Source organism: Telopea speciosissima, chromosome 11 (genome assembly GCF_018873765.1).
Source record: "Telopea speciosissima isolate NSW1024214 ecotype Mountain lineage chromosome 11, Tspe_v1, whole genome shotgun sequence".
NCBI lineage: Eukaryota > Viridiplantae > Streptophyta > Magnoliopsida > Proteales > Proteaceae > Telopea > Telopea speciosissima.
In genome coordinates, this window is record NC_057926.1 from 13,290,023 (window position 1) to 13,578,380 (window position 288,358).

Sequence of the window (288,358 nt, forward strand, 5' to 3'; positions counted from 1 at the left end):
TTCAGTGTGACAACATCGGAGCGATGTATCTAGCAGTCAATCCAGTTTATCAAGCACATACAAAGTACATAGAAATTGGCTATCATTTTGTACAAGAATAGGTGGCTGCCAAGCGACTCACTATCAGGTTTGTTCCAAATCCAGATCAAGTAGCTGATATAATGACCAAGGGACTTCCAGCTCCGCGATTCCGTCTATTATGGGACAAGCTCACCGTCGCCAGTCTGATTCGCTTGAGGGGGCGTATTACGGATACACATCAAAATTCAAATTCAAATTTGAATTCAAATAGCTCAACTGACTGCATGTTGACGGAGTCTAAGCATATCTCCAATAGCTCCTCCTTTTCCTCTAAATTGTTGAGTTGAACTCAAACTATAACAAACCCCATCTCTACATCTCTTTTGAATTTTAAATATCTTGCCGTAATCTGTTGTAACCACCAACATTTATATATATGCATTATCCCTAATCAAAGATGATAGGGAAGATTCAAACTTAATCTCATATTCTATCTTTTAGCAACGGAAATGTATTACCGTCCCCAAAAATCATATTTCTTGTAGTGGTTATATGTGACGTTAATTTTGAAAAGGTTAGTTTTGGAGTCCAGATCCTCTACTTCCACCTGCCCGTACTTCCATGTACGCCTTACACACAATGGGGCGCACAAAGACCGCCTTAGCCCTGCCTGAATGCCTTACCCAAATAGGGGTAAAGCGATCTTTGCGCTTCCCATTGTGTGTAGGGCGCACATGAAAGTAGGGACAGGCGAAAGTAGAGGATGTGCATATTAGTGTTGTGAAGTTGGCTGTGCTTTTGTCATTATACTTGACCAGAATTTGTTTCGTCCTCGTTGGACTTTGGTTGTGCAGAATGCCGCTCATGAGACAGAGGTAAGGGGACTCTTTAAGAACTCCAAAGAGCAAAGTCATTAATTAGGAGTCATTACCGTCATCATTTAGATTGCAGTCAAGAGTTGGTGAAACGGATGGATCAAACTAAAGAGTGTCAATGGACATGGAGAGTTTTTCTTTAATGCTGGATTCTATTTGTCTCACTTAACAATAGAAACCGCCGCACTGTAGAATGGATAAGAAATTGTAGAAACCATGGAGATGAGGCTTTATTGTCGTGGCCACCATTAACTTCATGCTTACAACATATATTATAGGATGAGAATTGACTGAATAGTTTGAATATTTGCTAATCCGTACAAGCTTGTTTTCTTTGTTTCCCACCAATGTAAGAACTTGAGGTCGGGTGCCTCGACTGAGAGTTGATTATATATAATAATATTATTTTATTTCTGGAGAAAATATTCGACGTTGATGTATAAAGTGACATTAATCCAAATTTTTAGTTTATGGTTATTGTTATCACAATCATATGATCTCTTTGTTACCTTCGTAGTTCTTATAACATTGGTAAGTTGGGGTTCAAGTTTGGCCCCGTCGGTCTGAACCCACCCTGGCCCACCCAGTTGAGTCCGAATAGGGTCTGGGTTGAGATATTTGGCCCTAAGGGCGGGTCAGGGTTGGAAATTTTTGGCCCTGAGTCATGGTCTGGTCGGGCCAGGGTTGAGGCCTCAGGCTAGGCCTGGCCCAGCCCAACCCTGTTTTAAGTTATACTATAAAATATATATAGTAAATGTCACCCATATTTTGTTATATGATATATTATATATGAAGATAATAAGTGATATAATATATTTTATTATAGTGTTATTTTGTGTAAAGTTGATAATTTTTTCTCTAGCCCCTTCCAGCCCATGCATTTCCTTCCCCCTCCCCATGACCAGGACCAATCATGGTCAGCCCAGCCCGACCCGGAGGGCGGGTCAGTATTAGATTTTCCAGGCCCCGAGTCAGGGTCGGGTCGGGCTTGGGCCCAGCTAAGGGGACTCAAGGTTGGGCTAGGGTTTTATAAAGCCCGGCCCAACTCGACACTTGCAACCCTATTGGTAAGTATTGGGGTTGTATAAAAAACAAGTCTGGGTCTCTAGAGCTTGCACGTGTGCGCTGGCCAATGGAAGTGCGCATGTAAACGTCCATTTGACGGAATTTCTGTCTTTCCATAGGGGTAGGGCAATACTTTCCATAGGGACATGGCGGTTCAGTATCTAGGCACAGGTGCCACGCTAGCCACATTACCAAGTACCTTTCTTTTTCCCAGAAAGGAATATCTAATATGACGTTAATTGGATCTTCAAGACCACCTATCGAGCCCCATCTCATTCTGAGAGGGATTGATGGGGAAATTTGGGATTCATCAGTATGTCAACTCATGCAGCTTCAGTGTGAATTCAAATTGTACTACAGATATTCCATTACTCATTCAATATTAGTTATCAAATCCTTTTTGTAATTGCAATGAGTCATCCTAGAGAGAGGAAGTCACAACTTGAAATAGAATAATATTGTATCGACCAAGCTCAAATTATTTGATTTTTTTTTTTTCTCTAAGGTTATAAGAAAGCATGCATTTTGAAATGAGTTGGTGGAATTTTGGCTTATATCAGCTTGTTTTGTGGCATTCATCATTCCTACCTGCCTGATTTCATAGTGTATGTGATGAACAATCCATATATATATATATATATATATATATATATATATATATATATATATATATATATATATATATATATATATTTATATATATGTAGAATGCTTCTGTGCCGCAGCGTAGCTTACGTCCAGGCACATGGGCAGTCTGTGCAGGGGGCAAGGTGGTCATTGCGCCCACCCCCATGTGCCTGGGCGCAGGCTGCACTGCGGCACAGAAAACAGTGCCCCATTTTTTTTTTCCCGTAGAAACTTATTCATTCAAACATGGTGAATTCATAGTTGTCGGGATACAAAATTTTGTCAACCACGAAGTGGAATTGGACCAAAATGATCGACGTACAGATCACCAACATGGTCTTCCTAGCTAGGGAATTTGCAATTTTGTTCAGCTCCCTAGGGACAATATTGGAATTTATAATCTTGAAAAAATTGGACAAATGTAGGATATCATCTATCACTGGTTGCACTACTATAGGCCCTATATCAAATGAATTTAAGACAGAAGACCAGATTACTTTGCAGTTTGTTTCCACCATATAGCTTCACCAAGACGAATACAAGAGAAAGATGTGGATTCAGAATTTGCTAAACAAACCTAAACAGAATGATCTCTGATCATAACCCCAAATCCACCTTCATGAGAATTTTTCTCCTCTCAGGTTTCCTGTCCAGTCAAGTTCGTAGGTTCCTCTCATAGGGAGGGCGAAAATGACGACCTCATCCCACTCGGGCAGTGTATTCGGGCAGGGGGTGAGGTCGTCATTTTTGGCCCCCTATTAGAGGAACCTACGAACCTGACCGGGCAGGAAACCTGAGAGGAGTTAGATTCCCTTCATGATGGTCTTAACTCCGTACAACATTAGAGTTAAGCTTCAAAATGGAAAAGGGTGATGATCCCGGACACATCTGCCCCCTATGGGCTATCTTGATTATTGGAAGTTGGAGTTGCCAAGGAAATAACGAGCACTTGTAAAAATTTCGAATGAGCTTTTTGAGCTGCACACGATTTCCGTAAATATCAATACCTTTTGAGTATCATGCGTATACAGATTGACCGATTACCATTCCGTGATTTGATGATCTTTGTTACCTGAACCACTGGTTGTACACATGATTCTCATCAATAAATCTTCTTCTTACAAAAAAAAACAGACCTTTCAAGTGAAAAATAAATAATTTCTCACAGAGATGTAAATGATCAATGTCTCAGTGTCACAATTAATGCAATCCAGTCCAAGTGATTAAAGTATGATATGCAACGACAATGAGTCAGCGAAACGTCACATGGGAAAATTGCTTCAAAGGGTATACTATCAAGGAGTAATGCATGCCACAGCAGTTTCAAGTGGTTATGTGGAGTGGTGAACTTTAATTACATCTTATTATTATATCAACAAAGAATATGTCTTAATTATTTAGTTCCATCTATAATATTGTCCATATCAAAATAATGGGAAAACTAGCCACGTAGTTAGCGTAATTCCTGTGGTTAGACACAAAGCAATGCTTTCGTGCGTGAAAAGACTGTTTGATACTTCAGCCCTAGTGATTTCGCAAATGACATCCAAACCAATGCCTCTATGCACACTTTCATTTGATACTACGTTGGGGGCAAGATCTACACAACCAATTAACGTTCTCTTGCCCATAAATAAAATATGACTATACATAATTACAACTCAAACATTGTATCTCCATTCAATTTAAAAAATAAAAAATACTAAAAAACTATTCCAAGTTTTTTTTTTTCCTTTCAATTAAATTACTATTTCCTCTTAAAAAGTATTCTCATTGAGGCCTTCGATTTTCTTTAGATTAACATAGAGTCCTTTTTTTTTTTGGTAATAATTAACATAGAGTCCTCTATCGATAAACACATAGATAGTGACATGCACCTTATAGTAAATGATGTAATTGAGCAACTTGGACCTGGTGCATGTAGTAAATTCAAGAAAAAATCCAATGTTAATCCAATATCAAAATGATGATTTATAACTGATACACCATACTTTATCTATTCAATCTGAGCTTGACATATGGAGTGGCTTGGATTACAAGCAACCGGTCCTCGTCCAAAATAGAACAGCCCACTAACGAGGCAGCTATACTGGTCTAGACACGTCAGCAAGATCTATTTAGAACACCCTAGTGGATGGAGACTGATAACCATAGTCCACTTGTGGGAAGATTCCAGATCCCGGGGTACAAGGAGAGGATCGCACTCTTGAAGGGTTTCCTACTCCGAGCACAAGGAGACTGTCTTACAAAGATGGAAAGCTATCCCAAAGATCCGAAAGATAAGAGTGAGAAGATTGAGAAGTGAAATTTGCATAAATAGGAACCCTTGTGCCCATGTAAAGGGATGGAAAAAACTTTCTCTCACCAAGAGAGAGATCAAGAAACCCTAGAGAAGCATCTTCATTTTCCTTAATCTTTTTCTAGCCTAGTCTAGCTTGAAGGTTGCAGCGTTTGAGGAATTCCCTCGAACATCTTTTTTGTGCAACACTCTTTGTTGCCGTCTGTGGGAAACGAGAAAGAAAAACCTATGAGGATTCCATCATGACGAATACTCGAAATCAATCAAAGATTTCTAAGGCCGCTACTCCTGCAGTCGCTCAGGGAGGAGCTCTAGGTAGACCTGAAGGCTCTCACCCTGAGACGGATGATCCGATCCTAGAGGTGAACGAATCCCAGCAAGAGGAGTCTCAGCCAAGACTCCCCGGAGATCCGTCACGATACGTAACGGTGGAACAGTTCGATGCAATGCAAGCTCGGTGGCAAGACAAGATGGATCAGATGGTAAAGCTGCAACGCGATCTCCTGCAAGGAATCCCGGTACCACCACGTCCATCGCAAGCAAGGGAAAGAACCCCTTCCCTTGAGCATAGCGAGAACCACAGCAATGCGAATAATGCTCGGCGGAAGGATAAAGAAGTCCAGGGGAAGAAGAAGTGCCAAGGTTCTCAGATGGCCAATGTTTAGCAGGCTTTAAATGAAAAAGTATTGGAGTTGCAGGATCAAATTCAAGAGGTCATGAGAGGAAAGAACCTAGCCCCAAGTCACGACTTCCACTTCACCACTGATCTTGCCTTCACAGACGAGATCAGGGCAGAACCCCTGCCGAAGGGATTCAAGATGCCCGCGATTGAGCAGTATGTGGGCACGACAGATCCAAAGGATCACTGTAAACTTTTAAATCATTGATTTTTTTTCAAGGAGCCTGTTACACCTGCACCCGAAATACATCCTAATACCCCGAGTCAAATTTGACTTTTACTGACGGGTGATACCACGATGGCAATGGTCAGCACTTGTGACCTTGAACCCTAAATTCTATTATAAGTATCCCCTCGAAGTCCTGAAAGTACGGGTCAAAGCCCAGCAACTTTCCTTGTGGTTTGGGCCCTGACAGCAGCAATGGAGTCACAAACAGACTCACCAGACTGGTTCCGTTCATGGGTCCATCTGTCCTATTTCTTGCCCTTTTGATGTATTTTTATGTGGGACCCATGTCCCCGTGTCCCACACACCCTAACTAGATCCTCGGACAAGATGGATCCCCACCCTTACCTTCCTAGAGGTTGTTGGGCCATGAATATGGGCTCATAGGACTTAATTTAAATAATTAATGGGATTCTTTGATTTACTTGAGCCAAACCAGCCGTAGAACTAAAATGCTTGAATGGGGCCCTAGGCTAGGCCAAACATGCCCTAACTAGCTGGACCTAATAGAGTCTGTGACCTTAGCCAAATAGGCCTTAAGGCCCATTTAAACCTAAAGGAGTTACCCTTGGTCTTGGGGGCACCTAGGCAAACAAGACCTAAGGCCTCTTTTCATCTTTAAAAGAGAGGGCTCAGCCCAAGATTCTCCCATCTCTCCCCTTCCAAGCCAAATTGTGGAGGAGAAGAGGAAAGGAAGAAGAAGAAGAAGTAAGGAAGAGGAATAGGAGGGGAAAGGAAGAAGATGGAAGGGAAGCCAAAGGGGTTTTGCTGTCCTACCTTCCCTCTTCTTGTTGTCTTGACAAGGATTGAAGAAAAGAAGAAAAAGGGAAGAAGGAGAAAGGAGGAGATGGATCTTCAAGGCTAGCTGGAGCTAGGATTGGAGCTCCACTCACCAAGGTATGTTCTATCTCTTGGTACCTCCCTTTTCTCCATTTCTATTCTTGAGTTTAGCAGGTTTATTGAGTTTAGCTAACCTAAGGTTCCATTTGGGACTCAAGGTGGAGCTCAGCCCTTAAATGGGGCTCTAATAATGGGGACCAACCTCTAATGTAGGCTCCTATCATCTACTTTGCAGCCATTGTTGTTGATTCCCTGGTTTTCAAACCCCAAACCCTACATTTGGACCAAAAAGGAGTTAGATCCTTGTGTAGTCTTGGATCCTTAATGCAGGACTAGGTTCTAGTGACCCTAGGGAGACTTATGACACCCCTCCATGACCCTGAGTGCCATGTGAACTCCAAGTTCCAAGATGGAGGAGAAAACCTGAAGAAATCTCGGAAAGAACCCCGACGGATGCACGAACGGAGTCACTGCCGTGGTTCCTTCTGTAAGTCTGTCCAGTGTATTCCGGTAGCTGGTTCGAGCAGAGCCAGGAATGGATCTACTCTGTTGCCTCCGTCCGTGGTTTTGTTCCCTCTCGGGAATGTCTCAGGGACCAAACGGATGCAAGGACGGATTTATAAAGAGGTTCCATCCGTAGTTTCGTTCACTCTCGGGTGTGTCTCAAGGTTTGAACGGATGCAGGAACGAATTCAGGTGGAAGTTTCGTTCGTGGATCCGTCCCTCATATTTTTACCTGTTGGCTTGAACGGAGTCAAGGATGGACTCACCCTGTTGCTTCCGTCCGTGAGTATGTCCATGCTGTCTTGTTTGAAACCTAGTTTTAGCTTGGGGGCATAACATAGGACCCCTCTATACATCTTTTAACATTTACTCTCGTGTTCTTAGGCTACCCAATCCGATGGAAAGGAGGTGCACCGATGAGATTCATGTCAACCACGCCGGGTGATACCCGAGTTCGATGAGTGGGTTTTGGGTGATTTGTTTGGGCTTGAATATTTATTAAATACTCAGTATCATGCTAATATATGAATTATAAGCATCTTGTGCATTTGTATTATTTATCTTGATTGTGAACTAGTGCGAATGTGAAGTGTTAATGGTTTCATTATTGTATCGGGTCACGGTGTCGGGTGTATTGGTACTGGAACCCCAGAATAAATTATAAAACTTGTTGACTGTCATCCTGACCTATATGTGTCGTGCCATGCTGGTACCTGGGTACTAGATGGAATGGGACGTTGATGCACCCGGAATACCTCTCAGGACAATAGGACTTGCATGTAGTATATCTGTGGTTAGGATTCTTGCTCCCTTATGCTACGACCCTTACCAACAGGGGTTTATGTGTTGGATAGTTTGAGCACGTGTTGCCTGTGGGGGAGAGAGGTCAGGTCAAGGGTAGTGATGGCTATCGGGGTCTGCCGCTGAGTGGTCTGATGGCTTCTACCAGCGTTGGCTCTCTTGTGAAAACTGAGGCTTCATTGTGGCGATAAGTTAAGTGACCCATAGTGTCTCCTGAGTTATCATAGTAGCATACACTTGACTTAGAATTGTGTCTTAGATGAAAAATAAATCTAACATGTGCATGCATCATGGATTGGCTCTGAATTGTATGTTTGCGTGTATGTGCATTCCCCTTTATTCTCTCACTAGCTTGTGGAGCTAACCCCGTTGCGCAACCTCTTTTTAGTTGATATGCAGATAATCTCTTGATGAACACCTATAGATGCGAATCGAGTGGAGCCGGTGGCTCGGACTTGGATGTCGATGTACACCCAAGAATGGTGCCCTTGTGGCGTAACTTAAATCTTTATTTTTTTTGTATTCATCTTTAGTCTTGTACAGCCTCCATGTATAAACTTATGAAATTTATTGGATGGGTACGAGGCACAGTAACTGTAAAATATGTTATCATTATTGAACTGATACCTTGTATTTATTTGATTTTAAAATGATTTACGCTTCTACTGAATTTAATCTCTTTATTTTGGAATGATTTATCCAGTGGTTTACGAACCCTGACATTATCCGTCTTTGATATTGGGTAGGCTGCTGATCGGGACACTGTATCTGTGATCCTGGTAGTATTGGGATGACACCTGTCATCCCAATCACCCCTTTTCTTGTAAATTATCCTTTATTAGGATGGGGGCGTGACAGTTTGGTATCAGAGCGTGATGCTCTGCACCGACCACAGTCTGCCATAACCATTTGATTTACTCTCAACAATTAGGTTTTAAATTAAAAGCCTCAAGATCATATATGAGTGCATGCAGACATAGGAGGAGACTGGTTGTGGTGCAACTGAGAACTCTAGAGAATAATAGGTAATTATGGAATCTAGGACTTGGAGTGCATGTTGTTTGGGTGATAATTGTTATATTGTATTGTTAGACCCCCAAGGGAGTGATATATGGGCAATCGCAATAACAATCCACAATAATCAATAATCCAGAACTTAAGGGGAACAAGTATATAAGTATATATATATATATATAGTCAATATTCAGCTGTCCAAATTGTTCCAATTCCACCTTTGGAGATAACTACATTTTCTCCCAACCCAACAAGATATATATATATATATATAGAGTCAATATTCAGCTGTCCAAATTGTTCCAACTCCACCTTTGGAGATAACTATATTTTCTCCCAACCCAACAAGAACATACACCATAACCACCAATACCAGGCTTTTAAACCAAGCTGATCAAAAAAAAAAACAAAGAGAGAGAAAAGAAAATAAAGAAAAGTTAAAAGTAAAAAAAGTTCCAACAGACCCAAAACAATTCAGGAAAAGTTCAAATTAAAGACAACTCTTGATTTTGAAAAAAGAGACGGGCTACCTCTCCATGCCATCACGATCATTAGTCCTCTCGCTGCCACCATAGAAGAGGGAAGTGTTGATGTCGTTCAATTCCTTCTCGATCCTCTCGAGGCATCGACCATGAGAGGAGAACTACCCCTTGATTTCTTTGAACTCCTCCGTTATTCTCAAGGCCTGAGTTCCAAAGAATGATTCAAGCCTAGAGCCAGTTTGCACGGCCCTCACACACAACCGAGCATATATCTTGAATGAGATAAAAGACCAAGTGATGTTGTGTTGGCCCACCAAGATGATCAAGCCCGCGCACAAATGTAACAAGAACAAATACTGCAGATTTCACCAAGATCATGGTCATGATACCGAGGACTGCAGGCAATTGAAGGACGAGATCGAAGCCCTCATCCAGAGGGGCCATCTGAGCCGATTTGTCAAGAAAGATGGCTGCGAAAGGAGGCAGGGATATCGTTCCCGGGAACCCGAGGAAAAGGCAAAGTCACCTGCTCAGTTGGAAGGTACCAAAAACATAGAAGACCGGGCAAGGGGAAAGTGACACATAGAGAATGCCCCACTCAGAGAAATTGCCACAATATACGGGGGCCTGGGATTGGGAGGCAAGTCCTCCAACTCTAGAAAGAATCATGCTCGATGCGTATTCCAAATGGAAGTACCTGGTAAGAGGAGAAGGACCGAGCACCAAATCACATTCTCGAATGAGGATTTATCCGACATACAATCTCCCCACGATGATGCCTTGGTGATCAAAATGATCATTACCAACTGTACGGTGGCCAGGCTCCTTGTGGATAACGAGAGCTCAGTTGACAGTCTGTACTATAACGAGTTTGAAAAAATGCAACTTAAACCCTAGATGCTGAGGAAGGTTGAATCTCCTTTGTATGGGTTCAACGGAGCCCCCGTGTACGTTGAGGGGTCAATTGAATTATTGGTAACGGTAGGGATGGAACCCAAACTCTCCACCGTAATGATAAACTTTTTGGTGGTGAAGGTGAACTCCACTCACAATGGGATACTAGGACGTCCAAGACTCAACACCTTGCAGGCCATTGTCTCCACCCCCACCTGGTGATGAAGTTTTCCATCGATCAAGGAATAGGGAAATGTCGGGGAAGCCAGATAACCTCTCAAAAATGCTATAAGAGTTACTTAAGAGCCAAAGGGAAGGAACCTCAGACACTCATAATTAGCCTTGAGGATGGTCAAGACAGCCCCATGCATGAAAGGACAGAACCCGCGGAGGATTTGGTCCCCATAGAAATCGTTGAAGGAGATGGGAGTTGTACCATACAGATTGGAGCAGGCCAAGCGGCAAGCATAAGAATAGCTTGGTGAAATTCTTAAGGACCAACGCTGATGTGTTTGCATGGTCAGCAGCAGACATGCCTGGGGTAGATCGGGAGCTAGCCGAGCATAGGCTCGGCATGTATCCGACCTCCAAGCTAGTTTCCCAGAAGAAGAGGACCTTTGCTCCAGAACAACAAGAGAAGGTGATTGAAGAAGCAATCAAGTTATTAGAAGTAGGGTTCATAGAGGAAGCCATCTACCTAGAATAGCTTTCCAATGTTGTAATGGTGCCCAAGCCTAATGACAAATGGCAAATGTGTATTGATTTCACCGATTTGAATAAAGCATGCCCTAAAGACTACTACCCTTTGCCTCATATCGATTTACTAATAGATGCAACCCCCAGCCATGCAATGTTGTCTCATGGACGCCTACTTCGGATATAATCATATTAGAATGTATAAATCGGATATATTGAAGACTTCCTTCATCGTCGGAAGGGATACGTACTGCTACACCCGTATGCCCTTTGGGTTGAAAAATGCAGGGGCTACCTACCAACAATTAGTGAATCACATCTTCAAAGATCAAATAGGGCACAACATGGAAGTTTACGTAGATGATATGTTGGTAAAAAGCTTGAAGACATCAAACCACCTAACTAACCTGGAAGAAGCATTCCAAGTCTTGAGGAAAAGTGAAATGAAGTTGAACCCAGCTAAGTGCACGTTTGGGGTCACCTCAGGAAAATTCCTTGGTTTTATGGTCCCAAGGAGGGGAATAGAGGCGAATCCCACCAAAATCAAGGCTATACTAGAAATGTAACCACCGGGCAGAATCAAGGACTTACAGGAGCTAACAGGGAGAGTGGTGGCACTTGGGAGGTTTATTTTGGCTTCAGGAGATCGATGTCTCCCTTTCTTTAAGGCATTAAAAAATAGAGTACAGGAGAGACAATCAAAAGGGGTCAGACTAACTTTAGAATGGACGGAAGAATGTTAGACAAAGTTTGCAAATTTGATGAAATATTTAACCAACCCACCACTCTTGACCAAGCCAGACCCATGGGACATTCTTCAGCTCTATTTAGCCATTACCACGGTGGCAATAAGTGCAATGTTAGTCAGAGGTGATGGTCGGGTGCAAAAATCGATCTACTATGTCAGCAAGGTGCTCTTAGATGCATAAACCAGATATAGCAATATTGAGAAGCATACTTATGCTCTGGTAATGACCACGTGAAAGTTGAGACCTTAATTTCAAGTCTATACTATAGAGGTAGTAACAAACCAGCCATTGAAGAAAAGTTTAGCCAGGCACGATCATTTGGGACACCTAGTAGCATGGTCGGTGGAACTTAGAGAATTTGATAGCCAGTACAAGCCCCATATGGCTATCAAGGCCCAAGCCCTGGCAGACTTCGTCGTTGAGTGCACCTTGCCCGACGATGAAGTAGTGGTGAATGGCGACGCCCCGAAACCGACGGAATCCTGGAGTTTGTACGTGGATGGCTCATCCAGCGGCAGCGGATGTGGCGTAGGGTTAATACTGACAAGTCACAGAGGGTTCTTAGTGCAGTACATGCTAAGATTCGAGTTCCAAACTACGAATAATGGAGCTGAGTATGAAGCTCTAATTGTTGGTTTGAATTTGGCAAAAAATCTGATGATAAAGAATATCACCGTGCACAGTGATTCTCAGTTAGTGGTTAATCAAGTGAAAGGTGAATATGAAGCAAAAGAACAGCGCATGGCACAATATCTAAAGAAGGTACGTGACTTAATTCCTGGGTTTGCTTACTTACAGGTGCCACAAGCACAACATGCCTTCACCGATATGTTGTCCAGGCTGGCCACCTCAGAATTTCAAGACTTAGGCCGAACGGTATACATAGACGTTCTCGAGACACCAAGTATAGAAGAAACAGAGAGTGTCTTCCCCATTGACGTTGAACCTTGCTGGATGGACCACCTCATAGCCTATCTCCAAGGAGGGACACTCTCAATAAACAAAGAAGAAGCTAAGAAGATAAGGATGAGAGCAGCACGGTTCACACTGATCGAGGGGGCACTATACAAGAAAGCTTACGCCATGCCCTATTTAAAGTGTCTCAGGCCATCTAAAGCAGAGTATGTGCTTAGAGAAATTCATATAGGCATTTGCGGACAACACTTGGGGGGCATAGCGTTAGCTCACAAGGTCATCAGGCAAGGATACTTTTGGCCATATTTACGAAAAGAGGCAATGAGTTTTGCATGTAAATGCATCAAATTCCAAACCTTCGCACCGATCACTCGCCAATCAAAAACTGAACTCACTTCCATCTCAAGTCCATTACCTTTCGTACAATGGGGGATGGACATTTTAGGTCCATTCCGAAAGGCATCCGAGGGTAGACAATTCATGGTGGTGGCAGTAGATTACTTCACCAAATGGGTTTAAGCAAAAAAATTGTCATTAATATCAGCTGTGAAGGTGTGGAGGTTCTTCCTCCATTTCATTATATACAGATATGGCATCCCGAGAACCCTTATCACAGATAACGGAAAGCAATTTGAGCAAAAGTTTAAGGAATTTAGTGATCGATATGAGATTCAACTACGTAAGACTTCGGTGGCACATCTCCAATCTAACAGCTTGGTAGAAGCCATGAACAAAATCCTGCTGGATGAGATCAAAAAGAAGTTGGAGACAGCTAAAGGATTGTGGGTTGAGGAGCTACCGAGTATTTTATGGGCATACCCAACAACCACCAGACTTACAATAGGCGAAACACCTTATGGAACCGAAGCAGTGATTCCTGTGGAAATAGGAAAAACTTCACTGAGGGTACAACTCTATGATCAAGAAACTAACGAGAAAGAACTGAGAACAAATTTGAACCTGTTAGAGGAAATCAGAGAAATAGCACGTTTAAGGAATGCCGCGCACCAGCAACGGATAGCGCACCATTATAATGCGAAGGTAAAATTGAGAATGCTTCATCAAGGAGACCTGGTGCTCCATAAAGTAGAAGCATCCGATCCAAGGGCCGTGGGAAAGCTAGCACCCAATTGGGAAGGACCATACAGAATCTCCAAACGAGTGGCTTTGGGAGCTTATCATTTGGAGACTTTGGAGGGAGTACCTATACCTCGGTCATGGGACTCAGAAAATTTGAGAAAATTCTATCAGTAAAGGTGAGTCCTCAGCCCTCATTTGTTCTGAATCAATTTTGGATTATTTTAAATGCTCAAATTAGTACATTTAATATAGATATCAATATATGTGATTCATTTTGATGAGTAATGAGTTACTTTATAAGCAGATAAGCAAGAATCCGCATGTTGTTATCAACCCACAAAAATAATTAATGGTCATCTGACCATAATGGTGAGTTGCACCATAGTGGCGTTCCACAAAATTAATTAATGGTCATCCGTCCATAATGGTGAGTTGCACCATAGTGACGTTCCATAAAAATAATTAATGGTCATCCGACCATAATGGTGAGTTGCACCATAGCGGCGTTCCACAAAAATAATTAATGATCATCCGAGCATAATAGTGAGTTGCAACATAGTGGCGTTCCATAAAAATAATTAATGGTCATCCAACCATAATGGTGAGTTGCACCATTATGGCGTTCCACAAAAATAATTAATGGTCATCCGACCATAATGGTGAGTTACATCGTAGTGGCGTTCCACAATTAACGGTTTGCCGACCATAACACTGAGTGACACCATAGTGGCATTTCATGGTCAACCAACCACATCAACAAGTTACACTGCATGGAAATAAGGGGCCTAAAGTAAAAGAAAAGCAAAAGGGATAATTCAAGTAGCAGAAAGTTCTTTATTGACAAGTCCAAATTGTACAACAAATACATGATTGTTTTTATAAACGTTAGAATAAGAACTAAAAGTTGTACAAAATCTGGAAAAAAAGTATCAAGGGTGTTTGGCTCCAGGTGAATGCTTCTTCCTTGCAACGAAAGTGAAACAGGAGCGAGGTGCGCCTAAACCACAAGCACGTAGAGCATCGCCTTGACTCACCAAAAAGGAGGTCTGAGGGATGCAGGAAGTAGGGGCCAAGAAGCGTGAGACAGGAGTAGCCATAAAGAGGATGTCGTACAGGTTATGATCAACCCAGACATTCATGGCGTACCATCTTGTGGCCCAATGCGACCTCGAAAAGCCTTGGGAGGCTATTTCGCTAAATGGGAATCATCGTACAGACATCTTTGAGCTCATCTGAAGACGAAATGGATCCCACGGGTGGCCTCCTGCCCCTATCAAAGACGAGGAGGTTGAAGACAACAAGAAAGACACCGACTTTGATCCTCTAGCGCACTGCTTGTGCAAATTTCCCATCCTTGAACTCTGAGGAGGTTAGGGAAGGCAGGAAACAGCCCCCTCAAGACTCGCCTCCTCTCCGTGGTAGCATGACCACTCCAAGCATTGACACGGGCACACCACACGAAGAGGCAGCCCCCCCGGCTTGGAACTACAAAAGGCATTGTGTGTCGATTGAAGATCGAAGCTGTAAGGCCAGATGTCGATTGAAGATCGGAGCCAAAAACTGTACCACCAAGCTGAAGGTCAGCACCCAAAAAATGGCATCCATTCTAGCCATAGAAGCAATGATAGTCACAACACCAAAGAAATAAGAGGGCGTCAAGAGAAGCGCATGAAAGAAACCCACAGAGAAGGACCATGGCTTCGCTCCAAAAGAAGAAGCAGAGTATGGTAAGGAAAGAAGAAGGAGAAACTACTATTTATGGTGGAACGGATGGTCTAGATCAAAAGAGAATCCCAAAAGGCAATATTCCGGATTTAAGAAAAGTAACTGCGAGGGGTCACGTGGCAGGTCCCCACTGCACCTCCGCTTTTTAAAATCTGTGGAAGGGTTTAAGAAGGGAGGCGACAGTTCAGCTTCTATTTGAGTCCCATTAATAGTGCAGTAAACAAAGCATTAAAAGAGGCTTAGATAATAAATGTGTTGCGTTGGAAATTACAAACAAGGCATCCAGGGGACGAAACCAAGATCACATAAAGATCTTCCAACCATAAAGGCGACCTTCGTCCCAAATGGTGATAGGCACCACAAGAAGAAATAATTTCCTCCTAACCATGTTAGAGAATCGTGTCCCGAGCATTGCGAGCCAGACAAAGCCACAATGAAGTGAAGTTTACTTGCAACAGTCATGGAACACGGGTAATGCTAGTAACAAATACCGAGCAGCAAAAAATTCCATAGATAAAGTATGCCAGTTATTACTGTAGGCTAAACACAATAAATAATTACAAGTATACGCGCTTGGGACGCCGAGGATTGGGGGGCCGTGGTCCTGGAGGGTTCTCGGGAGGAGGAAAGAAGGGCACCGAAATAGAAGATGGGTCCAACCTCACCTCTTGCACGGGAATTCTTAGATTGAACTCCGAGCAAAGATAGGCTTCTACAGCCTCGGTACCAGCATCCTCTAACCTGGACTTCAAATCCATAATTTCTATTTACTAGCTCTTCACCAGTTGGTTCTTCTTACTTAGCTCTTCCTCAACCATTTTATTGGATAGGCTAAGGGCCTTAATACGTTTCTCGGCGCCGGCACGACTTTTATCCGCCGTCGCAAAGGCCTTCTCCATGACCATCTTCCCCTCTTTTAGTGATTTAATCTTAGCAACCAAAGAATGGATCGGCTCGTTCCTATCAGCACAGGTTCGCTTCAGCTCCTTGCAATCCTTCCCTAGCTGGCTATATACGGAGGCAATTTTCCTCTTCCGCTGTACCAACCCGGAGGCGAAGGACAAAGCCTGGGATAAGGAAAAGTTAGTAAAGATAAACTGAGGTCACAGAAATCTCCAATAGGGGAAAGCATCACCTCATAGGCCCGTGCGAAGGCGGTGTTTTCCAGCGCATCATCCTCCATATCTAAGAGGGTATCTCGATCAGCTGGGGGAATGCAGGTCAATGCCAGATGCTCAGCAGCTTCAGCATTCCCGATCACCTTCTGGTCAGCTCGTACCGACCACTTAGGGACAAACAAATCCGAACAAATCTTCTCCTTACCCTTATTTTTCTCGATATCCTCCAACAAGGGGGAACCATCGAAGACTGTGAGAGAGCCCTCCTCCCGTACAGTATGATCAGAGGAGGAGGGTGCTATCTTCTTACTCAGGTGTTGGCCCTGATTCTTATGGCCCCCAGAGGTTGGGGGAGGGGCATTCTTCTTAAGTTCCTTCCTCGGGGGATCCTTCTTCTGCTCGGATGGAGCCTCCTTCCTTTTCTTCTTATTCGAGCGAGGAAGGGAGAGGACCATATCCCTAGTAACTTGGAAGTTCTCAATCTCCATGAAGGTAGCAAGGGAACCCAGATCGAAATCCACTACACCAAATAAGGAGGAAGGAGTTAGCACACTAAAGTAAAAATCAATAAGGAGAAGACGAAAAGAAAGAGAGAAAATCCAAGGGCGCTCATGCTCCCCAACTCAGACATGTCCAAGGCATCAATGTCAGTCAATTCCACAGGCCCTGGAGTATTCACTATCATTTTCAGGGTGGATAGATCCTCGTCATCGAGAATTGGGATCTTGTTCCGAGCGGAGGTGGTTGGAAAGCCCCATGTATTGGGGAACCTAGGTCCCATGCATGAATCCCAAAAGAACCTTTGTTTCCAAGCATGGATGGAGGTAGGGATTCTACCCATAATAGGGATGTCGCGCTGAAGGAAGTAATACCACCCAGGATGACCACTGTTCGAATTCAGTAGAAAACACCTAATGAACAAGGCAGGAGAGGGATGTTTACCTAACCGAGTACATCTAAGGATGAAAGCTCCAACACATCTCCAGTAGTTCGGGAGTAACTGGCTGGGGGCAACTCCATAATGCTTAAGAAGGCAGGAGACGAATATTGGAAAAGGATAATGGAAGCCGGCCTCAAAGGCATCCGAGATGAGGCCAACCTCATTAGGATACTCGGTATTTAATCTGTCCTCAGAAGAGGCGGCCCTGAGATCAATGGACTCTGAGATTGAGTAGATCTCTTGAATCTCCACGACGTTAGACACGTTCAACACCGAGGGGATTTCATCCACTCCTTTTCCTATGGTGGGATTAATTTGAGGTTGGCGAATATGGTGAGCCTTTCTTCCCAGGGAAGTCGAAGGTTTTTTTGGAGGGATGTGACCGGAGGTACCAGCGGAAACACCAGACTTACTCTGCTGAACCAAGGCAGATACCCTTGGAATTGCGATAACCTCTCCAGATACCCTAGGTAGAGCCACAGTGGTTATCCTAACACCTTCTCCATGATATAATTCCTCAGATTCTTTGAACAAAGAAGCTACATCCCGATCGGACTTAGGATCTAAAGTTTTCTTAGAGCTCGACATCTCTCAAAGGAAAACAAAAAACAAAAAAAAAAAAAGAAAAAAGGGAGAGAAATCAACTGTAGAAGTAAAGGAAAGAGAACTTACTTGAGCAAGAGAAGTGTAGTTGAAGAAAAAACGCAGAACGAGATAGCTTCATGGATGAAATGAAGGCAGAGAATCAAGATATTTTCAAGCTTAAAAAGCTCGAAGACGATGGAGAAGAGAAGCCCCGGGAAGTTAGAACCCTTTATACCCTTGGGGAAGGAATGGAGGCTTTTGATCAACTTGATGAATTTAAATGGATGATCAGGATATAAGGAAAAGGCAAAAGAGACACGTGTTTAAAGGCTTAGGGAAGCTCCCTCGATAAGGAAAACACTGGGAAAGCAAGATGTTTAAATTCAAACTTTATGATATCCTTTCAATTTTCCTTAAAAGGAGTGAAATCCAGAAGATATTTCGGACCCACGTACAAACGACGGCAGATGGCGGTGTAGTTTTCGAGACTCCCGTTCCATACCCGAGGGTAAAATCGTCAATGAGAGAAACACGATTCAAAAAAGGAAGTAATTTGCATACGTGATTGGTAACCAGCTCTACCGAGCATAAAGCAACATAAATGAAAACCGATCATCACCGAGGTGCATTGATGGGCGAAGATCGTAGATAACCGGGCATACGGGCCAGAACGTCATTGCGCGTAATAAATGGATAATTCTCCCCATACCCCATTCCATGTAAGGAGAGTAGGGGGCAAATGATACACCATAATTTATCTACCCAATCCGAGCTTGACACATGGAGTGGCTTGGATTACAAGTAACCGGTCCTCGTCCAAAATAGAACAGCCCACTAACGAGGCAGTTATACTAGTCTAGACACATCAACAAGATCTATTTAGAGCACCCTGGTGGATGGAGACTGATAACCGCAGTCCACGTGTGGGAACATTCCAGATCCCGGGGTACAAGGAGAGGATCACCCTCTTGAAGGGTTTCCTACTCTGAGCACAAGGAAACGGTGTTACAAAGAAGGAAAGCTATCCCCAAGATCCGAAAGATAAGAGAGAGAAGATTGAGAAGTGAAATTTGTGTAAATAGGAACCCTTGCGCCCATGTAAAGGGATGGAAAAAACTTTCTCTCACCAAGAGAGAGATCAAGAAACCCTAGAGAAGCATCTTTGTTTTCCTTAATCTTTTTCTAGACTAGTCTAGTTTGAAGGTTGCAGTGTTTGAGGAATTTCCTCGAACATCTTTCTTTGTGCAACAATAACCATCGGTTCATCCATAAGCTTGTTTAACCCGTTCCACAATCATTTCAATCAACCACTGATTCACATCCATCTATCCATCCATATTGGAAAATTTCTTAAATAGGGTTAAGCTAACCATAACCTTATCTTATCAAATAATTAAAACTAAGAACCCCCCCCCCCCCCCACATTGAAGTAGGGGTCGGAGAGAGAGATCCAATACAACCCTCACCTCCTCCCTTTTTTTATACTTTTGAGTATGTAACATTAAATGTGTTAACTAGGGCTTTTTTTTTGGGGCGCCTGTTGACTAGGATCAATCAGTGAAACGTATAAAAAGCCCATTAAAATAGTGTCTTACACAGTCAATATAAAAATTGAGAGTTTTTAAAACCCAATTTAACCCTTATCTTCACGTTGTTATATTTTAGTTAATCTAACCAATATGTTAAACTAATCAATCAATTAAACAAATGGGAGAAAGAATAGTATCTGGGCGCATGTGGTGTACTGCCCCTGCGCCCATATATAGGGGTGAACAAAATGACTGCCGTGCTCCGTGGAAAAGCAGAATTTCTTAGGGCACTAGGGTCATTTCGCTCATCCCTATGTTTGGTCACAGAGACAGCGCATCGCATGCAATCAGATAGCATTCTTTTTCTAAAAAAAAATAAAAAAATAAGAAAACTAACATGGGGGGCTTATAAATAAGAGACCCCGGCACTCAGATAGCAGATAGCGTTCTTTTTCTAAAAAAAAATAAATAAATAAGAAAACTAAAATATAGTGCTTATAAATAAGAGACCCCTTAAGACCCAATTCATTTGCTGTTTGATTTGCTTCGACTCAAAGAGTGGACTGCGGATGCGGAGACCAAGGACAAGGAGGAGTTGTTGTATGTCTACTACTACTATCTAGCTTTGTTAATGAACCAAAAAAAAAAAAAAAAAAAAAGAGCTTTGTGTGAGAAGTGTTTTATATAAGAAATAAAAGAGTAACTGTTCTAACTGGCACGTTATTTGGCTCTGGCTCCCTAGAGGGGCACGTCACCAATGGAAAGGCGCGTAGCAGTTTTATTATAATTCACAAACTCAAAAAAACCAATACCTCTTGCGCTTTCTTCTTCTTCCTCTCTCTCTCTACTTAGTGTTCAGTGTTCACGATTCACGAACACAGAGTCAGAGGTCGTCTCTCGTGGGGAAAGATTGGTTGGCTCCTCCAAATGTTAGTAAAGACTCAGACAACGAGAAGCAAATGAGTTTTGATGAGTCATTGAGAGAGAGAGAAAACTCAGAAACCGCCATTAAACAACTCTGCATTTCTGAAATATAGATTTTTTTTTGACCTCAACCGCACATGGGTTCTTCTCTTCTTGGGGTCTGGTCTCCCCCCTCATTTGTTATTCCCTTCTTGCTTCACATGCTTCCTCTCTCTTTCTTTCTCATGTACTCTTTTTCTTTGTTTCTCTTGCCATGAAGTCTTCTCTGTCTGGCTTTGATTGATTAATCCCAGAGGTTTCTGTTGCGGCATTGTGCGTGAGAGAGAGAGAGAGATAGATATTGGATTATCTGAACCTGAATGTCTTTGAGACATACATGGCTGAGAGCAGAGGAGTCAGCTTTCTGGTTTCGTTGACTGTTTTGGATCTGGAGGTCAGCTTTAACTCGTTCAGCTTCTGCAATTGGTTTCTGGATACTTCAATTTTTCCCCTTTATTTTTAGAATTTTATTAGTTGATGGATTTGATTCAATTTTAGCAATGTTTGGTTGAAGAGGTACGGATTTGATTCTTCGTCGCATTTTGGCCATTGCATCTTGGTTTCTTTCGGATTTTGCTTATGTTTTGATGATTTGGTTGAAGAAGAAGTATGATTTTTTTGGTTGCATTTTTTGCCCTACTCGCGCCAATTGATCTTGGTTTCGTTTGGATTTCACTTTTGATTTTTCTGTTAGATTTTTTGTTGATCCTCTGATTTTTGCAATATTTTGTTTCGGCTGGAAGTTAGAACTAGTATTTTGAATAAATTTGATAAGAAGATTGCATTAAGTGGATGCCGGTCTAGGTTACAATTGGAATGACTGCTGCTCCCTTCTTCGTTTCTTTAATTTTTGTATAACCCAACTGTGCTATGATTTAGAATATCAGAATCTGTAAACTTGTTTCCAATTGTTCTGACAACAGTAAATTTGTAATGCTCTATGCACTTATGGTTGAAGGAAGAATTATGATTATTTTGGTTGCATTTTTTGCCCTACTCGTGCCAATTGAATCTGCAAACTTGTTTCAATTGTTCTGACAACAGTAAATTATGGATTAAATTTGGATTTGTTCGTCTCTTTAATTTTCTGTTAGATTTTTTGTTGATCCTCTGATTTTTCATAATTTTTTTTTTAACTTTAGAATTGAGGAAGATTTGTGAGAGCCAAGTTCTTACTGGAGTTATTAATTCCATCCTGAATATATCACCTTGAATTTCTTGACAGTTGGTATATATTAATAATATTATTCTGATGATGTCACCTTTGTGACTTGGGTGGGGGTAACTACAAATCTTCAATCTTAGTGGAAGAACATTCAAAGTAGCCTGTAGCATGCAAGCGCATCAAATATCAGAAATCAGTTCTTGCTACCTCCACTACTCCATCCTCTACCTTTACATGTCGATTACACATCGGATGTTGGTAAGAACTGAGGGACAATGCCCCCCTAACCTAAGTGGGCCTACCAGCGAAGCAACTGGTACTTGATCGAGCAGGAGCGTTTGGTTTCGTGCAACGCCCCTGCAGCAGGAAGAGGCAGTTGTCATTTGAAAGGAAACGCCCCCACCCCAGAAGGGCGCCCTTCCTCTCTTGGCAAAACGCTTCGTTTTTTTCCCTGGAGCAAGTGCGTCTGCTGGGATTGAACCTACTAATCTGCCACAAGGAATGGCTTTCCAACATCTCTATTCTATCTTTTATGAGGAGATAATCTGCTGGTTCATTTACTGTCATCCTTCCTTTGGGGAAGCGAGTAAACAGCAGTAGTAGTGGGGTTTAGGTAGAAGGGAGGCAGTAATTAAGATGGATTTTTTGTATAATAGATTCTAAGAAAGATAGCTATAGCACTCAAGTGCTCCTGGTGGAAGTTATCTCCATGTGACCCTTTTTTTGATGTGGGAAAAGTTTCGTATGTGGAACCAATTGGTATCTTGGCTATCATTCCCCTATGACTTCAAACTTGCTTGCAAAGCTGTTTGCTCCTATTTGTAGGAGTACTTACTTTTGTAATAATGATATCTAAGTTATATTGTGGCATGGTGATTTCCTTTTCCTCTCTTTCTTTCTTATTTGTAATTATTTTTAACTACATACTATTGATGGTATTGGTATGTTTCTCCCTGCCCCTTCCCTCCCCCCCCCCCCCCCCCCCAAAAAAAAAAAAAAGTTCTTGATTATTTTTTTTATGGTTTGATCAGATCTTTCTCTCCTGCTGTTAGAGTTAAAGCAGTGAAAAGGACTCTGGCAAAAATTCTCGTCTTTCTTTCTTCTATAAGGGTCTTCGTATCGACGACTCTGGTGTAAATGACATGTTAGAAAAGAGTGAAGCTGAACAGACCATAGATGGCAATGCTGCAATCATGTGTTCTGTAGCTTTATGGAGCTCAAGTTTACATTGTAGATTCAAGCATTGGATGTGATATTTGAGTTCTTTCATGGAGGGCGAGATGGGGACTGATTATCCTGATGACATGGACATGGACATGGACATGGACATGGAAGTAGAAGTCCTTTCTTCAATGTGGCCTGAAGATCTTGGAAGTAAAGTTGGAAAGCAGTTCAATATGGAAAAGCCTGGAGGAGATCTGTTGGAGGAGGTTAACTTAAAAGAGGATCCGTCTATAGTTGATTTCCAGCGCCTCCTGGAGTTAACCAATTATAGTGAGAAAGGTTCCAATCAGTTGTCATATCTGGTAAAGCACTGGGAGTATAAGCAAGCTAATGCCGTCCGTCTTCTCTATGAAGAGATGGACAACCTAAGCAAACAGAGGCAGGAAGTGGAGCTCAAGGAATTGGAAATTCTTGAGGAGCTTCGATATGGGGAAGAGAAGTTCACTGGTGACAAGCGTTCAATTTCCATTATGGATAAAGTTTATGATATATGGGAAGATTTGCCTAGGAGAAAAAATGATGTTGTTGTTCAAAATAAAAGCCTTGAAATAGATGCCAAGTATGACACTTGTAATTACTGGAAACAGCGGGCCTTGCAACTAGAGAAACTGTTGGAGGCAAGTATCCAGAGGGAGAAGACACTCATGGAGAAGTTGCAGGAGAACGTAAAAAATATTGAAAAGCAATCCTCACCCGTGGAAGAATTGTCTCAGATTTTGAAAAGAGCTGATAATTTCTTACATTTTATTCTCCAGACTGCACCAATTGTCATTGGCCACCAGGTAATTGGATTCTTGTACTTTTTTTTGGTGGATTGTTGTGAGACTATATTTTCTCGTGTGACCAAGTGGTCACGGGTTCGAGTCTGGAAACAGCCTCTCTGTGAAAGCAGGGGTAAGGCTTTGTACATTATGACCCTCCCCAGACCCTGCAGTAGCGGGAGCCTCGTGCACTAGGTACGCCCTTTGTTATGGGACTGCAGTTAAGAAAGACTTATTCTGAATTTCCTCTTCTTTACCTTGTTCTGGCATCTGTTTTGTCATTTAAGGTAACTGTTCTCAAATATTAACAGGAAATGGGAATTTGGGAAATAACACAAACTTGATACACTTACATCAGTAAAGGGAAAAGACTGTCTATCATAAACCAGGCATCATTTAGTTCTCCACTCTGTCTTTCACTTCTCCTGTAGATTGAGCCATTTCACACATGGGCTGAAGAAAAAGGAAAAGGAAATCAGATAAAGAAGAAAAATACAGTAGCAAACATGTGGATTGCTTTGCAGTATTTTTGTGCTCTGAGTATTTCTCTTCATCTTCTTTTATTTGATTAATATTTCCCTTATACATTGGGGAAAAATATTTCAGCTATAATAGTTTCTTGTGTTTCAATCCCCCCTCTTTTTCTTTTTGTTTTTCTCTTTAAAATTTGTTTGTCACATTAGTAACCATTGGAATTTTTGGGCGATAATTGAATGCATATTACTTAGCAAAGCTTCGAAGATTATTATTGCATAGGTTGCGCTTGTACTTCATGCCGATAACTGAGACGGTGTAGGCATTTCGTCTATTTTGCTAAGCCTTTTGATAGTATATCAATGGTTTCTGATTGAATGTTGCATCAGGCTATTAGCATTGAGTAGTTGCAAAACTTAATGCACATTAAGTTAGAAGAGTGTAGTGAGAGTAAAGTTGTGTCACCTTATGAATGACAAATTATTATATGTTGGTGTGCAGTATCTTCCCCTTCCTTTTCTTCTTTTCCTAAAAGATTATGTCCATGATGCTTTCCTTGAAATTTATTGTGTAAAATTTTTGTAATGATGCTTTAGGCTGGTTTAAGAGCAGTTTGAACTTGCACTTCTCTTTAGTTTCACAGGAAAGCATTAGTATTTCAATATTTTGTGACAAGATGCAGCTGAACATAGACACACTATCACTGGAACCTTCTATCCCACTCAGAAATTTAGGTCCGGTTTAGTATAACTGTATAAGCATCAAAGTTTCATTTTTTTAATGCATAGTAGAAGTTCCATTGTTTTATATTCTACTGATATATTTGACATGAAGTGCTTCTTTTCTCCCTTTGATTATTGTTTATTGAGGAGACTTGTGGTAACAATATGTAATGACTTTGCCATTGTTATGCTCAGGACAAAGACATGCGGTATCGGTTCATTTATAACCATTTTCCAAGTTTACACGAGGAGGTAATTGGTTATTAAATTTCATTAAGTTCAAGTAGCTCAATCTTAAATATATCTGATTTCAAATTCAAATTTTTTTGCAAGTTATGTCTTTTTGTTAAGCAGCATCATAACATGGAATATGAAAAGCATATTTTCTCCTGAGAGGAATAAAATTTTGTAAAAAGCATACAACATGACCCAAGAAGATTATGAAGGCTCGGCCCCCTATGTTCTGCCATGTGGCATGCCAAGTGAGCAAATCTAGACCGTGAATGGGAAGACGACACCTTAACTTGGTCAGGTGGTAATTTTGGGCCCCTACTTCAAAGATATCGTCCACTATCTATGACAGATTCCCCTTGTTTTATGGACGGCCCAATGTCAAGCAAAGAAAAGTGGTTCTTACCAGTTTTTCTTATTTCAGAATGTGACAGAGTCTGTTTGGGCCCAAATTTATACATAAAATAGGGAGGCTGGGGCTACCTGTCCTTGAAATTTGGTGCCCAACTGATACTTAACCTGCCACATTGTAGATTTTGACCTCTGTTTGGGACAGTACATAGCTTGGGCTGTGCTGTGTTCATGCTCCTATAAAATTGCTTTGAACTTTGTTGCATACACTGCGGACATATTTCCCTCAAATTTGTGCATCTTTCAGGACATCATTGGGAAAACGGATATGGAGATATTTTCTGGTGCTGGTGTAAAGGAAGCTCAAGACTTCAAGAGAGAAGTCTTGGAAAGTGGAATACCTATAAAGCGGGAATATACATTTGACACAGAATTATTTGGTACAAAGACATTTTTGATGTATGTGGAACCTGTATTTAGCAAGGCAGGAGAAACAATTGGTGTGAATTATATGGGAATGGATATTACTGACCAGGTAACTTTTACTTTGGGATTTGGATTTCATTGCAATCTCTTTTTTACCTAGTTCTCTATGACATTCTGCGGGAAGTAGTTGTTTATTCTTGAATTCACTTTTGTCTGTTGTCAGATATTTTTTTTTCCAACTCGTACATGATTATATGGACCACTTTTAAATGCAGATAGTTACAAACTGGTAGATATTTTCTTATCCTTGTGCATATTTTGAGAAAACAATTCAGAAGTATATATTGTGACCGTGATAGAACTTGAATCTGTACCTGGACATAAGGAAAAAAAAGAGAAGAGAGGATAGAAGTCAAAGAGAAGAAGGGAAGATGAGAGAATGGAGAGAACACAACACACGGATTGAGTGAGTAGAATACCCCAAACTGTGGGTTGGGGGGGGGGTTATTAATATTGATATAAAAACAAGAAATTAAAATCAAGAACTGGGTCTGCAACAAAAGACTATGACATAAGTGTACCTTACACTTAAGAACAGAAATAAGAAAAAACATTACAATTATACCCCCATAGAACCGACACAACTTAACACTCCCCCTTAAGCTGGAGCATAGATATCATCCATGCCCAGCTTGGAACACCCTTGGAGAAATACATTTCGAAACAAGGCCTTGGGAAACAAGTCTCCAAGTTTATCGCTAGAATTGACAAACAGGGTGGGAACCAACTTTTTCATCATTGCATCCTGATCAAAATGATAGTCCACTTCAATATATTTAGTCCTCTCATAAAAGACTGGATTACTGATTGGTTATTCCAGAACACTTGCATAAGTTTGCTGATCAGAAAACCAAGTTCCTGAACAAAGGATTTAAGCCACATCAACTCAACTGCAGTGTGAACTATAGCTCTTTATTCAACTTCAACATTAGAATGGGCTACTGTAGTCTACTTTTTACTCTTCCATATATCAAGATTACCCTCCACAAAGATACTATAGCCTGTAGTAGATCCCCGATCACCCTTAGCACCTGCCCAATCAACATCAAAATAACCAACGATATTGGTTTGATTATTATGACGATTGTTGGAAGAACAGTGGGTTAGAAAGAGAGAATTAGAGAATGGAAAGACTTATTTTCATTAATAGGTAAGCCCCTCTATTTATAATAGAGGGGAAAGTTACAAAGGAACTGAAATAGACAATGCGGGACTAAAATCCACGTAGTTGACTTAAACTTAATAACTTAAGAATAAAACTACCCCAAAAGGACCATAATACCCCCACGGTATTCTGGATTACATATTCCAACACTCCCCCTCAAGCTGGATTATACAAATAAGTAAAGAAAGAAGATCCAGCTTGAACTAAAGAAAAAATAACTCCTAATAATGCTAACATTCCCCCTCAAGTTGGTGCATACAAGGTACTAATACCCAACTTGAACAAAAAAAGGGAAAAACTAGCAGAATCTAGCTTGACAGATGAATGCAGCTCCCAAATAAACCTTCAAGAACTTGAAAAAAATAGGTCTTCAAAACCTGGGCAGACTTGAGCAGCAAACTTTCACCAATCTTTAACAGCTATCCAGTGATGAATCTCTGACTGATAATCTTGAAGATAAGCAACTAGGGCAGCAAGCAGATGCATCAAGCAGCAGAAAAGATCAAACAGCAGAAAAAATCAACCCAACTGTAGAACCTCATATAGGCAGACAATAACCAAACATCTCAATACTTTAATACTTCAATCTCCCCCTTACGGCAAACTCAACCCAATAACAAATTAGATACCCATTGGCAATGGTGAAAACTCTGATCTTTAATGTTTTGCACCAAGTGTTCTTGTAAGTTCTTCTACAATGTCTGTAGGTGTACTATACATAATCCCCCCCCTCACGTGTAGTACACGTGGACATAACAGAGATGATGTAAAAGGTAGGGCAAAAACATAATATTCCAGAATTTTCCAAGTGGTGCTAAGGGTAATGGAAAAGGAAGAAATGGCAAATTAGAGAATACCATTAACTTCCAAAGGGGTTATGGGTATATGCCAAAGGTATGTTTTGGGAGGTGGTGAAATGAAAAGAGCAATGGGATAATGAACCATGGACAAAAACAATGCAACACAGTAATCTTCAACCTTTTTCAATTGATCAAATTCCAAAACACCAATCTCCAATGATCAGATCTGAATTATAAAAAAACAGGTTTGATTTTTAGAAGGAGAAGGCACCATTCTTCAAAAACTTGATCAATCTTCACACAAGGAAGAACCAGTGTGCAAAATTCCAAACTATAAACTCCCACATGCTAAATAGAATTGATGAAGATATCTGGACAGCAATGGATGTAAGAAGCTTCAACAAAAAACTTGGATCAAATCTGAATTAGTGAATAAGGCTAGGATCAAGCTCTCAAAGTAAGCTGGATATGAACCAAAAAAACTTCACATAACTGAATAGGTTTGTAGTTGTAACCAGTAACCTTGGAACACATTGTTGTAATCCCAAATAAGCTGATCTCTAGGGTAGTAGATTTGAGTCTTCAATAATGAAAGAAATTCGATCTCCAATAGTAGGATACTCAGTCTCAATAATAGGGCAACAGTAGTCCACGTAAAGGCAGCAGTAACATGTCAACCAGTCATGCTTACAGAAGCCAATCAATAGAACCAACAAGGTAGGTAGTAAAGCTCAATAGAACCAACAAATATAAGATAATCACTCAGTAGATCCAATAGGTAGTCGAAGCAGCCAGCCACATAAGAACAAGGAAAATAGGTTGATAATTGGAAAAATCGAGCCATAAGAATGAACCTGAATTTTTTCCAAAAATAACTGATGACTGATGCTGAAATATGAGTTGAATACTCCTCTGATATGTATAAGACTCTCCTTCAAATATGAGCTTGATAGGAAAACCCTAACCTTAAAATTGATTGTTGTCAGGGTTTTAGAAAACCCTGAAATTGAGATCGATTTAAGGAAAGGGGGCTGTAATTGCTGATGTAGACGTGTAATAGATGCTGACCAAGGCTGCTAGAATGGAGCCTCCAAGGTGAACAATCAATCTCTAGTAAGAGTGAGACCTGATCTTCAAAGGGGAGAGACTCCAAAAAATCGTAAAAGTAGAGTAGGGCAGCATTACAGCACTACACCAGCATAAAGGACCTTCTTCAAGCCTTGAACTGATTAAGGAGAGTTCTCTTTTAATGTTAGAACCACCTCCAAAGCACTCGAACAGCAGCAAACATCCCTAGCCCAAATTGATTTTTATCAGGGTTTTGGAAAACCTTGAAAAGAAGAGATCGATTGGGGTAGGGGTCTTAAAAAAACTTGGATAGGTGCAATATTGAGGTTGATTGGTCCTTGAAGTGGGAGTAATCAGCCCTCCAAAAATTAGCAAAAACTGAAACCTGAAATTCAGGGTTTTTGGTAGGTAACCAAATTAGCAGGTTAAGGAATTTTTGCTGTAGAAACAAATCCAGCCATCAGAAAGGGTCCAAACTTAGGTCGAGTAGGGCTTGTAGTGATGGGGAATCACCCCCAAAAGATCAGCTGCATCTGAAAAAGGAAGCACCAAAATCGATTGGAGTCTGGGTTTTGAAAAATCCTGACAAGTTGAGATCGATTAGGGTATGGTGGCTGGAATTAATTAAAGCTTAGAGAAAAATGAAATAGGGAATGAGGATAATGGAATAGGGTAGAAAGGGGCTGGAGAAGGGTGTATAGGGAGCTCTAATGATGGAAGGTCAGCCTTCAATAGTAATAGGAAGTTGATCTCCAAAAAGTTTTAGAAAACCCCAAATCTCAAAGATGATTCCAGCAGTATTTTACTATAAAAAAGTAGATAGAATGGAGGAGGGCAGCAACTAAATCATTGGTCAGGGTTTTTACCTCATTAGTGCTGCCCCCTTACAAGGTGAAGAAGAAGAAAACCATAGAAAGAGAAGCTGAGAGAGAGAGAGAGAAGAAGGAGAGGTCAATTGGAGAGATGGAGTAGGGTTTTTTCTCTTTTTCTAACCAAGATCAGACCTGCTCTGATACCATGTTGGAAGAACCGTGGGTTAGAAAGAGAGAATTAGAGAATGGAAAGACTTATTTTCATTGATAGGTAAGCCCCTCTATTTATAATAGAGGGGAAAGTTACAAAGGAACTGAAATAGGCGATGTGGGACTAAAACCCACATAGCCCACTTAAACTTAATAACTTAAGAATAAAACTACCCCAAAAGGACCAGAATACCCCCACGGTATTCTGGATTACATAGTCCAACAACGGTAAATAAGACCTTTCCCTGGAATACCCTTAAGATATCTCTCCCAATGAGCCTACTTAGGTGTCTCCATAAACTGACTAATTAAATAAACAACATAGGATATATCAGGTCTTGACCGTCAGGTAACAATATTATATAAAAATTTTCCGACTAACCTCCGATACTGACGTCTGTCTACAAATTCCTTGTCATTAGACGCTCTAAGTTTGACATGAGGGTCCATAAGAGTTTCTACAGGCTTGCAGCCTAACATTCCTGTCTCGTTCAGAAGGTCAAAAATGTACTTCCACTTAGAAAAACTAAGCACTTTCTTGCTTCGAATGACCTCAACGACAAGAAAATAGCTGAGAGCTCCAAAATAATTCATCTGGAAGTGTTGCTATAAGTAAAATTTAACCTGTTCAATCCCAGGCAAGTCATTACTAGAGACAATAATATCATCAACATAAACGACCAACACAATAACTTTTAGAGTCTCGATGAAAAAGAAAAAAAGAAAAAACTAAGTAATCGAAGTAATATTGAGAAAAGCCATAACCAGCAACAACTTTGCTAAATTTATCAAACCTTGCGCGCGGGGATTGTTTCAACCCATAAATTGATTTGTTCAGCTTACAAACTTTTCGAGCACTCTCTCCCTGAGCAATATACCCAGGAGGTTGCTCCATATAAACCTCATGCAAATCACCATATAGAAAGACATTTTTGATGTCTAACAAAAAGAGAGGCCAATCAAGGTTAACAGCCAAAGAGATCAAAACTCTCATAGAATTCAGGCAAGCAACAGGAGAGAAGGTTTCAAAATAGTCAATTCCATAGGTCTGAATGTAGCCTTTAGCAACCAAATGGGCTTTGAGGCGCTAAATCGAACCGTTAGAGTTATACTTAATGGTATACACCCAGTGACATCGCATAAGTTCTTTACTTGGAGGTAGATCTACCAAAGTCCAAGTCTGACCCAAAAGCATGACATCCATTTCCACATCTATGGCTGACTTCCACCCAGGCTGAGACAAAGCATCTTGGTATTCTAGGAATAGAGTGAGAGGACAATGTGTAAACAAATTAGAATTAGAGTATGAATGCTTGGATGATTATGATCACCCCAAGCACATCTATTTATGATAATGAAAACATAGGACAAAATTACAATAAGCAATGTGGGACTAAAACCCACATACAAAAGAAACATAATAAAAGAAGACAATGTCCAGAATACCCCCACGGTATTCTGGCCCATACAATCCAACACTCCCCCTCAAGTTGGAGCATATATGTCATGCATGCCCAACTTGACTAAGATAGGAAGAAACACTTTCCCACTTAGTCCCTTAGGGAACACATCAGCCAATTGATCAGCAGACTTCATAAAGGGAACACAAATGAGTCTGGCTTTGAGCTTCTCCTTGATGAAATGTCGGTCAACCTCCACATGCTTAGTACGATCATGCTGGACAGGGTTATAAGCAATGCTAATGGCTGCTTTATTGTCATGGGAAGATGGACTGCAACATCAATATCCTGCAACAATCCTCTAAGTCATAGAAGTTCACAAATTCCTTGTGCCATCGTACGAAATTCGGCTTCAGCACTGGACTTTGCCACAACATTCTGCTTTTTGCTACGCCATGTGACAAGGTTCCCACCCACAAAGGAACAATAGACAGAGATAGATTTTCTGTCAGTGGACCCAGCCCAATCGGCATCAGTATAAGCTTCAATCTTCAGGTGACCATTGGGAGAGAGAAGGATTCCTTTTCCTGGACTTGACTTCAAATATCGCAAAATACGACGGACTGCCTCCAAGTGAGAGGAATAGGGATCATGCATAAACTGGCTCACCAAACTTACAACAATGGCTATGTCAGGTCGTGTGTGAGAGAGGTAGATTAATTTGCCCACTAATCGTTGATAACAACCCTTGTTAACAGGTTCACCCTCTTTCTCCTTAAGTCTTGTAGTAGCTTCTATAGGAGTATCTGAAGGATGACAACCTAGCAGCCCAGTCTCAGTCAATAGATCAAGGATATATTTTCTTTGAGAAAGAAAGATGCCCTTCGAAGATCTAGCAACTTCTATCCCTAGAAAATATTTTAGAGGTCCGAGATCTTTTACCTCAAACTCACGGCCAAGGAGGAGCTTCAAATTCTTGATAGCATCACCATCATTACCAGTCACCACAATATCATCCACATAGACTATGAGAAGAGTTACCTTGTCACCATCTCGTCTGATAAACAAAGTGTGATCAGCATTGCTCTGCTTATAGCCTGCTGAAATCATAGCCTTGTGAAATCTGCCAAACCAGACTCTAGGTGACTGCTTCAACCCATAAAGGGCACGCTTCAATTTATAGACCCCGCCTTTGGTCCTGTCACCAGAGAAGCCTGGTGAAATGTCCATATATACCTCCTCCTCAAGCTCCCTATGGAGGAAGGCATTCTTTACATCTAATTGCTGAAGATCCCACCTAAGATTTGCAGCACAAGATAATAACACCAGTATAGTATTGAGTTTTGCCACTGGTGCAAAGGTCTCCTGATAGTCAATTCCATAAGTTTGAGTGAACCCCTTTGCAACCAGACGTGCCTTATATCGATCCATTGAATCATCAGCCTTCTGTTTGACCACAAAGACCCATTTACATCCAACTGGTTTATGCCCTGGAGGAAGAGCCACAAGATCCCACGTATTATTTTTGTGTAGTGCTCTCATTTCTTCCAACATTGCTGCCTTCGACTTTCCATATGTAGATGCTTTCTGCCAATTTTTAGGAATCAAACCAGAAGAAAGAGAAGATACAAATGCATGAAAAGGAGAAAGAGAACTATAAGAAACAACACGAGATATGGGATGTATAGTGCAAGTCCTAGTACCTTTGTGATGAGCAATAGGTAGGTCGGAAGAAGAGGGCTTACCAGGAGAGGAAGGATCTGGATCTTGAGCCGGCAACTGGATGGGTATTGGTGCTAAAGTGGATTGAAGCTGCCCTCTGTTGGTCCTGCCCCTTTTATAGGTGAGTATGTTGGAGTTGTCAATCCTCTTTTGAAATTCACCAATAGTTCTCTGGACTGGAGTCAGCTCCCCCTGAATAGGAACATTAACAACACTCTTTTCTATGGCCTCCCCTTGTAAAGGATTCCCTTTAGATGAGGGGGAAACAGGCAAAGGAGGTTGGGCATCAATTAAAGAAGGTTGGGCAGCAGCCAGAGGAACCTCAAGAGGAGGAATCTCAAAAGGCACATCTTCACTAGAACTCTCCCCCTGAAGAGGTGGTGAAGAATAATAGGAAAGGGTCTCATGAAAGACAACATCCATACTAACCAAAGTATGGAGGGAAGGGGGATGGTAGCACTTATAACCTTTTTGGGTTGGAGAATAACCCAAGAAAATACAACATAGCCCCCTAGGTTCAAGTTTGCCTGGAGATTTTGTATCTCTAGCATAACACACACAACCAAACACTTTGGGAGGCACAATAAAGGCGGAATTCCCTAGTAAAACATCAGATGGGCTACGAGAGTCAAGGACTCGAGTAGGTAATCTATTGATGAGATAGGCAGCAGTGAGAACCGCATCTCCCCAATATTGAGATGGGACATTCCTAGCAAACATCAAAGCCCTGGCCATCTCTAACAAGTAACGGTTTTTCCGTTCTGCCACGCCATTCTGGGTAGGGGTATCAACACAACTAGTCTGGTGAATAATGCCATGATTAGCCAAATATTTTTTAAATTGAGATTCTGTATACTCGGTTCCATTATCACTTCTCAATATTTTGAGAGTAGCCTGGAACTGAGTTTGGACCATTTTATGAAAATGCTGAAAACATGAAAAAACCTGATTTTTTGTGTGCAAAAGATATACACATGTGTTCCTAGAATGAAAAGCAATAAAAGAGACAAACCAACGATGACCAGAGATAGATGTTTTACGACTAGGGCCTCAAACATCAGAATGCGGCAATTGAAAACAAGAAGAACTCCTTTTATTTGAAATTGGATAATTTGAACATGTCTGTTTGGCCAAAACACAAGCCTCACAAAAAAAGTCATCCTTAGTATGTTGGGTGACCAAACTAGGAAACAAATGTGCTAAAATTCTTAATGGGGGGTGACCTAACCTAGAGTGCCATTGGTAAAGTTCAGAAGATGCCAAGGAGTTCTGGTATAGCGGAGAAGGTAATGGTGGTAGAGTGAAGCGACCATCGTCAAGCAGGTACAATCCACCGTGTACTTTACCCAACCCAATCGTCTTCCCAGAGTCCAGATCCTGAAAGACACAATGAGAAGGAAAAAATGTTACTTTGCAATTAAGATTACGAGTAATACTACTAATAGAAAGAAGGTTAGTAGTAAAATTAGGAATATGTAACACAGAGGACAACGGAATAGAGGAAGTGCAGTTGATGATTCCTTTTCCAGATATAGAGGAAAGGGAACCATCAGCTACTTTGACTTTATCTTTCCCAGAAGTGGGAGAATAATGATGAAGCAGGCTAGAGGAACCGGTCATGTGGTTTGTAGCTCCAGAATCTATGATCCAAGGATGGGAAGCTACAGAAGCACAGTGACCACCAAATGGAATACCTGACGGGCAAAGTGTGAACCTGAAGGAGCAGAAGAGTTGGCAGTAGCAACGGATGTAGTAGAGGCAGCAGCAGCGAAGGTCCTTAGCACACGGAGGAATGCCTGTAAATCGTCCTGGGATAGACCAGTGTTAGTAGCAGGGGCAGTGGTAACAGACTCAGAATGGTTGGCTTTGTTCTTTGGCTTTTTCTTGGCAGCCCCCTTAGCTTCAAAGTCAGCCGGCTTCCCATGAAGTTTCCAGGACTTGTCTTTGGTGTGGTACGGCTTGTGACAGTGCTCACAAACAATAGTACCAGTAGTAGAATCAGTAGAAGTAGTGCTTGTAGGTGCAAGAGCAGCTGGGGCAGCAGTCTGAAGGGCTGACTTGTCAGTAATAGGAGGGTGCAACATGCAGCCTTTCGGTTTTCTTTAGGGGAGACCAGTGCATAGGACTGTTCAAGTGTGGGAAAAGGTTTGTGACCCAATACTTGAACCCGAATCTGATCATACCCACATTTAACCCAACCAAAAAATCATAAATTGATTTTTTGAACCTTGGAATCTAAAGGTCTGAAAATAAGTAAAACTAAGACCGAACCACTCTCGGAACGTGATTTGGGCTACTCCCTTATGCTCTCCCTCCCTCCCTGCCGGAGCCTCCGGCAGGCCTGACCTCCTCTCCCTAGCCTACAACTCTCCTCCTGAAGCATGCCATCCCTTTCCCCTGCTGCCTCCTCCTTTCCTTCCTCCCCTCCTCCTCCCCCGTCTCCCCTGATTCCCTCTCCGCCGGCTCCTCTGACTTGGTCCTCTCTGGTCTCTTGTGGTTCCCCTGCTGGTTCTGATGGGCTTCCTCTACGCTTTGTTGCCCCCTCTTCTGTGGGTTCCTCGAAGGTGGGCCCTGTGCTCTGCTGAACTGCTTGCCAAAGAAGCTCTTCTTTGGGAGAATTGTCTGGTTGGAAACTTCTTGGGCTCTCGACCTCCATTTCTTGTTGTCAAGTCCTCTCTGTCCAAGCAATGGCATCCTCAGGGTTCCTTGGACACTTTTCTTCTGGACAATGGATTTTTTATTTTCAAATTCTCCTCCTCTCTCGACAAGGCTCGAGCTCTTGAAGGAGGCCCCTGGCTTGTAGGGAAGAAGCCCATTTTTCTCCGACAATGGCATAGGCAGCTACAGCTCAGGAAAGTGGATTTCTCTTCCATTCCTTTATGGATTTCTCTACCTGGGCTTCCACTTCATTTTTGGTGTACAGACGGACTTAGCCTCATTGGCTCTGTGCTAGGAAAGCCTCTTTTCTCCGACGCGAGAACCAAGAGCAAGGATCGTCTGGCTTACGCGAGAATTTATGTTGAGGTTTCAGCTCAAGACTTCCTTTTTACCTTCATCACTGTCTACGAAGGAGAGGACTTCTCCTTTGAGCAAGAAGTTCATTATGAATGGAAACCCCCCCAGTGCTCAGTCTGCAAGGTGTTTGGACATGATTCTCATCTCTGTGCTCCGGTAGACAAGACCTCGACTCAGGCTGGTGAGGTTGTTGAAAACCTAGGTCCGGGTGTGGCTGCCGAAGGATCTGAAGCTGCGACAAACACTCTGGAATCTCTTGCCTCCCTTGACGGAGCTGCTCTGGTTGCAGGTACTGCCGCCAGTGCCTTTGCTCAGTGCCCTCCTCATTATAGATCATTTTCTCGAGGCATGATGAGAACCAGGCGTCGGCATTGGAACTTTCAACCTGCGGCGAAGTCTATAATCTTGCCCAAAGCCCTGTCGCTGTCGAAGCCTCAGCCTGGACGAGATACGCAGAATCGTTTTAGCCTGTTGGAGACTGTTGACGACCAGGAGTTTGTCTCGTGCCCCGAAAAACCTCTTTTTGAGGTTAGTCCTCGAAGTAGGTCAAGGATGACTGATGTGGCTCCAGTTGAAGTTTCTCCTTCTAGCTCCAGATGAGTTGTAGATCCCCTCTGCCCCCTGACAGAGTCTCCTTCTTTGGGAAATCTCCCTTTGGCCTCTCGTGACGATGTCTCATCCTCCTCTTTTTCTTCTGCAGACAAAACCCCCTTTTTACCTACTCCCTGCCCCCAGCCAGTTGACGTTGGTCCTGTGGGACCCCCTCCCTTAGCTTCTAAATCGTTCCTTAATCTGGCTGGACCCTCTTCTGGTTCAACCCTGGGTAACCCGTCTCCTTTTGTGGGCCCCTTCGCTTCCACCCATTTTTCTCAGTTATCCTCAATTGGATCCGGGGCGGGTCAGTCTCTTAACCCGACTATCTCTTCTTCTTCTCCACCCGTTATCCCCTCTCCCTCGAATCCCTCTGTTACCAGACAACCCCGCCTCCTTCCCACCTCTGTCTCCCCCCTTGGCAGGTCCTATAATCGTCGCCATCATAGCGAAACTTGATCTCGTGCTGTCCTGACTCGCCTGCTAGAGTCCTCGATGCCCCTTCTTCCTCTTCCGCCATGATCCTTGGCTCCATTTGGAACGTTCGAGGGTTGAACTCCCTCTCGAAACAAGCTGCCGTTCGTTCTCGCATTCGTTCCTCTCGTTCTTGCTTCTGTTGTCTTCTTGAAACCCATATCAAAGAACTTAACTCCCCCAAAATCCTCTCCTCCATCGCCCTTGGCTGGTCCTTGATTTCCAATTATGCCTCCCATACCAATGGCAGAATTTGGATAATCTGGGACCTAGCAATTATTTCCATATCCCTTTCTTCTTCCTCGTCTCAGTTCTTGCACACCTCCTTCTCGGACTGCCAATGCAACTTTTCTTTTTTCTTCACTGTGGTCTATGCCCATAACTGCCCTGGTCTTCGTGCCCCTCTTTGGGCTGACCTTCGTTCCTTTGCCTCCCTCTCTGCCAATCTCCCTTGGGGCCTGGGAGGGGATTTCAACGTCATCCGTTACAGCAACGAAAAACAAGGGGGGGGGACCTGTGGATTTGGATGCTGTGGATTCCTTCAATGATTGCATTGAAGATTTAGGGGCTAATGATCTTTGCTGGGCAGGTTTTCCCCTTACTTGGTCCAACATAAGAGCTGGTCCCAACCGTATAGCCTGTAAGCTAGACAGAGTCCTAGTTAATGAAGAATGGCTAACATCTTTCCCCTCCTCTCATGCTTACTTTGACAACCCGGGCCTATCTGACCACTCCCCTATATCCCTAACCATCCAGCCATTCTCCTCTTTTGGTCCTAAACCTTTCAAATATTTTGATATGTGGTCCTCTCACCCTTCTTTCCTTCCTCTGGTTCTTGAAGATTGGAACAAACCTGTCTTTTCCTTCTCCAATCTCCTTCTTGCTTTCTCCAAAAGGCTCAAGAATGTTAAGGCTGCTCTCAAGGTTTGGAACCACAATATTTTTGGAAATATCTCTCTCCAGGTGGCTGATTGCAAGGATAAGTTGGCATCTATACAGCTTCGGTTACAATCTGATCTTCAAAATGCTCCTCTTGCTGTAGAAGAAAAAGAAACATCTATTGAGCTTTCTACCCTACTTGCTAGGGAAGAAAGTTTTCTCAAGCAAAAATCTAGAATCAAGTGGTTGGATCTAGGTGACCCGAACACTGCCTCCTTCCATCGATCTGTGAAAGCCAGAGTCAATGCAAATTCTATTTCTCAGCTTACTAGCCCGGATGGTTGCCCTGTCACTTCTGTGGATGGTATCAAGGACTTGGCAGTTCAGCACTTTAAAGACCTCTTCACCAACCATCAGGAGATTCAATCTCATATTCCGGACAATCTGCTCAACAGGTTTGTTTCTCCTGAGCTGCATGAATCCCTGTGTGCCATCCCCAATGAAGAGGAAATTATCGCAGCAGTTCACTCCCTCAAGGAGAATGGGGCCCCGGGTCCTGATGGCTTTAGTATGGGCTTCTTTTTAGCTTGCTGGGACATCATCAAATCTGATCTCATTGCTGCCATTAAAAGCTTCTTCTTCAACCCCAGCCAGATCAAGAGCATCAACCACACTTTCCTCTGTCTCATCCCTAAAAAGGAAGGGGCTAATGCCATGAATGATTTCAGGCCTATAGCTCTCTGCAACCTGCTCTACAAGTTTATAGCCAAGATTCTTGCTCGTCGCCTAAAAAGTGTTGTGGACCCGCTTGTTAGTGACAACCAGTCAGCTTTTATTCCTGGAAGAAACATTGCGGACAATATCCTTTTATGCCACGACATTGTGAGAGGCTTTGACAGGAGAAACCATGCCCCCTCTATCCTTATGAAGATCGACATTCATAAGGCCTTTGACTCTATCAGGTGGGATTATATAGCTCAGGTCTTGGTAAAGATGGGGTTTCCTCTGGTCTTTGTCAACTGGATCACCTCTTGCATCAACACCCCTATGTTCTCAGTTCTAGTGAATGGCAGCCCGGCTGGCTATTTTGGTGCTTCGGCGGGGATTCGCCAAGGGTGCCCGCTCTCCCCTTATTTATTCACTTTGGCCTTGGAAGTTCTCTCCAGAGATATCCAGATTTGCACTGACCAGAGGCTTATCTCTCTGATGCCCAAATGTAAAGCCCTCAAGCTTACTCATTTGGCCTTTGCTGACGACTTGATGTTCTTCTCCAAGGCCTCCATCAGGTCGCTTGAGTCTATTTTACTTTGTCTCCAGCGTTTCCATGAGCTTTCAGGTTTGCACATCAATCCGGCCAAGTCTCTGTTGTTCTTTGCGGGGGTGCCAGAGTTAGACAAATCTGCCTTCCTAGAGAAATCTGGTTTCCTCGAAGGTCACCTTCCAGTCAAATATCTGGGGCTTCCTCTAATTCCAGCTAGACTTTCAGCTCACCACTGCACCCCTATGCTTGATCTTATTAGGAAAAGGCTCCAACTTTGGAAGGGCAAGCTTCTATCTTATGTGGGCAGATTGGTCCTTATCAAATCAGTCCTGGAATCATCCTATATATATTGGTCGGGCATCTTTGGGCTTCCTCAATCAGTCATCAAGTCCCTGGAGTCTCTCATGGCCTCTTTTCTTTGGAAGGGCAATGAATTTGCTAGATTCCTCCATCCTATCAGCTGGGCAGCAGTGTGCCTCCCTAAAAAAGAAGGTGGTCTTGGCATCCGTAGAATAAAAGAAGTGAATTCAGCAGGTATCATCAAGCTCATTTGGAAGATAGCCTCCAAGCAGAAAAGTATCTGGGTCGACTGGGTTTATTCAGGTCTGCTCCGCCAAGACTCAATCTGGACTGCTTCTGCCTCTTCTGATGTCTCTTGGGTCTGGCGCAAGATCCTTGCTAGCCGTCATTTGGTTCTCCAAGCCATTCATTGCAGCATCGGCGATGGCCTCTCCTCTTACTTGTGGTTGGACCACTGACACCCCATGGGCATTCTCTTACACTTGGTCACCCCGAGAACCATTTATGCTTCAGGGCTCAACAGGCTTTCCCTAGTGGCGGATATCATTAACCAAGCTGGCTGGGCTCCTCCCCCTTCTTCCTCTTCCTCCCTCGGACTTATCTGGAATGAGCTACATACTATTACTAGACGGCCTGCTACTAGAGGCGACTGTGTTACTAAGAAGATAAACAATTCTTGCTCTTTCTCTTCCAAGGCTGCCTGGAACCTTATTTGGCTGCATGGGCAGTTAGCCCCGTGGCGCAAGCTCCTTTGGTTCAAGCATCACATCCCTAGGCACTGCTTCACAACCTGGAGAATTTTCAACAACTGCTTGCCTACTCAGTCGTTTCTCCGGTCTAGGCAGATCCAAGTTTCTACAGCTTGCTGTCTCTGTTGGAATGGTATTGAAGATCTGGACCATTTATTCTTTGGCTGTCCTACTGCTGCAGCCATTTGGAAAGGTATCTTGTCCAAGTGCTGGCCTGCCCACAGAAGGATCCTCCCTTTCTCAAGGGAATGGATCTGGATTGACATGACCTTCGCCGGCCATTCTATTTGTGACTCTGTCGGCAAATTAGCTTTTTGTGCTACTCTCAACCACATTTGGATGGAGCGTAATATCAGGAAATGGACCTCCAACTCTCGCTCTTTTCAGAAGATTTGGGATTCCATTTTCTTTGAAATTAAAGCAAAGTTATCTACTGCTCCTCCTTCTAGTTGTATAGATACCCAAAGGAACAGGCTCATTGTTGATTCCTGGGGTCTCTCAAATGTGCCCTTTGTTGCTACAGCTGGCCCCTAGCTAAGCTAGGGCCGGGCCCTTTTATTTTTTGTTTCTTCCCCTCGGGGCCCCTATTTTCTTTTCTTCCTTTTGGTAATGAAATTCTTATTCATCCAAAAAAAAAAAAAATAAAAAAAAATCATAAACTCTGATCTTGTCCCTATGTTTCTTATATGAGGTAATGTCAGCAGTTGTACTTGGGTGAAAATCAGAAAAGTGGTCCAATTGCTGCCAATGGCTGCCACAAGGTACTAAAACTCGGAACTCGGTACCAACTCGGTCCCTTGAAAAACCGAGTCGAGTCGAGATCTCGGCGAGATCTTGCCGAGTTGGTGCATTTTTTTTTTCCGACTCGAAGCCTCAACTCGGTGGGTTTTAGACCTAGTTTGGTTCTGAAACTTGGTATTCACCCTATTTTAGGCCATTTAAACACAATGGCACTATCAAATTTTGTAAAAACAAAGTCCAAATAGGAGTTATCTACCGATCAAACTTAATTTGGTGTGCACGAATGCTGTCAAAATCGCTCTGAATGAAAATATTTTCTTGGACATCAAAACAAATGAATATTTTACCGCACTTTTGGTTTTTAGCAATGTTTTACCATATTAAGATTTATGGAATTTTTAGATTTGAGAAAAACCCCAACATTAGAAAGTTGAAAATTGCACCTACCGCCGAAAATCCAGTTTTTGTTCTTGAACTGGGGGGTTGACTTTTTTTCTTTTTGGAATTTAATTTTTTAACTATTTTTATTAGATTCAATTAAGGGGGTATTTGCTTATTTATGAATAATATCTTAAGTAAATGAAATACAAAAACATTTACTTAAATGATATTAGGCATAAATAAGTGTCTGTCTTAGTTCCTGGGCTAAATAAGTGTCTGCATACTAAGGTTTGCATAGATAGGTGACTGTCTACCAAGATTTTCCACCAAGATCTCGAGATCTGGCACTCATATAAAGGAGTTTGGGTCGAGATTCTCGAGATCTCGCGGCGAGATCTCGGTCGAGTTGTTGCACTTTTGCAACTCGTATGCCAACTCGTCTCAGTTTCTCAAAAAACCAAGAAACTCGTCGCAAGTTCTCGAACTATGGCTACGCAAAGTAGCATAGTATTTGATGACTATCAATTCTCCCTGAGTAGTATGAAGGACCTTCTTCCTGAGTTCATATACTTGGGCATCATTGCCAAACTGCCCGTAGGTTTCCTTGCAAGCAGCCCAAATCTCCGATACTGTGTCAAGGAGAAGAAAATTATGCTGTAGATCGGTAGTCATAGAACCAATTCGGTAGGACATGAGAACTCCATTGTTGGCAAGCCACCTGTCTTGAGCAGCTCCAATCTCAGTTGGCATAACACTAGTGCCATTAACATGGCTAGTAAGGCCACAACCAGCAATGGCAAAGGAAGCAGACCTAGACCAAAGCAAGTAATTAGTGCCATCCAACTTGATTGGATTAGGAGGAAAGGTATGATAATCTGTTTTGCCTTGTCCATCACTAACAGAAGTAGCAGTCGAATCCACTGAGTCACCCATGAAGACAGTAGAGAAGCCCAAATCGCAGAGAGGGGCTGTTGTGATGAAAAAACCAAGAAATCCTTCAAGTTAAGGGCTGAAAAATGGAGGACAGACCTCTGGTAATGCAACAATAAATATCCTAGAGTAGCAGCAGCAACAAGGATGTAAATCCCTAGATTGATGTTTACAAGGTTTTGGAAAAAAATTCTGAATATGCTGAAATCGATGTAGGGAAGAAGGATAGCAAAAACACAGCAGATGGAGCTGAAATTGGGATTGAGTGGTCCTCTAGTAATGCTGAATCACCCTGCCAAATGTCAGCCGCAACAAAAACCTGCAACCCCTAGATCGATATTGCTCAGGGTTTTTCAAAACCCTGATTTGGTGGAAGAATAATCAATCTAGGATATCTTCAAAGCTGTTGGAGATAGAAACTACTCCAGAATAGTAAACACTGCCGCAGTTCTTGAATCTTCAATGAGGTAGATTGGTTCCTTGGAAGGGAGTGAAAGCAATCCAAAAAAAACTGAATCTTCAAATATCGCAGGTAGCAACTGGAGGTGGAATTGTCCCTATCGATCAAAAAACTTGATCATAGAATGAGGTAATGGAGGGCAGCCACTGGATCTATTGATCACCTCATCAGTGCTGCCCTAATAGGGGAGAATGAAGAACAAGGGGAAAGGAGAGGGAAGAACTCGAGAATGAAAAAAAGAGGAGGCTGAAATCGAGAATGGAAGAGAGAGAGGGGGTGTCCCTAATTTGAAATCTGCTCTGATACCATGTAAACATATTAGAATTAGAGTGTGAATGCTTGGATGATTATGATTGTCCCAAGCACATCTATTTATAATAATGAAAACATTGGACAGAATTACAATAAGCAATGTGGGACTAAAACCCACATACAAAAGAAACATAATAAAAGAAGAAAATGTCCAGAATACCCAGAATACCCCCACGGTATTCTGGCCCATACAATCCAACACAATGAGAGGGCAAATGTACGAAGAAAAACAGGAAAATGGGAAATAGAAACATAATTAGCAATCGGATAGGCAATCAAATAATTTTGAGTTCAGGAATGAGTACCTTTCCGAAGAGAAATAGGCAAGTCATCAAGAGAAGAAGAACCTCTAGGTAAAGAATCTAATTGGGAGAGGTGAGGAAGGATGACTACTCACAGTGGCTGCTTGGGACGACACTTGTATACCTGTATTGGTACTCCTGTAGATTTGGGGTTAGAATCTTGAAGAGGAATGATTTGAAGAATAGGTCGGAGACTGGGAGAGACAGGACTTAAGTCGGAAACAGTAACACCGAAGTAGAGAATATTCTCAAAATATGTAACATCGGCACTAACAAAATGCTGATGAGTAACAAGATCATAACAACAGTAGTCTTTTGGATGTAAGAGTACCCTAGATAAACACACTTTATAGCATGAGGAGACAATTTATCAATTCCGGGATGAAGATTATGTATTTTGTATACTGACTAATAGATAAAAGATTGGCTGGCAATTTAGGAACATGAAGAACAATAGATAATGAAAGAGATGAAGACAGAGGAATGGCACCATGATCAGTAACATTATTAGAGGATCTATCTTGAAGAATAACTTGGGATGGACAATTAGACTTCTGAAAAGAAGAGAACAGGTTTGGTTTATTGCTCATATGGGAGGACGCACCTGAGTCAATAACCCAGGGAATGGAGGATGAGGAAACGAGACATGTGGGTATACTTATATGAACCAATGTGGCTGTAGATGTCTCAAGTTAGTGGACTTTCTTTAGTAATTGATTGAATATCTCATCATGAGAGACAAAAGGTGAAGAACCAACTCCAGACGAAGAACTTAGTGTCTTGAGATGACACCACTTTAGCACTCCATCAAGCACAATTGTGTTAGCAATCTGTTGTTGTGCCTATTGGGGCTTACCTTGTTTGACCCAACACTTCTCAATTGTGTGATTATTACCACTATAATGAGTATACTGTTTGATAAACTGACCAAATAAGTGGCTGCCATGACCACACATACGACCAAACCACGTCCACGACCTCCCCCTGAACTACGACCTTTGCTAGGAAATCTAGAGCCACGACCATGGCCACCATTAGCAACAACAAAACCACAGTTGTGCTTAGAAGAAGTGGTGGATTCAAATTTAGACAAGGTGGACACAATCTGTTGAATCCTGCAATATGTGTCATTCATAAAGGGAATCTTCTCACTTGCTAATATTTAACTCTTGATAGTTTGAAGGTCAGAGTTTAATCCTGGCAAAAGTTTTCAACCAAGAATTCAATACGCTGAGATTTGTGAATTACGATATCAGTAGAGTGGGGTTGGTGACTTGGTTCACATTGAGTTCCTCCCACGGAGCATAGTTCGAGAACTCGCGAGATCTCGTCGAGTTTCTCGGTATTTCGAAAATTAGAGACGAGATGGGGGTCGAGTCACAAAAGTACAATATTTCGCTGAGATCTCGGTTTGACATAGGAAAATGCCCATCTAGGTCCTTTATATGAGTGCCAGATCTCGAGATCTTGCTGGAAATTCTTGGTATACAGACACCTATCTATGCCAGGAACCAAAACAGACAAGACTCAGATCTCGCCGAGATCTCGGTTTGACATAGGAAAATGCCCATCTAGGTCCTTTATATGAGTGCCAGATCTCGAGATCTTGCTGGAAATTCTTGGTATACAGACACCTATCTATGCCAGGAACCAAGACAGACAAGACAGACACTTAATTATGCTTAATATCATTTAAGTAAATGTTTTACTTAAGATATTATTCATAAATAAGCAAATACCTCCTATTTGAATCCAATAAAAATAGTTAAATAATCAAATTCCAAAAGGAAAAAAGTCAACGCCCGAGTTTAAGAACAAAAACTGGATTTTTCGGCGGTAGGTGCAATTTTCAACTTTCTAATGCTGGGGTTTTTCTCAAATCTAAAAATTCCATAAAACATATTGTGGTAAAACATTGCTAAAAACCTAAAGTGCAGTAAAATATTCATTTGTTTTGATGTCCAAAAACTATTTTCATTCAGAGCGATTTTGACAAGATTCGCAAGCATGAATTAAGTTTGACGTACATAACTCTTTCAATATAAATCAGATTTTAGCAATCTTGGACTTGTTGGAAAGCTTTCAAAAAAAGAAAGCTTTCCAACAAGTCCAAGATTGCTTAAATCTGATTTATATTGAAGGAGTTATATATCGGTCAAACTTAATTTGGTGTGCGCGAATGCTGTTAAAATCGCTCTGAATGAAAATATATTTTTGGACATCAAAACAAATGAATATTTTACCGTACTTTTGATTTTTAGCAATGTTTTACCATATTAAGATTTATGGAATTTTTGATTTGAGAAAAACCCAAAGATTAGAAAGTTGAAAATTGCACCTACGCCGAAAATCCAGCTTTTGTTCTTGAACTGGGGTTGACTTTTTTCCTTTTGGAATTTGATTTTTAACTATTTTTATTGGATTCAAATAGGGGGTATTTGCTTATTTAATGAAATAATATCTTAAGTAAATAAATAAGTATGTTTATCCTGTGTCTGTCCTGGTTTCTAGCATAAGTAAGTGTCTGTCCTGCTTTTCCACTAACTGAAACTCCTATTTGGACTTTGTTTTTACAAAATCTGATAGTGCCATTGTGTTTAAATGGCCTAAAATAGGCTGAATACCAAGTTTCAGACCCAAACTAGGTTCTAAAACCCACTGGGATGAGGCTTCAAGTCGAGAAAACAAAAAGCGCACCAACTCGGCGAGATGTCGACTTGACTCAGTTTTTCAAGGGTCCAAGTTGGCACTGAGACCCGAGTTTTCAGACCTTACTCCCACATGACCTTTAGAGCAATATAGTAGTCACCAACATCTTTGCCATTCTGCATAAATGAGAACTTTTCATACAAATCATATACTTTGGACCAAGGTTCAAGATCTATGGTTTCGACCAGCCAGAAACCGAGATATGGTCGAAACTGGTAGAAACCTGGTTGAAACTAGTGATTTTTTCCCAACCAACTCGAGTTGGTGGTTTCGAGGCCCAGAAATGCTTTTTTTGATCTGATTTTTTGTATACAGCCTATTTTTGACATTCTAAACACAATGCATGAACTATTTTCACAAAAAAAAAAAAAAAAAAACCACTCAAAATGGTACTTGTGGTTTTTGACCCAAGTTTACTAGTGTACGCACAGTGTACTGAGACTCATAGTTGTCAGCCCAAGCAGTTATTTATGCCAAATATCATTTAAGTATACCATTTACTTAAGTTATTATTCATAAATAAGCAAATACCCCCCATTTGAATCCAATAAAAATAGTTAAAAAATCAAATTCCAAAAGGATAAAAAGTCAACCCCCAGTTCAAGAACAAAAACTGGATTTTCGGTGGTAGGTGAAATTTTCAACTTTCTAAAGCTGGGTTTTTTCTCAAATCTAAAAATTCCATAAATCTTAATATGGTAAAACATTACTAAATACCAAAAGTGCAGTAAAATATTCATTTGTTTTGATGTCTAAAAAATTATTTTCATTCAGACCATTTTGACAGCATTCGTGCACACCAAATCAACTTTGATTGGAACATAACTCTTTCCATATAAATCAGATTTAAGCAATCTTGGATTTGTTAGAAAGTTTTGTTTTGATAGCTTTGCAACAAGTACCTGTACTGGTTTCGAGCCAGGTTACTGGCATACATAAGTAAATGAAATACAAATTCAAAGACATTTACTTAACTTATATTAGGCATAAATAAGTGTCTGTCCTGGTTTCTAGCCTAGTTACTAGCATACATAAGTATCTGTACTGGTTTCACTCCAGGTTTCCCTAAGTTTTGATGGGCATAAGTGTCAAAACTTGCGAAATTACCTCGGTCGAAACCATGCATTTTTTCAAGTACCTGGCCAACTCGTCTAAGAAACCCGAGAAACCGAGATATCTCGGTGGTTTCGACAAGTTTTTACCAAGTTCTCTTTCCATGCTTTGGACATATTCTGATCTTAAGAATAGCTCTCTTTGAAATCATCCTAGGCACCCTTGGCAGTGGTGAAACATAACATTGACAGCCACAGAAGGCTCCATACTATTCCACGAGCAACAAAGTAATGTAGCATTCTCTGTCATCCACTGCTTATACTTAGTAGAGGTCGTACCAGGTGGAGACGTAGTCAGATGGTCAATCTTCCGTTTGGCAGTGTTATATAAACTTTAGCTCAGAGAAGATAATTTGAAGCACCATTCAGTTTGATAGATGTAATTTGAACATTGACGCTATCCATGGGAGGTTTAGAATTAGCCATAATGTTGTAAAAAGCAGAATTCTTTTACAGAGAATAGACCAGAAGTAACCAGCCATAAGAAGCACGACCAATACAACAACTAGCAACAAGGAACAATAACCAGAAGCATGAGAACCAAAACAGCAGCCAAAAACCTTCAAAACTGCAAGTCGCAGAGCAGGGTGAATCCTTTAAATCACAGACACCGGAACTGTAAAACTGCAGGTGGTTAGGGATCCTTGCTGGCAGCCTTCTCTAATTTTTATGGTCCCTGCATGAACTCTTTTGCAGAGCTGAGAGCCCTGAGGGATGGCCTGAAAATATGCAAAGAGATGGGTCTAATGGATGTGGTAGTTAATTCTGACTCTGAGACAACGGTAAGGGTTGTTAATATGAGGAAGTGTAAATTGTGGGAGAGTTGGTACTGGTTTAAGGAGATCCTGGAGCTTGTCGATTCCACACGGTCACATGTGACCTTTTCTTATCGGGAGGCAACAGGGCAGCAGACTGGTTGGCCATTTTAGCTTGTGATACGGAGGCCTCTGCCAGGTTTCGGCCTAGGAACATACCTATGGGACCCCTGCAAAGCATCCTGCGTGAGGACAAGGCAGGCCTGCCTATTCTTAGATGCTAGGCTATTGTGCTATTGCAATTTTTTTGAAAGGGCTGCTTGGGCTGTTTAGTGAGGAGTGATTTCATAGAGGCTGGGTTGGGGTAAGGCGGCATGCCCCCCCTGTATTCTTTATTTTTTCTGATATCTAATAAAAGCTCAAGGGCCAGCCCGGGTCCCAGGTAATATTTGGGTAAAAAAGAAAAAAAAGAAGGGATAAAAAATCTGCCAAAAATCACATTGATAAACCCACGAGAGACAAGGTTCTTGGAAAATCTTCCAAAAATTAAGGGTTCTGCTGGAAAGGAGGAAATTTGGTCTTTCACACAAAAAGAATATGATCAGTCCATAAAACAATATTCACAATTTGTGACTTACCAGAGGAGGAGAATTCCCATCATCACAACAAAAAAAACAAAAAAAACCCCATAAGGATCAAAACCCCATGCACAAGTAGTTGGAATTTAGGTTAAGGAAGTAAGTAAGAAAGGAAGGAGATGATGGAGAAGGGAAAAGAAGAAGAAGACAAGAGGGAAGAGAAGTGTATTTCGGTGGGATGTGTTGTTTGTGAGAGTAAACTCTCCACAGCCATATTACTTCATTAATAGACTTTGAGAATGTTACATACACCTCCCTAGGGAGGTAAAAGATAAGAAAGGTAAGAAATAGAAAATACATAATGGGGACACTAGATATAAGACTAGTTCCCAAACTACCCTTATCACATGAGTTCGAACAACTCTAACACTACCCCTCAAGCTGGAGAATAAATGTCATGCATTCCCAGCTTGCACAGGAGAGTGCCAAAATGAACAGAGGTCAGAGCCTTGGTGAAGATATCCGCTAGTTTGTCACTAGTCTTCACAAAAGGAGTACAAATATGCAGCCAGAGTCTATCTTTTCCTTGATGAAGTGTCGATCCACTTCAATGTGCTTGGTCCTGTCATGTTGCACTGGATTGTGGGCAATACTGATGGCTGCCTTGTTATCACAGTAGAGTCTCATAGGGCCTTTAGTGTTAAATCCTAGTTCCTGAACAAGCCTTTTCAACCATATGAGTTCACACACTCCATGAGCCATAGCTCTAAATTCTGTCTTTGCACTGGATCTGGCTACAACATGCTGTTTTTTGCTTCTCTACGTAACCAAATTACCTCCCACATAGGTACAATAACCTGAGGTAGATCTCCTGTCTGTAATGGATCTAGCCCAATCGGCATTAGTGAAGCCTTCCACTCTCAAGTGATTGTGTCTGGCATACAACAGTCCTTTCCCTAGAGAAAACTTCAAATATTTGAGAATGCGATACTCAGCGTCTAAGTGGCCACTCTTGGGGGCATGCATGAATTGGTTCACTACTCCCACAACATAAGAGATATCAGGGCGTGCCATAGAGAGGTAGATAAGCTTCCCCACTAGCCTTTGGTACTTTCCCGCATCAACAAGAGAAGGACCACAATCTTCTCCTAATTCGTGGTTCTGCTCAATAGGAGAACTTGCTGGTTTGCAGCCTAACATCCTTGTCTTTGTCAACAAATCAAGCACAAACTTCCGTTGACATATGTTGATTCCTCTCTTGGTCCTTGATGCTTCAATGCTTAAGAAATACTTTAAGGGACCCAGATCTTTGATTTCAAACTGTTGAGCCAAGTAGATTTTTAGTTCATCTATCTCAGCCACATTATCTCCAGTGACTACAATATCATCAATATAGACAATGAGGGTTGTGATGCTACCATTGCCCCTCTTGGTGAAGAGAGTGTGGTCAGCTTGACTCTGGGAATAACCATTCTTTAGAATAGCTTGTCGGAAGCGCTCAAACCATGCCTTTGGTGACTGTTTGAGTCCATATAGTGCCTTCTTGAGGAGACATACCTTCCCTTCAACTGAAGGTAGTTTAAAGCTTGGTGGGATTTGCATGTATACTTCCTCTTCCAAGTCACTATAAAGAAAGACATTCTTCACATCTAAGTATCTAACTGATATAATGGCCAATCTTTAGTGGCAGCCAATGATAAAAGAACTCTTATAGAGTTGTGCTTAGCCACAAGAGCACATGTCTCCTGATAGTCAATCCTATAGACTTGACTGTACCCCTTGGCCACTAACCTTGCTTTGTATCACTCAACAGTACCATCAGATTTATACTTGATTGTATAGACCCATCTACATCCAACTGGGACACGTCTCTTGGGAATATCCACCAATTGCCATGTACCATTCTTTTCAAGAGCCATCATCTCCTCAGACATAGCTCGTCTCCACTTTGGGTCAGACATAGCATCAACAACATTTCTGGGAATAGAAGCTGTAGAGAGAGCAGCAATAAAGGCAAGACCTGTAGGAGAAAGAGTATCATAGGAAACAAATTGGGCTATAGGATTAGTACAAGCTCTTTCCCCAGCAATAGGATGGTCTAAATCAGATGGAGGAGAAGGGATATCACCTGATTGAGGAGAATGAATCTTAGGATGTGGATCTAGATCCAAAGAGGACTCTTGGTGGGTCTTCTTTCCTTTATTATACAAGCCTTCACCTCTCTTGTATTTAATGTGGTAATCCTTCTCCTTACCAGAACCACTGTCAACAACTAATTCTGTATTCACATCCACATCCACATCCATAGCCCTGTGCTTTCCAATACCAAGCATAAAGGGAGAGATAGGTAGAGGATAATGAAGGAAATCAGCAGCCTGTTCACTTCCACAATTCTCCCCCTGAAGAGGATGCTGAGAAGGTGCAAAGAAAGGGGCAAACTCAAGAAAAGTGACATCTTTGGAGATTAGGCATCTGCGAGAAGATGGGTGATAGCATTTGTAACCTTTGGTAGTAGAAGAGTACCCAAGAAAGAGACACTTGGGAGCTTTGGGATCAGGTTTAGTACGATGTGATTTGTTAACATGCACATAACAAACACAGGCAAAGACTTTAGGAGGAAGAGAGAAAGCAGAAACCTGTGGAGATGAGATTTTTAAGGGAGATTTGAAATCAAGAAGTTTGGTAGGCATGCGATTGATGAGAAAGGAAGCAGTGAGAAGAGCGGCAGACCAGAAGGTCTTGGGAACATGCGTGCCAAACAAGAGACTAAGGGTGACCTCCAATAAATAGCGATTTTTCCTCTCAGCAACCCCATTTTGTTGGGATGTGTCAACACACACGAGTTGATGGATAATGCCATTATTAGTAAAGAAGGCTTGGAGGCCACCAAACATGTATTCTCCTCCTTTATTAGACCGAACAATTTTGATATGAGTATCAAACTGAGTAAGAATCATCTGATAAAAATTCTGAAATGCTTCACAAACATCACTTTTATATTTCGTAAGAACAGTCCAAGTAGCACGAGAAAAATCATCAACAAATGACACAAAGTAACGATAGCCAAATAAAGAGGTAGTAGGGGAAGGTCCCCAAACATCAGTATGCATAATATGGAAAGGAGCAGCAGTTCTATTACCATGATATGGATAAGAAGAATGACAATGTTTTGCAAACATACATGGTTCACATTGAAAAACATGAGAAGAAGCAATAGAAGAAAATAAGTGAGGCAACTGTTTCCTCATTACAACAAAAGATGGATGGCCAAGATGGCGATGCCATAACATAATGACTCCACAGAACTACTATCATTACGTCCACACGCATAGTACTGAGCTGTGGACAAAAAAGGGTAAAAAAGGTAAAGGCTTTACTCCTCACGTCTACTACCAATAATCCTCTTCATCACCAAATCCTGAAAAAGACAGTGAGAAGGATAAAAGGTGACACAACAGTTTAGAGATTTAGTTAAATGACTCACAGATAAAAGATTAAGAGTAAGATTAGGGACATGAAGAACAGAAGTAAGAGAAATAGATGATGTAACAGAGATACTGCCCTTACCAGAGATGGAGGAAAGGAAGCCATCAGCTACCCTAACCTTATCCTTACCAGAATAAATGGTATAGGAATCATAATAATGGGATGTACCAGTCATGTGGTTAGTGGCACCAGAGTCAATGACCCAAGATTGGGCTGCAGTAGAAGCTAAGGTTGAAACCTGCAAAGCTGAGGATGAAGAGGAGCTAGCCACTGTGGGTGTAGGAGATGTGCTCAGCTGTGACATGACCCTGCGAAACACTGCATCAGCCAAGGTGGAGTCATCCTATGTAGCATTTGTCTCAGTCATCACAGAGTGTGCACCTCGAGCTCCCCCTCTACGGCCACCACGAGCACCACCTCGTGTACCAGGAAGACGACCATGAAAAGTCCAACATCTGTCCTTGTTTTGCACAGATCTCCCATAATAATCACATTTAAACCTATCTCTGCCACCGCCACTATCACTACCTGTCTCTACTACTCTGTTTTCCCCATGGTTAGGCCCTTGGCCTCTACCACCACCACGGGTGTCCCGGAAAGAGGAAGAATTAAGAGCTGATCTCTCAAGAGATGATGCTGGAGCTGGTGCCTTAGCAACACGCCGAGTCTCCTCACTCTGTAAACAGCTACAAACCTCATCAAGAGATGGAAGAGGGGACTGGCCTAAAATCTGGAGCCTGATTGGCTCATAATCAGGGTTCAGGCCACCAAGTAAGGTGAAGACACGCTCCTTTTCAAGAGTGCGATACACCTTTGCTTCATCCTCTGTGTTGGTCAATTGGAGGTCCCTGTAGTGATCATACTCCTCCAAGATACTAATATAAGCACTGTAGTACTTAGAAATAGTCCTGTCACCCTGCCTCATTGAATTAATCTTTTGGTGAAGCTGATAGACCTTGGCAGAGTCACCTACCCTGTCATAGGTCTGAGAGACACTGTCCCAAATTGCCTTGGCAGTTTCCTTTCGCATAAACCTTCTCCCAATCTCTTCATGGAGAAGATTAGCCATGTCATGACTGTGGAATTTTAGGTCTCCCATTTATAGCCAGGGGAGCCTTGCTCTGGGGCTTTAGTAGCACCTATAATGTACCCAAGTTTCCCTTTGCTCCTACGGGAAAGCTTCATAGAGTGTGACCAGTCAAAGTAATTAGTACTATCAAGCTTCACGATGGAAATCTGAGGATGTGAAGTCTCATAAACAAATTGAGGGGCTGTTGGAGTGGGCTGTGAGTCAGCCGAACCAAGTCCACAGGTTTCCGAATCAGCCATGATGTAGGGAAAATGGCACTTGACCATAAACAAGAGTACCAACAACAATTGAGGAGTACACTCTCAACCCAAATATGGAACCCAACACAAAAAACCGATTCAGCAAGGAAGAAAATCCATGAATCTTGATAAAAAAACTTCACCCTAACATTCTCCAAAGGATAACACCAACTGAAACATGCTTAATCACTTCACATAAGCTGTTTCTATGCATTTCTCAACCAACATAGCAGCATATTGCAGTCCAAATACAAGATGAACAAAAAATCTGCAGTCTCTATTTTACCTGGGCAGGAAAAGAGATTCCACGAAAAAGAGTACTGCCCAAATAGGTCTTCCAAGCTGCAAGGAGGAACATATGGGACTGAAAGAACACTGTTGGGCGATTCTAGTGAGCCAATCCAAGGCTTAAACTCATGCCAATAGAGAGAGAACCAGGAACTTCAGGTTGAGGCTGGCGGTAACTCTAGCAGTGGCTGGAATGGCTTCAAAACTTCAAGAGAGCTTTAACAAAGCTCAAATAACATCTTCAAACACCTGAATAGGTTATTTTGAACCAATTTCATGCTCCTATAACAGATTTTTACATTGGTGTCTTCTCCTTGCAACTCTTTGAGCACTAGGATTTCAAAGAGAAGAAAAAGAATAGGAGAAAGAGGCTGAATACGACTCTCAAACCTAAAGCTCTGATACCAAGTTGGATTTTAGGTTAGGGAAGCAAGTAAGAAAGGAAGGAGATGATGGAGAAGGAAGAAGAAGAAGAAGAAGAAGATGAGGGAAGAGAAGAGTGTATTTCGGTGGAATGTGTTGTTTGTGAGAGAGTAAATTCTCCACACCCATATTACTTCATTGATAGACTTTGAGAAAATTACATACACCTCCCTAGGGAGGTAAAGATAAGAAAGGTAAGAAATAGAAAATACATAATGGGGACACTAGATATAAGACTAGTTCCCAAACTACCCTTATTGCATGAGTTCTAACAACTCTAACACAAGTGGCAAAACAACAAACCCTAGCCAATGATAAGGGTATCTTCAGATAAAATTTTTCCTCCAATAACTTAGTAACAATAATGATGAACTCTAGTTGTGAATGATCAAGAAACTAGGGTTCTACCGGACAGAAAGCAGCATAGGTGGCTGTACACCAAAAGAGAGGGAAACAAGAATGAAGAAGGGCTTGGAGTTGGATAGCCAGGTTTTTTTCCCCTTTTTAGTGAGCTGTTTTTGTTTGGGTTCTTGCTCATTTGTCTTGCCCTTGCCTTTTGGTAGGGCTTGGTGTTGGCTCGTGCTTGTATGTTTCCTTCCCCCCCGCCCCTCCTTTTTCTCCCTTTGGTATTGAATTATTTATTCATCCAAAAAAAAAAAAAGAATGAAGAAGGATCCCAGGTACTGAAATCAATGCTCTGATACCATGTGACACTAATAGAACTTGAATCAGTACCTAAACATAAGGAAGAGAGAAGAGAAGGGAAGAGAAGATAGAAGTCGATGAGAACAAGAAGAGAAGATGAGAGAATGGAGAGAACACTGACTACTGTTTGAGTGAGGACCAGAAAACCTCAAACCGTGAGTGGGGGGGTTTATTTATATTGACATAAAAACAATTAATCACAATGAAGGACTGGGTCCACAACTAAAGACTATGGCTTTAATGTGCCTTACACTTAAGGACAGAAATAAGAAAGAACATTACAATTATACCCCTGAACCGACACTATTGAACATATATTAAACAAAAGGATGGGTGAGGAGCCCAAGAGCTGAAATAAATTATACAAATAGTTATGGATTTCTTACCCAAAAAAAGAAGATACAATTAGTAATTGATAGAGATACCAAGGCAGCCCAAAACCTAGAGCCAATTTAACCTCTGATTGCATGATCCAAATTGTTAACAAAACAGAAAATTGGGTGAATGCTTGAATGATCAATGTGATCAAGCAAGCCATATATTAATAGCATTAAGAATTATACCCTAATGACCAAAACACCCCTAGCTTAGCCAACTTAGCTAAGGAATACATAAAACATATAATAAAACCCCCAAAAGACCAGAATACCCTCATTCTGGTGGTATTCTGGTTTACATTATTCAACACTCCCCCTCAAGTTGGAGCAAAATTATCAAACATGCCCAACTTGATTAAGTTAGGATGAAACATCTTTCCAGGCAGTCCCTTAGTGAACATATCAACGAGCTAATCAGTAGACTTCATAAAAGGAATACAAATCAGCCCTTCTTCTAATTTTTCCTTGATGAAATGCCTATCCACTTCAACATGCTTGGTACGATCATGCTGTACTGGATTATGTACAATGTTGATTGCAGCCTTGTTGTCACAGTACAACATCATAGGAAGACGAATAGGAACACCAAGATCTTGTAGCAAACCCTTCAACCAAAGCAACTCACAAATGCCTTGTGCCATAGCACGAAATTCTGCTTCGGCACTAGAATAAGCCACCACATTCTGCTTCTTGCTACGCCAAGTGACAAGATTGCCACCTACAAAAGAACAATACCCAGAAATGGACTTGCGATTAGGAGAGCCAGGCCAATCCACATCAGCTTATGCTTCTTTCCGTAGGTGATCATGTGGAGACAGGAGAATTCCTTTCCTTGGAGATGACTTCTAGTAGTGAAGAATACGAAGAACTGCCTCCATATGGGAAGAGTAGGGGTCATGCATAAACTGACTCACAGTACTCACAACAACAGCAATGTCTGGACGTTTGTGTGAGCGATAAATCAATTTCCCCACTAATCTTTGATACCGGCCTTTATCAACAGGTTCACCCTCTTTTTCCTTGAGACGAACACTAGCATCCATAGGAGTATCTAAAGGGTGACACCCCAACAAACCGGTTTCAGCCAATAAGTCTAAGACATACTTCTTTTGGGAGAGAAAAATGCCCTTAGAAGATTTGGCAACTTCATTCCCAAGAAAGTAACTTAGCTTTCCTAGATCCTTAATCTCAAACTCCTGTCCAAGAAAAATCTTCAAATGGCTGATCTCATCACCATCATTGCCTGTGACAACAATATCATCAACGTAGACTAGAAGAACAGTTAGTTTTCCACCAACCCTCTTTATAAAAAGAGTGTGATCAGTATTACTCTGCTTGTGGGCCACAGAAATCATGGCCTTGTGAAACCGGCTAAACCATGCTCTAGGTGACTGCTTCAGGCCACAAAGTGCATGCTTCAACTTATGCACTTTGCCTTGGTTTTTGTCACAAGAGAACCCTGGTGGAATGTCCATGTATACCTCCTTATCAAGTTCTCCATTGAGAGAGGCATTCTTCACATCCAGCTGTTATAAATCCCATCCAAGATTGATTGCATAAGATTGCAATCAGCTTTGCAACAAGGGCAAAAGTCTCCTGGTAATCAATCCCATATGTCTGAGTAAACCCTTTTGCCACGAGTCGTGCCTTATATCTATCCACAGTGTCATCCACCTTTTGTTTCACCACAAACACCCACTTGCATCCAACAGTCCTTTTTCCTGGTGGAAGAATCACAAGATCCCAAGTGTCATTTTTGTTCGAGGCTTCTATTTCTTCCGTCATTGCTGCCTTCCACTTTCCATTTGATAAAGCTTCCTGCCGATTGTTAGGAATACGAATAGAAGAAATGATGTAGCCTAGGTGAAATAACTTCCACTTAGGACCAGGTTCTGTCTAAGGGTTGGCCGAATGGGCAGATTAGGGTTATTAGGGCAAAATCTAGGGTTAGGGCTAAGTAATGACAATGGGGTTTATAGGGTTTTAAAAGGCAGGTTTCAGAGATCTTAATGGTATAAAGATATTAGGGTTTGGAGAAGTTTTGAGTTTCTGCAATTTTGGGCAGAATCGGGTCACAGGCTTTAGGGTTTAATGGAGTGAAGAGATGAAGGGGTTAGAGTGGGAATTATAGGCTAGGGCTGAGGTCGAGTGTGGGGAATGATGTAGGGAAGGTGGACTGAGAATAGGGTTTGAAGGTAATGGTTAGATCTGGAATTATAATGGAGTCCTAGTTGAAGTAGGAGTTGCAGGTTTAATGGGGTTGAGGGTTGAATGGATAAATTGCAGGGTTAATGTGCAGGAGCAGCAATAGCTTGCAGATTGAAGAAGACCTCCTGACCTTCACAGTGCAAGGAGTCGTAGGAGAACCCACCCTTTAACCACCTTGAGTCCACAAGGATGCAGGCTCGCAGATGGAGCAGAGGCAGCAGCTCGATGGCAGCAATCTCAGATCTGAAACACAGTTTTTTTAATGCAATAATAAGTGGGGGAGCCTGCCCACGATTTATCTTATTTATAATGAAAGAGGGGGCCAAAAGGCCTTACAAATAATCAGACTTGAACTGGGAGTTCCAGTCCTAAATCCTAGAAGCAATCCTAGTCAGATTAGGAGTGGTGATTCCTAATCTGATTCCTAATTACAATCAGCATACTTGTACTCTACATGGGAGTACAAGTTTAAACAAATAAAACAAACAAATAAAGCAACCTATCCCTCTAAAATCGTGGAGGGAAGAACTAAGCAATAAAAGACTGTTTTAACCCTAGCATAAAAGAACAAACAAGTAAAGGCTCCAACGAAAATCAAAGGCTGCTCAAAGGCTGCTCTTTTTCTTCCTGCGTGAACTTGGATCTGCATCAAGAAAGGGAAGAAACAAAAGCACGAAAAGATGGAGAAAGAGAATCATAGGAAACATGGGATATAGGGTGCTTAGTGCAAGCCCTGACACCTTTGCGAACAATAATAGGTAGATCAAGAGAAGAAGTGTTACCCGGTGGAGAAGTAGGTTCTGGATCCAGGTTCGGCAACTGAATAGGTACTTGTACCACAGTGGATTGAAGTTGCTTATGTTTCCTTGCATAAGTCTGTACATTAGAATCATTAATCCGCTTATGAAATTCACTAATGGTTTTCTGGACAGGAGTTACCTCCCCCTGAATAGGAATGTCAACAGTATTTGTAATGGTCTCCCCCTGTATAGGAACCTCTCCCCCTGAGGTAGAGGGAGGACTAGGGGTAGGAGGAGTAGGAACAGACTCATTATGAACATATGGAAGGAGGGGTTCTATGGTCAGCACATCTTCACTAACACTCTCCCCCTGAAGAGGTGGGGACGAATAATATGAGAGATTCTCATGAAAGACAACATCCATATTGATCAGGGTACGACGAACAGGAGGATAATAACATTTGTACCGCTTTTGGGTCGCAGAGTATCCCAAAAGATGCCGCGGAGACCACAGGGCTCAAGTTTGCTAGGGGATCTAGTATCCCTAGCATAACAAACACAGCCAAAAACCCTAGGGGGGAACAATGAAAGTAGTAGAGCCGTGTAAGAGCTCAACAGGAGACTTAGAGTCAAGAACTCGGGAAGGCAGCCTATTAATTAAATAGGCTGCAGTAAGGATAGTATCATTCCAATAAAATGAGGGAACATTTCGAGCAAACATAAGTGCTCTATCCACCTCCAAGAGATGGCGATTTTTTTTCTCTCAGCCACACCATTCTGGGCTAGAGTATCAACACAGCTGGTCTGATGTAAGATGCCATGGGCAGCAAGGTAATTTTGGAACTGACCTTCCATATACTCTCTTCCATTGTCACTTCTCAATATTTTGAGAGTGGCATTAAATTGAGTCTGAACCATTTTGTGAAAATGCTAAAAATAGGAAAAAACTTCATTCTTTGTATGCATTAGGTAGACCCAAGTAGATCGAGAATAACAATCAATGAATGTAACAAACCACCGATGTCCAAAAGGAGACACTTACGACTAGGTCCCCACACATCAGAATGAACCAATTGAAATAAGGAAGAACATCTTTTATTACTAATAGGATAGTTTGAACATGTCTGTTTGGCCAAAACACAAGCCTCACAAAAAAAATCTTCCTTATTACAATTGTTAATCAATGCTAGAAATAAATGGGATAAAGTTCCTAAAGGGGGGTGTACTAATCTAGAATGCCACTGGTGGAGTTCAGAAGAGAAAAAGGAGGGTTGACATAACGTGGAAGGCAATGCCCGTGGAGGGAGCTGGCCATCATCAAGCAGGTACAATCCATCATATACTTTACCCGATCCAATCGTCTTCCCCGAGTCCAGTTCCTGAAAAACACAATGAGTGGGAAAAAAAATTACTTTGCAATTCAAATCTTTGATAAGACTACTAATAGAAAGAAGATTAGTAGTGAAATTTGGTATATGCAACACGAAGACAAGGTAAGAGAAGGGGAGCAACTAATGGATTCTTTCCCAGAAACAGATGAGAGGGAACCATCATCCACTTTCACCTTATCCATGCCAGAAGTAGGGGAATAAGTATGGAAAAGGCTAGAGGAACTTGTCATGTGGTTAGTGGCACTGGAGTCTATGATCCATGGAATGGAGACAACCGATGCACAATGACCAGCAAAAAAAATACCTGAACGGGCAAAGTGGGAATCTGATGGAGAAGAGTAACTGGCGGGAAGAGATGTAGTAGAGGCAGCGGAAGACTGTGACATACGCCTGAAAGCTTCTAATTCCTCCTGGGAAAGACCATTGTCAGCAATGGGGGTTGGAGCTACACTTTCAGTGTAATTAGCTTTGTTTTTAGTTTTAGCATGACCACGTTTGGCCTCAAAATCAGCAGGCTTCCCATGTAATTTCCAGCAAGTATCCTTAGTGTGATAAAGTTTATTGAAGTGCTCACACTTAACAGGTGCCTTGGTGGAAGTAGTAGCAGTGGGGGAAGCATCAATAGGAGCAGCAGGGGCAGAACCAGCCTGTAGGGCAGACCTATCAATAGGAGACTGATGAAGCATGGCAGCTCGACGAGATTCCTCACTATGAACCAATGCAAAAGATTGCTCCAGGGTAGGGAAGGGAACCCTACTAAGAACTTTTGACGAATGGGATCATACCCAATGTTCGGACCTACCAGAAAGTCATAGGCCCGAATTTTGTCCACATGTTTCTTGTATGCCGTAATAGTTAATATTTATAGTTGATTGATCCTAGTAATGGAGGAAGGATTTACAGCATGAAGGAGAAGAAGAAGAAGGAAGAAGAGAGGAAGAAGAAGACAGTTGGCGAGAATCGTGAATGTTAGGAGTTACTTCTCCTAACATCCGTTTACTTCATTAAGAATATCTTAGGAAATTACAAGGACCTCCCTAGGGAGGTAAAAGAGAAACAGAAATAAAAGATAAAAATACCACTCTAGGACATATGACATAGACATGTACTAAAGCACCCCTAGTCCATACACTCTAACAGTAATATCTGTAGGAGTGGAAGGCTGAAAAGCAGAGTAGTGATCCAGTTGCTGCCAAAGACCTTTAAGGGCAGCATAGTATTTAGAGACAGGTAGCTCCTTTTGTGTAGTGTCATGAATTTTCTTTCAAATTCATACACTTGAGCATCGTTCCCTACCTGTCCATAGGTCTCCTTGGCAGCACTCCATATGTGATGGGCAGTGTCCAATAACAAATAATTGCCGGAGAGGTCAGGCTGAATAGAGTGTATCAAATATGTCATAACCATAGCATCATTAGACATCCATCGAGTAAGAAGAGGACCAGGTTCAGAGGGTGCAGCAGAAGTGCCAAGGAGATGCCCAGTAAGGCCACGGCCAGCAATAGTTAGGTAAGTAGAACGGGACCACATCAGATAATTTGTCCCATCAAGCTTAATGGCTGAAGCATAAGGAAGATATTCAGGCTTGTTATGTCCTTCAACATCAGAAGTGGCAGAGGTAATATCAGACCCATCCATAGCAGCCATATATCATAAACAATGCACCAGCCGAGAGCCAAAACAGCCAGCAAAACCTGATCGATATAGGCAAAAATCGATCCAAGGATGTGGAAGGCTGGAAATCTGAAAATCCTTCAATAAAAGGGAGCACCAACAATGTCAATTGATCCTTGAAGTAGTGTGAATAAGATCTCCAAAGATCAGCCAAGCAGAGAAGAGAAAAAACAAAAGTTGATAATTGTCAGGGTCTTACAAAACCCTGAAGAGAGATCGACAATTGGTGTGGGCTGCAAACAACTTGAAAAACTGTGATAGTTGCTGTCCAATACTGCTATGGTGGATCTCCAATGAGGAAAATCAGCTTCCAATAAGAAAAAAAGCTCGATCTTCAAGGAGGAGAGAATTTCAAAAAATCGCAGACACAGGCAGCAGCTATCGAACTTGATATAGTATTAAATCATCTATGGAAGAGGTAAGATTGAGGGCAGCATCTAGATCAAGTGATCACCTCATTAGTGCTGCCCTAGTAATGGAAGAGAAACAAGGAAAAAAGGAAGAGAAGAAGAGATCGAGTGGAAGAGGGTGGAATGAAAAAACGATGGAGGGGATGGGGTTTTGAAAACCTAGATCAGAGAAGTTGGCTCTGATGCCATGTTAACAAGACAGAAAATTGGGAGAATGCTTGAATGATCAATGTGATCAAGCAAGCCATATATTAATAGCATTAAGAATTACACCCTAATGACCAAAACACCCCTAGCTTAGCCGACTTAGCTAAGGAATACATAAAACATATAATAAAACCCCAAAAGACCAGAATACCCCCACGGTATTCTGGTTTACATTATTCAACATAAATAAATAGTCTGTCCATCTGATTCCACTTCTCACTGAATTCAAGAAAGCCCAAAGAACCATAATTTTGATTTGGATTTGACTTCCACAGTTCCACTACTGAAGAATATTCACTTTAAGTATTCTGCTTTATCTCTCTTGACTAAACTCAGCTGAATTTGAGAATAAGGTTTATTTGATTTTCAAACAGTTTCATGATGTCTTGCAGGTAGATGCACTGAGTTAGAATACGATCAGTTATCTTATGCAGCTTGTTATAAACACAGTTGTCAAGGCCCTAGGTACTCAGTATGTGTAATATAAGTATATAACAATGATACTTTCATATAATTGTGCTTATATGCAACATTGAAGTCATATCAATGCAATATGATATAATTATGCTAGTATTGTCCTAATATGAGAAAACCAACATATAATAAACAAAACATAGGATATAGTATAAGCGTATTCATCAAAAAATAAAGCAATAAGCATAATTCAACGTAAAGTGGTGCAATGTCAAAAAACTGACATAATATAAGGGATGCTGTCACAACCCCACAAGGTGACGCCAAAACTTCCAAGGCGGTCGCCTTGCTTGCATCAAACAATATGTGCCGTCACCTTGAATCCAATAATGCACCTGGACGCTTAGACAGGGGGGGGGGTCCATGTGGTAGAGAATCCTTCCCTCATTTCATTGGTTAAATTTCACCTTGAAATAAGCATGAGAAGCAGTTAAAAGGTCAGTTTAAAGTTTCACAAAATTTCCTGAATGCCATTTAGAGTCAAATGTAGTGGCATTTAGGTGATCTTTTATCAATGTGGACTTTGAGGCAATTGCGTATTTGTTTGGGACTGCAAATTGTGAAAAGTGACTCCTATTCTGTACTCAAATATGAAGTGCTGTTGGAGCTAATGAAAATTAAGAAAAGTGACTCCTATTCTGTGCTCAAATATGAAGTGCAGTTGGAGTTGAGTAACTTTCAACTACAAAAGCTACTTTGAATCTGTGATGCGAAAAGGCGTGAGTTGCAACTCCCTTTGAATATGTTCTGCTTCAATTTCTTACATTATTTTATGAGAATGGTTTGTTTTCTGTGCCAGTCCGTGCTTTATGTATTACTATTGGTTCAATCCTTTTTAGTTGCATAAACCATATGTGGTTTCTGCAGCTAACTCCCCTCTCCAAAATAAAGCATCCTGATGGTTGTTCAATCTTATTTTCACTAACAATTGAGGACATGCTGATGCGAAAAGGCATGAGTTGCAACTATCTTTTAATATGTTCTGCTTTAATTTCTTACATTATTTTATGAGAATGGTTTATTTTCTGTGCCTGTCCGTGCTTTATATATTACTATTGGTTCATTCCTTTTTAGTTGCATAAACCATATGTGGTTTCTGTTGCTAACTCCGCTCTCCAAAATAAAGCAACCTGATGGTTGTTCAATCTTATTTTCACTAACAATTGAGGACATGCTAAGTTACTGATGCCCAACAGGTAGTAAAAAGAGAAAAAATGTCACAAATTCGAGAAGAGCTAGCTGTTCAAAAGGCGAAGGAAACAGAACTGAATAAAACAATCCATATTACAGGTCTTATTTGTTTATTAATCTGTGAGTACTCTTGAATTTTATGTTGATGCACTTTGGGGGAATCAAGAAAAACTCACTTATTTTGGTTCTGTCTCTTGTAGAGGAAACAATGAGAGCAAAGCAAATGCTTGCAACAATGTCTCATGAGATAAGATCTCCCCTCTCTGGGGTTGTTAGCATGGCTGAGATTCTTGCCAACACAAAGCTAGATCACGAGCAACGGCAGTTACTGGATGTCATGATGTCATCTGGGGATTTGGTCCTGCAACTTATTAATGACATACTTGACCTTTCCAAGGTTGAATCAGGTCTGAGATTTATCCTTATTTTGAAAGCCTCATTTATAGAATACTCATTTGTGTGATTGGATATAAGCATGTACATTCAGTACAGCTCCCTTTCCTCTTGTCTAGTTTAAACGTTCGCTCACTCTACTTAAGATTTTTGAGTATGAGTAAAAGACATTGAGTGCTTGCTCTTCCTAACATATTTATAGATGTTGAATGTGATATGTTGATGTATAGATTTATGCTGCCCTTCCCTAACAGTTCAAGCTTTTAGGTGAAACGGTAGTGAACATGGTATCAGAGCAGGGAGGTTGAGTGTTCGACTCCTGAAGCTGCTGGTAGTGAACTGTGTTTAATTAAGAATAGAGAACATTTATTTCAGGATCTCTTAGTTTCTGATCAGTTTAGTTATTCCTGTGATGCTTTTATAATCAGAAGCCTTATCCAGATGGATAGAAGTCTTCAAAGTTGGCTCTAACTACTTGCTTATTCTTGGTGCTTTAACTAGGATTCTTACTTTTGCTTGTCTTTGTGTCCTATAGGTGCAATGAAGTTAGAAGCTACAAAATTCCGGCCAAGAGAGGTGGTAAAACATGTACTCCAGACTGCAGCCGCTTCATTGCAAAAGATGTTGACTTTGGAAGGCCATGTAGCAGATGATGTTCCTGTGGAAGTGAGAGATTTTTCCTTCTCTCTCTCTCTCTATATATTGGACAATATATTATATATATATATATATATATGTACACATGCTATGTATAGCTATTTTATGTTTTGTAATTCTACTTGAAAAAAATTTCTAAATTGAATAGAAGTTGCGGACATTGATTCAGCAGGGAAGAAACCCAGTGCCTGAAATTCATAGTAGATCCCTTCTGTAACCGAGTCTGGCTCACTTTCTGGCTGCTGGCGATAGCCACACACTTCTCTCGATATCTGTCACGTTGCAACAAATTCCTTTCTCTCTCATTGATGTTGATCACTAGTGACTGCTAACGACCGTCACCAATGGTCAGTGCTGTTTTTTCTCTCATTATCTATGAATCTCTGCCTCCTGCCCCTCCCTCTTTCTTCTCTCTCTCTCTTCCTAATGCAGTTGGGGGTTCGAAAACCCTCATTCGGATCGTTTATGGGCTCACCCAATCAACAAGATTCCCAAGTAGTTAAGTTTTTAGGTTAGAGTTGCAAGGAAAAGAAGAAGAGAAGGTTGAAGAAGAAAGAGGAAGAAGGAAACAAGGGAGAAGAGAAGGTGTTACGGTTGTAAGAGATGTGTGTGAGAGTCTTCTCCACACAGCTATATTGATTCATTGATAATAATAAACATATTACATCCACCTCCCTAGGGAGGTAAAAGGTAAAAAAGGAAAAGAGAAAGAAAATACATAATAGGATTGCTAGAACTTAACCAGTTCCTAAAATACCCTTAGACCAAAACATCTAATAACTCTAACACTCCCTCTCAAGCTGGAGAATAAATATCATGCATTCCCAGCTTGCATAAAAGGGTACCGAACTGAAGGGAGGTAAGCCCTTTGGTGAAGATGTCCACCAATTGCTCACTAGTCTTCACAAAGGGAGTACAAATGCTGCCAGAGTCTATCTTCTCCTTGATGAAGTGTCGATCCACTTCAACATGTTTGGTTTTATCATGTTGCACTGGGTTGTGAGCAAATATTGATTGCTCCCTTTGTTGTCACAGTAGAGTCTCATAGGGCCTTCAGTATCAAAACCCAATTCATGAACTAGCCTTTTCAACCATATGAGTTCACATGCTCCATGAGCCATGGTCCTAAATTCTACCTCTGCACTGGATCTAGCTACAACAGGCTGTTTTTTTGCTTCTCCATGTAACCAAATTACCCCCCACAAAGGTACAATAGCCTGAGGTAGATCTGCTGTCTGTGATGGATCTAGCCCAATCGACATCAGTAAAACCTTCCACTCTCAAGTGATCATGCTTGGCATACAACAGTCCTTTTCCTGGAGATGACTTCAAATATCGGAGAATACGATATATAGCATCCAAGTGCCCACTTTTGGAAGCATGCATAAATTGACTCACCACTCCCACTGCATAGGAAATATCTGGGCGTGTCATGGAAAGGTAGATAAGTTTCCCCACTAGCCCTGGTACTTTCCCGCATCAACAAGAGAGGGACCATAATCTTCTCCTAGTTTGTGGCTCTGCTCAATAGGGGAACTTACTGGTTTGCAGCCTAACATCCCTGTCTCTATTAACAAATCAAGAACAAACTTCCTTTGACATATGTTGATTCCTCTCTTGGACCTTGATACTTCAATCCCTATGAAGTACTTTAAGGGGCTCAAATCTTTGATTTCAAACTATTGAGCCAAGTAGATCTTCAGTTTATCTATCTCAGCTGTATCATCACTAGTAACAACAATATCATCAACATAGACAATAAGGGCTGTAATGGTACCATTGCCCCGTTAGGTAAAGAGAGTATGGTCTGCTTGACTCTGGGAATACCCATTCTTTAGAATAGCTTGCTGGAAGTGCTCAAACCATGCCTTTGGTGACTGTTTGAGACCATATAGTGCCTTCTTGAGAAGACACTTTCCCTTCAGCTGAAGCTATTTTGAAACCTGGTGGAGTTTGCGTGTACACTTCCTCTTCCAAGTCACCATGAAGGAAATCTTGACATCTAACTGGTATAATGGCCAATCTTTATTGGCAGCCAATGATAAAAGGACTTTTATACAGTTGTGCTTAGCTACAGGAGCAAATGTCTCCTGATAGTCAGTTCCATAGACTTGACTGTACCCTTTAGCCACCAACCTTGCTTTGTACCTCTCAACAGTACCATCAGATTTTTACTTGATTGTGTAGATCCATCTGCAACCAACTGGGACACGGCCCCGGGGAAGATCCACCAATTGCCAAGTACCATTCTTCTCAAGAGCCATCATCTCCTCAGACATAGCTTGTCTCCACTTTGGGTCAGACATAGCATTAGTAACATTCTTGGGAATAGAAGCAGTAGAGAGAGTAGCAATAAAGGCAAGACCTGTAGGAGAAAGAGCATCATAGGAAACAAACTGGGCTATAGGATTAGTACAAGCTCTTTTCCCTTTCTTAACAGCAATAGGAAGGTCTAAATCAGATGGAGGAGAGGGGATGTCACCTGATTGTGGAGAATGAATCTCAGGATGTGGATCTGGATTCAAAGAGGACTCTTGGCAGGTCTTCTTTCCTTTACTCTGCAAGCTTTCGCCTTTTTTGTACTTAATGTGGTAATCCTTCTCCTTCTCATTACCAGAACCACTTTCAAGCAATTTAGTATTCCCACCGGATTAATCATCAGTATCAGCCAGATCCACAGTCCTGTGTTTCCCAATGTCAAGTATAAAAGGAGAGATAGGGAGAGGAGAATGAAGAAAATCAGAATCAGCAGCTTGTTCACTTCCACAATTCTCCCCCTAAAGAGGATGCTGCGAAGGGGCAAAGAAAGGAACAGATTTAAGGATGGTGACATCTTTGGAGAGACGACACTGATGAGAAGAAGGATGATAGCACTTGTAGCCTTTGGAAGTAGAAGAACACCCAAGAAAGAGACATTTGAGGGCTTTGGGCTCAAGCTTAGTGCAATGGGATTTGTTAACATGTACATAACAAACACAGCCAAAGACTTTGGGAGGAAGGGAGAAAGTAGAAACCTGTGGAGATAAGGTTTCTAAGGGAGATTTGGAACCAAGGAGTTTGGTAGGCATGCGATTTATAAATATATGTACAAATGCTATGTGTAGCTATTTTATGTTCTGTAATTCTACTTGATAAACTTTTTGTTGTGTGTGAACCATATTTAGTATTCAGGTAAGTTCCAATTTAGTGGTTTGATCAATTAGGTACTCAGAAACTATGTTCCCTAAGTAATGATATTAGTGTGGGGGTGTGACATAAAATTCCATATTGAGGGTAAGGATACGATAAAATTTATAGTAAAACAGACATAGTCTCATATCACAGTTCAACTAATGAATTAGTTATTCAGATCAAGTGCTTCAATACGAGTAGAAATTAAGTCATTCTATCCTAATAGTGCTTCATAAACAATTGTTAGTTGACTCCAGTGTCTTGGTACCCCTTATGTAAAAGTATGTGAAGATCTCACCTGTAGATGATATCATGATTTCCTTCATTAGTTTGAGCCATGTTCATATTTTTCGGCCCTAAGTTATTTGGATATGGCCATGGTTTCAAAATTCGGAATCAAATCGGTCAAATTGGCCAATTCGAATCAGAATCAGCCAGTCCGATCCTGAGTTTGTGTGATTCCTGGGTGTATGGGTGGATTGGGCAATCCAATCTGGATTGGCTTGATTCACCAGATTCCTGCAACTTAAATTGTTTTGATTTCCCTGTGTCTGATGAATGGAACCAAGGCTTTCCAGTCTAAGAGTAATCATTGTCCCTGCAGTTGTCTTCCCCATACTACCTTTTACTCCAACATCATGGCCATGTAACCTGTTCCTTGTATACTTTGCCATGTTCTTAAGTGCAACGATGGTGTTCCCATCCACTTGGACAAAACCCATTTCCCAATGCTCGTAAACTTGATTTCCTCTGACCCCAATGCACCCATTTTGCAATATAGGAATTACAAAGTCATGGGCATCGAAGTTCTTTCTGACTATGCGAAGAATCACTGACCTGGCTACAGAGTTTTGCCATCTGTGCTGATAGTTCCAGAGGGACCCATTTTACGATTTTCCTATTCACAGCTTCTGATATCCTGGAAACACTTATTACCACTGCTCAAGAGGTTTCCAGAGACTAGACAAAAATTTCTAAATTGAATAGAAGTTGCGGACATTGATTCAGCCGGGAAGAAACCCAGTGCCTGAAAATCATAGTAGATTTCTTCTGTAACCGAGTCTGGCTCACTTTCTGGCTGCTGGCGACAGCCACACTTCTCTCGATATCTGTCACGTTGCAACAAATTCCTTTCTCTCTCATTGATGTTGATCACTAGTGACTGCTAACGACCGTTGCCAACGGTCAGTGCTGTTTTTCCTCTCATTATCTATGAGTCTCTGCCTCCTGCCCCTCCCTCTTTCTTCTCTCTCTCTCTCTCTTCCTAATGCAGTCGGGGGTTCGAAAACCCTCATTCGGATCGTTTATGGGCTCACCCAATCAACAAGACTCCCAAGTAGTTAAGTTTTTAGGTTAGAGCTGCAAGGAAAAGAAGAAGAGAAGGTTGAAGAAGAAAGAGGAAGAGAAGAGAGGAAGATGGAAACAAGGGAGAAAAGAAGGTGTTACGGTTGTAAGAGATGTGTGTGAGAGGCTTCTCCACACAGCTATATTGATTCATTGATAATAATAAACATATTACATCCACCTCCCTAGGGAGGTAAAAGGTAAAAAAGGAAAAGAGAAAGAAAATAACATAATAGGACTACTAGAACTTAACCAGTTCCTAAAATACCCTTAGACCAAAACATCTAATAACTCTAACACAAGTTTCAAAAGAAAAAGGAAGTTTGGTAAATAACCAGAAATTTTGAAGGTCTACTTAGGAAGAAGACAAGGAAAGAACAGAGGAGGGATTACCAAATAAAAAGAGGGGCAATCTTGGAATTAAAGTAACTAAAGGAGAGGAGTAGGATTAATATCTATGGGAAGGGTTTTTTGAGAACAAAAAAAGGTTATGGTGACATTGTTTTTTTGGGTGAATCGAAAATATGTTAAGGAAAAAGAGCAGACGGCAGAGCAAAGTCGAAGAGACTAACCAATGGGGGAGGGGATCTCCCAAAGAACTAAAACAAAACACATAACAAATGATGATCCATCAAAACCCAGGGGGAAGAAACAACTATTAGAAGGATGATACATCAAAAGACGGGGGGGGGGGGGGGAGGGGGGGAAGAAACAACTATCAAAAGGATGATACATCAAACATAGGGGGAAGAATGAAGGGGAAGATCCCATGAAGAGGCAAGATTCCTGTTTCTTAGTGATGAAATCTGGAAAACGGGAGAATGACTTGTGTCAATGAGACACAGGCCAGCTTTATTTATAATAAAGAATAGAACAATCTAGAATGAGTACAAGACCAAAATACCCCTATTGACAATTCTACCCTTGTACCCATATTACAACACTCCCCCTCAAGTTGGTGCATAGATATTTATCGTGCCCAACTTGCTAACAATAGAACTAAACAACTTAGAACTTAGGCCTTTGGTAAGAACATCCGCAAGCTGATCATCAGAGGGAACGAAGGTAATGCACATTTGACCACATTGTCAAGTTTCTCCTTAATGAAATGACGGTCTATCTCCACGTGCTTTGTTTGATCATGATGAACCGGGTTGTGAGCAATGCTGATTGCAGACTTACTATCAGAGTACAATCGCATAGGTAAATCAACCTCAATTCCAAGGTCTTGTAACAATTCTTGGAGCCAAAGAGCCTCACAAATACCTTGAGCTATAGCCCGAAACTCAGCCTCTGCATTGGAACGAGTAACAACATTTTGCTTCTTGCCCCTTCAGGTAACAAGATTTCCTCCAACATAAGTACAGTAGCCAAAAGTAGAACACCTATCATCAGATGGCCCCACCCAATCTGCATCTGTATATTTCAACCTTCATGTGTCCTTAAGGTGAAACCGAAATTCCTTTTCCAGGAGAAGCTTTTAAATATATCAAAATTTTGTAGACAGCATCCAAATGTGTAGAGTAGGGGTCATGCATATATTGGCTTACCAGGCTTATTGCAAATGCAATATCAGGACGAGTGTGAGACAAGTAGATCAAACGTCCAACCAGTCTCTGGTACTGCCCTTTGTCAACAGGTTCTTCTTTTGACCGAAGGTGACAATTAGGCTCTACAGGAGTGTCAGCAGGCTTACTTCCCAACATACCTGTTTCAGATAATAAATCCATGGTGTACTTTCTTTGGGATAAGAAGATTTCTTTGCTAGAGTAGGCAACCTCGATACCCAAGAAGTACCTAAGCTTACCCAGATCTTTAATCTCAAACTCAGTACCCATAAAAGTATTCAAAGCATCTATCTCCGCCTGGCTGCTCCCTGTGATGACAATATCATCAACATACACTATCAACATTGTCACATATTCGGTAGTCCTTTTAATAAAGAGTGTGTGATCTGCATTACTTTTCTTGAATCCAATGGAGACCATAGCTTTATGGAACCTACCGAAACACGCCCTAGGAGATTGCTTCAACCCATAAAGAGCTTGCTTGAGCTTACACACCTTTCCCTGAGTCTTCTGAGATTCAAAACCTGGTGGAATATCCATGTAGACTTCTTCAGCTAATTCACCATGCAAAAATGCATTTTTTACATCAAGTTGGAATAAGTTCCATCCCTGATTGATGGCATAAGACAGGAGAACTCTCACAGTATGCATCTTAGCTACTGGAGCAATCGACTCCTGATAGTCAATCCCAGATGTCTAGGTAAAGCCTCTAGCAACCAGCCTGGCTTTATATCTCTCAATACTTCCATTAGCCTTATGTTTGACAGCAAATACCCATTTACACCCTACAGCTCTCTTTCGCGGTGGAAGCTGAACCAAATCCCACGTGTTATTTTTGCCAAGAGCTCTCATCTCTTCCTCTATAGCTTCTTTCCAGTCCGAGTGTGCCACTGCCTCCTGCTAGGAGTTAGGAAGAGGAACAGAGGACAGGGAAGCAAGAAAGGTCTGGAAACTAGGAGACAATGAGTCATAAGTAACCACATTAGAAATCGGATGATGAGTGCAACTGCGTTTACCTTTCCTAACAGCAATAGGAAGGTCTAAAGTAGGATCATAAGGAGGAACAGATGGAAGCTTACTAGAGGGTTCAGAGGTAGTAGAACTTGGAACCGTTTCAGTCAATCTTATAGGAAAGATGGTAGTAGGCCTGTTCTGGTCGAGCTCACTCTTCTTGGCAAACATCTGAAGTGACTTATCTCCCTGAACTACCTTCTCCTTCTCAGGCTGAATAATAGTTTCACTTGGCACAGGAGTCTCCCCCTGAACAGAAACCTCACTTTGACTTTCACCTGTTCTTGGCTAGTAACCCCATCCTCAAGAACATCTTCTTCTTCCCATAGAGAATCAATAGGAATTTGAAGGACCTCTTCCCGAGGAACAGACTCCCCCCTGAAGAGGGACAGGGTAAAAGGGAACATCTTCTTGAAAAACAACATCCATGAAAACAAAAACTTTGCAAAAAGAAGGATGATAAACATTTATATTTGTTGAATAATGTACACCAGAATATCATGGGGCTATTCAGGTCTTTTTATAGTTATTTCTTTGTTTTTCTGTACCCCCTAGTTAAGTCGGCTATGCTAGGGGTATTTTAGACTTTATGCAGTAACTCCTTTTATTATAAATACATAGGCTTGTGTGATCACATTGATCATTCAAGTATTCTCCCATATTCTGTTTTGTGAACATGGCATCAGAGCCAAATTCTCTAATCTAGGTTTTCAAAACTTCCTGTCCATTATTCTTCTTTCCCTTCTCCTCTCTTCTCTTCTCTTCCCTTCTATCTCCTCCCTTGGTTCTCTCCATCCACTTTGGACACTAAATCCTTCTCTAAGTTCTATTGGCAGGACGATTATACAACGAAAAGTGGTTATTGTGAATAATTCTAAAGTGTCAGGGCAAATTGCATTTTTGTAGAACTATTTAACTAGTATTTGAGACCTTAAAATCTCAAGGTGTTTTTTTTTTTATTATTGGGGGTATTAAGAAGACCTAGCTATACATTATTATGATGTTTGGTTTTAAAATAAACCTTTTTAACGTGCATTTAAGAACCCACATCTCTCATCTCAACATTTATGTAGTTGTTTTGAACTCATCTATTAAATATCTAGTAAAATCAAGAACTTGGTGGAACTGTGAAATCTAATCCTATATATAATGAAAATAAAACACGTGCTCTATGTCAACTGACATGTTTTTTTTTTTGGGTACTACAATAGAGTGGCCCTTGGTATTTCTGTACTGAATCAAAGAAGTTAGTTTTGCTTCCATAAACCAATCGTGGCCAAAAGATAGTCACCTACAGTGTTAAAAACACCTATATGAATGAGCCCACCGGTTCCTAAAGTTTTGTTGACAAATCCAACTCTGTTGCTTTGATTCAACTGTAAATATCCACCCCAAAAGCTCAAACTGTTGGGTGGAGGGACTCACATGTATATGAGGGGACGGAAGATCTTAGGGGTAGAAATGCGGGACTATTCTTCCAATACTCCCCGTCACGTGTAAGCAGGATGGAACTGCGTACACATGCAGAGTTAGTTTTTATGAATGGAAAGACTCAAGCACTAGAACCAGATTTACAGCAAAGGGAAGAGGAAGAAGAGAAGAGAAGAGGAGAAGAAGGAGAGAGCTTTGGGGAGAATCGATTGTGTGTGTTAAGTGATTCTCAACACACATATTCACTTCATTAATCGCTTCTAAGAATTACATAGACCTCCCTAGGGAGGTAAATAGAAATAAAAAAGAAATAACAAAAATACAACTTAGCCATGTCTACTAATAAGACAATGACAGAACAACCTTTATACAACTATTCTAATAACTCTAATACTCCCCCTCAAGTTGGAGAATAAATGTCATACATTCCCAGCTTGCGCAATAAGGTACTAAATAGACTAGGAATGAGACCCTTAGTGAAGATATTTGCTACTTGATCACTTGTCTTCACAAAGGGAGTACAAATGCACCCAGAATCCAGCTTCTCTTTGATGAAGTGTCGATCAACCTCAATATGTTTGGTTCGATCATGCTGAACCGGATTATGGGTAATGCTTATAGTAGCTTTGTTGTCACAATAAAGTCTCATTGGCCCTTCAGTTTCAAAACTGAAGTCTTGAAGTAGTCTCTTTAGCCATATAAGCTCACACACTCCATGAGCCATGACCCTAAACTCAGCCTCTGCACTGGATCTAGCTACAAGTAGTTGTTTCTTGCTCCTCCAGGTAACTAGATTACCACCCACAAAGGTACAGTACCTAGAAGTAGATCTCCTGTCAGAGACTAAACCAGCCCAATCAGAATTTGTGAAGCCTTCAATCTATAAATGATCATGCCTAGAAAATAGAAGACCTTTTCCTGGACAGGATTTCAAGTATCTAATGATGCGATACTCCACATCCAAATGTCTACTCCTAGGAGCATGCATGAACTGACTCACCACACCAACTGCATAAGAGATGTCTAGTCAGGTCAAGAAGAGATAGATTAATTTCCCAACCAATCTTTGGTACTTGCTTGCATTCATAAGATAAGAACCACATTCATCACCAAGCTTATGATTCGGATCAATGGGGGATGTTGCTGGTTTGCACCCCATCATGCCTGTCTCTTTCAGAAGATCCAAGACAAATTTCCTTTAGCAGATGTTGATGCCTTTGCTTGATCTCGTTACTTCAATGCCCAAGAAGTATTTCAAGAGTCCAAGGTCTTTGATCTCAAACTGTTTAGCCATATAAGACTTCAATTTGTTTATCTCAGTAACATCATTCCCAGTTACCACAATGTCATCAACATAGACAATGAGAGTTGTAACTGTACCATTACCTCTTCTGATAAACAAGGTATGGTCAGCTTGACTCTGATAATACCCATTCTTCAGGATGACTTGTCTAAATCTCTCAAATAGGCCTTAGGAGACTACTTGAGGCCAAAGAGAGCTTTCTTCAAGAGACACAGTTTCCCTTCAGCTGAGGGACACTTAAAACCAGGTGGAGGCTGCATGTATACTTGTTCTGCTAAATCTCCATGAAGAAATGCATTTTTCACATCTAATTGGTACATTGGCCAATCTTTATTGGCTGTCATTGAAAGAAGAACCCTGATTGAGTTATACTTGGCTACAGGGGCAAAAGCCTCCTGGTAGTCAATGCCATACATTTAACTATAACCTTTTGCAACCAGCCTAGCTTTGTATCTTTCCACTGTACCATCGGATCTATACTTGATGGTATAAACCCATCTGCATCCAACTGGAGTTCTCCCCCTGGGAAGATCAACAAGTGTCCAAGTATTGTTCTTTTCCAGAGCCACCATTTCCTCAGACATTGCTTGCATCCATTTTGGATCGGATAAGGCCTCTGTGACATTTTTAGGAATGGAAGAAGACTCAAGGGTAGTAGAAAAGGCAATACCTGTAGGAGAAATAGAGTCATAGGAAACAAACTGGGCTATGGGGTTAGTACAACCTCTCTTCCCTTTTCTCATAGCAATGGGAAGATCTAATTCAGAAGGAGAAGTAGTACCTTACTAAGGAGGATGAGACTAAGGATTTGGATTCAAAGAGGGGTTTTGGCAGGGTTGGTTTCCCTGGAATGTATACCAGGATTGCTTTCTTTTTCCCTTCAACAAGCATTCACCTCTTGTGAATACAACATCTTTGAATCTTATTCCCTTGTATTCTTTTTTTCTGCTAGCATCAATATCAACAACACCATCAGCATCAACAACATCCACTTCTTTGTATTTTCCAATATCAAATAGGAATGGGGAAGTAGAGGTAGGCAAGGGAGATAGAAAAAGAATGACATCAGCATTCTGTTCATTTCTAGTACTCTCCCCTTGAAGAGGATGCTGAGGAGAAGAAAAGTAAGGAATAGGCTCAAAGAAGGTGACATCATTGGAGAGAAGTCGCCTTCGGGAAGGAGGATGGTAGCACTTATACCCTTTGGTTGAATCAGAGTAGCCCAAGAAGATGCACTTGAGAGCATTGGGATCAAGCTTGGTGCGGGCTGATTTGTTGACATGAACATAACAAACACAACCAAAGATTTTTGGAGGCAAGGAGAAGACTGAGGATTGAGGAGAAAGAAGAGCCAGGGGAGATTTGGAGCCAAGGAGTGGAGTTGGCATCCGGTTAATAAGAAAGGCAGCGGTAAGAAGTGCATCAGACCAGAAAGTCTTAGGCACATGCATTCCAAAGAGGAGACCCCTGGTGATTTCCAACAAGTGGCGGTTTTTTCTTTCAACCACCCCATTTTGTTGAGGGGTGTCAACACATGCCAGTTGATGGATGATGCCATTATCAGTATAGAACTGTTGGAGCCCCCCATACATGTAGTCACCCCCCTTATAAGACCTAACAATTTGGATTCGAGTACCAAAATGAGTATGGATAAGTTGATAAAAATCGTTGAAAGCATCACAAACATCACTCTTTTGTTTCAACAAAACAGTCCAAGTAGACCGAGAATAGTCATCCACAAATGAGACAAAGTAACAAAATCCAGACAAAGAAGTAGTAGGAGAAGGCCCCCAAATATCAGTATGAACAAGACAAAAAGGTGCAGTAGATCTATTACCACAAGAAGGATAAGATGTGCGATAATGTTTAGCAAAAGTACAAGATTCACACTGAAAAACATAAGAAGGAAAAGAAGTAAACAAGTGGGGTAACTGTCTCCTAATAACAACAAAAGAGGGATGACCCAAATGTTGATCTCAAAGCATTACAGACTCCAAAGTACTACAGTACTCCGACCACAAACATAAGCTGCAGTAGTAGATTGATCAGGTAACCGTGGTTTAAGAAGGTAGAGTCCTCGTTTTTCAGTCCGACTGCCAATAACCCTCTTTGCCTCCAAATCCTGAAAAAGACAATAGGAAGGAAAGAAAGTGACACCACAATTTAAGGATTTGGTTAGGTGATTCACTGATAATAGGTTAGTAGCAAAATCAGGAACATGAAGGATAGACTCAAGGGAAATAGAAGGAGTAACTCTCACACATAGTTGTCATGGCGTCGCCATGGCGACGCCATGGCGTCCTGGCGCTGGAGAGGGTTGCATGGCGACCTACGCCATGGCGACTCTCTTTGATTTCTTCTTCCTGTCTCTCTTTCCCTCTTCGATTTCTTCTTCCTGTCTTCGATTTCTTCTTCCCTCTTCGATTTCTTCTTTCCCTCTTCAATTTCTTTCGATTTCTTCTTTCCCTCTTCGATTTCTTCTTCGATTTCTTCTTCCTATCTTCTTTCCCTCTTCGATTTCTTCTTCCTGTCTTCTTTCCCTCTTCGATTTCTTTCGATTTCTTCTTTCCCTCTTCGATTTCTGAATTTTCTTCTTAAAACTTGAGAAACAATAGAGAAAAAATAAAACATGGCTTGAGTATACATCTATTAACACATTAAAAATAGAGAAAATAAAAAATAAAACATGGTCGACATGCTCGCCATGGCAATGCCATGGCGGGCGACATGTCGATATATCGATGTGACACCCCTCCACCGACTTGGATCACCGTGACGCCGTGACAACTATGCTCTCACATTACCCTTATCAGAGATAGAAGAAAGGGAACCATTAGCAACCCTTACCTTGTCCCGGCCAGAGCAAATGGAGTAAGAATCATAATACTGTGACATACCAGTCGTGTGATCAGAGGCTCCAGAATCAATAATCCAGGTGGGTGCAGTAGAAGGAGCAGACGAGACCTGCAAAGTGAGGCAGAAGTAGCTGACCCTCTAGAGGTAGAACCAGTAGCTGGCCCTCTAAGGTTAGACATCAGCCCACGGAGGGCTGCAATATCATCTTGTGAAAGGGTATCAGGAGCAGGCTGGGGTCCAGATGTCTCAGACTCTGATGTCATAGAGTGAGCCCTAGCTCCCCCTCGCTTGCCTCCACGGGCACTAGATGAACCACCACGCATACCAGGGGCTGCCATGAAGATCCCAACACCTGTCCTTCGTGTGTCCCAACTTTCCACAGTGATTGCATTTAAATCTCTCACGGTGATCTCCACGAGTTGGCCCTTGGTCTGTCCCCCCACTTTTCTAGTCTCTGTTGGAACTAGAAACAAGGGCAGATCTCTCTGTTGATGGTACAATATACATAGTTGTTCTCCTGGTTTCCTCACTTTGCAAGTAACTACATACTTCATCCAAGGATGGAAAGGGAGACTTCCCTAGACGAATGGGCTCATACTCTGGATTGAGCCCACCAAGTAGAGAAAAGATCCTTTCAACTTCTTGATTCTTGTAAACCTTAGCTTCATCCTCAGAGTTGGACAATCGAAGATACCTATAGTGATCATATTCCTACCACAAGCTGATAACAGTGTTGTAGTATTCAGAGATGCTCCTATCACCCTGCTTCATATTGGTGACCTTTTGGTGGATTTGGTACACCTTTTGCATAGTCACCAACTCGATCAAAAGTCCGGGCAACACTGTCCCACATCTCTTTAGCAGTTTCCTTGTCTATAAACCTCCTACTAATTTCAGATTTCATAGAGAAAACCAACCATGTCATAACTGTGGAGTTCTCAGTCTCCCACTTCAGATATCTACGATCAGTAATGGGAGGCTCCTTAATAGAGCCAGTAATATACCCCAACTTTCCCCTACTTCGCAGGGACATCTTCACAGAACGGGACCAATCCAAGTAGTTGGTATTGTCCAACTTCACAACAGAGATTTGGGTGTTGGGGTTATCAAAAGAAGCCATAGTAGGGAAAGCACCACTTAAACTGCTAGCTGGGGCTGGTCCACTAACCTCATTACTACTCCCAGATATGGTAGACATAGTCCCAAAAAAACTTAACCAATCAGCAAAGAGCCTTGCAACACACAACAGGGATTAAATCCAGCAAACAGAGGGCAAATACTCTGCCCCAAACAGTTGCAGCAACACACAAGAAGGATTAAATCCTTGATAAATACCTTGTACACAAAGTTAGCCAACAAGAAAAACTTGCACAACAACTCAGCCAACAACGGAAAACAAATCGACAAGCAGCTGTCCAGCTAACAAGTAACCCGAGGGGACATCCTTGATGAAAAATTGCAACTAACACTCAACATGAGCCCTGATTTCATTCCATGATAACCAAAGCACTCAAATGGATGATAAAAAAGAGACTATTCCACTCATTATAGCCAACAAAGCACTCAAAAGAAAGAAGAACCAGAATCTGCCGATACCTGGAGAGCACCACTGATTGGAGTTATACTCCTCAATCAGCTTCTCTTAGGAACTAAGCTGTTGGGAGTCTGAAAGAGGACCCTCAGGCGATTCAGAGGCTGCAGTCCTCATCCCAATAGGTGAAGAGATGAGAGAGAGATGAGCAGAAGGCTCTACAGCTGGCGGCAATGTTCTGTCCAGCTCATAGTGCTTCAAATGTGCTTCGTGAGCTCGGAATCTTCCTCCATTGCTGTTGGTTTGAAAGAAACAGCTCCAAAGAATAAGTTATGTGAGGTATTTCACATGGTATATCCTCTAATGGAACCCTCTACCTTTCTAGGGTTCCAAGAAGAGGTGAAGAGAACAGCCAAGACTTATTCGACTCTCAAACCAGTGAAGGAATGGCTCTGATACCAAGTTAGTTTTTATGAATGGAAAGATTCAAGCACTAGAACCAGATTTACAGCAAAGGGAAGAGGAAGAAGAGAAGAGAAGAGGAGACATAGAGAGTTTTGGGGAGAATCGATTGTGTGTGTTGAGTGATTCTCAACACACATATTCACTTCATTAATCACTTCTAAGCATTACATAGACCTCCCTAGGGAGGTAAATAGAAATAACGAAGAAATAACAAAAATACAACTTAGCCATGTCTAATAATAAGACAATGACAGAACAACCCTTATACAACTATTCTAAAAACTCTAACACACAGACGGACGGATGTAGGTCTAGAGACACCTGTAGCAGGACTGGAGAAAACCTGCTCCGATACCATGTACATATCCATCCCAATAGCTCGAATTATTGGGTGGAGGGACTCGCAGGTATATGAGGGGATTCAACAAGCAGTACTGGTTCACATGAAGGATCAACTGGGATCCGAAAACCACATCATTTTCAGTTATGTCTGAAGTAACCCAGTAGCTATAATAATGAACCTGGTCAAACTCCTGCCATTACTTGGCTTGTACATGGTGTCTCTATAATGAGCTATTTACCTGCCAAGCCTAATAGGCTATCAACTCCACTACCCAGCCAAGCTACTAAACCTAGCACATCTATGACACAGAAGTTGTATAAAATGTATTACATTGAGTGAGAATAAATATATATCAGTTTGAATATTATCATGATCATGGCAAAGCACATTGTCTGTGGTACAGATTCTGATGTAGGTCACATGTTCAATTTGATCTGCAATTTTTGTATCACATTTTGATTTTCCTAATTGATACACTTGTTAATCATGCTGGGCCTTCATAAGATATTTTTCTAAAAAAAGAAAAATTATTGGAGCAGTTTCTAACATGTATGCATGGTCCTTCCACTTATTCCTAGTATGTGTTCCTCAACTGGAACATGCATTCTTCTAATATAAATGTACATTTAATTCATACTCAGAATTATGTGTTTTCTGACACATTACATATTGCATCCACATTTTAGGTAATTGGTGATGTTCTGAGGATTCGGCAAATTCTCACTAATTTGATCAGGTGTGAACTTTGAGCAGAGCTCATGATTCTCAATAGATTATTTTTGTTGGTATGACCTTTCTTTTTTTGATAAGTAAATAAGTACTAACTATGCATTTCTTATGCTTTAACAAGTAGTAACTATGAATTTCTTTTCCTGTAGTACAAAAACAAGATATCTGTCACATCTTTTCTACACGGAATCACATATAATTCCTTAAACAACAATGTTCCTTCAGCATAACTTAGTATATATTATGTATTAACTTCTGGAGATGCGATCGTCTTAAACTAGAGTACTAATGTTTCTTGTTGTTTAATAAAGTAAAACTGGTCTCTTTTGAAGCCATTAAAAGCAAAAGAAACAAGTTATTTCTTTTATTTATTCTATCTGAAGAGTGAACGGCCTTCTTTGCTTTGTTTGCTGTGTCCACACCTTCTGAAGCTGGTTAAGCGATGTAACATGACTCCCTTTTTTTCTTGGTATAACTTGTTTGCATGGTATGAGAGCTTAATTGCTTCAAAGACCCGTGTAACTGCTTTATCCTATTATCTGTATCAGCATGGATGGTTCTGCATCTGCAGTCAAATAGGGAAAAAATTATGATTAAAATGCAACTATTGTGAGCTTCAGGATGGGTTGCCTCTGCTCATTGATTCTAAAACCTTCTGTTGCTTCCCAGAGCCTCATAATATTTCTGAGATCTTTTAAAGGATAAGAGGGATTTGCTTGGAAGCCATATGTTTTCTGTTTGGCAGGCTTTGGAAACTGAAGAAGCGGTCAAGAAGGTTTCTGCAACATGGGGGCATTTTGTGGCAATCTTCACTGTCCACCTTAAGGGGACTTTCTGGATCAGCCACTTGCATAATTCCTTTGTCTGTATCAATCCCATTTATCTATTAAAATTTTTCTCGATGATCAATGACTAACAGGATCTGAATTTTACTGAATTTTCTTGAACAAAAAAATTTTAAAACTTTAGTCTTACATCCTAATTACATAATTCCACTACAAGATTACTTTTTAATCTATACATAAAGCCGGGGGTGGGGGGATGGGGGTGGGGTTATGCATACGTGAGAGGTTTGTAACTCTGAGAATCTATTGGTCAGTAATGCATAATTATAGACTCTTAGAACTTTGTAGTTGTTGGAAACTAGGAGTACTTTTAGTACTTTAGTTCTGGTTTTGTGGGGTTTTCTGTTATTTTTTATTTCTTCAGTCCTTATATGTAATTCTGTAACAAGTAAGGGGTTAGGTGTAATTTCATAAACTCCTAACCAACTTACCTTTTACGACTCTAAGACCTTTTTATAAGATAGAAGGTTGCCTGCGAGAGAACTATTCTATTCTCTTGTAGGCTTCTCTTCCCTTGCTTGCGGCATCTCTTCCTCCCTTCTCTCCTTCTTCTTCTTCCTGTCCAAGAAACTTCTTCAACCAGTTGATCTCATCACCATCGTTGCCAGTAACCGCAATGTCATCCATATAGACTATAAGAACAATGATGGTTTTTCCAACCCTCTTTATAAAGAGAGTGTGATCAGCATTACTCTGTTTATTGTCCACAGAAATCATGGCCTTGTGAAACTGACCAAACCAAGCTGTAGGTGACTGCTTCAGCCCGTAAAGTGCTCGCTTCAACTTGCACACTTTACCTTGCTTACTGTCATAAGAAAACCCTGGTGGAATATCCATGTACACCTCCTCACTAAGTTCTCCATTTAAGAAGGCATTCTTCACATCCAACTATTGTAGATCCCATCCAAGATTGACTGCACAAGATAGCAAAACCCGAACTGTATTCAACTTTGCAATAGGAGCAAAAGTCTCCTGGTAGACAATCAAATATGTTTGAGTAAAGCCTCTTGCAACCAGACGTGCCTTATACTGATCCACAGTGCCATCAACCTTCTGTTTGCCACAAACACTCATTTACATCCCACTGGTTTTTTCCCTGGAGGAAGATCTACAAGATCCCAAGTATTATTTTTTCTTAAGGCTTTCATTTCTTCCAACATAGCTGCCTTCCACTTTCCATCTGCATGAGCTTCCTGCCAATTTTTAGGAATAGTAACAGAAGAAAGAGAACATACAAATGCATGAAAAGACGGAGAAAGAGAACTATAAGTAACAAAGCGAGAAATGGGATGTAAGGTGCAAGTCCTAGTACCTTTGCGAAGGGCAATAGGTAGTTTGGAAGGAGAAGTCTCACCAGGAGGAGGAGGACGAGGATCTGGATCCTGAGCCAGCAATTGGATAGGTATGGGTGCCACAGTGGATTGATGTTGCCCTCTTTTGGAGCATTTTTTTTGGTAGGTGATAACATTCGAGTTGTCAATTCTCTTTTAAAATTCACTGATGGTCTTCTGGACTAGAGTCAACTCCCCCTAACTAGGAACATGACCATCATTATTTTCTACAAGCTCCCCCTGTAAAGGAATCAATGTGGAAGAAGGGGCAGCAGCCAAAGTAGACTGGACAGCAGCCATGGGAGAAGGGGCAACAGCCAAAGTAGACAAGATAGCAGCCATAGGCTCCAAAGTAGGAGGAGACTCAGGAGACTCAAGGGGAGGAAGCACAAACACTTCTTCACTAGAACCAGAATTCTCCCCCTGAAGATGTGGAGATGGATAATAGGAAAGACGTTCGTCAAAAACAACATCCATACTGACCAGAGTACCACGGGAAGGGGGATGGTAACACTTATAACCTTTCTGGGTTGGAGAGTAACCAAAAAAAAAAACACACCGCAACCCACGAGGGTCAAGTTTACCATGAGATTTCGTGTCTCTGGCATAGCAAACACAACCAAACACCTTGGGAGGAACCGCAAAGGTGGAATTCCCATGTAAAAGTTCAGCCGGATTGAGAGAGTCAAGAACACGAGAAGGCAATTGATTAATGAGATAGGTTGTAGTGAGGATAGCATCCCCCCAATATTGGGAGGGACATGGCGCAAAAACATCAACCCCCTGGTCACTTCCAAAAAATATCGGTTCTTCCTTTCATCCACACCATTCTGGGCTGGGGTATCAACACATCTAGTCTGGTGAATAATCCCATTATCAGCCAAATACTTCTGAAATTGGTGTTCCTTATACTCGTTGCCATTATCACTTCTCAAAACCTTGAGATTAGCCTGGAACTGAGTTTGGACCATTCTATGGAAATGCTGAAAACAGGTAAAAACTTGCCTCTTAGTGTGCATAAGATAAACCCATGTATGCCTAGAATGACAATCAATAAAAGAAACAAACCAACGATGACCAGAGAGGGAGGTTTTACGACTAGGGCCCCAAACATCAGAATGCACCATTTGAAATAGTGAAGAACTCCTTTTATTTGAAACCGAATAAGTAGAACGTGTCTGTTTGGCCAGAACATAAGCCTCACAAAAAAAAATCGGTCTTATCGCATGATTTGACCAAAGTAGGAAATAAAGATGCTAATATTCCTAATAGAGGGTGAGCTAATCTAGAGTGCCACTGGTAAATTTCAGAAGAGACTAAGGAGTTCTAATGTAGAGATGGTAACAGTGGTGCAGTGAGACGACCATCATCAAGCAGGTACAAGCCACCATGCACTTTACCCAATCCAATTGTCTTCCCAGAGGCCAAGTCCTAAAACACACAATGGGAAGGAAAAAAATGTCACTTTACAGTTAAGATCACGAGTAAGACTACTAATAGAAAGAAGGTTACTAGTAAAATTAGGAATATGTAAAACTGAAAACAAAGTAAGGGAGGAAGTGCAGTTGATCATTCCTTTTCCAGATATGGAGGAAAGGGAACCATCAACTACTTTGACCTTGTCTTTCCCAGAAGTGGGAGAATACCAATAGAACAGGCTAGAGGAGCCGGTCATGTGATCCGTAGCCCCAGAATCTATGATCCAAGGATGAGAAACTATAGAAGCACAATGACCACCAAATGGAATACCTGACCAGGCAAAGTGTGAACCTGAAGGAGCAGAAGAGGTGGCAGGAGTTGATGTAGTAGAGGCAACATCAGCGGAAGACCTTAGCAGTCGTAGGAAAGCCTGTGGATCATCCTGGGATAGGCCAGTGTCAGTAGCCAGGGCTGTAGGAACAGATTCAGAGTGGTTTGCCTTATTTTTTTATCTTTTTCTTGGCAGCCCATTTAGCCTCAAAGTCAGCTGGCTTCCCATGAAGTTTCCAGCACTTCTCTTTGGTGTGGTAAGGCTTGTAACAATGCTCACAAGTAACAGTCCCTGTAGTAGAATCACCAAGAGAAACATGTCCGATAGGGGCAGGAGTAGCTTGGGCAGCAGACTGGAGGGCTGATCTGTCAGTAACAGGAGGGTGGAGCATAGCAGCCCGATGGTTCTCTTCAGAGGTGACCAAAGCATAGGATTGTTCAAGTGTGGGAAAAGGGGAATGACCCAATACCTAAACACGAATCTGGTCATACTCCATGTTCAAACCAGCCAAAAAATCATAGACCCTGGTTTTGCCCAGACGTTTCTTATATGTAGTGATATCAACAGCTGTAGTGGAATGGTAATCAGATGGTCCAATTGCTGCCAGAGACTATACAAAGTAGCATAGTATTTGGAGACAGATAACTCCCCCTGAGTAGTATTATTGGCCTTCTTCCGGAGCTCATACACCTGTGCATCATTACCGAGCTGTCCATATGTCTCCTTGCAAGCAGACCAAATTTGATGGGCTGTATCAAGGAGAAGAAAACTATCGGCAAGGTCTGAGTGCATTGAGCCAATCAAATAGGACATAAGTACACCATTGTTGGAGATCCACCTGGTCAGAGAAGGGCCAGCTTCAACTGGCATGACAGTGGTGCCATCAATATGGCCAGTAAGCCCACGGCTGGCAATGGCAAAGTAGGCAGAGCGAGACCATATCAGGTAATTGCTCCCATCCAATTAGATAGGATTAGGGAGAAGAACACGGGTATGATTCCTACTATACCCATTGTCAGTAGAAGTTCCATTAGAAATCTCAGATTCAGCCATAAGTGCAACAGAACAAATCAAATCGCGGAGAAGGCTGTGGTAACAAGAAACACAAGATATCCTCCAAATTAAAGGCTGAAAATTGGAGGAGAATCCCCTTTCAATGTCACAAGATGTGTCTCCAAAAATCAGCAGCAGCAGACAACTGTAGCCCCTATACCGATTTTTTCAGGGTTTTGAAAAAAACCCTACTAGGCTGAAATCGATATAGGGAACAATCGGGCCAAAAAATGAATATTTGAGGCTCAAATTTGGGGCATATGTGTAATTATAAGTGGTGAACCAACCTTCAAAAAACCAGCACCAACAGAGGCTCAAAACACTGAGATCGATTTTTTCAGGGTTTTGAAAAAAACCTTGATTTTGTTGAGATTGATGTAGGGAGAGAAACCTGCAAAAACAGCACTGGATTGAGCTGAAACTTGGCTCGAGTGTGGGTCTAGAAGAGACTAAGCACCCTTCCGAGGCTAAGCACCCCTCCGAATATCAGCCACAACAGAGGACAGCAGTCCCTAGATCGATATTTGTCAGGGTTTTGAAAAACAACCCTGTTTTTGGAGAAATCGATCTAGGGGGTCTTCAAAAAATCAACAAAGAAACTTGCTGCAGTTCTTGATCTTCAATAAGGGAGATTGATTCCTTACAGTGGAGGTGGAATCAATCAAATATGGGAAGCTTCAAATATCGCAGCCAAGGTGTTGTTGATATGGAAACTTATCTAATCATGGAATGAGGTGAGAAAGGGCAGCAGCTGGATCTATGGATCACCTCATCAGTGCTGCCCTATTGAAGAATAGAAAACAAAAGAAGAAAAGAGAGAAGAGAAGAGGAGATCGAGAGAGAGAGAGAGAAGAGAAAGAAAGAGCTGAAAATAGAAGGTAGAGGACCCTTATTCAAAACCTGCTCTGATACCATGTTAACAGATTTAGAATTATAGTATGGCTTGGATGAATAATGATCATCCCAAGCTTCTTTATGTATATCAATGAGACTAGAGAATAAAAGTACAAACAAGCAATGTGGGACTAAAGCCCCACATAATAGAAGCATACAAACATAAGAAAAGGGGTCTAAAATACCCCTACGGTTCTAACAATTTCCTTGGGAGATCAATTTTTTTTTGTGAAGATTGAAGCTCTGGTGTGCTCTGTTTTTCTAGAAATCGATTAAGACTGTGGACCTGCTTGCAGCCTTGGGTGTATGAAGACTTAATCAGAGTGACTGATTGGATTATATATATATATTTTTCTGGTTGAAGGCCTGATAAATCAGACTGTTCTCTCCTTTTGAAGAAGTCGATTTCACTCAGATTTTCTGAGTTCCTGGCTATCGAATTCTGTTGCTGAAAATTGATGGCTGCTGTTGAGGTTGTGCTCCTGGAAGGATATTATACTGCTGCTGGATCTTATTTTGTCTAGAGTTACTGCTTCTAATCTTCCTCCAGGTGTTATCTTCTCTTCTTACAATTTTTTTTTACAAAATCCCTAATCGAGTGTGCTGGTTTTTGCCTGGTTTTTGGTTGCTGGTTCATTGTTCCTGCTATCCTTCGTTCTTTATTTGATATTGCTGCTACTGTGTACGCATTGTGGGTGAAAATAAGTCTGTCTCCTCTACTACTGCCCCAGCTCCTACTGACAATGTGAATATGACCATTACGTCCATCAAACTCAAGGGTAATTCAAATTACCTGTTATGGGCACAAGCTGTGCGTGTGTATATCATGGCCAGAGACAAACTAAAATACATTACATCTGATCCACCTGCTTCTAGTGATAGTGGATACAGTGAGTGGCAAAAGGAGGATGCCATCACTATCATCTGGTTATGGAACAGCATGGAACCTGATTTAGCAGCCAATGTTATGTTCCATACAATGGCCAAAGGTGTTTGGGACGATTTAAAGGATACTTATTCTCAAGAGAAAAATATGAACCGTGTCTATGATCTATATGAAAAATTATCTCAGCTTCAACAGTCTACTAAATCACTTCAAGAGTACTACAGTTCCTTCAAAGGGTTGGTGGAGGAGTTGAATGTTTTTCAGCCTCTCACCATTGACATTGAGAAGCTAAAATCTCAGTGTAATGAGTTCTTTGTATTTAATCTTTGTATTTAAGTTTCTGGCTGGGTTGAATTCTGATTTGAAGGCTGTGAAGGGTCACTTGCTGGTGAAACAGTGCCCACACTTGCTGACACTTTTCCCGTCTTCAGCGCATTGCTGGTCCTACTAAGGTTGACTCCTCTCCCAAGGATAATTCTGCTTTTATTTCTACCCGTGGCGGTGGCATAGGCCGTGGTGCAGGGGGAGGTGGTGGTGGTGGTGGTCATGGTACTGGAAGCCAACCTGGTGATCGCTCCAATAAGAGATGTACACATTATGGTAAATCTGGTCATATGGTTGATTATTGTTGGGATAAGCATGGTAAGCCAGATTGGGCAACCCAATCAGCCAATCATGCAGTATCTGTTAGGAGTACTGATTGTGTACCTACTGGTGATTCTCGACCTGGTCAGACTACTGGTGGCAACTCATCTACCTTTACTAACCGTGATGATCTCTCTCAAATATTATGGCGGTTACAAAGTCTCGAGGCATCCAGTGGCACATCCTCTGGACCTTCCTCTTCATCTGCTACCTTAGCTCATGTAGGTACATCCGCCTTCTTCTCCCTGGATAATTGACTCTGGGGCTTCTTCTCATTTGACTGGTGAGTCTACCTTATTTACTTCTTTTTCCAATACCTCATAGCCTTCATCTGTTATATTAGCTAATGGGTCTGCTCCCCCTGTTACTGGTTCTGGTACAGTTACTCCAACCTCCTCCATTAGTCCTTCCTCTATATTACATGTTCCCCAATTTCCTTTAAGTCTTCTCTCTGTTAGTCAACTTACTAAGGCCTTACATTATTTTGTAACTTTCTTTCCCACTCATTGTGTTTTTCAGAATCTTCACACGAGGACGACGATTGGTGGAGGGAGTGAAAAGGATGGACTGTATTATCTCACCAGTGGTCCCGCTACTTCTTCTATTGCTACTGCTGCATCTATTAGTGGGGTGACTCCTTTCCAGTGGCATGTTGGTTAGGTCATTTGTCTTAGCTAGGTTATATTGTTATTTCCGTCTTTTCACTCTGTGTCTAGGTTAGAGTGTGAAGCTTGCAAGTTAGGAAAACACCACTGTGTGTCTTTTCCTTCTTGTTCTGTGGCTCGTACTTCGTCCTTATTTGCTTTAGTCCATTCGGACATTTGGGGTCCATGTTGTGTCAAAATAACTGAGGTTTTTGTATTTTATCACCTTTGTGGACGACTATTCTCGTCTTTATTTTTTGGTAAATAAAAAATTATATTACCAAAGCCCGAGAAGGGCGAGATGCAAAGGAGGGGGAGAATATACAAAGGGGGGAAAAAAGGGGGTGGGAGAGAGACAGAACCTGGTCCGAATTAAGGGGGGGTATGGGGACATAAAAGAGCACTATCTAAACCCCAGGATACAACAATATGCTTGTTCCTTGGGGAATCCAAAAAAGCCTTAAGAGGCAGAAAACTAAGCTTAGAGGAGACATCCCAAAAGATGACTTTCCAAATCAAGTCGAAAGAGCGAGAGTTGGAGGTTCATCTCCTAAGGTTCCTCTCCATCCCAATGTGATAAAGAGTAGCGCCAAACACAAGCTTGCCAATAGTATCGCAGATCGTGTAGCCAGGGTAAGTCATGACCAACCATTGTCACACCCCGTCCCGGTTTATAAGCGCCATATGTGACTGGATGTCTCAGACATCCAACCTACCCACCAGGATCGCAAGTGCAGTACTCTATTCGCAATTTCATTCACAATAATCAGAATTTAAATGCAGCGGAAGCAATTAAATAAGACAATAAGACAGTAATAAAGAAGAACTAGTGATAATAGTTATATTTATATAAACATTTATATACAAGTGAGTTACATTGGTGATTCACAAAAGAGTAACTCAAAGGCCCAAAAAGACTATAATCTATAGCTACTACAAAAGTGTTATATCAAAAAGGGAAGAAAGAGCCTGATCATTTTGGAGGATCAGGAGAACGCGCAGGCATCACAAGAACACGAAGCATCGTGCTCAACCAAGATAAGAGTATCAGCTCCATGAGCAGCAGAAGAGTCCTGAGAAGGACGAATCCCCACAGGAACACTAGCAGCAACGAGAGTAGCTTCATCTGTAAGAAAAATAAGGATATCCACGGGGGTGAGCTCTCCACTGAGCCCAGTAAGGGAATGCATGCAAACAAACACAATAATTTATGATGCATGTCCTAATCTAGCATGCTCCTAACATGGATACTAAGTCTCATGAGGTATAAGTACTACTGTGATAGATGCTAACCTCGGTCCCGGAAACACATACATCGGTCACCCAAGTGAAACCATTCTACCACGGTGAGGACCCACCAGTTCGGCATGTCACCAAGCAGCCCAACTAGCCAGACCCCGAAAGACCAACCCTACTGTTTATTCCCACAGCGGAATACACACGCTAACATGGGACAGTGAATGGTACCCCGGCATTATCCTTCGGCTGTACCACGGGTTGTCCAACACCTCTTCCCCTGTTGGTAAGGGACGTAGTACTGGGTAATGATATACAACCTAGCCCAGTGCAATCTATTCATGATAGCACATGTATGGATAACTGAATTATAAAAAGTACCATACTTCACCATCAATAAAATTCACAATAACAGTAAATATCATGCAATGTAAGATGCCAATGCAGCCTACTTCACATGGAGTCTAATGCAAAGAAAAATAAAGCTATTAAACTACATGAATGAGTATAGTATTGATGATGCATGATATGGCACATTTAACAAGTAGCAATTAAGATAACAAACACGCAAAAATTAGCTCAAATTCCGTTACCTGCAGTGTTAGGCTAGCCTAGGCAACAAGATCTCAGCAGGACAGACAACAACAGGAGAAAAGCAGCAGAGATAGGCCTAGAACAATAGGAAACAGCAGGAATTAGGGTCTAGTATAGGTCTGGGACAGTACCCAACCATTGGAGGGCAAAATGGGCATAAAAGGGGTGAACCAGATTCAAGCCCAAGTTAAACCGGTCGACCGGTTCAAACCCTGGTTCTGCATCTGGTTCAAGTCTAAAAATTGGGGCTTTTCTTTGTGCTTCATGGATCTTGACATGCAATCTTCCAACTTCATGTTTTCACCTAATTCTAAGGTGGGTCAGCTTATGTAGTTATTCAATTTCTATAATTAACCTAAATTAGGGAATTTTAATTATAGATTTCAAATTGGTGAATTAGGGTTTTAAAATTTGGTTCCTAGAACCAGAATTGAACACAATTGGAGGGACTGCTATGACTTTCAGGTGCAAATGAGTGAAAATTGACCTAAATCAGTCTCAGAGACACTAAATCTTCATTATCACAGCTTGGTTATGAGGCTTTAATGGCAGCCAGCAGCTTAGGCTGCAATTAGAGAGGTTTTAGAGAAGAAATTAGGGAAGAATAGATAGGAGCAGCAAGGATTGAAGCTTACCTATGTGTGCAGTAGCAGGGTTGAAGATACAGCTTTGAATTTCTGCTCCAAGCCCTCTAATGGAGATTTCTAGGCTCCCAAAACAAAGCCAGGTTCGAACTTCCCAAGGCAAGTCTTCTTCTCCCTTCTTCCCTTCTCTTTTCTCTATTTCCTCTCCAATTTCTAAGTCTATTTCTCGGTTCTCTTAGATAGGAATGAGTAAATAGTGAAAAGGGAATGGTATTTATAGTGCTTAAGTCATTAAGGGCAATCTGGTCATTTTAAGTAAAATCAGTTTTAAACTGATTTCTAAAACAGTTTCTAACCAGAATTTTGTATTTATTAATCTATTCTAACCATAGAGTGACGTCATACGACATCAGGGAAAATCCGAATACGGGTAAATGTTAGGAACAGGATTCCCCACTGGGGACGTGGGTCCTGCAGAAGCAATTTGACTAAAATGCCCCTCTAATTCTATATGGTCGTACAAAACATCATATACATACTTTTAAATTATACTTACAATAGTTCTAATCAAGGGAGAGCTTCTGCATAACCTCTAGGCAGCAAATCCGACACAGGTAACTCCGGTGCAGGGTTCCATCGGGGTCTTCTGACTCCAGAAGGGCAAGCTGGGAAGAATCCCTGGAATCCTCCATAGGTATGTCGAGTATTTCATCTGTGTTCTCGACCGATCCAGCCTATAGCATCGATGCCAACATAGACTCAGAGCTGGAACCTGAGATCACACAAGTTCCAAAAAAAATATAAATTTATTGCGGATTTCATAGCCATAGCCACTCTCGAGCGAAGGGAAGGTGTCTCCTCCTGCAAGGCCAGATAAGTGAAAGGGTTTTTTTCCAAATGGTAGAGGTAAAGGGGCAAGCGCAAAAAAGGTGGTCGATGTCTTCAGAATCATTCCAACAGAAAATGCTAGAAAGGGGGACAGGGATTCTTCGGTGAGAGAGGAAGGCTTGGGTTAGGAGGCAAAGGTTAAGGGTTTTCCAAGCAAGGAAGCCATGTCAAGGGATGTGACCTTTGAAGCAGACTAACTTGTGCCATAGGACAATAGGGGCTTGGGATCCAACTAGGTTCCAGACTGATCTAAAGCAGAAGAGGCCGTTAGTGGTGGGGAGCCAAATAACCTTGTCCGCATGAGTAGGGGGGGATAGGGGGAGGGGGGAGGGGGGAGGGAATTCCAGATCAGGGAGAGGGAGAGGGGGAGAGGGGAGGGGGGACCAAGATCCGTGAGAGATGATGGAGGAAAGGGGGGCAGACTTGGGAATGCCGGAGGAGTAAATTGCTCTAGCTCCAAAGAAGTTGTGGAGAACACCATTGGGGTGCCAGGGGTCGAGCCAAAGGGAGATGGAGGACCCATTAGTGATAGAAGAGGAAATGGCTCTAAGAGCCAAAGGGCGGAGAAGGATCTTGCGCTAGATCCAAGAGGAATCCGCAGGGATGGAGACTATCTAAATGGAGTCATTTTTTAGGAAGTGGTAGTAAACCCAAAACCCAAATGGAGTCATGCTTAGAGGAGATTTTCCAAATAAGCTTCAAAATACCCGTGGTATTGGAGTCACGGATTCGGCGGATGCCAAGGCCTCCTTCAGATTTTAGGTGGCAGATGGATTTCCAGCTGACTGGGTGGAGGAATCTAGAGGATTCTTTCGCTTTCCAGAGGAAAGCACAAAAAAGGGATTCCATAGCTTTGATGGTAGCGTTAGGAAGGGCAAAGATGCCGCACCAATAGATGTAAGAAGATTGGAGCACCGATCTAATGCATTCGAGCCTACCAGCATAGGATAGAAGTCTACCCTTCCAGATGCCACACTATTCTCGTCTTACCTGGCTGTATCTTTTGAAGGACCGTTCTGAGTTCTTATCTGTATTCAAAGAATTTTATAATGAAATAAAAACTCAGTTCGGTGCTTCTATTAAGGTTTTTCGTTCTGACAATGCATTAGAATATGTCCAAAGTGATGTTTCTGCTTTTTGTGTTGACCGTGGCCTAATTTATCAGATTAGTTGTTCTTATACCCCACAACAAAACAGGGGCAGGCACCTTCTTGAGGTAGCTTATGCTGTAATGTTTCATATGCATGTTCCAAAGCACTTTTGGTATGACGGAGTGTTAACTGCTTGTTATTTGATTAACCGCATGCTTTCTCCCATTCTTGGGAATAAATCCCCCTTATTGATTGTTTTTCTGGGATCTCTTGTGTTTTCTTTGTCGCCACGTGTTTTTGGGTGTGTTTGCTTTGTTCATAACTTACATGACTCTAGTGACAAGTTTGCCCCTAGGTCTACCAAGTGTGTCTTCTTAAATGGTGATTCTTTCTTTCTGTCACACCATTTTGTTGTGGGGTGTCGACACAAGAAGATTGATGAATAATGTCATTTTGAACCATAAAAGTAGTGAAGGGATCAGAAAAGTATTCTTTAGCATTATCACTACAAAGAATACACAAAGGAATACTAAATTGAGTCTTAACTTGATTCATAAAAGCACAAAAGTTAGAGAACAACTTTGAACGATTCTTCATTAAATAAACTCATGTAACTATGGAATAGTCATCAACAAAAGTAACAAAATAACGGAAGCCCAATTTAGAAACAACCGTACAAGGACCCCATAAATTTGAATAAACTAAAGCAAATGGTTGATTAGACCGTTGATTGACTCTAGGGGGATAGCTTACATGGTTAAGCTTACCAAACTGACAGGAATCACAATTTAAACTAAAAATAGACTGAAAAAGAGAATCTAAAAGCCTTAAGCTCGATGGATGACCCAAACGACAATGGACTTGGTAAGGTAATGCCACACTTGAACATGCCACAGACGAAGTATCCTCAAGTACGTATAACCCCGCCCCCTAATTCACGACCTCTACCAATCGTGTTCTTCGACGTAAGGTCTTGAAAGGCATACGAAATCAAAGAAAAAGGTTATAGAACAATTATAAATTTTGGTAAACTTATTAACAGAGAAAAGGTTAAAAGGAAACTCAGGCAAATAAAGAATAGAAGATAAGGATAAAGGAGTGGCATGAACAGTGCCTATACTAGCTTAAGCTAAAGAACCATCAGCTATGGTAACACTAGAGGACGATACATGAAAGGAGGAAAATATACCTGAGACCCTAGTCATATGGTCCGATGCACCTGAATCAGTGATCCAGGGACGGGAAGCAGTCAAAAGACATGCAGTGGCATTGCTTGTCTGAACAAATGTAGCAGTAGATGGCTGGGAAGACTGAAAAATCTGAAATTGGGCAAAGCGTGCATAATCCTCATCAGACATGTTAACAGTCTTACCCTCAGATTGGAGAGATGATGTAGCAGGAGAATCTGTAATGGCAGCAGAAAACTGTTGTTGTGGTGGTTTGCCATGAAGTTTCCAACAAAAGCGTTGGATATGTCCTGTATGACCACAATGATGACAAATCTTCACCAATCCTGAAGAATCTGAACCAATCTGAGTACTAGAAGTAGGAGCTTTGCCAACTATAGGGCTTTGCCAGAACCAACCCCACGGCCACAACTACCACTAGTCCCTGTCGCACTACTAGGCCCACAATTAGGTGTAAAAGAGGCCAAAGCTCAATTATCCACAACAATGGAATCATGAGAAGTCTCATGAGATACTTGTAGAACTTATGTAAAAGTATCTGAAAGTGTGGCTACCTTATCACCACCAAGTATCTGGGAACGAACAAATTCCTTCCCAAGACCACCCAAAAATCTCATTACTGCGGGTTGCTCTCTCTGGTTCTGCATCTGTTGCACACCAGAAGTGATAGGAAGTAGGGAATTCAGCTCCTCATACATCCTCTTAAATCAACAAAGCTCTGTAAAATTCCTAAGACAACTCATAGATATGAGACAAGTTGTTCTTCTCAGAATACTAAACATTTAGATAATCTCATAACTCCCTAACTGTATCAGTATGAGTCACCAAATCAACAATTTGATTTTCCATAGAGTTCAACAACTGTCCCAAAATACGTGCATCAATGGTATCCCATGATGCATCATTAGCAGGCTTAGTCTCGGTCAAATGGTCCTGTTTGTCACGACCAATCAACACCAACTTGACAATCTATGAAAAGCCATATCAATGCAAAATGATATTAGTAAGTTCATTCACAAAGTGGCGTCCACAGGGATCTCTTGACACAAAGTTCATTCATTGGTCGATGTCCTCTCCCCTTGTATCTCCCCTGCCGGCCTTCCTACAGGCCTGATCCTCTCCTCTGGTACGCGAACTTGATTTTCCGGCAGCCTTTTCTTGGCTTGCTCTTCTTCCCTCTCCTGCATTATGGCCCTGTCTCCTTGTCCCCACTCCTCCATTTCCCCGTACCCACCTGCTCCAGCTTCATGGAGCTCTCTTGTCGCTGGCAATTCATCCTCTCGCTCTGATGGTCTTCAGCTTCGCTTTGTTCCCCCTGTTTTCGTTGGCTCTGCGAAAGTAGCCATGTGTGCTCCTGATCTTCTGGAATCCGAGGCAAAATTGTGGGAAGATTGCCTCGTTGGTAACTTCCTTGGTCGTCGTCCCCCTTTTCATGTTGTCAAGCTCTCTCTCTCCAAACAGTGGCGTCCACAGGGATCTCTTGCCACTTACCTGTTGGACAATGGTTTTTTCATCTTCAAGTTCTCCTCTTCGCTTGACAAGATGCGTGCCCTCGAAGGTAGCCCTTGGTAAGTAGGGAAGATGCCGATTTTCTTACGCCAAGGGGACCGTCAGCTTCAGCTCCGGCGTGTTGACCTTTCCTCTATCCCTCTGTGGGTTACACTTCCAGGGTTACCTCTGCACTACTGGTTCACGGATGGCCTTAGCACTGTTGGCTCTGTGTTGGGAAAGCCTCTTTTCTCTGATTTGAGGACCAGGCGCAAGGATTGACTTGCTTTTGCGCGCATCTGCGTTGAGGTCTCGGCGGCAAACCCCCTGCCCTCCTTTATCGTTGTCAACGAAGGGGATGATTTTTCCTTTGAGCAGGAGGTACACTTCCACTGGAAGCCCCCTCAGTGCCTGACTTGCAAGGTCTTCGGGCACGACTCCCACCTCTGCTCTCCTTTGGAAAAGCCCTGTGATGCTCTTGATCCCTCGGCGAAAGAAGTACCCACCGGCAATGGTGGCCCTGGCCCCACCCCCTGCGATCGAACACCTGTTGTTGCCGCTGTTGCTCGATCTCCCGCCCGTGGTAGATCTCGGCTCCGTTACCGGAATCAGCGTTGGAAGAAGAAGACTTGGCCGAAAAGTACCATTGTCCAGTCGCTTTCGCAGGAGCAGCGTTGGTCTGATGCTCAGAACCGTGTCAGTCTGCTTTCCGCCGAAGACGCAGAGGGTACAGAGCCTCTCTCTTGCCCTGAGAAGCCCCAGTTTGCAGTATTATCTCGGAGCAGATCTCGTATGACAGAGGGCTTCTCTTCTGATCTTTCCTCTTCTGGCTCTGAAGCTGTTGCTCCTCCCCCCAATGCTTCATGCGCTCTCAAATCCTGTACTGATCCTTTGAGCTCTTCTGTCTGTGCTTTTGAGCCTTCGTCAACTTCAAAAGCCTGTGCCCTGGAGTCTTTGTCTGCTAGCGATGCAAACCCCCTTTTGGCTTCAGCGAACCTTTTGAACCCTCTCGTCGAGACTTCTTCTGGCCTTGACTTGGTGGGCCCCCCCTCTCTTGTCCCTTATCCAGCGGTTCCCAGAACTGGCCTCTCCCCTTTGCTTCCTTCCGGGTCGGGTTTAGCCCCCTCTCACCCTTCCGAATTTTTACCCAGGTCTTCTCGTGGGTCAGGTCAAGCTCTTTCGCCCTTTACCCAAATTCTACCCAATTTCTCCTTTCGGTCGGGCCCTCTCTCTCTTCTTGGACCTTTTCCAACCCAATCTGTTCCTTCGTCTTCTTCACCCGATAGGCCTGTAGCTGCCGCCGCTGATCCCTGTGTGTCTCCCCTGCACCCTCCTCTTGCAGATGCCACCCCCCTCCTTCGTAGCTCGTACCGGCGCCATCACCATAGCAAAACCAGGTCTCCGGCTGTTCTGACCAGGCTCCTTGAGTCTTCGCTGCCTCTCCTCCCCCTTGCTCAATGATCCATGGCATCATTTGGAACACTAGAGGGCTCAACTCTCCCTCTAAGCAATCCATTGTTCGCTCTCGTATTCGTTCCACTCATTCTTGTTTTCGCTGCCTTCTTGAAACTCATATCAAAGAGCCTAATTCGACCAAAATTCTCAGCACTATTGCCCCGGGTTGGTCGATTCTTTCAAACTACTCTCATCACACCAACGGCCGTATTTGGATTTTATGGGACCCCTGCAGAATCTCCATCTCCCTCTCTTCGCCTCCTCTCGGTTCATGCACGCCATGTTCTCTCGATTGCCAGGCCATTTTTCCTTTTTCTGATTGTGGTTTATGCTCTTAAGCGCCTGCGATAGGATTGTCCTCTGGGCTGATCTCAGGTCTATTGCTTCCTAGATTGGTGCTCAGCCTTGGGGGTTAGGAGGGGATTTCAACATTATCAGGTTCAGCCATGAAAAGCAGGGTGGGGACCATATGGTCTTGGAGGCTATGAATTCCTTTAATGATTGCATTGATGATTTGGGGGCAGATGACCTCAGATGGACAGGCTTTCCACTCACTTAAAGCAACAAGAGGCCTGGAAGCAATCGCATTCGCGTAAGCTGGACAGAATGCTTGTCAATGAAGAGTGGCTGGCAGCCTTCCCTTCCTCTCAGGCCTCTTTTGATAACCCAGACATCTCAGATCATTCCCCCATCTCCTTAGCCATTCAGCCTTTCACCTCTTTTGGCCCTAAACCCTTCAAGTACTTTGACATGTGGTCCTCTCACCCAAACTTCCTTTCTGTTGTGCAAGATGCCTGGAATAAGCCTGTTTTTGCCTTTTCTGCTCCTCTAATTGCTTTCTCTAGGAAACTCAAAAATGTTAAGGCTGCTCTTAAAGATTGGAACATCAAAGTTTTTGGCAACATTTCTCATCAAGTCCTGGAGTGTAAGGAAAGGCTTGCTGCCATACAGGCTAGTCTACAGTCTGATCTTCTTAATGCTTCCTTGGCCATTGAAGAGAAAGAAGTCTCCTCTCAGCTCTCCTCCTTGCTGGCTAGGGAAGAAAGTTTTCTTAAGCAAAAATCTAGGATCACTTGGCTGGATTTGGGAGATTCAAACACGGCCTACTTCCATCGATCGGTGAAAGCTAGGCTTAACACAAACTCCATTATTCAGCTCGCCCGGCCGGATGGATCCTTAGTCAACTCTGTGAAAGATATTAAAGATTTGACAGTTCAGCACTTCCAGAGCATCTTTTCTAGTCCTCAGGAGAGTCTTGCCCCCATTCCGGACCAGTTGCTCAACAAGTTTATTGGCCAGGCCTCCCTTGATTCTTTGAGTTCTATTCCTAAAGAAGAGGAAATTGTGGAAGCTATTCACTCTCTCAAGGTCAATGGTGCTCCGGGCCCGGATGGCTTTAGCATGGGGTTTTTCTGCGCCGCTTGGAATATCATCAAATCTGATCTTGTAGTTGCCATCGAAAGCTTCTTCCTAAATCCTAGTCAAATTACTGGGATCAACAATACTTTTCTTTGCCTCATCCCCAAAAAGGAAGGTGCTATTGCCATGAATGATTTTAGGCCCATTGCCCTTTGCAATCTCCTCTACAAGTTCATAGCAAAGATTCTTGCTCGTAGGCTCAAAGGTGTTGTGGATGGCTTGGTCAGTGACAACCAAACAGCCTTCATCCCTGGTAGGAATATCTCGGACAACATCCTTTTATGCAATGATTTAATTCGAGGGTTTGATCGGAAAAATCACTCTCCCTCCTTCCTCTTGAAGATTGACATTCACAAGGCCTTTGACTCTCTAAGGTGGGAATTTATTACTCAGGTGATGACTAAGATGGGATTCCCTCTGCCTTTTGTAAATTGGGTTAGCTCTTGCATTTCTTCCCCCAAGTTCTCGGTTCTGGTCAATGGTAGCCCAGCGGGTTATTTTGGTGCTTCTGTGGGGATTCGCCAAGGCTGCCCTCTATCTCCCTACCTGTTCACCTTGGCTTTGGAAGTCCTATCCAGAGAGATTCAGATTTGTACTGATCAGCAGATTATTTTGCCAATGCCCAAGTGTAAAGCCATTAAGCTCACTCATCTGGCCTTTGCAAACGATCTGATGATATTCTCAAAGGCCACAGTCACCTCTCTTCAGTGCATTTTAAGTTGCCTTCAGCATTTCCATGAGCGCTCGGGTCTCCGCATCAACCCCTCAAAGTCTCTTATATTTTTGGCTGGAGTCTCAGAGGTTCTGAAAACAGCTCTTCTTGCCAGATCTGGCTTCCTAGAGGGCAAGCTTCCAGTCAAGTACTTGGGTATTCCTCTGATCCCGGCCAGGCTTACTGCTCACCATTGCACTCCTATGCTTGATTTGATCAGGAAAAGGCTTCAACTTTGGAAAAGCAAACTTCTCTCCTATGCAGGCAGGTTAATCCTTATCAAATCAGTATTGGAGTCATCTTATATCTATTGGTCTGGGATTTATGGGCTACCTCAGGCCACCATCAAGTCCTTGGAAACTCTCATGGCCTCCTTTCTCTGGAAGGGCAATGATTCCTCTAGATTTCTCCATCCCCTAAGCTGGGCCGCTGTGTGTCTCCCTAAGACGGAAGGTAAGCTGGGCATCCGAAGAATCAAAGAGGTGAACACTGCGGGTATCATCAAGCTTATTTGGAAGATTGCTTCCAAGAAGAAAAGCATCTGGGTTAACTGGATTTATTCGGGTCCTCTTCGAAATGACTCTATCTGGACAGCTTCCCCTTCCTCTGATGCTTCTTGGGTCTAGCGCAAAATTCTTGCTAGCCGACACCTTGTGCTTCGGGTCATTCGGTCCCAGGTTGGTGATGGTCTCTCCACTTACCTTTGGCTGGACAATTGGCACCCTTCGGGGATTCTTCTCCATCAGCTCACTCCCCGCTCCATTTATGCAATGGGTCTTCACAGGCTATCTTTGGTTGCTGATATTCTTGATCAGAATGGCTGGGCTCCCCCACCCTTTGGCAACTCTCTTAGCCTTATTTGGAGTGAGCTCCCCTCCATTCCAAGAAGGCCTACTGCCCGAGGAGATTGTGTTCTTTGGATAACAAACAGATCTGGTCTCTTCTCTTCTAAGGAAGCTTGGAACTACATTTGTTTGAAAGGCCAGCTGGTACCTTGGCGCAAGCTTCTTTGGTTCAAGCACCACATTCCTCGCCACTGTTTTACAATTTGGAGGGTTTTCAACAACTGTCTCCCAACCCAGGCTTTTCTTCGAAGCCGCCAGATCCAAGTCTCTTCTGCTTGCTGCCTATGCTGGAACAATGTTGAAGACTTGAGTCATCTTTTCTTTGAGTGCCCTACCGCTGCTGCTATTTGGAAAGGCATCCTTCTCAAGTGCTGGCCGGTCCATAGAAGAATTCTCCCCTTCTCTAGAGAGTGGATTTGGGTTGATATGACCTTCGCTGGCTACTCTATTTGTGATGTGGTAGGGAGGCTGGCTTTCTGTGCCACTATCAACCATATTTGGATGGAGCGTAATATCAGGAAATGGACCTCCAATTCTCGTCCTTACCAAAAGATTTGGGATTCCATTTCCTTTGAGATTAAAGCAAAGTTATCTCTTGCCCCCCCCCTCTAGTTGTGTAGACTCCCCAAGGAACAGGCTCATTGTTGACTCCTGGGGCCTCTCTAATGTTTCTCTTGTTTCTTCAGCCTCTCCTAGCTAAGGCTTTGGTTGTTTGTGTTTTTCTTGCCCCTAGGGGCCCTCTGTAATTCTTTTCTTCTCTTCGGTAATGATATTATTTATTCACCCAAAAAAAAAACTTGACAATCTTCTTCCATTGTTGAAAGTTGGTGATTCCTTCTAACTTCTTCTTAGTAATACGGTTGGATGACGAAGACACAACCTCACTAACGATATTCTTTGATGGTTCAGACATTTCAATAATGACAAAATCGAATGAAGTTACAATATGTACCAAGGATCTAGAGAAATAGCCAAAACCCTGAAAAAGTCGATCTCAACACCAAAACCCTAAAAAGTTGATTTCAAAACCCTGAGAGTTGATGCTCGATCTCAAGACCCTGAAGCAAGCTTGATTTCCTCCTTGTGAGTCAATCTCCAACTATTTTGCTGAAAAATCGATCTCCAATACCCTGATAAAAATCGATTTCAAATCCTTGCTGCAAAAGTCGATCCAAAACCCTGACAAAAGTCGATATCCAATTCTAACCCAAAAAATTAATCCAAAAACTTGATAATACTTGATTTCTAAGCTCTTGAATGCATTCTTCACTCCATAAATCAATCACCACCAGCAAAGGAGACCTAGTTCTCATTCTTCAATCATGAACTAGTCTCTAAACAGTCCTAAAATACAACATAGGGTGTTGTACCCCTTTCAAATAAAAACTGGCGAAACTCTCAAAACTCGAACTGAGATGAATCAATCAATGATGATTGAAACCTTGAAAGGGAGGAGACAAGGTACTAGGAAAGTTGTAGCAGTCCCTAGAGATCTTGCTCTGATACCATTTAAGTAATAATAAAAGAGAAAAGAAGAAGAGGAAGAGAAGAAAGAGGTGAGCAGTGAGAACCGATGTGTTTGTGTAACCCTTGGGAGTTTTCCACCTTGTGTTGGAGCTCCCACTTCATTCAATATATATTCACTTAAAGGACACAATAAGGAAATAAGAAAGAAACAAATAAAACATAATACCCAAACTACCCTTGACAAACCGAGACACTTAACAGTCTCTACTAACAGTTTACAATGCAGCTGTTAATTAGATGATGTTCTTTTATGAGTTTATCTTGAATGAGAATTAATAGAGAGATGTTACCTGAGAAGATTTTCGATTTTCTCCTATATATTATGAAGTATAAAACTGGATATAGGTTTTTTGGAAAAAAAAACTGCCTGGTCATGTGGCCCCTGTGCCCAGACACACGAGCGCAGGAAATTACTGCCCCACCCCCGTGAAATAAAAAATCCCATTTATGTTGGTGCCCCTGCACGTGCTCTCATTGGTCCCTACACTGGTGCAAGGACCATGCGACCAGGCAGCAATTTCTTGTCATTACCAAATAAATCGTTCTTTTCTACAAGAAATTATATTTAAATAAAAATGTTGATGCAAATTATGAAACAGAGTACAGTACAAAATTGGTAAATTGATTCAGTTACAGGATTACAACATCAGTCATGATCCCAATTCAGGTGTGTGATAAGTAAAGGAAAATATTTTTTGCCTCCCTTCAACAAGGAGTAGCAACTGTAAATGCTAAATGGAACTATAAGATATTCTTATGATAGTGTCTTTCAAATTTTATACTTACAGCATGGGCTTCAAATTCACAAATTTTGTACCTATTGTATGGGCTTGAAAAATGCACTAGTTTGTGCTCTCTGCAGCAATGCGATCAAGTTCACCCATGAAGGGAAGGTTGGAATAAATCTATATGTTGTACCAGACCCATGTTCTAGCCATGGAGAAGGAAACCAGCAACAGCTCCTAGCAGATCAGTCTGCAGTTTCAGAAAATAGACTAAAAGAAGAGGACCCTTCTTCACCATCTCAAAGCATCTGCAATGAGAAAAGTTCATCCTGTCAGACACACATGGAAGGTCTAGACCAAAATGGTACATGCACTGGTGGACCTAAAACTATGTTGAAGTCTGTCCCCACGGATGGGGTAGTACAGATTCAACCTCACGTTCATGAGACAACAGTTTGGATACGCTGTGATGTGCATGACACAGGGATTGGAATACCAGGTATATCCTTTTAGGTTTGATGCTTGACTTCCCATAACGATTTGTAGGTGTGTGTGGTGAATGTAGAATTTCTTAATACCTTTCCAGTTTTCTTCCTAGGTTGCAGAGCTTCATTTCAATTATCATTGGGTTTTTATTAAAGGTTTCCTGATTGCTAATTTGTTTTATATTTCTCTATGTAACAGAAAAGGCATTACCTACTCTATTCAAAAAATACATGCAAGTAGGTGCAGATCATGCACGAAAGTATGGAGGAACTGGACTTGGACTTGCAATTTGCAAACAACTGGTAAACTTATACTTCCTTGATTTTATTTTTGATTTGTTGATTTTTTTTTTGTGGGGGTTGGGGTGCAGGGAGACAGTATTAAATGAAGGTGTTTAACCATGTTACCATAGAACCTAGGGGGGGGGTTGTGCCTTCTTCCTTTTAAGGATCTCTAAATCAGTAAATCATCTTATGGCATCATTTTTTTTTTTTGTGAATATAGATTGCTGGTTATTTTCTTAATGCTATTAATTTGAATTCTTTTCATACTTACCAAACTACAAGAACAACAAACTCAGCCTTTATCCCAACTTAATGGGGTTGGCTACATGGATCCAAACAAAACAAAGCAAAGAAAACTGAGGCAAAAAAAAATATGAGGAGATGGGAATAGAGGGATAGGGAATGAGATGAGAAATGGAAAATGGAAAATGGAAAATGACAAATGAAACATGAAAGAAGAAAATGAAATATGAAAGATGAAAGTAAGAGGAAAGAGGCACAGCCCAGCAAGTCAAAAGAAATTCAGCTAAATGGGGTCTGCTACATGGATCCTTACCCTTCAATAAACTCTATCCGAGGTCATACGTGGAATGAGACCTAGACTATCCATGTCCTTTCTCACAACTTCTCCTTTGATCATTTTAGGCCTGCCCCTAGCTCTTTTGGCTCCTTCAATCAGAATAGGCCTCCATTCAACATGACCATACGATCCATACCATCTCAAACAACTCTCTCAAAGCTTGTCATTGATCAGGGTAATTCCCAAGTCAGCTCTAATACGGTCATTTCCGACTTTATCGTTCCTATTTTTTCCGCATATCCATCTTAACATCCTCAGCTCTGCTACACATAGCTTCTCAATATGACACTTCTTAACTGCCTAACATTCTGCCCCATACATCATAGTCGGTTGAACACAGTCCTATAGAACTTTCCTTTAAGCTTTAAAAGAATTCGTCGGTCACACAGCACTCTGGACGTACATCTCCACTTCATCCATCCCACTTTAATCCGTTGTGAAACATCATCTTCTGGGTTTCCTTCTTTATATATGATTGAGCCCAGATATCTAAAATAGTCACTTTGCGGTATCTATCTTTCCTCAATTCGCACCATGTCGGTATCTATCATAGTTTGACTAAAATTACACATCATATACTCCGTCTTCGTTCTACTAATCTTAAAGCTTCTTGTTTCCAATGTTGATCTCCATACCTCTAGTTTAGTGTCAATCCCTTCTTTTGTCTCATCCACCAAAACGATATCATTGGCGAAGAGCATATACCACGGGATTTCATACTTAGTGTTGAATTATTTATCCACCCGTATCCCCCTTTGGATAGTCCGCCGTGTTAAAGCCCTTGTATGATTTACAAATTGTTTCCTCCCTTTCCTACAAGGCCGGCCTTTTAGAGGAAGAGGTTCCAACATGGTATCAGAGCAGACAGGGGTCACGGTATCGAGTCCCCCTGGGAGCGGGCTGGTGTTGAATTATTTATCCACCCGTATCCCCCTTTGGATAGTCCGCCGTGTTAGAGCCAATGTATGATTTACAAATTGTTTCCTCCTTTTCCTACAAGGTCGGCCTTTTAGAGGAAGCGGCTCCAACACTTAGCAAACTAAAACTAGAATTTCCTGCCATAATAATTACGGAAGTTCCAAAGACTCCTTGTCTCTTTGTTATTTGTCTTCATTGGTGGTGGTATTTCTGCCAACAATGCTCTTAACTCTTAAGCCCTCCATAGAGTTTTGGTAACAAACTGGAGCACTAAAGAAATTCCGAAAGAAAACAAGTTCCACAAGGTCTGGTCTCTATGGGTCTTTATGGTATCTTCCAAAAAAAAATTTATGGTGTTTTTTCTGTTTCTGGGGGCTGAAATGGAACAGATCCTGTATGCGTTGCCCGGTCTTTTTTTTTGTTTTGTTTTTTAAACAAACCGGGTAATAGAAATGGTTCTGGCACGCTTTTGAGAAACACCAAAAAGAAGCTCCGAAAAACAGAAACTCAAACTGAAAGCAAAAATATACACAAAACAAACTCGATATTCACGAATCACCACCACAACCACACCCACCACCATTGCCGCCACCACCACCGCCACCACCACTACCTCCACCACCACCACCACCGCCTCCACCACCTCCACTGCCACCGCCACCACCTCCACCTCCACCAACATCACCACCAACTCCACCACCCCCACCACCACACTACCATTGCCACCACCTCCACCTCCACCTTTGCTACCACCACCACCACAAAATAGAAGAAATTCTTCTTTTAATATGCAATCCATACATGTTACTTTTTTTCTAATGGCAGAAACAAATATTTTCCAGTTTTAGCATACAGCATTTGTTGATATAATATTACTCCAAAGTCACAGAATCACAAAAGACAGAAACAGTATTTTGGAACATAAATGTTGCCTTACAGACCCTAACCTTCTATTTAACTGTCCAAGTTGACTTGACTAAAACTCTAAAACCACTTCCTAAATATTGAAAATTTCTAATATTTCTACCCACTTATCAAAATTTGACTACAACTTGTCCTTAGCTTTTCCTGTGTTGGTTAGCGATCTAGTCATAACCCATCTGAATCGTTCAACTCTGAAAAATCATATAATGAAAGACCATCTTCAGGCATCTGGTTACTGGTTAGGGACATCTAGTCTACTTAAAGTTGTTGCCAAATAAACTTTATTTTTAACTCATTAAGTACCCCCCGAATCTGGTTAGAGCAGTTAATCAGAGGAGGGGTAACTTATGGGAAGGATGGTATCACTACAAGGAGATTCAAGAGTTATTAGCTTGTACTCAGGCCAACATCACTTTTGCCTACCGGGAGAGCAACAGAGCGGCTGATTGGTTGGCCAAGCACTCTTGTCTTGCGATGACTTCTACTGTTTATCAGCCGGAGAGCATGCCGAGTGGTCCCTTTCAGGCCATTCTCCGTGAGGACAAGGCTGGCCTTCCTGTACTATGAAGCTAATGGCTTGGTTGTTTTTTACTCTTGTATGGGGTGGTTGTTTCTTGAGAGGTGTGATCTTGTCTTGGGTAGGGGTAAGGCAGAATGTCCCCCCCTGTATTCTTTATTATTTGCTCATTGATTTTAATAAAGGCTTAGGGGCCAGCCTGGGTCCCAGGTAATATTTGGGTTTAAAAAAAAAAAAAAAAAAAGAAAGTACCTCCCGAATTTCACCCAAATGGGTTTGCATATGGTTTAGTTGTGGACTTCTAGCTGGTCGAAGTAACTTTTGGAACCGAGTTGCAGATTTTGGACCTTTCATATTCTTATCTAAGGCATCAATTCTTGTTCTGATTCTTTAGTCTTAAATTGTCCAGTTGCTAATGTATAAAGTTTGCTCAAATTCTGTCCATGCATCTTTTCGGAAAATATTTCCATGAATTCGGCAGTGGTGTTATTCAATGAATTGTTGTTTTATGCTGTCTTTCAGACTGTATGAACCATGCTTCCAGCTGAATTTACAGTAAAACTAATCTAACGGCTTTGACTTTTGAGAAGTTGTAGATTCATAGGCTTATCTATAAAACTGTCATCAATGATTGCTTTATTCAGAAAACCTTTTAATTTCAAGTTGTAGACTAGCAGTTGTGGGAGGAAATCGAGAAGCACATTCTAATTCTTACTCGAATGCCACTTTGTTCTATATTTAATATTAGAGAAAAGTAACATTTAGTAGCATAAGATTTTTTTCTCTACACTAAACTTTGCAATTTGGGTGCATTTGAGACAGGTGGAACTGATGGGGGGCCAACTTACTGTCACCAGCCGGGAGCATTGTGGCTCTACATTTACATTTGTACTACCTTACAAGGTTTCATTGAAGAAGGAGCATCTCGGTGATGTTGATGAAAAGCCAGATATTGATGATCATGAAGTTGTTTCTGATGGGAACAATAATGAGGCAAATTCTGGCTTTTTTCTCTTTCAATCACGCACACTGGGCTCTCTATTCTCATCTACTGGTTCCGAAAGAACACAAAAACGTCCACCACACAAAATTGGGTACAGTCCCCTAAATAAGCTTAATTGCTTGTCCGAGGATTCCTTCTTGTTCCCTTCTAACAATGACAGATCAAGAAACACACCTTCACTTGATGATGCCCATTTGATGGCTGATGCTACAGAGACAGTCCCTAGTCCTGAAAGTTCTTCATGGCAGCACCAGGATCCTGATAACGGAAAAACAGCTACTTCAGGAAAAAAATGTCAAGCTTATGCGAATGGCAAGTTTCAGAGTTCTGGAATGGATTCCCCACGTTTCTCTAAGACATTCAAAGAAGTGAGTGAAATTGGAGCAGCAAGCAAGTTCAAAGATACATGTCGGAGGCAGGAGCTTGAGAAATCTGACAGAAGCTTCCAGAGTATGTGCAGCAGTAGTGAACGACCACCCAGATCCAAAATGAAACCCAAAATTCTTCTTGTGGAAGATAACAAGATTAATGTGATGGTCACACAGTCAATGATGAAGCAGTTAGGTCGTAGTATAGATGTTGTGAATAATGGAGTAGAAGCCGTTCGTGCAGTTCAGTGTCACAGATATGATCTCATTTTGATGGTAACTTCTTCAACCATTTAGATTTTATTTAGATATGATACATTCCATTTTGATAAGTTCTTAAAACAGTGTTGGAAACACAAGAAATATGCAAAGTAGTGCTGGAACATTGTTTCAGAAGTCTTTATAAGTTTTGAAAACTTTAATTTACTGTACAGGATGTCTGCATGCCAGTAATGGATGGCCTTCAAGCCACAAGGTTGATTCGCTCATTTGAGGAAACTGGCAATTGGGATGCTGCTGCAGAGGCGGGGATTGAGAAACCTGTTCCTTCTTCTGATTCATTGTTAAATGGATCAGGTGTGATGTCATCTCCATGCCGGGTCCCCATAATTGCGGTAAGCGCTAAATAGATCATGCTCATCATAATCAGAAACATTTAAAATTTTTAATTTCATATGGAAGGTAGTTACTGATCTGTCCATCGGTGTTGAATTTTGGTAAATATATTTTCTTCATGGAATGTGTTTGTTGTATACGACCCAATGTAAGGATGTAGCAACACAGTAAGAAGCTATCCACATCACTTCTGTCGTACCTTTTTGCATGGGGCAATCTAGACCATTATTTTATTGGTCCTAGAAATTAGATCTTCTAACTCAAGTATTTAGTCAATAGTATTCAATATGATAAGGAGGATTATTTTTTTTGGGTAAATTACACTTTGAGTCCTCTATGTTAGGAGCATCTATGATCGGGTCCTCCAAGTTAGAGAAACCCCATTTTGGGTCCCGGAAGGCCAGACAGCATTGGTGGCAACTAATGTACGAATTGAAGTGATGAAACTTCCCACAAAGCGTCGCTTTCACTCACTTAGCTTGTTGGGCTTCTTTCTTTAGAATCATTTCCTCTTCTCCTGCTCCTGATTCCTTTTTGCAACTCGATCACCAGCTTATCCTTCTTCTTCACAAACTCCGCTACCACGTGTACCATCTTGTTGTACAGTGTCTTGACTTTCTTCTTCAATGTTTTCTTCTCCCATGAGCCTCGATTTCTGATTTGGACCAGCCAAGACATCATATTCGTAGACAATGACGATGATGTAGGTGGCAGAGGTGGGCAAGCTGACTGATATCATGAAGTTCTACATGGCCTGTTTCATTTTCTTGTTCGTTGTTCTGTTCACAGTGTTTTTGCTGATCTTGTGGGGCACAAGTCATACAAACCCAAAAACTCCATGGAGATTTGTGATCTCTGTTTTATTCATGACATCTGTTTGATCTCTCTTTCCTTGAAAATCTAATTTTCTTTAAATTTTTCTCTGGCTATTGGGACTTGGTATTGACTCAAAATCGTCTGAGGCAACTCTACAGCTTAGGCATAAGGTTCGTGGGTTGTGTGGGGGCTTGGTAATGTAGTCCTAGATTTGAAAAGTCAAACTAGGAGTCAGTAAACCAGGATCTGTTATGAATAGGTGAATCGACTAGGTCAAAATAGGGGTTTTGGTGAAATTAGGGTTAGGGTTTGGTGTTAGGGTTTTATTAGGTTAAGGCAAGGGAGTCTATCAGTGAAGGTCCTAAGATGTTTTAATGGGGGGAAGTATGCTGTTTTGAATTAACAGCAATTTAGGGTTAGGGTTTCGGGTTTTTGAAAAGTGTAAAATAGGGGAATCTAGGGTTTAGAGTGGGAGGATGGGGCTAGGGTTTGGATCGAGTGCTATAGGGGCAGGAGTGGAGAGTTTGATCTAAAAAAGGAGGGATTTTGCTGGCTGGTTTGGTCTGGGCAGAAATTAAGTATTGGGAAAAGTTAAAACAAAAAAGGAAATCTTAGGGTTTGGGCTGTTAGAGAATTATATGTAGAATTGTAGGGGATAATGATTCAAACTCACTGTTGTTGCAGAATTCCCTTGGCAGCAGCCTGTTTGATTGAGAAACTTGAATAGAAATTGAATCTTTAACTAGAACTTGAAAGATTTCTTCAAAGAACTTGAAGGAGAGCTTCAAAAGAACCAACCAGGCTTCACACCGCAAGGTGTTGATTGGATCTGATATAATACCAGAAACTGTGCAACCGGATTAGAGAGAAGCGAAGAGAAGGAAGAAGAAGAGATCGCAAATCCCTAGAGAGGGGAGACCTGCGGTAGAACAAGATGTTCTATCGCGGGCACTTAATTTATTATTTATAAAGAGAGTTGGACAAAACTGCCCTTACATCCACTAAATACAATAAAGGAGAAATATAAAGTAGAAGTAAAAATAAAGAAAAGCTACAAAGACCTATTTGCCCTTAAACTATCGACTTCAACACTCCCCCTCAAGCTGGAGCATATATATCACCCATGCTCAGCTTGTCACAACAAGATCGAAAACTAAGAGCAAATAACGACTTTGTGAACACATCAGCAATCTGATCAGAAGAAGAAACAAACGGTGTCTGGACGAGCTTCTTCAAAACTGCGCGGCGAACAAAGTGGCAATCCACCGCTATATGCTTAGTTCTTTCATGAAAGACAGGCTTACTAGCTATATAGATGGCTGCCTGGTTGTCACAAAACATTCATAGGGGTTGGGACTGAAAAACCCATCTTAAGTAGGAGAGACCTAACCCACATCAACTCAGCAGTGGTATGGGCCATGGCTCTATACTCTGCTTCAGCACTGGACCTGGCAATCATGGTCTGTTTCTTGCTTCGCCACGTAACCAAATTACCCCCAACAAACATGCAATACCCAGTAGTAGATTGACGATCACCAGCAGAACCTGCCCAAGCAGCATCAAGGCAACAAGCTCCATACTCTTATTGGGTTGATAAATCAGCCCCTTCCCAGGGGCCCCCTTCAAGTACCGAAGAAACCGAATGGCTGCATTCCAATGAGACTTACAAGAAGACTGCATAAATTGGTTGAGAACACCAACAACATAAGAAATATCTGGCCTAGTGACTATTAAATACAGCAACTTCCCAATCAAGCTTCTGTAAGAATGAACATCCTCCAGGGCCTCACCATCATCAGAGCCAAACTTGTGATTAGGATCCATAGGAATATCTACTGGTTTTGTAGCAAGCATACTAGTTTCGGTCAAGAGATCTAACATATATTTTCTGGGACAGGTTGATTCCTTTTTTACTTCAAATAACCTCAATCCCAAGGAAGTAGTGTAGCTGGCCCAAATCTTTAGTTTGAAAGTGCTGCTGTAAATAATTTTTTACTTCTTTGATTCCATTCTCATCATTCCTTGATACAATAATGTCATCAACATAAACAACAAGAACCACCAATTTCTCTCCTTGGCGACGAACAAACACAAAATGGTCAGAGAAGCATTGGGTAAAACCAAAGTGAGTCACAACAGAACTAAACTTCTCAAACCAAGCACGTGGAGACTATTTCAGCCCATAAATGGCCTTGTGCAGCCTACACACATGACCACTATTCTCCCCCTGAGCAACATAGCCTAGAGGTTGCGGCATTCTTGATGTCTAACTGATACAAGGGCCAATCAAAATTCACAGCTAGAGAAATAATGAGACGAACAGAATTCAGCCTAGCCACATGGGAAAAGGTTTCAAAATAGTCAACACCATAAGTCTGGGTGTACCCTTTAGCTACCAGGCGGGCTTTAAGTCGCTCAACAGATCCATCAGAATGATACTTAATAGTGTACACCCACCGACACTTGACTAGGTCTTTACCAGGAGGTAAATCTACCAACTCCCATGTATGTCGAGTCAGTAAAGCATCAATTTCCACATCCATGGCCTTTTTCCAGGTAGGATTACTAAGAGCCTCAGTGTGAGTGCGGGAAATAGTATAGGAAGACAAAGAGGTAGCAAAACTATGATGACAAGATGGAAGATGGGATAAAGAAACAAACTACTCAATAGGATAGGTAACTAAAGACTTGTGAGTACATGAACGTTTACCTTTCCGAGTCGTAATGGGTAAGTCATTAGGATCCGGATCAGCTAGTAATACAGGAAGAACAGGTAAGACTGGATCTCCACCAGAAGTTGAAGAAGGTATAGGAAGCGATGCAGAAGGGCCAGCCTGCTCTGTATGGAGCTGCCCAAAGTGCCTCTTGCACCGATACACCTGTAGTGGAGAGGTAGGCAAGGGAACAATGGTAGGAATAGGAGGAGAATCAGACGCAGCTAATGGATCACTGGACACAGTGGGCTTATCAGAAAAATAGGATGTACCTTCAAAAAAGGTGACATCCGCACTGACAAATTTCCTTCTAGTAAGAGGCATAGTCTGAAATCTCGGGTCTCGGGGCCATCTCGGCCTTTGAAAAAACCGAGTTGGGCCGATCTCGGCGAGTTTGTGCACTTTTTTTTTTTTCCAACTCGGAAGCCCATCTCGGTGGGTTTTAGACCTCTGTTGGGTCTGAAAATCAGTAGATAGCCTATTTTAAGCCATTTAAACACAATGGCATTATTAGATTTTATAAAAACAAAGTCCAAATATGACTTTTACATCGGACCCTTAGTTGGTAGGCGGTGACGTATTAAAATAGCATAGTATATACGTTAATGACATAATTTATGTACATAGAACTCAAACAAAACATTTAATTAATAGGAAAACAAGTTAATAAGCATTACAAACCATCAAAAACCTTCACAAACTTGAGCAATCCTCCAAAATTGAGCTGCAATCTTCACTTTGCCACCAAATTCAGCTTCCAAATGTTTCAATCCAACCAAAAAATGAAGAAGGGAAGAGAAGATTGAGAGAAGAAGAGAGTTAGAGAGAAGAGAGCCAAATAATAGACAGCAAGGTTCTGTCAAACCTTGCTGTTTACAGCATGTATATGCCTAACATTTTAAGTTAAATGGGTAAAGTGAGTGAAGTGACCCATATCCAGCAACCGAGACCCGAAACTCTCGCTGAGATCTCGCCTAGATCTTGCAATTTGTCTTCTGTTTTTCAATAAAAATTCAAGATGATATCGAGACGAGATCTCACCGAGATAAGGTACTTTTCTGTTTCCCTTGCCATCTCGACTCGGCTTTTGAAAAAACCGAGAATCTCGGCAAGATCTCGCGAGATTTCGGACTATGGTAAGAGGGTCATAACATCTATATCCCTACTGGGTTCTAAAGTAAACCAAGAAGACACATTTGGTAGACCTAGGGTCCAATTTATCACCATTGAGATGGAGATTATGAACAAAGCAAACACACCCAAAAACTTTAGGAGGCTGACTAAAACTTGAAACACCAGGAAACAAAATAGAAAAAGGTGACTTGTCACCAAGAATAAAAGATGGCATACGGTTAATTAAAAAACAGGCAGTAAGAATTGCATCACACCAAAAAATGTTTGGGCACCTGCATATGCTACATGAGGGCCCTGGCAACTTCAAGTAAGTGCCTATTTTTCCGTTCCGCTACCCCATTCTATTGAGGAGTATAGGAACAACTAGTTTGATGAATCATCCCATTAGCAACACAAAAAGATGAGATCTCAGATTGAACAAACTCCAAAGCATTATCAGACCGAAAAATTTTAGCTGAAGCATTAAACTAGGTCTTTATTTCATTGCAAAAGTTTTGAAACACAGATAAAAATTCAGATCTATCCTTTAAAAGGTACAGCCAAGTAGTCCAGGAATAATCATCCACGAAAGTGACAAAATAACGAAAACCATGTCTATTGCTTGCACGACAAGGACCCCACACATCTGAATGCACTAAGGAAAATAAAGATGCACTACGGGGCATAGAACGAGAGGGAAAAGTCGCACGATGATGCTTACCCAACTCGCAACCCTCACACTCTAATTTATTTAAAGGCTTAAACTAAGGAAAAACAACTTGTAACCTAGACAAAGAAAGAGATACAAGTAATAGGGAAAGATTGAGGGCCTCCTCAAGTCCTGCCCCTGCTTCCCACTCTCCTTCCCCTGCTTCTACTCTGCATCCCCCTGTTTCCCAGCCTCTTTCTTGGAGTTCCATCCTTGGTGCAGGTTCCTCTCCCAGCTCAGATGGACTTCCCCTGCACTTTGTTCCTTCTGCTTCAACTGGCCCTTCGAAGGTGGTCTGCTGCCCTCCTGAACTGCTCTCGGATGAAGCAAAACTTTGGGAAGATTGCCTTGTGGGCAATTTTCTGGGTCCTCGACCTCCTTTTCCTATTGTCAAGCTTTCCCTTTCTAAGCAATGGCGTCCCCATGGTACTCTGGATACCTTTATGCTTGACAATGGGTTTTTTATCTTCAAATTCTCCTCCTCTCTTGACAAAGCTCGAGCCTTGGAAGGTGGCCCTTGGCTGGTGGGTAAAAAGCCAATCTTCTTGCGTCAGTGGACTCGCCAAATACAACTCAGGCGCTTGGACCTTTCCTCCATCCCTCTGTGGATCACTTTACCAGGACTGCCTCTTCACTTATGGTGTACTGATGGTCTCAGCCTGACCGGCTCTGCCTTGGGAAAACCTTTGTTCTTTGATGTGCGCACTCGCAGGAAGGATCGTTTAGCTTTTGCGAGAATTTGTGTTGAAGTTTCCGCTGCGGACTCTCTCCCTTCGTTCATCACTGTCAACAAAGGCGAGAACTATTCCTTCGACCAGGAATTACACTACGATTGGCTGCCGCCCCATTGCCTGGTTTGCAAAACTTTCGGCCACGGCTCCCAGCATTGCACTCCTGTTGCCCAGCCCTTGGTTGCCGAAACCTTAGGGGGGAGATGGACCTGCTTTATCTGTTGGTATTCCCCTGGAGAGGCCTGCGAGTTTGGCCACTGCTAGAGCTGAGCCGTTGAATCTTCACAACAGGGATGTTCGTTCCGCCTCTCGAGGCCATTCAAGATCTAGATTCCGGCAACGGAACCATCGTTGGAAGAAGAAGAAACCACCGGAAAGCACCAAGGAATAGTCTCAATCGCTGCAGCAGCCCTGGTCAGACAGGCAGAATCGTTTTAGCCTCCTGGCTTCGCCTGAAGACTCTGACCTTATCTCATGTCCCGAGAAGCTGCAGTTTGAGGTTCTCCCCCAGAGCAGATCTCGCATGACAGAAGATCCTGCTGCCGAGACTTCTATTCTAGGCTCTGGCTTAGAAAATGGTGCTGCTCTTGCTTCGAAGTCTTCATCTGCTCCTCTGAGGTGTGCAACTTCTCCCTTGACCTCTGGTTCTTGCGAGTTGTCTCTACTTGATAACGGAGAAGACCCTTCTCAGCTTTCCCCTTCTTTATTGAACCCCGAGATGACTTCTTTTGCTATCTTGAATCATGTGGGCCCCTCCTCAGTTGACCCCCCTCCTCCATGTGGCCACTTGGGCTTTTCTCAGTCTGCCTTACCTTTTGAACCGGGTTCCTTTCCCCCTGGCCCAGTTGTCCCATCCCACTTTCTCTCCTCTGGGTCGGGTTGCTCCATCCCAACCCCTTCTTTCTCTCGGACGGGTTCCAACTCCCTGTTGGGTCCTGGACCCGACCCAGTTCTAATGAAAACTTCGTCTTCTACACCTGCTTCTCTTTCTTCCCCTATTTTACCTCGTCAGCCCCTCCCTACGCCTCCCACTCCTTCTGCTCCCTCCGGCAGCTCTTATCGCCGGCGGCATCATAGTGAAACCAGATCTCGAGCAGTGTTTACCAGGCTCCTAGAGCCTGCGATGCCCCTTCAGCCTTTGTCCAAATGATTCACGGCACTGCCTAGAATACTCGCGGTCTCAACTCTCCCACGAAGCAGGCTGCCGTTCGTTTGCATATTAGAGATTCTCACTCGTGCTTTTGCTGCCTCCTGGAAACCCATATTAAGGGGCCCAACTCTTCCAAAATCCTTGCCTCCATAGCTCCAGGTTGGTCTTTGATTTCCAACTACATCCATCACCCCAATGGCCGAATCTGGCTCCTGTGGGACCCCAAAAAAATCTCCATTTCCCTCTCAGCTTCCTCCTCTCAATTCCTGCATACCAAATTCTCTGATTCCTTAGGCCACTTCTCCTTTTTCTTCTCTGTGGTCTATGCTGAAAACTGCCCAGCTCTCAGGTCTTCTCTTTGGGCTGATCTTAGAACCTTTGCTAGCCAAATTGGGTCCCAGCCTTGGGGCCTTGGAGGAGATTTCAACATTATTCGTTTCAGTCATGAAAAACAGGGGCGAGACCACTGTGACCAGGTTGCTATGAATGACTTTAACAATTGCATTGAGGATATAGCTGTTAATGACCTCAAATGGACTGGGTTTCCCCTTACTTGGAGCAATAAAAGGGCTGGAAACAGTCGCATTGCCTGCAAATTGGACAGAGTTCTTGTTAATGAAGAGTGGCTAAACTCCTTCCCTTCCTCTCATGCCTCTTTTGAAGACCCAGGCATCTCTGATCACTCTCTCATTTCTCTCGCAATTCAACCCTTCACTTCTTTTGGTCCCAAGCCCTTCAAATTTTTTGACATGTGGTCCTCTCACCCAACCTTCCTCCCGGTTGTGCTTGAAGCTTGGCAAAAGCCTGTCCTTGCCTTCTCCACCCCTCTCATTGCCTTCTCCAAGAAACTCAAAAATGTCAAGGCTGCTCTCAAGGACTGGAACCTAAACATTTTTGGCAACATCACCATCCAAGTTAAAGATTGCAAAGACAGACTTGCTTCCATTCAAACTAGGTTGCAGTCAAACTTGCTCAATGATTCCCTTGCTTTGGAAGAAAAAGAGGTCTCTATTCAGCTTTCCACCTTACTAGCCAGAGAAGAAAGTTTCCTCAAGCAAAAATCAAGAATCAAATGGCTGGATTTGGGGGATTCCAACTCGCTTATTTCCATAGGTCGGTGAAAGCTAGAGTTAATTCTAACTCTATTGTTCAGCTCACTCAGCAGGATGGCATTGCTAGCAACACGCTTAAGGATATTAAGGACATGGCAGTTCAACACTTCAAAGGAATTTTCTCTAGGCCTCAACAGGAGCATGTTTCTGTCCCTATCCAATTGCTCAACAAGTTTGTTCCTTCTGAACTCTTGGATTCCCTGAGCACTATTCCAAAGGAAGATGAAATTGTGAAAGCTATTCATTCCCTCAAGGTCAATGGAGCTCCTGGCCCGGATGGTTTTAGTATGGGATTCTTTTTAGCTGCTTGGGATATCATCAAAGCTGACCTTATAGCTGCCATAGAGCTTCTTCCTTAATCCCAATCAAGTCAAGGGTATTAATCACACCTTCCTCTGCCTTATCCCCAAAAAGGAAGGTGCAATTGCTATGAATGACTTCAGGCCCATTGCTCTCTGCAATCTTCTATACAAATTCATAGCTAAAATTCTTGCTATAAGGCTCAAGAGTGTGGTGGACATCTTGGTGAGTGATAACCAAACAGCCTTCATCCCTGGCAGGAACATCTCTGATAACATTCTTCTTTGTAATGATATTGTCAAAGGCTTTGATAGGAAGAATCACTCTCCTTCGTTACTCCTGAAGATCGACATCCACAAAGCTTTTGATTATCTTAGATGGGACTACATTGCTCAAGTGTTGACTCAGATGGGGTTTCCTGTACCCTTTGTTCACTGGATTAGCTCTTGCATCTCTTCCCCAAAGTTCTCAGTCTTAGTTAATGGCAGTCTGGCAGGGTACTTTGGAGCTGATGTGGGGATTCGGCAAGGATGCTCTCTTTCCCCCTACTTGTTTACTGTTGCCATGGAAATCCTCTCCAGGAAGATCCAGCTTTGCACTGACCAGCAGCTCATCTCTCCTATGCCCAAGTGTAAAGGGCTAAAGCTCACCCACCTGGCCTTTGCGGACGACTTGATGATATTCTCCAAGGCTTCGATTGCCTCCTTAGAGACTATTTTACTTTGTCTCCAGCAATTCAAAGAGCTCTCAGGTTTGTGCATCAACCCATCCAAGTCCCTCATCTTCTTTGCTGGAGTTACTGAGGCTGACAAAGCAACTTTCCTAGCCATCTCTGGTTTCATTGAAGGTCAGTTGCTTGTCAAATACTTGGGGATTCCTTTGATCACTGCTAGACTTTCTGCTCATCACTGCACCCCTTTGTTGGACATGATCCGTAAGAGACTTCAGCTATGGAAAAGCAAGCTTCTTTCGTATGCTGGCAGGCTAACCCTCATTAGATCAGTTCTGGAAGCCTCGTATATCTACTGGTCGGGTATCTATGGACTCCCTCAATCTACTATCAAGGCCATGGAAGCTCTTATGGCTTCCTTCCTTTGGAAGGGCTCTGACTCCTCCAGGTTTCTTCATCCCTTGAGTTGGGCTACAGTGTGCCTTCCCAAGAAGGAAGGAGGTCTAGGCATTCGGCGTATCAAAGAAGTGAACTCAGCTGGTACCTTCAAGCTCCTCTGGAAGATAGCCTCAAAAAAGAAGAGCATTTGGGTTGATTGGAACTACTCGGGCCGCCTTTGCCATGATTCCATTTGGACTGCCTCTGCGGGTTCCGATGCTTCTTGGGTTTGGAAGAAAATCATTGCCAGCCGTCATTTGGCTCTTCAAGTCATTCGCTCTACCATTGGTGATGGTTAGTCTACTTACCTCTGGCTTGACAACTGGCACCCTATGGGAATTCTGCTTCATCGGGTTACCCCCAGATCCATCTACTCCTCAGGCTTACATAGGCTTTCATTGGTTGCTGATATTTTAGACCACAATGGCTGGGCTCCCTCCATCTCTGGTCCTATCCTCACTCCTATCTAGAATGAGCTCCACCTGGTCACTAGAAGGGTTGCCTCAAGAGGTGATTGTGTCAATTGGAACTCCAACAGCTCTTGCTCCTTCTCTTCTAAGGCTGCTTGGAATTTTATTCGCCTGAAAGGCCCCTTGGTCCCTTGGCACAGGCTCCTTTGGTTCAAGCATCACATTCCTAGGCATTACTTTACAGCCTGGAGAGTTTTCAACAATTGTCTCCCTACTCAAGCCTTTCTTCGCAGCGGCCAGATTTCAGTTCCTCGTGCGTGCTGCCTCTACTGGAACAATGATGAAGACCTGAACCATCTCTTCTTTGATTGTCCTACTGCAGCTGCAATCTGGAAGGGTGTGCTCCTTAAATGCTGGCCTGTCCGAAGACGTATTCTTCCCTTCGCTAGAGAATGGCTTTGGATTGATATGACTTTCGATGGCTCCTCTACTTGTGACGCAGTCGGAAAGATGGCTTTCTGTGCTACTCTCAACCATATTTGGATGGAGCGTAATTTGAGAAAATGGACCTCCATCTCTCGGCCTTTCCAAAAGATTTGGGATTCCATTTCCTTTGAAATTAAAGCAAAGCTATCTTTACTTCCCCCCTCTACTTGTAAAGACACCCCTAGGAATAGGACCATTGTTCAGTCCTAGGGTCTCTCAAATGTCTCCTTGGTTGCTCCGGCTAATGCTTAGGCTGGCTGGTTGGGCTCTTCCTCTTTAGGGCCTTTTGTAAATTCTTCTCTTCTTCTTTTGGTAATGAAATTCTTATTCACCCAAAAAAAAAACCTAGACAAAGACAAATGTCCTAGCCAACAATGCCATCGAAACGGAGACTCTCCACCAACAGTAGTAGCTATAGCTGAAGCAGATGGGGCAGCACCATGCAAATAATATAGTCCATATTTCTCACACCCTCCACCAATCTTCTTCCTCGTGTGAAGATCCTGAAAAATACAATAAGAAGGAAAGAAGGTTACAGAACAATTCAAACTTTTAGTAAGTTGACTAACAGAAAGAAGACTTAAAGGGAATTGGGTAACATGTAAGACAGAAGAAAGAGAAATATTAGAATTAAGAGAAACTGTACCATGTCCAATAACAGAAGTAGAGGAACCATTGGCCACAATAACAGGTGGGGTATGAGAACTAGGAGAAATAGAGCTAAAAACAGATGACTTACCAGTCATGTGAGCGGAAGCCCCCGAATCAATGATCCAAGGTGTGGAAGTAGAGGAAAGGAGAGCAGTAGGTGTACGGTGTACCTACATGGGCTAGAGTGGCAATAGTGGTGGATGCCCCAGAAGTAGAAGTGGATGACTCTAGACTCTTGATGCGACGTAGGAGTTCTTGCATCTCATCGCGGTAGTTGGAAGAAGAATCTCCCACAGTCGAACCAGCCTTAGTATCACTAGGTGTAACAGAATCAGTACCATCTTCAGAAGCTGCATGAGTGGCCAAGTTTTGAGCCCATTCAGGTTTTCCATGCTTGGACCAGCAAGTATTAACAGTGTGATTTGTCTTCCCACAATAAGAACACAATCGGGCTGCTTTATCAATATGCTGCCCACCAGAAGTACGACCACCAAAGCCACATCCTCCCCCTAAACTACGACCTCTACCACGACCTCTAGTAGTAGTGAAAGCCGAATTTTCCTTGGGGTTAGTTTCAGGCTTGGAGCTAGGAGAAACAATACGTTGCAGCCGAGAAAAAATGTCATTCAAAGTAGGGACAGATTCACCGGCCAACAGATGTCCTTTGACAGCCTTAAGACTAGGACTTAAACCAGCCAAAAACTTAGAGACAAAAAACTCATTCCGTTGAGCCTTCAACTTTTCAATGTCAGTAGTAAGGGGCTGAAAAACATTCAACTCTTCAACCATGCCCTTAAATGCACTGTAATAGTCTTGGAGGGGCTTGTCTCCCTGCTGAAACTGAAACAGTTTCTCATAAAGTTCAAAGATTCATGTCATACTCTTCTCTTGAGAGTATGTCTCCTTGAGGTCATCCCAGACTCCCTTTGCCGTGGTGTGAAACATAACATTCGCAACGATATCCTGCTCCATGTTGTTCCATAACCAAATTAAAATAATTGCATTCTCCTTATTCCAAGTGCTGTATTCCTTAGAATCAGGTTCTTGAGGAGGAGAAGTAATGTAGCTAAGCCATAGTTCGAGAACTCGCAAGAACTCGTCGAGATCTCGGAGAGTTTCTCGGTTTTTTGAGAAACCGATACGAGTTGCAAAAGTGCAACAACTAGACCGAGATCTCGAGATCTCGTCGGCGAGGAGATCTCTCCGAGTTCTCGAGAATCTTGATCCAAACTCCTTTATATGAGTGCCAAATCTCGAGATCTTGGTGGAAAATCTTGGTATACAGACACCTATCTATGCAAACCTTGGTATACAGACACTTATTTAGGCCAGGAACTAAGACAGACACTTATTTATACCCAATATCATTTAAGTAAATGTTTTTGTATTTGTATTTCATTTTTTGTAATTGTATTTCATTTGTTTTTGTATTTGTATTTCATGTTTTGTAATTGTATTTCATTTACTTAAGATATTTATAAATAAGCAAATACCCCCCTATTTGAATCCAATAAAAATAGTTAAAAAATCAAATTCCAAAAAGAAAAAAAGTCAACCCCCCAGTTCAAGAACAAAAACAAGATTTTCAGCGGTAGGTGCAATTTTCAACTTTCTAATGCTTGGGTTTTTCTCAAATCTAAAAATTTCATAAATCTTAATATGGTAAAACATTGCTAAAAACCAAAAGTGCGGTAAAATATTCATTTGTTTTGATGTCCAAGAATATATTTTCATTCAGAACGATTTTGACAGCATTCGTGCACACCAAATTAAGTTTGACCGCTACATAACTCCTATTTGGACTTTGTTTTTGCAAAATCTGATAATGTCATTGTGTTTAAATGGCCTAAAATAGGCTGAATACCAAGTTTCAGATCCAAACTAGGTCTAAAACCCACTGAGTTGAGGCTTCGAGTCGGAAGAAAAATGCACCAACTCGGCGAGATCTCACCGAGATCTTGACTCAACTCGGTTTTTCAAGGGACCGAGTTGGTACCGAGTTCCGAGTTTTAGTACCTTGAGCTAAGCTTGTCCTTAGCTATAATGTAAACCCGGACAGCCTGTACCCATAATAGGTAGTAGGAATTCCCCTTCAATTTTATTGATGTAATCTGAACATTGACATTGTCGTGAGGGGTCTTCGAATCAGCCATAGTAGATAAACTTCAAGCAATCGATAGAACAAGCACATAGAGAATCAATTCTGAAGTAATAGAGGTAGAGGAGCAGCAACCAATAACGGTAGCTGATAATAAGAGACACTAATGCAGCATGAAAAAGAAAATAATGGGCAGCAACAACTGCAAACTAGACAGCACCAACACCACACTCGATAGAGGCAGCCCAGGCAGGGAACAAAGCAGAATCGATGTCAGAGTTATTGGGAAGAAGAAGAAAACCTTCAAACAAGTAGCACCATCACTCGAACTAGGTTACAATAGCCCCCAGAAGCACTAAGCATTACGTAGAAGCAGGCCTGAACCATAGGACATCAAACCACACCTTCCCAGAGACAATCAATTATTGTCAGGGTTTTGTCCTGACATCGATTTCAGCAGCCTTCAAAAATAGTTGAGGGAGAACTCTATTCAGTCATCACATAAAGTAAATAGCAGTAGAAATCACTCCATTAATTCTTCAAAGGAGTGGAATAACATCATAGAAGGGGCAGCTATAGGTGCAAAAGTCGATTGAAGGGAACCAGAAGAGGATCGAGAGGAGGTACTCCAATCTGATTTTACTGCTCTGATACCATGATATAATACCAGAAACTGAGCAACCAGATTAGAGAGAAGAGAAGGAAGAAGAGGAAGAAGAAGAGATCACAAATCCCTAGAGAGGGGAGACCTGCGGTAGAACGAGATGTTCTATCGTAGGCACTTAATGTATTATTTATATTAAAGAGAGTTGGACAAAACTGCCCTTACATCCACTAAATACAATAAAGCAGAAATAAAAATAAGGAAAAGCTACAAAGACCTATTTGCCCTTAAACTATCGACTTCAACAGGATCAAACACCAATCGTACCAACGACCCACCCGGGTTTCCCGCTGCAAGGTGTCAATCAGATCAAACACCGATCCCACCAGCCTTGATCAAACACAAGACAAAAATCTTCAATGGAGAAGAAGAGCAGAAAAAGCTTTTCATTAATATCAAAATTCGTGTTCTCAAAAATAGACTCTTATACTAAAAGGAAAGGCCTAACCCAATCCTTAACCTATTAGGTAACTTAAACTGACTACGAAACTAAAATAGGATCAAAATAGAGTCTTAATCCAGCCCCACTAAACGCTTAAAAGAAAACTACTGAAATCATTTAAATTGGACCAATGTTCAACCGGTTCAATTTAAAACAAACATGAAAATAAACTAAGTATAGAGCTAATCCCGTATGCAACCTATGTAGCCCTACTTTAAGTCCATAAAAGTGATATATTACATTGAAAACCCATGGGATCAAAGGCCCAACACGTATATAACCTAACCCTAGACTTATTCCCATCAAAATAAGCCTCTTTTGGTGATGTATCTGCATCACTTGGGAAATGCATGACGCCCAGGGAGCAGTTGCAAGGCACCTGTCTTGAATAATGTGGAGGAAGGTGTGGTTAGGTATGTTTTTGAATTTGGATAGGAGCATGGGTGACTGGGCAGTTGGTGTTGCCATGTGGGAAATATAGTTAGCCATTCCTCTGAAAAATGATGCCCGAGTCTAAGGGACTGCTCATCAAATTGCTGCTTCTATTGATTCCTTCCTTACTTCTTCCCTCGCATCCTCTCTCTCTCTCTCGCTTTGTTAATTGTTAAACCAAGCACCCACTTCCAATTACTTCTACATTAATTTTTGTTTTTCACTTCTTGCATCTGTTCTAACTCTTGAAGGGTAACATCTGTAATCAGCACACCAGTTCCTGATCTGGAGTTGGATCGGTGGCAATCCAAGAGGGGGTGAATTGGGTATTGTGGAATATTACAAACCTTTTGCTGACTTAAAATCTACCTGACGATGAACTCAAGAGGGTGTATATAAAATTACAAATGCACAATGTAAAGGAGGAAGGGAGAAACAAAGTGATAATTGATACAAGGGATTTTAGAGCGGTTTAGCACCGTTGCCTACATCCAATACCAAGAGCATCCACTTGGACTTTCCACTATCCCGATCACTTTCGAAGGGTAGGTGTCTAGGTGATCAACCTTCTCACAAATTGGTTTCTCAATGGCACCCAAACACGCCTGCCTTCCTGATTGATTTCCCAATGGTGGCAATCACATGTTACTCCAATCATCCTTGTGATTACAAATTTGGAGACACCCTATCTCCTACCACTCTTCCAATTAAGAGATTTTACAAAGCTCAAAAGCTAGATATACTAATGAAAGAACAATGCTTTGATTCTCAAGTTTGTGCTTTAAAATCCACAGAAAAACATGGCAATAAAGTGTTAAAAGTCTTTATGAAACTCCCCTAAACCTCAAATATGGCTTTTTTTTTTTTTGGGTTAATGATTAATATATTCAACGAAGCCCAAAATTCTCCCCATCCCCCTCTCCAAATTAGACGAAAGAATAAGAAAGAATAAAGAGGTAGAAAAGAGAATAGATGTAGAAAATCTCCACAAAAAAAGAACTGTCTGTCCCTATAAGTAAATCAAGCTAGCCAGGGAATCCGCAGAGGATACAAGCGGAAAGAGAGGAACTCAAAACCGCTAGGCAGTAGGACCAACTCCAAGAAGAATAGGGTCAAGATTACATAATGCAGATCAATTGTATGGGTTAAAATATAACCACACCAATCAGCATAAGGGGTGGTCCATCACATAAACATATGGGCCAGCCCATTGGGTTATAGAGCCAACTAGCCTTTTGGCTGGGCCAGCCCATGCGGCTGAGAGTTACTGGTTCTCTCAAAACCAGAATCATGGGGTGTGCCTTTGGCTACGAGTTTTGTTTTATCTAGTCGAGTTTTTTTTCCCCTTTTTTATTTGTACTTATTGTAACCTTTGATATTATTCTTTGGTTTCTTAGCAATAGTTATGTAATTGCTTGGGGGAACAAGTTATAAGTTTCCTTTGCTTTATTTTTATATTTTTGAAATGTCCTATATAATGTAATGGACACCAGGTCCTTCCATGCAATTTAACAAAAAAGTTGAATGAGCTTGCTTTCCATAATGTTTTCCCAGTTGAGAGGTTGTGAGGTGGGAGACCTTGTAGGGAGAGATTCCCTTGACTGAGATAGCCCCTATCCCCTTTCTTGTCTCTCCACCTTCCCCTGTTCTGATTCTTGTTCTCTGACAAATTGATTATCTCCACTAAGTTTCGAATTTGAGAATTTATTTCTATTTTCATAACCTTGTGATAACTCAGCCCTTAGGCCTCAGTTTTGGCTAATGTTTGGAGCATCCATTCTCCCCATCAGAAGCAACACTCAACCTGGGTTTGGACCCATTCTTAGATCTGGTTTACAAGATATATGAAATCTCCTATTGGTGTTCTAAAACAGGAAAGTTTGAGAACTACAGTTTCAGCCATCAACCTGGGCTGAACTTTGAAGGCCTTAATCTCATCAATAATCCCCCTACTCGATGGTAATATTCTCCCTAATCCTTGACTGTTGCTGTGATATTTAAATTCAAGTTTATTTCTGGAGTATAAGCTCTGTTGGGGTTGCGTCTAGTATGCCTTTGGATTGGGATTATTTCCGATGTATGTTGGGGAGTTTAAAGGATTGTTATAATCCTTGTTTACTTTCTGTTGAGTCAAGCTATATATTCTGTTATTAAGGTCTGAAAACAGTACTGTTGCATCAAGAAACCTTCAGATGGATTTTCCAGTGAGTAGTCTTGCTCAAAGGAGCAAATATACAAGGGAGATGAGGGCCGGTGGGTACCAGTGGGGGACTCTCCGATGCCTAAGTTAGGTCTCTTTAGCAAATAAAAGTAACAGTAAGAGTTTCAAGTGTGTGATCCCTTTGCATGGGTATTACTTTCCTATTTATGGGATTGGTATGGTGAATTGATGTGGTAACGAGAAGATCTCGATTTGACTAGAGATGAGGCACTCCTTGTTGTCAAGAAATGGAGTGTTCCTGATTATCAGGTAATGGAGAGTCCCTATCTGATAAGGCCTCCCACTTGTCAGGGAGTCTAGTTTGGTGAGCATTCATAAATGCTCATTAATGCCGTTGTGGCGTAGGTTATGGTTTCCTGTTGGGAGAACTATGCTGGTTGGTGGTGACATGCCAAGGCGCGGACACGATAGTTGACTTAGTGAAGGTGGATATTTCCATCGGGTTAGCCGGTCGATTATATCATTCCGGTACTGTGCGTCTGGGACAGAATACCGAGCGGGTATAACCCATAGCCCATCGTTCTTTACTGGTCGGGTTTCTTATGGATGCCACGTGTCATGCTATTATTGGGTCGCCATTTTATGGTATAATAAGTACCTTGTTATTGGGAATGTTGTGATCCTATATGGGGTTAGTGTAGTTGTTACCTAGCCTTACGTTATTACAAGATCACACCTTGATCAATGGGACGCCAAGGAGGCAGCTAGGGAGCTACCCATTTCTAGCACCACCCTTACGGGGATGGTTAGTTGACTTTCGGTGAAGAACAGCTTCGTCGACACCCTTTGCATGGTCCTTTGCGGGAGCAGCAGCTACCTTCTCCATGTTATCCTTCTTGCACCTGCGAGTAGGAGGAGTTGGGAGGAGGTCAAGCTGCCTCTTGAGACGAAGAGGACCCAAGGCTGGAAGCACCACCAGGCACCTCTTCAGCCACATCAATGTGGAGATCTTTCCCAACCGCCCTCAGGTCAACCACCAACTCAATACCACTTGGAGAGCAATTTGGAATAACGCCGATAGAGATGAGAACTTCAATAGAGGGCCCCAGCCCTACCCCAAGCCCAGAAGAAGAAGAGTTTGGGGAATGAAGCCCATTGAGTTTATGAGAGCAAGGGCCCATCCATAGTTATCAAGACGGCAAAGCGACCATGGCATTGGAGAGGGTCTAAAAGCAAGGCGACACCAACAAAGCGACAAGGCGTCCGTCTAGGTGACCTAGGCCCCCAAGGAGCCTGGGGAAAGGAGGTCGTCCACATCATTGCCAAGCCCATCTCTTAGGACCTAAGCTGAGGCCTCCATGTAGGTAATCAAACCACAAGTTTCATTGGGAGCTACTTCAACGTCCAAAACAGCTTCAGTAGAAGCCAGGATGGAAAAAGGGTTGGCATGCAGACCAAGGCAAGCAAGGGCAGGAAGACCTTTGCAAAGGGGCAGGCCTGAAGAGTTCCTATAGTGGAAGGAATTCAAACCATACGTGATAACAACATTTGAGGAAACATTTGAGGGGAAAGGGGGAAGGTTAGCTTCCAGCTGGTGTCTGACTGCATCCTCAGAGTGCACTGAAGTTTCAACAGTCAAAACACCTTCGACTTGAGAAACAGTAATCCCTTCCGGCAATGGCAGCAGAAGCAAGCCATCTCCCTGAATCCCTTCTCGGGGATCCTCTTCTTGATAGTATATTGTTCGTGGAAAAAGATTTGATGTTACATTGAAGATTTGATAAGGTTGCTGCCCTTCTTGTAGCATGTCTTACAAGTTCTTCTCCTTCACATCTTCTCTTTAAGGTTTGATTGATTTGAGATCAGTAGTCATGTCTGATATCACAACTACATCTACTGGAACTGATGGAATGGGTCGTACTGACTTTCCTTCGTTCCTTCTTAGCTTTATCAAGTTGGATGGGAGCAAGTACTTGATGTGGGCTCGATCCTGCTTCTTGTTCATCGACTCCCGTGGTTTTTCTGGGTATTTGACAGGTGAATCTGAGAAGCCTACTACTGTTGATCCCTCTTTGAAGAAGTGGAGTTCGGATAATTCTCTGGTAATATCCTTCCTTATCGATTCCATGCAACCTAATATTGCACGAGGTTACCTGTTATTGGATACCGCTGCAAATATTTGGAAGGCTACCAAGGGCACATACTCTCAAGTTGGGAATGATGGCCAGGTTTATGAACTGAGGGAGAAAATACATGAAACCAAACAGAAGGAGATGTTTTTATCCCAATACTATGAGTAACAGGGTATATGGCAGGAGTTGGATTTCTTTGAAGAATCTCAAGCTACTTGTTCTGCAGATGTACTAGTTTCAAGAAGCGTGATGTTTATGATTTTTTGGCAGGTCTCAATGTGGAATACGATCAGATACATATGTCCTCATGTGATCTTTTTCTTTGTCTAGAGTAATCTTATGCTATGGTTTAGTTAGAAGACAGCTGCCATACTGCCATCCTTCAACCCATATCCAGGAGCAATCAGCTCTATTTTTTGGCTCTGGATCACAATCTTGAGGTGGTTTTACACATTATGGTGATCGTTCTTCCACTGACAAGAAAGTTGTGAAGTGTGCTTATTGTGGTAAAGAGCGCCATACCAGGGAACATTGTTGGAAACTTCATGGTCGTGGTAGGGGTAGATCCAATTAGTTCCATGCTGTTGTAATATAGGTTCAGGGGTAATATTGTCCTTGTACCTATAATGTCTAGGTTCATTATGCACGTGTTAAATGTGTTAGGTGTGTTAGGTGTGGTAGGTGTGGTAGGTAAGGATTGAGTAAATCATTCCATATTTATCATTCCATATTTGTAATATTCTGAAGTTATAAATAAAGGGTTGGCCTGTGTCTCATAGACAAGTCAGATTCACGGATTTCTACATGGTATCAAAGCCAAAAATAATCCGGGAATATGGGACCTAAAGTTCTTTCTGTTTTTTTCTTTCTCTTCCTGTCGTGATCTACCGCTAGCAGCACCATCACCCTCCGCCAGCCTCCTACACTTCCGCCAACCTCCGCCAACCCTCACACCCTTCTGCCACTCTCCCGCTACCTCTCTCTTCTTTCTTCCTTCTCGTGGGAGCTTTTCCCAGCCTTGCCGATCTATTTTTGCACCGGGGCCTTTTTTCCTGCAGAATTTTAAGATCGATACAGTAATTTTTCTGCAGCTTTTTATCAGGTTTATGCAGTAATTTTTCTGCAGATTTTTTTTGGTTATTGACTACTTATCTTTGACCAGCAACAATGCCTGACACTTCTAAGATCACATCAGCCTCTTCTGGCCTTGACGGCACGTCACAGCGTGATTTTGTTCTGTTTCCAGCCAGCCCTATTAAATTAAATGGGGTCAATTACCTGTTATGGTCTCATTCTTGTTTGTTTGCTATCGGTTCCCGTGGTCTTTCTGGCTACATCACCGGAACCTCTATCAAGCCTACTGAAACCGGAGCTGCGCAAGATAGATGGGTGAATTTTAATTTTCTGGTTATGTCATATCTGGTCAACTCCATGGACCAAGAGATTGCCGGACGCTACCTTTTACTTGATTCGGCTGCCAAGATCTGGAAGACAGCCCATGACACCTACTCTCAAGTGGGCAATGCTGCCCAGTGTTATGAACTTCGTCAGAAACTCCACTCCACCAAGCAATTAGAGCTGACCCTCTCTCAGTATTACAATAAAATGTGCACAATGTGGCAGCAGTGATTTTTTGGGGACCTTCACTGCTACTTATGACGTTGACACCACTGCTTTCCGGAAGTCGGGAGATGGCTTACAGGTGTTTGATTTTTTGGCTGGCCTCAACATTGAATTTGATCAAATCCGGGCCAATATTCTGAATCGTGATCCCCTACCAACTCTTGAGAAGGCCTATGCGATTCTTGCAGCCGAAGATACTTTCCGGACAGCCATGATTACTCCTGTCACTCAGGAACGATCAGCCCTACTTTCTGATTCTCAGCCTACTTCTCGTGGTAATTCTTCCCACAGCTCTAGTGTTACTAGTGATCGCCCTCCTATTAAATGTGATCACTGTGGGAAGGAATGCCATACCAAGGATCGTTGCTGGAAGCTTCATGGTCGCCCTGCAGATACCCGTGGGCGGGGGAGGGGTGGCTCCAATCGATCCAATAATGTCTGGGCAAACCAGGCATTTACTGAGGAGCAGGAAACTACTGATCTGTCTCTTTCCCAAGTGGTTGAAGAACTTCAGCATCTCCGGACTATGATGACTCGGCTGGATACCTCTTCTTCCGGGCCTCCTTCTTTGGCTGCTTCTGCTGTTTCCTTGCCATCAGATTCCACTATGCCTCACTCTTTAGGTATTTCATTTGGTGGGAATTGCACCTCAGTCATACCTGACTCTTAGGTTATTGACTCTGGTGCAACCGATCATATAACAGGTTCTTCCTCCCTTTTCTTCAATTATTCTCCTTTATCTGGTCATAATAAAGTTCGGGTTGCTGATGGGTCTCTCTCGCCAATTTCTGGCAAGGGGTCTGTTCAGTGCACTCCTTCTCTTTGTCTTTCCTCTGTGTTGCATGTTCCTAAATTCTCTACTAATTTATTATCCATTAGTAGTTTAACTAGGGACTTAAACTGCAAAGTAATTTTTTTCCCAATCATTGTTTATTCCAGGACTTGGTAACGGGTCGTACGATTGCATGTGGTAAGGTGGTTGGTGGTTTATATGTGCTTGACAGTTCGCCGACAGCTTTTACTTCCATCATCGGCACATAGGCTCATCAATCTGATTCCTCCTTTCCTTTGTCCGAGTTGCATCTTTGGTATAGGCATCTTGGCCATCCTCCTCTTAGTACTTTAGTTAAAGTTTTTCTCAGTTTAGTTCAATGTTGTAATCAAAATAGTTTCTTTTGTGATGCTTGTGTTTTTGCCAAGCAAACTCGTCATGTTTATCCTATTTCTGATAATAAAAGTTCTACTTCTTTCATTTAATACATTCAGATGTGTGGGGCCCTGCCCATTATGTTTCTATCTCTTATAGTTGGTTTGTCACTTTTATTGAGTGCCACATTCGCACTACTTGGGTCTTTTTTTGTTTGTTTTGGATGAATAAAAATTATATTACGAAGAAAAAAAGAAGGGATATACAGGCCCAAGGGCAAGAAAACAAAAGAAAGAGAAAAACAAACAGCGAGCCTAGGCTAAGGGGAGCCAGTTGCTAGAGGGAATGGGAAGACCCTAGGAGACAATAATGAGCTTGTTCTTTGGGGTATCCCTTGCAGGTTTAAGGGGCAGCAAGACTAAGTTGGAGGAAACCTCAAAGAAGATGGCATTCCAAATTTTGTCGAATGGACAGGAATTTGGAGTCCATCTCTGGAGGTTGAGCTCCATCTAAATGTGAGAGATAGATGCACAAAAGGCAAACTTGCCCGCGGTGTCACAAATAGTCTTCCCAGCTCCCACCAAAAGTCATGTGGCCGTTCTAACAAAGACAGAATGAAGGGGAGAACTGAATGTAGTGGCAGACAAGGAAAGCCTGAGTGTGGAGGCAGTTGAAGAGAGCTCTCCAGGTGGTGAAGCTGTGTCGGGGGGATGCGGCCTTTGAACCTTACAATCTTGTTCCATATCGAGGTGGGACCTCAATGCCTCACGATCCCTAGTAGAGTGGGAACTGAACGAGCATGTTGCAGAGGGAAGCCAAAGAACCACATCTCCCATGCCACGATGACTGGGGGGATCCCCAAATATCTGAGAGGGGGGGCAGGTGCCCCTGGTGATGATGGAAACAACCAAAGCTCCCCTACCAAGCCTGGAGGAGTATATGTCTCTTATCCGCACCACAAGAGAGAGGACACCGTAAGGGTGCCACTTCTCAAGCCAAAGAGAGGTGGATAGGCTGCCATCAATCCTGGTTCTAATAGCGTCAATGGCAACATGTCTGACCTGAAGAATTCTACGCCAAACCCAAGAAGCATTTGTGGAGGAGCTAACAGACCAAATAGAGTCTCTACGAGGAGACTGCATAGACCCAAGATGTCCAGAAACTGTCCTTCTTAGTAATAAGCTTCCAGATCAGCTTGAGGGAACCAACAAGGTTGATATCTTTAATTTGGCTTAGCCCAAGGCCCCCTTTGGTCTTGGGAAGGAAAATAGTAGACTAACTCATGGGGTGAAGAAATCTGGTTGAGTCGACACTTTTCCAAAGAAATGAACACATGATGGATTCGGCTACTTTGATGGTGGCCTTGGGCAGACCAAAAACTCTCACCAGAATATATAAAAGGATTGGAGCACAGATCTAATGAGCACCAAGCGTCCTGCATACGAGAGTAGTTTGGCTTTTCAGAGCTGCAACCTTTTGCGCAATATGTCCAAAATGGGGGAGCAACAGTGGGCAGTGAGGTGGGGGCCAAGGTATCTAATCAAGAGAGAACCAATGAAAAAGCCAGTGAGGTGGATGAGGTGGGCTTTGGTGGCATCAGAGACTCTGGATAGGAAAATGTGGCATTTGAGGAGGTTAATGCAGAGACCCGAGAGACTTTAGCAAAGGTGGAGGGAGGACATGATGGATTCAATGGATTGGGGATCAGCTTTGGAGAAGATCATACAATCATCAGCAAAAGGCCAGGTGGGTTAGGTTGTTGGACTTGCATTTGGGGATGGGGGATATATGGTTTGGATTGAATGTTGTGGGAAAGGACTTCAAGGGCCAAGCAAAAGAGGAAGGGGGAAGAGGGGACAACCTTGATGGATCCAATAGAGGAGGAGAAGTACCCTGCGGGTTACCATTGAAGAGGACAGAGAAGCAGGGGATGGAGATGGAATGGATCTAGTGAAAGAAAAGGGGGGGTAGGGGAAGGACATGTGGAGGAGGGTTTGGGAGATGAAGCCCCAATTGACAGAGTCGAAGACTTTATAAATGTCAATTTTGAGGAGAGCGGATGGAGAGTGGGATTTACAGTTGAAACCGTAGACAATTTCGTGGCAAAGGATGATGTTGTCAACTATGCAACGACCAACAATGAAGGCAGATTGGTTGGGGCTGACTAGGGATTCTACAACAAGTTGGAGGCATTCGCTAAGACTTTGGCAATGAATTTATAAAGGAGGTTACAAAGGGAGGTTGGTCTGAAGTCGATGATGGAGGAAGCACCAACTTTCTTGGGGATGAGGCAGAGGAAGGTATGGTTGATGTCGTGGATTTGGTTAGGGTTGAAGAAGAAGCTTTTGATTGCAAAGATAAGGTCATCCTTGATGATGTCCCAGCAGGATAGGAAAAATTCATGTTGAAGTCATCAGGGCCAGGGGCTTTGTTGGGCTTGTGGGAGCAGACAGCTTCCAGGATCTCTACTTCAAAAGGGATAGAAAGAAGATGAGGAATGAGATGATCAGGAACGAATTTGTTGAGAAGGTCATTAGGAAAGGGGGGTGGGGAGTGGGGAGGGGGGAGGGGGAGGGGAGAAGATGTCAGAGAAGTAAGAAACGACTTCCGACTTGATGGCATCAACAGAGGTGTGGATGCTCCCATCGCTAGAAGTGAGCAAGTAAATGGAGTTAGAGTTGGTTCTGGCCTTGAGGGAGTGGTGGAAGTAGGCCGAGTTGGAGTCCCCAAGCTCAAGCCTTTTGATACAGGATTTTTGCTTGAGGAAACTTTCTTCTTGGGCGAGGATTGAGGAAAGGGCTATGGCAGAGAGCTTTTCTTCTTCATCGAGGGAGGGGTTAAGAGGGTCCTCTTGAAATCTGGATTGAATGGAGACAAGCTTATCTTTGCAGGTGGAGATGCGAGAGGGAATGTTACCAAAGGAGGAAAGATTCTAAGACTTGAGAGAGGATTTGACATTTTTGAGCTTTTTGGAGAAGGCGATAAAGGGGAAGAGGAGTTGACCGGGATGCCCCAGGCAGCTTTGACAATGTCGAGGAAGTCGCAATGGTCGGACCACATGTCAAAGAATTGGAATGGTTTGGGACCGAAGGAGATGGAAGGGGGAACAAAAAGGGTGATGGGAGTGTGGTCAGAGATGCCGGGGAGAGCAAAGGAGGCATAGGAGGAGGGGATGGAAGTGAGCCAACTCTCATTCACAAGGACCAGATCAAGAATCCCGGGATAAGGGAGAGAGCAACCCTCGTGGGCTCTGGCCACAAGGCCAATAGTATATCTCAACACATGGGAGAATTCAAGTCACCAAAATAACCATTCATTTATTATAAAGAATGTATAAGCTTTTCACTTGCACCATATTACATGATCAGAGTTGACAATCGCAGCGGAAGTTAAATACAGAAAAGTCACATTACAGAGTTGACAATTGCAGCGGAAGTTAAATACAGAAAGGTCACATTACAAGGTCTCCCTCCCTGATGGCATTCTAATACCACAAACATTCCATTTCCCATATAGAAAATGACAGTTTAAAACATCTTTACAAGCACTGTACAACTTGTACCAAAAAACAAAAAACAAAAACAAAAAAAAACAAAAAGAATTCCACACTGTCGCTACTCAATCAATGAGGCCGCCACCTTCCAATGCTAAAGGCTTTGAAAAATGAGATTTTCATGAGGGGTGAGCTACCACCAGTCAGTGAGTAAGAGATACATTAAAACATTCTACCAGCCATAGATATAATCTAATTAAGGATATAATAACAATTGAATGCATGATCAGTTCTCATTAACATTAACAATAATCTTTCAATTTATTTCAATGCAACTCACATGATATACAATTCACAAAATATTCACCATATTAATCAACAGTTTCTCTACATCACGTGTCACTACTCATGTGGTCTTCAGAATTCTATACTTCCATCTGAACTTCCATCTCACCCCATAACTTCCCCCGCTGAGTGAGGTATCCCATGATTTCTATCACTTTTCCTCTCACCCCATAACCTCCCCCGCTGAATGAGTTATCCATTTGCCTATGCATTCATTATCATAAACATATTCATTTCGTACACAACAGCCACAAACATTTCACAAATCATATTCTTTTTACAAATTCACAAGTTCCAGTTCTTAGATCATAGTGTACAATCACTTTTAAATAGGGATATTTTTGCCTTGTTACTTCCAAAAAGTTGAATTGGATTCATGAATTTTCACAGCTCATTTATTTCTGCTTTCCACATTAAGTAACAACTGGTTGGTCAAAGTGCAGATGACAGCAAATGCAATGGCAGAGAGCTCAGATGAATGCCTTGCAAATGGCATGGACTCGTTCATATCCAAGCCTGTCACCTTTCAAAAGTTGAAAGAATGTCTTCAACAATTTTTACCTTATTAAATCTTGTAAATGTAAAGCATGTGTACAAAATGAATGTAATCTAGGAAAGTTTTGTAATCAGTGTATCACTGCCTTCTTCCATCCAATTAGTATCTCTTAAAACTGTCTCAATCATTAATTCATTCTCTCTTCTTTTTTATAGTTACCTTTTCTTTGTGTATAAAATTTTCTAAGAATTGCCTCATTCAGATTTTCTCATAGTTTTTTGCGAAATTCTTCCCAGTGTGCCAAAGATACCATATGTGATTAAGGCATACGATCTCTAGGTAATGTAAGAATAACAGAAAAGTAATTATGAATGGAAAATTCATACTGACGCAAAAGCTGGCATTAATTCTATGACACATACCAGAACTTTGATGAGACCAGGTGTCTTGGCATTTGATTGCTAGTTGTTTCTCATTCTGTTGTGAATCCCAAACCCTAGTAGAATGTATTGGAACCTCCAAATGTTTGCAATCCAAACAACAGTACAATGCAGTTTACTTTAGTGTTAACTAGTGACAATATGAAGACATTGGTTTCATTCTCTTTTTCTCCCCTTTCCCAAATCAAGATTTTTGAAGACAAAACAATCCTAGACTATCTGCAGCCAATAACATGGCTTGACTTTCTAGTCCAAATTATCCAAGGTATGAGTTGGCATGCTATTAAAAACTTGAAAAAACGTAAAAAGGAGACTGGCTCGGGTCCAAATTTTGACTGTAGGGGACAGAGTAATGGTTACAAGCTTCACAAGAGTGAAAGTGAGAGAATCAATAATCTCAACCTTAGGGTTTGGGGCCTAATGATATGTCTATATACAGAGCCCCCTCCCCAAATCCTTGTAGGAATATGACAACGGAGAAGGCCACTTTAAGTGGTCGACCCTCTCTCCCTTGTGGGTCATGCCAAGCGCAGCTGCCATCACGGGTGGGCGCCCCAGAATAGGTTATACCTGGTTCGGTTTACAAGGAGGAAGAAAAGTTTGTATCCTGGGGGTTATCGGACCTATACATATGCCTGGGGCTCTATTTACACCCTAATTTCGCTCGGTCTATTTCCGAGAATAAAGGGAGTTCGGCTAGAAAAGTGTCACACCCCCATTCCAACAAGGGATAAAATATATTAAAGGAGTGACTAGGGCGACATGTGTCATCTCAATAAGCTATCATGATTACGAGTGCAGTGTCTCGATACATAGTCATTAATACACATTAATATCAGGGTGCAAAAGTTAAGGAATATTTTTTTTTGGGTGAATAAAAGTTAAGGAATATTATATTCCAAAGATCAGGAAATACAAGGGGAAGCATGTACCATAAAAGTTACATCATGTTCAAACTACTGAGTAATAAATATAGTTAATAATTTCCATCTTGAGCTGATTATGAGGTAACTACACAAAACTTTAAGTAAGACAGACAATGTTATTACAAGGCTCAAGGCCCCAAAAGACAAAATATAAAAGGACCAAGTCCCAGCCATTAGTATGCCCCTTAGACACAGTCATCACAAGGACATCAATCACAGTGCTCCTCAGTCACCGCCTCTGGATCCTCAGTACCAATGTCATCATAATCTAGGGATTGTACCTCAAGACCAATGTGGAAACCATCACCTGCATCAACATCTAAAAAAAAGGCGTGCACAAGGGGCTTAGCTCCACTAAGCTAGTGAGGGGATGGGAAGTGCACATATAAACAATTCACATAATCCATGATGCATGTAATTATTGTTCATTTTTCACCTAACATACAATTCTAAGTGTTTGAGTTAAAATAAAATCGCAAGCGTACGGGTCAATCGTAGCTACGGGTCGAACACGAGGAGATATACGCCACTCTATTTAACTAACTTAAAAGTAATGCAAAGTGAACCAAATTAAAGTGTTAAATTAAACTAATTAAACTGACGAAAATCAATGCATCCTAACTCATAAGCATCTAATATAATTAAGGGATTAAATCGGCGTCCTAACACATGAGCATCTAACCTATCAAGCTAAAGCGAATTGAAAGGAATAAAAATGCAGCTAAACATACTAACCACATAAAAAGAAATACGGGAATAAAAATGCATACATAAACCACAACCATATAAAATTAAAATAAAAGAAATAGAGGGGGAAGAAGAAGAAGATAGAGGAGATGGAGAATGAGATTGAGAGTTTAGCTAGTAAAACCTAGATGTGCTTGTATGAATATAATTGAAAAGCTTGAATACTTGCATAAACTTACCATGGCCTCCTCTTCTAAATCTTCAAGTCTTATCATCAACTTAAGAACTTAGACTAGAAGGCTTAAAACTTAAACTAGAATTAAGAAATTACAACCCAATTGAGGACTTAAATTGAAATTAAAGCATAAACTAAACCTATTATAATCATTAAATGAAAATAAAAAAAGCAAACTAGAACTTAGAAAAGCCAAAAATCACAAATTAGAAGGAGAAGAAGAGAAGAAATTTCACTAAGTGAATGAGCTAAAAATTACACTAAAAACTGAATTAAAATTGAACTAAAAACTGACTAAAAACTGAACTAAAAAACTAACTTGTTACAACCCAAAGGGCAAGGGGTATTTATAGGGGGAAGAGAGGAGAAGAGAGAAGAGGGAAGTGTAGGAGAAATATTCCCTAAGAAAAGAGAATATTCTCTTCTCCTTCCTCTTTTACAATACTTTGAATCCTAAGAAAAAAGAAAAAAATAGAAGAAAGAAGAAGAAGAGAAGATTGTTTACATAGACCTTCTAGTTCGATAATTGGGTTAAGGCCCCTAAAATCCGAACTCCCGTTTCACTTTGTCCCCGTCCACTATCATCAATAATTATAAATAAACCCCTACAGACCATTTTCGCGCGTCGTTACGGAAACGGCCATAACTTCTTCGTTTCAACTCGGAATCAAGTGCCGTTTGAACCGTTGCGAAGCTGACTCGATAGGCTATGCATCCATACTATTAACACTTCTAAAAAGTTTTAAAACATCTCCTTAGCATCATCTCCTCTATTTTCACAATAATTCACCTAAACCCTGAAAAGCACAAGAAAGCACCGAGTAACTCTATCCAATGTGGTAAAATGTATGCTTTATGCCCTAAGATTTCACACATAAATATACTCATCAGATTCCCCCACACTTGAACGATACTTGTCCTTAAGTAAAGCAAAAGATAAACTAACCTAGAATGCAAAAAAAATCCTAATTCACTTTCGTAGGAATCACGGTTGCACTTAGCATGTGCAACAAGCCTTTCAACCCCAAGTTATCCCTAGTGGACGAGTTGTGTCTCGTGGGTGTTTGCAGTGAATATACACCCAAAATTCAATAAATCAAAAAGAATGATGTAAATTTTTCTCATGGCATAAGTAAGATAGGGCACACAATCTCAAAGAAATACTCAACTAAAGATTAAGGAGTCAAAGGTTCCCCCACACTTGAATTTTATCACCCCACATCAATTCAAGTAACAAGCATGCATCAAGGTCAAGGGATCTCCTCATATTTTCTGAACACTACTCACCTTCAAGTAAACCACTCATAGCACTGATGGAACCAAAGACTTAGGCATTGAGTATTTTTTACCATACTTTCTTTTCCAAGAATTAAGGCAAAAGTTTTTTTTTTTATTTATTTATTTTTTTCTTTCTTAACAACAAACTCTTTTTCTACTCTACTACTGTTCTCTGAATGACATGGTGGAGCATACACTAGACACCCAAATACTTGGTAGCTTTGCTTTTTGCATGTATCCATAAGACATTGAGACATTGATGCAAGAGTTTTTTTTTTTTTTTTTTTTGAGTTTCCTTTCAAGGAATTTCGATCAAGTCACTCTGCTTCATGAGGCACAGTGCCCTGTCTAGTCCCAAGGAATTTCACTTTTCTTTCTGTTTCTCTCCTTTTTTTTTTTTTTTTTTTTTTTTTCTTTCACTTTCACTTTCATGCCTTGCCACAAACAAATTGGTCTCAACTACTAGCCAAAAGATCAAAGGGGTCCATAAACACATAGAGGAATCTAACCATCACATGAAGTAGCACTCATGTTTTCAAACTCAATCCCCATCACCGGATACAAACCAACTACCATCCTTGAAAAGGGATTTTTTTTATTATTTCGCATGCTAGGGCACCTAATTCCCTCTCACTCTCGCTTTGTAAATCGAAGAGACTTATGCACATAACCAAAAACTATCGCCACAATCAAAATTCACAATTAAAGTCCAACACACCCCCCCACACTTAATTCATGCAGTGTCTTCAATGCATGCAGAAAAGAAAGAATAAGGACAAGGGAGGGGATACTACCAGGATATCAGGGGTCAAGGTAAAGAGGCTCATGGAGATCCATGACCTCTTCTTCAACTGGAGTAGACATCTCTATGTACGGCTTCAATCTTTGGCCATTGACCTTGAAAGGAGCTCCTGTACTTGGATTGAGGACTTCAACAGCCCCATGAGGATAAGCTTTATGAACAATATAGGGGCCATCCCATCTAGAATGCAGCTTACCTGGAAAGATATGCAAATGAGAATTGTATAACAAAACTTTCTAGCCTACCTCAAAAGATTTCCTCAAAAGATTTTCTCAAAATGTGTCTATCATGGAAAGCCTTGGTTTTTTTCTTGTAAATCCGGGCATTCTCATATGCCTCATTCCTAAGCTCTTCCAACTCAAATAGTTGGAGTTTCCTATGGGCACCTGCAGTGGGTAGGTCAAAGTTAAGCTTCTTGATAGCCCAAAAGGCCTTGTGCTCAATCTCTACAGGTAAGTGACATGCCTTTCCATACACCAGACAGTACAAAGATTGACCAAGATTGGTCTTGAAGGCTATCCTATGGGCCCACAACGCATCTACCAACCGGTTAGACCAATCTTTGCGGTTCAGGTTGATGGTTTTTTATGAGCACATTTATGTGTGAAATCTTAGGGCATAAAACATATATTTTACCACATTGGATAAAGTTACTCGCTGCTTTCTTGTGCTTTTTAGGTTTTATGTGATTTCTTGTGAAAATGGAGGAGATGATGCTAAGAAAATGTTTTTAAGCAGTTTAGAGGTGTTAATGGCTTGGATATGTAGCCCATCGAGTCAGCTTCGCAATGGTTTAAACGGTACATGATTCCGAGTTGAAACGAAGAAGTTACGGCCGTTTCCGTAACGAAGCGCGAAAATGGTCTATAGGGGTTTATTTGCAATTATTGACAGTCGGCCGGAGACAAAGTGAAGTGAAAGTTCGGATTCTAGGGGCCTTAGCGCAATAACCAGAAGTATATTTCCTGTACCCGAAAGATTCCATTTGGAGGGCTCTGGACAGACCAACTTCAACTTGAGATATCTTGGGCTCCCCAACTCCAAATTGGACGAAATCTGGGTCTATTTTGGGTGATTTTTCGCAAGAAACACAATGGTGAGGTCTATATAAGCACCCCATGCTCCACGTTTTCTGAAGGATAGAATGGGTATTTTATTTATTCTTGAAGGAATCCTAGTCATCACCCTTACTCTCTCTCTCCTCCAATTTCTCAAGGGCACTTCTAGAATTCTATTTGGGATAGATTTATTTTGAAAGATATTTTCTCATCTATGGAAGGTTGAAAAATCAAAGCATCTTTGATTTTATTGCTTGGGAAGATATCTACAAAGAAAAGGAAGCACTTGTTATAATTGGAAGTTTACTTTTCTAGAAATAGAAGTTCTATGTAAACAATTTTCTCTTCTTCTTCTTTCTATTTTTTTCCTTTTTTCTTAGGATTCAAGGCATTGTAAAAGAGGAAGGAGAAAAGAATATTCTCTTTTCTTAGGGAATATTTCTCCTACACCTCCCTCTTCTCTCTTCTCTTCTCTTCCCCCTATAAATACCCCTTGCCCTTTGGGTTGTAAGAAGTTAGTTTTTTAGATCAGTTTTTAGTTAATTTCTAGTTCAATTTTAATTCAGTTTTTTAGTGTAATTTTTATTTCATTCATTTAGTGAAATTTTCTCTTCTTTTCCTATTTTTGCCTTAAGTTCTTAGTTTTGATTTCATAAGTCTAGTTTAATGGTTGTAATAGTATTAGTTTAAAGCTTCCTAGTCTAAGTTCCTATGTTGATGACAAGACATGGAGATTTAGAAGAGGAAGCCATGGTGAGTTTATTCAAGTATTCAAGCACATCAAGGTATCTCATTCTCTAAACCCTTAATCTCATTCTCCTTTTCCTCTATCTCTCGCTATCTTCTTCTTCTTCTCCCTCTATTTCTTTTATTTTTTTTATATGGTTGTGGTATGTAGATGTACTTTTATTCCCTTATTTCTTTTTATATGATTATGAAGTGTGGCTGCATTTTTGTTATTCCTTTCAATTCACTTTAGCTTGAGAGGTTAGATGCTCATATGTTAGGACGCCATTTAATCCCTTAATTTTGTTAGATGCTTATGAGTTAGGATGCATTAATTTTCATTAGTTTAATTTAACACTTTAATTTGGTTCACTTTGCAATACTTCTAAGTTAATTAAATAGAGTGGCGTATATCTCCTCGTGTTCGACCCGTAGCTATGATTGACCCGTACGCTTGCGGTATTATTTTTATTCAAACAAGTTTTTGGCGCCGTTGCCGAGGAGATTATTGACCACTTTATTTTTTTTGATTTTTAAGAAATTCGAAGTGCTTTAGTTTCTTCTCTTTCTCCTCTTTCTTTTAAAAAAAATTTTTTTTTTTTTGAAAACCTCCTCTTGTTTCTTTTCTGTTTCAATAGTGTGCGCCCAATCTAAAGTCCTTCACATGCCCAAACCCAGCCAATCTTGGTGCCCCTTGATTCGTTGGGTGGTTTGGATTAGCATGTGACTTATCTTTGGAGGTGACCACTCTTGATAACAGGAAATCGACATAGTGAGAGCATTGGAAACATAAACGTATAGTAGTCCTCCACCCTATATCAGAATCCATTTGGAGTCGCCCGTAGGTGGCTCGTGAAGACTATACGGATTCCCTTGCTGTCAACCTATATGGTAACCTTACAGCTTTGGAACCATTGTTTCGATTTCTGAGGGATAGATGCACTATCTACCTTGGGCTCCCTCTTGTTTTTAGTATTTTTTTTTTCTAGTATTTTATTTTTCCTTAAACTTTTTTTTATGGGAGACCTCAATTTGGGATAGGTGGTTAATTTATAATAATGGGAGATACACTTCCTTATAAGACTTTGGGGGAAAGATGGACCTATGCTAAGGCAACCATGATTTTGGAGGAAATGTTTAAACAGGTTAGGAAAGCCAAAAGTAGTGAGATAGAGAACAATTTTGAACTACCCCAGTACAATTTTTCTCCCCAACCCAACTATGGGCTTTCGAAAAATTTTGATTGGTCACATCCCCAGACTATCCGTGTTATGGAAGGATGCCCAAATCTTTATGGGGGTAGCAATGGTGATGAGAATGTGAGTCCTCACTTTCAATACAATTTTTTTGGCACTTACAATCACAGGTGGAGTGATCATCCCTATTTCTCGTGGGATCAATGGAATAACCAAGATGGACCACCCAATTTCCAATATCATGGTCAGTATGGTCCTCCAATGCCCAACCCTCCATTGAATCTCAATGAGCCACCTCTCCTTGAACCATACCACCAACCCCCTGAATTTTAGAACATGGGTGAGGAGGCCAGACTGAGTGAGCTTAAAAAATACATAGACCTTCTCACAACAAGTCAAAATACCATGAGAAATACTTAACTTGTGAAAAGAAACGATTCTTATCTTGGCTGGACCAATGTGCAGGTGTCACACCCGTAACTAGATAATTAATAATGTCAGTAAACCAAGGTTCACTAGACATTGCCATCAGATACTCATCAGAAAAATTCTCGTTGACTAGAGAATCAACAGTCAAGGAATTAGGCAGCTGGGATAAATGGTCTGCAACCAAATTTTCACACCCTTTCTTATCCCTAATTTCAAGATCAAATTCTTGTAATAAAATGACCCACCTAATGAGGCGAGCCTTGGCATCTTTCTTCTGCACAAGATATTTGATAGCTGCATGGTCAGTATAAACAATCACATGTGATCCAACCAAGTAGGGCCTAAACTTCTCTAAAGCAAACACAACAGTTAAAAATTCTTTCTCAGTGGTGGTATAATTAAGCTGTGCATCATTAAGAGTCCGACTTGCATAATGAATCACATGGGGCAATTTATTGATTCTTTGCCCAAGAACAGCCCCTATAGCAAAATCAGAGGCATCACACATAAGCTCAAATGAAACTATCTAATTTAGAGCTTGAATAATGGGGGCTGAGGTCAAAGCTCTTTTCAATTGCTCAAAATTATCATGACACTCAGAAGAGAAATCAAATGGGCAGTCCTTTGCCAAAAGAGAAGTGAGAGGTCTAGCTATCTGGCTAAAGTTCTTGATGAATCTCCTGTAAAAACCTGCATGGCCAAGAAAAGATCTAATGTCCTTTACACTCTTGGGTGGTTGTAAATTGGCAATAAGGTCCACCTTAGATTTATCAACCTTGATCCCTTCTTTGGACACAATGTGACCAAGAACTATGCCTTGCTTTACCATGAAGTGGCACTTCTCCCAATTCAGGACCAAGTTCTTTTCGATGCAGCTTTTAAAAACCAAAGAGAAATGATGCAAGCAATTAGAAAAAGTAGAGCCATGAATAGAAAAATCATCCATAAACACCTCTAGGAAGTGCTCTACCATATCAGAAAAGATACTCATCATGAACCTTTGGAATGTAGCAGGGGCATTGCAAAGCCCAAAAGGCATACGCCGGTAAACAAAGGTTCCATAAGGGCATGTGAAAGTGGTCTTGTGTTGGTCCTCTAGAGCAATATGAATTTGGTTATAGCCGGTATTACCATCAAGAAAACAATAATATTCATGGCCAGCTAGTCTCTCTAACTTCTGATCAATAAAAGGCAAGGGGAAGTGGCCCCTCCAAGTTGTCGTATTCAATTTCCTATAGTTAATGCACACTCTCCACCCCGTTTGGATACGGGTTGGAATCAACTCATTATTGGCATTCTCAACTACAGTGACTCCTCCTTTCTTAGGCACAACCAGCACAGGACTCACCCATTGGCTATCAAAAATAGGATAAATGATACCATGATCCAAGCATTTTAGGATCTCTTTCTTGATTGCCTCTTTCATCACAGGTTTAGCCCTCCTTTGGGGTTCCCTAGAAGGTTTGGAACTCTCCAGCAGATGTATATAATGTTGAACAATGGAGGGGCTAATACCTTTGATGTCAGACGTGGTCCAACCTATGGCTTCCTTATGGTCCTTTAGAAACTTAATCAACTCTTCTTCCTGAATAGAAGTCAAATCAGAAGCAATAATAACAGGAAGAGTATGATCATATCCTAAGAAGGCACACTTGAGGTTGGAGGGCAATGCCTTCAACTTTAATGTGGGGGGCTCAATAATAGAGGATTTGGGAATAGAAGTGGATAGAGGTCCAAGGGGATCCAATGGTGGTTGGATGCTCCAGACCTCAGATAAGGGGGTATCATCAACACCCTCCAATTCCTACATACATTCTTGAAATCCCGAATCAAAATCAATCTCAAAGAACGTATTAATATCATCAGAAAATCCTTGAAGCATATGCACCTCGTCATCCATATCAAACTGCTTGCCCAACCTAAACACATTGAAGTCAACAGAAGTATTGCCAAAAGATAATTTTATGAGACCATTCCTGTAATTGATTAAAGCATTACTGGTAGCTAGGAATGGCCTACCCAAGATGATAGGGATTTGGTCCTTGAAGTTGGCAGTAGGTTGGGTATCTAAAACAATAAAGTCCACAAGAAAAATAAATTTTCCAACCTTCAACAGGACATCCTCAATCATTCCCTTAGGAATTTTAACCGACCGATCTGCAAGCTGAAGAGTGATTTTGGTGGGTTTCAGTTTTCCCAATCCTAGTTGTTGGTAGACATGAAAGGGTAAGAGGTTCCCACTTGCACCAAGGTCCAATAAGGCATGATCAATAGTAGTATTGCCTATAGTGCAAGAGATGGTGGGGCTGCCAGGATCCTTATGCTTAGCTACTACTGGCTGCGAGATGAGAGAACTGATGTTAGCAGCCAAGAATGCCTTTTTGGGTACATTGGTGGTCCACTTTTGGGTGCATGAGTCTTTGAGGACTTTAGCATAAGCGGGGATCTGGGCAATGGCATCCAACAAAGGGATATTCACCTGAACTTGTTTGAACACATCCAATATTTTCTCCACAGAAGGAGATTTCTTGCTAATCAACCTATTTGGGAAAGGGGCAGGTGGGGTATAAATTCTTTCAGGGTTGGGCTTTTTAACTTCCTCAACAGAATCCTCTTTGGTTTTCTTAACCGAATCATCTGGAATATTTTTAGGTTCATCAGACGAACCTGAAACAGTAGGCACTTTAATGGCCTCTTCAGAAGGGGGAGAGTCAATAGGAGTATGAGATGGTAAAGACTGAGGTGCACTAGCCTGTTGATACTCCCGACCACTCCTTAAAGCATAAACAACATTTACCTGTTTGGAGGGTCCTTGGTGCTGTTGGCTTTGTGCAACATTAGTTGGAGGAGCTTGGGTACCTTACTGAATATGAACCTGATGCCTAGGATTTGGCTTAGGTTGGCTAGGTAACTTCTCTGTTTCCCTCTCATGCAGGATTGTGACAAGCTGGGTGAGTTGTTTCTCCATGTTATTGTGACTTGTCATGAGAAGAGCTATCTTGTTGTCCATCTCATTCAGTCTTGTTACCTCTCTTGTATTGGTAAACCCTGGGGGTTGCTGATACGGTGCAAGGAGAGGAGGCCTAGCAAAATTAATAGAAGGTCCTAAATGAAGACGAGGGGGGAAAGGTTTAGGAGACAACCCTTGGTTTTGTGATGCAAAGTTGGGCCTTTGGACACCAGGCTGGCCTTGATGGTTAAAGTTGGATGGGCCTGCTTGGTTCCCTTGATTCCAGGAGAAATGGGGGTGATTTCTTCATCCTGGATTGTAAATATTGTTATATGGGTTATTTTGGTAGAGAGCACTTACATTCTCAATACTGGAATTGCCCACCAAGGTGTTGGGGCATTCCTCAGAAAGGTGTCCAGGGATTTGGCACCAACTGCATACCGACACATGGTTGACCTGATTAACTGGTATAGACTCTTTAAGAACTATGGACTCCAACCGTTTTATGAGGCTGTCAAGTTTGGCCTCCTTGGCTGACATACCCTCAATGAGATACCCCTTAGTGGTCCTTTCAGCCTCTTGGGAAGATTTCCATTCCCTAGTCTTATCAGCCAAGTTGGTTAAGAATGTCCATGCATCATTCTCCTCAGAAAAAGAAATAAAGCATGCTGGACACATGGACTCTACAAGTTGCTTGGTCTGATAATCAATACCCTCATAAATAATTTGGTATCGTTGCCACAAGTCGAAACCATGGTGAGGGCATTCTAAGAGGAGGTCCTTGAATCTTTCCATGAATTTAGAAAAGGACTCATGTGATTTCTGCCTGAACTGGAGGATGTCACTCTTAAGCTTATTGGTCTTGTGAAGAGGGAAGAATTTTCTCAAAAAGACAATGGTGAACTCATCTAATGTATTAATGGAGTTTGTAGGCAGTCCGTAAAGCCACTTCTTGGCCTGGTCTTTCAGGGCAAAGGGTATAAACCTAAGCCTAATTGCATCATCAGTCAAATTATGGACCTAAATTAGAACACAAACCTCCTCAAATTCCCTAAGGAAAAGATATGCATCCTCATTAGCCATCCCATGGAAATGGGGTAGCATGCTGATGAAGTTGGTCTTGAGTTCATAGTCATTCCCTGTAACAATAGGCAGACTAATGCATGAGGGTTGTGCAGCCCTGGTGGGGTAGAACCTATCCTTAAAAGGCTTGGGTTGTTGGTCAACCATGGTCAAAGGTGGGGTTAAGGGTAGTGGAGGAGGTGGTATTCTAATAAGATGATTAGATAAATCATGAGTCCACACCGTAACCACCTAAACAGATATAAGGTCTCCTTTGAAAAATTAAAGAAGAAAAAAAATAAAAGACTTAAGGAAAAAAAAATACTAAAAATAAGAGGGAGCCCAAGGTAGATAGTGCATTTATCCCTCAAAAATCGAAACAATGATTCCAAAGCTGTAAGGATGCCATATAGGCTGACAGCAAGGGAACCCGTTTAGTCTTCTATAGCCATCTATAGGCGACTCCAAATGGATTCTGATATAGAGTGGAGGACTACTATACGTTTATGTTTCCAACGCTCTTACTATGTCGCTTTCCTGTTATCAAGAGTGGTCACCTGCAAAGATAAGTCACATGTCAATCCACCCAACCAAGTCAAGATGTAGCGTCATAGGTAACTTAATCCTATGAGGGACACCAAAAGATGGAGGGTTGAAGCATATGAAGGACTTTAGATTGGGCGCACACTATTTGAAACAGAAGAGAAACAAGAAGAGGTTTTTAAAAACTGATTTTTTTTTCAAAAAAGAAAAAGAAAAAATAATAAACTAAAACACTTCGAACTACTTAAAAATCAGATAAATAAAATGGACAATAATCTCCCCGACAATGGCGCCAAAAACTTGTTTGAGTAAAAATAAAACCGCAAACATACGGGTCAATCGTAGCTACGGGTCGAACACGAGGAGATATATGCCACTCTATTTAACTAACTTACAAGTAATGCAAAGTGAACCAAATTAAAGTGTTAAATTAAACTAATTAAGCTAACAAAATCAATGCATCCTAACTCATAAGCATCTAACAAAATTAAGGGATTAAATCAGCGTCTTAAGACATGAGCATCTAACCTATCAAACTAAAGCGAATTGAAAGAAATAAAAATGCAGCCACACATACTAACCACATAAAAAGAAATAAGGGAATAAAAATGCATCCATAAACCACAACCATATAAAATTAAAATAAAAGAAATAGAGGGGGAAGAAGAAGAAGATAGAGGAGATGGAGAATGAGATTGAGAGTTTAGATAGTAAAACCTAGATGTGCTTGTATGAATGTAATTGAAAAGCTTGAATACTTGCATAAACTTACCATGGCCTCCTCTTCTAAATCTTCAAGTCTTATCATCAACTTAAGAACTTAGACTAGAAGGCTTAAAACCTAAACTAGAATTAAGAAATTACAATCCAATTGAGGACTTATATTGAAATTAAAGCATAAACTAAACCTATTATAATCATTAAATGAAAATCAATAAAGCAAACTAGAACTTAGAAAAGCCAAAAATCACAAATTAGAAGGCGAAGAAGAGAAGAAATTTCACTAAGTGAATGAGCTAAAAATTACACTAAAAACTGAATTAAAATTGAACTAGAAACTAACTAAAAACTGAACTAAAAAACTAACTTGTTACAACCCAAAGGGCAAGGGGTATTTATAGGGGGAAGAGAGGAGAAGAGAGAAGAGGGAAGTGTAGGAGAAATATTCCCTAAGAAAAGAGAATATTCTCTTCTCCTTCCTCTTTTACAATACTTTGAATCCTAAGAAAAAAGAAAAAAATAGAAAGAAGAAGAAGAGAAGATTGTTTACATAGACCTTCTATTTCTAGAAAAGTAAACTTCCAATTCTAACAAGTGCTTCCTTTTCTTTGTAGATATCTTCTCCAAGCAATAAAATCAAAGCATCTTTGATTTTTCAACCTTCCATAGATGAGAAAATATAAATCTATCCCAAGTAGAATTCCAGAAGTGCCCTTGAGAAGTTGGAGGAGAGAGAGAGTAAGGGTGATGACTAGGATTCCTTCATGAATAAATAAAATACCCATTCTATCCTTCAGAAAACGTGGAGCATGGGGTGCTTATATAGGCCTCACCATTGTGTTCCTTGTGAAAAATCACCCAAAATAGACCCAAATTTTGTCCAATTCGGAGTTGGGGAGCCCAAGATATCTCAAGTTGAAGTTGGACTGTCCAGAGCCTTCCAAATGGAATCTTTCGGGTACAGTAAAATAACTTCTGATAATTGCGTTAAGACCCCTAGAATCCAAACTTCCGCTTCACTTTGTCCCCGTACAACTATCAATAATTATAAATAAACTCTTGCAGACCATTTTCGCACGTCGTTACGGAAACGGCCATAACTTCTTCGTTTCAACTCGGAATCAAGTGTCGTTTGAACCGTTGCGAAGTTGACTCGATGGGCTATGCATCCATACTATTAACACCTTTAAAAAGGTTAAAAACATCTCCTTAGCATCATCTCCTCCATTTTCACAATAATTCACCTAAACCCTGAAAAGCACAAGAAAGCACCGAGTAACTTTGTCCAATGTGGTAAAATGTATGCTTTATGCCCTAAGATTTCACACATAAATGTGTTCATCACTAAGTCGAGGGTATATGCTACTACAACGACTCGGGAGACACCATGGGTCACTTAGCCTATCGCCATAGTGAAACCTCAATCGTTGCTAAGGGGCCCGCGTCAACCGTAGCCCCAGTACCACCCATAGGCAATCCTTGATAACCAATGACTATCCCTGGCCTGGCCTCTCTCACACTCCACAGACGGCGGTGTACTGGTTACCCAACACCTAAATCCCTGTTGGTAAGGATCGTAGTATAGGGAACTGAACCTACCACAGTTATACTACATGAGTCCTATCGTGTCAAGAGGTATTACAGGTATATCAATATCCCATACCATCTAACACCCGGGTACCAGCACAACATGATCCATACAGAGCATCATGGCATGTAGTAGAAGTGAACATATTTTTGGGGTTCCGATCCCGGTACCACCCGACGCCTTAACCCAATGCAAGTAAAAATATACAATCCACATCAACATCACATCAATTAAGTAAGATAAAATGCAAGATGCAACATGCTTGATAATGATGCGAACAACATAAATATTATATGTTAGTAATATAAATAAACTCAAACAATCACCCAAAACCCACTCACCTTGGTTAGGATCTATTTGTTCGAAAGGTTGCCGACTCTCAAAAGTACTCCAATACACGTTGTTGGGCAAGTTGTTAAAGCCTAAAGTTAATTAAATCAAAAGCAATCATCAATAAGTGTTTAGCTAGTCAAGGAGTCCAGGGGTACCTTGGTTTAAGTTTTAAACCAAGGCCAGACTCAAAACTGGAAAGACAGCAGCAATAGTCGATTGGTACTGGTCCATCCAATAGACCAGTGGCAATCAACTAGTAGGGTTGGCAGCAATAAAACTGAAAAGGGTTTATGGAGTTGATCATGGCTTTACACCATAGGGTCTTTAGGTGAGGTTCTAAGTATTCCCACATGTTTGGTCAGGTTTTAAATCAATGGTTTTGTACTGGTTGATTGGACTGGTTGATCCAATCAACCCGAGTTAATCAACTTGTTACTTAATGCAACAACAGGGCATGGCTTCCTATTTGGTTTACATAAATGGCCCCTCATAAAGTGTTTCAGGCCATAGGGTTGATCAGGTTCAGATCTGGTTCAAGTTTCTTGTAGTGGTCGATTGGTACTGGTCCATCCAATCAATCAGTGGCAATCGACTAGTACATGTACAGCTCGAGAATTTCAAAAGCCTTCACTATTTGGGCTAGATTCTATTGATCTATGGCTAATAGGGATGATCAAGAAGCATGGTTGGGCTACTTCTATGGCAAACATCATGTTTCAAAGGAAAAATCAAACATGCATGGGGATTTTGGGATCTATGGTCCACATGGCCAACACGCATGGGTTTAAACACATGAATCAACAAAATTCATATATCGAAGGGTTTGAATTAAGTCACCACAATACTAGATTTAAGCTATTGACTCAGGAATTTAACATGCATGTAAAGGAATGAGTCTTGCCCTACAAATCCAAGGTTTATATACATCACTTGACATGTTAGATGGTCATTTCCATGGCTGTCATTTGGTATTCATGATGGTTTCAGGTTCTGGAAGTTTAAAAGAAACAATCAAAGAGGGGCTTGGCTTGCATGTTTATGGATTTGGGTTCCTAAGCTTGAATACAAGAAGAATTGAGCGAGGGGTTTAAGAGATTGATAATCTGAACTACAAAAGGACAAGAATCAGAACTTAGAGAGAGGTTTCATGTTCTAAAACTTTAAAGAAATACAAACAACAAGTATATTGGGCTGCATGCTTAGTGAATCATGTTCCTAAGCTCGTACACATGATAGATTAGACATGAGAAGTCAAGGAAGCTAATAATTTGACTTATCATCTAGCAAAACCAGAATTTAATGAGGTCTATGGGAAGGGAAAAAATCGTGGGATGCAGACTTACCTTAGGATTCCCAAGGTTCAGGAGCTCCCAAGCCCTCTCTTCTTCCTACCTCCTTTCTCTTCTTTCTCTCCTTCCTCTCTCAAAGATTTCTTTTGGCTGAAGGAAAGAGTTCAGAAAATAGGGTTGGGTTTATATAGGGGTTCGGCTTAAGGTTTGTTTGGCTTGTGTAGGTTTTTAAGAAAAATGCATTCTATAGTTCATTTTATAGCATATAGGCCTATAAGTGGGCCCCACATGGTAACATTGCCGAGGCAATATTTCCATAGGTTAGTTGGAATACGGGGAGGTGATTCATGGTGCGAGACACTAGGCCCCATACAATGGAAGTGAAAAATACACACAACAGCAGCATTGGTTGATCGGGCTAGTTGATCCAAATCAACCAGAGACAGCAATAGCAAAAAAGTTTGGGCTTGAAGTGGAATTTCAGCTCACTAGGAGGGAGAATTGGAAAATGGTTTCTTCCAACAAAATGAAGTCCTATGAGTCTAGTTTCTAAAAAAACAAGAATCAAGGCAAACGAGGTTCAGATGATGGAGTTATGTCATTTTAATTGAACAGGGGTCAATCTGCCAGAATAGAAGAATTCAATCCATGACAGCAACTTGAAGTGAAATTCCAGATCACCTAGAAGCAGAATTGGACAAAGATTCCTTCTAATAAAATGAAGATATATGAATCTAGTTTCTAAAAAAAATTAGAATCAAGGCGAATGATGTTTGGATGATGAAGTGATGGCATTTTAATTAAACAAGGGTCCATTTGCCAGAGTAGCAGAATTTGACCAGTGGGCTTACGTCCTTATCTCTACCACTCTGTCAAAGCTCCACAGGCTCGTCCAGACCTCCAGAACTACGAGAGGGTAGTAACAAGTAGTAAATAGGGTTAGTAGCTTACCCCTTGCCTATCACGGTGTGTCCTCCATGATCCCAAAGAGTTTCCTCACAACGATGCTAACTTCATTGAGAGACGAAGTGTCGATATGGCACGATGCGGGGTGTTCCTTCCGGTACTCTTCGCTCTTAGGGATTGTACTAGAGGATAGTCAGTGAAGTCATCATCGATGAATTTCCCCCATTCTCGGTTGAGGAAGCTCTCCTCGACGGGCAAACCCGTGTCAAAGTCAATGATCTTGTAGCTGGGTTTGACCATCATCGAGAACAACTCACCAGCATACATGGCAGCACCATCTACAAGTCACGAGGTTAGAGACAAACCATTAGAATCTTGGGTGCAGATGTAACATTCCCCCTAGCTTACAAGAAATTTCGTCCTCGAAATTTGACGTACCTTGTAAGTCTCCAAGGGAAGGATACTTCGGCTGCATCTCTACTTCCGATTCCCATGAGGATCCTTCTTCTGAATGGTTGCTCCACTTCACCTTCACATAGAAGATAGGCCGATTACGAAGGTGAACAATCTTTCTGTACAAAATCTTCTCGGGCTGCTCTTTGTAGGTCATGTTAGCTGCGAGTTCCGATGGTTCTTGGGACAGAACATGACTCGAGTCATGAACATACTTCTATAACAAGGACACATGGAATATGTCATGCACACCTTCCAAGGAGGGAGGGAGTGCCAAATGATACGCCAGCGGTCCAATTCTTTCCAGAATCTCATAAGGTTCGATAAACCTTGGACTCAGCTTGCCCTTCTTGTTGAAACGCATCACCCCTTTGGTGGGTGACACCTTGAGGAACACCTTGTCGCCAATAGAGAACTCCAGATCCTTTCACCTCAGGTCTACATAACCCCTCTATCTAGACTGGGCTGCCTTGATTCACTCACAAATCAAGTCCACCTTCTCACAAGTTGCCTGGATCAACTCGGGTTCAAGAATATGCCGTTCTCCCACCTTGTCCCTGTACAAAGGTGTTTGGCACTTCTTTCCATACTGAGATTCAAATGGTGCCATACCAATTATAGCTTGGTAACTGTTACTATAAGCAAACTCAATGAGTGAGATATGCCCATCCTGTGAGGATCCGTTCCCTCCTAGGACCGCGTCGCGTTCCCTTTTGGGCGCTCTTGGTTCGGATGGGGGGTTTGGGGGTTATACTCTTCGAATGGAGAGAGAGAAGGAATGCGTCTTCGCAATGGTTATGATTTATCGACGGATGGGGGTCATACAATCAAATGGAATGGAGTCGCCAGTTAGGATTAGAGCCTAGGACCCATTGTTGTAGCCCTGGGAAGGGCTACGGGACTTCGTTTGGTCTAGTCAGAGATTCGGGGTAAGTAGTCAGGTTACGAGAGTGGGAAGGTGTTAGGCACCCACCTCGCCCGGGTAAACTGGTCTTTCTACTAGATGCTGGTTTTTGAATATTCTCCCTTTATGAATGTCCTATTTCCACATGTATAGTTAAAATGATGCACAAATTACTTAATTAAATTAATCAAAATTAACTACTGTACACTATACAAGCATAATTTAAAAGTCTACATTGTTACGAAATTAAAGTGTAATGAAAGAATTAAATACATGTATGCTTTAAACCAATGTAATTATGCGGGACGGATCGCGTCCCCCAGTTTAGGTGGAGGCAAAAGACTGGCTTTGTCCTTCGTAAACAGAGTAACGGCGTCAGAAAGTAATTGCCCGGATATCAGGCAGAATAACGATGTCAAAAAATCTTTAGAGAGTAAATTACCCAGATGTCGGGCAGCATAATGGCGTACGGGTGTCGGATACTTGGACCTCGAACAAAATAACGACATCGAAAAGCTTCGGAAAGTAGGCTTCTCGGATGTCGGGCAGAGTAACGGCGCACAGGTGTCGGGTACTAGGACCTTGGACAGAATAACGACATCAAAAAGCTTCGGACACTAGACTCCTCAGATATTGGGCAGAGTAACGGCGAATGGGTGTTTGGGCGGAAACGGGTTAGGGAAGGTGAATCCAGGGCACCCAGACTCTGGACAGAGGGACGAGGCTCGAAGGCTCAAAATCGGACTGGGGTAGGGCCCGAAACTAGGAAAAAGAGGAAAAAGGAAAACTGGAGCTCTGGGGTCCCCCCCTCTCCTTAACTTGGAACTTGTTGAAATAAGGGGTGGGGGTATTTATAGGAAAAAATCTTGTTTTGGGTCCCTACGGTACTGCAGCTTGGGGCGCGGAGCTATCGCCCGGCGCAGGGTGAAAATCGGGATGGGTGCATCACTGTCGCTCGGTGCTGGCGTGCGGTGCAATAGCTACGCGTGGCGCTGCCAGGTCATGGCTTCGGGCAGGGGCATCATGCGAGGTCGTATCGAGGATGCAAGGGATTATGGGTGGAAAAGAAGTGGAATAGGGGGTGTCCGGATTACTCTTGAAGAAAAAGAGCTTAGAGGGCATTACCAGTCTTTCACGTCTGGTTGTCGCCATCGTTGGGGGGTGACAAAATTCAACGTCTACAGTTTGCCCCTCTTTCGCCAAGACCTGTGCCAACAGCCAAAGGGCAAAGACAAAAGCCCGCTTGGTTTTATCACCAGGAGCAGGTACTGCCACCACTTTGCTCAAAGGTGGTGGAGTTGAACAATAAAACTACGTCTCGGTAAACCATTCGATGAAAATCTTTTGTCTTTAATGATAAAACCTATCTCGGCAAACCGTTTGATGAAAATTTTTTATTTTGAATGATAAAACCTATTTCGATAAACCAACCGATAGCAACGAGTGCTTAATCCGCCGATCTAGAGGACCGAATGTCAGCAGGAGATCGAAGATCAAATGGAAACGGGCGATCCAACGATCGGATGACAAAGAGTGATCAACAAATCAAATGGTAATGGGTGAACCAAGGATCGGATAACAATAGATCGAGTGGCAACTGGCGATCCAAGGATCAGATGACAATGGGTGATCGACAGATCAAATGGCAACGGGTGATCCATGAATCGGATGATAATGGGTGATCAACAGATCAAATGGCAACGGGTGATCCAAGGATCAGATGACAACGGGTGATCGACAAATAAAATGGCAACGGCCGATCCAAGGATCGGATGACAACGGGTGATGACAGATCAAATAGCAACGGGTGATCCAAGGATCGGATGACAATGGGTGATCAACAGATTAAATGGCAATGGGTGATCCAAGAATCGGACTACAATGGGTGATCGGATGTCAAAAAGGGTAACGGTTTTGAGCGACACTCCGTTGGATTCTAATTTATGAGCGACGCTCAGTAGGAAATCTGACTTTGAGCAATGCTCGGCTGGAATTTTTGGTTTCGAGCAACGGTCGACAAAGTTTTGAGTTTGATCATTGCTCGATCGGAAAGGCATCGTGGCCGAATTTCTCTTGGAGATGTACGATGAGTTGGCATCATGACTAAATTTTTAGAAAATGTATGATGCGACAGCATCGGGAGTGAACTTTTTAAAAATGCGCAATGAGATGGCATCACGACCAATTTTTTGGAAAATGGGCGATGAGACGGCATCATGATCAAATTTTTGAAAAATGTCCGATGAGGCGACATCATGATCAAAATTTTGAAAAACGTATGATGAGATGGCATCATGACCAACTTTTTGGAAAACGTACGATGAGATGGCATCGTGACCAATTTTGGAAAATGTACGATGAGATGGCATCGTGACCAATTTTGGAAAAATGTACGATGAGGTGGCATCGTGAAAAAAAAAAAAGAAAATGTTTCTTCCTTTTTTTTTTTCTTTCTTTATGGCACTGCCGCGTGGGGCCACCGGTTCTGTGCGACGCTACTGTGCGGGGCCACGAGCTTGCGTAGTAGTGCCACATGGGGTTACGGGTCTACACGGTGGTGCTCGATCTTTTCATCCCTGCATGAAATCATCTTACAATGAAATGCGGGAATGCATCGCGAAAGTCCAGAACGTGTCAAAGACACGGGAAACGGAAGGGGAGAATGGCGATCAAAACGCCCACCGTAGTATGTCATAAGACATACGGCAGACTTAAATAAATTTAAACATTCAACCACCCACCGCTCCGGTAGAACCGAATGAACCATCGTACAAACAGGTATACAGCAATAGACTGCGGGTCCGTAGTTGGGGCCAAGGTGTTGCCACTCGGCGCTACCAGGTGAGTGCCCACGGCTCCGCGGCACTGCCAGCCTTGCATTTCTATAAATAAGGGGGACTCCTCATTTCTCACCTCCCTCTTCTTCTTGGCTTGGGTTTTCCACTTAGGGGTCTGCCCTCTCTCCTCTTTTTCTCTCTTCTCTGTAATTTTCTTATTTTTTTCCTCAGTTTGGCCATTTGCGATGTCTTCATCAAAGCGGGGTAGGTCATCATCGTCATCTTCCTCTGAGGTGACTGGCGATTTAAAGGTGGAGTGGTATCGTGGCAGCATCCTGGTGGACACTGCCCTCCATAAATGTTGTACCATTTGGGGTCAGGCTCTCAAAAAAGTAAATGGTACTTGCCTTCTCTTCCTTTTTATGCAACGAATGTTTTGTTCAATACTTGATTTTTACCACTTATTCTGTAGGAGCTTTACTCTCCCAGCTATAAGAAATACTGCCACACCAATGACTTCTTGTTTGGTATCAGCGACTCTAGCTTGCTGTGAGAGAGAGGGTGGACCTAACAGGCCTTAGTCGTACTGCTCAGGTAGTTTTACCAAAGCTTGACACACCTGTAGTTCATGCTCTTGTGGACCGTTGGTGGCTGTCGACCCACACCTTCCATGTGCCTGCTGGGGAGGTAACCATCACCCCTTTAGACTTCTTTATGATCACGGGGATCCCTTTCTCTAGGAGACCTGATTCGTTGACTCCCTCTATTCAGATGAAATCCCTTGGGGAGATTAGCGACCTCCTGTGTTTCAAGGTGACTTCTCGCGTCATTCTCTGGACTACTCTGAAGAAAGAATGGGACAACTGGGTAATTGATGATAGCTCCCCTGAGGAGTTATTCGATCAAGCGGCTAGGAGTTTTCCCCTCTATCTTGTCTCCAATTCTATGATGGACGAGGTCGCTCAGATACTTTCCTTGCTTGTTTCTTTGAAGATTTTGAGGAGACGGAATCCTTTGGCTGGGGCAGGTCTGCTTACGCCCAGTTCTTGAAGATGTTGGATCGCCTTGCTTTTAGCATGCTTGGCCTGATTAGCTGTGCCAATGTTCTTTGGGTATGTTTCGCTCCCCTGGCCTTTCTTTAGCCTTCAATCTTTTTTTGGTTCTTGATATTGCTTTCTTCTTTTATTGACAGGTATGGTGTTACGAGGTTCTGGGGATTCATGCCCCATGTCTTCCCGATGAAGCGGCTCCTTACATCCCTCGAGCGACTCATTGGGGGAAGGCTGGGTGTTCTTTTATTGATGAGCTGCAAGTACGCCTTCAGCTCAATGACTTGACGGTCAATCGGGTAATCATAAAAGAAACTTCTTTAAGCATTTCTATTTTTTTTGAATTTGCTCTCCTTTGCATCGGCTTAACTGAGTTGATTCTGTTGGCAGATCCACTAACAACCTTACAACGAGGAGCAGATTGATGATCCTGATGACCAGGAGGAGTATCGATACGTCTCTGGGCTTGTTCAGAAGCGGATAGCCTTTGAGGGTCCCTCCGGAGTGGAGCTTTATCTTGGGGAGAGGATGACCCTTCAATGGTATTCTGCTCAGATGGTACCTCGACCTCCCACTTCTCATATGCATTCTCCTCTCTTATCTCCTGATATCGAGGTCTTGAGGATTGGGATCCTAGCTTTGGAGATGACCATGGCAGATCAGAACTACCAGGACTTCCTCTATTGGGAGACAGTCTGCGTTCGCTTGACCCAGGAGGGTCCCATGGTATTTTCTTGAACCTTATCTCCCTTTGTGACATTTTCTTCTTTTCTTGAAATTGACAATCTTGTCTCTTCTTTTCTTTTCTTTTCTTTTTTTGCAGTACCCAGGCCGCTGTCTGATTCCTGGCGAGCACGGATTGCCTCCTTCACATGGCTACAACGTGAATTCTCGCCCCTCCCATGCTGCTGGTGCTAGTTTGCCTATTGCACAAATGGGTGACCTCATTCCAGGGTGCCGGGGATAGACCATTCCTTACAGATTTGATACCAGTCTCCAGACTGTCCTTCCTGCCTACCGGGTTTCTGATAATGATTTGGGACTCTCGATTCCTTTTTCCAGGGTATGTTACCTCTTCTTTTTCTCTCTTGCTTTATGATTTATTCCTGGGTCTTGGCATTGACCTTTGCTTGGTATCATCATAACAGATTAGTGCTTAATGATACGCTGATATATGTCGGATGCAGGCGAGCATGGATGCTGAATTCCTGGAGCGGATATACGACATCCAGCGGTTGGTGAGTACTTCCTCTTCCATATCTTTTGACGTTTCATTTCCCTTCTTTGGAATTATTTTCTCTTTTGAAGTAATTTCGTTCCTTTTCCCCTTTTAGAGCAGTCAGCTTAATGAGATGAAGGAGTCCTGGGACTACTTCGGGAACCGCTGTCAGCAGTACTCAGAGGAGAATAGGCGCCTTTGGAGGCAGTTAGCGTTTGCAGGACTCTTCTCATCGCCATCTGCAGCATAGGGCGATGATGATGATGATGATAGTGATGGAGATGATGATGATGATGATGACAGCAGTCATGATGATGAATTCATTCCGGAGGTTGAGAGCGAGGCTTCATCCTTTGGCGGCAAGAATTAGCCTTCTCCCCCTCCCTAGTTATTACACATACTTTTCTTTTAGCGTTGTTGTATGGATTTTAGAATGTTGTATGGATTTTAGCTGTTGTTTGTTTTCTTTGTTCTGTCTTACGAACAAAACATGTTAATTATTTTGAGACATTTACTTTTTCCTTTGCAAGGCACAATCCCAAACGTTTTTCATTTAATCCTTGATTGTTACATGCATAGGAATGCTAACGCAAGAGAAAAAGAGAGATGGAATTGATACAAAGTTCAATAAGATCACCCCGCAATGACATGCTTCATCCATAATTCATCCAGTAGATTCACTGTCTTTTGCGTTAGCTCTTCCAGTGGTCGAACCTTCACGGTCGATGCTTTTGGAGTCAAATGACGTTGCATGGGTACAAGATGAGGCAAATAGAAGGTGGTATGGGTTAAACCCATCAACCAAACATAATCACAATCCTGGATCTTGAAGATCGGGGCCTCTGTATTCCACCAATGGCAATTCCACTGAATCTTCTCGTTCCTTCTTTCTTCCAAGTATTTCCTCCAATCCTTGATCACATGGAACTCTACCATTTATCTTCGGATTCAGAAATGCTTTAGTTGTAGCGTGATGTTGGGTATTGGTTGGTCCAATCGTAGCCTTTCCAGTAACCACATTTACAAAGTTATAGGCGATCCTGCACAATAATCTGTGCCATATTTTTGGGAAGCACTCATGTCGTCCAGACCCTTTAAAGTCTCAGCTAGCACTATAAGGGTGATGTCACATCCTGCCAGAAGCTACTGAACAATGTCGTCCATTACAGGGAGAACACCTTTTCTTGGGATACGCAGCAAGTACCTCCCAATCATGCAAAATAAATATGCTTTCCTTTGGTTCTCCTATTGAGCTTCTCCAACGCTTTCCTGTATGCAAAAGATTCCTGCTACTTTCATAATGTCAACTCTGCCATATTCCATGACCTTCTTGACTTCCTTCTTGGTCCACCCAAAGAAATCGTGCAGAACTTCTTTATAGCTATTGCATAGAGGGGGACGAAAAAGTCTTATTGACAGCTGTGAGAGCATGCAAGCTCGAAACTCTTCAATTGGGGGGGTTGTCTTCGCATCTCCAAACTTGAAAGCGTGCAGTTCTGGATCCCCACATTGGTATACTTGCCGAAGCATGTCATGATGGATCTTCACATACATAATCCTTCCAAGGATCGGTATATGTACAACTTCCAAAGTGGTTGGATCATCCGAACTCATGTCTATGGTCCATTTACGTAAAGTCTCGTCGAGAGTTGCCCTCTTTGGGGGACGCATCTTGCCTGTACTCAACCAAAGAATTTTTAAGTAAACTAGAAAAGATCACTTTTTTTTTCATAGTTTTAGACTCAAGGAATAGTCAGCTCCTATTAGTAACACATGAGGAGATGCCAGATGGCAGATTTTTGTTGGACGGCGGGATTTTTTTTTTGGATGGGTGATAGAGATTGCCGGGTGGCGGATTTAGGAATGTGCCCCTGGTGAAGGGTTGTTGTGACCGCACTTAAGCATGCCAAGTTGACTACATATCCTTTGAAAAGGAATCAGGTCAAACGTAGTTCATGTAGACCTGATGGTTACACGAAATATTTTTTGAGTTGGTCCATGTTGATAAGGCCTTTAACGCCTTCTCCATCAAGATCTATGAGTCGCATAGCTTGCCAGGTTAGGATTTCCTTTACTTGATAAGGTCCACTCCAATTCGGCCTGAACTTGGCCCTTGGGTCATGGACAGGTGCCCTTTGCTCTCGAAGAACCAAATCTCCTTCTTCGATGTTCCGTGGGCGAACTCCTTTGTTGAAGGCTCTCGCCATTCTGAGTTGGTATTTTTTAAGTTGATCCATGGCTTTCATCCTTTTCTCATCCAGCAGGTTGAGCTTATCATGCCTTTCCTGCATCCATTCTCCTTCGGATAATTTGCAATCCATCACTATGAGGGATGGTACTTAGATTTCTACAGGTAATACTGCCTTCATTCCATAGACCAATGAAAAAGGAGTTGCCCCAGTAGAAGTTTGAATGGACGTCTGATAAGCCCATAACGCATACGGGAGCTTGTCTGTTCAATATTTATGAGTATCAGCCTTTTTTTGCAATATGACTTTGACATTTTTGTTCGCTGCTTCCACTGCTCCGTTAGTTTGTGGTTTGTAAGTTGTAGATCAGTGCCTCTTGATACCAAACTTGGCGCAGAACTTATCTATTTTTCCCAAGAAATGTGTTCCCTGATAGGATATGAGGGCGTGTAGCACTCCGTATCTGCATATGATATTTTCCTTGATGAATTTTGCTACCTTTCCAGCTGTCAAGATGGCGTAAGACTGTGGTTCCACCCATTTGGTGAAATAATCTATGGCAACGAGGATGAATTCATGTCCGTTGGATGCTTTCGGCGTCACCTTCCCTATGATGTCGATGCCCCATGTGGAGAATGGCCAGGGAGCATTCAATGAATGGAGTTCCATGGGAGTAATGTGAATAATGTTGGCAAATATCTGGCACTTATGACATCTTTTCACGAACGTGGCACAATCTTCTTCCATGGGTGCCCAATAATACCCCAATCTTAGGATCTTAGCGAGCATTCTAGCATTCATATGCGGTCTGCAGTTTCCCTGATGGATTTCTTTCATGATTGTTTGAGCTTGTTCCTCATTTACACAAAGTAGTTGTATGCCATCATAAGATCTTTTATACAACAACTCTCCTTGGAGCATGAATTGCGTGGCGTACTTTCGTAGCCGCTTCTTTTCACCCACTGTGAAATGGTCAGGATACCTCCTTTCTCTAATGAAGTCAATTATGGGGTTGAACTATATTTTTCCATCGGCTATCAAGACATTCACTGATTCTTCATATACCGGCTCAAATCTCTTGTCCACTAGAAATGGTCGGATCTAGGTATCTGAGCTACATTCAACTATTGAGGCGAGGGTGGCCAAAGCGTCTGCAAATCTATTGTTGACTCTTAGCAAATATTTGAATGTGATTTCTTCAAAATCCTTGATTATCCCCTCCAAGTGTTACTGATTAAGTTTTAGCTTTTCATCTTTCATTTTCCACTTCCCTTGAGTTTGACAGATTACGGTTGACGAATCCCCATAACTTTCAACTTCTTGATTCCTAATGCCATGGCGGCCTCGAGGCCAATCACACATGCTTCGTACTCTGCGATGTTGTTAGTACATGGGAATTCTAATAAGAAAGCAGAAGGGAAGTAAAGATCTTTTGGGGTTATCAACAATATTCCGGCCCCATATCCTCTTTGATTGGCTGTGCATTAAAGTACAACTGCACCAATCTTTGCATTCTCTTCTTCCGCGCATGCTAAGTCTTCATCTGGGAAAAGATCTTCCATTGGTTGTGAATCCGCTTCTGTTGGATGTGCAGCTAGATGGTCCAAGACTGCTCGCCCTTTCATAGACTTTTGGTTGACATATGTTATGTCAATTTCCAATAATAAGAACAGCCATCTCGCCATCCTTCCAATTAACGCTGGCTTCTCAAACAAGTACTTTATTTAGTCCATCCTTGAGATGAGTCCGATTGGATGCGAAATCATGTAATGCCTCAATCTTTTAGTTACCCAAACCAAGGCGGTACATGTCTTTTCCAAAGGGGTATAGAAAGTTTCGTACTCTAGCAATTTCTTGCTCAAGTAGTAGATTGCGTGCTCCTCCCCATTCTTCTGATCAAGCTATGCTACCATTGACTCCATTACCATTTCTTCAACGGATAAGTATAACACCAACGGTTCACCCAACATTGGCGGGACAAGTACTGGTGGATGAGTCAAGTACTCTTTATTTTTTCGAACGCCTCTTGGCACTTATCTCATTCCATTCTTTTGGTTATTCTTTTCTCAGGAGTTTGAAAATGGGTTCACCTATCGCGGTTAGGCATGCTATGAACTGGCTTATATATTGGATGCGATCTAAGAAACCTCGGATTTCTTTTTCTATTTTTGGTGATGGCATTTCTGTTATAGTCTTTATTTTGTCGAGATCCACTTCCATTCCTTTCACTGACGAGAAATCCCAGAAGTTTCCCTACCGTTGCTCCGAATACACATTTTTGAGGGTTCAATCTGAGCTTATATTCTTTTATTCGTTCGAGAAACTTTCTCAGTGCCAGGAAATGCCCCTGCCGGGTGACCGATTTGACAATCATGTCGTCCACATACACTTCTACTTCTTTATGTATCATGTCATGTAGGATGACCGTGGCTGCTCTTTGATACGTTGCTCCTGCGTTCTTCAGACCAAAGGGCATTACCTTGTAACAATAAGTTCCCCATGGTATGCTAAACGCTGTCTTCTCTCTGTCCTTTGGATAAATGTTGATCTGATTATACCCAGAAAATCTGTCTATAAATGACAATAGGGCATGCTTTGCTGTGTTATCTACCAACAAGTCAATGTACGGCAATGGGAAGTCGTCCTTGGGGTTAACTTTGTTGAGATCTTGGAAATCCACATACATCCGTACTTTCTCATCTTTCTTGGGAACTGGGACAATATTGGACAACCATTGAGGGTACTGTGCTACTTGGAGAAATCCCGCATTCCACTACTTGATGACTTCCTCCCTGATCTTTTTACTCCATTCAGGCCACATTATTCTGGGCTTCTGCTTGGCAGGCCGAGCGTCTGGATAAGTGGGCAGTTGATGCTGTACTATCTTTGGATCAATGCTTGGCATATCTTTGTAGGACCATATGAGCATTTCTTGGAATTCTTTCAACGGGGCTATCATCTTACCATCTTCCTCCTTATCGATCAGTAGCCAATTTTAACCATTCAGGGATACTACTCCGTTCCCAGATTTATGAGACACGTGTCCTCTCGGACAGGCTGGGTTTTTCTTTGCTTTAGTTGCTTTATTAAGTGATGGTGTTCAAGGATATCCTCATCATCGAAAGATGAATCGGAAGAAGAAGAAGTGACATACTCGGAATGGTTGACTTCATTCATGATGGAAAGAGGAGTACAAGTAGACTCAACAGATTAGAAGGTACTACCTCCCTTGATTACAAGAGACTTACTAATAGATGAGACTACTTCGGAGCTGACCACTCCTTAAGACTCTATTTCTTGATACCTTTTAGAGACACTGATCCAGTTTATAATTGGTTCTTGGAGAGGGTGAATAAAAAAGATGAGGTTTTGGCCCTTCTTCGTCCCCTGTAGAAATCATGGCTATCTCGAACAATTCTCTGATGCTCAGATCTTCTTCAACAATTTCAATCCTTCTTACTCCACTTCTAGTGCCACCTAGTCGATATTGTCTTGAAAGAAGACTTCAAATCCCGGCTGGAGGCTTCCCTTGTCATGATCAAACCAAGGCTCACTGTTGCCACAGTATGGGAAGTTCTCCCATTCCTTGACAAAATACCTGTTTAGGGTCTTGAAATATGGAGATGGTCCCATGGCAGTGCTCGCCTTCTCAAATTTTTGGCTGTTTTCAAGTTTACCTTTCTTTCTTGGTTCTTCATATCCCAGGCCGTGACGGTTGCTGTAGTTTGGAAACTCAAGGAATTCTGGAATCCCTTATTGATTCTTTCCCAGCCCACGCCCCGAGAAATATTCTATGTTGTTCATCATCTTCAAAGTTGACTTACTCCATGCGGATGGATATCCGAATGGGATTATCTCTCTTACTTGTGAGGTCATCACACCGATTGCCCCAATCTTGAATCCACCTAGCTGGGTATCTTCTGGAGTTTCTACTCCTATCTCAATGCTTGCCAAGGTGTAGACTATTTCTGGGTCACCGAAGATAGTGATCATCTTCCCTTCATGGATAAACTTCTTTTTCTAGTGTAGGCTTGAAGCCATTGCCCCTACAGAATGTGGCTGGGGTCGTCCCAACAACATGTTGAATGATGCTTGAATGTTAATCACTTGACATTCCACTATGAACTGAACAGGTCCGACTCAGATATTAGTGGTCAAAACTCCCAGCATACCTTCTTGTGTTGTCATATGCTCAGATTGTCTGATCAAAGGGCTTCATACGAGTGAGGTCTAGCCCTATGCAGCTTACAGCCTTGAGAGGTATGATGTTTAGAGCTGATCCGTTATCTATCAAGTCTTGGGGGACCCGATTCCCATTGCATTCTATTGTAATGTGCAATGCCCGATTATGATTCTTCCCTCCAGGTGGTAGATCATCTTCGGAGAATGAGAGAGAATGTGTGGCATAGGTAGCTCCCACGATGTTTGAAAGGTCTTCTGGGCCCATCTCTATTGGTACCTGAACTTTATTAAGTGCCTTCAGGACTGCTTCCCGATGTGGTGGGGAGGCCATCAACAACCCCTAGATGGAGATGTTAGCTTGTATCTTCTTCAGTTGATTTAATACTTGATTTTCTGGCTCGTACTTGCTCTGAGGTAAGGTAGGTGCGTACGGTTTCTCTACAATCAGACCCTTGTCATTAAAATTTCTTCCACTCAGAGTCTTTGATACTTTAGGTTCTTTTCCCTTGACAATAAGCTCCATTAGGCACAACTCATCATCCTCCAAGTCACTTTCAGTTATCACAAGGGTTCCTACCATTGGACTCTTCCTTCTTGGACAAGTGACTTCGCTTTCTGCCTTCAAGGCAACGATCATCCTTTGGGCCTTTTGCAAGATCTTATATAGGGCCTCTTACTTTCCATAGAGGTGTCGATAAGTTGGTCAACATCCGGCTTTCACGGGCCAACTGGCATCATCTGTTGGATCATTTCGAAGATTTCACTGGCTAGCTTTTGGAACCTCAAAGCTTCAGCAAAGGACTCAAAATGTTTCTCATCTTCCGATGTTTCTTCATCGCTGGAGATTAAAGGATGAATGTTCTTTGTGGGATCTCTCATTTGTTCATCCATGTTGATGTTGTAGAGGTAGAACCTATCATGTGCTTGTGTCCATTCGTGATGCTCCTCACTTCCATGGTCTGGAGATGCTGGAGGACTTCCGTACAAATCTATTACCAGAGCGAACACAAGGGAGACCGCATCTTCCAATTCTTTCAGGACTTGAGATAATGACCATTTCTCATTTACCGGCTATTGTCATTGTAGTTCTTCCTGATAGCTTTTGTTTGAAAGCCCTACCTTAAAGAGCATTTGGTGAATCTTATTGACCATTCTGAGGATCCCCCTTACTTCGAATGGAAGGGACCAAGCTCTCGGCCCACAGATTTCCTCATACTGGTTGACAGTTGGTTCTTCTTATGTTTCAGATGCTTCACTGGGTAGTTCACTACCAGTGCCTTCATCCATTACTTCGTCGTTCAGACTTTCACTGGATGTTTCTTCATCTGACTGTTCTTCAGAATCTTGATGACCTGGGTCCTCTTCTTCTTCCCCATTGCAATCAATAGGGTGAATTCCTTTTGTTGGATCAAAGTACGGATCTCTAGTATTGATGCTACCGACCCAATTTTCCCATTCTTCCATCATTTTTGGTGGACCTGCGTAGGGGAAGTTATCTGAGTATAACATAGGATCTTGGGGTGGATTCCCAAAGAAATCCTTTGTTAAGGCAAGTTTCAGCCAAGCCATGTTTCTCAACTCATGTTACATTCTTTGAAGTACATCTTCTTCTACTGGTAATTCTATCTTTTCAACTTGCTTCGCCAAATTACTGCACACCATATTCGAGAAGCTAGAAGTAGCTTTGTACATGATGTCATGGGCCATGGTATTAGCTCAAGGATGTCTTGCACTGGATGGAAGATGCTCATGCCCCATCTGTCGAAGTCTTCTTCTTTGATGAACCATGCTCTTCTCAGATTTTTTGGAGACCTTTCCCCCTCATTGCTGCTACTTCCCTCATTTTCAGGAGGCATGGGTTGGATGAGATAAGTTGGGTCCATTTTGTCATTGTCTGCTCAAATATTGTTTATCGCAGTTTCAACGCAGAACTCATCTTTAGAGTGTGACCCGAAGTCTTCTTCTTCACTGACATCGGTATTCCTCCCATCTGGATAAGGAAAGTGTCTCCAGAGAGAGTCTCGCCAATTGCCAGTGCAGATATGGCTTGGATCAAGCTTGGCATGACCTCTTCAATGACTTTTATGTTACCCTCAGGTGGCTCTCCCCCAATGGGTTGAATGTGAACCGTCGAGTTAGTGCATTCTTCTTCATCTTTTGAGTTTTCCATACACGCCATGTGGCTGATCTCATAATCGGTGAGCCCAAACTTTCTCAATTGCACATGAGGTCCAAAGCTGTCTAACCTATTCTTCAGATATTCTAGCTTCATCATCCGATGGTTGGAGGTTATTCCCTTCCCTCGGTCACGCCGCTATCCACCTTCTCTGAATTTTCCATTGCAGTTGGTTCTTGCATAGTAGGCACACACCATCATCCTTTTCGCTCTCCTCTTTCGAGCTTATCGGCTTCGGCTGAGCTTCAATCATTTCTTCTTTGTACATGTCTCTTAGGAACTTGTTGATATTGGTTCTGGCTTCTGCTGGGAGGTCCATCTGCCACATGAGTCGCACCTTATCGCTACAAATTCTCTTTAACTCCTTCAAGGGACTCCCTACGGGCCGAATTAGAGTGGTTGGGTCCAAACCCGTTGTCCCTTCTTCCAAGGCATTCACAAATTCCATGGACGATCTCGGGGAGCCAAGTTCATCTTCATCAAGCGACCCATTCAGGGTGGTGAATGCTTCCAGTATCTCACGCTGTTGAGGGTAAAGATATTCATGATACATCCATGCAGATTTTCCAGGATTATCAGTACTTGCTCCTCCTCTATTAGGAGAGGTTGCATCTGTTCCGCTTCTTCATGGAATCTCTTGACGAAGTCGGTGAATCCTTCATTTGGCCTTTGCCTTAGAGCCTCCAACTCTTTTCTTTTCTTCTCATTTTCCTTGGCTTAGGCTACTAGGATAGCCCTATAAATTCAAGAATCCCTCAATCTTCGTTCTTGCTTCACTGGTTGAATTAGGACCGTCGGGTCCTCACCAGTGTCATCCTCTTGCAACATATTCACCCCAAGGTTTGGCAAAGGTTTAGTAGTTACATTGGGCTATTGTTCCACTTTCAATGCTATCTTCCTTGCGTCGATCAGGTCTTGTATGACATGCTTGAGGTGTATACATCTGTCGGTCTGGTGACCTTTCTGATTGTGATAATAGTAGCAATTCTGGCTTGTATTCTGGAGGCAGATTGGCCAAATCTACATGTCTTGGTGGTACGACATCCAACAGCCCTTCTCTCTTAAGCTTGAAGAAGAGGCGAGTAGGAGTTATGTTGCCAAAAGTAAACTATCTAGGAGAAGCTGACTGTTCTACTTGGATAACCAATGGTGCAGTGGCTGTTGATGAAATCTTCTTCTCGGTGTACTGGCCGGTGGTGACCACATTCACTTCGGGACCCTTCGCTCTTCCTACTTTTTTGTTCTTATTAGGGTAAGATCCAGAGGCCTCCTTAGTTGAAGCCTAGGCTTGCTTTCCCTTGAAGATATTATCTTCAATTCGCTTTCCTGTAGCTATGAGTGCTTCAAAGGTTTTGATGTGCTGATAGTAGAGGCGGTCATAGTATTCCCCATGTAAGTTCTCTAGAATCATTTCCACTTGTTCTGCTTCATTCGGATGTTTCCACATCCTAGATGCCTTCTCACGGAACCTCATAATGAAATTAGAAAATCCTTCGTTGGCTCCTTGCCTCAAGGTTTCCAACTCACGCCGAGTAATATCTACCTCAGTGTTGTAAGAATACTACTTGGTGAACTCCTTCACCATTGCCGACCAGGTTTGAGTTTGAGTCTGGTCTAATTGAGTGAGCCACCTCAAAGCTGATCTAGCCAATGATTAAAGGAAGGCTTGACCCATCTGATTTTCTATAAGCTCCCATAACTCGGCCATAGTAATGAAGATCTTTAGGTGGGCTTGGGTCCCCTGTCCCATCGAATTTGTCAAGTTTCCATTTGAAATCTTTAGGTATTCTCCCCGTTGGGAAGAAGACTAAATCATCTTCTGGCTTTGCTACTGCTTTCCCTTGCACAACAATCTCCAATTTTTCAACTTTCTCTCTCATCTATTTCTCTCTTTCAGTTTTAGGGGGATTCTGTGGGGCGTTGATGACCACAACTTCTTCCTCCTTAATCACAACTTTGGGTTGTGCTCTGGGTATTAGCGTCACCTTAGGTTCTCCGGGGATTTGTGCACTGTCTCCTCGAGATTGACTTTGCATTTCTTGAATCATCTGTGTAACTAGCTGCCTCATCTCAGTCATCTCTCTCCACATGCTGATCATTTCTTGACTCAAAACTTCTTTCGAAGAACCGGCCTCTGGTGGATCCATGGTACTCGTTAGAGGAGGTGACCTTACTGGACTCTACCTTGCGGGTCTAGAAGATGGGCTGAGACTTCTATCGGACAAAGAGGATGGAGATTCATGGAGGTCTACCCGAGTTAATCGGCTGGCCTGACAGTCCCAGGTGGGCAATAAAGGGTTCTTTCGTTGCGGAATTGTGCCTTGCAAGGGCAAAAGATCGCTTTAGGATTTTGAGTGACAAATAAATGATCATTTTTTATTTTATTTTCTTTATATATGTATATATACATATTTATATTTTGATTTACAAAGCAAATATACAGACATATATATACAAACAGTGGTTGGGTAGCGCAACAATCCGTTTCTGACCTCTTCGCTCCACCTTACTCGGGTAATTAGTGGTGAGATCTTTATCAGACTTTGAAATGACCTAGGAATGACCCCCATGGCCCTGTAAGTCGATATAATCTTGCCATAAATCCTTCCTTGTTTGATGGCTCCCAGAGATTGAATTAGGATCGTAATGAAGAGACCTTCTCAAGGATCTCCCGACGGTCTATCCTTCGTTAATGTAGGGTACCTTTCACTTTGGGATGACCAGAGTTCCATATTGACATAATGTCCTTGGAAGTGTATCATTTTTTGAGGGACTATCGAGGCGACATTTTTTTGATACACCATCCCGGACAATTGTGTCACTTTCATCAAGGGACTATCGAGGGACATCCGAGGCATAAATGGAGCTCTTTCTCATGACGAGTAAACTACATTAAGGAAGATATACTACCAAGAACCTTATTTTTGGCCCCGAAGGGTTACTACGTTAGTTTATGGCGTATCCTAATCATTCTAATTTCCTACATGATGCTTGCAATAGGTAGGCTGATAGGACAGAACAAGGTTACCCTTGACAGAACTGATATACTTATTGCTCGTGGTCACGAATTTTTGGCACAGGGTTCTTTTAATATACTTAGAGAGTAGGTCACACGATCTTAGAGTAATCAAACTAGTGCCCTTTTTCAGTAGCGAAGTACCCCACGGCACATTAGTGAATACCCTCATCGGTGATGCTAAACTCATACAGTAAATATCAAGGGTTGTGGCTTCGCCACGAATTACCTATGACTACACATAGGGTTCAACAACTAACCACGGGGCTGTGTGTTCCCATGAAGTGTTGTGTGTGCATGATAGTGGTGGCAAAAGCAGGTATCATCCGATCTCAGAGTACTTAGTTTGATGTGCCCCACCTCCCCGAGGGTAAAGGCACAACAGGGAGTACCCTCGTGGTTTGATTCCACTTCGAACACGATGCATGATGCAGTTAGTACATAAAATGGGTTAGCCAAACATATTATCAATCAAACAATGCGGAAGGGAGAATATTCTTGCGTTCAATGGTAGCATCTAGTATTAAAAGCTTGACCATCAACCCCAGTGGAGTCACCACTATGAGGATCCATTCCCTCCCGGGACCGCACCGCATTCCCTTTTGAGCGCTCTTGGTTCGGATGGGGGGTTTGGGGGTAATGCTCCTCGATTGGAGAGAGAGAAGGAATGCGTCTTCTCAATGGTTATGATTTATCGGGGGATGGGGGTCATACAATCAAATGGAATGGAGTCGCCACCTAGGATTAGGGCCTAGGATCCATTGGTGTAGCCTTGGGAAGGGCTATGGGACTTCGTTTGGTCTGGTCAGAGATTCGGGGTAAATGGTCAGGTTACGAGAGTGGGAAGGTGTTAGGCACCCACCTCGCCCAGGTAAACCGATCTTTCTACTAGATGCTGGTTTTCGAATATTCTCCCTTTATGAATGTCCTATTTCCACATGTATAATTAAAATGATGCACAAACTGCTTAATTAAATTAATCTAATTAACTATTGTACACTACACAAGCATAATTTAAAAGTCTATATTGTTAAGAAATTAAAGTGCGATGAAAGAATTAAATACCTGTATACTTTAAACCAATGTAATTATGCGGGACAGATCGCGTCTCCCAGCTCAGGTGGAGGCAAAAGAGTGGCTTTATCCTTCGTCAGAGAGAGTAACGGCGTCAGAAAGTAATTGCCCGGATATCGGGCAGAATAACGACTTAAAAAATTCTTTGGAGAGTTATTACCCGGATGTCAAGCAACATAACGGCGTATGGGTGTCCGATACTAGGACCTCAGACAGAATAACAGCGTTAGAAAGCTTCGAAAAGTAGGCTTCTCGAATGTCGGGCAGAGTAACGGCGCATAGGTATCGGGTACTAGGACCTCGGACAGAATAACAGTGTCAGAAAGCTTCGAACACTAGACTCCTTGGATATCGAGCAGAGTAACGGCGCACAGGTGTCGGGTACTAGGACTTTGAACAGAATAACGGCGTCAGAAAGCTTCAGAAACTAGGCATTAGGACATCAAATAGAGACTTCAGGAGTTTGGACGAAAATGGGTTAGGGAAGGCAGATCTGGGGGACCCGGACTCCGGACAGAGGGACGAAGCTCGAAGGCTCGTAATCAGACTGGAGCAGGGCCCCAAAACTAAGAAAAAGAGGAAAAAGGAAAGCTGGAGCTCTAGGGGTCCCCCTTATCCTCAACTTAGAACTTGTTGAAATGAGGGGTGGGGGTATTTATAGGAAAAAATCCCATCTGGTGGCGCCGCAGCTTATCACTGGAGCAATCTCTATCCAAGATAAGGAAGATGATGGGGCATGAGGAAGAAGATTTTTTTTTTCAGAGTATATGAGATTTTAAAAAAAAAACAAAAAAAAGTAGAAAAAGAAGGGGCATTCTATCTATGGGGATTGATTACCAATCATTGAAGAATCTCAGCCTAAGAGGCAAAATGACCATGCAGAAGAGAAGAACAATGCCACCCATCGAAGAAGGGAAGAATGACTTATCCACCCATCTTGTTCATAGCCATTCTGACTCACTGGGGCAAAGTTCTACCCATTCGACCTTAGCCACTCAATATTTGTTGAGCCTATGCGTGTAACAAGGATGTGAATAATATGTCTATGTGGAATTGTGCAATAGGTTTTCAAAATGAAATGATTTTGCAAGTAAAATGTGTTTTTAAAAAAAATGAATCACAATCTCAAAATGAAATGCAATTTTGCTTTTGCAAATAAAATGTTTTTTTTTTTAAAAAAAAAGGGGGCTGTGAATCACAATCATGTAAAATGTTTGAGAGACTCCTAGATTGTCTCTAACTAGGTTTTTGATGATGCCATCACAATTGTTCACTAACTAGTTGTGAAGAACAGGTGTTGTGCATTACCAAAAACGGAGGATATTTGGTAAGCATCTACGATCATATGTGATTACGTTTCATTTACCCATGTTTGCATTATGAATATTTGCATAGAATTGATTGTTTCATCTCTTTATATACAAAAATAAAAATAAAAAATCATTTGCATAGGATTGTTTTCACTTTTGCATTTTAGATTATGCTTCTGTCACCGTAGTACCCACGCACTATTTGACTTCTCATGGTATACATAGTGGATTGCATTTCAATTCTCATCATGCATAGGATTGTATTGTCCAGTGCTTTGACTATAGTAATTGTATATAGTCTAAACCCTAATTTCTATTGTACTCACTCATTTGGTCACCATTGAGCTCGTGTACAACCTAATCTCAAATTTTTTGGTTCCTACCACACTCACGTATGGCTTGACCAAACCTTCGATCTCTTCTGCACTTACGTGCAATTTGATTGTCCGATCATTGATGAACTCGCGAACGATTTAATCTTTCAGTCATACCAGATTCATGTATAGTTCAATTGTACCTTTTAAATGAATTCCGCACTCTCGTGCAAATAGATCCTATTGATCCCTGCTATACTCGTGTATAACTTGATCATTCATTAATTCTTTCAATCCCTGCATTACTCATGAATAGTTTGACTTTTCTGATCTTTACTATACTCGTGTGTAGTTTGATTACCCCATGAATCTTTTGGTCTCTGTTGTACTCTTTTACAGACTAACCCATCATCTGATCTCCCTTGTACTTGCATACAAGTTAATCATTGACTTTTCTGATCCTCACTATACCCGTGTGTAGTTAGGTCACCCCATGAATCTATCGGTCTCCGTTGTACTCATATACAGATTGACCTGTCATCAAACCGTTGACCATTCTGATTTATGGCATATTTGCATATAGTTCGACCTCCCGTGGTCATCTAACCTCCGCTATACTCATGTAATGTCCGACATCCCGTGGTCATCTAATCTCCGCTATACTCACGTATAGTCCGACCTCTCATGGTCTTCTAATCTCTGCTATACTCGCATATAGTTTGACCTCCCATGGTCATCAAATCCTCGCTATACTCACGTTTAGTCTGACCTCCTGTGGTCATCTAATCTCCGCTATACTCGCGTATAGTCTGACCTTCCTTTGTCATCTAATCTCCACTATACTCGCATATAGTCCGACCTCCCGTGGTCATCTAATCTCTGCTCTACTTGCTTATAGCCCAACCTCCCGAAGTCATCAAATCCCCGCTATACTCATGTATAGCCCGATCTCCTAAAGTCTTCTAATCTCCACTATACTCGTGTATAGTCCGATCTCCCATGGTCTTCTAAACTCTACTGTACTCGCATATAGTCCGACCTCTCGTGGTCTTCTAATCTCCGCTATATTCGCGTATAGTCTGACCTCCCGTGGTCTTCTAATCTCCGCTATACTCGCATATAGTCCGAACTCCTGTGGTCTTCTAAACTTCGCTATACTTGCGTATAATTTGATCTGCCATAGTTTTCTGATCTGTGCTATACTCGCATATGGCTCTATCATTCTTTGACCCCATCTTCCACGTTAAGTGATGCCACCTCATCCTCAAAAGGTCAAGGAACAGGTAAGCAATACCATCTCATCCTCAAAAGGTAAATGCCTAGTCAGGTAATGCCATCTCATCCTCACATAACTAATAATGATTGAATGATAGGTTTTTCCAAAAATTGGTCTTTTAACATAAAAAAAAAAAAAGATTCACCAAACGGTTTGCCAAAATAGGTTTTATCGTTCAAAGCAACTCAAAAGATTCACCGAACGGTTTGCCAAAATAGGTTTTATCGTTCAAAATTTCATCGCCTTTGAGCAAAGTTAGGCAATAGATGCTCCTGGTGACAAAATCAAGCGGTCTTTTGTCTTCGCCCTTCGGCTGTTGGCACATGCCTCGGCCAAAGAGGGGCAAACCGTAGACACTGAATTTTGTCGCCACCCCCAGCAATGACAAAAATCAGATACGAAAGACTGACAATGTCCCCTTTAAACCCATCCTCCAACATCCTAGAAACATAGAAAAACCCAAAAACACCTCCGTTCACCCTTAAAGGCGTACACCATATGCGTGACAGTATTACAAGCTAGCACGGCCCCTCCATATGGCACCGTAGTATGCACGGCCCCATTAGGCAGCCCTGCAAAGCCACATGCGCCACGCAGCCCCGCTCGGTGGCCCGCACGGACCTGTCGTGCGGCGTCGAGCATGTTGTGCAGTACTGCTGATGCAAAATTCCCTTTTTCCTCTTTTTTCCACTTTCCACGGTCCCGCCATGCGGCCCCGCACATAAATAGCCCCTTCCCCTCCTCATTTGGATATTCCAAGTTTCCCAAAGAGGAGGAGCTCTTAGGCTCCAAACCTTTGTCCGTTTCCATTCCTCAAGCCCTTCAGAACCCATTTTTTGCCCTTTTTCCATTTTTCTTGCTTCAGGGTCCTCCGTTCTTTTAAAGGTCCTTATGGCCTAGCCACTCTATCTGAGAGTCGAGGGTTCTGCTCACAAAACCTCGCGACACCGATAATCTACTGAAGTTGTTCCGATTTGATCTCTATAAGCTGTTACTCTGTCTGACAGAGTCCAATCCAATACTCGTAAGCTGTCACTCTGTTCGACAAAGGACAAAGTCAGTCGTTTGTCTCCACCTGAGTCGAGGGACATCTTTCGCACTGTATTTTTCATAATTACATTGGTTTAAAGCATACAGGTATATATTTCTATCGTTAATCTTTATTTTAGCATAATGTAGTCCTTCAAGTATTCCTATGTAGTGTACGGTAGTTAGTATAACACAGTTTAATTTAATTAAATAGTTTGTGCATCATTATTAGCTATACATGTGGGTATAGGACATTCATAAAGGGAGAATATTCGAAAACAAGCATCTAGTAGAAAGACCGGTTTATCCGGGCGAGGTGGGTGCCTAACATCTTCTCAATCTCGTAACCTAACCACTTACCCTGAATCTCTGACCAGACCAAACGGAATCTTGTAGCCCTTCACAGGGCTATACCAATGGGTCTTAGGCTCTAATTATAGGTGGCGACTCCTTTGATTGTAAAACCCCCATCCCCTAATGAATTTCAGAGAAGACACAGTCCTTCTCTTTCATTAGAGGAAAGAAAAATCAAACTTCCCCCCCCTCTCCAACGCGTCGTGGCGTGTCCAGCAACGGATCTTCACAATAGGGAAGATAAAAAGTTAACTAAAATGTTAGTGGTAAACAGTAACGTGACCATGGTTCAAAACCTGGATCAAGAAATCCAGTTTAATCGCTAGTTCTGATTCGATACGCGTAACTGGCTCAAAAGGGTTTTAAATCTCAAATTTTCCATGTTTTTTGGCTATGCACTCTTGCCAGGCTCGATTTGGCTATTTGGGAGGATAATATCCGCTAGAGAATGGGGGTTTATTATTATTTTTTAGTGTGGAATCCATCTAAGGAAAAATCATTGGGAGAGATTAGCTCATTCTAGAGATCAAGAGGCATCTTCAAACTCCTCTTCTTGTTAGTCAAATAGCAATCCATGGGATCATCTCCATGGTTTCCCTGGGAAACCAATGAAGCATCATCTTGGGTTCACAAGAATTGGAAAGTTTGGGTTGCTCTAGGGCACCCTATTTAAATTTTAGGGTTTCCCATGGTCGCCCATGGGTGCCCTACTGTGACCCTATTTAAATTTACCACGGTTGCCCATGGGAACCCTAGTGTAACCCAATTCTTCTCTTTCTTGTCCCATAAATTATGGGATCCCTAAGAGAGAAAACTCCTTTCTTTCCATCCCATACTCGAATGCGCAATGGAAAGAGATTGATTCAGGTTTCTTTCACATCCCATGAATAATCATATAATTAAAACAAGAGGAATTAACAGAAACTTAGCTAACCTGATGAGCCTTAAGTGTTGCTCCTCCAATTGACAGTGGTTCTTCTTCCAACGAGCATACCAGGTAAACATATCTAAACCTCCAATGGTGCAGCCAAGGTTCTCCAAGTCAAAACCATATCTTCTTCTTCAAATCTTCAAGAGCAATCCTGGGTTTTCGAAAACCCTAACTCTCAAAAGCTAGAGAGCAAGAAGAATGAGAGAGAGAAGAGAGAGAGAGAGAGAGAGAGAGAGAGGGAGCACCCAAAACGCACAAGGCTGGAAACGTGGGGCTCCCCTCCATGTTTTTGGATATTTAAATAGACAGGGCTTTTTGGAAAAAATCTCAGTGAGAGTCTGTTTCTCTCTCTCCTCTTTGACTTGAGCCCGTTTAAACCTGATGGACTTCTAATTGGTGAAGAAGCAGAATCTAATACGGAATAGTTTAATCAATTATTTATTTTATATTTAATGGATAAATAAAAATAACACCTTATCCAATAAATTAAATAAACAATTAATTAATTAGTAAATTTCATTTATACCCTCACATAATAATCAATTATTATGTACTAACTCACCACTAATTAACATCATCATTATGGAATCTAGGGCATGTACACATGTATTGCCAAACCCCATTCTATAGAATATGACCATACGTGAGCGTCTGTGTACATGGTCGAATCCCGCAAAACACGATAAAATATTTTAAATAAAACTATATATAATCTATTATTTTATGTAAAATAGGTTTTGCAAAAACCATTTCTAAAACGACATAGGATCCAGATTTCGATCCAACCATCCACAGACAATCTCTATCTTGATGTTCCCCAATCAAATAGTGGTGACCACGTTGAGTAACTCTCTCACTCACGGAATGTTCACGCATTCCCAAAACACCGGCTTTGACTCTCTTGAATCTTAGTCATTGATGATTCAAAGAATGTGCTCACATTTCGCAGTGACAAAGTTCTTTCAGGTACAGGGTCTTGGTGACACATTTCTATCTCATCCTACATCTGGTAGTAATACATAAGGGATTCATCTAAGTAGATTCTTTGCCAATGCACATCATAATGTGTACTTGCATTCGTATCCCGACATCAACATGTCTAGGCATACCAAATGCGACAACCATATGATAAGGGTGCCTAGCCCAAACCCTAGTCGTGACTACCATTTTAAGTAAAACTTATGGACACATAATGCTCAAAGAGTTTATATTGCATGCGATAATATTAAACCAAAATGTATAAAAGGTTCAATACAAAGTAAACCGGATCGAACCGGACCGAACCAAATTTGATGGACACATAAATTCGACACTTCTTCCCATCCGAGTTCAAATTTTTCCATCTTTGCTTTTGATTTTTTTTCTTCCATTTTGGGAGGATAATATCCACGATAAAATGGGGGTTGCTTACCATTTTTGAGTCGAGAATCCATCTAATGCAAGATCTTTAGGAGAGATTAGTTCATTGTAGAGATCAAAAGGTACTTTCAACCACATCTTCTTCCCAACAGAGTTCAAGGTTTTTCCCATCTTTGTTTTTATTTTTTACTTTCCCATTCATACACATGAATCAAGTTACAATGGTTGTAGATTTTTTTCCAACTAAAGCAACATCTTGGGATTTTCTGAAATTTTATTTTTAATTTTTAATACTATTTTGACCGATATTGAACCGTACACGAATCGATCCGGCTTTAATGAGGGATTTTTGTCACTAGAGAGCAATACTGACCGATTTTACCGATTTATCAATATCGGTCTTGCCGATCCCACGACCGATCCTAAGATTAAGAACCATGAACGTGACAGTAAAAAATCGTGCTCACATAAGACCAGTTCAATAACTATTGTATTACAACGAATCTTACTGGCCAAATTTAAAGATCATTTCAATCTATCAGTCATGGAAAATGTCTGACATTAGTCTTTCAAACTATTATCTCAATAAATTTTTATCTGCTACTGTAACTGGGGTGCTGCTGTGCGCATCGTGCGACATAAGAGGCAGTCAATCTATGCATTGGTCTTCTCGCTTCTCTCTCGAAAGAGAAGACGAGAAGAAGGGTGCCGCAAAAAATAGACTGGGTTGCCTTTAAAGTTCAAACACAAATCCTCGCGACCGACCGAGAGAGAGGAGTTATTAAAATTTGGTGCTTTTGTATCTGAGGCTGAAATTTGGGGTTTCAGTTGGGATGTTTGTGTAAAATCAATGACTTAAACGGTCGTTTTCGGAGTCTTCAATTCAAGTTTTGGTTTTTTGTAGTTTTGTCATGATGAAAGGAGAAAGAGACGAAGTTTTATCTTTTTTTCAGGTTAAGAGAGAGAGAGAGTTTCTGACTTTATGTGAAGGAGGGGATCTCATGATTCCCTGCGCGTTCTGAAATCTCTTTGCTTTCCTGTCTTTCTGTGCGTGTTGGGTGTATGTGTGAGAAGATAGTGAGAAAGAAAAAAAAGAAAGATCCGATGATTTTTATGTTGAGAGGGGATGGATTGTTGATGAAAGTGCGAATTTGTCCATTGGGAAGCAATCACACCTGCGGGAGACCAACTTCAAAGGCCACTTGTCGTGGGTTCGAACGTGGTGGGAGAGAGACTGTTATTGATTGAAGAAGAAGAAGAAGAAGCAGCCTACCCAGTTTGTGGTTTTTGAGTGAGATGTATCTGAAGCTTTTACTGGAATTGAAGGATTTCAAGTATGGCTAGTGATAAAGACATCTGACTTTTGGTTGTTTTTTTTTTATTGTTTTAAATTTTGTTGTAGAGATTGAATGATTTGTTCTATTGTTTCTGACAAATTTGTAGAAGTAGACGTTGAAGCAGAGAAGAATCACCATGAGAACTGGTCTAAGTACAATCCAACAAACACTGACCCCTGAAGTGGTCAGCGTTCTGAACTACTCAATCACCGAAGCAGCTCGTCGAAATCACGGCCAAACCACACCACTCCATGTCGCTGCAACCCTTTTGGCCTCCCAGTCTGGCTACCTTAGACAAGCCTGTGTTCGATCTCACCCAAACTCATCACACCCACTTCAATGTAGAGCACTCGAGCTCTGCTTCAGTGTCGCTCTCGAGCGACTATCTTCAGCCCAGAACCTCTCTTCTGGTATTGACCCTCCAATTTCCAATGCTCTCATGGCTGCTCTCAAGCGTGCACAAGCCCATCAACGCAGAGGCCACCCGGTGCAGCAACAGCAACCTCTTTTAGCCGTAAAGGTTGAGCTCGAGCAGTTCATTGTATCGATCCTTGATGACCCAAGTGTGAGTCGAATCATGCGAGAGGCTAGCTTCTCTAGCCCTGCTGTAAAGGCTGCCATTGAACAGTCTCTGAATGCTTCAACCTCCATTAATTCATCCACACTTGGCGGCGGATTGGGGTTCTGCTCAGCACAGGCGGCGAATAGGAATATTTATCTGAATCCCAGGTTGCAGCAGCAGGGGAGTTCACCTCGATATGGGCAGCAGAGAAGCGAAGAGTTGAAGAGGGCTATTGATATTCTATTGAGGGCTAAGAAGAGGAACCCAGTTTTTGTTGGTGAATCTGAACTTGAAGCTGTTGTGAGAGAGCTGCTGCAGACGATTGAGAGGAGAGAGGTCGGTGATGGGCCTCTCAGGAATGTTCAAGTTATTTCTTTGGATAAGGAATTTGGTTCTGATAGAGCTCAGATCCCTATGAAGCTCAAGGAGTTGGAAGTTTTGGTGGAGACTCGAATCACTAATAGCTGCAGCAGCAGAGGTGATGGTGTGATTCTTGATTTGGGCGACTTGAAATGGCTTGTGCAGCAGCCGTGTTTTGGTGTTCAGGATTCTGTGCAGATTCAGAAACACATTGTATTAGAAACAGGGAGGGTTGCAGTTGCAGAGATGGCTAAGCTGTTGGGTAGATTCAATGAGAGCTGTGGTGGCCGGTTGTGGTTAATTGGAACAGCGACCTGTGAGACTTATCTGAGGTGCCAGGTTTATCATCCTTCAATGGAGAATGACTGGGATCTGCAGGCTGTTCCAATTACAGCGAGACATCCTCATCCAGACTTGTTTCCAAGGTGTACTCTCATTCCTCAAATCATTAATCGATTTTAGTACGGGATTTTGTTAAAGCCACTCTTGTATTTGGAAAAACAGATGAACTTAGTTCTATTTCATTGTTTGTGATATTAATGAACTCATCTTTATCCACAGTAGTTCGCTTTTGGGTTTTGATTTTGAAAATTTCCATTCTGATATTACCATTAGTACGGGCTTCCTGTGATTGTTATAAAATTTCCATGTTTCTTGACGTGCTTCTTGTTCATGGGGTCAGGTCAACCTAGATTCTTGTAAAACTTTCGCTTCCTGGACAAGGAACATGGTCCAAGGCTTCTACATTAACGTGCTTAATGGCTGGGAATCCAGAATATTAAAATTCTGTGGAATTTTTGCATTTTCAGGCTTGGAGGCAATGGGATTTTGAGCAGGTCAGTTGAGTCTCTCACCCCAGTGAAAAGCTTCCCAACTGCACCACCTGCTCTTCCAAGTTACCGGTCTGAAAACTTCGACCCTGCTCGAAGGACGAGCTGTTGTCCACTATGTATGGAGAATTATGAGCAAGAGCTAGCGAAACTTGTAGCAAAGGAGTTTGAGAAATCCTCCTCTGATACCAAAGCAGGAGCTAAGTCACCGTTACCACCGTGGTTACAGATGGCAAAGCCGAACATTGTCAAGGATCAAGTGCAGGTATTCCTTGCGGAGACTCATTTCTGTTATCTGAATTGCTATCTCATAATATCAGATTAGTGTCTAATTAAATCCATTTATCTCTTCTCTTTTGTATTCATCATTATTACAGGCCAACGATCAAGAACTGATATGGAAGCAGAAAACTCAAGAATTGCAAAAGAAATGGAATGATACTTGCTTGCATCTTCACCCCAATTTCCATCAAACTTTCAGCTCTGATAGAATTGCTGCATCTTCCCACTCAATGACATCCTCGTACAATTCAAACCTGTTCCCACGACAACCTTTCCAACCCAGGTTATCACTGACCAGAAATCTTGAAGGAACAATGCCTATGAACCAGATTCAACTATTGAATCAACATTCGGAACGGGTTGTAACTCCACCGGGAAGCCCTGTATGGACAGAACTTGTTCTTGGGCGGCCAAAGATATCTGAGAATTCACCAGAGATGGACCACATTGAGCGCATCAAAGACTTTGGTGGCTGCATCTCTTCACAAAATCTAGAGAATTTCACAGAATGGCAGGATGACAAATCAATTAGCCCATTGGATGCTGATTCATTCAAGAGGCTTTTTAAGGGTCTAACAGAGAGAGTTGGGTGGCAGCTGGAGGCAGCATCTGCGGTGGCTGCAACTGTAACCCAGTGCAAATCCCACAACAGAAAACAGAATGGTATTGGGGCGAGGGGAGAGACATGGTTATTGTTTGTGGGTCCAGATAGGGTTGGCAAGAAGAAGATGGCATTAGCCCTCTCGGAGTTGGTATGGGGTTCCAATCCAGTCACTATCCATAGCAGTTCAAGGTCTAATGACGACGAGGAATCGGATAAGAAATTCCGTGGGATGACAGTGTTGGATCGAATAGCAGAAACTGTAAGGAGGAACCCCTTCTCTGTAATTGTGCTTGAAGACATCGATCGAGCAGATATGCTTGTCCATGGGGGCATCAAACAGGCAATGGAAGGAGGTCGGCTTGCAGATTCCCATGGCCGTGAAGTCAGTCTTGGGAATACAATTTTCATCCTGATGGCCAGTTGGTTGCCGGAAAATCTCAAGAACTTGTCAAATTATCTTCCAATTGATGAGGAGAAGCTTGTGTCTGTGGTTGGTAATGATTGGCAGTTAAAATTGTGTGTGTACATGAAAAGTAGCAAGCGACAGGTCAATTGGCTGCATGATGACCGGATTACAAAGCCCAGGAAAGATTCAGGGCCAGGTCTATCATTTGATTTGAATGAAGCAGCTGATGCTGAAGATGATGGAGAAGAGGGGTCACACAATTCAAGTGACCTTACAGTTGAGCATGAACATGAAAACAACCTTGTGAATGTGCAGTCTTCCACAACACTGGCTTCACATGAGCTGTGCTCTTCCACAACACCATTGTCGTATGAGCTACTCAATTTCGCAAACGAAACTATTGCCTTCAAATCTGTTGACTTTGGCCTTATACGGAGAAAAGCTGCCAGCACCATTGCCTCACAATTTGCAGCTATTGTTGGGGATAAGTGGTCAATTGAACTGGATTCTGAGACACTAGAGAAGATTGTGGGTGGTGTTTGGTTCAGCCAGACTGAAGTGGTGGATTGGGCAGATAAGGTTTTAGCACCAAGCTTTCACAAACTGAAAGCTAGCCTATCTTCAGCTGCAATTTCCAAAGACAATGCTGTTATTCGGCTTCTCTGGGTTAGGGACTCGGAGAGAAGACAAAGTGAGGATTGGTTGCCTGGTAAGACCACAGTGGTTGTCGACAGGCTATGAAGATCAAGGGATGCAACCAGAAACTCCACATTTTGTGGGGTTAGAGATGTAAATTTAGTCAACCAGTATAGAGAAAAATTGCAACATTAGGGAAGGGGGGTTTAAAGAAATAGTTAATTAATAGAAGAAGATTGGAGTTGGGATGGTTATAGAATCTTTTACAGCCAGGGGATGCCTTAATTTTATTATTTTACTTTGTTTTGCTTCTGCCATTTCTAATTATTCATATTAATTACATGGACAATACAATGATCAATAAGATGAGGCACCACCTCTACATTTTTCTTATGTTGCATGTATAGAGGGAAAATAATATTTTATTTTTAAATGTATGTAGTTTCTCTGTTGATGAGAGGTAGATTGCAAGTAGTTTATTTACCTTCTGTTTTTCTCTAACTTCTTTCTTTTCTTTGCTGTTCATTGAAAGAGAGTTGCTGAAATGTTTCTTTGAGACTCAAGAAACATGCCCATCTTTCTTTTATGTTCAGAATCTAGGCAAGCACTAAAGAGCTTTTTCAGTACCTTTAGTCTCTTCAGAATCTCTTGACCTTTTGTATTGGCTTTATAGTAGTCTTGCACTCTTGTTTATGAAAATGAAGAATCTCTCTTTAGAACTGTCCTAATATTTAGGAGTGTGAAATTTCAATTGACATAGTTTTGATGAAAACTTTAACAATACAAATCTATAAGAATGGATACAGGTAGTTGTTATCAAAGCTTCTTAAAGTTGGATAAATAAGAATTCCAAGGGCATTTGTGTAATTAGATGTGGTGAGACTTTTCAGTTAAAAACATGTGAATTAATTATGGATCACGCGTGTTAGTGCATTATGGGTGGCTGATGTAACTAACCAGGTGAATCATATTTGTTGGCCTACAACTTTTGACTAGTTTGTGTGTGTGAGTAATTTCCACAATCCAAACCCACCAAAATTTTCCTTTGTTGGGCTTAATTTGGAAGTTGGAACTTAGAAAGTTGAAAAGGAAGTTATGAGGTTTCTATTTCTGTTGTGCTTTCTATAGTCTCTCTCCCTCTTTCTACCACAGAATAGTCTTTACAAGGATTCCTCATCTTTGAAGGCAAATTAAGGAGATTCCAAAGGTATGGAAAGGCCATCTACGTGTCACTTGTCTGGTAGTGGAGACAAGCATGATGGGAAGGTGGGAGAAGAAGAACTCGGAGATAACAGCAGAAAAAGCAAGCTTTTGTAATATGAGAGAAAGGAAAGAAGGTTTTATAAGTTAAGTCAGAGACAACCCCTCTTTACCTTCCCCCACTTACGGTGTATGATTATTATTATTATTATTACTATTAGGCAAAGCAAGCACGGCACAGACCTTTTTACAGATCTAAAAGGGTGGCAGCCCACAGACCTTTTAAGCTGAGTTTGTGATTAAAATATCTTTGTGGGAGAAGTTGGGAGTGGTTGCGCAATCAATCATCACCTTTTCATCATCATCAGTCTAACTTGAATTTTTATCACCTTCAATTCGCTGCTCGCTCCAATTCTCTCCAATTCCTCACATAGGAGCAGAAATGACCACCTTACCCCACCTTGGGCAGTGCATTCGGGTAGGGGGTAGGGTGGTCATTTCTGCTCCTATGTGAGGAATTGGAGGGAATTGGAGCGGGCAGCAAATTGGAGGTGATAATGATTCGTCTAACTTCCTCTCCCCCGCCTCTAACATAACTTTCCAAACAAGTAAGGATACATATTTCCTTTTTTTTTTTATTTATTTATTTAATTTTTTTGTGATAATAGTGATACATATTTCAGTATAGATATGAAGATCAGCATGTAAAATTTAGGGAGGATGATCTACACTAGCAATGTGTAATAAAATCATGGGAAAAAGGTTCTCTGTCCGGGAGTGTGGTCGACACCAGCACTCCCATGAGTCTATCTCTCTCCTCCCCATGTGAAAAGACACCTCTATCCCCTTGTTTTAAGGAGGAGAGAGATAGAGACATGGGAGTACTGGTGTAGGCCACACTCCCGTATAGAAAACTGCTTCCTAAAATCATATACACCAGTGTTTCTTGATCATCGAATAAGATTGGAGGCATTTAAACCTGTTTACACCCTGTTGCGCAAAGAAAGAAGCGAAGTTTCCCTCTCTGCAACACAAGAGATTGTATTGGACATGAAGAACTCTGCAAAAATCTTTATTGATTGATTCAGTGATTGATCTCTTTCCTATGGCACTATGACCTCTGTTTATTCATGTTTCCCTCATAATTCCCTTTCCAAAGACGTGCAAGATTGCTTTCCTTCTTCTCTGGATGATTGAGTCCTTCCAGGCTTTGGATTCCCCTTGGAGGAGTGATTCCCTCCTAAATTTCAGCCATTAGGAGTCTTTCCATACATGGAGTACGGTTTCCATTCTTAACACCCTCAGGACTCTTTCCAACTAACTTTGTTGATGTGTCCATCCATGTTTTACCTTGCCTCTTATGATGTAGGAGTCTTCGGAGGAATATGCTTCTCGGACCCTCACTCTGCCACGTGTCACCCAATAACTGGTTGGATACAATATGGTGTATCATTTGCCCCCTACTCCCTTTGTTGGGAGCAAGGGATAGGGAGGACTTCACATCTCCTCCGGGTGTCATTCTACCGACCATCATGATCAGTTATCTGTTATTCCTGACCTTGGTGTACCATGGGATTTACGTTGATGATCGGTTAGTTATGATGGTCGGCATCACTGAACACCTCTCGAATTAGAGAAGTTGTTTTGTTTCTAATATACATGTTGCTGCCATTGACGGTATGGCCCTGGATACAAAGCTTAGATTCCCAAAAGTGCAATGCCATTTGCCGTTTCTAGCATGTGAGCTCAAAATATCTTATGGATTTTGCGCCTTTCGAGGGGACTTGAAGGGACATCATAAAGTTGAATTTGAAACGCTTAGTATCCCAGTTTCACCTTGTCGAAGAAGCTTCCTTTGAGCATATAACACATGTCCTCCCACGTTCTGATTTCAAATTTTCGATTGCATCTTGACCATCCATTGGCACACACTGGACTGATCTAAAGCATAAAACCTTTTCCTCAGGGTATATAAGGCACTAACTTCCTTGGACCTTTATTCTTCATTATCATTTTCAAGTTCTAAAGCTTTGGAGTTCTGATTTTCTGCTTTTCTAACTTTCCTTGAAGCTTTTCGCTCTGTGCCTTCTCTTCAAGTACACTCTTCTCATTCAAGTAAGTTTTCCTCTCCTTCCTTTTGCATTTGATTTCTTTTTTCTTATCAAAGAAATGTCAAGTTCCAAAGATACCTCGGCTCCTAAAACCATGGGGGACACTGAGTCCTTATTTGAGGAGTCAGGCAAGTTGTTCCATGCTCCAGCGTCTGGGGATGTTGTTGCAATTTCCTCTGGGAGTTTCCAATGGTACATCCCACTCGGTCCGGTGCGGTCACTAGTACCTCCTCCAGTAAGACTTCAAAGAAAACTTCTGCCCCCACCCGCTGTAGGGTTTCTCACACTCGCCAACCCTAGATCGATCCCACCATAGGAAAGAAGGTAGAGGAAATCCCTTCTATGCTAGATGTGTCTGACGTTGTTGAGATTCGAGGAATCTATTCGATTCCCGAATCCATTAACCTTAGGGCTGCCACTCCAGAGGATAGAGCGAATACCAATCATCCTGGTGAGATTAGCCTTATTTCTGATGCTTTCGAGGTTGGTTTTTGTCTTCTTGTTCCCCAGTTCATTTCTCGCCTTCTTGAACACTATGAAGTGGCTCCCAGCCAGTTACTTCCGAATTCCTGGAGGTGTGTTGGTGCCTTCATCCTTAGGTGTGCTGGGTTACGTAGACGTTCTTCCCCTGCACTGTTCATAAGATGCTTCCTATTCACCTCACTTAGTGCCCACCCTGGATGGTATTATTTCTACCAGAGTGATCTGAACATCCCAATTATGGGTAAAATCTCCTCTTCTATCCACGCATGAAAATAGAGGTTTTTTTGGGCCTCGTGTTCAGGATACAAGTTTCCCCATCTGTGGTGCTTGCCCAACACTTCTGCTTTGAACAAGGTTTCACACCTTGACGGCCGATGAGCATATTTATGTGTAAAACTATTCCATTTAATTCTGCATTTTTATCTGCGTAGACTGGAGCTACCTTGGGTATTTTCTGTTATTTTTAGGTTTAGGTCATTTTATGCGATTTTATGCTATTCTAAACTTTTGGGCATCGTATCTTCAGATTTATACGTAAAGTGGTCCAATTTCTTTTTATGGTTACGAAGAGGACTGAATTTTGAGCAAGATGGACGTGTTGCATTAAAAGTACGTATCAGTTTTGAACCAAACATGTGATTATTCTTTTTAGGCCAGAAAATGAGTTGAAATGCAAGCCCGAGCCTAGAACCAAGGAAGGATTTGATGTAGTCTAGGCACCAGTCTACCCATGGATCGACTCACATGTGATCAAGGGCGAGATGGGAAGAAGTTTCACTGAAGACCCAAGGGCATAATCATAATTTTAGAAAATTGGGAAATTTTCAGAAGATATCTGATATTAGGCTCATATCGTCTAGAATATTAATTGGAACAACTTTAATTCTTGGATTGGGTCCATTCGGGGTCAGGATGGAGAAATATTTTCAAAAAGAGGATTTTGATCAAATTTATAATTTAGATTAAATTCTCTCTCCTCCCTAATATCTCGCTCTCATTCCACTACGACTCTCTCTCTCTCTCTCTCTCTCTCCCTCTCCCTCTCAAATCCCTCACGGTTCCCACCTTTCCTTATTCTATTCCACTTTTCTCTCTCTTTCCTCTTATATCTGTTAGAAAAACAATGATATCAAAAGAAAAGGACAAAGAGATAGCCTGAGTCGAATGGGAACGTTCTGTCCTTAAGATAGTATTTGCACCCTATTACTGCACTGGGTTACAACAAATCTGCCTCCCAAGATAAAACAGGCTGAACTGATTACTGATTTGCAGAGACGGTAATCACTTGGAACTATTGGAGAATTGAGAATTCGTTAATGCCTGACTGACTAAAATCGTCCCACAAAAATTGAATAATTTGGGCTGCCCATTTCACCTCTATTTATAGTGGTGGATGTATCCCTTCAAGACACCTCATGGAATGGGTGTGTTCATTGACATGAGTGGATAGGATTAAAAGATTCTAATCCAAGTACTTATATGTAAGTGTCTCTTGAAGATACCCCATAGTATAGGTGTGTCTCTTGGAGATATCCCATGGTGTAGGTGTGTCTCTTGGATCAATGGATTAGATTAAAAGATTCCAATCCAAGTGCTATGAATGCACCTATACAAATGAATATGTCTCTTTGAAGATACATGTCCCTTGAATATGTCTCTTTGAAGATACATGTCCCTTAGATATGTCTCTTTGAAGATACATGTCCCTTAGCCAAAAAATCAGGCCAACATTGAACCAAAGAATGACCCAAAACCGTCCACACAATTATTGAAAAATTTCCATCAATATCTCTACTCTCTAATCTGTCACGATCTCTCTCTCGGTTTCCCCTTCTTGGAGATATATATATATATATTGAAATTTGTCGAAGCTAGAGAGGATTCGATTCTGGAAATTAGCACCATTACCGAACCAGCAAAGCATCTCCATCATCTTCTTCCAACGTTTTCTTCCTGGGTAGCAACTCGCAGAGATCGCCAAGCACACCTCCATGGATCGTCGTCACCATTGCTGCCCCCTGTCTCTTAGCACCATGATCGGCTAAGATCTTTCTATCTTTAGGTGTAAATGAACTAATGGTATTTGTTATTTAAAATTCTGGTTTGCATTCTCAATTACTTGATGTTGAGACCCCATCCCTATTTGGATGATTTTAATTGATATATTTAATTGAGGAATTTTGTTTCTATGATTCATTATTTTTCATTCAAGCAATAGTATTTTGTTCTTATGTGGTTGTACCGATGATGGATTATAGGTGAACAAACTAAGCGTGCCAAACCCTATAAGTGAAGGACGATAGTACTCGTCAAGATAGTCCATACCTATGAGGAACTCTACATTATGTGGTATTATTAGGCCTGTGATTATAATAAATCGAAGCATTCAACCGAATTAGGAATTCAAACCTAAAGACAGTCTCCATGTCATAACTTCAAATCGTTGTTAGTTTAGATTTTTTTCTTTCGTTCGTAGTTTAAAATCAGATTTATTGTAATTTAATTTTCATCACTTCCAACTTATCATTTTAGTAATTTAGCCTTCCAGTTCCCCGTAGATGGACCCCCTACTTGCTACTTGCTAGATTAATTTAGAGTTTTGTTTTTGACCGGTTAACGACATGATCAAATTTTGGCGTTGTTGCCAGGGAATCGAAGTACGGTTGCTAAGATTCATTGAGTTGTTTTGTGTTACATTGTTTTAGTTTTAAATTTATAATTTTAGAATTTTTATTTTTATTTTTAATCTCTTTATTAGGTTAATTTTAGTATACCTAACGTTCTCTTTGTTTGTGCAGGAAGCTGAGTAGATCGAGTAAGGACAAGCTGTCTGTTTGGTTTACTTTTAAATCCTAGACTTTATGAATTAGGGTTATTTTATGTAAACTTTTTAATTCCAGCATTAGATTGGGTGTTTAGGTTTAATTTTTCTTCCCCCAGCCCCTTAAGATCATATGTGTAACCGTTCATCAGGGGCAACACGTGGAATTGCGCAACTGCTAACACCAGGTAAATAATTACATTAGTTTTAAATAAGTTTTTTTTTTATTACTTTTTTAGTTCTGATTTTTATTTTTATGAAGTGTTTTTTATTAGTTATCACATTTTAATTTACTAGTTTTAATTTTTGTTTAATTAGCACGTTCAACCTGTGTTGTGTTTTATACATGGTCGGCGTTCTTTGCACCCCAACTTGACTTCCTTTGACCTAGAAATAGAGTGATCTGTGGCTAGACCTAAGGATAAAAATAATAATAATAAAATGGGTGACGAAAACCAGCCAAGAAGGCCGTTGAGTGAGCACTTCACTCCAACTGCCTATACCCCTACGTCTTGTATTCAGTTGCCTGCCATTCAGGCCGCTCAATATGAGATCAAGTCCAGCATCATACAAATGTTACCATCCTATTATGGACTTGCTAATGAGGAGCCTTACAAGCATCTTGATGAGTTCTTAGAGTTATGCTCTACAGTTAAAATCCAAAACCTCTCTAAAGATGCCTTAAAGTTGCTTCTGTTCCCATTTTCCTTAAAGGACAAAGCCAAACACTGGCTTCATTCCCTAGATTCGGTTAGGATTTCTACATGGGCGGGAATGCAGCAGGAATTTCTAATAAAATTCTTCCCCATTGGCCGGATTAATTGCCTTAGGCGAGCCATTACTAGTTTCTCCCAATTAGAGGGCAAACAATTTCATGAAGCGTGGGAAAGACTTAAGGAATTACTTCGGAAGTGCCCCCACCATGTTGTCTCGAAATGGCAGTTAGCCGGGTGTTTTTATGATGGTCTTCATGATCGATATAGGTAGATGGTGGACTCCTCTTGTGGTGGAACATTTATGCACAAGAATGAGACGGAAACATGGGATCTCTTTGAAACCCTTAGCGAGAACTCCCAACATTATGCTTCGGCCTCTCGGACTGAGATTCCAAACACAGGGCAACCAAAGAAGGGTGGTCTCTATGAGATCAATCCAACTATAGAGATGACTGCTAAGGTTGACATGCTATCCAAAAAATTCGACTATCTGATGTCTGTAGGACAACATTCTACGTCCCCTTTCCCAATGAGTTTCCCTCCACCCAATCAGATTGAAGCATGTGCCTTATATGCTAGCCCTAGTCACTATGTGACGGACTGTCCTTCGGCTGCACAATACCTTGAATTTGTTCAGGAACAGATACAAGTGGCTCAAAGTTTCCCATTTGGAAGCTGGGGTGAGCTCTGACAGCACAGAGAATGGCTGTCCTGGCTGAGCTCAGGCTTTGGATCCAGCTTTGGCTACATGCAAGACATGAATTACATGTATTTATTCAACACAAGTTTGGTCTTATGAGGTGTGAAGAAATCTCTTTGCATGCAGAGATCCATGCCCATACAGCATGATCTGGGTGCAAGTCTATAGTGTAGCTTATCTCAGAGACTGACTTCGATCTCTACTGCAGTAACAGCATCAGATCAGCTCATTAGATGGTTAGATCTTGCATGCAATGCACATGCATGCAAGATCCAGAGCTTCCCTAGGCATTCAGGTGGTGCTTTGAGCACTACTGGTCAGAGACACACCAGTCTGGCATGAGAACTGGGATCTAACATAATGAACAGTAGTGTATAGGGACTGTAGTCATACCTCTGATCTTGTATGGAGGCTAAGAACAATGTCCAAATCAGCCTTGGTCTCTTCTTCCTCCCTTCTCCTTCTCTTTCTTTCTCTTCTTCTTCCTTCTTCTTCTCTTTCTTTCTTTCTATTTCAGTAGAGGTAGCAAAACGAATGAGAGGGCTGGTCCCTCCTATTTATTATTTTAGACCACTTAAGGCCTGTTTGGCCATGGGTCCCTACTCCCAAGAATGCATTTTTGGGTGCATTCTGGGCCATTCTAGCTACACAGGTGGGGTCCACTTGGTTCCAAAGGTGGGTAATAGTTTCAAAAATTCTCATCTACCTCCAGGGGGTGTTCACAGGCTGTATGCATGGTTTCCATGTGTCTGGAGTCCAAAATGTCAGTTTTAGACACTCTGGGGGTTTCACTGGGCGTTTGGGTCAATCGCCCAGTGCATTGCCCAGAGAATGTAATTTTGCTATATTTACCTTGGGCCTGCATAGGGGTTAGGCCTATCACTTGGGTACTCCACCAATACCCCTTCTGAGACTAAATACACATCTGAACAGGTGTGGCCCCCCATATTTGGGTAAGAGAGAGATTACCTGGAGTTGGAGCTATACATCAGGCTGTGGACAGAGCCGCTGCATGGGTCTACAATCCATCTTCTCACAGGTATACTGGATGACATCCTCGGAGGTTCTCCACTGAATTTAATCACTAGGGTGATACTCCACAATGTTTTTGGATGATTGGTCACAGGCTCTTGTCCTTCAGGCAAAAATTTCAGTCAGTCTGGGGCAGGTTTAACACTCCATACCGCCATACTCAACTGTAAATACTCAGGTATTCCAACCCATTATTCATCTTGAATTCCAGTAATTCATCTATTACTAAGAGAGATCTAATTTAAGCATCGGAGAGTCCTAGGCCGGAATCACATCGATTCTCCCTTGTCCTTGACATTCTTTTACAAGTTGCGGCACCCGAAGAACCTACCAGAGATTTCCTGACGCAATAATATCAAGTCAACCATTTAGTTTGGAACAATTTGGAACGCTAAAGGGCTGGACCATCGTTTGTAGTGAAGCAAGAGGAAACCGTTTAGATATAAACATTAAAATATGAACCATTGAGCTGATTGTATGGCATGAAATAAAACTCCCCAAATAGTAGATGTCCACACTTATTGAAGTAGAACTAGGTAGATCAAGATATCATCAAACCAGACTTTCAACTAATTAGGGCTGGATTCCACTACGTGGCACGGAAGTTGATTTTTATGGGCACCCACAGATTGAACATTGTAGACCAAAAATACGAGATGAGACTTTTAAACCAATCCAACAAATCTATACGTAAAACTAGTATAAACGGTTTTGTTTTGATTCGGTTCACAAATGAAACAGGTATAAACTGAACCGAATATTTTACCAAAAAAAAAAAACTGAACCGAATATTTTTTATTTTAACACCATATAAATCTGAGGGTAAAACTGATATATCCAAATGGTTCAGTTTGGTTTCTATTTGGTTTATTAGTTTACGGTTTTATTCGGTTTTTCTTGGTTTACAGTGTTACCTGGTTTACCAAATTTTTAATTGATTCGAAACCGATGATTTTCCGTAATTGATTCAAATAGAGGATTAAAAACCAAGACCCAAATCGAACTGATTACTTTCAAATTTATTCCGGTTATTGGTTTGGTACACTTTTGACATCCTTATCCATAGGCAGGGTTTTAGTAATCGAGAATTGGTATCAACCGAGTCATCCAGATCGACCCGTATTGGCCTAGATCGGACAGGTTTACCCCTTTTTTCTTTAAAAAAAAAATTAAACATTTTTTTTACTTTTATACCCTTGATCCATACTGATCCATCGATACAAGATCGGCCAAGAATTTTTATCATTCTCTACTATATTGATACTGATACAAATTGACCGATCCAACCAATCGAATACCGATTCCTCAAACAATGGTTCCAAGTTCCAACTATCAAAGGTAAAGCCCGTGAATGTAACGCAAAAGCCCATATCTAATAGATAGTAAATTTAGCCAATCTGAGGCCCATGAAATCTCCCAATAGATTATAAATATGGTCAAGACTCAAGTGGGCTTATATTTTAGGTTTATAAAATCCCAATGGGGCCTATGGAATAGAATTTTTATCCTCTGCTATCCACTGCCCGGACAGCAGACTGCTGTTCCCTCACATGGGCGCAAAATGACAACTTAACCACCCCTCAGGCAGTGTTTTCGAGCAGGGTGATTAAGACGTCATTTTACGCCCATGTGAGGGGACAGCACTCTGCTGTTCGGGCAGCGGACATCAGAGGACAACGATTCGGCAGTTTCCCCACAAGAAAAATTAGTGGGACCAAAATGGTTATAACCGTGAAGCACCAAATATAAGAATGATAATAATTATATCTTTAATAATTTCAGTATCTCATACATTGATTTTAGTCGATGGGTACTGGGCTACACTGCCCAAGGGGTGGTTAAGTCGTCATTTAGCGCCCATGGGAGGGGACAGCACTCTGCTGTCTGGGCAGTGGACAGCAGAGGATAAAAATTTAGAAACTGCCTTGCTGACTAATCATTTTGCAACCGGAACTTGATCGGTCTACCATTACTAGCCAATCGATAATTTTAAGGTGTAAACATTGACATTTCGGAGCAGCCAATTCTAGAGTTTTTTTTACAGAAACACTGGGTTTCAAATCTAAGAGGCCAATTCTAGGTTTTTAAGATGATTTTGATCAGAATTGGCAGGATCGATTTGACCTTCGATTCCAAGTTTAAAATCCTTGGATCTACTAACCTACTTGAACCGTAAGTTATCATTCGGACTCAATCCGACCCAAACAAACCCAACCAACCCATGGAATATTGAATCAAACGAGTATGATCCAACTACCCCACTTCCTCCAACCCAATTGAGAGGAAAAAAACAAACAAAAGAGTGGATACTTGCTATAGTTCTTATTCTTTGGTTTGTCATTTATGAGAGAAATTAATTAATCATTTAGTTGAGATCAGATCTGTCTTCTGGTCATTAGCAAATATGTAAGCGTGTGTCTAAGACTTCAATTCCAGCTTTTACAGACAAGAAAAAACATTAACAATAATAATTGACACCCATGTTTTAATCGCGAGATAAAATAAATAAATAAAAATAAGATCCATGAAACAAGGATCTTACATCATATTGTGAACAAGAAGTCTTTCAATAGCAGTTTTGACTCCAAATCTAATTTTCTATACAAAAGAAATGAATAAGAAAACAAAATCTCATTATTTAGTGTGGTACTTTTTTTTGTTTTTCGGTAAGGATTTAGTGTGGTAAATTTGAACATTTGAAAATTGTTAGCTAAGTGGTTTACAGAAATACTGAAAGCTATGTGGGGACAATTTACACAGAAAATGACATTTTATCGAACGTAAGATTATTTAAAATAAGTTTTAAGTTCCACTACAATGACTTAAAGAAAGAACTTTAAAACAAGAAATGAAAACAACGACGACGAAGAAGAAGAAGAATCCAATAATTAGTATTCATGCGGTACACCGTAGATTCGTGGTTATAAGACAATTAAACTTAAGTTCGAGTAATAGTATATTTTTTCCTACCAAAAAAATAAAAAAGTAATAGCATATTTTTTTTATAAGAAAAAGAAATATATCCGGCCGAATCGTTATCACTTCCAATTTCTGCCCGCTCTAATTCCCTCCAATTCCTGACATAGGAGCGAAAATGACCACCTTACCCTCTGCCCGAACACACTACCCAAGGTGGGGTAGGGTGGTCAGTTCTGCTCCTATGTGGGGGATTGGAGGGAATTGGAGCGGTTAGCGAATTGGAGGTGATACGAGCTTGGCTGCAGTGCCAACACAGGTCCCTGCGAAATGATCGCTCACCCCATAAAAGGTGAAAATCTGATCATGTTGATGTTTACATGCGCGCTTTCCATTGGCCCTGTTCAAACGCAGGGACCATGCTCTTGGACGGAAAACTCTCCCATGTTTTGTATTTGGCATATTTGATTAGGGTATCAGTTTTTTGTACAAGAGTGGGACCTACGCCAGCAGTCCCATGTGTCTATCTCTAGCTCTCCTCCTCAAAACAAGGTGGTAGATGTGTCTTTTCATATGGGGAGGAGAGAGATAGAGTCATGGGAATGGTGGTGTAGGACAGAGTTCTATGTTTTTTTTTTATTTGATTATGATGAAATCCTTCAAATACTTTTAAGGGAAAAAGTTGTGCACAACGCTAGATCAAAAATCAAATTGTGCATCCCCTCACATATCATTGTTCATCTGAGAGGGTGATATGTCATAAATGCCTCTCTCCCTATTGTCAAATTCCAAAGGGGATTCCCTCATTCGTCTGAAACTAGGATTGTAAATGGGTAATTGAAAATCCGAATTCGATCCACATATATATCCGTTTAGGGACATCCGCATTGGTTTAGAGATATCTGAAAAAATAATCCGAATACTCCGATAAAAATCCGTTTGGAAAAAATCCGAATACTTAATAATAAAAAATTAAATAAATATTGATCTTAAGTGTTTTTGAAGATTTAACAAGTTCTAGAATATATGAAAAATAGAATCATGATCTAAGATATATGGATTGAGAGTGAATTAATCCGCTAAAGGGAGGAAGATTTGGGTTACACAAGATAGAGATGTAAACGGATGGTCCAAAATCCAAATTCGATCTGCATTCGAATCCATTTAGAGGTATCCATATTCGACTAGGGAATATCCGAATCCGATCACATCCGATCCATATCCGAACCAATTCCGATCCGTTTACAGGCCTACCTGAAACTGCATCCGAGTAGAGTAGGGAACCCTCTCCCTATTTTTAATATTTGTTTTAAGTTTAATTTTCTTTTGACTACTTATTTCCAAGAAGATCTTCTAAACTTGAATAATTATAAAACTGGCAAGAGATTGTTGTTAGATCTTGCAGCGCTTGCACTAGCATGAGGGCCAATGAGAAAACGTACAAGGTGATATATCTGACTGAGATTTTTTTATTTCCATAAGAGTAAACGATAAATTCATGCGGTCATGTATTTGGGCGCAGTAACCAATTGATGAGTAACCTCTTTTTTTCCCTTACAAAAATATATTTTTGTTGTATTACCAGGATTTTTTTATGGCTAACAGTATTATTAGGAAGATTATGTTAATTTTATTCCAACTTGGAAACCCATGAGAGGGAAGACCGAAGACCCCTCATTGTTAAATGACTTTAGAACTCCACATCACAAGCATTAAACCACATAATCACAGTTGCAAAGCACAAAGAGAATAGGTCCCCTAATTTCCTTAATTTTTAATATTCAACCAAAGACCCAAATGGCATTTAATGAGTGACTGCTTGGAACTTTCTATCTCTATCACAAGTCCAGCACTCCAACCCTCATTCACAAGCTTTGGTCTCACGTCATGATGTCGTGATCCTATGATGTGGGTGTCGGTGCGTTAATTCCTTCAATTTCATGATATTTCTTTTTTTTTTTTGGTTTTTTTCAAAGAGATTAACAGTGTGATTGACTCTTTGATGAGAAAGATTACTCCTGACACGTAGGATAGATTAATCTCTTTCCACAATGTGGCTTCAGAAAGCATGTCTTTCTAATGAATAATCTCTTTTCTATAAAAACAAAAAAAAACCCTTTAATTTCAATATATTTTTTGGGAAAGAGATCTGATAAATCCTAAATTGGCAAACCAATGGAATGTTGACATATGGCATAATCGAACCGGCCCTGGGGCAAGGCTGACTATAAAAGGAAGAATCGATCTAAAGAAGACCAAACATTGTAAAGTAAGGTAGTCTCGAGCGGAAATCCGTACCAGGAAAGTGAGAGACGATCGTGATGACGAGCGTTAGGAGGCTTGACCGACTCTGAACATCGGGGATAGTATGGTCCAGAAAGGGAAAGGCACGAGCCGACCTCATAGTCGGTCACTCCCCGAGAAAGACACGAGTGGACCTCATTGTTGGTCACTCCCAGCACATCCCAGAAAAGATGCGTAACGATCCTGCAATTAACGCTCCATGTCTCCCTCAACAGAGACGTAACGCACAAGGGTTTTTAACCACGTTACGTATAGGGGCACCACATCATCCAATATCGTGCCTAGAATTCCTCTCCAACGAGAATCGGACACTCCTATCACTGCCTAGATTGGCACTCCCTCCACACCTATAAATACACTGGTAACCCCCAGCACTGATCGATCTGAATTTATCTTCTTTTTATCTGTTGCTAAGAGAGCTGACTTAGGCATCGAAGTGTCTAAAGCTGGCTCAGCCCAGTCATTCTTGTGCTAAGCTTTTCTGTGCAATACCGACCCGAGGATACTTGTTGAACCAAGGATAGCCCCCAGTTCTTGACACAACAGATTGGCGCCGTCTGTGGGAATGACTTTAGCTTACTCACGAAGGTTCAACGGCTGACAGGCGGGATTCTGTTCCCTCAATTATTCTTGATGCCACCTAGCAAGAAGATCAGGCACAACGCAGGATACTCGGGTCCCTCGCAGTGGCACCCGCAAGCAACATCACATTACCCGACACGTAGTAGCCGTTGCGGCTGCCAAAACCAGCGCGGCCGGAGAAAACATCTAGCCCAATGGAGAAACATTGCCACCGCTGCCACCCCTTTCGGTCACGCAGCCGATGTCACTGGACCCTAATGTTCCGGCTACTATCGGACAAATCAATGATTTACAACAACAACTGCTACAGTAGAAGGCCCTCTTCAGGGATATGCTGAGACTAATGCAACCCAAGGGAGTGCGAGTCCCTATACCTGCCATGAGGATGGCCCCAACCCTTCTACTACCATCTCTGGGGCCATCAACCCATGCACGGGAAATTGAGTGTACCCTTCTGAGGAACGACGATGTTCGAGGAAACTAGAGTAGGGCGGGGTCATCCCAACCGTCTCGATGGAGTCCACCCCCAGCAGGAATGGTTTGGACCGGAGATTTACCGACTAGGGTTCACGAGAACTGGCACCAGAGTCAGAGCGATTGTAATCTATCAGGCGAACCGAAAGATCGCGAACCGAACAGAGCCAAACGCGACAAGAAAATACCAGATCTCACCAACAGAGGACCTATGTTGAGAGATCAAAATCGGTCGATCGAGAAAATGGGCAAGAAGAAAGCGACCATGGAATCCGGAACGGTGGAAGCATAGAAATAGGAGGAAGGATGATGACAACAAGCTTGACCGTAAGTTGAAAGAAATTGATGAGAAATTAAAAGCCCGTAGAAAGCGAGCCCGAGACTATTGCCGCCCGGGCATCCGTCACAAAGATAATGAAGGCAAAGTTGCCATGAGGCTTTAAGCTGCCCACTTTGAGGCTTATGATGGAAAGACCGACCCCAACGACCATATAAATACATTTAATGCTCTGATAACGGTCTATGGAAGATCAGAGGTCGTCTCGTTCTGAGCATTCCCCACATCACTCAAGGGAGTTGCCGCTCTGTGGTTCTCCAAATTGAAGCCAAACTCTACAAAGAGCTTCTCGGAATTGGCTCGTGTGTTCATGACCCGATTCCAAAGCAGCATCAAGCAAAAGAAGACAACAACCAAATTAGTTGATGATGATGAGGATGTTATATCCGAAATCAAGAAAAGAGTTGAGACCACCTCTTTAGAAGATCCCATCATAGAAACATCTTTGGAAGAGACAACTGGACTCCCTAAAGAAGACCCATAAGACATCATCCCTTAGAACAAATAATTGGTAATCTCGAGACTGGTGTTCAAACTAGATCTAAATCTCAAAAAACTTGTAATTTTGCTGCCTTCTTATCAATGATAGAACCTAAAAACATAAAAGAAGCTTTGTTGGATAATGAATGGATTTTGGTCATGCAAGAAGAACTGCATCAGTTTGAAAGAAATGATGTATGGGAACTTATGCCAAAACCTAAGAACAAATCCATTATTGGAACTAGATTGATTTTTAGAAATAAACTTGATGAAAATAGAATTGTTGTTAGAAACAAGACAAGATTAGTTGCTCAAGGCTATAATCAGCAAGAAGGAATCGATTTTGATGAAACTTATGCTCCTGTTGCTAGATTAGAAGCAATTAGAATGCTACTAGCCTTTGCTTGCCATAAAAACTTTAAACTTTATCAAATGGATGTGAAAAGTGCTTTTCTAAATGGTTTTATTGATGAAGAAGTTTATGTTTCTCAACCACCTAGATTTGAAAACTCCTCTCATCCTGATCATGTTTTCAAATTAAAAAAAGCCTTATATGGACTCAAGTAGGCTCCTAGAGCTTGGTATGACAGATTAAAAACATTTTTAATTGAAAATGCATATACTATTGGTAAGGTGGACACCACATTGTTTGTTAAACATAAAGGCTCAAACTTAATTATAGTTCAAATATATGTAGATGATATCATTTTTGGTACTACTGATGAATCTCTATGCATTGAATTTAGCAATTGCATGAAAAAAGAATTTGAGATGAGTTATGGGAGAATTAAATTTCTTTTTAGGACTTCAAATTAAACAAACTGAAAATGATATTTTCATAAATCAATCTAAATATATCAAGTAATTGTTAAAGAAATTTGGTATTAATTCTCAGAAAGCTTGTAGCACCCCTATGAGTACTTCTCTGAGCCTGTCAAAAGATGAGAATGGAACCCCTTTTGATCCTACTCGTTATCGAGGTATGATTGGAAGCTTGCTCTATTTGACTGCAAGTAGACCTGACATCATGTTTAGTGTCTGTGCTTGTGCTAGAATTCAAGCTAGCCCTATGCCATCTCATTCTAGTGCAGTTAAAAGAATTTTTAAATATTTGAAAGGCATTATTAATGTAGGACTCTAGTATCCTATGAATAATAACTTTGAATTACTTAGCTTTTCTGATGTTGATTTTGCTGGCTGTCACATTGATCGCAAGAGTACTAGTGAAACATGCCACTTCCTTGGTTCATGTCTGGTTTCTTAGTTTAGCAAGAAACAAAACTGTGTCGCACTCTCCACTACTGAAGCTGAATATATTGCAGCTGGTAGGTGCTGTACACAAATCCTCTGGATGCGCCAGACTCTCTCTGATTATGGGGTAAGTTTTGCCATTTCAAAAATTCTCTGTGATAGCACAAGTGCTATTAATCTTAGCAAAAATCCTAGTCTTCATTCCCGAGCCAAACACATTGATATTTGTCACCATTTTCTTCATGACATTGCTCAAAAAGGTAAAATTGTTCTTGAACATATCGACACTGCTAGGTAAATCATGGACATTTTCACTAAACCCTTGCCCGAAGAAAGATTTTGTTCACTTCATCGAGAACTGGGCATTTGTAATCCCTTTGAATAAGCTGATTGCACTTCACAATTATGTCAAAAGTAACCCCAAAAATCAATTTCGATCAAATATCTTAAAAACAGAATTTTTTCACTAAATCGGTCGACCGTTTCAATTGTTCCGGTCAATCGGATCGTAAAAATTTTGTTTTTAAGTGAAACCGAGGGTTTTATTTCTCATGTCTCCCTATCTATTTTCGTGCTCTCCTCTCCCAAAACCCTTGTGCGAGTTACCTAGGGCAAATTCTCCCCAAACCCACTTGAATCCTTGCCCATTTTCCATTCAGTCTATCTCTTCCTTTCCAAACCTTCTTTTCCCTCTCTCAAATGGCTTCCAAGGAAGGTGCTTCAAACAAAAAGAGGAAGACTCTTGCCAATAAGGGCAAAACTTCATTCAACAATGCTCTCTTCTCATCTTTGGAGGCTTCAATCTTTTGGCCCAAGTATTTGGAGAGAAAAGTTATTCATGAAAGGCATGTGAGGACTTTGAACTCCAAACGTAACATCTCGAATATTATTCTTTTTGGGTTGGGATGCCACTCTTTACCACAATAATCTCTACTACCCTAATCTTGTCAAATATTTCTATTGTAATCTTCAAGTTGCGCAAGAGGATGATGATATTAGGATCACTTCTCTTGTAAAGGGAACTCCCATTTCCTTAAGGATATCCTCAATATTAGGGCATATGGTGAAGACAAATTTTGCAAGACCAAACAAAACTTTGATGAGTTTATGAATGAGGCTGAGCTTTATGGGAAAATTATGATGAATTACATTGGAGACTCCCACAATCTCAAGGCTGCCCAACTCTATGACATTCCTAGGGTTGTGTGTTTGATCAATTCCTACAATAACCTTCCCAAAGGAGGACACCGGGATGTTGTCAAGCCTTTTGAAGCCTTTCTCTCTTGGTGTCTTGTTACTGGAAACCAAATCAGCTTGCCCTACCTTATGATGAGGGTTATGGAGACTGCTTCCCGAAAGACTACCAAGGATAGTCTTCCTTATGGAAGGTCTCTCACTACCATCTTCCATCACTCTCAAGTTGATTTTTCTGGTGAAATTCCTTAGGATAAGCCTTGTGACATTGATGCCACCACCATCAAGAAAATGAATATCTCTGTCACTCCTCCCGTTGTTGACTCTTCTCAAGCTTGCAGAAAAAGAGCTACTCAAAGTAATGCTTTCAACACTGAAGATGAAGACTATGATGAGAGTGAAGATGAGGATTATGTTCTTGAGACAGGTGAAGGTTCATCTAGTGCTACTAGTGATAGGAAGATCATGATGGACTACATGGAAAAGACCGATGGACGGCTTGATGCAATGGACAAGAAGCTTGACTCCATTTGTTTATGGCCTCTCTCGCATCACCAGCTACTTCAACATACCTCCTGGCCCTGCTTCTTAGTTTTTTCATTCTCTCATTGATGATTTTAAACAATTTTAATTTGGGTTGTAATATTTTGAGACTCTTTACTTTTTCCGCATAGCGCCCTGCAGTACTTTTTAATTACTTTTTATGACTTGGATTATATATCTTTCTATATATGGTTTGAAGAACATTTCTTTTATGCACACTCTTAGGGGGAGTATGTTTAAGTATGTTTATGCATTATTGCTTATTTTGTGATGTTCTGCATATGATAGTCTGATGCAGGGGGAGCTTTTCTTACTCCTTTTTGTTGTTGACAAAAGGGGAAGAATATTTAGAATTACTTAATTTTGAATTATGCATTATTATAAGTTTCTTGTTTTGATTATTGCATATCACATTATATATGCTATTATAAAATTATTTGTTTGTCATCATCAAAAAGGGGGAGATTGTTGGAAAAAATACTTTCCGTCCTTCGTGATTTTGACGATAACAAATGTACTAGCACAAGACATTGTGTTCTACTATGGTTAATAGGTTTTGATGATGGAATCAAGTCAAGAAATAAAATGCTTAAAACTCAAACATGTTTAAGTCAAAGCATGGACGATCAAGACTTCAAAGACATGACAAACCCATTAAGCAAAGAAGTTCTTGAAAAGACTCTTCAAAGATTGAAGGAACATCTCCTGAAGAAAATTGAAGCTCAAGACTGAAGTTTTAAGCACTTACTTCAAATGCACTGTATGACATGATTTTTAATGAAACTTGCATATCATTCATTCATGCATAATTAGAGATTCTAGGAGGTGAATTAAGGACCCTTAAAGCCTTAGCATAAGTTGGAAAAAGGCCAGACCAAAGATCATTTGAGACAGGTAGGCAAAATGACCAAAAACACCAAACAGTCGATCCAACCGGTCGATCGGTTATAGGGCATTTTTTGCCCACTTGGTCACAGAGGCTAATGGGTTTCAACCGGTTCTCTAAACGGTTGCCCACCGATAACCGATTGATCGGCAATCTACCGCTTGGTCAAGGCTGTCTCCAACGGCTCTTTTTTTCTTTCAACGGTCATATAAAGTGGTCGATCGGCTCACAAAGTGGTCGACTGGTTCACCTAAAAAAAACTAGCCATTTTTTATATGTTGGAGCATATTTTGCACATGTTTTTAGAATCTTAAATGAGGCTATAAATAGAGGACATGTGAAAGCTTTTCACTCATCCACTACAGTCCAAAATACTACTTCTGTGAGAAGTAAAAAGTCATTTTAAAGCTCCATTGATTGAAGTCTAGTAGTCTCCATCAAGATTATCCAAGTTTGACTTCAACACTAAAGACCTCTACTATCTTTCATTCTAAAGAGAAGTTCTAAAGAAGGTTAAAGTATTAAGCATCATTGCATATCATTCATCACTTGCAAGGAGTACATGTCACACTCCTTGCCTAGGTAACTCTTACCTTTCTCGTTATTTTATTTCACTGCTTATGCTTTTGATTTGAGAAAGCATTAGTGTATTAATCTAGATCATACTTAGATTAATAAGTGGGATCCTCTTATCTCGGTAAAAAGAATTAGGATCCTCTTATCCTGTGAAAAAGAGTTAGGATTTTCTTATTCTGTGAAAAAGATTGTAAATTTGTTCTTCTCACCTATTGTACTGAAAGGAAGATACTAGTGGAATTTTGTCAAGGTTGAGAGGAGTGGATGTAGGCTGGAATTAGCCAAACCACTATAAATCTTGTGTCTTCTTATTTGCACACTTTATTTCTAATTTGCTTTACTCTTAACTTCAAATTGGAAGATATTTTTAAAAAGGTTAAATTTCACTAGTGATAACCTATTCACCCCCCGTTTAGGTTATCTCACAGCATGTTCAAGGAACAGATCGGGCATAACATGGAAAGTGTACGTAGACGACATGCTCGTCAAGACTGTCCAAGCTTGGGACCATATAGCCAACCTGAAGAAGGTATTTCAAGTACTGAGAAAGAACCAGATGAAGTTGAACCTGACAAAATGTGCTTTCGGGGTCAGTTCAGAAAAGTTCCTCGGGTACATGGTGTCCCAGCGTGGCATAGAGGCAAACCCCACAAATATTAGAGCAATCCAAAATATGGCACCACCTAGGACGGCACGTGAAGTGTAGAGATTGAACGTTAAAATAGCAACCCTGGCCTGATTCATGTCCAGATCCGTGGGTAAATGCCTACCGTTCTTTAAAACATTGAAAAATCTCTGAACTCCCAAGAATTTCTACTAGACCGAGACCTGTCAACGATCCTTTGAAGACCTGAAGGCATATCTCTCCAACCCGGCGCTGCTGGCACGACCCGAGCCCTAAGATGAGTTGTTAATCTACCTGGCCACCTCGCCCATAGCTGTCAGTGTTGTGCTCATGAAGCAAGAAGAAAAAAGACAGAGACCGATCTACTATATGAGCCTCGTCCTTCTAGATGCAAAAAGAAGGTACCGAAAGATAGAGAAACTTGCTTTTACCCTTGTGGTCATAGCTAGGAAATTAAGGCCATACTTCCAGGCCTACCCCATAACTGTGCTCACTGACCCACCCCTGAAGAAAGTGATGCACAAACCTGATGTCTCGGGGTGGCTAGTGGCATGAGCTATCGGGTTGAGCGAGTACCAAATCGAATATCGACCAAGGACATTTATAAAGGGACAAGCTCTCGTTGATTTCCTAGTCAAATGCGTCATGTCCGAGGATGATCAAAAGATAGAAGTGGCTGAGGCCGAAGACCAAACAAAAGCCCTATAGATGATGTTCGTAGACGGCTCGAGCAATGCAGGAGGGAGCAGGGCAAGTTTCATACTAACTAGGCCCGAAGGCTTAAAAATACAGTACACCTTACGTTTAGCATTTCCAACATCTAATAATGAGGCTGAATATGAAGCCCTACTTGCAGGATTAAGAAAGGCCCGAGCCGTCCAGATTAAGGATCTGATGGTAAGAAGCAACTCACAGCTAGTGGTAAACCAGGTGAATGGAGAATATGAAGCAAAAGATGCTTGGATGTCGGCCTACCTGGCCAAAGCTCGAACCATGATCGAGAAGTTTGGGACATTCGAAATGCAACGAGTACCAAGGATAGAGAACGTGGCAACAGACACGCTATCCAGACTCTCTAATAGCGACTTGGCATAGCTAAGCAGGGTGGTTTACGTGGAAAGATTACATGAACCATCCCATCAAGAAAAGGAAGTAGTTTAGATCAATATCAAGGGTGGCTGGATGGACCCTATAGTCAACTACCTTAAGGACGACATCCTCCTAGAAGACCGAGCTGAAGCATGAAAAGTACGAGAACGAGCCCCGAGGTACACCTTGATCAATGGGGAGCTATACAAGAGGTCGGTAACCACCCCACTGTTAAAATGTTTGGGCCCAAGGCAAGCCCAGTATGCCCTAGCCGAGTTCATGAAGGAATATGCAGGAGCCATATGGGCGGCCGAGCACTAGTGTACAAAATACTGCACAAGGATTCTACTGGCCGAGGATGCAGGAGGAAGCAACAAAATACGTCAAAATGTGCAAGCAATGTCAGAAGTTCACCCCCATTCCTTGACAACCAGCCACCCAATTAAGCCCGGTCCTCAGCCCAATACCATTCGCGATGTGGGGCATGAATATCCTAGGGGACTTTATCCCAGCCTCCGGAGGAAGAAAATATCTGATGGTGGACATTGACTAGTTTACCAAGTGGGTCGAGGCCAAACCGCTAGCCAAGATTATGAAGAAACAAATGGAGAAATTCTCCAGAGGTAAGATCATATACTGGCTCGGGCTACCGCGAATACTTGTCACAGACAACAGTAAGCAGTTCGATAACCCAAAATTCAGAGAATTTTACGAGCACTACCACATCGACTTCAGACTGGTCGCAGTCGCATATCCGTAGGCAAATGCCCAAGTTAAAGTCACGAACCAAACATTACTCAGCGGTATCAAAAGAAGGTTAATCGAGGCAAAGGGAAGATGGGTTGACAAAGTGCTAAGTGTATTATGGTCATACCAAACTACAGTTCGGACACCCACAGGGGCAAAGTCCATTCCGCCTGATGTACAGAACAGAGGCTTTGGCGCTAGTTGAGGTGCTCACCACTTCTCACAGAGTGTTGAACTTCAATGAGAGAACATACCAAGATGGGCTCCGAGCCAACCTAGACTTTCTTGACGAAGTGTGGGAAGATGCATTGATGAGGAACATGGCTTACTAGTAGAGGATGGCTCGGTACTTCAACTCCTTCAGACCAGGAGACTTGGTGCTAAGGAAGGCGAAAGCTTCTCAACCAAAGAAAGAAGGCAAGTTGTCAAAAAATTGGGAAGGACCATATATAGTCTCCAAGTAGATACCACCAGGGACGTACCGCTTGAAGACTCTGGGGGCAATAAAGTACCTCGACTATGGAATTTAGAAAATTTAAAAAAAAAATTTCAGTAAATGTGTAACCTCTTCCAAATTTTGAATAAAGCTTGGAATTCCCCGAGTCAAACTCTCCAGTTGTATGAAAGACCAACCCTAATGGCCGACACGAAAGTCCTTACCAAAGCCATAAAAGACCGACCCTAATGGTCAGTACGAAAGTCCTTACGAGGCATGAAAGACCGACCTTTAGGGTTGGCAGAAAAGTCCTTATAAGGCATGAAAGACCGGCCTTGAGGGTCGACACGAAAGTCATTACGAGGCATGAAAGACCAACCTTGGGGTTCAGCGCCCTTACGGGGCATGAAAGACCGATCTTGAGGATCGGCTTGAAACTCCCTATAAAGCATAAAAGACCAAGCTCAAAAGTTAGAATTTATGAAAATACTACATAAATAATGTAGGCCACAGTAGGCCCTTACAAAACTTTGGGGGGAAGTTAGCCCACCTCGTAAAAGAAAAAAAAAAGAAGAAAAAACATATATATTAAAAAAAAGAGAAGCATTAGTCGGTGAAACACGTCATCATAGAGTTCCATTCAAGGAGGAGGGAGATCGGCGACACCCAGAGGTCCTTGGAGATCTACGGGACGGTTTGGGTCTTGATTATCATCAACACGGCCTTGATTAACTTCTACCCCTTCCTCCCCCTACCCATTGTAAGTACTGTGGTCCTCACTATGACGAGGCCTCCGCAGTCTTATTGGTCATCGGGGTATTTACATGGGTAATATTGTCAATATTCAAGAATGATATCAGGGGATTGGGATCATGCATAATATACTAAAATAATGTGAAGTTGCCACCTAGGGTTAGGGCCTAGGACCCATTAGGTGCAGCCCATATCCGTTGAGAACAGCATCGGGCTACGTGACTCCATATGGTATGACCAGAGGCTTTGGGTAAGGGATCAGGTTATGAGTGTGGGAAGGTGTTAGGCACCCACCTCGCCCGGCCGAAGCCAGTCTCTCTGTAATAGATGCTACATAACGACGAATATTCTCTCTCTCTTATTACAGGGATGGGATATTATGAACTACACTATAGCATTACATTAAACTTATGAAATATGCGATAAAACAACAAATGCGGGAAGACTACATGGGATAGATAAAAATGCAGTAATTATACTTGTACGGATATATTCCCTTGGCTCAGGAGAGATGGACGAATGGACCGACGCTGATTCTTTTTGGACAGAACAACGACTCTTTTAGATGACTTGGTGGTGAGTAAATAGACAAAATGTTGTCTGTAACCAGGGATTTCGATTGTTCTCCGTACACTGACGGGATGACAATGCCTAAGAGTAGAATTACTCTGTGCTCGGAGGGATAATCGAGGGATCTATCCACGCCGAAGAACCTTCACTTACTCACCCACTTTGTAGGAGAAAGGGATGGAAAGGGGATGAAAAGGGAGAGATGGAGGCTTGGAATGCATATGTGGGGTCCCTAGCCCAAAAAACCATGAGAAAAGAGGGAGGGGGACCCTCTCCCTTTGGCCAGATTTTCACTGCACCGTGGAGATGTCCACGGCGCCATGGGGGACTTTTTCACGGTGCTGTGGGTGACGTCAGCAGGCTGATGTCACACCCCCTCATGGCGCCGTGGAAAAAGTACATAGGTGCCGTGGTGGGCCCCACAGTGCTATGGAAAAGTTCACGGCGCCATGGGAGCGCAGTGCCCTTTTTTTCCCTTGTTTTTGGGCTTGAAATGGGTCATTTTGGGTTCGGAATAGTTCTTAGGCTTATAGGTCAGGTATTTTGGGGTTCAGGAAGTGCGTCGCTCATCGTCCATGTCCCGTTGTCATCATTGCCAAAGGAGGTGATAAAATCCGGTGTCTACAGTTTGCCCCTCTTTGGCCGAGGCCTGTGCCAATGATCGAAGGGTAAAGTTAAAAGACCAACTAATTTTGTCACCAAGAGCATGTACTGCTGACACTTTGCTCAAAGGGGACAGTGTTGCTAAAAATAAATGATTGTTCACGAAGAAATCTTTCGATAAACCTCGGAAGAAAATCTCGGAAAGAACCAAATCTTTATTATGTGAGCATTGCTCGACCATGTTTGAGGGTGATAGGGCACCCTTTGACCAAAAATTAAGCTTTGAGGGTGATAAGTCACCGCTCGACCGAGGATCAAGTTTGAGGGTGATAAGGCACCGCTCGACCGAGGTTCAGGTTCGAGGGTGATAAGGCACCGCTCGACTAAGGATCAAGTTTGAGGATTTCACTGGGGATACAGTTTTGAGGGTGATAAGGCACTGCTTGACCGAAAATCATGTTTTGGTAACTCCATTGGGGATCATATTAGACGTGCTTCCCATGGGGGGATGAAAATCATATTAGATGCACTTCCTTGGGGATATGGATAAATGATTCTCCTACAGTGGAATGAAAATCAGAACAAATGCACTTTCCTTATGGATAAATGATTGTCCCACAGTGGAATTACTGGATGCATACGAGTATAAAAATGATGACTTATACGCAAGTATAAGGGAAAGTCAGATAATGGATCAATCTTGTAAAGGAGACCACTGGGGATGCGGAACTGTATGTGACTCTTGGAAAGATCAACTGCTCACGAGTGCAGAAGTGATTAAGACCTTGGCCAAACCGTACATGGATTTGATAGAACTGAACAATTAGAGACCAAACCAATTTTGCCATGATTGGATGAATAGGTTGCAACCGAAATAAGAATTCGAATGGTACATGATCAGGACAGTGGTCATGGAAATACAATCCTATGAACGTGTAGCCATGATGCAAATGGAAAAGAAATCCAAAATGTATACCATTAGAAGCCAGGTGGTCCATGGGTACCATGATGATGGAAATAGGACAGTTCATGAGTGAAAAATGCAATCTGATGCGCACGGATTCGTGCTGGCAGGTACAATTTATCATTTCTTATTATTATTATTTATATATTATTATTATTATTTTTTATCATTATTTTTTTATCCATTTATCATTTTTTTTTGTCCACGGCGCCGTGTGGGAGTCCACACGGCACCGTGGATGGGCGGCACTGTTCTAGCACGACATCGTGCCAAGTTTCACGGCTCCATGGGGAATCTCACACAGCGCCGTGGGCCGGAGATCTCCACTGCACCGTGGACGCGATGGATTTCTTTATAAATAGAGGGTCCCCCTCTCATTTCTTTACTCTCATTTTTGCTGCCAGGCCCTGCCAGTTTTGCTTTTACCTTCCCATTTTCAACCTTATTCCCATCATGTCCTTCCGCAGACGTGCCCGCCAGCCCTCGAAGGGCCCACTTCTCGGTACCATTGGCAGGGATGCTCGTGCTGCTTGGTACCCTTTAGGGGTTACATTGACCGACACTGCCCGCCACGGCTGCTGCTCGATCTGGGGCCAGGTCAGTCATCCTATTTTTGCTTTAATTTCTGCATGCAGTTTATTTATTATTATAAAAACCTTTAGATACTAACTTAGGGTCCACAAATTGAGGTGAGACCATTAGGTACTTCCCTAAGCATCTCTTGATGCGTAAATTGATGCGATGTTATTAGACACTATCTTAGGCACCCAGTGACACACAAATCAAGGCGGGGCCATTAGACACTACCCTAGTGTCTTTTGGTGCACGAATCAAGGCAATGCCCCTAGGTACCTAGTGACACACAAATCAAGGCGAGGCCATTAGACTGTATTCTGAGTGTCTTTTGGCCTGTAAATAGAGGCAATGCCCCTAGATACCATCTTAGGCACCCAGTGATATGTAAATCTAGGCAAGGCCATTAGACACTACCCTAAGTGTCTTTTGGCACATAAATCGAGGCAATACCCCTATATACCATCTTAGGCACCCAGTGACACATAAATCAAGGCGAGGCCATTAGACACTACCCTAAGTGTCTTTTGGCACACAAATCGAGGTAATGCCCCTAGATACCATCTTAGGCACCCAGTGACAGGTAAATCAAGGCGAGGCCATTAGACACTACCCTAAGTGTCTTTGGCACGCAAATTGAGGTAATGCCCCTAGATACCATCTTAGGCACCTAGTGACACGCAAATCAAGGCGAGGCCATTAGACACTACCCTAAGTGTCTTTTGGCATGCAAATCAAGACAATGCCCCTAGATACCATCTTAGGCACCTAGTGACACGTAATTCAAGGCGAGGCCATTAGACACTACCCTAAGTGTCTTTTGGCATGCAAATCGAGGCAATGCCCCTAGATACCATCTTAGGCACCTAATGACATGCAAATCAAGGTGAGGCCATTAGACACTACCCTAAGTGTCTTTTAGCAAGCAAATCAAGGTAATGCCCCTAGATACCATCTTAGGCACCTAGTGACACGCAAATCAAGGCGAGGTCATTAGACACTACCCTAAGTGTCTTTTGACATGCAAATCAAGGCAATGCCCCTAGATACCATCTTAGGCACCTATTGACACGTAAATCAAGGCGATGTCATTAGACACTACCTTAAGTGTCTTTTGGCATGCAAATCAAGGCAATCCTGCTAGATACCATCCTAGGTACCTAGTGACATGGAAATCCTTCTTTCTTTGTTATTATTTCCATTGTTCAGCTTTAATTATTTATTGATTATTGCCTAAGCTATCTTGACTAACTATTTATCTTGTTTTTCTTTACAGGGCAAATCGCTTCCTGCGCCTAAGAAGTATTGTGGGCTGGTGGGTGTTTTAGAGTGGTATAGAGCACTCTGCCTAGCGGTGCAGGGCACAGTGAGTCTGGCTAGGATTGGGCATATTACCGCGTCTTCTGCCCAAGAGCTGGACAGCCTGACAGTGAGGGCTTTGATAAAGAGGTGATGGCCAAGCCCCCGTACTTTTCATCTTCCTCTGGGTGAGGTGACAATCACCCCTCTGGACTTCTATATGATTACCGGGCTTCCCTTTGGAGGGGTGCCCGTGACTCTAACCCCGGAGGAGAGGGTTGTGGCTTCGACAGAGCTGGCAGAGCACCTAGAGTATTATAGGTAGTATTTAGGGATCAAGGTCACTGAGAGGGAGATCCCTGCGGCAGCCCTGAGGAGTGCTTGGGGTGAGAGAGTCGTGATGGACAAGTCATCGTCCGAGCTGCTCGACCAGCAGGCTAGATGCTTCCTCCTCTACCTATTGGCGGAGGTTGTGTTTAGCGACATGACAGGGACGGTGATGGCTGATGCCGCATACGTCTAATTTTTCCAGGACTTCGATCTAGGTGCGAGCTACGATTGGGGCGGTTTGGCGTACGCCCATTTCCTCTATATGATGGATTTTTTGGTCGTGGGGTCGCCGAACCTCATTGGATGCTGCTATGTCCTCTAGGTAAGCTTTCTCACCTTTGCTTCTTTTTTTTTTTTTATTTTTTATTTTATTATCTGAACTGACTCACATCTGTTTATTGCAGACATGGAGTTATGAGATCCTCTGATTCTGGGTCCCCACTTTCCGGTTTGGGGATGATCCCGGGACCACATTCCCTAGGCCACGTGATGGCATAGGACCCACCTTCTCAGGAGTGGCCGCTATAAGGACCTTGAGTCCATTCGCGGCCTCCTGAACGAGCTGCGGCTCGATGAGGTATATCTGAACTTATCTCTATTTTTGTTTATTTCATTTCTTCTTTTTCTTTTATTTCAAATGTGATGACCTACCTTCACTTGATAGGCTTCTCTCCACCCTTATTTGGGGGAGATTATTGTGGAGCCGGACCTATTTGCTAGGGCCTCGGCTCTCTCCTCCTACTGGATCCTCTTTGAGGGTCCATGGGGGTTCTTCTTCTATTTGGGAGAGCGAGTGTCCCTGCAGTGGTCCGAGGCTCGATTGGTCCCCTGCCCTCCCCCTGCTCGAGTCCATGAGCCATCCTTGATGGATCGAGAGGAGATTAAGCACTAGAGGGCGGGCGAGCCCGGGATTGGGTTGGCGCTGGTCAACACGGACTACACCACCTTTCTCTATCGGGAGACAGTCTGCGTCCCCCTTACTCCGGAGGGGCCTCGGGTATGATTCCTTTTCTCCTTCCCTCTTTTTTCTTTTTTTTTTTCTTTTCTTCAGATTACTGAACTAACTCTTGTCTTTTCCTTCCTTTCCTTTTGACAGTTCCCGGATCGCCCCTTGTGCTCAGGGGTCTTTGGTAGCAGGAGCTCATCTTGAGCTTCTCGAGCGGTGGAGGCTGAGTCAGGAGCTGGGCCTTCTGGCTGGATCCCGACTTTACGGATCGCGGGTCTTGATGATCACATCCCGGGATATCGCCCGTGGTTCATCCGCTACCCCGAGCCCGGGAGAGTTAAGGTTCCCCTACGGCCTCCCTGTTCTAAGGACGAGGATCTAGGCCTTCCTCTTCCTTATGACGGGATAAGCAGACTTGAATTTTTTGTGTTCCATTTATGTATTTATTGTTATTTTTTATTTATTCCAATAGTTTGCTGACACTATTGGTGCTCCCTATACCTAAGTGGATGCGGGTCGATACGTCGACATGAGGCGTACGTTGGCGAGCCTAGACGAGGTCATTATAACTCATGTAGAGGCGACCCACCAGCTGGTAATGCTTTCTTTCTCTTTTTCTCTTTTTTCTTTATTATATTTTTCTCTTGATGTTTAACTCTTTGGTCTCTTTTGCAGAGGATCAAGCTCGACCATTATCGGAGAGAGAACAAGAGGCTGAGGCTCGCAAACGAGCGACTGCAGGCCGATCTAGCCCGGGTGGAGGTAGAGAGAGATGCTCTGAGGATGTCTCAGAGTGGTGAGGGGGGAGGCTTGGATGTCGATGATTATTCCCCTGAGGAGTGATTCTTCCTCCTCTCTCTCTTTTATTTTGCTTTGGTAACATTGTCACAATTATGTAATTTTTTGTTTTTTTTGTTTATTCCTTGTATAGGTACTATTATGATTATTTGTATATACACACACATTTTTTTTATATTATTTTTTTGTATATGCAAACAAGTTGTTTATACATTATTGTATAAATTCATTGCAGACATGACTCGATCCCTTTCCTTAGATGCACAAATTCCATTGATAGATGATTCCATTACATGAGAAAAAATAAATAAAAAAGGAAAATTGGATTGATATCACTTATTTACAACATTTTCTCCATGCCTGGGATAACAGAATCACCACTTCTTGAGTCAACATCTCTGGGGCTCTAAAGTTCTTCGACTCAGGCTGTTCTTGCTTTGGGGAAACCAAGGAAGGAATATAAAAACAAGTGTGAATCAAACCCATGAATCTCACATGACTGCTTCCAGGTGCTTCTGGCTCTTCGGCCTTTATCCAAGGGCAATTCCATTGGATTTCATGAACATCTCTTTTTTCTAAATACTCCTTCCAATCTTGGATCTTGTGGAATTTTGGCTTTACTCTTTTCGTTTGATAGTGTATGGGTCGGAGATGCGGGCATGGAATTGGTGCCACCAACTTCAGTTTTTCCATCAACCACATTTGGAACACTGCCGAAGATCCATGAAAGAAATCTGTTCCATATTTCTGAGACTGACTCATGATATCAAACCCTTTGAAACTCTCTGCCAAAATGATGGGGACAATGTCACATCCTTCTCCAATCTGTTTAACTACTTCTGGAATCATTGGGGACACGTCTTTTCCTGGAGCTGTTAGCAAGTACTTCCCAATCATACAGAATAGGTATGCTCATTTTTTGCGTTTGATCTGACCTTCTTCTTCAAGCCCATTGTTGTTGAAGATCTTCACGATTTTTAACGCATCCACCTTGTCGCAATTAAGAACCTGCTTTATCTTCTTTTTACTCATGATGAAGAAATCTTCTAGATTCTTGAAGAGTTGCTCTTTTTACATGATTAGGAGGAACAATTTTCCTCGAGGGGGTGCTAACATACAAGCCCGGAATTCTTCAATAGTTGGAGTTAACCAGACTTTTCCAAAATGAAATACATGCAGCTGAGGATTCCAACATTTTGATGCTTCCCTAAGTAAATCATGATGGAGCTTGAAACATCTGATCCTACCCAGTATTGTTAGATGGAGATCATCTTGAAGTGTAGGCTCATCCGCATTCATCTGGAGAGTCCACTGGCGCAACTGTTCGTCTAGCCCTTCTTTCTTTGGTCCCCTCATTCTACCTACATCAAGGATCAGATTAGCATTTTGTGACATAGAATGAATAAATCCTTTGTTAATAACCAGCTCTAGATGACCCTATACTTGAACTAAGTCCAAAAAAAAAAAAATGGATTGAAGGCCAAATGGCAAGATTTACTCATATTTGCGAGGGATGCCAGTTGGCAGAAATGCGGAAGGAAATCAACACAATGCCCTCTCTTTTTTTTTCCTTCTTATTTTTTTTTTTTTGACACCGCACTCGAATGTATCGAGTTACCTACGTATCCCTTGGGAGGAATCAGGTCAAACGTAGTTCAAGTAACTTCAAGTGACTCAGACAAAATACTTCTTTAGTTGGTCCATGTTGACTAATCCCCGAAGATCTTCTCCAACAAGGTCAGAGAGTTGAACCGCCTGGCCTAGCAATATGGTCTTGACTTTGTAAGGTCCGCTCCAATTGGGCCGGAATTTCACCCTTGGGTCGTGAATAGGAGCTCGCTGCTCTCTTAAGACCAAATCTCCTTCTTCAATGCTTCAAGTGCATACACCCTTATTGAATGCCCTAGCCATTCTTTGTTGGTATTTCTTGAGATTATCCATGGCTTCCATCCTTTTTTCATCCAGGAGATTGAGCTCTTCATAGCTGGCCCTTACCCATTCTCCTTCTGGCAATTGACTATCGAGTAAAACTCAAAGGGAAGGGACTTGAATTTCTATGGGTAATACGGTTTCCATTCTGCACACGAGAGAGTACGGGGTTGCCCCAGTAGAGGTTCGGATGGATGTTCGGTATGCCCATAAGGCCAATGGGAGTTTCTCTGCCCAGTCATTGTGTGTATCTGCCATCTTTTACAATATAACCTTCATATTTTTGTTGGCTGCTTCTACTGCCCCATTAGTCTATGGATGGTAAATAGTAGACTTATGCCTCTTAATGCCAAATCGGTTACAGAGTTTTTCTACTTTCCCTCAGAAATGCAAGCCTTGATCTAAAATCAATTGTTGAGGTACACCGTATCTACAGATGATGCTCTCCTTTATGAATTTTGCCACCTTGGCGAAAGTCAAGACTGCGTAAGATTGAGCCTCTACCCATTTTGTAAAGTAGTCAATGGCGACTAGCACGAATTGATGACCATTTGAAGCTTTTGGGGTTATCTTACCAACTACATCAATTTCCCAAGTAGAAAATGGCCAAGGGGCATTTCATGAGTGCAATTCCGTTGGAGGAATATGAATAATATTGGCGAATGTCTGACACTTATGGCATTGCCTTACGAAGACAGCACACTCGACTTCCATTGTTGCCCAATAATATCCCATTCTGAGAATCTTCTTAGCCAGCATCCTTGTGTTCATGTGTGGCCCACATATTCCTTGATGGATTTCTTTCATGATAGTTTGAGCCTGATCCTCATCTACGCATAACAGCTGGATGCCATCATAAGACCTCTTGTACAACAAGTTTCCTTGGAGGATGAATTGAGTAGCGTATTTCTGCAAATGCCTCTTCTCTCTTTCTGAAAAATATTCAGGGTACCTCCTTTCTTTGATGTAGTCAATCACTGGAGCATACCAAGGCCTTCCATCCTTGGTGAGTGCATTGACTGGTTCTCCATATGCTGGGCTGGTCCTTCTTTCTATCAGAAAAGGTCGGATCCTGTCCTGTGTATCACATTCTACCATAGATGCCAGAGTGGCCAAGGCATCGGCAAACCGATTATTATCTTTGGGCAAATATTCAAAGGAGACCTCTTTAAAGCATCGGGTTAATTGCTCCAAGTAAACTTGGTAGGGCTTTAGCTTTTCATCCCTAGTCTTCCACTTCCCTTGTGTTTGACAGATCACGACGGAGGAGTCTCCGTAAACTTTAATCGTATCGACCCCCATAGACAAAGCCATTTCCAACCCAATGACACAAGCTTCATACTCTGCTATGTTATTGGTGCAACTGAATTCTAACTGGAATGCCATTGGTAAGTAGAAATCCTCTGGGGTTATCAGTAATACCCGGGCACCAAACCCCTTTTGATTTGCGGCTCCATCGAAATACAACTGCCACCTTTCATTTGTTTCTGCTTCTATGGAGTGCAAATCTTCATCTGGGAAAGAGTCCTCTGTTGGTTGGGGATCAACTTCTACAGGGAATGCTGCCAAATGGTCAGAAATTGCTCGTCCTTTCATAGATTTTTGATTGACATAAGTTATGTCAAATTTTGATAATAGTAACAACCATCTAGCCATGCTCCTAGTCAATGCCGATTTCTCAAAAAGGTACTTGATCGGATCCATTCGCGAGATCAATTTGACTGGATGTGAGACCATGTAATGTCTCAGACGCTTAGTTACCCAGACTAGGGACGTGCAGGTCCTCTCCACAGGAGTATAGCGAGTTTTATACTCTAGCAATTTCCTACTCATGTAGTAGATCACATGCTCTTCTCCATTCGTCTTGCCGATTTGGGCCATCATTGATCCGATCGCCGTCTCTCCTACCGACAAATATAGGAGCAAGGGTTCACCGATCACTGGAGGGACGAATATAGGAGGAGAAAGTAGATACTCTTTGATCTTCATAAAGGCGTCTTAGCATTTCCCATTCCACTCTCTTTCGGTTCTTTCTTCCTCAGAAGTTTAAAAATGGGTTCACAAGTGGATGTCAACCGAGATATGAACCTGCTGATGTATTGGATGCGGCCTAAGAACCTTCGTACCTCCTTTTTCGTCCTGGGCGGTGGCATTTCTGTGATGGACTTTATCTTGTCAGGGTCCACTTCTATTCCCCTTTCACTGACCAGGAATCCTAGCAGTTTTCCTACTTTTGCCCTAAACACACACTTCTGGGGGTTCAGCCTTAGTTTGTATTCTTTAATTCTTTCAAAGAACTTTCTGAGGGCTACAAAATGGCCTTGTCGATCAACAGATTTGACTATCATATCATCGACATATACTTCTACTTCTTTGTGTATCATGTCATGTAGGATAGCCGTGGCTGCTCTTTGATATGTTACCCCAGCATTCTTTAACCCAAAAGGCATCACCTTGTAAAAAAATGTTCCCCATGGTGTGGTGAAGGCAGTCTTCTCCCTGTCGTTCGGGCACATACTGATTTGGTTATACCTTGAGAAACCATCCATAAAGGATAGCAGAGCATGGCCTGCAGTACTGTCCACCAAGATGTCGATGTGGGGTAGTGGGAAATCGTCCTTAGGGCTGACCTTGTTTAGGTCATGGAAATCCACACACATTCTGACCTTCCCATCTTTCTTAGGAACTGGGACAATGTTGGATAACCATTGAGGATACTGAGTTACTTGGAGAAATCCTACATTCCACTGCTTAATGACCTCTTCCCTGATCTTCTCACTCCATTCCGGCCGCATCCTCCTCAACTTCTGCTTGACTGAGTGAGCATTCGGATACGTCGGCAATTTATGTTGTACGATCTTTGGATCGATGTTGGGCATATCCTTGTAAGACCAGGCGAAGACTTCCTCAAATTCCTTGAGGAGAGAGACCATTTGGGATGTTTCGTCATTATTAAGAGAAGAACCAATTTTGATCATTCGAGGGCATTGATCGGTCCCTATATTTATGAGATGGGTATCGTCTCGAACGGGTTGAGCTCTTCTTCACTCCAATTGTTCTAACAGGTTATGGTGTTCCAGGATATTATCATCATCAGAAGAATAAGAAGAAGAAGAAGCATACTTGGAATCAGCAATTTCATTCATGATAAGGGGAAGAGTACAAACAGACCCAACAGACTGGGCATTTCCACTTTCTTTAAGGGACTCAGATACAGACTTGGAGATAGACTCAGACAGGACTATGCTAGAGCTGGTTATAACTTCAGACTGATTAACATGGAAATCTTCCATCATTTTTTCCCAATTTGCTATGGATCCTTGAAGAGGTTGTATGATAAGATGTGGTGCCGGTCCCTCTTCTTCTTCTTCTTCGATGATCACTGCTACTTCAAACAGCTCGCCGATCCCCTGATCTCCTGTAATTTCCTTCTTGCTTGCCTGATCCAGTTCCATGGCCACCTAATCTACTTCATTTTCGAAGAATATTCCAAGCCCCGGCAAACATTTGCCCTGCTCTTGATCAAACCATGGTTCCTAATTTCCACAGTAGGGAAAGTTTTCTCCCTCCTTCACGAAGTACCCATTCAGAGTCTTGAAGTACAGAGTACCATTTGCTGCACTGTTTCTCCGTCCTGAGGCATTCTTCTTCAGGTCCTTTGGATTAAACCCTAGACCATGATGATTAGTATTGGCCTGTATTTCCTGGAATGCTGGTACTCCTTGTTGGTTCTTTCCTAATCTCAGTCCTAGAAAGTATTTCATCTTCCTCATGATCTTTACAGAGGCCTTGCTCCATATCATCGGGAATTTCTCTGGAATCAAATCTTCTTCGCTTGCAGAGGTAGTACGAATGTGGCCAATTTCAAATCCTACCAGCTGTACTTCTTATGAGGGTGAACCACCCACTTCGATGTTAGCCAGAGTATGCACCATTTCTGGATCTCCGAAGATGGTAATCATTTTTTGGTCATGTATGAACTTCAACTTCTGATGGAGACTTAATGCTAGGGCTCCTGTTGAATGCAGCCATGGCCTTCTAAGCAATATATTGAAAGATGCTTGAATGTCGATGACTTGGAAGTCTATGGTGAAGCAGGCTGGCCCGATCTTTACATTGGTGGTGAGAATCCCGACTACCTCCCTCCTGAAATTATCGTATGCTCTGATGGTTTGACTGGATGTCTTTATTTTGTCCAGAGGTAAACCCATACATCTTGCAGCTTTGAGAGGCATTATATTGAGAGCGGACCCATCGTCTATCAGAACTTGGGGAACCTGATTCTTGTTGCATTCAACAGTAATGTAGAGTACCCTGTTATGGTTCTTCCCTCCTAGGGGTAAGTCTTCTTTTGAGAAAAAGAGTGACTGAATGGCATAAGTAGCCCCCATTATGTGAGATAGTTCTTCAGGTCCCATTTCTATAGGCACTTGTACTTTGGTGAGAGCTTTCAAAACAGCTTCTCAGTGGGTCGGTGATGCCATTAATAATCCCCAAATTGAGATATTGGCTTGGGCCTTCTTCAATTGGTCCAATACTCGATTTTCTGGCTCAACAATCGTCATTGACTGGCTAGACTGATATTTTTCCACTGTCAAATTCTTATTCTTGAAGTTTTTGCCACTCCTGGTTTCCATGACTTCTGACTCCCTTCCTTTGATGACCAACTGGACTGGACAAAGGTTGTCATCCTCTTCGTCACTATCAGTGATGATAATGGGACCCTTGGGACAATTTTGGATTTCTGCTCCTTTATTGGACAAGGCCACAATAGACTTCTGGGCTTGATCTAGGATTTTCGACAGAGTTTCATGCTTCTTAGCAAATTGTTGGACCATGTGAGAATCTTATGGTATCAATTGGCTAATGGCCTAAAAGGCTTCCAGGGCCGCTTGGTACATCTTCTTTGCTTCTGCCAATGACTTGTAAAAGTTGCGGTCCTTCTCTTTCTCCTGAGAACCTGAACTTTCGAAACTCTCTTCAGGACTTGAAATAACTGGGTGGATGTTCCCTGTTGGATCATTAACTACTCCTTCTCCGTTGACATGATACATATGGAACTCATCATGTGCTCTTGCCCACGCATGGTATTCTTTGTTTCCTTGGTCCGGGGACAGAGGAGGAGTCCAATATCGGTCTTGTGCCAAAGCCAAAGTTAGCTTCACAGAATTCTCCAAGTGATGGATTACTTGAGGGAGTGACCACTGTTCTTTGACGGGTTCCATCTATTGAAGCTCCTCTTGGTACTTATCGTCCAGAACCACCATTCTTATAACCATTTCCTGAATTTTGTCCACATCCCGGTGAATCTTGTTTACCTGAAATGACAAGGCCCTTGGTGCTGGTCCGCAGATGTTCTCATACTTTTCCAGATGCGTCCTTGGTTGCCAAGGTTCCTCATCCTCGGTTTCTTCTTCTTGTTCAGATTCTTCGTCATCCGATCCTTCTGATACAACTTCTTGCTCACTTTCATCTTCTTCGGACGACTATTCCCCTTCTGAGTCTTCCTCACCTTCATCATTGATGTCCAAAGGAAAGATACCTTTAGTAGGGTCGTTCTGAAATTCTCTGAGACTGATGTCATTGATCCATGCATCCCACGTTTCACTTCTTTGGGGCAGATCCGGATAGGAGAATGAATCTAAAAACAGGGCCAGATCTTCAGGAGGGGTTCCGAACAGATCCCAAGCCAAGGCATTGGCTAACCAAGTCATGTTTTACAACTCATGGAGGGTCCGAGCGAGTGCATCACTCTCATTTGGCATTTCCAACTTCTCACAACGTGCTGCAAAGTTGTTGCACACTAGATTTGGAAACAAAGAAGTGGCCTTATAAAGGATTTCTTGAGTATTGGTGGTGACATCTAGTATGTCTGCTGCCTGGTAGAACACACTCATGCTCCATCGCTCGAATTTTTCCCTGGACATAGTCCAATCACTTCTTGGGACCTCTGGTGAGGATATCTCCTCTTCATCTCTACTTTCATCCTCATCTGACGATATGGGTTGGATAAGATTGGTTGGATCGCTGTTATCATCGCTCTCGATGTTGTTCACCCAATTCATCGCACCAACTCCTTCATCATCCATCGTCGGACTCTGCTCGGCATACTCCATCCATTCTTCATAGACTTCTTGATCATCCACCTCATCTGAGCTGTCATTAGTGTCTCCCCCTATTATGGATAAGAGAGACTTCTTCTGATAGAACTTGACCAATGGCCAGTGTTGAGACAGCTTTGAGGAGTTGGGGTGTGACTTTGGTGATTTCATTCCCCTCTACTTCTTCAGGGATGAAGTGACATACTTCAGATGGTGAGAAGCCATACATGCGCAATGGTGCCTTTGCATCAAGATCTTCTATTCCAAACTCCAAGAAATCCAGCTTTCGGAGCAGATTATTGGATGCCATACCCCTGCCGTGATCACACGGTTATCCAACTGATCAGACATTCCCATCATAGTTTGTTCTGGTGCAATAGATGCAAACCTGCATCTTCTCTGCTCGTATTTGACGTGACTACTCGTCTTTCCCTAAATTCCATGAGATGGGCTGGATTAGTGTAGTAGGGTCTCGGACTGACGCTTCCCCTTGCAACATGTTTACCGACCCTGTTGATGACTCCGGAGAATAAGTCCCCTTCATAAGTAGTTGTGAGACTTTCCATGCGGGTATCGGGTATTCCACCCAAGCGGCACCTTCTGACTTTGGATGATAGAAAGGGGAATCAGATCGATTTACTTCCTGAGACATCTCCTGTTGAGTCTATCGTTTCCTTTCCTCTTTAAGTCTTTTGGTCAGCATCGCTATATAGACATGCGCCTTCATTAGCTTCCTCTTCTTCTTGACTGGGTGAATCAAGGTGGTGGGATCTGCCCGCCCGTCATCCTCTTGGAGCATGTTTACTCCATGGTTGGGTAGAGGATTTATGGTGACATTTGGCTGCTATTTCTTCTAGAGTTCTACCTTGCCTTCATCGATAAAATCCTGGATTGCATGTTTGAGGAATATGCATCTATCAGTATGATGACCTTGCTGGTCATGGTAATGACAGTACTGATTGGGCTTATACCACGCAGGCGGGTTACTTAAATCCACGGGCTTAGGGGGAACTGAATTGATCATTCCCTGTTTCTTGTGCTTGGTGAATAACAACGAGGGTGTCATTCCTCCGAAGTCAAAAGTCCTTCTGGGCGGTTCAGGTTTAGTTTGGATCACGAGAGGGGTGGATCCTGTGGTTACCACCTAGACTTCTGCTGCTTGGTTGCTCGTCCCTGCCACATTTCCTACCTTTGCTCTTGGACTTTTCCATGCCGAGTAGCTTCCTGTGGTTTCGCGAGTCATACTCTGGTTTTGCCTTTCTTTGAAGATCTTGTCTTCAATCTTCTTCCCAATTGTTATGAGGGCATCAAACATCTTGATATGCTGGTAATATATCTTCTCACGGTACTCCCCATACAGGTTTTCTAGCAATATCTCAACTTGTTCCTCTTTAGTAGGGTGGTTCCACATTTTCGCAGCCTTTTCTCTGAACCTCATAATGTAGTTTGAAAACTCTTCACTTGGCTCTTGCCTCAGGGTCTCCAACTCTCGTCGAGTAATATCCATCTTGGTATTGTATGAATATTGCTTTGTGAATGCTTTAACCACGGAAGCCCATGATTGGGTTTGTGTGTGATCGAGCTGTGTTAACCACCTTAAAGCAGATCCAGCCAAAGAATACAAGAACACCTGCCCCATTTGGTTTTCAGAAAGTCCCCACGATCTAGCGATGGTGGCAAAAATCTTGAGGTGAGCTCTAGGATCCCCTGACCCATCAAACTAGTCCAACTTCCACTTAAAATCTTTAGGAATTTTTCCTTCGGGAAAGAACACTAGGTCCTCTTCATCTTTCTCCTTGACTTTGTCTTCGACAACCACTTCTAGTTTGGCTACCTTTTCTCTCATCTTCTTCTCCCTTTCAGTTTCAGGAGGGTCTGTAGGGTGACTGTCATCCCCTTCCTCCACCAGTATGGGGATTGGAGTCTTGGGGGCTGCAGAGTTGGTTTTTCGGACCTCCTACTCCATTGGCCCAGATATGGATCCACCCTTAGAGAGTTTGTTGACTGATTGCACCAGTTGTGCCATGAGTTGCCGCATTTTGGCCATGTCTGCCTGCAGCCTATCCACTCGGTGTTCGATATGACTTTCGGACAAGTGGTCTTCCGTAGGATCCGTGTTGCTTACAAGTGATATCTCAGCCGATGTACTAAAGGAATGAGAAGAGGACGGAGAGCTTGGGAAGAATGATCGACGGGCTTGAGTCAGCCTTCCATCGCGTCAGATCCAGAAGGGTGAGGACGGAATTGTGCTTCTACGAAAAAGAGAAGAAGATCTAGTTCAGATCCCAAGAAGGCTTAAAATCTTATTCAACAAATTTTTTTTTTTACTGTTATCACTTTTATTTATTTTTTCTTTTTATCATCTTTTTTTTTTTTTGCATTTTATCATGTTCTCTTTTTTTTTTTTTTTTGTCGTCATTACTTTTTTTTTATGCATTTAATTTTTATTTATGTCACAACATTTCTTTTTTTTTTTTTTGTTGTTTTGTCTGGCTCAAGTAATCGAAGCTGTCGTCAGAGCTTTAGTAGGACCTCTCTGAATGCGGGCTTCAAATGCCGTCATTGCCTCCCAAATATTATATTTATTTATTTTTTGGAAACAGAAATAACACACAAAAGAAAAACCCTAGTTGTTGGGTTACTGATGATTATGTCTGGAATCAACATGAGACGCCCTTATTTCAAGGGACATGTAAGGTTCCATCATATGGAAGCGGGCTTCCATCTTTCTTCGAGGGACCATCGCGGGATTGTGGAATTCCTTACTTTGGGTGGCGTCTCGTGTTGAAACCAGGTTAATCATCAAGTGACCCTAAACTCGGTCTTTCTTACAGCTAACAAGGGTTAGTTTGTGTCGTATCCTAATCATATATGGTCCATTTTCTTACATAATACATGTAAAGGGTAGGCCTCCATAGGATAGAACAAGGCCACCCTTGACAGAACCAATATACCTATCGTTCGTGGTTACGAATTATAGGCACGTGGCTCTTTTGATATACCTGGAGAATAGGCCACACAATCTCAGAATAATCGAGCTAGTGCCTTTCTTGAGTGGCAAAAGCACCCCACAACACACTAGTGAATACCCTCGCTGGTGATTCTAGACTCGTACAGTAAATATCAAGGGTTGTAACTTCGTCGTGAATTACCCATGACTACTCATGGGGTCCAACGACTAACTACGGGGGTAAAAGGGGTTCCCATGCAGTGTGTGTGTGCAAGAAAGTGGTACAGGAAGCGGCTATCATCCGATCTCAGAGTACTTAGTATGATGTGCCTCACCTCCCCGGGGGTAAAGGCACACCTCCCCGGGGGTAAAGGCACGACAGGGAGTACCCTCGCCGTTTGATTTCACTTCGAGCACTATGCATGATGTGGTTAGTACACACAGGGGTTAGTCGGACAAACATATTATGTTATTTATTATTTATTATTTATTATTTTATATATATATTTTACACAAAAGTTTGGGAGAGAATATTTTGTCATTTATTAGTAGCATCTATTTAGAAAGTTTGACCTCGAGTGGAAGTTCATCCACTCAATCCCCAGTGAAGTCGCCACTGTAGGTACCGTGGTCCTCACCGTGATGAGGCCTCCGCAGTCTTATTGGTCATCGGGGTATTAACATGGGTAATATTGTCAATATTCAAGAATGATATCCGGGGATTGGGATCATGCATAATATACTAAAATAATGTGAAGTTGCCACCTAGGGTTAGGGCCTAGGACCCATTAGGTGCAGCCCATATCCGTTGAGAACAGCATCGGGCTACGTGACTCCATATGGTCCGACTAGAGGCTTTGGGTAAGGGGTCAGGTTACGAGTATGGGAAGGTGTTAGGCACCCACCTCGCCTGGTCAAAGCCGGTCTCTCTGTAATAGATGCTACATAATGACGAATATTCTCTCTCTCTCTTATTACAGGGATGGGATATTATGAACTACACTATAGCATTACATTAAACCTATGAAATATGCGATAAAACAAAAAATGCGGGAAGACTACACGGGATAGATAAAAATGCAGTAATTATACCTGTACGGATATATTCCCTTGGCTCTGGAGAGATGGACGAATGGACCGATGCTGATTCTTTTTTGACAGAACAACGGCTCTTTCAGATGACTTGGTGGTGAGTAAACAGACAAAATGTTGTCTGTAACCAGGGATTTTGATTGTTCTCCGTACACTGACGGGATGACAATGCCTAAGAGTAGAATTACTCTGTGCTCGGAGGGATAATCGAGGGATCTATCCATGCCGAAGAACCTTCACTTACTCACCAACTTTGTAGGAGAAAGGGATGGAAAGGGATGAAAAGGGAGAGATGGAGGCTTGGAATGCATATGGGGGGTCCCTAGCCCAAAAAACCATGAGAAAAGAGGGAGGGGGACCCTCCTATTTATAGGGAGCGGGGACCCTCTCCCTTTGGCCGGATAAGTCCTCCATGACGCCGTGGAGATGTCCACGGCGCCGTGGGGGACTTTTTCATGGCGCCGTGGGTGACGTCAGCAGGCTGATGTCACACCCCCTCATGGCACCGTGGAAAAAGTACATAGGTGCCATGGTGGGCCCCACAGTGCGGTGGAAAAGTTCACAGTGCCGTGGGAGCGCAGTGCCCCTTTTTTTCCTTGTTTTTGGGCTTGAAATGGGCCATTTTGGGTTTATTATAGTTCTTAGGGTTATGGGTCAAGTATTTTAGGGTTCAGGAAGTGCGTCGCTCATCGTCCATGTCCCGTTGTCATCATTGCCAAAGGAGGTGACAAAATCCGGTGTCTACACCCATCAACAACGACGGTGGTCTTGGCGGGGGGAGGAGTGTACCCATCGAAATCCTTGAAGCTGAATCCAAGGCCCTTATCGAGGATGAACTTGACCATATCATTCGCACACTTGTTCGGTGCACTTCTTGATCACCTTCGTGAACTCTAAATACTTTTTGAAGTCCTTGATGGCTTCAACAGGAACTGCTTCCAGGCCAGCAGCGCTCTTCGCCTTAAGTTCTTCCAATTCTTTTCGAAGATCGACGATCTCTCTCACAAAAACCTCAGCCTCAGCCTCCAGAGTATCTTTACGGTCAGTCAAGGACCATACCGTCTCCTCAATCTCGGTCAGTTGGCCGGACAACAGAGTCTTCTCCTTAACTAGGTCCTTCATCTGCACCTCCATCTCTGTGTGCTATCTTTTCCCTTAAAATAAAGGGAACAATACTTTTCAAATCACAGAGATGACTTGACAACCTTGGAAAAGACCTGCGTTCACGAAGGATTGAAGTTCAGGGGGCAATACCACATAGATTCAATCAAAAGAGCGAGTCATACTTACAATGGCCATCTCCGAGTAAAGAGAGCTCGTCAAGTCCACGTCCGACAGCTTCATCAGAGCCTCCCAATATTTGGGGAGCCGAGCCCGATCAAGCCATTCCCATGCCACAACCTTATTCTCGTAACACGAGTCGTCTTCATAGATCCTCTATTTGGGTGCAAGAATGGGGTGCCTCTCCTTATAAGGGCCCTCCCGAGGTTGAGAATCGTCCTCAATGAAGATGACCTATTTTCCCTGGTCGAAAGGGTCAGAAGGACGAGGAGTAGATTTCTTGGACCTGTGTTGGAGGGTGGTATCGTCTACATCAAGATCCTCCCTCTCTTTTTTCTCTTAGTCAAGGTCAGGTCAGTAGGTGGTTTCCTAGGGGCAAAGGGAGCGAATCCCGTTGTTGGACCTTTGCTTTTGGGAGGAGCTGAGGAAGGACCGATCTTGCCCTTCTGCTTCTGTTCTGCTTCTTTCTTTCTCTGGGTTGTTGCGGCCCAGAATTTATTACGGTCCAGAGTAATGTCCACTAAAAAAGAAGAAGAAAAGAAGGGATTACCACGAGAAAAAAGAAACAAAAATACAGGAGGATATACTCCCCGATCGGAGGATGCTCACTTGGGGTGGAACTCAGCTTCCAGACGGCTAACACATCTTCCCTACGAAGGCGATGGATGTCGAAGGGTTCCCCATCCAGGCTGACACTCACTGACTCCTGGTCGTACCTACTCAACTCGGGCACCCGGTTCACATGGCTCAGTCGGATGTCCTTTCACTCCAACTTGAAGAGATTATTTGGGATAGCGGCAAAAAAGTACCGATCCTTCCAATTCTTGACTGATTAGGGCATATGACTGAAGAACTGAAGCTGTTTAAAGGACCCCTTCAAGTAACGGAGAGACAGGTAATACCACCCCCCCGCTGACCTCTTCAGCATAAAGAAAAAAGAAAAGAGGGAAGCAGTAGACTGTCGGCCAAGCCGAGCAAAAAAGATGAAAAACCTGAGGATTTGCCTCCACTAGTTCGCTATCAGTTACCTAGGACTGAGATGATAATGATTTAAAACATCCGTAGTAAAGCCCCGAGCAGGTAGACGAAGACCACAGATAAAGCCATCTCGTAAAGGCACACCTCACCTTCCCGAAAATAGCAAGCCTTGTCATGTTTGGTCGGGGAGCGAAGGATGATCTCGGGAGGAATACCGAATCACGCTCTAAGGGAGTCTAGGGCCCGATCATCAAGAACACTCTCATAGGTGTTTGCACCTGGGGTAACCTTCCCAATGGCCGAGCCCTCAGACTGGTTACCTTCATCCTCGGCTTTGGAGGCTGGATCTCCTTCTGCTTCTCACTCAGGGAGCACAGGTGCATGTATCGGGCTATGGGCTCCCTCCCCCAAGGGTCCCGCCGAAGAAGAAGCTAAGGTATGGGTATACATGTGCGGAGCAGCAAAGCTCTTCGAGCAAAATAAAACTCACGGTTCATTAGATTGGGTCTTATCTGAACTGGCGCCTGAATTTGAGCCCTCACTCATCCCAGGGATTTCGCGGAGACCCAGGCTAGGGCTCCTAAGTGAGTTGTCAGAAGACATTGGCGAGAAAGAAAACTTACTGTTCAGGTCGGTAAATTTTGAAACCTCCGTGAGGATGAGCAGCGCGAACCCAGTAGAAAAGAAGATGCCTAGCCGAGGACAAAAGCGATATGGAGGAAAAGCTATGGAAATTAGAAGGCGACAGAGCAAAGTGAAAATCCAAAGAAGGGACCCCCGTATTTATAAGAAGGAAAGGGGAAGGCAAAACGACTAGGACCAACGGCCAAAGATCAATAATGTTGGGGTAAAATCCACACATCACCCATTATGGTTTTGATGATAACAAATAAGTTAGTTGTACTAACTTGTGTTATATTGTATAGAGACTTCATAAGAGATAAGCATCAAGTAAGGAGGAGCTTGTAGAAGCTTGATGCACCAAGACAATGAACCAAGACAAAGAACCAATATTTCCAAAAATGGCGTGAAGAGAAGGACTAAGAGAAGGACCATTTTCAAAGACCTCAAGCAACTCATTGAGATACAAGAGTTTAAAAGCATTTGTTTTACTTAAAGTTTAAGTCCTTATGTAATGCACACACTTATGCATGCATACATGTAGAGTGACCCTATGCAATGTTTTTACATGGACCAAACCTAAGCTTATGGCCCCACATTTGTTCAAACATGGACTTAGCTATTTTCAGCAAAATCAGCTGATCCAGCATACCAAATCCTAATCCGGCATGCCGAATCCACTTTGACTGCAAAACACAGTCTCAGGTTTTTTGCTCACAGTGACCAAACGGAATGTGCCGAATCATGATCCGGCATACCGAATCATAATCCAGCATGCCGAGTCATGATCCAGCATACCGAATTGACATTTAACTATTGGGATTTAGCCATTGATCAACGAATAGATTCAATGATCTGGCATACCGAATTGGGAAATGGCATACTGGATTAGGATAGATTTATGTCCGAAATTAGCATTAAGTCTTAGATGCTTTGAGCACCTTTGCCTATAAATAGGTGAGCTCTATTAGACTAACCACAATTAATTAAATCTAAACAAAGACATCAAAAAGGCATTGAAACTTGATCATTCAAAGTGTTGAAGCATTAATCATCAAAGCATTCACTTATGTTCATTTCCCTCTCTAGCTACTTGTATTCACTTAGCTTTTAAGCTTCAAGTGGAAGTTAGCTACTCATTTACTAAGGTTGAGATAATCCTTCCCTAGTAATCTTTTATTAATATATGTTGTGAGTCCTCTTGCTCGAAATCAAGAATAGTTTGTTGTGTTGAGTTCTTTGCTCGAAATCAAGAGTAGTTGGTAGTATTGAGTCCTCTTACTCTCAATCAAGAGTTGTACGAGTTCTCTTGCTCATTCTCAAGATTCTTTTATTGGAATTCTCTCTAAGGTGAGAGGAGTGGACGTAGGCAAGTTTTGACCGAATCACTATAAATCTTGGTATTATTGTTGTAATTTATTTGTTTTATTTTAATAATGTTTTTAATTTTGCACAAGTTTTTATATTCCACTACTTTCACCTATTCACCCCCCTCTAGGTGAATTCACATTTGTTATCAGAGCGGGAGCTCAAGACCATTATTGTTTTCAATCCATCTAAGAGTTAAGACCAGGGGATCTTCTGTCAATCGTAAGGTTGAAGGATACAATATTACCCGACCACCCTTCTTTGAAGGTGAAGGATTCTCCTATTGGAAGAATCACTTCAAGAACTTCATTTGTGCCAATAACATCGATGCATGGGAAGTCATCAAAAATGGACCAAATAGCATAGATAAACCCAAAGAAGAATGGACTCCAGCTAATTAAACAAAAGTCCAACTCAATTATGTGGTTATAAGCTACATACAGTGTGCTTTGGAAGAAAAGGAGTACAATAGAACATGCATGTGTGACTCCGCTAAGGAAATGTTTGACAAGCTAGTTGTTACCTATGAAGGTATTTCTAAAGTCAAATAATCTAAAATTGATATGCTTGTTAATGAGTATGAACTGTTTAAAATGAAAAATGATGAAGATATCTATACAATGTTTACTCGTTTTACTAATATTGTGAACAAATTGAAAGGTTTAAGGAAAGTCTATTCTAATGGAGAAAATGTCCAAAAGATATTGAGATCTCTTTCAAAAGAGTGGAGACCCAAAACTTCGGCAATCAAAGAGTCCAAAGACATAGACAAGCTGAGCCTAGATGAGCTTTTGGGATCACTACAAACTCATGAAATGGAGCTCAAACTGGACACCAAGGAAGATGAGCCAAAGGAACCAAAGAAGAAAGTCGTAGCCTTCAAATCCTATGAAATAAGTGATGATGAAGAAGAACTTTTAGATGACGAGATCGCATACCTTACCAAAAAGTTTTCAAGGTTCTTTAAGAATAAAGGTAAGACATCATTCAACAAAAGGAGGTTCTCAAACGATCAAAAAGGTAAGAGTGTTTCTAAAGATAACACTGACTCCTCTTCAAAAGATATTGTATGTTATGAGTGTAGGAAACCAGGACATTTTAGGGGAGACTGTCCTAAAATGAAGAAGTACAAAAAGGCCTACAAAGCTGAACACACTCTTGATTCAAGTGATGAAGAAGAGGATGATGAAGTATCTCAAGATGAAGAAGAACAAACTAATCTCGCACTCATGGCTACTGAAGACGAAGAATCTCAAAATGAGGTAACCCCCACTTCTCCATCTCATAAAGATAAAGAGTTTTTAGAAATAGAAGAGGCTTTTGAAGATCTCTATCAAAGTAGTATAGAACTAGCAACCTCCAAAAAGAATCTCTTGAAGGAGATCAATACCCTTAAAGACCAAAACACAACTCTAACTTCTCAAGTAAACAACTTGGAAGAAGAAAAAGAGAAATTGTGTAAAGCTTTAGAGTATTTCACTAATGGCAAGAAGACCCTTGATATTCTACTTGGAAATGCCTCCAAAACACCTTTTAACAAAGAAGGGGTAGGCTATGATATGAACAAGAGTTCAAATCAAACCAAAGAGGCAAACTCAAGTAAAATAACAAGCAAAAAAGTAAAGAAGAATAAGTATTGCAACCATTGCAAAAAAAGAGGATATTCTATTAAGGAATGCTACATTAGAAAGAAAAGTTCTTAATCCAAGAACACCAATCTCAATAGGAAGACCTCAAATATTCCTCAAATGATTGTATGTAATAATTGCAATAAGAAAAGACATACCATTTGAGAATGTCGTCACATGAACCAACCTTTTCATTATCCTAAAAGACCTTATAATGGTCAAAATAGGAAAAGTTATCCTAATATGCAAAGATCAACCAGAACTCCACCAAAAGTACAAAGACCACCTAAGAACCAAGGACCTTATAAAGCACACCTCAAAACCAAAGACCTTGAAAACCCCAATCATACACAAATTGGTATGGGAACCAAAAGAAAAATGGTAACCAAATGATTTGGAGACCAAGAGGAATGTATGATATTAACAATAACGGACCCAACTCTCAATGGGGACCAAAATTTTATTGACTATGTCTTGTTTTGTAGAGCAACATAGAATGGTACATTGACAGTGGCTGCTCAAAACATATGACTTCCAACCCAAAGTTGTTTTTCGAGCTCAAGAAGCAAAAAGGAGGATGGGTATCCTTTGGAAACAACAGTAAAGGTAGAATTATTAGAAATGGATCTATCAAATTTAGAGGTACAGTGATTTCTAACGTTAGCCTAGTTGATAATCTTAAGTACAATCTACTTAGTGTAAGCCAATTATGCAACAATGGATATTGTGTAAACTTTAATGCCTCTAAATGTGAGATTAAGGATTCAAATGATAATGTGATTCTTGAGGGTTATAGGAAGAATAATGTTTATACTTGCATATTTAGTGTAAACTCTGTTGATGCATGCTTTATTTTTAAATTTGATGATGCTATATTAAGGCATAGGAAATTGGGACACATTAATTCTAAAACTATTAGATCCTTATCCTCTAAAAATTTGGTGAGAAATCTACCTAAGTTGAATTTTGATAAGCAACACACTTGTGGAACATGTCAAAGAAGTAAACTTACAAAGGTATCTCATAAGGCCATAAATTTTGTTGCTACTTCCAGACCTTTGCAATTACTTCACCTTGACTTATTTGGACCTATCCAAACCACAAGCCTATGAGGAAAGAAGTATACATTTGTTATTGTAGATGATTATTCCCGTTTCACTTAGACCCTTTTTCTCAAGCATAAAAATTATGCATATGAGGAGTTTGTATCTCTTTGCAAGAGAATACAAAATCAGAAGAGTTACTTGATCACTTCTACAAAAAGTGACCATGGTGGTGAATTTGATAACATAGACAAATTTGATGAATTTTGTCGAAAACAAGGTATAACACATAATTTTTCGGCTCCTAGAACACCACAATCAAATGGTGTGGTTGAAAGGAAAAACCGAACTACCCAAGAAACTGCAAGGACAATGCTCAATGAGTATTCTTTGTCAAAGTATCTTTGGGCCGAAGCTGTTCATACAGCATGTTATGTATTGAACCGGGTTTTGATAAGACCTATTTTGTTAAAAACCCCTTATGAATTATTTCATAACAAATTGCCTAAAGTTGATTATTTCAAAGTATTTGGTTGTGCATGTTTCATTCTTAATACTAAGGACAACTTAAAAAAATTTGATGAAAAGGCCGATGATGGTTTTTCTTGGCTACTCCACAAATAGCAGAGCATATAGAGTCTTTAATAAAAGAACACTAATTGTGGAAGAATCTATGAATATTAAATTTGATGAATCTATGGTAAAAGATAAGTATAAAGACCTAGAAGAAGATGATGATGAAGATGAAATACTTGAAATTAGGAAAAGAGTTGAAAAAGTCACTTTAGATAAACCTAATGATCAAGTACATCAACTTCCTAAAGAGATTAGAACTGTTAAAGACCACCCTCTTGACCTTGTCATTGGAAACTTAGATAAAGGTATACAAACTAGGAGTAAAATCCAAAATGTTTGTTCCAATGTAGCTTTCATCTCTACCATTGAACCCAAGAACATAAAGAAAGCCCTTTTGAATAGTAATTGGATAATTGTTATGCAAGAAGAGCTCAATCAATTTGAAAGAAATCAAGTTTGGGACTTAGTGCCAAGATCATCAAACACCAAGATTATTGGGACTAGATGGGTATTTAAGAATAAAGTTGATGAAGATGGTAATATCACTAGAAACAAGGCTAGACTGGTTGCCCAAGGCTATAACCAACAGGAAGGCATTGACTTCGAGGAGACATATGCACCTATAGCTAGACTTGAATCTATTAGAATGCTTCTTGCGTTTGCTTGTCATAAGAATTTCAGGTTACATCAAATGGACGTAAAGAGCACATTCTTAAATGGCCTCATAAATGAAGAAGTGCACGTTATCTAATCACCTGGATTCGAAGACTCAAAGTTCCCTGATCATGTCTACAAACTGAAGAAAGCTCTATATGACTTGAAACAAACTCCAAAAGCATGGTATGACAGGTTAAGTAAATTTCTCATTGATGATGGTTTTACTATGGGTAAGATAGAGACTACTCTCTTTGTAAAACATAAGAATAAAGACTTAATTCTTGTTCAAATCTATGTAGATGACATCATATTTGGATCTACGAATGAATCTCTTTGTCATGATTTTAGTAAAAGTATGAGTAGTGAATTTAAAATGAGTCTTATGGGAGAATTGAATTTCTTTTTAGGACTCCAAATTAAATAGACTCCTAATGGGATTTTCATCAGTCAAACTAAGTATCTTAAGGAATTATTAAAAAAGTTTGACATCAATGGACAGAAATCCTCTAGTACCCCAATGAGTACATCTGTAACTCTATCCAAAGATGAAGATCGAATCCCGGTTGACCCTACAAAATATAGAGGCATGATAGGTAGCTTACTCTACCTAACGGCTAGTAGACCGGACATAATGTTTAGTGTCTGTGCTTGTGCTAGGTTTCAAGCCCAACCTATGCAATCCCATTTGAGTACTGTAAAGAGAATCTTTAAGTACTTGAAAGGAACTCCAAGCATTGGCCTATGGTACCCTATGGACAATGACTTTGACCTTATTAGCTTCTCCGACGTCGACTTTGCTGGGTGTCATGTTGATCGAAAAAGTACAAGTGGTACTTGTCACTTTCTTGGATCATGTTTAGTTTCGTGGTTTAGTAAGAAGCAAAACTCAATTGCTTTGTCTACCATCGAAACTGAATACATCGCCGTTGGACGATATTGTGCACAAGTGTTATGGATGAGGCAAACTCTCCAAGACTACGGAGTTAAGTTTGACACCTCCTCTATCCAGTGCGATAACACAAGTGCAATAAACCTTAGCAAGAATCCGATTTTACACTCTCGACCGAAACATATTGATATCCGTCATCACTTCCTACGTGATACAGCTCAAAGAGGTGAAATCCAACTTGACTATATTGAGACTGAGAAGCAACTTGAGGACATCTTCACAAAACCCTTGAGTGAAGAGAGGTTCTGCTCTCTTAGAAGAGACCTAGGGTTATGCAATCCTTTTGATTAAATATTGTGTTTGTTTGTAAAATCATGTTTTTCTGAAATTTGCTGCTGAATAGCCAGCGAATCTAGATTCGGCATACCGATTCACTTACAGAGGATATTTACTTTCGGATATGAAATTATTGTTTTATCGGATTTGACACGTTTGTAGCCATTGGCCAGGAAATGGTACACTGGATCCTGATTCGGCATACCGAATCCAGTCCAGTGACTATTTTCTAGCCGTTGGAGGACTATTTTGAGCCTATATATACCCATTTTTTTCATCTCTTTTGGCATTGCTTTTCACTATTCATCTACTATTGACCTAAGCTAGTGTGATTCACTCCAAATAATCCACTCTCTACTTTCTCTCTTATATCTCTCATATGATTCAACATGAGTCAAAGAGGAAAAGCACCTTTGGTGGGTGAAGAACTAGCCTCCAGGCATGGGCGACGAGGAGGGCGATTTACTCCTATTCGGGGAGCTTCTTCTCGATCTCAAGGGGCTTCTCATCAAGAAAATCAGCCCATTCAATACTTCCCTTCTCAGGAATTTCTTGCTACTTGACCTTTGTTCGCTTCAAGAAAAATTGAAGAAGGTCGCTCCGTTGACACCGCTTCCTTCGAAGGTATTCATCTCCAAGATTTGTTTCAAGCTCTAGGATGGGAATCTCTGCTTCACCCTTAGGAAATTTGCTACCGCATCCTTGTTTGCTATTTTTACAATAATCTTTGCTTTAGTGGCATGGCCAAAGAATTGAAACTCACCTTTTTTGTCAATGGCGTCACCATTGAACTCTCTCTTGATGATCTTGCTTCTTTGCTTCAAGTTCCTAATACCGGCCCTTGCATTTATTGGAATCCAAAGTACTCCAATTTCGGTAATAGAGTCAATCATGAAGATATCTATTCCAACATCCTAACCGAATATCAAGCAAATGAAAGTTGCGTTCCGATCGGTCGCCTCAAGATGATTCCTCATGTCATCTCATATATTATTCAACATAACTTTATTCCAAGAGGAGGAGACTGAAGCAAGTACTTGACCTCTCAAGCGTACCTTATTGTGTTGTCACCGGTACTCAAACTTACCTTCCTTATTTCATAATGAGATACATGGAGCACATTGCCAAGCCATCTCGAAAGACTAATCTACTCTATAGACGTCTTCTCACCCACATCTTCAATCACTTTGATATTGAACTCTCTCGTGAAGTGGAATCATCCAAAACTTCACAACCCATTTCTAGAATTTCATTCCATAATCTCAATATTCCGGATCCCCTTGAAGAATCGGGCGGTGAAGAAGGTGCACCACCAAGATGCCAACAACGTCAACAAAGGTTTGTACCGGACACTTTTCAAGATTGGATTTCCAATATTGATGAGTATTTGGATGAAGCAAACACCCGGTTGGTGGAACTCGAAATGGGACAACAACACCTTCAAGATGTTTCTACTCTCCGCCAAGATATGAAGACCGGTTTTGATTCTCTTAATTCCAAACAAGAGAGTATACTTACGGTAATTCGATCTTTGGCTCTCAATCTTGGACATCTACCATTTGATACCCCGGGAGCTACTCCTCAAGCCGTACCATCTCAAGGTGTTGCTCCACAAGGATTTATTCCCTCTATCCCTCCATTTCCGGGGATGTCCTCTCAAGACCCAAATGTTTCTCCAGAGTGATTCTCTTTTGTTTCCTCCCTTACTTCTTTTTGATATTGCCAAAGGGGGAGAGAAAATTGGGGGGCTGATAAGAGAATGGATATTGGATTTATGTTTATTCATGTTATATGCTATGAAATGAAATAGGAAATGCAAATGTAATTTCTTTAATATTAATGCAATCTCTTTTGAGTTTAGTATTTAAACATAAATTGTCTTGACTTTGTCTCTTTATATCTCTTGATACTATTTATTTATCATCATCAAAAAGGGGGAGATTGTTGGGGTAAAATCCACATATCACCCATTATGATTTTGATGATAACAAATAAGTTAGTTGTACTAACTTGTGTTATATTGTACAAAGACTTCATAAGAGATAATCATCTAGGGGGAGCTTGTAGAAGCTTGATGCACCAAGACAATGAACCAAGACAAAGAACCAATATTTCCAAGAATGGTGTGAAGAGATGGACTAAGAAAATGACCATTTTCAAAAACCTCAAGCAACTCATTGAGATACAAGAGTTTAAAAACATTTGTTTTACTTAAAGTTTAAGTCCTTATGTAATGCACACACTCACGCATGCATACATGTAGAGTGACCCTAGGAGGTGTTTTTACATGGACCAAACCTAAGCTTATGGCCCCACATTTGTCCAAACATGGACTTAGTCATTTTCAGCAAAATCAACTGATCCGGCATACCGAATCCTAATCTGGCATGCCGAATCCACTTTTGACTGCAAAACGCAGTCTCAAGTTTTTTGCTCACAGTGACCAAACGGAATGTGCCGAATCATGATCCGGCATACCGAATCACAATCCAGTATGCCGAATCATGATCCCGCATACCGAATTGGCATTTGACTGTTGGGATTTAACCGTTGGTCAACGGATAGATTCCATGATCCGGCATACCGAATTGGGAAATGGCATACCAGATTATGATAGATTTATGTCCGAAATTAACATTAAGTCTTAGATGCTTTAACCACATTTGCCTATAAATAGGTGAGCTCTATTAGACTAATCACAATTAATTAAACCTAAGCAAAGGCATCAAAAAGGCATTGAAACTTGATCATTCAAAGTGTTGAAGCATTAATCATCAAAGCATTCACTCAAGTTCATTTCCCTCTCTAGTTACTTGTATTTACTTAGCTTTTAAGCTTCAAGTGGAAGTTAGCTACTCATTTACTAAGGTTGAGGTAATCCTTCTCTAGTAATCTTTTATTAATATATGTTGTGAGTCCTCTTGCTCGAAATCAAGAGTAGTTTGTTGTGTTGAGTCCTCTTGCTCGAAATCAAGAGTAGTTGGTAGTATTGAGTCCTCTTGCTCTCAATCAAGAGTTGTACGAGTTCTCTTGCTCATTCTCAAGATTCTTTTAGTGGAATTCTCTCTAAGGTGAGAAGAGTGGGCGTAGGCAAGTTTTGGCCGAACCACTATAAATCTTGGTATTATTGTTGCAATTTATTTGCTTTATTTTAATAATATTTTTAATTCTGCACAAGTTTTTATATTCCACTACTTTTACCTATTCACCCCCCCCTCTAGGTGAATTCACAAATAAGATCGAAGGTCAAGATCGCACAATGTTAAGTCTGCCCGAGATACCATCATGGTTGGATGCCACGTGTCGGCCATAAGACAGAACGTCACTTCCAGCACGTCCTGTCAGATCGTGGAGGCGGAGCATTAATGACTGCCTCGAGAATCGAAGCCCCGAGGGTAGCCTGGATGAAGAGCGGGTCGATACTCACTTCGGACAACCGCTTCCCAAGAGAATGGGGGGCAAGTGATAAATCCTAAATTGGCAACCCAATGGGAGATTGACATGTGGTATAACTGCACCGGCCCTGGGGGTAAGGCCAACTATAAAAGGAAGAACAGATCTATAGAAGACCAGACATTGTAAAGTAAGGTAGTCCCGAGCGGACATCAGTACCAGGAAAGTGAGAGACGATCGCGATGACGGGCGTTCGGAGGCTTGACCAACTCCGAACATCGAGGATGGTATGGTCTAGAAAGGGAAAGGCACGAGCCGACCTCATAGTTGGTCACTCCCAAGGAAAGGCACTAGCCGACCTCATAGTCGTTCACTCCCAGCACATCTTGGAAAAGACGTATAATGGCCCCGCAATTAACACTCCACGTCTCCCTCAACAGAGACATAACGCACAAGGGTTTTTAACCACGTTACTAATAGCGACGCCACAACATCCCAAATCGGGCCTAGAATTCCTCTCCAACGAAGATCCTTCTCTGAATCGGACACTCCCATCACCGCTGAGATTGGCTCTCCCTCCACACTTATAAATACACTGGTAACTCCCAACACTGATCTATCTGAATTTATTCTTATTTTTATCTGTTGCTAAGAGAACTGACTTAGGCATCGGAGTGTCCAAAGCCGACTCAGCCCGCTCACTCTTGTGTTGACCTTTTCTGTGCAGTACCAACCCGAGGATAACTTGCCGAACCGAGGACAGCCTCCAGTTCTTGACGCAACAAGATCATTGCTTGGTCTTGTAGCCCCTGCACCAACGCTGGGCCAGTGACAGCGCATGCAAGGGCATTGCAATATGGGGTTTTTTTTTTTAAAAAATTTTACAATGGGCAGGGTGATAAATTCGTGTGTTCTTATGTCTGGGTGTAGGAACCACATGACCTAGCAACGTTCTTTTTCCCATATTAATGCACTTGAGCATGCTCTCATTAGCCTTCACGCCGATGTAGGGGCTACATGACCAAGCAACGATCTCTTGTCCTTTTTTTAATTATCATTTTTTAATTAAATATTTAATTAATTTCTTTTTTTGTTTTTTGATGAAATATTTAATTAATTTCTGATTAAGTAATAAATGACTGGGTATTGTAGCTTTTTATCCTTAATTATATATGGGAGAGGGTTCAATTGTGTGGCCCTAATGCCAGCGTGGGGGTCAATGGGAACACACAAAGATGTATCAACAAAGACGGGATTTCCACCTATCATGGGGTGGACGACGCCCAATCATCTAGTACCCTTCCCTTCTGTGTGATGCAGGTCACGTGGCCTTTAAAGATTTTTTTTTTTCTTTTTATATATAGACTAAAGGAGAAAAACAATAAATGTAGGGTTGAGCTCCTTTCATCTTCCAATCCCGGAATTAGCGGTGAAGCAACTAATGTTGACACATTGACCGGGACTCCACTCCACTGGTCATCGCCAAGGCAAAACTGAGGAGAGGGGAGCCGCTAAAGTTGGTGGTCCTTCACTAAACTTGGCTAGTTGGCTGGATCTTGAATATGCCTCCTGCCCTCTCTGTCATATGCTTATTTTGATTAAATTAAATTCAATTAGATTTACTTACATGAGTAATCCCATAATCAGCCGTTGGATTGGTATCAAATGGAGACATCCCAAGTTTGAAGTATTCGCATCTGTATTTGCCTGAACCAACGGTGGAATTGAATTCACGTGGCTGTGAAATCAAGGTGTTGAAGGAAAGGTTCTTTGGTCTGTAGATGGTTCTATTATATCCTCTAATTTGCCATGTCAGCATGGAATGGACATGTCTATGTCCATGGTAGAATAGGCACATGGAATGCGGGATGATGGGAATGGTGGTGTCATGCATAACTGTCGGTGACGTTGTGCCTTCTTAACTCGGCAAATACTCGGCGATTTTTTTAGGAGTAAGTGCATACAAGTACGTCAGAGGGTTGTGCTGTCTGAACTTTATACTACCAAGTGGATTTTAAAAATCATCTTGTGGCCCCTTCTGTTTAGTGTACAAGAACCCACCTAGATAATAAATGGAGAAAATTACATGACTAATTACTTTTGAGTTTTCATTTACAAAACTGATCACTCTATGTTTGAGTTAACAAAAATAGACAAAAACAAGTTAAGGTTTACAAAACTAGATAAAATAGTGTCTCTCCCTTCCAAAATTATTTTTTTAGACATTTTTACCCCTACCATTGCCTTCTCGCCCAGGCATCCTCCGTTCCCTGCGACCCCACCCTTGTCCCTGCCACCGCCATTCTCTGCTACACCAAACCCACCCCTCCCTTCCCTTTCCTGTGATTACCCAGGATGCCTAGGCGAGAAGGTAATGGCAGGGGTAAAAATATCTAAAAAAATAAGTGAAGGGAGGGAGAGACATTATTTTGTCCAGTTTTGTAAACCTTAACTTGTTTTTATCTATTTTTGTTACAGTTTTGTAAATGAAAACCCAAAAGTAGCTAATCATGTAATTTTCCCTAATAAATATGTGTTTAGATAGAAAAGAAATGAAAATAACCAAGATTCTGTACAAATTTCTTCTCTATCCATTTCTCTTGCGGTTTGGTTATGCACTTAACCTATGGAAGATTTTGGGGTGGTTTTTAAATTTTTCTTGAGAGACATGAAAATTTCTACTCCCACCATAAAAAAAAAATCCCGGCTGGGTCGAAATTTGTATAGACTTCTGTCAAGAAAATTTGAACAAAAAAAGGAAGAAAGGTTTCGGTTCCACTCATTCTCCAGCTTCAACTGATATAGCAACACAACTCATTCTCCAACAGAAACAAGAAGGAACACCAGGTAAGCAACTAAAAACATTCATCACCATATCTGATGTAGTTAAGCGAGATAATGATATTTTTTTTTGTATTTTTATCTGGTTAGAATCACTGATATAGCAGGATTTAAATTTCACGATTGAAATAAGACTTTTGTTTTTATTTCTATATAATAGTGATGAGGCATAAAACACCCCACCTATCAGAGGCTGCCACATGGCCGACCCGACCTCAGTCCGAGAATCGAATTAGGCCGAGCAGAAAATCGGGCCGACCCAATCTCCAATAAGTCACCTGACAGAGCCAGACTCGCGCAAGCTAGCCGGTGGCTGAGGCCGAGCTCATACAGGTCAGCCATAGACTCCTGGCCGAGCTTACGGCCGAGACCAACCTCTTGGGCCGACCTCCCTTGCCGACCTCCTCGACCTCCGAGGCCGAGCCCCCCTCCACTGAAGCTGCTATAGCGCCCCACCGGGGATCTCCGGGCCACATCAGCGCATCCCAAGAATCACAGGATAAGGATCAAGCCACAATCTCAGCACAACACGGAATCGCACTCTACATGGACTCTTACCTTAATTAGAGCCCGACCCCGAAAATAGATCTCCACTCCGCTCTACGCGAGAGAACCTTTCAAAAGAAGGACTCCTACCATACTAGGATTCTCCCAACCGCCTCATCTCATCCTCACTCTATAAATACCCAGGTATGGAGCACTATTCCTCATCTCGCTTTTTACTAGTTGTTACGCTGTTGCACTGGTGATCTAACTTGAGCATCGGAGAGTCCTAGGCCGGAGCCACACCGGCCTTCTTGTGCTCATCACTTGGTCCTTGCAGGTTCATCCGTAGGCGAACCAAGAGTCGGAGATTTCCACACGCAACAAATAGCTTGTAACCCATCTCTATAGGTGTATTTAGAATTTGACACTTTTATTCAGTTGCCTTTTGTTTTATTCTTGAAAATATTTAATTCAGTTTTTCTAATGAAGGTAAGTCTGGAATTTCACATAAGAAGAAGAACTGCATTAAATGATTTTCAACTTTTGGAAAAACCCATTTTTAACCCCTACATTAAACGCTAAATTAAATAATTTTTGGGAATAAAATAAAAGGTCAAAAAAATAAGGTTACACATCAGGGTTAAGCTGGATAGGGCGTTCTCCAATCAAACTTGACATGATTCCTTCCCTGATGTAGCAGTGTTTGTTCGAACTTCTCATATATCTGATCATGCCCTTTTAATCATCAATTCTGATGGAGGAAAATTCAATGGCCAAAGACCCTACAGGTTTAAATCAATGTGGTTCAGACATTTGGAATGTAAACAGACGGCGATGTCAGCTTGGTCATCACCTATAACTCCGGTTGCAGAACCAATCCTGTACCAGAAGATGGAGAAGTGCAAAAATGTGTTCAGGAAGTGGAACAAAGATGTTTTTGGTCATGTGCAGACTAAAATAAAAAACATTATGCAAGAACTTGAAGAATTTCAAGGTGATTCTATCAATGAGCACAATCAGCGGAGAGAGCAACAATTATCTAGTTGGTTAGAAGAGGAATTAGAACGGGAGGAAGAGATGTGGAAACAGAAGTCCAGGGTGGATTGGCTACAAGGAGGGGATCGGAATATGAAATTGTTTAAGAAGAAGCCAAAATAGAATTCTTCAACTTAAGAACACAGATGGGGTGTGGATACAGAAGGAGGAGGAGATCTATGACATCATGAAGGAGTACTATGTCGATATCTACACTAGTGAAGGAGTCGATGATGCAACAATGCAGACTATTTTGGACTCTATCCAGCCAAGGATATCACAAGGAATGAATGAAGTGCTATGTGTTACACCAACACTGGAGGAGATGCGTTCAGCCCTGTACACAATGGCCCCCTTAAAAGCGCCTAGACCGGATGGACTTCCACCAGCCTTCTTTCAAAAGTATTGGGATTTTACCAATGATGACTTGTTTTCTTTTGTTTATAGTTTCTTTGAGAGTGGTGATTTACCAATATCATGTAATACTACTTATCTTTGCCTTATTCCCAAGTGTACTAACCCTGAAACTGCAGATCAATATAGACCTATTAGTCTATGTGCTATTGCAGTGAAGGTGGTAACAAAAATCTTGCTGAATAGATTTAAAGATGTACTAGAGGATGTGATTTCACCTATCCAATCAGCTTTTATACTTAGGCGATCAATATCTGACAACATATTTAATGCACATGAGCTGTTTAACTACATCAACAAAAAGAGAAAGGGGAAGCAAAAGTTTTTAGCCTTAAAGCTAGACATGAGGAAGGCATACGACATAAAGGTGTGGGAGTTCTTTGAAAAGCTACTGATCCGGTTTGGGTTCTCTTGCCATTGGGTCAAGATGGTGATGTCATGCCTCAAATCTGTTACTTATAAGCTGATTATTAATGGAGGGGTGCATGATACTGTTATTCCTACAAGAAGAATAAGACAAGGTGACCCACTGTCGCCGGCCCTTTTCATTCTATGTTCACAGGCTGTAAGTGGCATTATATCACAGGCAGAGTCTGGTGGTCTCCTAAGAGGTATACGGGTGCGTAATAGAACAATTCCAGTTACACATCTGCTCTTTTCAAATGACTGCCTGTTGTTTTCAGAAATGAAATTAGAAGAGGTGTGTAACCTGAAGCGCAGTTTAGACATATACTATCAAGCTAGCGGCTAGGCTATGAATTTAAAGAAGTACAGCCCAAATGTGGACACGAAGTTTAAACGGTGGTTCTTGTGGGTTTTGAAAGTCTCTTATGCCAAAAGTCCATTGAATACTTGGGTCTTGCAACATCTATTGGAGTCTCTATGATAAAGATTTTTCAGGAAATTCTAGACAAGGCTGGAAAGAGGTTTAGTGGGTGGAAGAAACGTCTCCTATCGCATACAGGCAAGGACATAATGATAAAGTAGTAGCCCTCTTGTTGACAAACTATGCATGTTCGCACTTTAAATTACCTGCATCACATCACTCGCATCTCAGGAAAGCGGCATCAAAATTCTATTGGGGTGATGGATCTGATACATCCAATATTCACCGGGCCAATCAACGATCGCCACGTGTCAAAGGTGACCCGTTCCATAGCCAAGGAGAATGAACCGGGGTCCCAGCACCCGGGCGCGGCCTCACCCAGGCGCGGCCACCCCTCGGGTGCGGCCTCACCCAGGCGCGGCCACACATTAAGGGCACGGCCTCACCCAGGCGCGGCCACCCCTCGGGCGCGGCCTCACCTAGGCGCGGCCACACATCCAGGCGCGGCCTCACCCAGGCGCGGCCTGTACCTAGGCACAGCATCGTGGGCACGTGAGGAGGAGGCTACCCACCTATAACCCGATCGTATCGCTAAGACTCATGTCACCACCAGGACTCTAGACCGCCGCTTAGAGGTCACGTCACCCAGACGGATTCAAGCACCAAGGATGTTATCTCCACACGCGGGTATCTATCCACCAAGGAGCTTGATACCACTAGGACACTCCCTCCCGCGGGGAGATGATCAATCAGGATAGAGCCCCGTTACCCAGGGCCTCTATCCACTCAACGGGACAATTGCCATCAAACTGGGACTCTCCACACCGCCATACGCTACTATAAAAAGCAAGGTACACAACCCCATGGGGGACATCTAAACTCATACTGAATAATCACTATTCATCTATTTGCGCCAGGAGATCTAACTTTGGCATCGGAGAGCCCTAGGCTGGGACCACACCGGTTCTCTCTGTTGACCCCTTGGTCCACTTGCAGGTGACGGCACTCGCAGGACCGCTCGACGATTTCTTGACGCAACAGATTGGCGCCGTCTGTGGGAACGACGCTAGCCATTACAGCTACTAGCTCGCTTCCATACTCATTCAATGGCACGAAGGAAGACTACCACCACCAACAACGGAGCAAGGAATGGATCACCACCCCCAGAGTGCTCTCGCCGCACAGCCAACGACCAGTTCATGATCGCCGAGCCCAACAATGACGAGGCCGACGATGTGGAGGTGGAGGTGACACCTGACCCCAATGCTCCAGCCACTGTGGGTCAGATCAACGACCTGCAACGATAGATCCTCGATGAACAACGACTCTTTCGAGAATACTTGACGGCATGCGACGTCTCACCGTCGAAGGACTTCACCATTAGCAAGGGTGGAGTCCGTACCTCGACAAGAGCCGAACCCTAGGAGATCATCTCCCAGGGGCGTGAGATCAGAGAGACTAGCGCGACGAGCGACCCCCACTCCACAGCGGGGGGAGCCTTCCCAACATCCCAGGAGAACAAGGGACCTCTCGCCACGGTCAGAACATGGGAGGACGCCAACACCCAGGGCGAGGGTGTCTAGCCCGCAGAGATCGGTCCGGAGGTCTGTGTTCGACGGACGACTGGAAGAAAGTCACATACCACGACGAAGCCGGACCTACAGAGAAGAAAGCCCCTCACCTTCACGACAGGATTCATCACGGCGTGACCATTCCCCATCCCACCAACACTCAAGGCGGGAGGGGACATCCAGGAGAGAGCGTGAACGGGGTCGCAGCTAACGTCCGGCCAGGCGTGGGGGGCAGACACGGGATGAGGAGCTTGATCAAAGACTCCGCGACCTGGATGAGAAGCTGGAAGGGTTGAAGAAGCAGACCAAAGGTGAGACGCATTCCATACCTGGGCAACACCCCTTCTCGGCAGAGATCATGTCAGCCACACTACCTTCCAGGTTTCGACTACCCACCTTTGAACTCTACAGTGGTACCACTGACCCCAATGACCACATCAACTACTTTAATGGCATGATGACGCTGTATGGGGGGTCGGACGTGGTCTCCTATCGGGCATTCCCGGCATCCCTCAAGGAAGCAGCCACATCATGGTTCTCCAGGCTACGACCGAGATCTATAGGCTCGTTCGCAGAGCTATGCGAACAGTTCGTCACCCGCTTCCAAAGCAGCGTCAAGCAGAATAAGACCACCGTCAATCTACTGAACGTGGTACAGAATCCTGGGAAATCTCTCAGGGAATACGTTACCAGGTTCACCAAAGAGTCCCTGGAGGTTCGAGACTTGGATGACCAGACACAGCATGCAGCCCTAGCAGGAGGTATTAGGGACTTGGACCTGATCAAGGACCTGGCACGTCATGAGACCAGGACTATGAAAGAGCTCTTGGAGCGGTGCAACGAGTTTGCAAATATGGCCGAGGTACTACAAGCTAGAACAAAAATAATCGAGGCCAAGCCACAAGACAACAAGAGGTCAGCACCTGATGACCGCAAAGAGGGTAAGAGGTCGAGGACAGAGCGCCGACAAGAGAAGGGCGACCGCCCATCTAGGAGGACAGACCGCCGCCCAGAGAGAAGTGAGAGGGCAAGCACCCCCGAGTTCACACCACTGAACACCACCAGGTCCCAGATACTCATGCAGATCCAGGACCGTGACTTACTCCATTGGCCACGACCCATGCTAGCAGGACCAGAGAAGCGGAACCCTAACAAATACTACCTCTTCCACAAAGAGAATGGGCACGACACAGAGGAGTGCTATCAATTGAAGAGAGAGATAGAGCAACTGGTAAGAGCAGGAAGCCCGAACAACTATCTGAAGGGGAGACGTGACAACCGCTCAGGCCAAGGAGATAGAGGTCGCGACGGAGACAGAGTGGAACCGAGATGAGAAGAAAGAAGAACAGATCGAGAGAGAGACCGCCTAGAAGAGCGGAGAGATGCAACAGAACCTAGTGGCACCAAGGGACCTCCTATCCTCACCATACTTAGAGGACCGGGACAAGAGTCCACCAGAAAAGCTAAAGCTCATGCCAGGTTTGTGGGAGTGGCAGAGAAGCCTAGCAAGATAGCCAGGACCGAGGCGGTGATCTCCTTCTCGGATGAAGACCTAGAAGGACTAAACTTCCCGCATGAAGATGCCCTGGTAGTACAGGTGGAGGTAGCCAATCGACCTGTACACAGGGTATTGATAGACACAGGGGCGTCTGTTGACGTACTCTCCTTAGACGCCTATCGACAGTTCGGGTTCGGGGACGACCAACTCAAACCAGAGCCCACTTATCTCCATGGATTCTCAGGTGCCACCGCCTCCATCAGAGGTACCATAGAACTACCCGTCACCTTCGGGGTACACCCTCAACAAGTCACCATCATGGTGAATTTCATGGTAGTCAGGTCCGTGGTGTCCTTCAACGGCCTCTTAGGGCGACCATCACTGACAGCCCTTAGAGGAGTCATATCGCCACTTCACCTAAAGATGAAGTTCCCCACCGAGAATGGGGTAGGCGAAGTCCGAGGAGATCAGAAGAAAGCAAGGGAGTGCTATGCCACCTTCATGAAAAAGAACAATGGCAACACCCGTGGAATGGCACTCTGCCTAGAGAGCATGATCAGTGACCAGAGAGATGAACTAACAGAGAGAAGGGGAAGGCCAGTGGAAGACCTCATCACCTGGCCCCTCCGCCAGGAAGACCCCTCCAAGGTCGTTTAAGTTGGCTCGCTGCTAAACAAGGAACAGAAAGAAGGGCTTGGACACCTCCTCCAAGCGAACATGGATGTCTTCGCATGGTCGACCTCCGACATGCCGGGAATACCACGTTCCATAGCGGAACACCGACTACATGTCGACCCAACCAGGAAGCCTGTTCAACAGAATCGGCGTAACTTCACCCTCGACCGACAAGCAGCAATCAAGGAGGAGGTCGAGAAGTTAAGTCGATCAGGGTTCATCAGAAAGGAGAAGTTCCCAACCTGGCTCGCCAACGTGGTCATGGTACCAAAGCCAAATGGGAAGTGGAGGATGTGTGTCGACTATACCGACCTGAACAAGGCATGCCCAAAAGATGAGTACCCACTGCCCAGGATCGACCTACTGATCGATGCCACCGCCGGCCATGAGATGCTAAGTTTCATGGACGCCTACTCCGGATACAACCAGATCCTCATGTGTGAGGATGATGAGTCTTATACCGCATTCTGGACGGACAAAGAGAACTACTGCTACCACATCATGCCATTTGGATTAAAGAATGTAGGGACCACCTATCAGAGGATGGTCAACAAGATGTTCGAGGAGCAGATCAGGCGCAACATGGAGGTATATGTGGATGACATGCTCGTAAAAAGCATCCACGCCAGCCAACACCTGACCGACCTAGAGGAGGCATTTGCAGTATTGAGGAGGAACCAGATGAAGCTAAACCCTGCAAAGTGCGCCTTTGGCGTAACGTCAGGAAAATTCCTAGGGTTTATGGTCTCAGTCCGTGGAATAGAAGCCAACCCATCCAAGATCAAGGCCATCCAAGAAATGGCACCTCCTCAAATGGTCAGGGAAGTGCAGAGGTTGAATGGAAGGGTCGCTGCCCTTTCCAGGTTCGTGTCACGATCAGGTGATAAGTGCTTACCATTCTTCAAAACATTGAAGAACCTCCGAAGCCCTAAAGATTTCACATGGACGGAAGAGTGCCAGAAGGCATTCGGAGAATTGAAGGAGTACCTAGAGAGCCCACCACTGCTTGGGCGACCAGAACCTAACGAAGAGTTACAGCTCTACCTGGCCGCCACCCCTGTCGCGGTCAGTGCAGTACTGCTGAAGGAAGAAGATAAAGTCCAGAGGCCCATCTATTACGTCAGCTATGTCCTGATCGATGCAGAGACCAGGTACACTAGGATCGAGAAGGTAGCCTATGCATTGGTAACGGTAGCCAGGAAGCTACGACCATACTTCCAAGCCCATACCATCATAGTCCTCACAGACCTACCCCTGAAGAAGATACTGCACAAGCCGGACGTCTCCGGGCGATTGATAGCATGGGCGGTGGAGCTAAGTGAGCATGACATCAGGTTCCAACCAAGGACAGCCATCAAAGGCCAGGCTCTTGCAGATTTCATTGCAGAGTGTACCCTGTCTGAGATCAAGTCAGAAACAGGGGAGCCGGAAGAGAAGGATCATGGATCGTGGAACATGTTCGTGGATGGGTCGAGCAATGCGGCAGGAAGCGGCGCGGGTCTTATATTAACCAGCCCCGAGGGATTTCGTATCCAATATGCTCTCTGATTCACCTTCCAAGCATCCAATAATGAAGCAGAGTACGAGGCATTGCTAGCTGGACTCCGGGTGGCCAAAGCCATCCAAGTCACACACCTATCCACCCGGAGCGACTCCCAACTCGTGGTGAATCAGGTGAATGGAGAGTATGAGGCGAAAGATGAAAGGATGGCATCATACCTAGCACGTGCTCAAGCATTGATCGAGGGTTTCATGAATTTTGAGATGGTTCGAGTTCCCAGGGAGGAGAACGCCGCCGCTGACGCCCTATCCAGGCTAGCCAATGAGGAACTCTGAAATTTGGCCAGCGCAGTCTATGTTGAGATCCTGCATGAGCCAACATATAAGGAAAAGCAGGTTAACGAGATCATGGAGGGACCTAGCTGGATGGACCCTCTACTCAACTACCTCCAGAACGATGTCTTACCAGAAGACAAGGCCGAAGCAAGGAAGATCAGGATGAGAGCTGCAAAGTACACCGTCCTAGATGGGGTACTGTACAAGCAGGGGGCAACAGCACCACTACTCCGGTGCCTAGGACCCAAGGGGGCAGAGTACGCCCTAGCCGAAGTCCATGAGGGGATATGTGGAAGCCACATGGGGGGACGAGCCCTAGCCTACAAAATCTTCCGCCAGGGACTATACTGGCCACGAATGCAAGAGGAGGCCATCCAATATGCCAAGAAGTGCGAGCAATGTCAGTTGTTCGCCCCCGTACCCCATCTACCCGCCACCAAGCTGACATCAATCCTTAACCCCATACCTTTTGCCATGTGGGGACTAGACATCTTAGGCAACTTCACCGCAACACCGGGAAACAGAAAGTACCTGGTCATCGCGATCGACTACTTCACCAAGTGGGTTGAAGCTAAACCCTTGGCCAAGATAACAGAGACAGAGATGGAGAAGTTCATCCGCGACGACGTCATCTACAGGTTCGGGGTACCACGGATCCTCGTCTCAGACAATGGAAAACAATTCAACAACCCTAAATTCTAAGCATTCTGTCACAGCTACAACATCGACTATCGGCCTGTGTCGGTAGCATACCCACAGGCCAATGGTCAGGTGGAGGTCACCAACAGAATGCTACTGGAAGGAGTCAAGAAAAGGCTAGAAGGAGACAAAGGCAAGTGGGTAGAAGAGCTACCAAGCGTCCGGTGGGCATACCAAACTACAGTACGGATGCCCACAGGAGAGAGCCCATTCCACCTAGTATATAGCACTAAAGCATTGGCGCCGGTAGAGGTCTGCGCCATGTCCCATAGGGTTCTGCACTTCAATGAACGTAACTATGTCGACGGACTGCGGGCGAACCTAGACTTTATAGATGAGGTCCGCGAGAGAGCACTACTAAGGAACGTCGCCTACCAACAACGTACTGCTAGGTACTATAATGCCAGGGTCAAGGAAAGGCTATTCCACCAGGGAGATTTAGTACTACGGAGGGCAAGTGCATCACACCCACTAGGCGGGAAGTGTCACCCAACGGAAGGACCCTACATAGTCTCCAAGCAGATACGCCCAGGGACTTACCGCTTGAAGACTCCAGGGGGCAAGAAGGTAGACCATACCTGGAACTCAGAACATCGAAGAAGTACTACCAAGAGAAGCATAGCAAGTAGTGGTAGTGATAACGAAGCGATAGCGTAGGAGTAGCGAAGAGACGACATCAAGGACAATGTGAATTTCATTCAAAATAAAGAAATGTTGCAAGAATACTTGTCTTCTTCTACCACTCAATCGAATCACGGCCACTACATTAAGGCGATATGCCAACACTGAGGCTTCATGCCTAAGGCGATATGCCAACATCGAGGCTTCATGCCTAAGGCGATATGCCAACACTGAGGCTTTATGCCTAAGGCAACATGCCAACATCGAGGCTTCATGCCTAAGGCGAGATGCCAACACTGAGGCTTCATGCCTAAGGCGATATGCCAACATTGAGGCTTCATGCTTAAGGCGACATGCCAACATCGAGGCATCATGCCAAAGGCAATATGCCAACACTGAGGCTTCATGCCTAAGGCGATATGCCAACATTGAGGCTTCATGCCTAAGGCGATATGCCAACATCGAGGCTTCATGCCTAAGGCGACATGCCAACATCGAGGCTTCATGCCTAAGGCGATATGCCAACACTGAGGCTTTATGCCTAAGGCAACATGCCAACATCGAGGCTTCATGCCTAAGGCAACATGCCAACACTGAGGCTCTACGCCTAAGGCGGTAACCAACCAAGGTTCGAGGATCACCAAGGCACGACGCCACTATCAAAATCCCATGACTACCAAGGGTCCGAGAGTATCAACGCGCAAACAATCACTAGGAGACAATGCAGTCAAAGAAAATCAAAAGCGATCACATAGAAAAGTCATAGTAGTTACAAACTCAAGTTCAAAAAAGGAAAAAGGTTGAGACGTCTACAGGATCGGTACAGCCGTGGGGTCAAGGGATCACAGAGGGATGGGTCACCTCCGACCCAGCAGGGGACATCATGTCCACCTCAAGAGGACGCACAGCAGCACCCCCCTCAAGCAGGACAGCCTCCACCTCTGACACCGGGATGCTCTCCACCACAGCTACACCCGAAAGTGCCGCAGCAAACTCAGAGAACCCCAAAACAGCAAAGTCATAATCGGGGGTCACCTCCAGGACACAAGCGGCTAAGTCCCGGACCCCTCCCTCATAGGCGGGCTGAAGCTACGCCGATACAAATGGCCGAGAACGCAGGGATGCCTGGAACTCAGCCACAGCTCGCTCACCTGCAGATGCCAGCTCCGCCTCATGCCTTCCCCTCAATGAATGAAGCTCCTCCTCCAAGGCAAGAACCCTAGCCGAGCTCTCGGCCGCACCAGCAGAGGTCGCACGCAGCTCCTCAGACACCTCCAGGAGCTTCCCGGATGCCACCGCAAACTCCCCTGACACCCTCTGTGCGTCGGCCTCGGCTCTCTCACGGGCATCAATCTGTCCCTGGAGCTCCCTCTCCACGTCACGCAGGGTGCGCTGTATCTGCACCTCACAAGAAGCATGACCCTCCAATCGAAGCACCGCCTCAGCAATACAGTGATGGACCTACAATCAACATGGCAGGCGGTAAAACAATCTAAAAATAAAGGGAGCAATGAACATGACGAGACAAAAAAAAGGGATAACTCACCGAGGCCATATCATGGTAGAGGGTCTGAGCCAGACAAGCATCGCTAAGCCTCTGCAAGGCCATTCTCGCGGTAGGGAGCCTGCCCCTATCCACCCACTCCCGCGACACGCCAGCTTCGGTCAAGGTCGAGCCCTCCGGCATGCCCAGGGTGATCACCAGGGACTCACCCAGTGTGGGAAGATCAGTGGCAGTATTGCCAGAGGAACTCACACCTTTCCCCTTGGAAAGGGGCAATACAGAAGATTCGGAAGGAACAACAAAGGGAGGCAGAGGCACAGAGCCAGAAATGCCACCATCATCAGGAGAAGTACGGGGAAGGAGGACACGCACACCAAAGCTCGTCAAGCGGGCATGTCCTGGTCCCCCCTTCTGCTTTGCTCCAACAACCACGGGCGCAGAAGTGCCACTAACATCGGTCCCTCCAGCAGACTGACCACCCTGAGAAGCGGCCTTCCTCCGCAGATTGCCACGGAGCAAACTGAAGTCCGAACGCGTATCCACTGCATAGACCGCCCAACCAATCAGATGACATATACATTCAAATACCAACATGCCAATCAAGTACAAAAGACAATGCTCTTACCAGGACTCAGCTTCCATAGAGACAGGAAGGCCTCCGAGTCCAACTCCTGGACGTGGAACGGATCGCGACCCAGGCACAGCTTGAGGGAGTCACCCTCAAAATTACTCAGCTCAAGCCCCTGATTGACCCTCTTAAGGTCAATAACTTCCCTAATGGTCCGTAATGGGCATCGTGGGACTGTGGCAAAAAAGAAGCGATCCCTCCAATACTTCACGTGACTAGTGATCCCCGTGAGAAGCTCCACAGAGGCATAGGGCCCCTTGAGCACGCGGCGAGCAAAGTGATAGCATCCATGGTTCCCCTTCTTCAAAGAGATAAAAGTGGGAGAAAAGGGGAACAGTAGACGCCCGGGCGAAGAAGACATAGAAACCTAAGATCACCCTCCAAGAGTTGGGCAACACCTGCCCGGGGTGAGGTGCCAATGCTCTAACACTAACTCGAAGAAGCGAGGGATAGGAAGGCGAAGGCCCTGGAGAAAAAATGAACGGTAGAGACAGATCTCACCCGCACGGTGAGAGAAGGCATACTCGCCAGGCCCAGGAGCACGCAACATGACCTCGGCGGGAATATGGAACTCCTCACGGAGGGAGACCAAGTCAGAAGGTGACAAGATGCTAGCAACAGGGCCTAACCTATCAGCAGGACCGACGGCTGAGGATGCCACCCCAGAAGGCTGACGATCCCTACGGGGACCGGAGACACTAGAAGGTCCCACTCCTCCATCAGTATCACTAGGGGAGGGTATAGAGGAGGGAGTACCCACAGAAGAAGGCGATCCGGGGGAACGCTCCTCTGAAGATCCAACCCCGACTGAAGCAGGGCCAAGGTCACCCGGGAACGACATGAAGGACAAGAGGGGAACGAACTACTTACTCGAGAAAGCAATCTCCCCAAAGCTGGCAAGAAAAATGAAAGGAATGTCACCTGCAAAATATAAACAGCAGATCCATCACATACAAGAGGAAGAACAGGGAAGAAGAGCGAGGGTCCATCACACCCACGCCGCGGCCACCATAGGCGCGGCATCATCGGCAAGGCGCGGTCACCCAGGAGCGGCCACACTCGCAAGGCGCGGCCATACCCAGGTGTGGCCACCCCAAGCGCGGCCACACCCAGGCGTGGCCACCCGAAGCACGACCGTCCCAGCGCGGCCACCCCAAGCGCGGCCAAGCGGCACACCCACAGGCACGGCCACACCCGTAGGCGAGGCTTCACCGCAGCCTCACCGAGGTGCGGCCACACCCGCAGGCGCAGCCTCACCGCGGCCTGACAGAGGCACGACCACCCCCGCAGGCGCGGCCTCACCGCGACCTCACCGAGGTGCGGCCTCACCGAGGCGCGGCCACACCCGCAGGCGCGGCCTCACCGAGGAGCCACCCTACAAAAAAAAAAAAGAGAAAAAGAAAGAAAGGGGATCGATTTACCTCAGAAAAAAGGCGACCGCGCGGAAAGACAGGCACATGGCGATGACGTAGCCACACCATGAGGCACAATGAAGTGATAGAGGTCACAAGAGCCAAGCACCACTCAAGCCTTCCAAGCAAACCAAGGCACTAAGAGAACACAACCCAAACACAAGGACCCAAAATCAAGCAAAGTGGATACTAGTGGAGGTGACCCAAAAACAAGCACATGGTGGGCACCAAAGAGAGGACAAAAGACAAAAAGGAGAGCAAAAGGGGAGACAAAAAGTAAGAAAGAGAAATGAGAAGTGAAAGAAGAGAAAGGGAGAGGAAGGAACATATACCTACAAAAAACAAAAAAAAAAAAAAGAAAAAGTGTAGGAGGAAAGGTTTGAACCCCCAAACTCTCCTACCTCATTAGTGGATTTACAGGCAAACCCCACAAGGAAAGTCTATTCGCAGCAGACCCCTCACTATGTAAAAGCATCTACTCTCTTGGACATCCTATACCAAGAGAGTGGGGGGCAAATGATACATCCAATATTCACCGGGCCAATCAATGATCGCCACGTGTCACAGGCGACCCGTTCCATAGCCAAGGAGAACGAACCGGGGTCCCAGCACCCGGGCGCGGCCAGCACCCAAGCGCGGCCACCACAGGGGCGCGGCCTCACCTAGGCGCGGCCACGCATCAGGGCACGGCCACACATCAGGGCGCGGCCTCACCCAGGCGCGGCCTCACCTAAGCGCGGCCACCCCTCGGGCACGGCCTCACCCAGGCGCGGCCACCCCTCGGGCGCGGCCTCACCCAGGCGTGGCCACCCCTCGGGCGCGGCCTCACCTAGGCGTGGCCACACATCCAAGCGCGACCTCACCCAGGCGCGGCCTATACCTAGGCACAGCATCGTGGGCACGTGAGGAGGAGGCTACCCACCTATAACCCAATCGTATCGCTAAGACTCATGTCACCACCAGGACTCTAGACCGCCGCTTAGAGGTCACGTCACCCAGATGGATTCAAGCACCAAGGACGTTATCTCCACACGCGGGTATCTATCCACCAAGGAGCTTGATACCACTAGGACACTCCCTCCCACAGGGAGATGATCAATCAGGATAGAGCCCCGTTACCTAGGGCCTCTATCCACTCAACGGGACAATCGCCATCAAACTGGGACTCTCCACACCGCCATACGCTATTATAAAAGGCAAGGTACACAACCCCATGGGGGACATCTAAACTCATATTGAATAATCACTATTCATCTATTTGCGCCAGGAGATCTAACTTTGGCATTGGAGAGTCCTAGGCCGGGACCACATCGGTTCTCTCTGTTGACCCCTTGGTCCACTTGTAGGCGACGGCACTCGCAGGACCGCTCGACAATTTCTTGACGCAACAGGATCGGACAGCAGGAAGATAGATTGGATTTCATGAATCCACAGCATGGCTCTTTTAGCAAAGGTGGCTTGGAAATTATGGAAAGAATCGGACACCATTTAGCCAAGATTTATCAAAGCAATCTACTACCCAAATCGAAACTAGCTTTCTTGAGGCATCATTGGGTTCTAACCCATCTTGGGCATGGCGCAATATATATGAAGGTCGCCAAGTATTAAAAGTCTGGTCTTTTATGGTGTGTGGGAATAGGTGAAAGAGTACGAATATGGGGGGATAACTGGCTGCCCTCTTTACCTGGATTTAAACTCCAATACCCGCCCTTACAAGACTGCCCATTCCGTTTGGTGAGTGAAATTATTGATGAGGAGAATGGGTACTGGAACAAGTCACGGATCGAACTATATATCCATCCCTCTAACCAAGCTGTAATCTTTCAAGTTCAGTTGGCATTATTTCCAAGCCAAGACCATCAAGTTTGGGGCATGACAAGGAATGGAGCATTCAATGTGAAAAGTGCTTATCACTTATTGTGTAATGATTGGTTTACAACAGAGAGGGCAAAGGCTTCTACTGCAGCCCCACACGAGTGGAGTGCAGTTCTTTCTGTGGTATGGAAAGCTATTTGGCAATGTAATACATTATCAAAAAACAAAAAAACTTTATGTGGAGAGCATGTGTTGGCTGTATTGCCATAGGTGTAGCCTTAAATCAGAGGAGAATCCCAATTGATATGCAATGCCAGTGGTGTGGAGCGCCTTCTGAAACCAGCACCCATATCCTTCTTGACTGCCCCTTCGCATGAGTAGCTTGGTTTGGTAGCTGTTGCATCGAGAAATCTCCACCAAGAGTCCTCCTAGACTCGGACCTGTACAAGAGAACAAGATGGGCACCAGAGAGCCAGTTTTCACCAGCGAAGGACTTTCCAATGCCTAAGTCAGATCTCTTTAAGCAATAATTGAGAATAGTGAAGATGGTTTTGTAAGGGGTGATATCTTAGTATATATAGTGTTTAGCCAGGGAGTAGGCGGTTCTTACGAGAGTCCCAATATGGTAGCTTCCATTCTTTGTGAGAATGTTTCTGAGAGAGATCTCTTTAGGAGCGAGATCCATTCTTTCCTTTCTTCTAGCTTCTTTTTTAGTAGTTTCCATATGGGGATGGATGATAGCATGGCTCTTGAAGTCGTACTTGGTTTTCCATTTATGGATCTAGATCTTGGGTATGACTCATCGGATCTCGGATCGTCGTCCCCTAGAGACATGGCACGATCCTATTGGGTGGTTACATTTTGGGTATAACATAAGCCCCCCACTCCAACAAATCTATTAAGGTTGGTTGGGGTAAGAAATGTTGTACCGTACGGTTCCTGGCACTCTTGTTCTTATCTGAATGGCTTGATGTGTCAAACCTACCCTTGACTGACTGGGATTTTGGATGAAGGACAGGGACCTCTGACCAAACACCTAAACACACTGTAGAGCATCACCCCAGTGGTTGAATTCAGTGGAGAACCCCCGAGGATGTCCTCCTACATACCTGTCAGAAGATGGGTTTTAGACCCATGCAACTGCACTGCTCACAGCATGAAGTACTGCATCAACCCCAGGTACTCTCTCTCCTATTCATATATGTGAGGCTGACACCTATTCACATGTGTGTCAGACCCTGGATGAGGTGTTGGTGCAATGCCCAAGCCATAGGCCAAGCACCTGTGCAAGCCCAAGGCATATACAACAATGCTGCATTCTCTGGGCGATTGGCCCAAAGGCCCAGAGAATCGCCCAGAGTGGCTGAAATGGGTTTATTGGACTCCAGACATGTGGGGACCACCTATACAGACCATGAACACCCTCTAGGGGTAGATGAGAATTTTAGGAACCATTACCCACCCCTGGAGCTATGTGGACCCCACCAGTGCAGCTAGAATGGCCCAGAATGCACACAAATGCATTCTTGGGAAATGGACCCTATGGCCAAACAGGCCTTAGTCAGCCCAGCTTTATAAATAGGAGGGGCAACTTCCTATTTCGTTCTTGCTGTTGTTGCTAAAATAGAAAGAGAGAAAGAGAAGGAGAAGGAAGAAGAAGAGAAGGAAATGATGAGAGAAGAAGGAAGTGGGACCTGTGCTGCTTATTGAGCACTGATCCAGCTGCATACAACCTCCAGGTAATGATCATAATCCCTGTATGATGCTGTTCTTTATGGTTGTTCTCTGATCTCTGCTCTGATGGTAGTACCTCTGACCTGTTATGCCCAGAACATCACTGGGATGTCTTGGGAAGCATCAGATCTAACATGCAAAGCCATTGCATGTAAGATCTGATCATGATATACCAAGTTATGCTGCTGTTTTTGCAACTGAGACTGAAGTCAGTCTCTGTGATTGACTGCACTGCACAGTTGCACCCAGAATAGGCAGTCTGGGCATGGATCTTTGCATGCAAGGTGATCCTTGCATATCTTAGCATAGGATCAATGTCCTACCATGAAAATATACGTAAAACAGGCCCTACATGCAGCCCAAATTGGATCCATGAGCTTGAGCTCAGCCTGGACAGCTTTCTCTGTGGTGTCAGAGCACCTCCTGGCTTCCAAATGGGTAAACCAAACCCAAAACTGATTGGACCAATGGATTTTACTTCAATTATGGTCCATGATCATCCCCCATGCATCCCAGATCAAAATCATGGCAGCCCCTGCTGCAGAATCCAAGAAAAAGAGCCTAATCTCGTGTCAAACAGGCTCTGGGCGATGCACTGGGCGATTGCCCACTCGCCCAGAGATATAAACTGGGCTTAGACTGTGTTCTGCCTTTTTGGACCTTCACTTGTGACCTATGGGCAGTGTGATGGGGTGGTAAATGACCAAAATACCCCTCTCCACTTGTCCTTGCTGTCACCCATGCCTTGGGTACTCAAGTGGGCCCCACAGGGCCAGGTAACCATGCCCAGGATTGGTTTCAGTTGGGCTACTGACCTTGGCATTGGTCTGGATGGTTGTTTGGGCCATGTATTGGCTGACTATGCTATTAAGGTACCAAGTCAGATAAATTCCACATCTTTGGATGATGCACCGGGAGATAGACCTGAAAGCCCAGTGCAAGACCCAGAGAAATTCCAAGTAACATCAGTGTAAATACAGGTCAGCCCAGTTAAGCCTAGACCAACCCTAGGACATTAATGTAACTTTAAATATTAATTGACACACTTTTATGATCCGATAAATTAGGTTTTGATCCCGTGCTCGAGGTGCACAATCAGACACTAACCGGAACAGAACCGACAGCTGAACCAGTAGGACCAGAATAAGGTGAGTGAAATTACATCGTGTATGTAAATGCGACATGGCTAATAAGTCAACATAAATTATAATGATACTATTACACTATTTACTTAATTCAACTACTATGAATTCTATTGAGTAAGGAATGCTTGGCTGGTGAATACTGTGATTGGACATTGAATGCTGTATGTGAATTGCTAGACTAGATGCCGTAGCCGGCTTGGAAATGAGGCCTGTGGTAGCCCGTAGAATGGGATACGGTTGACACCACCCGACTTATACGATGCCATATAGATGCATTGGGCTAGAGTATCATCACTTGTGCTACGTACCCTTGCCAACAAGGGTTAAGGTGTTGGATGCCTGTGAGAGTGACCATATGAAAGAGAAAAAGAAAAGAAAAGAAAAGAAATGAAAAGAGAAAAGAAAAGAGAAATGTTATACACTGAAAAGGTGGTTATGGGCTATAAGCCAGAGAAAGAAATGTGATATGTGAAAGAAAAGATGGATGCCTCACAGGTTATTCCAGAGCATAGGTCGGGCTGACCTTGGGAAGGGATGCTGGAGCCGACTGGTTTTCTCCGACAACTCAATGGGTGTATCGCGGGAAGGGGTTAAAAGTTTGCAACAGGGATACATGTATTGGGGATTGTAGTAGCATTAACCTACCTTAGTTGTGATGTTAGGTGTCTAATAAATAAAATGAAATGCACCTCATGTAGGACTCATATGGTTATGATTGCATGTGCATGCATGGTGACATTTCATTCACGGGCTCGGTGGAGATCACACTCTGTTATATATGTTTCTGTTAGATAATCTTACAGGTGGATGTTACTGTGGCGAGGAGGCTTATCTCCTGGGGACGAGTTATGGTGGTTATGATGATATTGGTATGGACCTGGATGGAGGTCATACCGCTGGAACGAGTATTTTCGGTGGTAGTTGATGAAGATCTGTGAGGGGTGCTGTTGACTCCGTTTTGACTATGGGACTCCTTTTTTCTTTTGTTGGAGATTCCATCTTTTGTACAACTTTGTTTTTGGGGCTCGGGTTGCCTTGCCCTATTTATATTCTTTTGTATAAAGTTGTGTCAAATAGAGTTAGGAGCTGCTGATGTTCTAGGAGTGAGAGAGTGAATGAACTAAAAACACTATTGATGTATATATTTTCCTTCCTTTGTTTTCCTTTTTAAGTTTAATGTAAATATAGCCTTCCGCAGCACTCTGTGTTTTACATTTTGTAATATTGTGGATGTGTGTGTTTGTGAATGGATTAACAACTTCTAGATCCTTAGGGTTTGGCGGATTGCTGTAGTGCAATTTGGGTCACCTACCTCATCCTCCCAAGGGGTGATTTGGGGTGTGACATGATGTCTTCTCTAGGTGTTCATCCTTGACCGCGCGATGGCATGTTGTTACTAGATTTTTCCTGCTGACCTTCATCCGAGCGATTTTTCATTTGCTTATCCTTGATTTATGTCGCAAGGTATCTTTGCCAGACCTTCCCTCTTCTATGACGTGGCTACTGTGCCTAGGGTTTGGGTTAGGCTCTAACTTGACAGTCCAGGTGTCTTGGAGTTATGGTGCCTATCGCTTCCATTACCACCAGAGCCGTCACAAGGGGTTTCAAAGGTTTTGCCTAGGTTAATTGGGGTGCTCCATGTCATTGGGCATGTCGGTCTATGTGAGGGATTGAAGGGTTTCCTTTTTGAATTTTTGAATCCTGTCATTTCAAGCGTGCGTCGGTTCATTTTGTGGGCATGACTTTCGTGGCACATTTAATGAGCCATGCTTATTCCTCTCTGGTTATATATTTTGATTTCTTCTTCTTTTCCAGTTTCTGCAATGTTCTCTTCTTTCATGGGTGATTCTTGTGGTGCTTTGCTTTTTCTCTCCTTTGCTTTGTTCATTTTTCATGCGCACAATAAGGTTTTCTTGACTTTCTTTGTCTCTCTTCCCTTACGTTTTTGTTCTGTAAATCCCTGTGTTTTTGGTATTTCTCAAGTTTCTTACACTCTGAGTTTCTTGCATTGCTCTTCTTCTCCTGTGAGCCTTCAATTAGTAAGCATCTTTCCTTTTCTTTTTTCAATGGCTTTTCCATCGCACTCTGCTTCTTCTTCTTCTTCTTCTTGCCGAGTACTTAATGTGAACCTTATTTCCTCTTCTGCCTTATTGGCTTCTGCTAACCGAGAACTATATCCTGGTGGAGGTATGATTCCTCCTCAGAATCCTAAGGCTACCATTTCTGAGTTTAGGGAAAATGTCGTTGTGTCGAATGTAGCGGGTTTAGGTGCAACCAGGGCCATCGAGGGAGTTGGTCCTACTTTTACGGTTAACTGGGCGTCTCTTGGTTATGTTAGTGGTCTTGAGGCAGGGGCTTTGGGGGATCTCCGGGAGCTATATCATGTTCCTGTTGAGGCTATCCTTACAATTCCTATTCCTGGGGAATTCTCTTGTACACCATCCAAGGTGAGGTCTGCTTGACAATAGATGTTTTGTCTGGCAATTTTTGGTTTCCTTTGTGAGATGTCGTTCGGGGCTTTGTTGGGGAATTATTCAACCATTATCAGATAGCTCCAGCTCAGCTCGTTCCTAATTCTTGGAGGAGCTTGTTAGGGTTTATGGATTTTTCCATAAGTCTAGACCACCTGCTTTCCCTTTCTCTCTTTCGTCACCTCAATTATGTCCAATCTCAATAGGCGAGGGGTTGGTATAGTTTTAGTCAGTGCCCCAATGTTGACCATATAAAGGGGTGGTACTCGTCAATTAAGGGGTGGAGAAACCGCTACTTCTTTGTTTCCTGTTCGGAGGGTCTTCCACTCAGAAATGTCTGGCGTCAACCTAGGTTAGAGAGGTGAATGCTAAGGTTCCCCTTAATGATGAAGATAATGATACCCTCCGCCTGATGGAGGCGGCCGAGTCTTTTGATGTTAAGGACCTTAGTGAGGGTTTCTTAGCCCATCTTGACCTTAGTCTGGGTGAGCTTTGAGTTTTTCTTGCTATAATTCCCCTTAACGCTTGATTTGTGTTTGAAGTTTCTTTTATTTTGTGTAGTGTCGATCGGTAATGATGGTATTGAGGCTGCTCTGGCTAGGCACCATACGCATCATACTCCTTAGGCTGTGCCTACGGCGGGTCCTGGTCAAGTTGTTTTGTCTGCTCCTCCTGCACCGCCCAACGCTGGCCCTTCTAAGAAGAGAAAAGGGGGCAACGTCTCTTCTTAGAGGAATGTTCATGCCTTTACGAGTGTTGATTGTGCTTCTTCTCCTTCCCGGACGTTATCGGACGTTCCTACCAGTAATTTTCCCGGTGCTGTGCATGTAGCGTCTTCTTCTGCTTTTCCAGAAGGTGACCCCGTAGACTTGCCTACAAATGTGGGGGATCATTGCACCGACGCCCTTAATTCTGACGGCATTGGGGATAACCTTCCGCCTTCATTTGTGCCTACTGCTATAGCTCTTCCTGACTGGAAGCTTACTATGAATGATAACGTTTTTTACCTATGATGAGGATGTCGAGGAGTTGACTCAGGGTGGTCTTCTTCTTACTGACCAGTTCCTTACTGAGGACAATCCTCTGGACATGGTTGCCTCTTAGGGGAGGGTTTATGCCACCTGGGTAGGCCTTTCATTATTTTAAAAAGTCCTTTTTCCCTATTTTCTATGGGTATTGATTGCCCCTCTCTATTTTTTTTTTTTTTTTTTTTATAGTTTGTGTCTTGTGCTTCTTAGGCACTTGATATCATTGACCGATTCAACGGAGTTCAGTCTAGTCTTCAAGAAGTGGGGGTTTTACGTCAGTCATTAGCTGCCGCTGAGAGGGATAGGGATGACGCTCATTCTGCGCTAGCCCCTCGGGATAACCATATTGGTTGTTTAGAGGCCCAAATTTAGGCTACAGTTGTTCAGAACTTGATTCAGGTGCTCTGGTAAATTCAGGCTACAGTTGTTAGAACTGATTGAAGGAATCTCATCTGGAGGCCTGTATAAAGCACTGGAGTCTGATTTGGCCGACCAGAAGGGTAGGCTGGAGGAGGCCAAGGTGGCTCTGGGTAATGAGCGTGCAGTGAAGGATGAGCTTGAGGACCGCGTGGCAGAGCTTGATTCCCTGTTGAAGAATGCTGAGGAGGCTAAGTCTGATGTTGTTGCTCAGGCGGTCGATGAGTATAAGAACTCCCAAGCCTTCGAGGATGCTTGCAACGACATGGGGGTAGAGATGTATATCACGACTGGGGTTCAGTCGTGGGAGTACGCTCTAAGGCTGTACCCAGATTTCCCTTACTCTGGTTGTTCGACTATGTGCACTGATTTTGTTTTCCCTCATGGTGGTGGGGATGTTGTGGCCGTGGGCATAGGGTTGGGTGAGGCACCGATTGAGCTTGAGGCTACGCGGGATGGAGCACAACCCGGGGCATAGGAAACATTAGCGGGCATGTAGGATGACATGGCCAAACAAGAGGTTGCCCTGGACGGATCTGGAGTTGCACGGGAAGGCTTGAGGGGTCAGCAAGGCCGAGAGGTTGGTTCTTGAGAATAGTTTATTTTCCCCTTCTTTTTTTTGGGTCACCCTGTACTCCTATAATGATGCTTTGATTTAATGAAATTGTAATTCTCTAGATTTTTCTCTTCGTTCCTCTATGATAACTTTTGTCTTATTACCGTAGATTCATCTAAGGGCGTTCGCACGGTCAATAAACGTCTTTGCTATGTCCAAAGATCCTACCGTGTGGATGGCACAATTAGAATTGGAATTGGAACCGCTCTCTAAACGCATTATGACCCTCTAGCCACTCTTAATGCTTCTCTTAGGGATCAGGTCGGAAGGTTAGAGTGATATCTTGAGCGTACCTAGTCGCTTTTGGAAGACTCCAACACCCATGCGGAAGAACAGCATGCCTTGAGTTTGGAAGAGGATATTGACAAGCCGAAGGTGGAGCTTTTGAGTACCAGGAAGAGGGCCAAGAAGTTGGAGCAAGAACTCGTGCAAACTCATTCTGCGTTGGCTAATGCTAGGATCCACACAAGAATCGAGTCTGCAGAGTCCTTGGAAGAGGGAATTGGTCAGTTGAGGAAGGACCTCTTAGAGGCACGTGTCGACGCAGATGATCTTACCGCATGGGTAGAATAGTCTCTCGACATCAATAACAATGTATAGGACTGGGTTGAGAAGGAGAAAAGGACGGTTGTGGAACATACAGTTGTAGAATATGAAAGTTCTACAAACCTCCGGTATCGCGATCGCCAACAGTTTCTTAAGGGCGTTAAGCACATGTGCAACTTGATCCGCCATAACCATCCGGAATTTGATTTCGTGAATGTCCCCATTCCATTTATTTGATCACTTCCTTCTTTGTACAGGGGATATTTATTGAATGGAACATTAATGTTTTGATCGAGTTTATTCTTGTCATGTCAGTCTTTATGTTGGGTGACACCTCGTTACCGCATTGATGGTGAAGTTCAAACGTCATCTTTTCATTTTCCATGTTGATGACGTATGGACTGAATCATCGCATCTTTTCGAGGTCCCTTCAGGGATCTTTGGGACTGTAAGAGCAAGGTGGTCCTACCATTGCGGGTTTGCCAGATGGCACTTGGCTTTTATTCTCCTAAATTCCTTAATCTTGATCGTTGAAGCATGCTTTGATCTACACCCTTGATTTTAGTATGAATAGGGTTTTCCTCTTCTACTTGCCAGTGTGTTTCACTCTTTTTACGAAGCCAGGAGTCTTTCTCATAGGTTTTGCTCCTGTTCTTCTCTTAATACTCTCTTTCTACTGTTGTGTTATCACTGTCGCTGGTTCTATGATTTTCACGGATGTCACTTCTTTGTGACTGGGTGTTTCAGGAGCATTCCCTTTTTGTCTTCAGTCTTGATCTTCAAACGACAATGCCCCCATAGTCATGTTCTTCAAACAACATGTAGTGTTGCTTGTTGTCCCTAGAATGGGGGCTACCTCTCTGTGCAGTATGCTTGTGTCGATGCTTGGCATTTGCATGTTGCTACAAAGAGGTGGGGAATCTTAAGGCGGTTTTCTCCTTTCTCCCCTTACCTCTTCAGGATTTGAGGGATGGAAGTTTTGTACAAGCAGTGCATTGGGGAAACTAAACCCAGTTCTCTTTATGTGAACTTCCACATCCTCTTCTCTTAAGGGGTGGGAATTCATCACTAGGACCCATTCCGTCTTCATAGGAGCTTGTGGTCTTTGTATGATGATTCTCATTTGGCAGGTGGCCTCCTCAAGATGTCCCACAGCCTGGTTCTGTTCGATCATCTCCCTTGGAGGCTCTCTTCGTGGACCCTTCAGGCTTCTATTTGGTGGCCCTCCGTTATATGTCTGAGTTGATCAAGCCAGGGCTTTACATGTTCCGAGGACCTGGTGCCCTTACTTTTCTGGTTTGGCTCATTCGGCATTTACGACTATGGCTACTCCTGTTTCACACTTCGGGGTTCTCGTTTCTAGGAGTCTTCATGTCAGATGTCTGGGCAGATTCAGTAGAGGTTCTGTGCGTGCTTGTGGGCTAGGCACACTTTGTCTTCATTTTGTTCTTCTTCTATTCGTGGTACCGAGGAGACGTTCCAAGGAGGTCAGGCACACTTACTCCTTTTTAGGCTTTCATCAAGCGGAGTCCAAGCATCCCATTTCTATGTTGTAAATTATGTTGTGACCGTTGGCTCCCATTTTCTTGTATCCCATTTCTATGTTGTAAAGTTGTTGAGTAAAATAAATGACAAGCTCTTGCTTTTCTTCTTGTGTTGTCTCTTTACGCTCTTTGGTAAGGTTATTCTTCAACCCATACAGGTGAGAATTTTAGTGTATTTTAGTGAGATCCTTTGCGCCTAATGGGTGAGGACTTTTCGTGCCTCACAGGTGAGGGCTTTTTATGCCTCATGGTTAAGGGCTTTTCATGCCTCACGGATGAGGGCTTTTTGTGCCTCATGGATAAGGGCTTTTGTGCTTCTCAGAAGAGGGCTTTTTTGCCTCTCGGAAGAGTTTTTTCCTTTTATGCCTCTCGAAAGAAAGCTTTTATGCCTCTCGAAAGAGGGCTTTGTGCCTCTCAGAAGAGGGCTTTTGTGCCTCTCAGAAGAGGACTTCCATGCCTCACGGATGAGGTCTTTTGCCGTTAAAAGGTTAAAGGACCAATCGCGAAGTTTTTTACTTAAGCAAATTTGGTTGGAAACAAATGCTTAAACAATGATAACAACTGGCGGAGCCGCCGATGCTGTTTGGTGGAAAGTACACCTAGCAAAATAAAATTGAAAATCTGGATAATGCTCGGTAAGCGAGCATTCTTGTTGGTAGAATTTTTGTAGATTTTCTGAATTCCATGGGCGAGGTATCTTCTTGCCTCCCGGAGTCTTCAAGTGGTACATTCCTGAGCAAATCTGCTTGGAGACTATGTATGGGCCTTCCCAGTTGGGGCGAGCTTGTCCTGTTTCTTTGGTTGTGATGCGCTGGCTTTCCTAAGGACCATGTCGCCCATCCTGAATGTCCTTTCTTTGACCCGCTTGTTATATTGTTGCTCTGCTCTCTGTTTGTACGCTATGTTTCTCATCAAGGCATCTTCGTGCACTTTGTCTAAAAAATCCAAATTTACCCTAGGCCCATCCTCATAAGTCCTTTCATTGAATGCAAGTACCCTGTGTGATGATGCTAGAACCTCCACGGGCGCCAAGGTTTTTGTTCCATATACCAACCTAAAGAGACTTTCTCCTGTTGGGGTTCGTACTGTGGTTCTATATGCCTAGAGAATGTTGAGTAGCTCATCGACCCACCTTCCTTTCGCCTCTTCTAACCTCTTCTTTATCCTGCTAACGAGTGTTTTATTGGTGATTTCTACTTGTCCATTTACCTATGGGTATACCACTGCTGTCGAATGGTGGTTTATATGGTATTTGTTGCAGAATTCTTTAAAGGCTGGGTTATCGAACTTCTTGTCATTGTTTGTAACCAAGATGCAAGGTAGTCTAACCCGCTAGATGATCTTGTCTCTAAAGAATTTTTCAATCTATTTCTCAATTATGGTGGCTAGGGGTTCTACTTCTACCCACTTGGTGAAATAGTCGATCGTAACTACCACGTATTTTCTATTTCCTGATGCTGGTATGAAGTCCCCCAAAAAATCCGTTCTCCACATGGCTAAGGGTATGGGGCTGAGTATGGACATGAGGGGTGTCACTGGCTGGTGATGTAGTGGGGCAAATAGCTAGCATTTTTTGCATTTTTTGACATATTGGATTGCTTCTTCTTACATCAGGGGCCAGTAGAATCCTTGTCTGAGTACTTTGTAAGCGAGGGCCTTGCCACCCATGTGGCTACCATAAATCCCTTTGTGTACCTCTGCCATAGCGTATTGTGCCTTTCTTGGCCCTAGACATCTGAGAAGTGGGGCAGAGACTAACCTCTTGTATAGTACTCCTTCGACCACGGTGTATTTAGCTTTCGAACCTCCGTTTGGTCTTCTGGGACTTTCCACTCTCTAGGTATAGCTTGATCGGATCTATCCAGCATGGCTCTTCTTCTTCTACATGTGCTATCATTGCTTCCTTATAAGCAGGTGTGTTCAAAATCTCCACGTAGACAGCTTGATCCAACTGTGAGAGTTCTGTCGTAGAAAGTCTGGAGAGTACATCTGCAGCCGTGTTCTCTGTACAAGGTACTCTCTGCATCTCGAAACTACTAAATCCCTTTATCATCTCTTTTACTTTCATTCGGTAGGCTGCCATTCATTCATCCTTGGCTTCGCATTCTCCATTCAATTGATTAACTACCAGCTGCGAGTCCCCCCGAACCATGATCTTTTCGATTTGTACCGAATGGGCTACACGTATCCGAGCCAATAAGGCCTCGTACTCTGCTTCATTTTTTGACACTAGGAAGTTGAACCTCAGTGCTATTGTATCTTGAATCCTTTGGGGCTAGTCAGAATGAGTCCTGCTCCTCGTGCTGACCGACTTGACCCATTTACAAACAAAGTCCATGGGGTTTGGCCATACCTTTCCGGATTTGTGCTGTCTTGTAGCTCATTCATTGTACGGGTGCATTCCATGCCGAAGTCAATGAGTACTTATCCTTAATTTTTGTGCGAGGTCTGAACTCGATGCTGTATTCACTGAGCTCTATTGCCCATGTTACGAGTCGTCTGCATGTATCTGGTTTGTGTAGTATCTTCTTTAGGTTGGTCCGTTAGCACCGTGATACTATGTGCTTGGAAGTAGGGTCTAAGTTTCCTTATAGCTATGATCAAAGCCAGGGAAAATTTCTCGACCTCTCGGTACCTTATTTCTGCTTCCAGTAGCACGTAACTGACATAGTAGATGGGTTGTTGTTGCTTCTCTTGCTCTTTCAATAGTACCGTACTTACTGCCACTACGGATGTTGTTAGATATAACAGTAGCTCATTGTTCGGCTCTGGTCTTACCAGTAGGAGTGGTTTTTCCAAGTATATCTTTAATTCTTCAAAAGCTCATTGACATTCTTCAGTCCAGGTAAAGTTCTTAGGGTTTCTGAAGTTTCTGAGTGTCTTGAAGAATGGCAGTCACTTGTCTCCCGTGCGGGACATGAATCTTGTTAGGGTCGCAATCCGTCCGTTCAGCTTCTGCACTTCCCTGACCATGCGAGGAGCTTCCATATTTCTTAAGGCTTGTACTTTTGCTGGGTTGGCCTCAATCCCTGTTTTTGAGACCATATATCCCAGGAACTTCCCTGAGGGGGACCCTAAATGCATACTTGGTGGGAGTAAGCTTCATCTAGTTCGTTTGGAGGACTTGTAAGGCTTCATCAAGGTCCATGACGTGATGTTCGGCCTTGACGCTTTTGACCAGCATGTAATCTACATAGACCTCTATGTTTCTCCCGGTTTAATGTTTGAACATCTTATTTACCATTCTCTGGTAAGTGGCTATAGCGTTCTTCAAATCGAACGGCATCATAAAGTAGCAGTAGTTTTCCTTGTCGGTCCTAGATGCCGTGTACGATTCATCTCCCTTTTTCATGAAGATCTGATTATAACCATAATAGGCATCTATGAAGCTTAGCATTTCATGACCCGCGGTTGCATCTATCAGAACATCAATACAAGGGAGAGGGTACTTATCTTTTGGGCATACTTTATTGAGGTCGGTGTGGTCGACACACATCCTCCATTTGCCATTTGATTTGGGGACCATTACAACGTTCGCTAGCCAAGTGGGGAATCATTCTTCCCAGATGAAGCCAGAATGCTTGAGTTTGTCTACTTCTTCTCCTATGGCCGCCTGCTGGTTAGTTGTAAAGTTTCTTCTCTTCTATTGTACGGGCTTGCGAGTGGGATCAACGTGCACCGCATGCTCAGCGATGTGCCTAGGGATACCTGGCATGTCATCTATCAACTAGGCAAATACTTTCGCGTTCCTTCTTAAAAAGGCGATCAACTTCTCTCGTTGATCTTCTCCCAGTAAGGTACCTTTCTTGACCGTGCGGGAAGGATTTGCATTGTCTAGGCATACTTCTGTGAGATCTTCCACGGGCTCTCCTCTGCGATCCTTCGTTTCGTCTCTGTGGTCATGTATCTACTGGTAGTGCCAGCCCCCTATAGTTACCCTTTGCTTACTTAACAAAGGTGACGTGGCACTCTCAAGACCTTTTTTGCTCCGTGCAACATTCTCCGATTCCTTTTTCTGTGGGGAACTTCATCTTGAGATGTTTAGCTAACACTACGGCTCCCATTTCGTTGAGGCTCGTACGTCTTAGAATGACGTTGAAAGCTGAAGCCACCTTTTATGTAACGGCATAGCCGTCCCATTTTTATTAGGTCCTCGATTTCTCTTTTTAGTTGGCGGCAGTTCTCAGTATTGGGCCTAGTATCCCTGTGGTATCAACAATACTTATTTTGGTTTCGATCCTCAGGCCATGAGATCATGGACCTGGGGGGTTAGAGGAGTCCCTGGTCATGTATCTACATGAGAATATTGGTCCTGGTGGTGTTCAAGGGAGTGTATTCTGGGCTGGGATCTCGGTCCGTATGGCATTTTGCTTTGGGCTCTTTGTCTTTCTCCCTTCGGTCGTCTCGGTCATGGGAGGATCTTTTCTTCTATTATGGGGCTTTTTGCTCGATTGCCTTCTTGGCCTTCAGCATGTCCTTCATGTTGGCAAACTGGTTGCACCGCTCCATCAATTTTCCCATATTGGTTGGGGGATCTAAGGCTATAGACACGACCAGGTCATGGTCAGAGACCCCTTCGTACAAGGCATTGTAAGCCATGGCCAGCCTAGGTCCTTGATGCCGAGTGACTCTTGTACAAATCTCGTGAGGTAATCTCGGATGGATTCATCACTCCGTTGTTTTACAGCAAGCAAGTTGGTTGTTGTCTTCCTTTACTTGATGCTACTCTGAAATATGGTGATGAAGGCGGCGTATAACTTGGCCAGAGTGTTTATCGATCCTAGTTTGAGTCTAGAAAACCAGGCTGACACTGCCCCCTTAAGGGACCTGGGGAACGCACAGTAGATTATCGCCTCTGATCCTCCATACATCATCATCATGGTGTTTATGTAACTTCTGTGATCGTACAGGTCCGTCTTGCCATCATATCTGTCAAAGCTTGGAGGTTTGAAGCCTGGGGGAATTCTGCATTCATGATTGTCGTCAAGTAAGGATGGCCCCCTGGGATGAGCATCGCCTTTATAGCGAATCCACGGTCTAGGCTCTTGAGCTTTTCTTTGATCTCCTTGAATTTCTTTTCGAAATCATTCGTGACTTTGTGTTTCGCTTCTTGTTGCTTTGGGGATCGCCGGGTAAGGATAGGATGGATGTGGCCCCGGGCTCTGGTCAGGGTGTTCAGGGATTTGCTCGAGTCCCGTCTTTGAACTCCATCTGGCCTAGGAGGAAATCCTCTGATGGTCCGATGGATTTGATTCATCTCGGGCCTCCTCTTGATTGTTTGTGGTCGTTTTCTGTTGTCTACGCTCTGCTCCATATGGATTGACAGGTGTAACTAGTCTTGGATTGGCTGGTGCTCTTTTCACTATAGTAAGTTCTGGTCATCTTGGAAGAGATCCGAATGGATTCGCCGTGACCGTACGATTTTCCCCAAGTCCTTTTGGGAGAGTGTCTATCCTTTGCTCTGGGAACAGTAATCGATCCATGTCCACGAGGGCAGGAGGATCCCGTATGACTTCTACCCTTTCGAACATAGTCAATTTTTGTGACCGATCTTGGTTTATATTTTTTTGCAGGGCTCATCTCCTCGGTGGTAGTAAGAGGTCCAGCGGTAGTGGGGCAATGTTGTTGTCACCTGTTGCCGGATGAGTCCCCTGACTAGCTCGTTGGTTTTTAACATCTGAAGTTGTAGGTCTCTGAATTGGGCGTTTATGGGCGATGCAGTGGGATCCTGGAACTGGGGTGCCGGCAGCGATGGTGGTAATTGTTCCTCAGGTGGCCTATCTTCATCCATTGGGTCTAAGGGCACTATTTCCAGGGGCGCTGCTGGTAGTGGAGCACCTTACAACTGAGTAGCACACGTTACTGTTCCTAGAGTGTGTATTAGGCATTTTCTCTCGGGGGGGTTGAGATTTCCCTCCCCGTCCCCATCTTTTTCCTCTACGGGAGGTTTTCGGTGGTGACGAGTTCCTCCTCGTGCTATGAGTAGCACACGTTGATCTCGCCATTGTTAAGGTAGAGCTTCGAGTGGGTTAGATGTCCCACAATCGTTCCCACAGATGGCGCCAAACTGTTGCGTCGAGAAATCTCCACCAAGAGTCCTCCTGGACTTGGACCTGCACAAGAGAACAAGAGGGACACCAGAGAGCCAGTTTTCACCAGCGAGGGACTCTCTGATGCCTAAGTCAAATCTCTTTGAGCAACAATTGAGAATAGTGAATATGATTTTGTAAGGGGTGATACCTGAGTATATATAGTGTTTAGACAGGGAGTAGGCGGTTCTTGCGAGAGTCCCAATATGGTAGCTTCCATTATTTATGAGAATGTTTTTGAGAGAGATCTCTATAGGAGCAAGATCCTTTCTTTCCTTTCTTCTAGCTTCTTTTTTAGTAGTTTCCATATGGGGATGGATGATAGTGTGGCTTTTGAAGCCATACTTGGTTTTCCATTTATGGATCTGGATTTCGGGTTGTCGTCCCCTGGAGACATGGCATGATCCTATTAGGTGGTTACATTTTGGGTATAATAGTAGCAGCCTCTCATATGTGGTTCCAAGTGGAGGTGATGTAGAGCTGTACAAATGGGTTGAAGGATGGTCTGTCTTAACATCAAAAGGGAAGTGCATAGCTAAGGAGGTAGCGTCATTGTGATCTTTTATACTGTGGTTTCTTTGGATTGCTAGAAATGATAAAGTTTTTGCAAAGCGAGAGTGGTCTCCCATGTAAGTAGTTAATGCAGCCCATAAAGTGTGTGATGAGCTCCTTTCTATGGGTCGAGTTCCCTCAACAACTACACAGGAAATAGGAGTGCAGCAATCACAAGTATGGCAAGCTCCTACTGCTGGTTATATGAAATTGAACTGTGATGCTTCATATAACCATGATAGTAAACGTAGTGGGATTGGATTTCTAATACGGGACCATCAAGGAAAAACCAGATTTGTTGTGTCCAACACGATTAACTTCTCAGATATCATGATTGGTGAGGCACTTGATGTTCAGGAAGGAGTATTAGAAGCCATCTCAGGAGGAGCACTTAGCTTGGTGGTGGAGAACGATAATCAAGAGATCATGTCTTGCCCGCAAGAGGAGGGGAAGGAATCGGTTGTGTGTGTAAGACCGATTATAGAAGATATCAAACACCTTGCTACTTACTTTGATGCTTGTATGTTTCATTATATTCCAAGGGCTGTGAATGTTATGGCAAATACTCTAGCCATGAGGGCCCAATCTATTACGGATAGAATTGTTTGGCCTATATCTGATCCTAGCTTTTCTACTTCTGATGGATAAAAAGCTTGCAGTATTCTATTTATTTCATTTCTCTAATGAAATATCCTTCTACTCAAAAAAAAAAAAAAAAAAAAGGATTTCCCATTGGCAAAGTAAAACTTTAAAGTAAAAAAGGTTCACATTTAACCTAGTAGTTTTTTGGGCTCATCACTTAATATATTTGTTTCCTAGGATGACATTAAACTTAGTTGTTTCAAGAATCACAGTTAACCTTTCTCATTCACACTAGACTTCTTCTGAGTTTTTACAAACTCAAACCTTGAGTTTTATAACTTAACACGATAAGCCTCTTAATATGACAATAATGCACATACAATGCCTCTATATAGGATAGATATATAAATGAAGTCCTCGAACCCCTTTAACAAGGCTTGATTCTAACCTATGAAGCCCAAGTTGATGTTTTCTACCTTCTAAGATATCAAGTCTTCATGAACTCTCAAGAGTCCTGTAGGAGTCTCTGACTTGGAAAATACTCTTGAGATATGTAGAACATCTCTATTTATATGCCAAAGTCACAGAGCTAGAAAAATGTCCGTTTTATGGTTGTTAGAACTTTTTCAATCAACCGCCTAGCCAACACTAGTTATTATTTGACTGTTCCAATCCAAAGGTCAAATTAGTCGATCGAATGCTAGTTGATCGACTACTTGCAAGAAAAAGATATATGTAGGTCTCAATCAATTTTTCAACCCCTTCAATGGTTTAATTGACTGCCCGCTTTGTTTAGCCATTTAAATGGTCAATTTTTCTCCAAAAAAGAGTGATTGACTTCCTTAGTTTTATAGGGTGATTAATTAATCCATTTTAATGCAGTTGTGCTTGGTTAGAACTTTATAAGATTTACTTAAATTAACAAATATTGTAAAAACTTTCTCATAAAAAAAGAAAGTAAAACTTCCTATGTCCTCCGAAGTTTGATCTTGATCATTTTCTCTTTTGATGCATGTAGCTCCTTTCAAGTCATTGGCATTCGTCAATACTTGAATAATCAAGGCTTGGTGAAGCTTGTATGATGTAATCAATGGATTCAACTACTTGGCATGGTATGTATTAGCATCTTATTACTTGATCAACTTTTTATTTTCTTGAGTTGTCTTGACTTGCTTGTTTAAATTCTTTCTATCTTTTAAGATGCTTGATGAACTTTATTTTTGCTTCTGGTATGATGGTTAAACATAACTTATCAAACATTTTAGTATATATTTTCTTATCAAGTCCCAAACTTGATTTCTTTCAAATTGATTAAGCTCTTCTTGCATAGCAATTATCCAATTACTATCCAAAATGGCTTCGTTTATGTTCTTGGGTTCAATGGTAGATATGAAAGCTACATTGGAACAAACATATTGAATTTTACTTCTTGTTTGTATGCCTTTTTCAAGGTTTCTAATGACTAGGTCAAGTGGATGGTCTTTAACAATCTTTATCTCTTTTGGAAGTTGATGTACTTGATTATTGGGTTCTTCTAAAGAGACATTTTCAACTCTTTTCCTAATCTCAAGTACTTCATCTTCATCATCTTCCTTGGCCATAGATTCATCAAACTTTACATTCATAGACTCTTCCACAACTAGAGTTCTTTTATTGAATACTCTATAAGCTCTACTATTTGTGGAGTAGCCTAGAAAAATACCATCATCGACCTTTTCTTCAAACTTTCCTAAGTTGTCTTTAGTGTTAAGAATAAAATGCCACAACCAAAGACTTTAAAGTAATCAACTTTAGGAAGCTTATTATGGAAAAGTTCATAGGGGATTTTTAACAAAATAGATTTTATCAAAACTCGGTTTAACACATAACAAGCCGTGTGAATAGCTTTGGCCCAAAAATACTTTAGCAAAGAATACTCATTGAGCATTGTCCTTGCAATTTCTTGGATAGTCCTATTCTTCCTTTCAACCACACCATTTGATTGTGGTATTCTAGGGGCCAAAAATTTATGAGTTATACCTTGTTTTCGATAAAACTCATCAAATTCATCTATGTTATCAAATTCACCACTATGGTCACTTTTTATAGAGGTGATCAAGTAATCCTTCTGATTTTGTATTCTCTTGCAAAGAGATACAAACTCCTCAAATGTATCATTTTTATGCTTGAGGAAGAGGGTCCAAATGAAACGGGAGTAGTCATCTACAATAACGAAAGTATATTTCTTTCCTCCTACGCTAGTGGTTTGTATTGGTCCAAATAAATCAAGATGGAATAATTGCAAAGGTCTAGAAGTAGCAATAGAGTTAATGGCTTTGTGAGATACCTTTGTAAGTTTACTTCTTTGACATGCTCCACAAGTGTGTTGTTTATCGAATTTCAACTTAGGTAGATTTCTCACCAGATTCTTAGAGGAAAGTGATTTAATTATCTTAGGATTAATATGTTTCAATTTCCTGTGCCATAAGGTTACATCATCATATTTAGAAATGAGACACGCATCATGAGAATTTATACTAAATACACAAGTATAAACATTATTCTTTCTACTTCCTTCAAGAATAATATTATTGTTAGTGTCCTTGATCTCACATTTAGAGGCATTGAAATTAACAAAATAACCATTGTTATATAGTTGACTTACACTGCGTAAATTATACTTAAGATTATCAACTAAACTAACGTTGAAAATTACTATACCTCCAAATTTTATGGATTCGTTTTCAATAATTCTTCTTTTGCTATTCTCTCCAAAGGATATCCATCCTTCTTTTTGCTTCTTGAGCTCCGAAAATAACTTAGGGTTGGATGACATGTGTTTTGAGCAACCACTATCGATGTACCATTCCATGTTGCTCATATTCACCTACAAAACAAAGGCACTTAATAAAACTTTGGTCCCCATTGTATGTTGGGTCCGTCATTGTTAGTATCACACCTTTCTCTTGGTCTCCAAACCATTTGGTTATCATTTGCCTTTTGGTTTCCATACCAATTTGGGTATGATTGGGGGTTCCAAGGTCTTTGATTTTGAGGTACTCGATATGGACCTTGGTTTTTTGTTGGTCTTTGCACCTTAGGTGGATTTCTCCTGCTTTGACCATTGAAAGGTCTTCTAGGATGGTGAAACGGTTGCTTCATGTGATAGCATTCCCAAATAGTATATGCCTTCTTGTTGTAATTATTGCATACAATAGTTTGAGGGATATATGGAGTTTTCCCTTTGGGTTTGCTAAATTGAGGGTTTTTCTTTCTTAAGTAGCACTCCTCAATAGAGTGTCATTTCTTCTTACAGTAATTACAAAACTTCTTCTTTACTTTCTTACTTGCCATTTTACTTGTACTTGGCTCTTTGGCTTGATTTGAACCTTTGTTCACATCATAGCCTACTCCTTCCTTGTTGAGTGGTGCTTTGGAGGTATTTCTAAGTAAGATGTTAAGAGTCCTTTTTCTGTTACTAAGAGATTCTAAGGCTTTACACAATTTCTCTTTTTCTTCTTCCAAGATGTTAACTTGAGAAGTTAGAGTTGTGTTTTAAGATCTTTAATTGTATTTATCTCTTTCAAGAGATTCTTTTTTATAGTAGCTAGTTTCATGCTACTTTGGTAGAGGTCTTCAAAAGCTTCTTCTAATTCTAAAAAGTCCTTATCTTTATGAGATAAAGAAGTGGGGGTTACCTCATTTTGAGTTTCTTCATCTTCGATGGCCATGAGTGCCAGATTGGTTTGTTCTTCTCCTTCTTGGGATACTTCATCATCCTCTTCTTCATCACTTGAATCAAAGGAGTGTTCAGCTTTGTAGGTTTTCTTATATTTCTTTATTTTTGGACAGCCTCCTCTGTAGTATCCTAATTTTCTACATTCATAGCACACAATGTCTTTTAAAGAAGAGTCATTATTTTCTTTGAAAGTATTTTTACCTTTTTGATCCCTTGAAAATCTCTTCTTGTTGAAAGTGATTTTTCCTTTGTTCTTCAAGAATTTAGAGAATTTCTTGGACAGATAAGCAATCTCATCATCAGATAATTCTTCTTCATCATCGCTGATTTCATATGTCTTGAATGCTACAACTTTCTTCTTTGGTTCTTTAGATTCATCTTTCTTGGTATCTTGTTTGAGTTCCATCTCATGAGTTTGGAGTGATCCCAACAGCTCATCTAGACTTAGTTTATCAATGTCTTTGGATTCTTTGATTACGGTAGTCTTGGGTCTCCATTCCTTTGAGAGGGATCTCAATATTTTTTGGACATTTTCACCATTGGAGTAGACCTTCCCTAAACCTTTCAGCTTGTTCACAATGTTAGTAAACCAGGTAAACATAGCATATATGTCCTCATCATTTTTCATTTTAAATAGCTCATACTCATTTACAAGCATATCAATCTTAGATTGCTTGACTTCTGAAGTACCTTCATAGGTAACAACAAGCTTATCAAACATCTCCTTAGCGGAGTCACACATGCAAGTTCTATTGTACTCCTTTTCTCTTAGAGCACATTGAATGTAGCTTATAGCTACAAAGTTGAGTTGAATCTTTGCTTTATCAGCTTGAGTCCACTCATCTTTGGGCTTGTCTATGGTGTTTGGTCCATTTTCAATTACTTCCCATGTGTCAATGTTATTGGCACACATGAAGTTCTTGAAGTGATTCTTCCAATAGGAGAATCATTCACCTTCAAAGAAGGGTGGTTGGGTAATGTTGTATCTTTCAATCTTACAATTGACAGAGGATCCCATGGTCTTAAACTCTTAATTGGATTAAAATAAATCACGGTCTTGAGCTCCCGCTCTAATACCAAATGTGAATTCACCTGGAGGGGGGTGAATAGGTGAAGGTAGGGAATAATAAAAAGTTTATGAAAATAAAACAAATTATAAATGTAAAGACAAGCAATAAACTAAAAGTAACACAAGAGATTTATAGCGGTTCGGCCAATACTTGTCTACGTCCACTCCTCTCGCCTTAGAGAGAATTTCACTATGACAAATCTTGAGTAAGAGCAAGAGGACTCGTACAAATCTTGAGAGATGAGCAAGAGGACTCAACAATCAATCTTGATTTAATGAGCAAGAGAACTCAATCTACTCTTGATTCCGACCAAGAGAACTCAACTTACTTATAAAGTAAAAATAAATGTACTAAAGGATTAGAGTTACCTCAATCTTTAGTAATGATATGCTACCTTTGAACCTTTGAACCTTTAATGCAAATGAACAAAGGAAGCTTGTGAGAGTGAATGCCTTGAATGAGTGCTTGAATTCTCACTTGATAGTAACTTGTGTTTGAGGCTCTTAATTATGATTAGCAGTGGTGTTTAGAGCCTTAAACAAGTGGGTATTTATAGGTTAGATGGCTCAATTTAATTAGGAATCTAAATTATGATCGGATTCCAAAAGCCATAAATAATCAGGTATGCCATATTCCAATCTGGTATGCTGGATTACCTAATTTCCATATTCAACAGAGGAATAACGGTCAAATTATAACAGCTTTATATTGATCCGGTATGCTGGATAGCTATCTGGTATACCGAATCAGGGTAGTACATAGGCTAAATGAGATCCGCTATGCTGGATCACCATCCAGCGTACCCCGGAGGGCTACTGTGACAAATTTCCTGAGATTGCCATTGATCCGGTATGCCGTTTTGGGAACTGGTATACCGGATTGGGCAATTTCTGTGGAAATAGGCCAATTCCATTAAGGGGTTGGTTTGGGGGGGTTCCAAAACTAAATGGTCATATGTCTTAGGGGTTCATTTTACCTCCTAAGGACATTCTAAATGAATGTATGCATGCGTGTGTGCATTACATCATTTGTGACTTTATATTTACAAATAAAAAATTACAATGTCTTCAATTAGTCTTCAATCTTCAATCTTAACAATAGGCTCTTTGATTTAACTTCTATGTCTTTGGAATCATCTTGAGCAGTAATCTTGTACGCACTCGTGTATGCTCTCCCTCACTTGGTGCTACGCTCTCATCTAAACATCTTACACAAATGTTAGTCCAAGAGATGCTTTATTTGTTACCATCAAAACATGACTTGGAGTAAATGAGGTGTTTTCCTCAATAACTTCTGATGGATAGAAAGCTTGCAGTAATCCATTTATTTTATTTTTGTAATGAAATATCCTTCTACCCAAAAAAAAAAAAAGGTTTCCCATTGGCAAAGTAAAACTTTAAAGTAAAAAAGGCTCACATTTTACCTAGTAGTTTTTTGGGCTCACCACTTAATATATTTGTTTCCTAGGATGACATTAAACTTAGTTGTTTCAAGAATCACAGTTAACCTTTCTCACTCACACTAGACTTCTTCTGAGTTTTTACAAACTCAAACCTTGAGTTGTGTAACTTAACATAATAAGCCTCTTAATATAACAATAATGCACATACAATGCCTCTTTATAGGATAGATATATAAATGAAGTCCTCGAACCCTTTTAACTAGGGTGAATATACAAATGAAGCACAAAAGGCTTGATTCTAACCTATGAAGCCCAAGTAGATGTTTTCCACCTTTTAAGATATCAAGTCTTCATAAACTCTCAAGAGTCTTGTAGGATTCTCTGACTTGGAAAATACTCTTGAGCTATGTAGAACATCTCTATTTATATGCCAAAGTCATAGAACTAGAAATATGTTTGTTTTATGGTTGTTAGAACTTTTTCAATCAACCGCCTAACCAGCACTAGTTGTTATTTGACTGTACCAATCCAAAGGTCAAATTAGTCGGTCGAATGCTAGTTGATCGACTACTTGCAAGAAAAAAATATATGTAGGTCTCAGCCAATTTTTCAACCCCTTCAATGGTTTAATTGACTGCCCGCTTTGTTTAGCCATTTAAATGGTCAATTTTTCTCCAAAAAAGAGTGATTGACTTCCTTAGTTTTATAGGGTGATTAATTAATCCATTTTAATGCAGTTATACTTGGTTAGAACTTTATAGGATTTACTAAAATTAACAAACATTGTAAAAACTTTCTTATAAAAAAAAAGAAAGAAAAAACTTCCTATGTCCTCTGAAGTTTGATCTTGATCATTTTCTCTTTTGATGCATGTAGTTCCTTTCAAGTCATTGGCATTCGTCAATACTTGAATAATCAAGGCTTGGTGAAGCTTGCATGATGTGATCAAGTGATTCAACTACTTGGCATGGCATGTATTAGCATCTCATTACTTGATCAATTTTTTATTTTCTTGAGTTGTCTTGACTTGCTTGTTTAAATTCTTTCTATCTTTTAAGATGCTTGATGAACTTTATTTTCACTTCTGGTATGATGGTTAGACATAACTTATCAAAAATTTTAGTGCATATTTTCTTATCAATATATATCTATATAGTTGCACAAGACATAGTTTGTCATAACACTATAGAATAACAGGGACATTCGTCAATAAAATGCTTAGATTATCTTGACTATGACACAATTATTTGCCAGTAATGCCAGTACCTTAAGATAATATATCAATTTGATGATACAAGTATCTTTTAGAAGCCTCATGAACTTTTCTAGTCATTTGTTACAAAAGTAATTTTGTAATACCCCAAATTTTTAATAAAAATTTTGGTGTATAATAAGAGGTAGAGGAACCTAGAGATTTCTGCTTCGCAACTATCATACTGGATTTGAGAAGTTTGGAGTACTATAGTAGGTAGTCATGTTTATTATATTTGGAACTTGTACATATTGTAATATCTTTGTTGATTGTATACGTTATAATTCTAATCAGGAATGCTTAAATTAATATCTTATTCATTATAATATAGGCCTTATTATTTAATTAGTTTCATTCTATATTATATCCTATGGTTAAGTAGAGAGAGTACCTATGGTTTGGCAGTGTTAAGGCTTATTGACAAAGTATAGCAACTTTGCTGATTTATTTGGCTATGTTTTCATCACCGTAGGGAGGAACTCTTAAATAAGAAATGAACACCTACGAGTTAGCTTCCAAAAAAATTTTGAATCATATCAAATTGATACCAGAGTGGAAAGTTATGGCATGATCTTTAGGTGTGGTATGATAGTTAAAGATAGTAGTGGCTACACATCAGTTAGGTTCAAGAAAATTTTTGGAAACTATACACTCCATCTTGGGTTGAAGATGTCTTCGTATGAAATGTAGCCCTTCAAGTCTTTTTTCCAATACAACTAGAATCGTGTCAGTTTGAGATTGGACGAGAAAGATATGACCATTTTAGTGAGAAGAGGTCAGTCTGCAAATGACCCATGTGGAACCTTTGGTTCCAATGTCAACTAGGCTGGCTACCGGTGAGCCCGGTTTGGGTGAATAGTAATCCACGACTTGAGCTTTTAAAATGGTGTTTTTGTGCATTTTTGAGTCAAAATTTCAAACAATAAAATAAGAAAAGAAGAAAAGAGAGGAAAGAAAGAGAAGAAAGAGGAAGAACTCACCTTAGCAAGGCAAGATTCGTGGGAGGGAAGGATCCTTGAGCATGGGATGTTGAGGGGAAAGAATCACACCACCCTAAGGAATCTTTCAAGCCAATTGTTTCCAACCGTCTCAAATTGGAGAGGGGTCTAGAGGTAAATTGTCACTAAAACCCATTTGGTTTTTAAGTTAAAAAATTTGTGTTGAGTTTAATCTTTGAGGGAGCTACTAAGGTAATATTTCATCTTTTACCAAATTTGATTTGGGGAAGAATTGAAGTCAAGGAATTTTAAATAAGGGCTTAGTGGTGGAGTATGAAAAAGGTAAATATTTGAATCTTACAATGCATGATAAATCTTTTGTTCCTTTCATGTTTTATAGTCTATTTTAGATGAGTGACAACCCCATTTGATGTGTCTTTAATTTGGGTTTGAACGCCTTTCAAATTCACCAAGAACAGAGATTAAAACCCATTCAAATATGGGATTTGCTAATTAGAAACTTGATCCCAGTGCAATCCGGATGGCGTATCTCTTTCTTTTCAAACCCAAATTAAGTGATTTTGGTTTTGATACGAAGTAGATTCAATTATCTACATTTCATCTAGAAATAGGTTTTCCCCAATTCTGCTTGGATGAGGATCAACATGCCCCCAGAATCTATGGGAAGTTCCAAGCCCGACAAAGCAGCCCAGATGAACCAGTGAGCCCGGCAGAATCTGTAGGCAACTCGATTTGCAACCCCATAGAATCTATAGACATCTCGGTTGTGAAGCCCAGAACACCCCTGTCTTTTGGTTTTTGCCTATTTATAACAAGCTGGACTTAGTGGGAATGAGTTCTTTGACTCATTTGTATATTATGACATGTCTTTTGTAACTATTTGATCACAGGTGGCGAATGGGTCACAAAACCCGAATGCAAAAGTGTGTATAACCGATTTATGATCATGGAGCACTGTGAGTGTGTTTATATTAAAATTTCTCTCCAACCTGTAGGATGTTTGTAGCATTATGTGAATAAAATGAAATGATTTGAGTATGATTATGAATATATAGAATGAAAAAAAAAAATGGATATAAATTATAAGTGTGCATGATGAGTAGGATGTGAATTTACTTTGTGATCCGTGTTGTGTTAACGATAATGTTAAAGAGTATGTGTTACTATTTCTTGTTGTTTTATAAATGTGTGTGATGACATTCAAAATACTGGTGATTATGAAATCGTGATAATTGTGTACGTGTGTCATAGTTGTGTCGACAAGATTGTGCTTACTAATGTTGTAGTTATGTTTGATGATAAATGTAATATTTTGTGTTGTGGAATCATGATGTTTGTGATACATGTATTAACATAAGGTGTGACATTGGGAAAATTGTATAATGATGTGATTAATGATTTGTGAATGTGTATGTAAATGTTATAAAATGTAGAATGCATGTTGGCTATGTGGATTTCATATAGAGATACCTCAAGTGGATGAGGGGGATTGCATGAGAGATAGGGTCTATAGGCATGTACCTCACATGGACGGGGGGCATTACGTGGAGGGTAAGGATATGATTGTGTGATTACCTCACTTACAGGGAGAGATGTTTGAGACACCTCACTTAACTGGGGGATGGAGTGAAATGATAGGGATACCTCACATAGTGGAGTGAGATGATTTGGATATCTCACTTGGATGGAGGGGATTGAGTGAGATGATAGAGACACCTCACTTGGATAGGGGAAATTGCGTGAGAGATAGGGACTGTAGGCGTATAACTCACGTGAACGAGAGGATTGCGTGGAGGGTATGAATATGGCTATTGTAGCAGTAGAGGTGGTCATGACAGTTGTAAAGCATTGAGTCCATTCCACCTAATTGTTGTGGGTTTGAAAATGGATATAGGCATGCTCGATATTATTGTGAGACCATTCCACCATGAGTGTGGATATGGTGTTGATTTAGGGATTTAAAATCAATTATGATATCATTTTGGACCCATTACACCATGAGAGTAAGCATGACACTAATTTGGTTTTTGGAAATTGAGCGTGATACTATTGTGAGTCCATCTCATCTAGAGTATGAGCATGGTTTGATTAAGGGTGTAATGATAAAAGAGGAAAATGAGACTTAAATGTTGAAATGGATTTTGTTGTGATTGCATGTGTTAAAATACCACGAAATTGAATAATATTGATTGTGTTGATGATAGAACATGAATTTCAAAAAGAAAATATGTATAAGATGATTTTGCATTGTTGGGAGTAATTTGAGGTATACTTTACTCACTGGGTTATGTAGCTCACTCCTCGTGGATATGTATTTTTAGTGTATTGCAGGATCGAGAGATGAGAGGACTGTTGACCAAAGGAACCGCGAGAGATAGAAGGTGATGACTTTATACCAGTGTGGTGTAACTACCCCAACAGGGGGCAAGATGATGAAATATAAGGGTGAGTTGTATATTCTGTTATGCCATCAAGCGGGAAATTTGTATGTTTTATCTCTGTAAGGAATATGATCTATGCGCACTCTGAGCAATGGATTTGGTATCAATGATAGGATTGGTATAATTTCATTAGCTAAGAATTGTTTGAATTATATGTGTTTTTCTTTATGGCCTTACAGTCACCGTCCGTGAGGATTGCACTTTTCCTTATCCCAGGATCATGGCGCCACAATTTTCGTAAAGTCTTTCTATCAACTAGTAACATTCTTAGTCCCATACTAGGTATAATTATTCCATTGATGTCCATTTATTTAATTACCACCAAACACTAGTATTTGTTATCATCAAAACTTAATATACAATTTTATTGTGCTAACATTTAACTAGGTTGGGTCCTAAATCATATCTAATTCAATCTTAAAACTAGTCTAGAACACAAAATGCTCATGCTAAAATATGATTCAAGATTATAGATAGGATTAATGATGATGTGGGAGAAAACTGTGGGGAGATATTGGCTGTCCATTAGATGGACCTATAACCAAAAGGATGAGCACAAGAGAGGATCGAAGATGACTCTAGTGGATCCTTCGATGCCTAAGTTAGTTCTCAGAGCAATCAGTCAAAGGTGAAAGACGCAGAGTGAGTGAGAGAGTAAGAGAGTTCAAGATTGGGATCCTTTTACTTGAGGCCCTTGCTCCTTATTTATAGAGAGATTAGAGGATTGATTTGACCTGGCGTGATGGTGGAGCACTCGAGCGTATCGACATGGGCAGAGTTGTCTTGGTCACATCAACATTAAATGCCGCCATATCCAACTGTATTTTAGCCCCCTTACATAGAGACGGGACGTATACAGGATGTGAAAGGGATGTATTCGCCCTCAAGCCTTCAACAATAAATGCACTTGGTTGTCCCATCCTTGCTTTATCGTAGGTGTAGGTCTGTGTCCACTGGGGAGGTAGCTCCGTAGGCTCTAGAAATGAGGTTATGACATCATGATTTGCATTGGACTTTGCCACATGTCGGTCATCCATAGATTGGATTATTCTTAGTATATTAGATGACAAATAGCAAAATTTAATCTAGAATCTATAGATCAAAATATATATAGCACATATGCTTTCTGCTTCAACCTTTTCATAAATAATAATTTAATAGTTGATATATTCAGCATGGAAGAGGGTTTCCTACACTACTTGAGTGCAGTTTAGGGTGCATAAAGGAACCCTCTTTGGAATCTGAAAAAAAAATAGTCGAAGCATTTATGACATATCGCCCCCTCACATGAATAGTAATACGTGAGAGGGTGTGTAATTTCATTTTTTAGCTGACATTGCTCAAAATCTTTTCCCGTTCAACATTATCATATTATGTAATAAAATGTATACAATTTGTTTGCTATTTTTTATCAACTTAGTGCAAATAAAAGTTCCTTTGTTACTTTATCCCTTTGTCAAGTAATTCATGCAATTATTGTTGAATGTTTTATGTTAATAGAACTTAAGAGCACCTCGTATATGAGTTCATGTTTTCAACTCTCAAATCTCATTCTCTTGACCCAAATAAATGAAAACGGAAAGAATCCGATAAGATAGCTTGTCAATAAGAATTATGGGTTGGATAAGCTAATGTCAATTAAAAACAACATTAATTTGATGCATTAATCCAACCTAACACAATATTTTTTTCAAAGTCATATAGGCGGGGGTGTGAAAAATCCTTAAACATGAACAACTACCACCATTAAATTTTCAGATAACCCTTAACCATAAATTATTAATGTTGAAAAAGGAATTTGATTATGAATCAGATCCCGATTTCCACTAAGAAAACTTAAGGGTATTTGGTAATTAACCCATCACTTAGTATTAGGATTTTGCATTATATTTATATATTGTGTGAAAACCCTAGTACACACTCTCATAATATTATTGAGGTTTTTCATCTTCTGTAGTTTTCTTCACTACTAGTCTATGATTAGGGTTTTGGCTAAAACCCAATTGATTGTGGAGGAGCTTGCATTCAAGGGAACGTAAAGTTGTACGTGTATGTGAGACTCATTGAGAAAAGGATAAGATCACGTGGAGGCTTTCTGCTTGTAAGTTTCAGATAACGATCAAAACCCTAAGTTTCATTTGGAGTTTTGAATGGTTTATCCCATCGGTTTCAATGATTCCAATTTGCTTCTGTCGAATCCTACCTACGATTCTAATCGTGGTATCAGAGCCTCGCTTCCGTATGGGAAAGTATTCAATGTGTTCATACCATATTGTGCATGATCGTTTCGCCTTTGATTCTAATTAAAAAAAACATATTCCCCTGCAAAGCCTTTAGCCGCGCATGCTTTGGCATGCAAAACCCTTGTGGGGGGGGTTTACATGCGCATGACGTTTGCCCGTTTATGGTATTGATCATTGCTACTGGTTTTTCTTTTTATTTAGTTAAAAAATTGATAATAATAAGTTTAATTATGACACTTTATCATCTTCAATGTATGAAACTGTTTGTTTTTTAAAGAAAGGAGTTGTTTTTGTTCTCTGTGAACCTTTAAAAAAAAGCAATCACGATATTAATTGCAATCATGTCATAATGATGCAATCAATATCTTAATGATCAGTCCATTTTTATTATTACCTGATTGCAATCAAAGTTTCAATTTAGCCAGCCATGGCACTCTCGACATTAAGACCTAACCTGCCCTTGCGGCAAGCAATTGGTACCTCGCTCACTAGATGAATCTGACAGCCCTTATGGCATGGTGCTTCCTTGATGATCGGTTAGCCGTGGTCGGTTGCAGCTGGCTTTGGCCGGCAACAGTCAATCATGGTAAGGTCGATTTTTGTTTTAAAAAAAAAAAGGTTTTGTAGAAAGAAAATGATTTTTCTTTTTCGAGAAAATGGGTGAAGGGATTCTTTCTCTTCACCCACATTCTCCATTATTGAAATGAGCCCTCTAATTTAAAGATGTTTTTGTATGGACTCATATGGTATTTTAAATTAGACTTGGATTTTTATTTTTTTTGGATGTACATTGGATGTATATGGACCTTTTTGACATGAGATGTCATGCAATACTAAGAGTTAGTGTGAGACTGTGTTTTTTTTTTTTCACATAAATTGGAATTAAAATTGAAAGGATCATATACACTATGATGATTATGGTTATGGGATTTAAAAAATATAATCATGAGATGCATTATGTGAATGGTGAATGTTATGGCATGCATGTGATGATATTTGTAATTTTCTCCTTTTATTCTTTCTCCTCTTTCTCTCTTTATGTAAAGGTTGTAACTCCCCTCAGGTAGTCCAATTGGTGGACTGGTTTCTTGAGTTTTATTTATTTAAAGAGAATTTAATAAATATGATTAGATTTTAATTTTATTTGATCGCGATCGTGGATCGGTGCCTGTTCAATGGTGCTGATCGAGAGAATATTGGAGGATATGATTAATTTCTTGAAGAGTTCAAGACTCCTTGTTTTAAATTATTTCCCTATAATAGCTATGGAGGATGTAATTTAATTGCATTTGTATTTGCATTATCACATTAATAATGTCGTATAGGGGTGACATTTGAGGCTATAATTACTCCTACCCATCGTAGAGTCAAAGTGAATTCACATTGGATGCAAACACATGTTGATTGTAGATGTAATCCCATAACCACTAGTTCCTTTTATTTTCATGTAATGGATGGATAAATGACCACATTATGGTGATGATTTTATGTGTTCCCATTTTCCTTTTATTTAAAGTAAGTGTGATATGAGAAACCCTAACTTATGGGTTTCCCATGGCCTCCCTTAGTCGGTGGGTGTAGAAATCATATTAACCTACTCTTATAGATGCCGATAAAATAATACTTCAGTAGTTTAATGGATGATCTGCATTCATCTCCTGTGTGATAGATAGAGGATATGGTCAATGGGAGATGGATGCTCTGCGATAGTGGGCATTAAACCTACGATGCTATGATTCACTCCGATACAAAGGGTATACACTTGACTTGAGTGTGTGTTAACTGATAGGAATGGACATGACACTCAAGTGGCTAAAAATCATTAGAAGTCTACATGATAGACAGAATAGTCCACTTAACCAACATGTATGTGATGAACTCCAATAGACTAAGTCATATGCATAAGGGTTGTTTTGTTCGAATGCGCACCTCAAAGCTTAGAGGGAAGTTTAAGGAGTGAGTGACCATTAATGCCCCTTCCTTTCAATGGTTTTAGATCATGCTAATTTGTTGTTTTGTACATCGTGTAGATTTGCTACAATGTCTTCCCAAACCAACTATGCTAACCTTATCAAAGACCACACTTTAACTGACACAATTTATGTTGATTGGAGGAGGAACATTAAGTTGTTCCTGAATGCAGAAGGTCTGATGTCTCTCCTAGAGCAAGCTGAGCCTGAAAACCCAAAAGATAAGAACTCTAAACTTGTCAAAGCCTATGAATTGTTCTGCTAGAACAATTCTAAGGCCAAGCTTCTTGTTTTGAGTTCTATTAATAAGACCATTGCTGATTCTGTCAAGGATCTTGACTTGACAAAGGATATGATGGAGGAGCTGAAAGAGTTGTACGGTAGGCAGAATAAACATGCCCACCATAAGCTAGTCTCGCTTTCTCCACAGTACAAAGTTGGCCCCGAGGACTCTAGTAATTAACTATGTCATGAAGTTGAGGAATTTTTTCCAGGAACTGGAGACTCTAGGAACAACTCACCAGTTGAAATATAAAAATTGATGTTATACTTGACTCTCTTCCTCGAGATATCTACGGGTCTTTTGTTATCAATTTTAATATGAATAGAATCTCTGTAGAACTTCCTGAGCTTAGAAATATATTGGAAGAAGTTGAGGCAACATCAAAGAAAAGCAAAGATGAGGTCTAAATAATAGAACAAAAGCCTTCTTCTTCTAAGCTCATGGGTAAGAAGAAGAAGAAGAAGACCAACATAGGTAAGACCCCTAAGGTAGAATCCAAGGGAATTCAGAAGAGCAAGAAAACTAAAAAAGGTCCTTGCTTTTATTGCAAAAAGGAGGGACATTGGAAAAGGAACTGTCATAATTTTCTGGCATCTCTGAAAAAGAAGCCGAAAGAAGGTATTTTTAAAACTTTTGTCGTTTATGAGTGTAATTTCTCACAAGAACCATTTAACACTTGGTAGGTGCACTATGGATCTACCACCCACATTTACAATATGTTGCAAGGATTTAAGCTGACAAGAAAGTTGAGTAAGGACGAGGTTCGTCTCAGAATGGGTAACAAGGCTGAGGCCATTGTAGAGGCCATTTGAGATTTTTATTTATATTTTGATAATACTTTTTTTGGTTTTGAGAGATTGTTTTTATGTTCCTAGTTTTAAGAGGAACATTATTTTTGTTTCGAAACTAGTTTTGGATGGATATACTTTTCAGTTTGGAACTAAGTTATTTATTCGGTTGAATGGTTCATATGTCACTATTGGCTTCCTTAATAATTGATTATATCTCATGAAACTGGTTCTTAATGTAAATAAAATCTACAATATTACTACTAAAAGAAAATCAGCCCAAGACAATTCAACTTATCTTTGGCACTTGAGATTAGGTCATATTGGAATACATAGGATAAACAGATTGGTAAAGGACGGTCCTTTAGAT

General features: G+C 42.1%; 2 protein-coding genes across 3 annotated transcripts; both read left to right on the forward strand.

Moving 5' to 3' along the window:
• The first annotated feature begins 20,470 nt into the window (after positions 1 to 20,470).
• LOC122646660 (histidine kinase 5-like) lies at positions 20,471 to 134,513 on the forward strand. Of its 2 annotated transcripts, none has more exons than XM_043840249.1 (13): positions 20,471 to 21,143; positions 22,824 to 23,798; positions 25,169 to 25,225; positions 25,863 to 26,090; positions 63,676 to 63,769; positions 63,871 to 64,077; positions 64,599 to 64,729; positions 80,430 to 80,479; positions 102,409 to 102,770; positions 102,956 to 103,059; positions 106,803 to 107,627; positions 107,786 to 107,965; positions 134,247 to 134,513. In XM_043840249.1, exons 2-13 carry the CDS (start codon positions 23,061 to 23,063, stop codon positions 134,370 to 134,372), a joined length of 3,102 nt encoding a protein of 1,033 aa, XP_043696184.1. In that variant the 5' UTR covers positions 20,471 to 21,143; positions 22,824 to 23,060; the 3' UTR covers positions 134,373 to 134,513. The 2 variants fall into 2 exon arrangements, with proteins under 2 accessions (XP_043696184.1, XP_043696183.1); XM_043840248.1 differs by having other exon boundaries at positions 20,471 to 21,021.
• Positions 134,514 to 178,176: 43,663 nt separating this feature from the next.
• On the forward strand, positions 178,177 to 182,489 carry LOC122646783 (protein SUPPRESSOR OF MAX2 1-like). The gene is made up of 4 exons (XM_043840386.1): positions 178,177 to 178,413; positions 178,529 to 179,763; positions 180,148 to 180,433; positions 180,546 to 182,489. Exons 2-4 carry the CDS (start codon positions 178,553 to 178,555, stop codon positions 182,199 to 182,201), a joined length of 3,153 nt encoding a protein of 1,050 aa, XP_043696321.1. The 5' UTR covers positions 178,177 to 178,413; positions 178,529 to 178,552; the 3' UTR covers positions 182,202 to 182,489.
• Positions 182,490 to 288,358: the final 105,869 nt, after the last annotated feature.

Coding starts and splice junctions, on each gene's coding strand:
- LOC122646660 (XM_043840249.1), top strand. CDS start 23,061: ATGGAGGGCGAGATGGGGACTGATTATCCTGATGACATGGACATGGAC. Junction 64,730..80,429: donor CAGATGATGTTCCTGTGGAA/GTGAGAGATTTT, acceptor TCCACATTTTAG/GTAATTGGTGATGTTCTGAG. Junction 103,060..106,802: donor TTGCAATTTGCAAACAACTG/GTAAACTTATAC, acceptor CATTTGAGACAG/GTGGAACTGATGGGGGGCCA.
- LOC122646783 (XM_043840386.1), top strand. CDS start 178,553: ATGAGAACTGGTCTAAGTACAATCCAACAAACACTGACCCCTGAAGTG. Junction 179,764..180,147: donor CATCCAGACTTGTTTCCAAG/GTGTACTCTCAT, acceptor TTGCATTTTCAG/GCTTGGAGGCAATGGGATTT. Junction 180,434..180,545: donor TTGTCAAGGATCAAGTGCAG/GTATTCCTTGCG, acceptor TCATTATTACAG/GCCAACGATCAAGAACTGAT.